The sequence below is a fragment of the Tauraco erythrolophus genome, chromosome 5 (assembly GCF_009769465.1).
Source record: "Tauraco erythrolophus isolate bTauEry1 chromosome 5, bTauEry1.pri, whole genome shotgun sequence".
Classification (NCBI taxonomy): domain Eukaryota; kingdom Metazoa; phylum Chordata; class Aves; order Musophagiformes; family Musophagidae; genus Tauraco; species Tauraco erythrolophus.
Genome location: NC_141469.1, coordinates 50,817,091 through 51,105,448, shown reverse-complemented (window position 1 = coordinate 51,105,448; position 288,358 = coordinate 50,817,091). Strand labels below are relative to the sequence as shown.

Sequence of the window (288,358 nt, the reverse complement as noted above, 5' to 3'; positions counted from 1 at the left end):
GAGACAAAAAGATCAAAGGAAGAGACAGATGGTGGCAGGGAAAAAGCCAACAACACAGACATAACAAGGGCCAGGAATGTGCCTCCGAGAAAAGCTAAGAAAAAAGGGAAAAAAGCCTTTTATACTAAGTGTTTAATGGAAAATAGACTTGAGCTGTAAACAGAGGCCATGCTTCTGCTGCAATTCTTGCTGTGTGAAGAGAAGAAGGGCTTTGTATTTTCTTTGCAATTAAATGAGATTGCATCAGAGAAACCTCATTTCAGAAAGCGTTGGTTTCTCTTCCTAGCTTGAACAATCCTTATGACTCAGGATTTTTATTTAGAAATTTATCCGTCTCATATAAGTTACATCCAGGAAAGAGTCAGAGTGAGTCCTGAGGAAATGCTGGCACCATCAGACCTGGCAAAGGGTCAAGCCCGCTTGCCTTAATACTGGCAGTCTGACTTTTTGCAATGAAAGTGAAAAAGGTGCTTCCTATTTGGGAAGTGGACTAAACTGGGAAACTGTCTATTTCCTCATTTACACACCTTCTACTCTACTAAAAGTCCATGGAATACAGCTAGCAAGACGAGAATTTGGAGGAACTTGTGGATGGCAAGACATATACGTACATGCCTTTAGTGCATCTGCACTATACAGAAAGGATGACACTCCAATGAGATAACCAGATTATTCTGCATCTTGTTTTGTTCTTGCAGTTCGACACAACTTACGCTTATTGCCTGCATGCTGTTCAAAACCCACTCTGAAAACATTATTGTTCATTTCTGTACGGGTTTTTCTGTGAACGCACAACTCTCTCATAACGGAGAGCTTCACAGCCAACTTCCTGCACAGTATCACTTCGAAGCGAGGGGGCTTGGCACTGTCCCTTCACGCTGAAAGCTGGTGGATCCCAGGAAGATTAAGGCCAAACATAAACATGTTGGACAAGATTTTAAATTCCCCAAATCAGATTTTTTGAATACTGTTTTGTGTTCAGAGTACAGCTCCCACTAACTTCAGCTGCAGCTGTGAAAGTTCAGCACGCCTACAAGTCCTGCACCAAGAATAAAAGCAATGTAAAATTATTGACAGTTTCTGAAAAGATTGGCTTGAGTGACTCATCTATCATCACATGGCATCCGCGTGACAGAAAAAGGGACAGTATCCAATTCTCCAGGGCAGAACGTCACTCCCTTGCCATACGCTCTCTTCCGAAATTCTGTTTCGTTCGCTATACTTCTACCCATTTCTGGGGCCAAATTGGAGTCTTACAGTGTCTTTAACTGCATAACTATGATCAGTTCCTGGAACTTTCCCTACTGCTTATAGAATGAACCTTGTCATGAAAGGCAACCTGCATAAATACAAGAAGTACCAAGGTTTTCAATCTTTTCCTTCAGCTGGCATGTATTTTGCTTGTTTTTCAAAAAGTGGTTCAAATTCAAAAGTGGTTGTGCTGCCATTCACAAGCGCTACCAGGAGGTAAATGGGGCCTTTAAATCTGCTGCACAGATCTCTGCTGTTTGGTTATGGCATGACAAAAAACGGTGATAGGGTCAGCCACCACCACCTGGAAGCTGGGACATGCACCTTGACTCCTTGGATCATTTCTCCACCAACCACTTCTTAATTCTCTCGGCCTTGTTGGGTACTTATCCTTTTCTTTGCACTCATCCAGCCCCATTTCTCCTTATACAAATATGGAACTGTTGGCAGATCTACAGCTGCTCAGCCAGCTTTAGTTTCTCCTCTCAAGTTCCAGTTGTGGGCTTTGATTTGAAACTCCTCATTTTTCCTTTAGAAAACCTTTAGTTAACAAAAGAATCTTTTTTCCCATTGCTTCATTCTTAGCAACATCTAACAACTTTATGAAAATTTCCAAGAGAAATCAGTCCAAAGCAGACCCTTAACATTGGAATGGTAAATGTTTTACAAAATTGTAAGTGACTGAAAAACAGGAAATGTTTCGGGAGACAAGAACAGGTCTATCTCCAATATGAATAAAAGTTTGGTTGTATAAAGCCTTGCATTATATCTCTAATTGGTTAAACACCCTGTACTGATGATAGTTATGCTAATATGAGGCATTTTAAACCAAAAAACAGAAAAACAAACACCACAAGATAAAGCATTAAAGACTGTATTAAAATTCTCACCTAAGGGTATTCATAATTTGACCTTAACACTGGAGTATGAGCTGCCTATAAATATCATTTGCTGCTTTACCTCCTGCCACGCAGCCCCGAAAAATGAGCTGGACTTGCAAAACAAAAGGGCACCTCTACAGAGTATCACTCTTTACCTCGCACAGTTGCTTCCAGACACCTTATGAAAAACACCCAATAATCTCACTTCCCTGAGCTGCGAAGAAAGAGAGGAAGGAACCACAGTGACAGCTATTTCGACCGCCTCATCAAAGACGGCTAATCGATCCCCAGCGTTTGCAGGGGTTCTGGCCCTGCTCCTACACAAAAGGAGGCAAGGAAGGAAAGCAGACAGTTTCTACATGTTACAGTTCATGTGGGTTAAAACACTTCTGGGAAGGGATATACTTGGGAGAGCTTGCCCTGCAAGTGAGATACAGACTATGTGATGAATGCCACTTAAAATTCCAGCCCGGACATCCCTAAACACTAAGAGCTATGGTCAGCCTTTGTCTGGGAGCGTTCTGTAAAATGTTGTTGATTTTTGGCAAAGTGGAGGTTAGCCTTACTGTTTGCCTGCTGGTAGGCTGTCACTTGTTACCTGCGATGGACACTCGAGGTCTGATGTTGCACAGCCACGTTTCTTGCTGTAGACACCATTCCTCTCCCTTTGCCCCCAGCCTGCTCCTTTCATTTTGCTTTCGTTTCTTTGCTTTCAGGCTGAGGAGAAGCTGGGTAAGAGATGTTTGTTTTGGGAAAAGAAGAAAGAAGACTACTCTGTAATTGTTAAAAAAATGCAATGCAGGTTTCAACAAGGAGCCACTTTAAAGAAAGCTAAAGAGCTCTATAGAGATCTCTTTTCCTTTTCTTTTTTTTTTTCTTTTTCAGAAAACAAAGTTGATAGAAACAGCTGGAGACTGTAACTTAGAAAATTGAGAAAGTAAGATGAATAAAACTTCCTGTTTCCCTCTCCTACCCCAGCCTGCAGGGGACAGGGGTTGGGGGTAACCTCTTCAGCCCCTTTTTGAAACAGATGTTGGATTCCCAAAGGGTTCAGGTTTAGACTGTATTTTTTGAAACAAAAATATCAATTATTCTTTTGTACAGTGCTCTAGGGTATTCAGCTCAGCTTGTTGCACATAAGTAAACACGGCAGATTCTGCTACTTAACTCTGATTAGCACAAAAACTTGATCTTAGTAAAACTTGATCTGATATATACCGTTATTTTCAACTCCCTGCTTCAGCAGAGCTTTCTTAGCTCAGCATCTTGCAATTAGCTCCTGTTATACTACTCACCAGTGCTACAATTCATCAAACGTGAAAATGTAGTCATGAAATTCAGCTTGTGAAGGCACTTACTGCAGGTGATAGGACTTCATCCAGCGTCATTTCCCCACCTCTTTTCAGTTATCCCTTTGAGTGCACACACTGAGACTCTTCAACTACTGTAGTGTCTCAGATCGAGCACCCAAAATTAGATTTATTTAACCAAAATTTAGATTTTATTATTTTTGGTTTTATATTGGCTTAAACACAGGTGCACCACAGCTAAGAGGTGCTTGGAATAAGCAAGCGTCTTGGCTACTCTCTCAGCATGTTCCACTGCTATAAGAGCAGTGAAAACATCGCTAAACCTCTTCTAAAATAGCAACACAGAAATCCATAAATATGAGTAGAACCAGAAGATCTCATTTCTATTTCTAGCAATGTTATCGACCTCAGAGATCCTGGTCAAGCAACTCAACTCCTCCACATTCCCACTTGCCACAGCTGTGAAGGGGAAATGCTGACCCTTTGGTAGGACACTTTGAGATTCCTGCCCTAAAGCTTTAGTTTTGTCATGAACACGGAGCAGTGGCCTAAAGTCAGCAGGAAAACAATGACAGCCCCTTCTTTCAGTTCAGAGATCTCAAATATTCAGCTCCTACTGAATGAAGTTGTAACCATTTCATACGGCAGACTCACTGTATTATTATGGGTTATATGGCTTAGTCACTGAATTTAGTAATTTAATTTTTGACAGTTTATTTTTATTCATTTCCAATGATACCGTGAATACTGCAAAGGAAGATGGTTTGGGACTTCTAACATATTCTGTGATGAGAAGATTTTTGTTGGTTTTTCTCATAACATCTACATCAGCTCTACTGCTATTTCTGTAATCCTGTTATTGAATCCTCACATCAGCGATTACCGTGTTTATTATGCATTACCCCAGCACTACATTTCATTTGTAAGGCTAGGCAATGTGTTCAGAGTAAGAAGCAGCTATGAAGGATTGATTTTAAAATGGAATTAAAGTACAGTTACTGTCATGTAGAGACTGTGTCCAGATACAATACTTCTGAGTAATTTTATGCAATCTCACATTGCTTGGTTCGTCTTTTCACTGCCTCTACCAGGAAACACCTGGAGCTCAAAAAATATGCAGTTTCGACTTTTTAGTGTAGGAGACATTTGTTTAAATTACATCTAAAGTTTTAAACAAAGTTCTTTTAAATCTCACATGTGTGTATAAGCTCCTCAAGGCACAAAACATGCAAAAGAAATGTAGAAATTCCTGGCAATACAGTGACTGAGGTAGCAACTACAAGAACCAAGCACATCTGAACATTGAGTACATATGGTAGAGAAAAGGCATCACCTGTACCACAGTCTGCAATGAGAAAGAGGTAAAATTAATACAAGATGAGGAAACATTCCTTGTGTTTTACCAGTATCCACTGAATAAGAGTTGATTTCTTTTTTGTTATCAGGGATGTCTTCTATTTTAACTCTGGAGATCTAAATCCTCCTGCATACCTATATCTGAAAGTCTATGTTTGTTATTTGGGCCCTTCGGTGCTAAAATGTTTTACTTGGGGCCCAAATTTTATCCTTATTTCATTCAGTTGTATATTCTTGCTCACTATTTTTGCTCCTTGCATCCAGAGCTCAGGGGGCCTCAGCTCTGGAACTGGCTGGACTTTTTTGTTGGTCAGCTGCCAGACATCGTCAATCATGTACCAATTTTATTTTTCACATGAAAGAGTATTTTAAGAATAAACCTCTCACTCATGTTGCTTATTGTGATATGTACTGAGAGGAGTGAAGGAAATGGCAAAACTGTCTATCACCTTCATGCATTTAAATCTTCTTTTGTACATGTAGCAGATGACAGGAGCTGCTCTTTGCCATCTCCCTTCCATAGGATCGAGTCGAGGTGAGATATCTCCGACTCAAAGCAATATGGGACCAAAGCCAGTTATTCTGGGGCCCCTGGGACTCATCAAATCTGCTCCCTGTGGCTGGAGGCACCAGCAGAGCTGGACATGTGCTGTTTGGGTCGGGAAGCCTTGTTGGCATCAATGATCACTCTATTGCCCTGCAAGCACAGGATCTCGCCGTCTTTCTCCAGCTGAGGACTTGACTTTGAGTCACTCCTCTCTCTAAGGAAGAAGTGATTTGATTTCTAATTTTGGATTTCACGGCTGCGAGGGAACCCTGCCTCTTCTGCTCTGGTGAGGGAGCTTCCACCAAACGAGTGGCAATCGCGGATGTACAACTCTGTTGCACTCACCCTATGAGCATTTAAAAACAAGCAGCAGACACAGATTACAAACATCCTAAAGTATTTCTGTACCTTCAGGCTTACTTATTTCATATAACCATGAGCCAACATGGATTAACCATAGCATGGGGTGCAGCAGAGATTTAGGTCCATCTCCCTACCCTGAAACACTTGTCAGAGGCAAAATACACACTTACATTTCATTATGCGGCTGGAGCCATGCAGCTCTTCCGCAGCCACATCAGGGCTGTCAGGGTGCTCCCAGCCTTACTGTGCATCACTGAACTATTCCTGCTGCCCTCAGAACCTTCGGGATACTTGAACCTGTGCAATGGTAGAGTGGCAGCTTAAATTATTCTCTCTGCATTTAATTTTTATGCAAAATTCTGGGCTGAGGCCAATAGTATCATTGGAGCCAGCTGAAGATTTCACATAAAAATTAAATTAGAGTATAATTAGAGTATTACGTGCGCTAGGCACCCTTGCCCCATGGTGCTTTTCCACTTTCCTTGAAACAAAAGAAGAAAACATCACCCTCAGATCAGAGAGAGAAGGTAGCCACTGCTTTTAGTACTGCTGCAAAATGCTGCTTCCAACAGCATAGGGTATTTTATCTCTGTGTGTAGCTCAGAAATGTTGTTTCCCTGACTGCCTAATCAGTTACACTGAGGACAGCACCGTTTGCAACGTTCCCCAGAAAGCACATCAGTGTTGCCCTCCACCTTGTCAATGACAAATCTTTCCTGAGACAGCATTAAAATGAGACTGATGGGCTCTTCTTTAATCACAGCTGGAGCTAATGAGGTAGCAGCCTAGGGCTACACTAAAAGGCCAGTGTGTGACACGTCTGATGACTGGACTACGTTCACTTTACAAATAGGCTGGATTTTGCTCTAATTTAAGTCTGTTCATCCAGCTTTGAACAAGAAAGTTAAACAGTTTATCATCCAGTGCCGTTCTAGGAATACCACAAATGTCTAAAGAAACAAATTAGGAAAGAAGTTTCTGACTCATTAGAAACTTGCATTCCTGGGTAAATAAATTCACAGAAATCTCCTTGTGTTGCCCTATGTTTATTTCTCCAAAGTCATCACTGAGATTTGTTTTGGGAGAGCTTCCCTTTCAAATGACACACAACAGGGTCAGTCCATGAGGGAGAGCTATAAGTAAGTAAAGGTTTTCAATTATTTTCTACAAACCAAAAATATATCAGATAGGACTTTATTTCCCTAAAGAAGGGTATAGGCTTATAAGTCTAAAAAGAAAATGCAAATACTTGGGGGAATGGACTGAAAGATTCCCATCTGTCTGTCATGGCCAGATACAAAATGCAATGGAAATGGAAAGATATTCATCAAATTCAATAGGCTTTGATATAGGCCTATTGTATATTTTTTCTAGATATGGATGCAAATCTGTATAATTGAACAAAGTTCTTCCATCATTTCAGAACAGAACTTACTGTAGAACTCAGAATCAGAGAATCATTTAGGTTGGAAAAGACCCTTAAGATCATGAAGTCCAACTGCAAACTTAACACTGCCAAGTCCATCACTAAACCGTGTCTGTAAGCACCACATCTACATGTCTTTTAAATACCTCCAGGGATGACGACTCAATCACTTCCCTGGGAAAACTGTTCCAATGCTTAACAACCCTTTGTTGAAGAAATTTTTCCTAATCTCCAATCTAAACCTTCCCTGGCACAACTTGAGGCCGCTTCCTCTTGTTCTATCACTTGTGACTTGGGAGAAGAGACCAACACCCACCTCACTACAACCTCCTTTCAGGTAGTTGTAGAGGGCGATAAGGTCCCCCCTCAGCCTCCTTTTCTCCAGGCTAAACACCCCAGTTCCCTCAGCTGCTCCTCATAAGACTCATGCTCCAGACCCTTCACCAGTTTCCTTGCCCATCTTTGGACATGCTCCAGCACCTCAATGTCCTTTTTGTAGTGAGGGGCCCAAAACCAAACACACTATTTGAGGCACAGACTCACCAGCGTCGAGTGCAGGGGGACAGTCACTTCCCTAGTCCTGTTGGCCACAGGATGCTACTGGCTTTCTTGGCCACCTGGGCACATACTGCTGGCTCATATTCAGCCGGCTGTCGACCAACACTCCCAGGTCCTTTTCTGCTGGGCAGCTTTCCAGCCACTCTTCCCTAAGCCTGTAGTGTTGCGCGGGTTGTTGTGACCCAAGTGCAGGACCCGACACTTGTCCTTGTTGAACGTCATACAATTGGCCTGGGCCCATCAATCCAGCCTGTCCAGATCCCTCTGTAGAGCCTTTCTACCCTCAAGAAGATCAACACTACCACTCAACTTGGTGTTATCTGCAAACTTACAGAGGGTGCACTCAATCCCCTCGTTGAGATCATTGATAAAGATATTAAACAGAACTGGCCTCAATACTGATCCCTGGGGAACATCACGTGTGACTGGCCACCAACCGGATTTAACTCCATTCACGACAACTCTTTGGGCACAGCCATCTACTTGAGAGACAGCTTGATAGGAGAAAAGTATACTGCAAAAAAAACTAAAGCTGTTTCAGTTTGACTAAGCCTATTTAGCCAATGAGTAAGGGTCACAACAAGTGATTTGCCAAGGAGACTTGAGAGAGGGAAGTACTTAGGTAAACTTTGGTGAGATTTGGGCACAGAACATTAGAGTGATTTGAATGCCAGGTCATAATGCAATACGAACAGAAACAGTTAAAAATAATCTGCTGGTTTATCCTTCAAATAACATCCAAATCATAAATTAACATTCAAAGAATGAAATATCTAATGATGACAGAGACTTTGAGATGACAAGCATCCTGATCAATGGTGTGAGGATGAAGAACTGAGGGATATTTAAAAGTCAATCACAAGGCTGTGCAAGGAGGATTTATTTCCCGATAGAAACATGATAAAAATATAAATATACCTGTAGATTCATGTTCCCTAATCTCCTAATCAAGAAAATTCTGAGTGCACCATATTCAAGAATATCAAAGTATAGATATAGCCGGCTTCAACTGCACGTATGGGTGCTACAAGTATGGGGATAGTCACACAGGGCAGCTGTTACTGAGTTACTCATTAGCAATGCACAAAGGCAGGTTCAGGACACACCGGAGTTGAGCTGCAAAGTAATGCTCACTGCAGCATAAATGTTTTCAGCATCTTCATCAAACTGATTAGGGTTGTCTTAAGCCACATTTAGAGAGAGTTCAAAAATGAGAAAACTAATGAAAGAGAAGGTCAGAACCGAGGAAAGTAATGGTTTTGAACTGTCTATGGAGCCTCAATAAAAGCCATTGTGTTCACAGTCAAGAAGCTGGGGCAGAAATAAAATACGTGTACATCATTGATCTCAGTCCTGCTGAAATTAACTGCAGTACTGATAATCACCACGGTAAGCAAAGCCACAAAACATGGCCACATCTCAAGTTGGAAACCCTTTTTTTGTTTCCATCAAAAACTTTCTGTTTCCAAAAATCTTTAACCATTTCCGGGTTATTAAACCAGTCATGGTACAGAGCAGGGTGGCTGCCCACAACCAGAAAATAAAGAGCCACAACCCTGCCACAGGGCTGGAGACTGGGTGCTTTCATTCCCACCGACCCAGTGCTGCAGATTCACCCAGGCATGGGGTGAAGTGACCTCCCCAGCCCCAAGGGTTGTCCTGCACACCCTGGGACTGATTTCAGTGAGCCAGTCTTTGAACAGCGACAAGTCAACAGCACCTTTGAACAGCAGCACATGCTCTTCCAGAGGGCCTGGGCAGCATCTCAGGAGAATAGGGTTCTCCAGGAGAACCTCCAAAAGGTGATTTCATCATGAGAGAAAATAGGACACCCCTAGGGAAAGTGCTTAGCTTCTGCTGACAGAAAGGATAAAGTTTCTGGATAAAAGACTAAAAGCTTCCAGACTCTTAAAAAATACTTATAAAGCAGAGCCAGCTCAAGCCTCAGAATCAGATACAGAATGCTGCGGAGGCTTCAAAATGGGTTCAAACAGCACTGTTCTTGGAGCTTGGCTCATTTTAGTGGGTTCAGGTCCTGGGTGGAGATGCCTGATCACCACGGGAAACCGCATTTTGCTCTGTTTTGATTGACGCATTCACAAATTTGGAGACATCAGTCTTACGCAAGGGATTTAATTAAGGGGATTAGTACAGTCAATAAAACCTGGTGGTCTCTGTAATGTATTCTGGATCTTTCAGCCAAACCAAGTCAGCTATTTCATCAGAACACTCTCCCTTTTGTTCTCAAACAGAGTAACTGCATGCAGCTATAACTGGAGATGGACACATGCCACTGAATTTATATTAAGCAGATATTTTGCCTAAAGAGTCTAGTCTCAGTCTAAAAAAAAAAAAAAAAAGACTAAACCAAAAAAAACACTGAGCAAAGTACTACATATGAAAGAACACTCCTTTTTGAAAATCGATCTGATGCTTGTTGCCTTTCCTGCTAGGTGTCATTTAGCTAAACATTTGGAGGTCGCTCCAAATGCAAAAAAAGTTCTGCCTAGATCATTAGTCACCTCCATCTGCCAGCAAATAAATCCCATACAGCTGTTTGTTGAGCCAGCAGAAATATGGCAGGGCTAACAGTCTTATTCTTAAAAGAGCCCTGATTGTGTCTTCCCATTCAGGCTTTGTTTTGTTTGAATACAAAAAGATTTACTGGGAAAGGAAGTATCCATTTCATGCCTGCAGATCAGAATTCAAAGACAAGATTTGACAGGCAGAGATACAATGGGCAGGCAAAGGTAGTTATAAAAGTACTAATCAGCCAATTTAGTGACAATTTCATTCTCGCACCTCTCTGATATGCCATATACCTTTTCCCTTGGATTGTTATGAAAAGGAGACTTGCACATCTCTGTAGTGGTAGTTTACAGTCATACAGTTTTTATATGGTACAGTTTTTAATTGGTAGTCTTAGTTTGATGCAGTGATAATATCAAATAGACTCAGTTGTAGAAGGTTCACAGTTTTCTAATTCAAAATTCATACCTTTACATCAGAGTTTTGGTAGAGATAAAGCATGCAAAAAATGGGGCCATTTGCATGTCTAAATGCTACAGGATTTGATCTGAAATTATTAATTTTCATGATACTGTTTTCATTCGCAATTGTGTAATCAACAGCGACGGCTTTATCAATGGACTTTCTCAAAATTAAAATGATCATTGAAAAGTTGAAGTAACCTAAGGCTTAAAACCCAGGTGAACAGATGTAGTAAATTAAGATTATCGTGACAATTCTTCAAGGCTGAAAGAAGGATCCAAACCCTTAGATTCAAGCCAGCACTAATGTTGCATATGAGGATGTATTAGAAAATCGATACAAAAAGATGGCTGTATGTCTAATAATGACCAAACAGAAGAGCGATATTATGCTGTTCTCATTGACCTCGGTGCAAGCCTGAAGTAAGTGAAGCTACTTCGTATTTATATCAGAATTAAGAGGCAGAAACACAGTGAAATTCTGTATAAATTATCTTTCTGATTTACTGGAAGTAAAGAACTCCTCTTAAGTTAAAGAAAACAATTCTGTCTTTTTTCCTCAAAGGCAAAATCCCCCAAATATAATTTTAAGATATGAATTATAGTACATGGCAGTTTCTCCCTATTCTGCTGTTAAATTCTATCCCAGTGATATAAACTGTTTGCAAAGCAAGCAGGATTTGACTGGTTTTCTGTCCATCATATGAAATAACCTCTGAAATGTTTGTATACATTCTGACTATTATGACAGAAAATTTTCAAGGTTTTCCTTTTCAGTAGATTCCTAAAAAGACCATTAGTTTTGATGACTAATTTGCAATTTCATTCCAGCAGGAGCCATGCTGTTTACAGGGTTTATTTAGCTTAAAACAGTCATTAGGGAACTGTTTTACCTCTTTCCCAATGTTCCTCAGTAAGAAATATTTTGCACAGGGAAACCCTGCCACCAGCTGTATGGTGCATTTGAAATCCGCAAAGAACTGAGTTCAAACAAGGACAATCAATTTTTCCAATGAGAAATCCAACTGGGCTGCAGGATGCAATCCTGTCACCCAGTCGAGTATGTTCTGGCCCCACAACTGCTTCTTAGTTCTGCACCACGAAGAACAGTACCTAAACGGAACAAAAAGAAAAAAAAAAATCCTCCAGAAAAACTGTGCTCTTCCTATGATTTATTACACTATTGTTCAAGGCCTTCTCCAGCTGGGAGGTAGCTGGCTGTAAAGTTTTGAACTCAGTGGGAGTGAGACATGATACACTTTCCAAGACAAGCACCATCAATCATTTCAATCAAGCAGATATTTTTAGATTATTAAAGACTTTGAAAGTTACACTTTTCTGAGTTTCAGTATTGCACCATATCTGGTAAATGGCTGTGCATTTTTGCCACTATAACAGACACTTCAAATATTTTCCATGTGAAGATATCAAGCCTAGCATTTATCAGCTATAAAGATTTGATAAAACTGACAGAAGAAGAAAGTGAATAAAGTATGTTTCAAAATAACATTAGTGATGAATGAAAGTGAGTTGCCCAAAAGTCCAAGATCTGGAGCACAGAAAACTTCTACCAAATTAGAAGCTGGCATCCAACTCAAATGTAATTCTAAACTATCAATAATGATTTTAAGGAGCCAGTTTTAAGTATTATAGAAAAAAGTATTTCATATTGGCTTTGACCTTACAACGTTTGGTGTCTCTCTCATTTAAGATAGAAATCTTCATACTTGAAAATGACCGGTAATTACCTTTGCTAGATTTCTGTTTGTTTAATGACTGCAAAGACCCTGCTATACTCTATGGAATTATAAGTGGACATTTCCAATCTAAGAAGTTTACAGTAAGAAATCAGCACAGAAAATATTGTACACAAATAAAAGTGCTGGAGCTAGGTCACTTCATTGTCATTCTAGGTCATTCTTATTTTTTCAGCCTGGTTTCCTAAGGAATCCTGTTCTGCTTGTGTGCCTGTTTGTAATAGGTGACCCTTTCACCTCATCTCATCCCAATAGATTTGACCCCATTAGCCAATACAAGAATGAAGCCGTTAGTAGCTGGTGAGAAGTGGAAGCCACCCAGAGGACAGAGTCCCTCTCCGACCTCTTGCAGACAGAAGAATGCTGTGAGGATGACCCTCAGTATAACTTATAGCATCCCAACAAAAAGAAGATGGTCACGACCAGCCTAACTTCAGTAACATCTTCAGTACAGGTTTACATTTTACAAATTGCTAAAGAATCACTTTTGCAAATTACCAGAGAAACCAATTCTTCAAGTTTCTCACTCTTATGGATTTTCTAGTGTCCAAAAGCTAGACTGAAGTTTTCCAATGTGTTGCAGTATTCATCAAGTCTTGATCCACAGAAGCACGCTGATGCATATTCCTGCTACAGTCTTAGCATAATCCCACTGAAATCATGGTCAATGAGGAAGTTCAAATCCATTAGAAATCAGACTCACTTAGATCCAGCATATTCTCAGACTACTCATTTATGGTAATTAATGGTACCACACCTGCCAGGAAGAAGTACATGTTGGGAATAACATCCAGCAAAAGAGGGATGGGGATCCCAGCACAGAATCTGCTTTGTGAGGATTTGGAACTATGTGGAAGATGGAATGATTCTGAGTTTGGGCAGAGCAAAGGATCACATGTAGGTAACAGCAAAGGCAGTGCTGGGTGAAAATGGAGAGCTAAGGTCCAAAACGGAGGTGGAAGAAGAGGTGTCCCAGAGTCCATGGGAGAACAAGACTGAATGTGATGGACAACATGAGCAGGAGCCAGAGCTGGACCTAAATGGAGCAGAGACACAAAGGACAAAGTGATGGCAAAGGGAATATCACATCAGCCAAAGGGCATTGCTTGCCACTCATGATATTTCAAGCCAAAGTTCAAGTAAAGGCATGTGAAATGGGATTCATGGGGCTATCTGCAAAGCCTGGTTCATCATTCCTGTACTAGGATGGTAAGAATAAAGCTTTGGAAGGATAAATGCTGATTAGAGGGAGGAGACTGAATATCTAACTTTTAAGAGTTAGATGAGACAGATCCCATCATGGAGATGGGCTTGGAAGGAAAAACACCATACACACACTCACCCACCCTCAGATGAAGAATAAGCAAGCTTCAAAAATGGCCTCCATGTGTAGGAGAGGAGAAAGGACTGGATATGACATGAGAAGCTGAACAAGGCAAATGGGTCAGAGAGAGGCATTTTGCCAGAAATGGAACTAGCAGACAAAACTCAGGGTTAGTTTTCATCCTGTCAGTATTCAGCACAAATGTTCATGGGAAAACATACCAAAGAGACCACTGGACATGCAAGATCTAAGAATAGTATAGGGAGCAAAAAAAAGCTGCGCTTGTCTAGCGGATTCCTTCCTCCTTTTTATCTAAGACAGGCCATCGTGGTAAATTATTTCTCAGGGGAAACCAAGAAGCTGACCAAGTGTCAGACTATTTAAATGTCAGAAACCATCCTCATATTTCCATTATGCAGTCGTCCTTGCAATGCCACACCACACTGACTGGCAAAATTAACTGGATGAAAAGATGGTGTCATCATCTAAAATAATACCACATGTGACTCAGCAGTTCTTATATACTTTGTAAAATAAATGCTAGTAATTCAGTGGTTCTATAGCACATACTCTTTGCCCAGAGTGACCATCCACCAAGGTCAGAAAGATTACTCAGCAAATAGGACTTAGGACTTGCTGCAGTGAATGGAGGCTGACAAGCTGGTTGTGAAAGTCCAGTATTTTCTTTTAAATTCAGCTTCTCTAGAATGACATATATTGGAATGTCCAGATTTAAAAAAAAAAAAAAAGGTGATGTTTCTGGATAAGATTATTGATGTTTTCCTCTTCTTTCAGAGAGAAATAAGGCAGAGACTGGTGCAATCCAGTTTTCCCAAACTGACTCACCCAATCTGCAATTTAATTAAAAAAAAAAAAATCCCTCTTACCCGGTCAAAAAAACACAGAGACAATAAAATAAAGCTTATATATAAAATTAGAGTTTTGCACCCTCACTGGTGTAATTTAGCTTAACACAATTTTCCCAAGCTCTAATATTACAGACCAGGACCTTCAAATGCTTTGGCAGTGCCCATTGAAGTGAGGACATTCTGGTTTGTAACTGAGGGAAGCATGCTCTCCTATGCCAAGGAGTAAACCTTCATTTTGTGAGAGCTATAAATGTAGGAAATTTGCAACAACAATAGCATAGAAAGCAGCAGATATTTGCGGAAAAAAATTAAACAGGTGTCAAAACTAGCTTCCCAGGAACAACAGGAAGACAAATGAAGAAAATATGGAATATGAGATGTTAACATCATATATCTGTTTTCTGATAAAGTATCACATCCCTTGCCAATTTTGGAAAGCCATGAGTATGATCTGTTATTACCTTCATTGATTTGTACTGCATCAGCTTTCCTGATGCACAAATTTCAAATTGGTCAGCCAGCATACACATTCTGTTGCAATGTATGGAAAAAACAGACAAAAACCTCCCTTCGTTGTTTTTTTTATTAAATTTCAAGTATGCTCTGACCTTTTTATCAGTGTTGCCCTTCAAACGTGCATGTCAAATGAGCTTCCAAGTCAACACAGGCCAAGTGTAAAAAGTGTGACTAGAGCCATTCCCAGAGCAAGGAGCTGCAGACTAGATGTGGATCACACCTTCTCGCCAAAACCCATCCAATGGTGGAGGCATTGACTGTTGTTTTGCACTGGTGCACTTCCCAGCTTGTTGCTCCAAAAGAGAGAACCTCTGCAATGCCTCTCTAACCCTTGTAGAATATAGTATCAGTTACATTAACATTTTAAAGAAAAAGACAAACAAATTCATTGCAGCCTTCGGGGCAGAGTCCAATGCAATGAGTGACGTTATGTTTCACTGCCAACAAAGGCTAGTGCAGACAGTTTTGGATATATTTAAGGAATAATGGAAATTTGAGAATCTTTTCCTCAGCTCAAGCTTTTTTTTAATAAGGTGTCACATCCTTTCCCTTACTTCTCACACAGGTTTTCTCATGAAAAATCCTTGCATTTTGCTGATTGGAAAAACCGCACGGATCTGCTCCTGTACAGAGGGTAACACTGCTGGATTTCAGTAGCAAAAGAGTAGGGAAAGGCAAAAAAGCAGTAGTGACTGCCATTGTGTGTGATGTATGTTGATAAGACTGTGGCACCCACCACAGAAATAAAGCAGGGGCTGAAGGAAGTTTTACAGCCAGTGGTTTGGCAATTGTAACACAGAAACAACGAACAAATCCATGGGAGGTGAAAGTCTGTGGTGGTCCTCAATCTGTTTATAATATAGAATACTTGTTGGATCTTATTTACAGTGTGCACCAGAGAGGTCTTGTTGCCTTGCATCATTAAACTGGCAGAAGTTTCCAGTGAAGATGCTGCTTTATGACGGTAGTAGTGCTCAGATGAGCATGGCATCCCACCAAAAACTGTAAGAAGGCATGAAAGCTTTTATAGATGCATCTGTATAAGCTGTTTTATGCACATGCCACTGAAACCATACAGGGTAAACTGGTCTGAAAGCCTTGTTTCACTTGGGGTCAATGAAAACCGAGGATGCAGGTATAGGGAGACAAATGGGGTGGAGGAGTTTCACGTTATGTTGGACATGTAGTGAAGTACTCCTGTGCACACTTTCACACTGCCTCCATCTTGAAATTATATGGCTGATCATGAGTAGGTAACTCAGATAAAGAAAAGAAAAGCGTTTAAAATTTAAACCAAATATTTCTGACCAGCCTTTTTCCAGTAGTTTCTGATGGTGATTCAAAGGCTGAAGTCTCCTTCAGTTAAAAAAGGATCTTGAAAAGGCAAAACTTTTCACCCCTCATCTTCTGAACTTGCTTTATTTTCCTTGTAAATGTTTTGCATCAAGTCAAAGTCTCTTTTTTCTCTGTAATCCCTTCAGACCTCGTAACTGAGGAGGTAAGGTCCACTGACTTGGGAGCTCTTCTATAAACCTCAGTGAACAGTGGCTTAGCCACTATGTGAATATAATGCTGCGTGCAGGAAACAGCCTTTTAGCACCTCTTTCATCATTGACCTCTTTGCATACCCCTACTCCTCATTTTAGGTAAAAGTGCACACTATATTTTACGAATATAGTAAATTATGACTATTTCAGCTATGACAAAAAAAAACCATCTCTAATATAAAGCCTATTTCCCATGGGCGGCACCTGAAACTGTGGACATCCCTCAAGGAAGTGGGCCCAGTTACTCAATTCCTACTGCTTTGGTTCTAATCACTTAATTAAAATGTTTCTTTAATTATTTTTTTAAAAAACAAAACAAAACAAAACAAAACAATCTGGAAACAGTTTATACAGTGTAAATGTAAAGACGTGTATACATGATTTTAGAAGTAGTTTCCTTTTCTCAGTTTCCATTGAATACAATATTTGATCTATTTAAATATGTTCCGTTAACTTCTCTTCATTACAAAGGGAATTTGTAATGTCTTAGCCATGATCACTAGAAAACACAATGTTCACAAAAGAAGTTGTTGCTTTACCCAAGACCAAGGGGCTATAAAAGGCTGATTATTATGTCTGGTTATACTTAAGGTGAGGGTATCTCCTCCTGGTATAGCCCAGAAGGTAAGCCTACAAATGCAGAATAAGTGATAGAGAAAGGGATTCCACTCTATGTCTAGGGGATTTAGGGGATCCCACAGCCTAAAACATAACAAGATTTTCTAAAAGTAAATATGCAGTAAATACATATCTACAAGCAAAAGCTTTCCAACTGCTCCCACCCCATATGTTGAGCTGCATATTGCACCAAAAAAACCAGATCTGATTCTAGGTTCCTATTTATTCACCCAAACCATATCACAGAATCACAGAATGTTAGGGATTGGAAGGGACCTCAAAGGATCATCTAGTCCAATCCCCCTGCCTGAGCAGGACCATCTAGATTAGATCACACAAGAACGCGTCCAGGCGGGTTTTGAACATCTCCAGAGAAGGAGACTCCACAACCTCTCTGTGAAGCCTCTTCCAGTGTTCTGTTACCCTTACTGGGAAGAAGTTCACATGCATGTCAAATTCATAACCTTGCACCAGCTGATAAATCTGATAAACAGAGCAGTCTAGATCAGAGATCTGCAAGAGAACATCTGGTGAGACCAGAACTACTTCTAAGACCAAAGACATTTCCATGGATTTTCACAGCCCAGAAAATGAGGGTTTGGGCAGAGAACGTGTTCTTTCAGTGAGTGATGCCATGAAGATAACTGTCACAGACAGTTTCAAGAGCGCAGTTACACTTTTAACAGTGCTTCTGTGGTAATTAATCAGCCTAGATAGGAAGAGACTGCAGTACTGTCTTCCTTTGGATGTTATTCAGTGTCCATATCTAATATATCCCCGTCAGCTACATACTAAATCAAATTCAGAGAAAGCCAAGCAGGGATTCGGATCTTCACTCCTCCAAGCCCAGCTCTCAGCAGCTGGATGGTCGCTGACCTGGATGCTCACTGAGCAGACCTCCTCTCCGCTCTCACACCACTCATGCTCCATCCCAAAAAAGGAGGCCACAAGACGTTCTGAGCTTTGCTCGCAGTTGCAGCTGATGCCAGGATGGCAGATCGGCTCTAATAGGTGCAGGACAGAGCTCACACAGACGAGGACACCAAAGCCTGTTTGCTTCCATTGCTTCATACAGTGGGTAAGATGCATACAGTCCTCACCTTGTTACCATCTCTGGGAGCTAATCATAGCCACACAAATTTTGGGAATGAAAGGGTGATAAATCCACATTCCAGGTGAATCATCTGTTAGAAAAAAGAGCTAAAAAACCCCAAAACAATAGAGACCTTTCAACACAATAAAGCAAGTGATTTGAACCAGAACACGCTTTCCAATCTCTTTCCCAAAGAAATTGCCTCTCTTTATCTAACACATGTTGACTTTGGATATCTGAACTAATGCCTGTCAAGGGTAGAACGTAGCCAAATGTTGTATCCTGGCTGTGGCTCTTTTTGGACAATAGTGAGACATTTTATTGCTTTCTAATATTGTTGTACATATCAGCACCTGTTGCATGTGCGTATTTTAAGGTTTATGGTTTTATTGTTTTATTGTGAATTTCCTGCTTTTTCTTTATTGAAAGCAGATAGCTGTGATTTTTCACACCCGTTTTAAAAACAAGTGCAATGGTTGTCACATTTTAGCACTTCAGATGCAGACAGTTTCAGCTTCCTGTCTTAAAATCATCCTGCAGATTTTATCACCTTGCAATCCCATTTATAAGTTTAAAACTCAAGTATTCAGTCCAGTGTCATTGGATGTTTTTCCTTACAGAGGTTTGAAAAGCCATTGAGCCATTCTTTCGAGATTTTCACTTTGAGAAATTGTGGTACATTCTTCCTGTTATTATTCCATACATAACTCAGTGCTTTCAACATGAAGAGACTTTAAGGACCCAAGTTTGATAGCACTGAACAGAAATATCACTCTAGAATTAATCAGGATCTGCCATTTTGTAAGAAAGATCTGTTGTGATTTGTCCCTATTTTAAGACAAACTGACATTGGATTAGCATAATCTCATATTTTAAAATGCTAAACTGCTAGATAGTTCCTCCACGATTCTCAACAATAAGGTTTAGGCATTTTAGGAAAATGAAGGCTTCTAATTAATAGAAGGAGCTGAGCAGATCCACACTCTTGTTAAAAATAAAGGCAGAAAATCTGTTTTTCTGAAATATGTAATTGGGCTGTTGACATGTTTCACGTGCACATTGCAAAAATCACCATCCAACACGATAAAGATAAATACATGAAACTTTGGCATTAAAAGGAAAATGGCCCATACAATTTAATATCAAATTGCTAATGCCAAAATATCAAGTAAGCCTTTACTAATACTTCTAATCTGTCTTGAGCTAAAATCAAACAACATTCAGTTTATCTCAAAGGAGTGCTTTAAAGGAAATGAAGCTCAGCAGTGGAAGGCTAAGAAAAATACTAACCTGCTTTCTCATAGCTTCTTTTTAAATTCACATCAGCCTTACCACAATCAAAAAACTTGTAAGGACACCTTCATAGAGACTCCTAACCACTTGCTCCTATCAACGGGCACAGTCTCTTGAGCAAAGCCTCTAGCTCCAAGCATAAAGTACTATCCCAATGGTACCAGCCAGCATTTATGAGTTTCGTTGTTGGGTCCATTGGCCTCCAGGTTACAATTTAGTCACAGACCGAAAGTATTTTCCCCCTGCAGTTCTGGTCTGAGCTAGGGATGCTCTCAGCCTTCTCACCAGCAGCAACCTGATGAAAAAAGTAGATGGAATAACCCATGATGAAAAAAAGTAAGTATAGCTTTACTTTTACTTGGATAGTAACTTGTCAAGCTGAGAAGATCCTGAAGAGAGCGGGACAAAAATTCAAATGCATTAACTTATGAATGAATTCTTGTCTCCATCCAGGATAGCCTGGCAAAGAGGCAAAGTAGTAAGGAAACTGTGCATGGCTGTTCTGAGGTTTCCTGATGGCCCAGCGCAGCTGCGGCAGTATCGACTGTGACCCGCTGCAAAAGCACTGCCAAGGACCTCCTGCACTCTCCCGCACACAAGGGTGCAGGAGAAAGAAAAGGAGCAAATTATGCTATCCTGAAGCCTTCTCATAGGCGCCATGGCTGTCATCTGTTAGCCTGAGCCACTTCAGCAGTGTGGAAATTTATTATAAGGTACATCCAAACTGCAGGCAGGAAGAGTGGGAACCCCTAAAGTGACCTCCTGCCCTTTAGGGTGCTCTCTCAGATAGGACTGTCATTCAGTGAGCACTTCTCTTTTTTCTTTTTTTTTTTTTTTTTTATGTCTCTAGTTAGGGACCCAGCCGTATACTGTGAGTGCAGACATTAAAGACTGCAAGAAACGACAGGAAAACCGAGAGTCCTACACTTAAAAAGGAACAGTGCCAGCCAGCCCAAGCAGCCACTTAAAAATACAATTGGGACAGGAAAGACACAGCATGTGAGCAGACTGTCATGAATGGCTCTATTTAATGCCGGGGAAGAACCAAAAATAGAGATTTCTAAAATAGCCAGGTCAGACATTCTCTTACAGAAAAGATCTCACAGCATGCTCCTGAGATGCCCCACACCAAACCCCCGTGTGGAGCCAGCGCTGCCTCTCAGCCTTTACAGCTTAAGTTCAGGTCAACATCTGGCAAAGCGCAAAGCGGTCTGACGGACTCTACAGCAGGGTGGGGTGTAAGTGGCAGCAACACAGCTCCTGGAGGAAAAAGCAAGTTTCTACCTATAGACACTGAAATTGGATCAACTTACCCAAATCCAGTGCCTATTCACAGGAAGAAACACATTCTTTTCTGCTGACTTTACAACCTGCTCATTCTTCCACATGCATTCAAAAAAGAGAAAACTTGTGGGTGAATGGATGTGGTTTTGTTTCTTAAGCTAGCCTTTGTCTCTTTAACTCCCTTGTTTCCTTTTCAGAAAGAACATTTTCCCCACCTTATTTAAAGCTGGAAAACATAGGAGAACCCTCTTTTCAAATTATTCTTTTGGCTACAGTACATGTATTTTGTAATTGCATTTGTTTCAAATGCTGTCCAGCTAATCTGGTTATATCCCGGGGTGATTTTCCCTGGTTTTAGCCCTGAAACAAATGATGATTTATTTTCTGGTTGTTACTTAAGTGCATATAGATGTGATCTTCGAAGAAGCCTCATTTGTCATTATTCAGGACATTCGGCAATCAGGCACAAGAAACTAATCAAAGTGACTAAATGATGTCAGCTGACTACAATATTATTTTCCAAAACTTTAAAGCAGTGCTCTGCAGCTGTATGTAAGTAACCGTTCTACTGGGAATTGATGTCTTCTAGGGTTTTGTGTTTTGGAGGAACATGTGTTCAGGGACCTCACCAGCTGCCTATGGAAAACCATTTTGCTCTTAAAGCAAAACCATATGTCAGGCCAAGGTAAGGGAAGCATTTGGAAAAAAGAAAAATGTCTTAAAAAGTGTTGCTGAAAACTGTCAGACAGCAAGCCATGCACCGCAGGAGGTGGTAGCGGATTAGAGTCCCCCCAGAGCTGCAGGGAGGCAGAGTGCTCTACGAAGGGATGAATTTCCATTCTTAACCTGTGAAGGCAGAATGGAAAAAATAGAGCTACAATTAGCAGTTTGGCAGCAGCTCTGTTTTGACTGAACAAGGCCCCACGGACTTTTAAGCAACGCACGGGCTCTGTTTGCCCACAGACAGCTTCCCTCGGTGCTGCTGACGCCAGCTCTTCGCGCTCGGGTCTGGTCCTGCTCCCCAGCAGCCAGTCAACGCTTCTCCCATGGGGCTCTGTTCAGACCTGGGGAGACCCTTGCCAAACCAGCGGAGCATTGCCCAGACCTGGGACTGTGGGCTGCTAGTAGCCAAGAGAAAGCTGAGAAACAGACATTAAGAGCTATAAAATGCTCATGATGGCAAAGGAGAAGAGACCGGAGGGGAAACACCCTTCCAAAGACCAAGGTCCCCCAGGTTGCTATCACAGCCCTTTGAAACACGACACTGAGCAGAGGGTCTGAGCTTGCAGCACCTACACAAAATAAACACACCAGTGTGCAGGTGTCCTGAGTAAATGTGGGGGCGGGAGGAGAGTCCGTGTTGCTACAAATTCACAAAAGAATTTGCAAAAACACATGCAATATCTTCTCCATTCTCCCAAGCCTGGAATGCGTGCCTGTGAAAACCATAAACATACAGATACTGTACACTCTGATTATTAACTTTGCTCTTCAGTGATGCTCTGGCAATGGTGAATACGATAATTATCAGTGGTTAACTATAAGCCAAGTAAGCCACACAGGAATGTAATCTCCCACTGCACAAAAGGGGCAAAAACAAGAAAGAGGCTGTTATGTCTGTCATTTAAGTCACATGCATGTCAATGACAGAAACTGCAATAAAAGTAACTTGGCTGCCGTACCTTTGTGAATGCTTACAGAACACCAATAGTATTAGAATAAAAACAACTAATAATAATAATTACAATAATAATATCTAGATATTGCTTTTCAACCTGACATCAAACAGCAACATGAAGGTGCTTCTGTAAGGAGTATAAATGAGTACAATTTGCTCTGCTGAAGACATGTATCTGCATGGTAGTAAAAATATACATCTTCTACAGATACATACCCTAGCACTTGACTTCAAGACCCGGTACCTCCTCAGTATCCTCACTGCCCCAGCATTTCATCCTGATCTCCACGTCCAGCTAGTCCCTTTCTAGCCCTATACCCTGGCAGATCAGCCTCCCCACCTGATGTCACAGTCCCCCTGTCAACACTGTTCCTCTTGCAGCCTGTCTGGGTGCAAAGGACAGAGGAGTCACAAGAAAGATAGGAGTGCATCACCTCCGGCCACACTACAGACCAAGCAGTCGAAAAGGACCATCGAAAAGTCCTTCTGGCCCCATCCCTGTAGTCTGAGCCTGGAGCATGCAATGCCAGGTCTGTCTAGCACAGGAAGCTGTGGAGGCTCCAATGCACCACAGAGATTTTCATTACTAAATTCCAACAAGTTTCTTTTGAGCATGAATAAATTTCAGTTTTTCAACTGTTTATAACTTGGCAAAGCATGAGTGGATTTTCCCTAAAGGACCAAAAAGCACATCCCTGACATAAAGGCAGTTCTTGTGCCAAACCAAGAGCCCCTTCTGCAAAGCTCCAAGGCACTTGAACTTCCCAAAGAAAAGGTCTCCTAACCTTTTTTAACCTTGGAAACCAATGCATTGTTTACTCTTTGCCTTGTTCTCATAAACAGCAGAACTACTTTGACTGATATTTTCAGAAATAAAAACCTGCCCAAGGCATGGAAAATTCGCCTAAATGAAGTTTAGGAAAAGTTGTGGAAAATGAAAACCAGAGTTTTACTGTGGGAAATAATGAGCAGCCTGGGTAACAGGGCTGCCAGCCTGCCTGAAATCACAACGAAAACACTATTGTTACAGTGGTGGGGTAACTGTACCTCTCCCTGCTGTGGGCTCCTGCTATACCTACATCCAAAACGGCAGGCTCCCCTCCACATGTGAGCAGGGACTCATGCAGGCAGATTCCCTCTCCCAGACCACCATCAACTGTAGCGACCAGGATGTGTTGATTCAGCAGACACAATCTGGGAGGTGACTGTCACCGGTGGCAGAGCAGCAGACACAGGTGACACCAGGACTTGGCTGACAGGTTTTGTTACCATGATCCCAATATTTCAAGTCAGCAGCATGAGGCCAGGAAGGAGCTCGAATATCACAGAGGTCCCTGCACTTCCCCGTAGAAGATGCTCTACATCACAAGCGACGTGTCCCGACACGACTCATAGACTAAATAGCTAAATCTCTTTCTTCCTCCAGATCTCTACAGACTCTCAGGACCATAATATACCCCATAATGTATTCCCGCAAAGCCTGCAATAATTCACTTGTCATAATACACCAAGGATATAGGCCAACAAAAGCAGATTTGTGTTTCATCTTCCATTCTGATCTCTGAAGTTATGCTAAAAGAAAACAAACTGAAATGCTGAAGCACTTTTTTTTGGAACCCCATTTGTGGTTTATTGTTACAATGAGCTAAACAGGCCTGGCGGAAACATGTGATCTACACAGAACAAGCTTTCATGCGAGCCAAAAGACCCCTTCCACCATTTAAAAGGGTGAGCAAAGATCAGGGAAGTTCCAAGGTGTGGCAGAGAAAGGCATGGATCTTAGAGTCTGCAAAATCCTTTACAGGAATAACAGAGGAACCCAATAACACTGTCTTCTCTGTTTCTACAAAGGACATAGTTGAGTAGATTCATCTTCCTTTTCCCAGAAAAAATCAGATGAATAATCAGATGAATTTTCCCAGAAATAGTCTTAGATGAAAGTCACAGTAACATAAAAGTCAAATCACATCACAGAAAAGCAATTCTTCCATATCAAACGAAAATGCACTTGTGAAAACATATGGAGGCAACAAGTTGGCATATCTGTTCATGCTTCTTACCCTGGCAAAGAGGGAAAGAAACATAGTATTTATAATCATTTGTTCTTTATTATGGTGTTTTGCTTTGCATCTCAGATGATTACTGTGCTTTTTACAAGTTGGCGATCTGCCGAATTCCTGCTTGCCTTTGTATCTTTCTTTTCATTTGTGCTTCTTTCTCGGGTTCAGGTACATACTTAATAAATCTCTTTTTTTTTTTTTTTTTTTTTTTAGGTAGATCTCCCACAATGCTTTTTGTTGGGTTTTTTTTTTGCATTAAGTTAGTTTCAACCCGGAATTAACTTCAGCATGGAGTTTATTTCATGCTGAGAGTAGCAAGCAAATGCTGTTGGACACTCATCTCTAGCAAGTGCTGAAGAGATGTTCTAACCTGTTAGCATGAGGTACCTTCTGAACCAGCTGGAGGAGGTGCATTTATATTTCTATTTAGACAAGCAGTTTCATTCCTAATCTCAATGCGTTGCAATAGCCACATAAACTAAACCTGAATGCATTTGACAATCAACAGAAGCAGCTGCCAAGGAGAGACATATGTCAATGTTGACAAATACACATGCGTGGCATCTATAAAAGTATGGCAGGAAGGCAGCAATCCTTGTCTACCTGTGGTAGCAGGAAACTTTTCATTCATTCTCCTGACAGGCTAGAAGAGCTGCCCAAGACAGCTATTTCCAGCCACGGTATCTGAGAGCACCCATGAAGTCATATTGACATAGAAGTATCCAAAAAATCATGTAGTGCAGCCTATTCAGAGAATGTGATGGACATGGTCAGTTCTTTGATGTGTTCCTATTCCCCAGCTTACATCTTTGACTTCCCTGTTTCATCTGCAGCCACAATGATATATATCATAGAATCTAGTTGGAAGGAACCTTAAAGATCATCTAGTTCCAACCCCCCTGCTATGGGCAGGGACACCTTCCACTAGATCAGGTTGCTCAAAGCCTCACCCAGCCTGGCCTTGAACACTTCCAGGAGTGGGGCATCCACAACTACTCTGGGCAACCTGTGCCCATGCTTCAACACCCTCATGATGAATTTCTTCCTTATATCTAATCTGAATCTACCCTCTTTCAGTTTAAAGCCAGTGCCCCTTCTTAAAAGTAGTGGCTGATTTACTGTCTGTACAGGGATTCAGGTCACAACTGGGATATTTACACGGTTGTCTTAGCGCATGCTGAATGCATGAGTGTATCTGATGCCTTCACTTCTCTTAGGTTTCTTTCATTCACAAAAGGTTTGCCTGCTCTTCCCTGCAGCTGTAGGCATGTAAGGTCTGAGGAAAGAATATTTTGAACGTTATCAGGAATTATTAACCCCATTAGACCCCAACATAATGCCAAGACATTGCAGGGGCAAAATTTTTAATTTTGTGACCACTGGTGTCCTTGATGGCATATAGGAAATCTTTATGCATGCCTTTCCCATTCCACAATTTAATAATAGCTGATATAATTAAATCCTATAGGTACATTGTTCAGTGCATGTTCTGCATAATGGAATTTACAACAAGTACAAATATTACAAGATATAATTAAATTTTGTATATTGGACAATGTCATGTGGATAAATTTTATATATCTGCCAAGATAGATTCATGAGAGGTATTCTTCTATATACAGAGACATAAAGGTAAAATTTAGAATTTTAACTCAGGTATAAAACAAGCTGGAGAAAGAAAGTGACATTCACATTCAAGGCAGACTTTTGAGTTCAGTCAGTTACTGTTCGTTTTGCAATCACGGCAGAATTTTTTTTTCTCCAGTATCTCCAGGGACTGTCTAGAATTTCAACAGGAACAGCTACTGGCAGCATTATTATCCTGGACTGATTTTGTAGTTTTATTTTTTTTTTAAAAAAAAAAAAATCTGACATCCCTTTAATTAGCATCTTCAGAGGAAGTTGGGGCATGGATCTCAGGGCTTTGCACTATTTCTCCATTTTTTGTATTTACACTTAGCAAGATTAACAGCAATAAGCAGTCTGTATTCAGTCACTGGTTATTGTACAGCTACAACATCTGAGGATACAGAAGAGAGTAAGTTTAATGCTAAGCAAGACATGTACATGATCTCTGGGCAACACATCATGTAGCATGACTTATGAGTATAGGTAAGAATTTATTTGTACCCAAGAAACACCTCTACCATGAGCACATATTAGGGCGCAGAAAGTTTTGGGGAACAGTCTTCAAGAAGCTGGCTCTCATAAAAGTAGCTTCATGGTATTCAGGAGTAGTCTTGCAACTACTGAGTCTTAGACTCTTGCTAAACATGATGGAGGAGATCGACAACAATTTCCGGGTTTAGATTCAGGCATGCGTGTTACTCAAGAAACCTTTTCCTGAAAATTACAAATTGTTGTGGTTATCTTCCATCTATGGACTTTGGGGTCTTTGAGTTGGTTCAGAAAAAGATGCACAATATGTGAAGTGCATCTCTCATCTTGAAAGAGATCACCCTCTTACTGACATCTTTTAACTAGTAGTGCTTGCTCAATACATTCGAATTCCATTCTGGTGACTTAAGGACTCAAAGTACATTTTTAGTGTTCTTCATCCATGCTGTCCTTAAGACAACAAATCATGGCACAAATCCAGTTTGCAACTCAAGAGTTGGAGTATGGTCTTCCTAGATATCCTCAAGAGACCTTCTTAACAAATAAAAACATTGCCTAAAAGCTTCCTCTAACTTCCAAAACTTTCTTATGGATAGTAATACATGAAACAACTAATGTCTGGTTTAGTCAGGTTGGTTTTGCACAATTCAGAGCTAGCTAAGAGAAACAAGAGATTTTATGTACAAATAAAAAAATGCACATATATGCGTGCGTCTATATAGAAATATGAATACACCCGCACACTAGAAAAGTGCCATTTAACTTCTCCAAGATGGTTTTCACGAGACCTCACATAATCATCTGCCAACTGGATCTAGATCTTAATAAAAGGTTCAGAGCACTGTCCTCACAGATGAAAAACTCCCAAGAAGAAACATCTGTTTTACTGCAAAGGAAGTCCAATTGCAACAGTTTATATCCTACCCAGAACACTGCTGCTGGTTAGGATTTAATGGGTATTGTAACACAAAAGAAGAAAATCATCTTCGTTTCCCACACCATCATAAAATAGTAAAACTTTTCAGAGACAAATCAGGGCTTGTAGGAACAGAAGCAATTCCATCCTGTCACAGAAGCTACAGTTACACAGCTTAAGTTGGAACTGGTTTTTGTTTGTTTGCTTGTTTTTCACGTATAAAGCAAAAAACCTCCAGGTTTTGAAGCTTTCTCATTTAAACCATATAGAACATCTCCCTTTGTATTCGCCATGTGCTACATTTGTGGTTCTGAAAAGGAGGCATTCACATTGCAGGTTTTAGGGATCTAAACTGGGCAGAACTCAAAATGTATAAGGTGTGAATGTACAAATGAAAAGTGAGAGGCATCTCCAGGAGGCATTTCTGAGCACCCTGATTAGATGCTTAAAATTTGATTGCAAATTCCCTCCCCAAGTGTCCCTGTATAAAACTGCATTTCTAAAGATATTGTTGTAAAGCTAGTGCAGGTTTCTCATAAAAAATCCATACAACAGTAGGAAAATTCTTCTAGCAAAATGTTATAACACAGGGGCCACAATGACATTTTTATTAAAATTATATTAAGAAAGTAATAATGTAAACAAGCCATAAAAAAGAAGCAATGAATGAATCAAGCCATCACTGCAAGGCATCAGCAAGGTTTCTTTTCATACAGCAACTTCAGGCAGAAAAGACTGAGCCTACCCGGAGATCACAGGAGCCAGAAGACGGAGGTTTCTGTACTATGTTATCATCACATGCAATTGCTAATCAGACAGCAAACATATCATGTTCTGAAAATCTCAACCCACCCAAAACTTGCTTACAACTCGAGAGCTTTCTCTAACAGTCCCTAGGCTTAGCAACATATCCATCTACACCTGAATAAATTCCTTTTCTTGAACCGATCAGAACTGGGTTTTGTTTTTAAGAAGATGTAACTCAGAGTGACACTAGCACCAGGTGACTCCAGTTTCACTTGGTTGTGATGCACAGGTTGATAATGTCCTTCACCTCTATGCAGCAGAAGAGGTAACTTTTTGTCTTCCTCTTCTAGCTGCTCAAAAGCTACACACTGCAAATACATGTGGAACAGGAAACAGTTGTGTTTCCCCACTCTTTTTGTTCAAGAGACACAGAGTAGCAGAGTACATGAGCAAAAAAAAAAAACTCAAAATGAGGGACAGGAGCTTAAAGACAACTCTTTAGCCCTAAAACACACCTACAAATGTCACTGTATGACTCAATATTTCAGTGTAAATACAATGGAGTGCCTCCTACACAGTTTTCAGGCAAGGATTAAACATGAGACTATCCTGAGGTTGGCTGTGCCTTGACTTCAGCTCTTCACTGACAAAAAGAAAGCCCAGGGATAGCCCACTGGGGAATTAACTCCAAGAAGGTTTTGATGCAGTTCGGATTCAGCCTGTGATTACCTGAAATTCAGACCTAGTGAGAATCATCAGTCCCAGATCATGCTTTTGAGGTGCTCTTTATTCTCCTGTGCTAAGTTACAGCCAGTCAATAGCTGTCTCCAGCCCCCTGGGAGAGACGAAGGTCTCTGTGGAGGTGTCGGAGATGCACATTCCTTGCACCAGAATGGCCGGTGGCCACAGTGGGGAAGGTGCAAGACAGCCTCCTCTGCCTTCACGCTTCTCCCCAGCACCAGCTATTCCATTTGTGAATGGGAAGGCAATTTATGATACTAAATCAGCTGTTTTATAGGGCTACCTCAAAACTGCATCCTCCAACTTAAAGATAAGGGTTCCTCACTCATAATTATGTCACAAGTCTACCAGATTTAAAGATTTTCCTAATTCTGGAGTCACACAGCATCTGAGAATCTCAGTTTTTGCTACAAAATGTAAGTCTTTAATCTTTGTAGTGAAGAGTACTCTTTTCAAGAGTTCAGATATAGAAAGCAAATTACGAAAACCTTTCAAAAATAATTTTGCACCAATAGATCTTCTAATATTTGATGCCCAAGAGATAATATCTGAAACTTAGGATCTTAAAATTGTTTTAAGAATATTCATATTTGACTTTCATGTGCTAATGTTATTTTTATTAGCAATTATCAATAAAGAGTGGAAATACATACTTGCTTTTTAAAAACAGCCTATATTCAACTCATGTTCCATTTTTTAATATTGTTACTGGGACACATATGCAGCAATTCATAGATAACAAGAAAGCACAATCATTTAGACAGAAATTCAAGACATTGAGTAAATTGGATGTCTCTATATTCTTATTCCTCAGTCTGTTTCTTTCTGGCCCAATATCCTTCTAGTTTTCCTGGCAATGTTCCTGTGAAAGGTCACAGTCTGATCCTTAAATACCAAATACTGCACGTGTCACTAGTAAGAATCAAGATTTTAGAAACATGGAACTGCTTTAGAAATCTTCATGTTTGACACGCCGTATACTCTTTTTTTCCTTTGGAATGTGATTTCCTCCCAGAGGGAAGTGCATGCATTAGCATATAAAACCAATACATTGAGTGTGAACTTTAGTGCTGTTTTCAAAGAGGATTTTAGTCTGTAAAGTATTCAGATACATATGCATTTATGCACAAAATTGTGACCTGCCTATTCATGTTGTATATAACACATAAACATAATTTTGACAACTCATTTATGTATTGAATTGTAGCCAGCTGGACAAACCAAACTCTGCAGCTGCATCAGCGAAGCAGCAGAACAGTAGCCATAAAAGAAAAATACTACTCTTAAGAGTCAACTGTGTTGATTGGGGCACATTTTAGGTGAGTCTGTGTATACTTCACTGTAATTCTGTAGGAGAGTTTAGCATTACTATTATAGCCTATATTCTTCATAACAAAGACCTTCAATTCGCACCAATTTTATCCTAGTAAACTAAGAACTGAGGATGTTCCTACATAGAGAAACATCATATCTGCTGTTTACTGCATATGTGTAAGCATCGCAACCGCAAGGGCTTTCATTTCTGCTGAAGCAGAACCAACCCACTCACCTTCCACAAAATTTCCACTAGAGTTGCCTAAAACTCAGAAACCACCCTTATCCAAAGAATACAAAACCACAACACTCTAGGTAAAGACTTTGATGAGACTAAGAGGAATTGCTGCTTTCCAGGGTGGCATCGACTCTCAACAAAAAGTTTATTTCCATTTTCCTTGAGGGAAAATGAGAGAAGAGTCCGACCCAACAGCATATTTACTATTTCATGCAAACAAAAATAAACTCAAATGTCTAATTGTTTTCCTTGGGCCCTGTCCAAAAAGCATTATGCAAGTGCATAAACAGTGAACAAAACCCCTCAGCTAGAGCTTCCTCTCCAGCTGAACCATGTAGTTTTTCTGACATCTAGTGGCATGTAACCGTGAGCCTTTTTCTTCAGAACTAACAGCATGTTTAGAATCAAGTTTCTTCCTCCTAGGATTTTTTTGGCAGGATGAGGTCTTTTAAAAATCAAATTGTATAGGACAACCCTTGTCATCCCGCAGGCCCCCCCTGAAGAATGCATCTGCTGCAACATGCACTGAAGACCCACAAGGCACAGCATCAAATCCAGAAGATACAAAGGGTCATTCTACAGGCTTGATGAGTGCTTTCTTTCCAAATGCAAGCTCTAAGATGGCTTGCAGGCTTCCCCCCTCACCTTTAAGAGCAGCTACAGCAAGTCACTGCAAGCACATCGCTTGAAAAGCTGTGCCATCACTCTGGAGAACTTTTCCTCATCTGCTGCTGGATGCTTAAGAGGAAAACACAAATCCTTCCCAGAACTGGGTCCGTGTGAGTTCTAGGCCTTCCAAATAAAGTGCGAGTGTTGCAAAGAAGTCGAGTGAATTTTCCTTCCTCCTGGAAGCACATCTTAAGGCAGCATCTGGTCACTTTAAAACATTATAGTTAATTATTCCTTGGGTTCTTAAAGCTCGGTAAATGCCCAGACATTTAAAAAAATGAACTACTGAAATGCAGCCCACTTGAAGCTCTTGGATTAATTCACTGTATCAACAAAAGTTGTATGGGGAATGTGAAAATGACCACAAAGAAATTCTTCATCTTTAAGATTTAACATCCTGTATTCCATGTTTCTCACAGTTTGGATCCAGTGACTTAGATTCATAGATTTCTAGGTTGGAAAAGACCTTAGAGATCATCCAGTCCAACTGTCCCTAATCGCCCATTAAATCATATCCCTAAGTAGTTCATCCACCCCTTTTCTTAAACACATTCAGGGATGGGGACTCAGCCACCTCCCTGGGCAGCCTATTCCATGGGCACTATGCACACATGAGCACTACAGGAGCAGGTCTGTAAAGCAAATTAACTGGTGCTCAGACTATGACATCCATATAACCCCCAGTTCAAGGCGGGGACCACCTCAGAGAAACTCTAGCAGCCCAGCTGCATGGACAGGACAGCTGCCCGCGGCTGCAGCACAAAAAGTGCTCCCCTGGTGCACACCTTCCACTTCCTTCTCCCCGAAGGGATGCGGTTTGCATACTCTGAGGCTAAAATGGTAACATAGATGTATTTTAGCCTAACTGCTTCATGCATGAGCACTTTTGTTCCCTGAACATCACTCATCTGTTTGTAACATGCCAGGAGGCTGAGCAGCCAGCTGTGTTCTTGTACATTGCCTGCCTGCCTCTGGTCGCCCACGGTACTAGCAGCTGCACAGCCATCTCATCCACTTGCTTGTGCTCCTGCCTCAGTATCAACCTGCTCTGTAAAACGCTTTAAATTCAATGGATTTTTTAAAAATGTCAGACTGAAGCTGTAGTTCTCCAACAGAAACAGATATAACCAAAAGTTCTCCTTTCTGTCAGAAAAAAAGCATTGTGGATAAAGAAAGATTGAAAGACTGTGAGACTGAACGCTCCCAGAAGGATGGCCCTCATTATGCATACAACTGCCAAGTAGTAAGATGAATGGTGACTTTGAGTTTCCTGAGCTGGCCATAGGAAAGCGCTAGTCCAGCTCTACATTCACTCGTGTCTCCGTGTGCCTCTGTCCCACACTCCTCGATGACCTTGGCAGAGACAGATCTCGGCCTTTCTAGCTCCCGTTCCTCTCTCCCTGCCCTTTTCTACCAGCTTCACACCACTGAGCTACCTTTACAGAACAAGACAGAGAAACAATTTGCTCCTCTATTACTTATTAGTTACTACTCACAATTAAGTATTTTTAGGAAGAATTAAAGATAGGTTCTGGTTTTCTTACTCATAAGCAGTCCCCCTGTAGTCAGTCGCACAATTGTTAATGCAAAATATTCACAAGATACAGAGGCAGAAATAAAGGCTTATCCTTTAAACAATCTCCTAAATTTCTCCCATTTCTGATGCTGGCTCACAGTTTTGCACATAACTAACATTGATTTTATTTTTGTCTTAACACATAAACACATGAAAAATGTATGTTAGAGGGTTTTTTTCCTTAAGACAATATTCTGTTTGCATTATAATTCTTTTACAATCTGAGAAAACTTTCCACCCTTATGCAACTGTGGAGTGCCTGACAGACTCTCAACAGTATTTAGAAAGATTTTTCAGAGAAGCAATACTGATGTGAGGCTTGCAACAGGACAGAGCACCAAAAATCGCCTTCTTTGAAAAGAAGTGATGATTTAAAGGCTCCATTTTGGCATACGCAAAGCACGGGAGAGTTCTCATCAGCATCCCATCCTCCAAAAAGATGTACAGATGGCGCAGAGGGAATTACAAAGCTTAAGAATTCAGACAGTGCTGTGCACATTAACTACAGAACAGACACTGCTTCATAGTGTGCAGGAGAAGAAATCTTCCTTCCAAAAGAGACGTGTCACCTTGACAAAGATGTATTGCCTGTATCACATGGACGTCTGCAACACCACTTAAATACAGAAGATATAATGAGTCCTGCAGTTAAACGGGAGGGAACATCCTGTTTTATTTTTCATACAAGGCCTGATTCTGCTCTGCTTTGTACCAGTACAAGGCAGGAATCACTCTCCTGAAGTCCCTGGTGTTAAAGAGGCATTTTCAAAATTAGATACACAACACTTTTCTTCAAAAGAAAAAAGGATTAACTGCCAAAGCTGCAGCCCCTCCAGTTTAACTTCCTTTCCTTCCAGTGAGAATCACAGTTATCACTTAGGCTTGAACATCTTCATGGACAACTATAAAACTCTTCTCCAGTCAGTAGGGCTATCCTAATTCTTGACAGTAAGCAATTAATTTATGCACCAAGCTGCGATCAAAGTACCTGACATACAACCAGGAAAGTGAGAACTGTTGTCTTCCCATTCTCAAAATGGTATTGACTACTTCCGTGGTCTTCTATGACTGCTACTATATACAAGTATTACACTCAACCAAGTCACTCATAAACAGATGATCAAATGAACACCACAGCCTGGAAGTGGTAATAGGAGAGAAAAGTTAAGCATTTTCATCCATACAAAAGGGGCATGGATGAAAAAAGACACTGTTTTGTTCTAAACTATGTACCCAAGAGTACAGGGCAAGGTTCTTCCAAGCGTAGGGTACCCTTAGCTCTTGTTTGGCTGAATGGGATCTGCATGTCTTTAGGCTTTTGTGCATGGCTTTTAAGCATCAGCTCACTCTCTGCAAGAGAATGAAAGTTAAAAGCCCATCTGACTGCTAAAACCACAGTGCCAAGAAATATGCCTTCCATTAACTTTGGGACTGTGAAATGACACCTATTTGAAACGGACAGGAAATTTAAACACTTTTTCCATGCACTTTTTTTCTCTTTAATATCCTACTGAGAACAATTTAAGCTCAGATGCTGGAAAATCCATGCTTTATTACAAACTGGGAATTTTCTTTGCATGATGAGTTGCTTTTGCACACATTAAGTGAGATTTCATGATTCCCAACGTAGCAATTGGGTTAAGCAAGCACCTGCACTGCAAGATCTCCAAATCTGACCAGAGCAAGTTATGCTTATTTGTTGGGTATTGACAGTTAGTTGAAGCACAAACTGTGGAATAATCAATTCCACTTAGTCCTGATCCCACTTTTTAAGGACCTAGATATTACCTAAAAGTTTGTATTTACAACATCTGAGTGTTAGGGAACTGTCATCTGGGAGTTAGGAGTCAAAAGTCTTATACAATCAGCCATAAAGTCAACTAGTTATGCCTTTTAGCAAATTCCTGTAAAGCCTAGCCAGACAATAGAAAATTAACCCCAGTCCGAGTATAATGTAATTAAAATGATATTACACATTCATAATCTTCAACCTCGTCTTGCAGCATGATACTATTTGCAGTGGCTCTGACCCTGGTGTAGTATAATTCAGTTGTAGTGTAAGATAAACACCTTTAACTTCACCTGGGTTGTATCTGCTTACACTGGTGCTACATTTTCCCTGTGGATCCTTATTTATTTATCTGCAACATGGAAGACCAGAATGACAAAGACATATCTCAATGTTGCAGTTACATTAGAACTAACATGTTTATCAGGACACAAAAAATCATATATTATTAAATACCATGATACGTGGGAGAGAAAGATACTTGCCTTGCAAGGTATCAAAGGAAGCATCATGGTGGGTATTAGTGAGCTCCTGCCAGTGAAACCAGGTCACAATTCTCGCTGTGTAGAAACAGAAGTCTCTTGGCATTTCAAACATTTGTTTCTGCCTCTTCTGTGCAACCCTGTCAATGTAAAGAAAAGCAGAGAGTGGCCCAAAACATGCCACATCCATTCAAAATACGTGGCTTGTTGGAGCATTGTACATGTACTTCAATGGCTTGTTGTCCTTCCCCCATTAGAGCACAGAAGCAGATTCATACTTGCTCTTCTTTGCTCATCTGTAGCAAGAATAAAACCTGTTACCAGGAGAGTTTAAGAAGTAACTTTGCTAAAGAGACACCCATGGTCCACTCCCAGCACAACAGTAACCATGTACCATGTACCAAGTGTGACTGGCTAACAATAAGTGGCAAGACCCATTTTTCAGTAGGGCAACCCTACTAAGATCATACTTGTTCCTCAACACTTTAAACCTTAAAGGCATCTGGGACAATAGCACAGAGATTGTTTTCTGTCCTCAGTCTTGTTTTGAGTCAGTCATATCCCCTGGTAAATAATCCCTGGTTTACCTTCCAAAAAACACAGATGAATATTAGAATGGGCTCTGGATAACATATTACCTAATGCTGTTCAAGGCTAGGAGAATTACCTGCTGGAAATTATCTGGAAGGATCCTAATGAATACCACAAGGTTTCTGCTAAACAGACGTTCTTAGCCAGTCTAGAGAGATTCTACCTTGGATCACGATTAATTGCTTGGATTTCATAAGGTGCACCAGATGTCAGGGTCAGCAAGTCCTCTTGCTGCTCCAGGAAAACTGCCAAAAATATTGGCTGGCTATATTCCAGGGGACTGACTTCATGCAGCAGCAGGATAGCAGTCACCAGTCATCCTATAAAGGTTTTAATTTCAATCCTGATTTCTAAATGGTGAGAATCATAGATAAACAGGAAACTGAAGAGGGGCTTTGTGCCTAAAGGGACACACACCTACACCAAAATTAATTCAAGTGTGGCAAAGGATATTTAAGATCCTTCAGCTGAGGTATGGCATAAATACTGGCCATGAAGAAAAATAGACCTGAAAGTGAGAAAGATGTTTTAATTATTCCCAATCAGACATGAATTAGTGCCTTTGACTGTCTTTTGTCTGCCTGGAGATTTCATTTTGGAAATCTCAATATAAATTATTGTAGCCCTTTAACTGTAAGCTCTTCTGCTGCCTGAGGTCAGCTCTCATCAGGCTGGTAAGCCTCCTCTCTGGGAGAGATGGAGAAAGCTGCCCACCCTTTCCATCCCAGCAGCTCAAAGCAGAGCAAGGAAGGAAGACAGGTAGGAACAACTGATTTGTTATGACAACAGAAATATCTGTTTTGTTTGCCTTCTTCACTCAAGAATAAGGATTTTTTCACTTTTATCATTCAAAATTAGATGGTTTAGGTCTAAAACCGCTCCTCAAATTTTGTTACTGAAGTTTCAGGAGATGGATACAGATGCCATCCAGTCTTTTCTTGTACCAAATCAAAGCTGGTTTTAATAGCAAGGACTGACTCGATGTCATGTTTCGGAGGGCAAAAAAGGCTTAAAGAGCATAAAAAGGACAGCAGGATTAGGTTAGATAAAAATGTAGGGCACACAAGCAGCAGCCAGGACAGGTGTTGGGAACTAAAGCAGCCAAACAATGAATTTTTGCTGTTGCATAGCGACAGCTTCTTACAACAGAATATGAAAAGCTACAAGGGAGAAAGGCTAGAAGGGAAGGGTGCAAACAACTGCTGATATGGCTGCTAAGTCTTTTGCAGTGGTTTAAAACAGTTTACCTTGGATTAAAACCAATATAAAGGGTAACAAGAGACTGCGTCCACTGCTGCGTGCACACCCCCGTGAGCTGAAGCCTTGCTAGACAGCTCTGGCCAGCCAAGACAAAGTGTTCCTCCCAGACCTCTTGGTATTTTTTAGCCATCTATTCTCAGAGAGTTTGTCTTTAATGCTTCAGGCTGGTTTACCCCTGGAGAGCTTCAACCATCTGTAAGTAAGTTTGTCACTGGAGAATTTGCTGTAGGTAAAACAAAGGGGAAAAGATGCTTGGAGAAAAGTAGAGATGCCCTCACTGGAGAGCTTACTTTCGCTGTGGAAAAGTCATCCATTTCCTCTAATGTTCATGATTCATTTACTGGACCGAATTATTTTTAGTTTGGGTGGCTGTTAAAGAGGAGATTATAAGAGGTAAATGTATGCCTGAGTGCTATTCCAACCACTTCTTGACACTGTCGATATCGCAGGTGTCATTAGATGGTTTGTACTCTAATGGGTAGAGAGCTCTGTTAATAAAAACATGCCCTATATACAGCCTTTATGACAGCCTTTTTTGGCTCATTTATGACTGACTTTAAGCTATTTGATTGTCTGAAAAACATTCAAAAATATCCATTGCCTTTTCAGCTGAAACAGGAACCTTCCATAAATTAGGTCTCTAAGAAGGAAGGAAGATGCCAAGGGAATTGAGTATTTCATTCTGCAGTTACCCAGACATACCAAGCCTGTCTCTGTACATTTCAGTAGACATCAGTTGATAGGTCAGTATGGAAGGGATATAAAAAAATTAAAGTAATCTATCTCTTTAGAAAAGAAAGGTAAGCAGCACTTACTGTGCTGAAGGATTACGCTACAATTTATGACTCAGGATTTTTAGCTGTTTCATTATGGGCTTACTGTAGGTTTTCAGTATGTTATTTTAGACTGATGGTCCAAAAAATACGCACGTGTGCTCTATAGAGTGCAAAAATCATAGCAATGACATTTCATCATCAGGTTAGTAGAAATATTCATATGTGTACGGTTAACTTGAACTCCTAGCATCTTGGCTTGCCACTAATTCTTGCTGTTAACATTTAACTTCATACTTGCTTGCTGCTCAACCGTCATAATGGCAAATAAAAATAAAGCTGGAAGAAAATTCTAGAGAATCTTAGGCCTTGCTTAATATTATAAAGGAACTGACTGACCTTTCAGGAAGAGAGAGGGAACAAATATCAAATTGATTAATTGATTTAGTCAATTGATAAATTGATTGGAATGTGTCATTGCTTAACATCCATCAGAATGTGGATAATTAACACTAACGAGCTCTTTTACAGTCATGTTTACATTCTTATAATAAGATTACAAATGCAGTTAATACAATTTCTTTAATACACCTCTCAAATCCGCATCCCTAACAGCTGACTATGACTGAAGCATTCAGCTCATGGCAGTGTCTTCATGGATCACCTTCAATACTTCACTGACCACAAGCCCGTAAGTGACAGACAATAATTCTGGCCCATATTCCTGACCCAAGACAAAATCAACAACATCTGCACTGTTTCCCAACTTAGTATAAATAATCCTGTTTGTTGATTGACAATTTCAAGTAACACTAGTGTGTGTACAAATATTTGTGCTAGTACCATTCAGAAGAAAGATCTCTCCCTCTATAGGGCAGGACCAGCAGAGTCATCTGAAAGTCATACTGATACTTGAGTATCTCCTGCTGGATTTCTCAACAACTGTCAAGACTGATACCAATAATATCTGACATGCTGGAACTATTTGGACAGTTATTATGTTGAATTTCTAGATGAAACCGCAACATGAAATAATGCATATTTCATGAACTAATCTAGATTATAGATCTCAGACTTAGAAATACAGCATTAAGACGCTAGACTTGAGAAACATGTCATACAGGACACATTCAAATTACCATGGAGACCTAGCATTTAAAAACTGAGTTAGTTTTTGGCTGGGCAGAAAAAGTATCCCTTTCTCACATCTGTAGATCTTCAAGGCAATCAGTTTTGCTCAAGCCTGCTTTTAAATACTCTTAGGTTTAAAATTTCTCTGAAATAAACAGAGGTGTGATAGAAGGGGGTTGTACTGGAAATTTGAATATGATCTTAACTAAGATGCCTGCTACCAAAAGATTGACAGCATAGCAAAGAATAAAATGAAGCTGCACAGTCTCTCAGTGGCAACTAAAACTGAAGCCACAGTTTTAAAATTTGATGGAACACTGTCATCTGGTGGCAATTTGAAGAGAATACAAACAGACTTTAATCTGTTTTTCATTCCACAGGCTTCTTCCATTTGAAGAGGTTTATTTTAATAATCAATTAATTTGCTCTAAATCATCTAGAACTCAGCCTAAGGTCTGGGTTATTCACATCATTAAAAGGAAGCTTGGCACCACAGATCCTGCTAGCTAAGCCAGAAATAAGTTACCACAAATTACAATTTATATTGGAAGCAATGCCTTCATATTTTGGTTCTGCAAACTGTCACAGGCTCCTGCAGCAACCCAGGCAAGAGCTCCCGCTGGCCACAGAGCAAATTTGTGCAGAAATTTCAGAGGAAAATGTGAAAGTGGTTAGAAATCTAACAAAATGAAAAATGCACGTGCTATAATACAGGTTGTATCTTAATTGGCAAACTGCTGAGCAGGCATCTGACTTAGCAATTCGATCAGTAAGTGTGGCTGGGAGAACTTGTATGGATTTTTTAACCATGAAAACAACAGCTCAGCCATTTAGGTTTTCTAACAGTAGGGAAACACTATTGTTGAAATTATTTCTGGTTTCTGATTTCAGAGAATTATTTGTCCAAACAAAATCAGTAGGTCTTGGTTAAGATTTCAGCAGAAAACTTTGTGAGATATCTTCGTTGAGATAAACCCTAGGGCTGCACAATGATCCAATCCACAGCCCGAAAGAATAATGTGTGGGCCTGATAAAGTCAGTTTTAGGTCCATGATTTGGTCATAAATGTATATGGGGTCTTACATATATGGCCTCATCAGTGACAGCTTGCTACTAGGAGCTCCTGGTCCTGACTGAGTTCAGATCAAAGAAAGGGGCTCAGCCTCTCTTAAACCTCTCTCTCAGGCTGTTACTGTCCCTGGAACACACTACTCAGGGACTAGCCAGCTGTCCGTTTCAGAAATGATGACCACTGCTAAAGCTACAATGTGTAGGACCTCAGCAAGCTGCAGGACTGACACTTTTTATTACTTTTACCAAAGGAACTCAGCAAGTGATAACAAGTGATAACAGAGCCAGAGGCAATGGCTGTCACTGAAGGATCCAGGGTGATGCAAGTGCCCTGGAAGCGTCAGAAGAGCAAAGCATGCTTGCAGCTCTGACACAATACAAATGCAGGTAAATTCAACTGTAAATGGAAAAAAAACCCACATATTGAAGAGCTCCTCCGCAAACTCAGAACAGAATGGAAACAAGGAGCAGCAAAATAAACAGAGCCAGACACTCAGAATAGGGAAGATGGAAGAGGACCAGGTAGCTCCAAGCCAGCCCATTCTGTAAAGTAAAACCACTTGAGGACTCACAGAAATGATGCACTATTACCAGCAGATTGGTTAAAACAGGCTTCAGTTCTACGCACTTGTAGCTCTCTCTTGCCACAGCAGAATGGATAGGAAACAGAATGGATAGGAAAAACAATTGTGGTAGACTAGAACAAATGTCAAAGGGTTAGTCCCTAGATTTTTATTGCAGTGGGAGAAATGCCAAGGTTCTTGTTTGGTTTCTATTCATGCAAACCTTTTCTGCCTGGAAACAGAGGTTTGTAGGACAGAGAAAGAGAACTAGACAAATTAGCCCTACATGTATATTTTAAATTTCTGGCCTTGACCACGCACACAGGATTGTTTGCTGACAACTAAATCCCCTTTCGTGGAATTAGGTAGTTATCATTAACAGTCTGGTCACAGCAGGGACATGGGAGGAGGAAGAATTATGCAGTTTATCATTTGATACCGCTCTCTGGCAGGATGATCACATTTTTCACTGGCAAGAGTAGCTCTAAGAATTTGTATTTAACTTTCTCTATTAATGATAAATCTAGTAAAGTTTCAAATTAATGTTGACTATACAGGATACAGCTCAGCTCTTATGCATGACATTTGGCCAGGACTTCAAGACTCAACACAGTCTGCTACTAGTTACTCTTAGTTTAAGCACAGGATTCACTCCTTGTCTTTGCAGTTAAGCTGTCAAGGCTGCCTATGAATTAAATTCACCAGTCCAGAGGAAGCAGTAGCAACCTAACAACTACAAACTCAAAATATAGCTGACAAAATTAAATACTAGATGAATTGCTGCCAAAAATAACAGTAGTAGCCACCATTTTAATCTTATAGGGAAGGATTCAGGACACCTGAATAATAGTTATGACAGGATGGATTATAGTTACCTCTGTTGACATCCTAAATGATAGCCTAGTCTGTCTGAAAATCACTGCACAACTGTGGAGGTGATAAACCCATTAGCTGACTTGGAGACAGAGACATTTGTCTTCCGCCTAAAACTCCTTGCAAACCAGTCTAAGTTGGACAGACTCCTCAGCAGCACTTCACCGTGTCCTGGTGATCAGGGCACCCAGCTAGGATGGGAGATGGATAGATTTAATTCACTCTGGGGTCAGCCAAACCTGGAAACCATTGCTGCGACCAACGGACCGGTACACCAGAGACAAGCAGTAGCCTCACCATGGCACGGGCTGGCTCCCATCAGGACAGACACATGCAATATTTTACAGGTCCTCACATTGTAAACTGAGAGCTAGATCTCTTCCTCAGAAGAGCCAGGGCATGCTCAGGAGGCATCTCAAGACACACACTGCCAGAGGAGCGGGAGGCAGGATGTCTGTAGATCAGCACAGGGAGATGCGATGTGTCTGAGCAAAGGCTTTCCCAACAGGTGAGAGGAGAGGACTGTCTGGTTCCTGTCCCTCCCTTCAGCCCGAACAGCTAAAGCTGATGAAATAGTGCAAATGTTAAGAACCAAAGCCAAGCAGATCATATTCCCTCCATTTCCTCATTTATTGCTCTAAGCAAGGTTTGAAATAAACAGTATCTTTTTTATTGTTATTTCAGCCTCACCGGCACGGAGTAGTCTGCAGACAGAAGTAGGGAAAAGCACAGGGAAGGGTGAAACAAAGCCTATAGATGTTACACACTGGTCCCTTCCTTTCTATGTTACCCTGTTTATGGTAATAGCGCTGTTTACAGGCCTGTAGTTTGGCCCCAGGCTCCCAGAGTCTTCCAGTGCTGTTTTGAATAACTGATTTACAGTAAGAACTGCAGATTCATTAAGGCCAAGGCTCATTTTTTATTCCTCAGGGAAGGAATATATTCATACTACCAAGCTGTTGTCTCCTGTCCTTGACCTGAAGGATCTGCTCTTCTACCCACACAGGAGCCAGGAGGGGAGACTGACTCTCCCCGATCCCTGCAATCCTGGGAGAGGAACAGCAAGCTGGCTCTAGTCAGGCATTGCACTGCCTTCACTCAGTCCCTCAAACAACTTCAAGTGCCTGCTGGCAGCACCATCAAGTAGAGACAGGTAATACCTGAAATTTGCATGAGCAATGCCAGGGCAGACTGATCTGTTCCTGCCAAAGCCTTGGACTCTCTTGGATCTCGGACTCCTCTAGCACTTTTCTAAGCGTCTGACTTGCTGGGGATCTGGGACTACATATGAGCGTTTGAAGGAAGGCCTTGGGAAAGTACATGGAGAGGAAGGAATACAGTCCGAATGTCTCATGTTGCCCCTTTCTTTTTCACCCTTGAATCTTGAGCAGGATAGCAGAGAACAGCTTCCTGCAGGTAAGTGAAGTTAGAAATTCAGAGTAACAGAGAAGAAATAAATCAAATATGAAGAAAGAGTAGAAAAATCAGATTCCTGTCCCCAGACAAATGGAGATGGAAAAAGATCTATTCAACAGCTAGCTGTCTTTCCAGTGGTGATGTGAAAATTACTAAGCCACAATAGGATCAGGTGGAAAGGGCACAGTACCTGCTACACCAGGGACAAAGATGACCACAGCAGCCAGTCTATAAGCACAGGGCTGGCAACACTCAAGGAACGCTCCAAAAGTGATCTCAGCCCACTGACAGCATCAGGAACTGTAAACAAGGTCACACTGACAGATCCTGTTACTTATACAAATTGTGCAAGGTCACTACACAAGCAATTGCTATTCCTGAAGAAAAACTAACTAGTGGTAGAGCAGGATTTGATAGAAAACATGCAGGAGACTGAACGAAATTTAGGGGAACCTACCCTGCCTGGAACAAGAGCGACAGGCTGGTAAAAGTCAGGAATTTGTTCAGTCATATCCCAAACACAGATAAGGTGTCAGGTAGCTTAAAGAAAACATGTGAAATATGTATATAAATTGGCTGAAGGTTGAGGGTGTGCATGTGTGTTTTATTTTTAAACAATCCCTTCATTCAAAGAAAAAGTAAGTTTGGAAGACAAACTTAGGATACAGAAAAGAAAACCGGATAAAGGACACTTCATATATGGAGACACAGGCAATTGTTCTGCTAACAACTTTTCTTGTCTCTGGAAAGGAAATACAGTGAACAAGAATGAGACTTTATAAGTCCATAGCATTGATGTAAGTATAATCAAGTTTAAAAAAAAGTGTTTATAAAACTTGAAAAAGCATCCACTGTATATTTGATGACAGCCTAAAAGCCTATACGATTGCCAAGCAAGCAACAGAGCCCTGGCAGATGTGCTGGGTTACAAAGACTCCTTTGGCTTAAGTTACAAACAAGAAGAATATAAAGACTAAAATTAAAATCAGCATAGACGGCATAGACATTAGTGCTTTCAGGTGAAGCACATGATTTCAAGTTTAATGACATTGAACTAGGTCAAAACAAGTCCCACAAAAGATGTGAAAAAAATACACACACTCTGGAAAGCTGCTGAAGGTTCACTACGCTGTGTTACTTTCCAAGATAAAAAAGCCAGGTAAACTAAGAAGCTAAGTAGTGAGTTGCCACCAAGACATCAGCTGCTTTTACAGATCTTTTTAACCAACATTTTGCTACACTAACATTTGGGCAGAGAGATTGTGTGCAACCTCCAAGTACCTTCATCAAATTGATGATGCACCCAGAGCCAGAATCATCAGTGCTTTGTGACTGTTTATCATTTATAATTTTTGAAGTAGGGGTAACTATGCATATGATGTGTCTATGGAGTCCACAGTATTAAATACTAGTTGGCTACATCCACAAAGGCATCAGCATCTGTTCTTGTTGGGACTGTAAACATTACAACCTGAACATCCAATCTTTACTCTTGGCCCTCTCTCTTATTCCAGAAAATCTTGCCACGAGGTAGTTGAATAAAAAAGTCATATGTTCAGATATGAAAACCACATTAAGCCATATTAATAAAATAACCTCAATGTAGTATCATTTATCTTCCTTCTTGACAGTATTATAACTCATGACAAACAACATGATTGCTGTCATTGCAGCTAATTTAACAGCAGCTTTTGCCTTTCAGAAAACTGAAGTTGTTACTTCTCTGAGTTAAGTTTTTATTTGATTGTTCTTCCATATTTAAACCATTTAAGCAGTATGACTTTCTTTGATCACATAGAACTTTTCACATCAAAGGGAGAAAATGCGGTCCTTTCTGCCAAGACTATACCCTAGCTGCTCCCCATTCATGGCAGTTTACCCATCTCCAATTGAGGGGGGTATTTTTTAATATATATGTAGTCTTCAAGAAGATTCTCACAGCTGTTGAACTGCAAAACTACTGATTGCTTCTTAGAGGCTGGCTAACTGGGCTTCATATCTGTCACCTGAGACAGTACTGCCATCCACCCAAGCATGGGTGTATACCTTATCTTAAGCACTCAGGTCCATCATTCAATGATCTGGCAAAATCATCAGATGCAACTGGTTCAGAGGTGACACTGATGTTAGTATAAAACACTGATCATAGGTTCAAGGGGCAGCTCTAGCTGAAAGGGATTACCAGAGGTCTCTAGTCCAGCCTCTTCCTCAAGCAGGGTCAGCTGTGAGATCAGACGAGGCTGCTCAGGGCTTGATCCAGTTGGGTCTTCAAAACCTCAAAGGATGGAGCCTGCTCAACCTCTCTGGTTGAGAGCCTGCTCCAATCCTTAACTGTCCTCATGGAGTTCCTTACATCCAGTCAAACAACCTTCCCACAGATACTCAGAGGCTACTGTTGGCTACCCCCAAAACCACCTCTCCTCCAAGCTGGACAAATGGTAGTCTGTCAGCCTCTTCTCACAATGCAGTTCTCCTCCAGACTAGTTCCAGGTTATTACCATCTTTCTTGTAGTGGCATGAAGGGGGAAGCAAAGCTAGATGCAGTATCTAGATACGATCAAACAAGTGCTGAACAAGAGGGATAATCACTTCCCTGGATCAGGCTACACTCCTCTTAATGCAGCCCAAGGTGTTGTCGCCCTTCTTTGCTCTCAGGGTGTGCTACTGCCCGTGCCCAGCTTGCTCCCCAGCCAGTCAGTACCCAGCCTGTATTGCTGCAAGGGTCTATTCCTTCCCAAAGTTATTCCTCACATTTGTCCTTCTTAAATTTCTTGAAGTCAGCCTTTGCCTGACTAAAAGTTCTCAGGAAGAAAGTTAATTATCCAGTTAGAGTACTCAGTAGTGCTGCTTTCATAAGATGATGCATAAGAATAAGTTTTATACGTAGACTTTCTTCTGAAAAAAAAATACCATTTATGCAAGTCTTCCAGTGACTGTAGACTCAAAACAAAGGTTGTATTTCATTGGAAATTCACTTACTTCAGGCAGACATTCAGCTGCATCTAGGAACTGCTTTAGTAGGAAGTGCTTCCACCCTTCTGCCAGAGAAGAAAGCAAAGCTGTTCAAATATTTATTGCCTTCAGAAGGGGTAAGCAAGAATGCAGCATCTCTTTAGTTTTATACCCTAAGAGACCACGCATTCAGAGGAGCAAGGGTTTGTTGTGCGTGTTTTGGGGTGTTTCTTGCCTTCATTCATTACTAACCATAGCATATTGTATCCAGTCATAAGTACCTCTCAACATCTTGTCCTCGAGAGCTACCAGCTGGCCTGTAGCACCTCAGTTGTGCTGGCAGTTTGTCCAAAACCCTCTACGCCATGGGGGAGCCTAGATGATCCATGCCTTACACACTGAAATACCGTGTAAAACCACTTGCTTTTGGTTTAGTGACAAATAGGTTCCTCCAGAGAAAAATCTTACTAAGGTCTCCTATTTGTCACCTTTCCAGTGGTAACAAGTCTATGACCCGATTTGGGAATTACCCCTCAGTGCTGTTATTGCAAGGCCATCAAACTCACAGCTGAATGGTTTGTCCCCACCCCACCCTTACTTGGGGGCGACAGTCACGTCTTAGAAGATGCTAGACAATCAAAATCAGTTTTGTAGTCTGACTTGACCTGCTGCTCCTAGAGTGTCTCATACTAGAGATGCTGGGGTCTATCATGAAAGTACGCCTGAACCACTGGGGTCCACAGCAGAGGCTGTGTCTCTGCATCTTAATGGCAGTGGGGAGCCTGTTGGAAAACGGTCAGCTCACTCCAGGAAAATTTCCTTCATGCAGAGTGAAAGTGCAGAGTCCTTGACCAGTGGTGCGATTATTTCACAGACAAGAGTTTTAATGACTCCTCACGCAGGGCAACCACATGTTAAAACTTAACAAGCTGCATCTGAAATCCAGATAAGTTTATGAGTTGGCTAGATGTGCAGGCAGCTGTAATCATCAATATAAACAGGCTTTCAAACAATCAAGTAATTAATGATTAAATGTCACTAAATAAGTAATCCACAACGCACTGGACAGAAGGAGCAGGCAGAAAGAAGTATCCTAATGCACAGCAGGTCCTTTGTCGTTTGTGATCTCTGGATACCGATCCAGCAGCAGAGATTCTGGCTCACTATATTTAGATCTCAGTTGCATGATGCTTAAGCTGCCATATGCCATGACTAGAGTTGGGAACTTCCAGAAATAATTTCTAAGTACAGAGGATATGTGCATTTAATCAGTTCCTCAACATCTGTTTCATAACATTGCATAACTTATCTGTGCGGTTCATCAGTTTAGTTTCTCATCTTTGCAGCAATTGATCGACCAAGACATTGACAAATTAATAACTTGTTTTCTTCTTACCATGCCCTGTTTGGAGTGCTTTGCTTTAACTCTTGCGACTAAGCAAACGAATACTACTATTCTGCTTTGCCCCAGGAAAGTGAACTGAGATCAGTAATTCCAGCTTTTGATGAGATTTGCACAAGATGTTTGCAGGAGTCTCTAAGACAACTCTCTGTCGGAATTAACTTTTCTATTGTTAGTCACATTGACATTTACCGTTCCAAATACTCAAAATGAAAGTGTCCCTCATTTGCTTACAAAGGTTGCATTGTACAATGAGATCCAGCAGCTCTTCAGATGTCAGAGCCATGCCCTAGCCAGAAGCCACAGGGAAGGCAGGAATGAAAAGGGATAAAGCAGACATCTCCCTTTTCCAAGGGAGGGAAACCCAGGCAGGCAGCTTGAAGAGAACCAGTCTCCAGAGAACCGGAGCTCACTTACAGATGCTTGCTGCTTAAGAAATATTACCTTGTATTTTACAAAGCCAAGAGTAATCCATGAATCTAACGCGAGAAGATATAATAAAAGCCACACTGTCAGAAGATCAACTATTTCACAGAATCATAGAATACAATCACCTCAGCACTATTAAGTAGTAATGAGCAGTTGAGAAGGCTGTTTCAGATTAAATTTGCGTGGCATGCTTAACAACATTAGCCACAAAGTCTCCTCGGGACCTGCCTGCAGTTTGACATCCCATCTGAATGTCATTGGCTGTAGAGACAGGAGGACAGCCTTGACAAGACTCTGTGACAGATATGACCACCCCTTCTCTCTGCCAGCACCTGCTGAAATTAAAGAGACAAAACACAAGATTAATCTTTGCTTGCCAGCAAAACCCCATGAGATATTTCCTGTCAAAAGTATGACTGACCCTCAGGAAGCAGAAGCAGCACAGTAGTTTCAGACCAGTACCAAATCAGGTCCAGTATATAGTCCAGCTGTATACCTCCAAGACAAGCTTTGGCACTAGGGATGTCTCAAACCCTACTCTCCTCTTTCCTACATCTCCACCACATCCTCTTTCCCCTGTATCCCCAGAAAAGAACAACCCCAAGCATATCGTTGCAGGTTGGCAACATGGAGTCTTAGCATATTGCTTTGGATACAGTGCCAAAAGTGTTCTTGTACACTTTTTGATCACTTAACTGAGGGCTGCAAAAGAACATATGTGAATAAAAGCACAAGATGGCGTTTCAGTTAAGTTAAAGGACGGAAGCTCAAAATGGAAAAAAAAAGCCTTGCTCATACATTACATAACTCAGCTGCAGAACCTGTGGCCAAGCAATTAGCAAGATTCAAGAAGCTGGATATTTATATGAATATCCAGAACTTTTGGTTACATATTTAGTTACAGCCATTACATATTTTACACTGTTAAGTTCTCCATTTCAAGTTTTAAGCTAAACCTAAAGACCAAAATGAGATTTAATAATGCACATCAGCATTTTATACATCTTCCCATGGATCATTTGTACTGGCTACATACAGGGATGAGATGTTGAACAATACGGACTTCTGGTATCACTAGCTCAGGCCTTGGGAATCCTCTGATTTTTCTATACATCAGAACATGTGGAGGTATTCTTATTTACAATTTTAAAGATAAGAAAATAAATGCACAGAAGTGAAAGAATGTTAGATTTACGCAAATAATGAGCCGAACAGAGGACTAAGGAGTTAATTTTCCAACCTTGGCTCTAACCATTTCCTAAAAGCAATTCAAAAGCACAGCACTGTGATGCATTTTCATGCAGAAAATGATTGAGATAACTGAGGGTCTATTTCCAGCCTGGTTTATGTGCAGCTTGTGCTGAAGTCAAACTCACGCAGATGTCCCTAAGCAAGACCTCATTTCAGTGTTTTTTTGTTACACACAGAGTAAACTATCTTTCTTATGCCTTAAGCCCTCTGTTTACTTTTTCTTCCTGTTACCCTTTAATATCAAATCAAAATAGAGCTCAATAACTGTTGAATGCTATGACAACTTAATATTTCTGCCTATCTTGTCCTTTCAAAAGAGACACTATTCAGAAAATACACTGTGCCTGTGCTCCAAACATCACTCCTCTGGAGCCTTTCCAAAGTTACCTGCAAGCGCAGAGAACATCATGTGGATTTTTCCTATCTACACATTCGAAGTGTAGCAGCAAAACTTTAATGTATCCTAACAGGGAAGCGTTTAGGCTTTTTCAGCTTGACAACACACCATAGTTTGCTTGGACAACCCTGCACTTCATCCAAAGTATTTGATTCCTATCATCTTGATGAAATGAACCTGGATCCCGATTCAGCTGGTCACTCTGCACCAGTGCTGGATTACAGCTGTGGCACAATGCAACAACCACATCTGCTGTCCAGGACCAAATGGTGTCCAGGTGTGGTTAGAGGTGACTGTGGAACTGCTGCTAATTAAACCTCTCTTATAAAGGCTTTATTTTTCCAGAGTTACACAGACTTTATCCACTAGAGTTCAAAACTCAAAGCCTCAGGCTTGCGAGAAGGATGCTACTAGATAAAACATAACGTCTTGTCTAGCAGCATCCAGAAATATTTCTGCTGCCAGTTGTATGCAACTCTAAGAAGAGTAAGAACTTAAAGGGGCAATACGTCCTAAAGAGCACAATGATAAGAACACAGTATTGCTATCGACAATAGTAAGGGCCCTGAAAAAGGAGTGGGGAGAGGGGTGAATGTACCACACAGTGCTTTGAAGCCAGCTTCAAAAATAGAAGACAGCTGGCAAACTGCAATTCAGTTTATAGCTTGTTCAGCAGGTGTAAATCATATTTTTCCTCACCTTTTATAGCTTTCAAGGAGCTACAGATGGTTTCTGAAGCCTTCAGATTGATCCAGTCCCTGAGAATTGAAGCCATTCAAAGTTAAGGTGTATGGACTCAAAGCTTTGATTTCATCTGGCTCAGATAAGCTGTAGTAGTACAGGTTTAATTAGCATGTGATTTCCTAAGGGAAATAAGGCCCTTTATAGTTCTCATTTCACTGAAAACTGCATGCCAGATGCTATGGAAATCTATACCATCTATGCCAAAAATAGGAAAGGAAAACAGAAGAATAATAATTATTACAACAGAAGCTTCAATGGGACCCTGGAGTTTTCTGCTTTTTTGTGATTTCGAAAAAAAAAATAGGTATGCACACTCAGCTTCATAAAAATAACCAGTTACTGTTCACCGATTAGAAATTTTGTTTAAGTGTTAAGGTTTTGCCAAGAGCCTGTATGTCCCTTTTCCTACAACTAAGTGCAGAGCCAGACAGCTGTGCACAGCATGCATAAGCTTCCAGGACACCCTCCTGAGGATCAAAGGTACTGTGTCAGATTTTATCAGCCAGCTCTGCGTTTCCATTTTGACTTGCAACAGACACTGCGTATAGTGCAGAAGTACCCCAAGGTCCCACGAGGAAATCAGACCATCCTGTTCACAACCTCAGGGTTCACAGACCCTAAGTGAACAGGGCACTGTCATGCCTCTTTGCCTTGTTTGAGGGCAAAACCAACCAGAGAAGACTCATCCCACTGTAGGAAGAAATCTACACGATACTCCAGTACTGATTCTGCCATAGGAAGAGGACAAATCTGTCCCAGAATGTCTACATACATATTTTCTTACATTACTTAGAAGTCTATTAGGCCTCGATGAGGTTGATCTTAAAACAATTCCTTTCCTGCCCTTGATATAGTTTATTGCCAAAAAAAAACCCAATGAAACAGTAAGGACAAGCTAAATAACTTACAATTCTATTATACAGTAGGTAGCTGTATGGAATGGAAAAGTAATTTGGAAAAAATTGATGTCTGAGATAGAGTCCTTGTCTTTCACTTTTATTACATAAAAATCCTCTGGAGTAATTTAATGTGATTGTATTCATTTTGGTTCAGAGCATTGAAGTACATTGCCCAAAACGTGTACTTAAGGAAAGCAGAATGTTATAGCATATACTGAAGCTGCCCTTGGCCCAGAAACAGACAAAAATGTACAAAAAGCAATGGACACAGGGAAGTTCTTACACAGGCTAACAGAGGAAATCGTACAGTCTGTACAGACAAAATAGCTAGTTGAGCTACCTGTTCTCAGGGCCAGGAGAAACTGCTGATCATTAAATGATTATGTATTTCCCCTGCCCAGGGAAATTCACAGTACAAACAGCCATAGCAATATAACGCATTGCCACCCTGAAGAAAGCTTCTCATTGATAAAACATAGGATCTTAATAGCATTTAGACTGAAACGTGCTAAGAAAAACACCTCATGACAGGAATTTTGTCAACTATCCTTAAGCAATTCCAAGTAGCTTTCAGTATATAAGCACACTGAATTAACGTTGTGAAGAATTTGGATGCCACCTAAATCTGACCCAAACTTGCATGCTCCAGTTTACTTCTGGTTAATTGGGAAGGAGATGCTCAGGTTGCTTCAGAAGAGCTCACTCGCATAGGATCCTGTACCCCAGTGCTGTGGGTTCATTTGCTCCCTCATTTCCTCAGCCATCAACCACAGAAGCTACAGCCAGCAAAGGGGAAGTGTTGCTCTCTAACAATAGATTTCTCTCTGATGTCAGAGAGTTCCTCCAAGCAAGGATCTATGTAGGCAGTGACATTTCCTGTAGTTTCTAACACTTCTTGACTTGCAAGTGTATCCTTTCAGCCTGTTTTACCCAAAGTTTTAGGGAGTCTGGTAGAGCAGGGAGCATACCTTCTTCCCTCCATCTCTTCTATTAGATGTTAAATAGGTACCAACTGCACAGAAACCCCAGAATAGGAAAGTATCAAAAAAGAAAAGCCAAACAAGAACATGCACAGCAGTGTTTATCCAGGTGTGGGTAACCTTTACCAGGGTACCAGGCAGCTAAAGACTATTGCAAAAGGCTCTTGCAACTCCACATCTCCACATCCAGAGGGACCTTGACAGGCTGAAGAGATGGGCCTGTGAGAACCTCATGAAGTTCAACAAGGTGTCCCAGTTTTAGCTGGGACAGAGTTTTTTTTAACAGCCAGAAGAGCTCCCTGTTTTGGTTTCACTCAGAGGCTCACTCTGAGAAGAATGTTGATAGCAAGCTGATGTTTGTGGTTGGAAGTGAAACTCCAAGGACTTTTCAGTGTGCGGAGTACAGAAACACGGCAGGATAAGGGGGGAGCATAGCTGGGACAAGGGGGACACGATTCCCCTTGTCATTTGTGTGGAACTTAAGACTGAGGGCCAAACTGGCCAATTAGTATTCCATATCATGCAGCGTCATGCCCAGTATAAAAGCGAGGGTCAGCCGGGAAGAGGGGCTTTTGCGCTTTTGCTCTTTTTGCACTTTTGCTCTTTTGCGCTTGCTGCGCTGTTGCTCTGCTGTTTTTTTTCTTTCTCTCTCTCTCTTTCTCTCCCTCTCTGCCCCTCTCTATTTCGGGGCCTCGCGTTCGTCCGGGATTTGCAGTTTTCGGGACGAGACGGGCTTCGCATACGAGGGGTGGTGAGCACCTACATTGTATTAAATCATCTGTATTAAATCACTCTTATCTCAACCCACGGGTTTCACGTTTATCCTTTAATTCTCTCCCTCATTCCTGGGGGTGGGGGAGGGGGAGTGACCGGCTGTGTGTGGGGCGGTTCAACATAACCCACGACAGTCTTAATTGGCGCCCAACGTGGGGCACGAAGGGGTTGAGATAACGATGTGGCTGGCCGGAATGCTGTTTGTTATGCTTGCGTACATGTTACCGGACATTCATAATTTATTGTCTTATCTACCCTATATGATGTTAGGCGGAATGTTTATGCGGTTTTCTGGCTCTGGGTGTTGGACCGGCATGAAAAGTATGTTATCGGTAATTAAGGGTTTTGCTATACTGTACGGTGTAACTCTGATAAGATCATCGGTGCTGGGACCGGCTCAGTCTTTGTATTCGGCGGTGCAGAGGGGGATGGTGATGTGGAACTCGTTTATTAATTTTGAGCGTCACCTGGCGGATATCATCGCCAATTATACCGGTGACTTTTCATTCACAAAAGCTTACGTTGATTTTGATAATGCCGAACATCATTGGAATAATTTAACCGGTTTGATTGTCCTGCAAGGTCTCCTGAATATATGTTTAATTATCTATATATTCAAAATCAATCGGCCATTTAGGGGTGTATATCAATTTATTTCTCGGATTATTGTGCTTGCCATCTCAACTCCCATGACAAGCACTATAGCTACTCAGACTACAACGTTATCAGTTGCCCCCGTAAGGAAAAGAAAATGTATACAAAAGTTAGACGACGAAGAAGAGGAATCAGGGCCATCACAACAACCAAATGAGGAAGAGCAACCAGGACCATCAAAGCAACCAGACAAAGAAGAACAACCGGGGCCATCACAATGATTGGAGGAAGAGAAACCAAGGAAATGTCTGCGAAAGTCAGAACGCAGAGGAGAGGATGATGATGATGATGAAGAGCGACCAGGGCCATCACGAGAAATGAAGCGGGAGCGTTCTGTTTCGCCCCAGAGGAAATCTCAATGGAGGAGGAGTGACATCATAGATGAGAGGATAACCACCAGATCTCTAAAAATGAGCGAGCTGCGAGATATTCGAAAAGATTATGGCCGCCTTAAAGGTGAGCCCATTGTCTCTTGGTTGCTCAGATGCTGGGACATGGGAGCCAATAGTCTGGAGTTAGATGGTAGTGAAGCTAGGCAGCTGGGAGCCCTTGCCATGGATGGAGGCATTGATAAAGCAATTGGAAGGCAGACACAAGTCCGCAGCCTCTGGAGACGACTCCTGGCAGCCATAAAGGAAAGGTACCCCTACAAGGACGAGGTGCCATGTAATGTAAGCAGGTGGACCAACATAGAAAAAGCTATTCAGTATCTGAGAGAACTGGCTGTGCGAGAGTTGATTTATCTTGACTCGAGAAGCGGACCAAGACTCGAAGATCCAGATGACGTCCGGTGCACACGACCAATGTGGCAGAAGATTATACGGAGTGCGCCAGCCGCATATTCCACCTCATTGGCAATAATGGACTTCGGGGACGATGAAGCACCACTATCCGTAGGTAATCTGGTCACCTACCTCCGACGATATGATGATGACACTTCTATACGAACCTGTGTTGCGGCTGTGGAAAAGCTGTCTGAAGAGGTCCGAGAATTAAGAGAAAAAGTAGATTTCCCACCACCCGAACGTTCTAGAATTTCAGCTGTCAGAACCAGGCGTTACCCTCCTCGAGAGAGACAAGAGAGACGGTACAGATCACGGGGTGAGCTATGGTTCTACCTCCGTGATCATGGAGAAGACATGAGAAGGTGGGATGGAAAACCCACCTCCGCTTTAGAGGCCAGGGTACGCCAGTTGGGAGGAAGAACCAACAGGAATAGAACTTTCTCCAATTCCTCCAGGACAGCTGTTGCCCCAGTCTACAGTGAGCAGTCCACTAGTCAAAATGGGAGGGCTGATCCTCCTAGCCATCCTGACTCCAATCCTGCTGATTCCTCTGATGAATATGATAACAGGCATTAGAGGGGCCCTGCCTCCAGCCAGGTGGAGGAGAGGGATAATCGAGTGTACTGGACTGTGTGGATTCGGTGGCCTGGCACATCATACCCTAGAAAGTATAAGGCTTTAGTGGATACTGGTGCCCAATGCACTTTGATACCATCGAACTTCAGAGGGGCAGAATCCATCTCTATTTCTGGAGTGACAGGGGGGTCTCAACAACTGACTGTGTTAGAGGCTGAAGTGAGCCTAACTGGACAGCAGTGGCAAAAACACCCTATTGTAACTGGCCCAGAAGCCCCGTGCATCCTTGGCATAGATTATCTTAAGAGAGGGTATTTCAAAGACCCAAAAGGGTATCGGTGGGCTTTTGGCATAGCTGCAGTAGAGACAGAAGAAGGCAGGCAGCTGTCTACTTTGCCTGGTCTCTCAACGGACCCTTCTGCTGTGGGGTTACTGAGGGTCGAAGAACAGCAGGTGCCAATTGCTAATACAACAGTGCACCGACGGCAATATCGTACCAACCGAGACTCTCTAATTCCTATCCATAAGTTGATTCGTCAACTGGAGAGTCAAGGAGTCATTACAAAGACCCGCTCCCCTTTTAACAGCCCTATATGGCCTGTGCGTAAGTCCAATGGCGAGTGGAGGCTGACGGTAGACTATCGTGGCTTGAATGAAGTTACACCACCATTGAGTGCTGCCGTGCCAGATATGCTGGAACTTCAGTATGAACTGGAGTCAAAGGCAGCCAGGTGGTACGCTACAATTGATATCGCTAATGCGTTTTTCTCAATTCCTTTGGCACCGGAATGCAGGCCACAGTTTGCTTTCACGTGGAGGGGCATCCAGTATACCTGGAATCGACTGCCCCAGGGGTGGAAACACAGCCCCACTATTTGCCATGGACTGATCCAGACCACACTGGAACAGGGTGATGCCCCAGAACATCTGCAATACATTGATGACATTATTGTATGGGGCAACACAGCAGAAGAAGTTTTTGAGAAAGGTGAAAAGATAATCCAAATCCTTCTGAAAGCAGGCTTTGCCATAAAACAGAGTAAAGTCAAGGGACCTGCCCAGGAGATTCAGTTTTTGGGAATAAAATGGCAAGATGGGCGTCGTCAGATTCCGATGGACGTGATTAATAAAATAACAGCTATGTCCCCACCAACCAACAAAAAGGAAGCACAAGCTTTCTTAGGCATTGTGGGTTTCTGGCGAATGCATATTCCTGACTACAGCCAGATTGTAAAACCCCTCTACCAAATAACCCGAAAGAGGAATAATTTTGAATGGGGCCCAGAGCAAAAACAAGCCTTTGAACAAATTAAACAAGAAATAGTCCATGCAGTAGCCCTGGGACCAGTCCGGACAGGACAAGATGTCAAAAACGTGCTCTACACCGCAGCCGGGGAGAATGGTCCCACCTGGAGTCTCTGGCAAAAAGCGCCAGGGGAGACGCGAGGTCGACCTCTGGGGTTTTGGAGTCGAGGATACAAAGGATCCGAAACCAACTATACTCCAACTGAAAAAGAGATATTGGCAGCATATGAAGGAGTCCGAGCTGCTTCTGAAGTGATTGGTACAGAAGCACAGTTGCTCCTGGCACCCCGATTGCCAGTGCTCAGCTGGATGTTCAAAGGGAGCGTCCCGTCTACACACCACGCAACTGATGCCACATGGAGCAAGTGGATCGCGCTGATCACACAAAGAGCTCGGATAGGAAACCTCAATCGCCCAGGAATTTTGGAAGTGATCACTAACTGGGCTGAAGGTAAAGACTTTGGAATGTCACCAGAGGAGGAGGAGGTGACACGTGCTGAGGAGGCTCCACCTTATAATGAACTATCAGACAATGAGAAGAAATACGCTCTGTTTACCGACGGGTCCTGTCGCCTTGTAGGAAAACATCGAAAATGGAAAGCTGCTGTATGGAGTCCTACTCGACAGGTCGCAGAAGCTACCGAAGGAGAAGGTGAATCAAGCCAGTTCGCAGAGGTGAAAGCCATCCAACTGGCTTTAGACATCGCTGAACGAGAAAAGTGGCCAATGCTCTATCTCTATACCGACTCTTGGATGGTAGCAAATGCCCTGTGGGGATGGCTACGGCAATGGAAGCAGAGCAGCTGGCAACGCAGAGGTAAACCCATCTGGGCTGCCCCGTTGTGGAAAGACATTGCTGCTCGAGTAGAGAAGCTGATTGTGAAAGTACGACATGTAGATGCCCATGTACCCAAGAGTCGGGCCACAGAAGAACATGAAAACAATCAACAGGTGGATCAGGCCGCCAAGATTAAAGTGGCTCAGGTGGATCTGGACTGGCAACATAAAGGTGAAAAATTTCTAGCTCGTTGGGCCCATGATGCCTCAGGCCATCAAGGAAGGGACGCCACATACAAATGGGCTCGTGATCGAGGGGTGGACCTAACTATGGACACCATTGCAGAGGTGATCCATGAATGTGAAACGTGTGCTGCAATCAAGCAAGCCAAGCGGTTGAAACCTCTTTGGTATGGAGGGCGTTGGTCGAAATATCAATATGGAGAGGCTTGGCAAATTGACTATGTCACACTTCCACAAACTCGCAGTGGCAAGCGTTATGTGCTTACAATGGTGGAAGCGACCACTGGATGGCTGGAAACCTATGCTGTGCCCCATGCCACTGCCCGGAACACGATCTTGGGCCTTGAAAAGCAAGTCTTGTGGCGGCATGGCACCCCAGAAAGAATTGAGTCGGACAACGGGACTCATTTCCGTAACAATCTTATAGACACCTGGGCCAAAGAGCATGGCATCGAGTGGGTATATCACATCCCTTATCATGCACCAGCTTCTGGGAAGATTGAACGATATAATGGATTGCTAAAAACCACACTGAAAGCAATGGGTGGTGGAACCTTCAAACATTGGGATACGCATTTAGCAAAAGCCACCTGGTTAGTTAACACTAGAGGATCTGCCAATCGAGCTGGTCCTGCGCAATCAGAACTTCTACGTACTGTAGAAGGAGACAAAGTCCCTGTAGTGCACATGAGGAATATACTCGGGAAGACAGTTTGGGTTATTCCTGCCTCGGGTAAAGGTAAACCCATTCGTGGGATTGCTTTTGCTCAGGGACCTGGGTGTACTTGGTGGGTGATGCAGAAGGACGGGGAAGTCCGATGTGTACCTCAAGGGGATTTGATGTTGGGTGAAAATAGATGATAAAATGAATTGAATTGTGTGATATTAATTGCTGAATAACCCTGTCCCTGCATACCATCATCACTATGGTTGTCACATTGTACTAATGTCATTGTATTAAGAATCATCCAGGTTAATGAAGAATGAACTTCGTCAGAATCAGAACTGATTCCAAACAACCAGCAACTTCTTCAAGATCAACATCTTCAACCTGCAGACAGCGGCCGGATACACCAACTATGAGCTCCAGGCGCCACACGCAACAAAGACTACATGTCATCCGTTCTACTGACTGAGCGAATTCCACATCATCTTTCCTGCCCTGAGAGACTGCTGTAACAGATGAAGACACATTTTGGAGGGATGACCCATGGCTAAGGGAATAGTATATATGTAAGGTTTGAGCATGACATGCATGGTATGGAATAAGGGGTGGATACTGTCCCAGTTTTAGCTGGGACAGAGTTTTTTTTAACAGCCAGAAGAGCTCCCTGTTTGGTTTCACTCAGAGGCTCACTCTGAGAAGAATGTTGATAGCAAGCTGATGTTTGTGGTTGGAAGTGAAACTCCAAGGACTTTTCAGTGTGCGGAGTACAGAAACACGGCAGGATAAGGGGGGAGCATAGCTGGGACAAGGGGGACACGATTCCCCTTGTCATTTGTGTGGAACTTAAGACTGAGGGCCAAACTGGCCAATTAGTATTCCATATCATGCAGCGTCATGCCCAGTATAAAAGCGAGGGTCAGCCGGGAAGAGGGGCTTTTGCGCTTTTGCTCTTTTTGCACTTTTGCTCTTTTGCGCTTGCTGCGCTGTTGCTCTGCTGTTTTTTTTCTTTCTCTCTCTCTCTTTCTCTCCCTCTCTGCCCCTCTCTATTTCGGGGCCTCGCGTTCGTCCGGGATTTGCAGTTTTCGGGACGAGACGGGCTTCGCATACGAGGGGTGGTGAGCACCTACATTGTATTAAATCATCTGTATTAAATCACTCTTATCTCAACCCACGGGTTTCACGTTTATCCTTTAATTCTCTCCCTCATTCCTGGGGGTGGGGGAGGGGGAGTGACCGGCTGTGTGTGGGGCGGTTCAACATAACCCACGACACAAGGCCAAGTGCAAGGTCCTGCACGTGGGTCGGGGCAATCCCATGCACAAGTACAGGCTGGGCGGAGAATGGATTGAGAGCAGCCCTGAGGAAAAGGACTTGGGAGTGCTGGTGGATGAGAAGCTCAACATGAGCCAGCAATGTGCACTGGCAGCCCAGAAAGCCAACTGTATCCTGGGCTGTATCAAAAGAACTGTGGCCAGCAGGTCGAGGGAAGTGATTCTGCCTCTCTACTCAGCTCTCTTGAGACCCCATCTGGAATACTGTGTTCAGCTCTGGAGTCCCCAACACAAGAAGGACATGGAGCTACTGGAGCAAGTCCAGAGGAGGGCCACGAAGATGATCAGAGGGCTGGAGCACTTCTGCTATGAAGACAGGCTGAGAGAGTTGGGGCTGTTCAGCCTGGAGAAGAGAAGGCTCCGGGGTGATCTTATAGCAGCTTACCAGTACCTAAAGGGGGCCTACAGGAAAGCTGGAGAGGGCGTGTAGTGATAGGACAAGGGGCAATGGATTTAAACTGAAAGAGGGGAGATTTCAAGTAGATAGAAGGAAGAAATTTTTTACGTTGAGTGTGGTGAGGCACTGGAACAGGTTGCCCAAAGAAGTTGTGGATGCCCCATCCCTGGAAGTGTTCAAGGCCAGGTTGGATGAGGCTTTAGGCAACCTGGTGTAGTGGAGGATTTCTCTGCTCATGGCAGGGGGGTTGGAACTAGATGATCTTTAAGGTCCCTTCCAACCCTAACCATTCTATGATCTGCAACCACTAGCACCATATAATAAGAACTTAAAAACAATTCAAAAGCTATTTCCCAGTACTCAGTTCTGTCATCCAAGACTGAAAATAAGAGAAATTATTGTATTCTTTTAATTTTAAGGTAATCTTAAGGTCACTTATGCAAATATTAGCATAAGTAGGAGCACAAGATGAAGAGATAAATAATGAGAGGATGCAGAAAATGGAGATAGTAGTGGTCCAAGGACACAACATGAAGCAAGGAAGAAGTCCCAGAGCCTGCTGGACAACAAAAAGCTTAGGAGGTTTAAGAAGAACAAGTCCCCATCTAGACCATTGCCCTGGGATTGGTGCCACAGCTTTGCAAGAGGTCTCACTGCCATCATGAGTCAGACACAGTAAAAATACATACAGTCCTCTAGTTGCAAATCAGCAACATGTGACCAGTTGCTGCACAGGTGTTATGAGAAGTTCATATGCCTGGTGTATTCATACCATTCAGCAGATGCTCTTATTTCATACTGCTGTTCTTGTCTTTGTGATTAATTTTAGTTCCTAGATATAGGCAATCCCCTGTATTACATGATGCTTCTGAGTGTCTTTTTAATATTCACCCCGCAGCATGGTCACCTTTTGGTCTCACATTTGAGCAGCAAGCGCAGCTGCCAGCGTAAAGACCTACTGGATGCCAAGGCAAGTAAAACACTTAGATTGTCTTGGTGCTTTGTTTTAGCCCTATGCCAAGTCTATGAGGCAAAACCAGCTCACATCCACTTTTCCTCAGTTTAAATAACAATTGCAGTGATTCCTAAAGACTAATTGATTGTTCACTTTTTTTCTGCAAAGCACTATTTCAGTTGCAGCACAATGGAAAAAGACAGTATCTACTCTTTATTATTACTGGTCTGAACAGGACAGGGTGACAGTACCTCTTTGTCTCCTGATTGCTGTCACCACTGTAAGCACTGCAGAGATGAACAGGCCAAAGCTTCACAGCATGATGTTTCTAACGCTCCTTCACACTCCACTCACCAGCAACATCCTTAGTAATTCCTCTCTTTACCTTTTCTCTAAGCACTTCCCACAGCACAGGACAATAAAATCTGGAGCTCTTGGAACTCTTCAGATACTTACATCCATGACCAGATCTGGGACTGGCCTCCTGTCCCACAGCAGGATGCCAATCAAGTCCTCACATCCCAGGGCACTCAGCTGCTCTCCACCTTAGACTAATCACTCCTTTAGAAATGCTTTTAAGCACCATATTTATAACAAAACAATATTCTTCTCATGTCATCCATGCTCCCTTGCATACCCTATCTCACGGCTTCTCAATCCAGAGGACCCTTTTCCTCCAGAAGACGTAAGCACTAGACCAACACACATCACCTCCTCCAAACTACCCTGATTGCTAGCAGCTGTCTTTTATACCTCCATCATTATGTTAATTAGATCTTTCTGGTGCATGGCTGTGGGCTGAGTGAGTTCCCAAGGTGCTCAGCTGCTTCCTGGATCAAAATTCCTGTCCTTGCAATGCTGCTCACTGTTAGAAAAATCCAAGTGAAAGGAGCTAGTTGATAACAGGCAGCATTTAGCCATGGGATTTCTCCTTCAGTCATCATTCCTCTCAGGTGTTGAAAGCTGAATGTAGGAACTTCCTCCCAGAACCACCACAGCTGTCACTCATTATTATATTCTTTTTCCCTCATTTCAGAAAAAAATGTTTTCAAAAATCATCAATGATAAAACAATTCCACGAAATGCAAGCGTGAATACACCTGTGGAGGAATAGCAGTTCACAAGATTACCTCAGGGTGACAGGTGAATAACGGGCAGCTGTGATACTGCTGTAGGTAAAGGACTGCCTTAGCAACAGTGGCACAGCAAATAAAATCGTCCATGTCTGGAACACCAAATAGGAAAAATCCCAGTTCTGCTGCACCCATTAATTTTACAGGGCAAAACGAAAGTTTGGTTCGTACTTTAAGAGCAGTCTTGTCACATGAAGAATGAGATTTCCAGTTGGTCAGAAATTCAAAAACTCTTTTACATTTTCCTTCCTAACTGGAATGAAGACTCACAATTTGGTAATTTCCTGCAGAAAGGAGGTGTTGTTTCAGAAAGCACAGAAAAGTTCATGCTGACTTTTCTGAAATCAAACTGAACAAGGAGTCACCTTGACTCCTTGAGACTTTTCTCTGCCTTTCAGTCCTGGGACATCCTCCCAGGCAGCGTCTCCTGGAGCGGTGAGCTCAAAAGCCTGTTTTGGTTCTGGAAATTTCTGCCTCTCCTTGGAGAGTTGAGGTCACCTATGAGTCACTTTTACTGCTCAAAACATCTCCATCCTTCTACATAGTTATTTGAGCTCTAGCACTGAAGTTAAATAAACCTGTTACGGAGTTTTGAGCTGAAACCATCTGAATTCTTCCCTCTGCAGCATGGAAGGTTATAAATAGAGCAGAAAACTTATAAAAGGTTCATGTCTTACTCAAGTCATTTCATTGGCTGAGTTCCATGTCCACACAGAATTTCTACTTCGGTCTTTGACTCTCTAGGTGTGGAGCTGACATTTTAGCTCTTTCAGTCTTTGCTCACATCAGCTGACAACCTCCAAGTTGGCCAGAGCCAACTGGATCATTTGATCATATTTTGAAGAAAAGTTTCCTCTCCATGGCAGTCAGGCTGCTGATCACCTCATCAGTTCATCTTGCTATTCTAGGCCGGTGGTGCCACAACTGCACTTCCCATCTATCCAACTGTTCTTTCACAAAAAATATTTTTATTGTGCCTCGAAGTATTTTATCTGTTCCTTCTGGGGAACCTCCAAAATTCAAAGCTCCTTCAACCCTGTGAAGGCCTCAACTTCAGTACTAGCCTTAATTACTTTTGCAAAGCTTCAAATGTTTCACGTGTCATTTCCTTCCTTTGGATCTTCATTGATTCCTGCAAGTTCTCCCATTTTTTGTCCCACCTCATCTCAATAAGAATATCCCATGAATATCTCAGTTTCTTTCCTTGCAGATGAGACCTCATTTGGCTGTAACATAAGTTCCTAACACAGTTCCGAGGGCAGACCCACACTTGTTTCAAGAATAACATTTCCCTGTACTCTGCACCTTCATCTGACACCACAGATGATTAACACACAGCATTTCACATGCACAGACCATATGCATGGGTGATGGGCAACTTGGACAAGTAGGCATCTCCTTCTCTCTGTTTAGTGAGAGAGATATCCATGGGAGAAGATATCCATGGGATATCTCATGCAGCTGAGGACAATGCTTACTTTCTGATGATGATTTCCCAGTCATTCCTTTCCAACAGTCACAGCCTTCAAGAAGGCTGCAGCCTAGGTTTCTGCTGAGTGTCCATCAAGTGCACCTTGAGCCCCTTTAGTGTCAACTGGCACTGCCACAGAGGTATCAAGGCTGACACGGAGGATGACAAGAGAATCACAGCACGCTTCACCGTGCAAAGCAAGCAGGGAGCCCTGCCCACTCAAACAGCTACAAAAGATAGTTTGGTTGGCTTCCATCACACCTGATACTGCCCACTGGCACAGCCCCAAGAGATGCTGCTCCTCTGAGGAATGCACCATGTACAAGATCATCCGCATATGGATTAGTGGAGTTCTCTGGACTCTGGGACTTCTTGCACCAGTTCATCTGCCTCTGGCCTTAAGACTCTCGAATTCTCTGTTCCTTTCTAGCCTTGCCAAATGTCTCCTCTTTTTCCATCATTTTCCCTTTGCTGCCTCTTTCTCCCCATCCCCTTGGTTATTGTCCCATTGGGCAGGTGTTCTGGGCCACCACCTTCAGACACAGAAATCACTCCCTCCTGTGCTTCTTATCTCTTGGTGACCAAGAAGGGAGAGGTCCATCCCACTGGGTCTGTCCACCTTTTCACCACCCTGCTCAAAGAGTGTATGCTCAAGCATCTTCCACGGAGACAAAGACAGCTCTTGGAATCAGGCTTCCCAGCAAGAGGCCTGTGCTGGCAAGGACATGCGCATGCCTGCACATTCTGTCCAACCTCCTTGCAGATGTGACCAAGTGAGGGAAGAGGGAAGGGGCTCCGCAGCCAAAGGGTTATGGGCCAGCTCCCAGCTCTTCTGAATCCTAGATCAGATCTCATTGTCTCCTCCCAGGTCATTCCCTAGCATCTTAGAGGCTTTCTGCTTCCTACACAAGCTACCCGGTGGCCCTCAGACACACGGATCTGCTGCCCACGCAGTGGCTGAGCATAGATGGGTCGAACACCTGCGGTCTGTAGGTGGTAAGGGTATAACACATGTAAGGATGGGGCACTTGCCCTAGAGAACAGATAAATGCTTTAAAATAGAGAAATACCTGACTTCTGACGCTGCGAACCCCTTTTTATGTTGCCAAATGAAAGCAGCCGTGGGGCCTCACATAGAGGCTGCTGGCGAGATGCGAGCCCAGACAGTCAGCCCACTCTTCCTGGCACCGCGGGGACTGCCTGCCTCGGAGATCAGGAAGCAAAGAAGCACAGGATGTGGGACAGCCCTCGCTGGGGCCAGAGCTCATGGCAAACGGTTGGCCCTGTGCAGTGGAGCTGGGACAGAAGCTGTGGAGTCCTTAGCTAGAGCAATGCCTATTCTCTGGAGCCAGCCCAAATTAGACCCAAATTTAAAACACTGAGGTGATGTCTATACATCTGGGCAGGTAAGCTCGCAGCATGCTGTACTTTCTCTTCTGGCCAAGAGAAACTGAGTACAGCCCCATCCCGGGGCGGGGGGGAATTAGGCAGACCTCTCCCCACTGGTGGGGCCACCTGGAAGCCCTCTGAGTCTTTTTAGCTTCGAGGATGTCCATACGAGATGAATCTGAGGCAGATAACCCAGAGAAAGACAGGCTATGTGATGACGCGGCCTTTAAAGGCAACAAGGACGAAAAAGTGACTCCACAGTGTCTCAGCCCTGAGGTGCTCTGCAGAATTTACAGCTTGCAGAAAGAAGCAGCGGTCCCCCAGGGCTTGCTGCATGCCTCAACGAAAGTCTCCATCACCACAGCATGTACAATTGTGGCTGCAACAGCCTGCCCCACAAAGGCAAAAGCAAAGGAAAAATACATCACTGTCAGGATCCCCTCTCAGCCTCCACATCCAGCAGCCTCCACATTATCCAGATCCACTATCCCCAAGGGATTGCCTTGGCGTGAAGATAGCCCTTCACAGAGGCTGAGGACATCATAGATGTTCCCTCGCCCATGTGCTAAAGATGAATCCATCTGTCGGGACTCCCTAGGAGCTGGTGAAATCGGGCAGAAAGATGCCCAGCGTGCCCAGATGGCTGCTTGACAGAGCTGTGGGGATAAAGAGGGACTGGCAGGAGGATGCAGAGTGCTCAGTAGCTGGCAACCCCACCGCACCCACAAGCTGCTGGGTACGCTGACCCCGTGCCAGGCATGCTGGTCCGCAGACATCCCTGAGGGTCCCCATTCCTGTTTTCCTTCCAGGCAACAACCATCTCGACTCTGTTCTGCTGCAGATGGGAGGTCCTGGGTATGGCAGACATGCCATCTGCTCCTCTGCCTTGTTTCCCAGGCACGTGCAGGAGGGAATGGGCAGCTCACTGCACTCCTCCATGGGGAAAGCAGAGAAGAGAGCTGGTTTTGTCATCCAACAGACACCATCCGCTCTGACTCGATAGCATTGAGGTGGGCTTACACGTGGGCAGATAGTTTCAGTATGCAGCCTGAGCCCCACGCACAAATTAAAAGTGCTGTCTTTAAGCAGAAGGGTTAATACTGGGAAAAGAGGTTCGTATGAGCTTAGGAAAAAGACCTGGTCCTAACAGTGTGTCCTTTTTTGCTTCTATCCTGCCTGGGTGGCCAAAGGGCAGGACTGTGCTCCAGTGGGACCCTCTAAATATGCTGCATCTCTTTTCTTAAGGTTTAGGAGATCTCAGCATAGACTCAGACAAACCACTCATTGTGCCAGGTCTCCCTCTGGCAGTATCAGTCTCTAGGAGCACGTCACCCACAAAATCCTCACCATGTGCTGTGCCAGCCATGGTGGCAGGGGACAGAGCAGGGCTGACGAGCTGGCCACGGCACCATCTTCCCACAATGCAGTGGCACCCTGGACATGCTCATGAAGGTGGCTTAGAAAGCAAACACCAGACATGGCCTCTAAGACACCTGCTCTGGTTCTCTCAAGATGAAGCACTAGGACACCAGTGAAACTGCATTTCATGGGCAAACAGCCACAGCTAAGGGCTGAGTTAAAATAACACTTGATTTAAGTCTAAGTTTGTAGAAATGAAGTCTCCACATGCATTTAAATTATATACAATATATATTTTTCTACAGCCTCAAAGCAAGATTTAAGTTAAAAAAAAAAAAAAAAAAAAAGAAAGAACAGAACAGTGAAAGTCTTGAAATAAGCTTTGCTATCTTCATTTTGGCCAGAAGATGAGTTGGCATAAGTTATTCAGAAGGAACATGTTTTAGGAAAGTGAACATGTGTGCCTAGAAAATAAAAAGCACAGATTAAAAACTTCATGAGCTCATTTGGACCATGTTATATGAGTTATTGCCCTGGAAAGCAAGAAGTCTTTGCTACTGAATAGAGGGCAAAACATAATTTGCCAAAAAATCCCATTGAAAGATGAAATAAAATTCCTTAGGCTAAAAGTACTCAAATGCCAGAGAATTTGTATCCATTGCCTATTTTGGCAATAATCATATAGCTGACTACAGCTTAACCAAGCACTACAGAAAATAAAACACTCATTTAAATACCCCCTTTCATAAAAAAAAAAAAAAAAAAAAATGGGGAGTTTTTCCTATTTAAACCCCCAGAGAAGCATTTGCCATTGTTTAGCAAACATCTTTCCAACTGCTTTTGAACAGCTAGGCATATCCAGGACATGTATGTCAAACTATACCCACCCAAGTTCATCTCTGAAATACCTTCGCTCTCCACGTGTCTAGTCATGAGAACTGCAATTTGCTTACATGTCCTCCACATTTTTTCATGGGACTAGATTCCCTGCAGAGGTTAGTTTTGTTGCATGCTCCCACAATCTATTCCCTGTACCAAGACACTGGAGATTGCTCCAGCACATGCAGGGAAAAGCGTTGTGAACTATAGTCCTGGGCAACAGGAAATTCAGAAGTTCATTGCCAGAGCAGCCAAATCAGAGAAACAGCGCAGGTCGCAGCAGACAGGCCCTTGAACAGCATCAAAGTGGGACCTGTCTAGATGGTTAAGGCCACTCACGAGATGAGATTAATAGCCTATTTTTTCCAAAGCTGATGTAACTATAATCAAATATAAACAGGAGTATCTCCTCTCAGTGTCAGCCATCCTACAGAAGAAAAATGGTTGTCATATTTTAGTTGTTGTGTTTTAGTTGCGTGCTTCAGATATGACTCTTGATTGATCTCACAGCCTGAAAACTTTTCTGATGAGTATAGCAAACCTTATGATAGAGAAATAAACAACAACAACAAAAAAGGATAGAATTCCAGTTAGGAAAATACTATAGTCTCACTTAATTCCAGGTTGTAAAATTGGTGCGAGAAGGATTTTCTTATTTGTTTGCATGCTATGTTGACCATTTAAAACAATCAATTAAAAACAATCCAACAAACAATGAGGAGTGATCAAAATACCATCTAGGGTGGAATCTCCCTTTACCCCATTCTCTCTACCACATGCAGCATGAACATGTCAAATATCAGTCTCATCAAAATTTTAAACTGTGAAAAATTGCATCCAGGCAGCATTGCCCATATTATACTATATCAGCTGAAACGAAACCTGACCTACAGCTTGCTGAAGTTTTCACTTTTCTGGATAAAGATTTCCCCATGTGATCTCTTCTCTCATCACAGAGGCCATTTATGTCTTTCTGGTGTCTCTTCTGCAAGACTGGAAAATAATTAACACCTATTCCAATCAATGCATTTTCTTCATACTCTGTGAGCATGGACTCCCACGGGCTGCCCACAAGCCAATATGTCTTTTTCACAGCAGGACGTCTCCTGAAGTGAGCAGAGCATTTCTGGCAGTGCTCATCTCTTCCAGCTCCTTCAGCATAGTACACTTTTGTAACGATGCCATGTCTCCCTTCAGCCACAGTCTCACATCTTATTTTCAGATGTTCACCCTGCCAACCCAAGACCAAAACCTCTGTAGAAAGACCCCACAGACAGAAACAGCACAAGTTCCTCCACTTGTCCTGCCAGGCGCAGCTGGTAGAGTGACCTCAGCTACAAACCTCTGTCTGGGAGATGTGATTAAAGCCAGACACCCTGCCAAGTACATTGTCTACCTTGAACTGCACTACCTCCCCGCCTGTCTACTTTCTTCTGTCCTCCTTACAGCCAGCAGCAGGAGCCTCCCATGGGCTTTCTCAGGAGGGATCTGGTGGCAGCGCACGGCTCGCACAGATCTCTCAGCTGCACAAGGCTCTCTCCTTCTTCAGTCAAAAGGCATCCAAGCCCACTGACCTCCAGAACAGGCTGGAAATCATATCTGTTTCCTCCAGGTCTTCATGGTGGGGAACACGACAGAGTCTGAGAGCCTGGGGGCTGATGAGGTATTTCTGAGCTTGAGATTTCCAGCAATTTGCTTTCATTCAGGGACTGTAGTAGTGACGAACACTGCATTTCACTTTTTCTTGCTGTCTATATTGGATTTTGTGCTATCCAAAGAATCAAAATCTTAATTTTTAAAAAAAGAGTGACCTCTCACAGCACTTGTGTTGCTCAGCACCGTAGAAAATGTAGCCACTGAAGTCCACGGTGGGTTTTACTTAGAAAGCTTTTCAATCTAAAATTATAAACAATAACTACTTCTGAAGCCCTCTGGCATCCATGTGGCCATGAGCAGCTTCTTGCCTCTGCAATATGTGAAAACTTGGTTTCAAAAGAAGTTACAACTTACGCATGCACTAGGTTGCTGGTAAGAGACTGGCCAAAGGATTGCTTCCAGTTCATACTTCAGCTAAAAATAAAAGTCTGGAATATATTTTTCTTCCAATTGCTGTACATTACTAAGCAGATCAGCTGAGGAATTATGCCTTTCACTACAGCACCCACCTGAGCCCAGATGGAGGATATTTTAATTCTAGAGAATGACACCAAAGTTTTAAACAGCATATTATTCTTAAATTTGAATCTTGTAGGACTGCTGTAGGCCAAGTGCCACCTAACGCCATAACTCCTTCCTATTCTGGGACATCTCTTCCCAGGTGGGGCAGACTCAGAGCCCTTGGGTGTCAAGCAGAGAGATAATACATATAGAACTAGAGAAAGAGACAGTAAACTTCTGAGTGTGAATTTTACTTATCTCTGTCAAAAATCCTTACATAAACCAGATCTATGCCCAGAACCGTGTCTCAATTCATAGTAAGCCCTTAAGAAAGGATATGTGCAGCTAATGGAAAACAACTGTCTGTTTTGGCAGGGCCTGCAGCTAATGTCAGTTATTCCCCCCCCTTTGCTAAAGAAATAAAGAAATCGTCAAAACGAAACAGGCTGACTGAAATGTTCTGGTTTTCTCTTAACTGTTTGAGTGCTTCTCTGATACACAACATATGCAACAGACCTTATCTTAGTGGTTTATGAAGAGAAAAAAAAACAACTGCTGAAGAAATCATGTTCTTTTTCATTAAAACATATAATGTCCTCAGGAAGGAAGTTCAGAGTTGAAAATACAGATATGCTTCATAGTTTGACAGCTCTCAGTAAGGAGTGTGTTAATTAGAGTGTGACTTCTAGACTTTGTTTTGCTGGAGTCTGGCCAAAACCAGAATAGAGCACCATGCAATCTTGAAACCGTTTTCTAAACAAAACAAAAGCCTAGGGAGGGCAGAATTATTAGCTGTGGCCTAATATCTCAAAGCAAATTAATAGAAAGTATAGTTATTGTTCTTTTCTCTGGAAAGAGCAGTACTGTCAACACAAGCATAGAAACCAACGGAAGACAATTCATCATAAGGATTATGGTCACTATCTCTTATAAACCGTACCAAACCACAAACACTGTTTTTAACTCAGACAAAATGAACAGTCTGACTTTAACTCAGTAATTACATGAATTTGGAGTTGCTGAACAGCCTGTAGTATGTTGGCTTCTACCATAGTTGGGAAACTGATAATATGGAAATACCAAGGCAGGCAGGACATAGTTGAGTTTTGCCTTCCTTAGGCCTGAAGGATCTCATTCCCCAAAGCCTTGTCTCACCTGGAACAGCTTGGTTTGCAGATCCCAGAAGCTGGAAGGGTGTACAGAAGAAGAATCACTTCTCTTTCATGTTCTCTTTCCTTAGGCAACTGCTCAGAGCACAGTTAGGGGGAGACCAGACTGGCCGTGATTTCATCATGTGTGGCTGTTGTGTTCTTCCACTCTTCCCCAAACATGTAGCTGAGGATGTTCATATAATTATAAAAACAAGTAGTCAGTAGAGGTCACCTGAGCCTCAGTAAATGTCCTTCTGCCCATGTAAGGACACAGGAGAGGCTACTCCAAAGTTTGAAACATGGATGTAGAGACTTGGCGTGGCATTAGCAGGGTGTTACACCCACAAGAGACACACACAGAGAGAGAGAGAGAGGGAGCAGCCACCATGTAGGCACAGTCACAGAGTCACCAGTGTGTGACCCCGGGAGAAAGCCACCAGAGCTTTCTGGGATAGGTGCTAGAAAACATGGTTTGGGAGTGTAAGGAAAGAAATAATCATCTGATATTGGACTGCCTCTGTGTTCAAACCTACGAGCTTTGTAGGATTTTTAAAAATAATGCAATTTCACCAGAGAAATAACTGACTCCTTCAATCATTTTCCCTGTTAATTAAACAACCTTCAGAACACCAAGTTTGGGCTATTCTTTAGAATAAAACAATAAAAGTAGAAACTAATTTTCAAGGAGAGAAGCCATGGCGTAGTAGAACCAAGAAAGAGCACAGAGCAGAAGAGTTTGTTAAAAAAAGGTAGTCCAAAGGAAGTAAAACAAGATCTGAAACAAAGGCTGGAGATGCTGCAAAAGAGAACCAAAGCTATATCTAGAAACCTCTCAAACTTCATATTCAAGCAGTAGTAAGGCAGGTAGGCATTACAGCGTTCCATGATCAAGGAGCAAGGCAAATCACTGGCATGACCAGAAGACTAACTATTGCGGAAGAGACTTGCAAAGAAATGGAAGAGGCCAGGAACTTTTATGTCAATACGGAAGCTGCTAACATGAGTCTTTCTGGACTGATTGATTCCTCAGGCAGCCATTCCTTCAATACAAGGAGAAATCCTCTGCAAAACCACAGCTCACAGGCAGCAATGGCCAAATGCATCTTCTTGAGATCTTTCTGTCTGCCCAGACCCTGTCTCTTTGTTCTGATCTTCCCCCTTTGTGCTTCAGCCCAAATGCCTTTGTGCATCAGACTTTCCTGATCCCACTGACTGAGGCTTTATTTAGACTTTACTGCAATGTCTAACACCCTGGCCTTCAGGCTCAATGCTCACCACCTCCTTGCTCTACCCCTGAGCTCATGTGTCTCCTGGTCTCCCTGCTTCTGCCTTCATCACAAATCCAAACCCAGCCCACCTGTCTGCTGGACTTCTCCACACACATACCAGAGATGAGCTGCTGATGAGATGATGGAGCTAAGAGGCATTAGATCCACAAAGAAACTAAAGTTAAAGACCCTAGTCAAAAGTCACCACCTGAGTAATGAACTTCAGTACAACAGGAATTTCACAAACTTTTTCTAACCTTCAGAGATCCAGGAAGTAGAGATCAGTATGTCTCAGCTCAAATAAGGAAAACATCTGCTAGTTTAAGGAGACCGTTTGCTAAGAGGCTTATTTCTCTCCGTTTGTTATCCAGCCCAAATAAATTGCTGGGAAGATGAACAGAAAAGTGTTTCCATCTTGAAGATGTCAACTCTAGAAAACACTAAAGAAAAAAGAAGAAAGAATATTCCAAGGTAGAAGCTCCCGGGGTTTAGATTCAGTTTGGCTCGGTATAGCATGGGGTGGATCTTAAATTAATACCTTCAACATAACTTGAAGATATTTTTGTTTGGGAATTGTCCTAATCTCAGATGTTATCAACCATAGAGCATCATTCCAGCAAAGACTGTTACAGAGGGAAGAGGCTCAGTAAGCAAACGCTTCATCATTTGGTAACTGCAAAGGATGAAGTCATCGTTCTTGTGTGATCTAATCTAGGTGGTCCTGCTCAGGCAGGGGGATTGGACTAGATGATCCTTTGAGGTCCCTTCCAATCCCTAACATTCTGTGATTCTGTGATTCTGTGATCTTACAGGCCATTAAAAATTATTCCAAGAGCCTTTGGCCATTACTTGATGAAAAACAAAGACGTCAGAGACCATCTAGGGCTAGCCACAGAGAAGTAAGCAAAGTCACTCTGAAGAAATTGCATCCTGTACCAGACATGGATGCTACTCTGGGTGCTGTAGTCAACCCACTTGTTTTTCCATGCTGAATTTTAAAAGCTAGTAACGACAAATGGACCCAGAAGACAGGGGAAAGCCTATAGCACAGGGTCTGAGTCAATAGAAAAGACTGTGGCCGCATCAGCTTGTAGAACACAAGGATCGCTTTGGAATGGCTAACAGTAACTGCATGACAGACCTCTCTAACCATCTTTGTTGCATCTAAATTATAACTTGTTGCTTGCTTGGAAAAAAAAAAAAAACACCAACAAAACCAACATCCAGAGAAGTATAATCAGCAAGGAGGGAATTTCCACCAAAAAAGCAAATTAAGACTGTGCAGAACCAGCCAAATTTCCAGCTTTACTGATGTGCAGAGCTTTGTAGTGCTCTGCCATGACAGAAAGTTCATTTGGGGCTTTTACAGGATCCTGGAAAAACTGCAGACACTTAGTGAAAATAGGAGAGCATTTCCCTGGTCACCTGAATACAATGAAACTTTTCTGAAATTTTAAAAATCCCTCATGACCTCCGCTATCTTGATTTTCTTGTATCTCAGAACTTCTCATATTGGACACAGATGCCACTGCATATGGTTTGGGGGCAGCACTATGACACAAGAACACAAAAAAAAAAACATGAAAGAATGGTGGACTGTTACAATAAAACCGAAGACTCTGCAGATAAACAATTATGCCACCCATGAGAAGCATCTGAGTATAAATTACTCTTGATACAGTTTTCCAGGGGCAGTCTTATGTTCAGGACAGAACCTTTTTCCTTTCTAGGGTTTTTTGTCTTCAGGAGTACTAATGGACAATTTGCAATCTGTCTGGAAAAGCTGGAGCACTCTCATTTTAAGAGTCACACAAAGGCTTTGGTATGAGCAGGAGCAGCCAGACAACATTGGTGAGAGGTGAAGGTGCTTTTGTAGGGGGAAAGAAACTGATAGGTTTCTCAAAGGAGCAGGTGGGCTCGAGAAGAAATGGGCCCTCCTTCCCTTGATGCTATTTGTAGAATTAGAAATTGCTCCTGGCTATTGCTCTCTGGTATTTTCTAGCAGGTGTGGCCTACTTCAGAAAAAAAGCCTCAAACACAAAAATTGGGAAATAAAGACTCTGACAGCAGCAGAAGTTCTCACGAATTAATGCTGTGCCTATCTCAGGGTCTTTCATGCGTTCTCCCTTGGTCTGTGCATTTGTATTTTAATAGGCTTGTACAACTTAGTGATTCAGAAAACTCACAATTTGTTTTTGCTCTAATCGTTTTGCCTCAGAAGAACAACATGCCTAACAATATGCCTATAATCCAAAGGACACTGGAAATCATTGGAATTCAAATCTGAGCTGTATCTTCCTGCAATAGCATTTTTTTTGTGATTCAGCTCTCCAACTAGCATCTCTTGTGCAGCTGGCTTGCAATGGATTTGCAAAGTGATAATACCAGGAGCTTTCTGGCTTAGCAAGGACCAAGATGTGATCCCTTGAGTGCTTTGATTTCCTGCGACCTGCTGGAGCTTCTTAGGAAACAATAGGAGCTTGTGCTCTCCAGTCGCCATCTTCCTGGGCTTCTGTGAGTCTTCCTGATGTACCTGGCCAGTCGGTGCTTCCAGATGTTCCGCAGACTTTAAGGTTGTGAGTAGTGTAACCCCACCATGAAGTAGGTACCAGTGTGAGCATAAGGCAAAACTGCACCCAGCCATCACCGAGGCTGCTGAGACACCCCCTCAGTAGCACTTCTGGGTATATCAGACCACCTGTTCTGTTGACAATTGCTGAGTTTTTCAGTGTCAACCCGGCTTCCCTGATAACACTGCCCTCGGACTGGTACCTCTCTGTCGACATCCGAGTGCAAGCATTTGAGGGGGGACAGAGCTTTTTCTCAGAGAAGAAAAATGCTGGGAAGACGTAGGTTTTTAAATGTTCTGACTAAGCACCTTTTAGCAACTGTGCTGTAGTCAAAGATAAGACATGGGAACATTTTTATAGGGAAAAGCAGACGACTAAAAAATGGCATACCTCTTCATTCTAATAATCTGGAAGGTTTTATGGAAGAAAAATCATGATTCATAATCTTTTTTTCGTGTTGCTGAAACCAAAAAGTCTTTGTTCTTTCACTCCTCTAAGCAAAGATCGGACAAAAGATGTTGAAAGATCTTTCTGTGTTGTCTTCTGTCTCCCGCATCTTCCTCTGCCTTTGTGTCTGCAGCCATATGGAATCCTGCTAATCCAGCCTTTTGCATGGAGGTGAAGAGATCATTCATAACTGTGCACCTAGAGCAGCACTCTAAGAATTTTTCCAGCAAACTATTCACTATAGTCCTCTGAAAAAAGGTATGAAATAATCTCTCCATGTTAGCATTACATTATTTATGCTTCATTCCAGCTATCTCCTTGTTTCCTGTGGACAACATGTTGATTTATTCATGCTGTCAGGCAGCCTCCTCTGACTGTGTTTCCAGTAAAAAACTGAAAGGGAGATTTAGCCGCCTACTCCCCAGATGTGCAGTGGCTCCAGCTCTATGGCATCTGTGTAAACATCAGCAATAAACTTCTGACTTTGAGATTAAACGTGGGGACATTTTCTTTTTACCCCATGTTCAGGCGCCTTACATTGAAATATTTTAAAGGCATCTTTGGCATTTTTTGTTATGAAAGTATTTTGCACACTATTCGTCAAGGAAGTATGTCCCTAGGAATCCAGCCACCACTGGGAGGCACCAAACCATAGGACACCCCATTAGAGGTCAAGGCTGTGACCTACCCACCAGGGAATATACACCAAGGAAGAGCACAGCTCTGACCTGCTCAGGTATTAAACAGAGCTGCAGAGGTGTAGCTGAGCTGTGGAGGTGTCACTGGTATCACATAAATGAGGATGTTGTAAGAGGGGTTATGCTAGGATATTTAAATATTGGCAAGTGTGCTATTTAATTAATGGTAATTACTTGTATGTAAGAAGAAAAACAAACAAACGAAAAAACAAAATAACATATCACCAACTTGGTGCTTAGCAATCTAGTGATGAATTCCCTGAAATCACTGATCTGTTTTAGTATTTTATAGGAGTCAGAGCAATGCTTCTCTTTAGTGATATACTCCCAAAACAGCCTAGAGCAAGGGCACCAGTGGAGCGTTGCTGCCTTCAGTGGGAAGTGCATCATCTGGAAAGCTCCTTTTTGCATCAGACAGGTTCAGTTGATTATCCTAATGGGTTTTTTTTGCTCTACTCACTCGGCTTGTACAAAGCATGCTATTGTACTTGGGCCCACAACTTGCTGAGGAGCAGAAGAAGCGCGTGAGAACAAAAGTGATCAGAGCTCGTATGGGGCAGCCAGCGGGGCTGCATGGGGGCAGAACAGCCTGGTTCCCAATGATCCCATAATTTTCTTAATTGTAGCTTAATGCAGTAGCAGACTTTGACCTGGAGGGACTCTGTCAGGGAAGGGCCCTCCATTACCTCCCGTATCACTCACTTTTGTCTCAGTTTACAACTGCCAGAAAACAGAGCTCTGGCTGGAGGCTACGCTGGTTTTCCTGATGCCTGAGTGCTTCACTTTGCAAACATGGCAATAGTTTAATATTTTTTAATATAAGAGTTGGAGCATTTTCTCATTAAAACCCACTGAAATTGCCTCTCTTCAATGATGAGTTTAATCCTTGAATTATTAATACCCACCAATGAAAAGCAGGAGATCGATGTTACTGCACTGAATTGGTAATGTTGCTGGAAGAAGAAAGCGCTACATTAACAGACAACAGACAGACCAACGGCTGTAGACTTAACTTGTGTGGTTGGCTTTTCAGTTCAGTAACAGCTGATTTCAATCACTTCTAAACAAACTTCTGAAGCATTTTGTACAACCAGCTAATGTCTCTATAAATATCTTCTGTTTTACTGTGGACAAATTATCTCCCAGCTTTAAAAGCTAACCAGCGTTTGTTGGGGAGGTTGTTTCCTTCATCTGTCTGTGACAAATAATTATCAATAAGAGACAAAACGTTGCTTTGGAACTCACCCAGCTGAATCCCATCATGCATACTGTGTATCTATACAGCATGAAACTGCACGGTTCTATATAGCTTTGTAACTCTGGAAAACCCTAGCAGCTTTACAATTAAAATGCCTGTCTTACTAGGGGTTATCTTCTGAGTCAAACCTCGAAACCCAAGAGTACCTCAAACCTCAAGTTAAAAACTGGGGAGTCTTTTGACACTACTTCACTTTAGAGTGGAGTCCAAGATCTCGTGCAGCACATGGTCTTCTTGGGCAGATCATGTCCTGGGCCAAGAGACTGCCCTGCAGAAGGAGCTGCTCCCTATCCCCATCCCATCAAAGCCCGTTGGGAATCACACAGGATAACGCACTTCTGAGTTAATTTCAGCTCTGTGGAGCAGCCAGAGAGCCCCTGGGCTGAAGCACAGACTCCTGGGAGCACTAGCCATGCTTGTCCCTTAGTTGCCCTCTGCCTCCCCTTGTGCCCATCCCATGTGGCATCCCAGGCAAGCTATGTGCAGGAGTTTTCCCCCAAAGCTCGTGGCAGGCAAGCCAAGGAAGGCAGGGATCTAGGACACATCTGGCTGATGCTGGGCAAGGCTCAGAGCCCAGCTCCGTGGCAAATGGCCATGGCCAGGGGCCTATCCCCTTTCACAACCTGAAAGCTGCTGCTTCTACTGTCCCTCAGGAAGATTCCCGCTGGGAAAGGGAAGATGATGTAACGTAGGCAACATCCTCCTGCGACTGCTTTACATTTAGCCTTGTCCCCATCTCTCCCCTCCTGTAGTGTCAGACAAAACAACGTAAGTTGGGCTTTCTGACTCAAATATGCATTTCCTGACACATTTTGCTGTAACCAAGGCCTTTAAAACTATTTTCATAAAAGCTGATATGTCTTTGAGTGTTGTAACATGTTTTATTTGAGTGAAAGCCATGTCCTCCTCCTAAGAACTTCTAGTAAACACAAATCTCCTAATAAATCCTGATGGGAACTACTGTAAGGATGCTGGTGCTTTGTACTTACCAGCCAAGGCAGAGGGAGCCTGCACAACTGCAACTCTGAACAAGTAACCCAAATCACAGCTTTGGTTTCCACTAGAAACTGTGGCTCTACTGTAGAACATGGCTCCTGACAAAGGAATTTATCATTTGAAAAACTCCCTATTGGGGCTTATGTATGAGAGAAACTGAAATAATTTATATTTCTGTCTTTCCTAAATTCAAAATACATTGTGTTTCAAAATTACCATATCCAAACATAAAAGAATTGTCTAATTCTCCATTTATGCTATAGTTAAACTCAGCTTTAGAACATCTGCCTGTCAATGGCTATATCATTATGGGCAGATGCTGCCTTCAAATAATTACACAACATAGCTGGAGGAGATATTTCTCTTTCTCTCTCTCCTGTATGTATGTGTATGTACACACATACACAGCAATCAAGAGCAATTGCATGTGAAGAAAAATTTTGAAGAAAAATATGGAGCCGTGCCACAACACCCTGCCATAATAAACATATATAAGTCTACAGACACCCATTACACAAGGGCACTATGGCATAGATTCATAACTTTATCACCGTGCAATTCCTCTTGATTGTACTGACACTCCTAATAAGTTCCAAAGAGCTTGGCCTTTGCTATATCCTGCAGCTGAAAAAACTTGGCAAGAAGTAACTCGGCAGAAAACTTCAATTTTCCCCTTATTTTAAAAGAAAGAAAGAATAGGAAAACTTTGGAATGGCATCCTGTTTTAAAAAAGAAAAATAGCATAGCAGTAGTGAAACATACATTTTGCTGTTATCTGCTGGCAATCAGAGAGAGAGCGAAAATATAGTCTGTGTATTTATCACCACCTATTTTCCTCCTTTTAAAGAGCTGTAAGACAATTCTCCTAGTGAGACAATAATGAAAAAACATACCTGTATCTCCTCCTTTTCAAGCAGGAAATTGTCGTATACTTGAAAGCTGCTGTGCACCAGTAGTAACTAGAATTTTGCTAATATTATCATTATCAAGGAGTTATCTGAATAGCGTAGTGACTGCCAAGCAGCAAGGAACGCATCTGGGGTATGTCTAAATAGAAGGTCCAAAACCCACACACCTTTATGCTCTGTGGCCAAAAGAAAACCTTCTTACTATTCCTGTTCACTAACCAACCCTTTAATGAAAGGCACAGTTAGACAGTTCATCTGTGAGGTCATCACCAGGCTGTGATCTGCAGTGACACATAACACCCAAACAGTATTTACATCACCGCAAATACTCAGGGGCACTGATAATGACTGCCAGCACCATCTGCAAGAAAGCTGAGTTTTTTGATATTGTCTCTCAGATTTGGTACAATGGGAAAGTAAAAGGCTATTTACACTAGAAGGAGAAAACCTACCCAGACAGGATCTCAAAATCATTTTCAAATGAGACAAAGAAATGATTGCTATTGCTGGCAAGAGGCAAACTCACTCACACTTCATTCGTGTGGTTGCACTCTCTTCTGCAGGATCAGGGTTTCCTGTGGGAAGTAAGTGGGTAGGGGAATGGCTAAATCCAGTGCTGGAGGTTGCTGGCTTTATCAGTATCATCTTGTGAATTACTATGCTTCCCTCCTTTACTAATGAACCTGCTGTCTGCAAATGATATAGATCTGCTTTTTTCAATGTAATCTGATTTAATATTATCACTGTATGTTCCACTGTGCCACCGTTAGACAAGACATTTGATTTCCAAAAGAGCCACTTCCTCAAGTGTACACAGAACATGAATACTCATCATTAATACAAGTGCACATGCAAAATTATTTATTTTTCACTGAAAGGCTACTTAAAGATTGACTCGATTTTCTGTATAAAAATACCTAGTATGAGCCTTTTTCTTTTCTCTCACAGAAAGGAAGGGCACAAATCAGTGAGGTCCTCTGTGTAGCCAGGTGCACATGCAAGTGGAATATTCTCCTGTGCACACGGATATCGTAGCCAGCCAACATTTTGCAAATGAAGTCCTTGATATATTGAGTGCCACTCTTTCAACATTTCTAGAAAATGGCTTTTCATTTGTTACCCAAGGCTTTTTGCACTCCATGAGCCTGCATGATACAAAATTCAGTGTACAGCTGTAAAAATGTCATCTGCTCTCTGTACTGCCCTGGCCTCTCAAGTGGTGGGAAGGCACCAGAAGCCAGGCTGCAAATCAATCCCTGGTGAGACCCTTCAAATGTTGACCAAATTCATGCATAACTGGGCACTACAACTTCAGTACACATATTATTCCTATCCAGTGCAACAATCACCATTAAAATTCCTAAAAGTTTATGCAACAGAAGAGCAATACGATTGCCTCTGTCTGAGTCTTTTTTCCTGTCCAGAGTGAAAAGTAGTCTTGCTAAAAAGCCATCCAGAGGGTTCCAATTATTTCATCTTCTACACAGAGAGGTTAAAAAAAACTACCAAAGTCTGATGTTATTCAGTCAGCTATTACTATCACTTTATCTGCTTATAACAGCAACAAAAAGAAACAGAAATTTCTGTTTCTGAGAGTCACCATGACACCTATAAAACTGGACAGACTGAAAGATTATAATGAAAGCCTAAAAAACGATGCGGTACAAATGGTCCATCCAAAAAGACTTTAAAGGTGATTTCAGAAAATGTCAACACATCCACATTTTTAAAAAATGATGAAAAGTCTAAGTATCTAAAAGCATTTGATTTATACTGCGTGGGTGTTCTTATGCTAAAACTGGATATTACTCATAGAAACAAGAATAAAAGACACTTCCATACTTTTAAAGCAAGATAATGTTTTCTCTATAGTCATGCACTCTTCTAAAAGTGAGTTATACTGTAATGCATTGCGCCGAGAGACACCAAACCTGGAAAACATATCAAATGATTACAACATATTAAAAAAAAATATCAATGATAATGCTCTGCAGAGAGCAGTGAAAAATAATTACTTCAGCCAAAATGCCCGGCCCTTGCAGTTAATGGCATTTGTCTGTGTACTGGCTTTGTATAAAGTAAGAAGCACAAACAAAAAAATAACACCCCCTAAATTTCATAGTTAAACAGACCCTGTATCAAAACTGCAGATCTGAACACTAAAAAAAAAATCCTTGCCTAATCTACACAGATGAAGTTGTTCTTCACTTTCCACCCAGTGCAAGCCACTAGAAACACAAACCAATCAAAATGAATTTGTTATCAGTTGTACATCCACCCAAAACGCCCTATGGTGATCAAACGTGACCATGTAGGCGACGCTGCAACTCCATGTCTTGGTCCTGTTACTGCTCTCTGTGGGAGATGTTCTCCTGCATCCTGTGCCAGATGGACCTCGAATACCACCAAATCCTAACAGCCCAGCTGGATGTGTTCTTCACAACAGTAATGAACAGGATCTAGTTTTGAAAGAGTCAGACAAGACAACTTTTCTCTAGGATTGGACATTTCCTTCCAAATCACTAGGAGACAGCAGAGAAGGGAACTCAAAGCCCAGTGTCAATAGTCACCCTTTGGACAAGCACAAAGTTTGAAGGAACCTCAGCCCAAGAGCTGAAATCTCTCTTCTAGACAAATTGCAATAGGCAATTGCAAACAACGTGGAGTTTTTAGGCAAAAGTAACCATCATCAACCCTAAAATCACTAAGGCAATACAGCAAGTGCTAAACTGTGGCTTCAGCATGGAATAGCTGATCTTTATTGAAAGGCAAAAGCTTTAAGGAAACCGGGTGGACCATACTATACAAGCCGTGGCCAGTGCTGGTTGTTATCTAACAGGTAAGAGTTTCCGTCACGCAGCAGGTTAACAGAGAAATTGGAAACACTGAAGGCTAACTTAGAAAAATTCACAATCCAAAGCTGTTGAAGTCTCTCCAGCTTCAGACAAACTTATTGTCTTTGTTAGAAGGTGAAGGAAGGCTACACATCCCGATGCCTCCCGGTTGGGCACAGGATTTTACCATTCCTCCAGTTGGGCCCAGTCCTGCAGATTCTCTTTCCCTTCCTCCTTGTTTTTGGTAGAACACCTTCTCCTTTGCAGCACCTCACCATCTGGTCCTGCTCAAAGGTACATCCCTGTTTTATCAGTTCAGCACCTCTTTTCACATTTCACTTGAAAATGTGCATGCTAGATAAGGAGAAATTTCTTCCAGATGTCAGGAACTGAACATGAACACATCCTTCTATGGAGAGAGGTGATATTATGTGATGGGAACACTGTGGGATAATTAGAAAAAAAGTCTTCTTTTAGAGGTCAGTGTTTAACTCTCTGTCAAGACATTTTAAATATTTAATGTCTTCGCAGTACTCCCTACCCTAACTATGCCATCCAGAATTTGTCTAAATAAAGGAAGTCTTGGGAATATTTCATAAATATGGTCTATGTGTTGAAGAATGACAAAGTGCAGTAAAGACAAATCTCCCTTAAATTCAGCTTGGTGCCAGAGTTTGTCCTGTCCAGCTCAGAGGGAGCGCCTTCCCCCTAGAAGCTTCCCCTAAGGGACCTGGTGGCGCCTCACCTCCAGAGACATCAACTCAGCGTTCCCGCCTCTGGGTAGAGAAGAGGCATCCTCCGTGTTGTAGCTACAAACCCCAACTTACACACGTGAAGTGTTTTTCTAGAAGCAAGGCATGTTTCCTCGGCTTCTCGCCACTACAACTTTCCTTGTACAATGGGAAAAAAACAAATGCGCCCCTTGTTCCAAAATCCAAGTGCAGTAAGTGCACATGACTGAATGATTGCTGCCATGGTAGTGGTTTATGACTTACTACATTTAGCCTGGTTCTTTGTAGCTGCGTGAACATATATTAGTCTGCTTCGTATGAGAGTAAGTCTGGTTTTGATTAGGCTTGTAGAGAGCTGTCAGAAAGTCAGACTCGAGCAAATAAGCCCCTGTAGGTTCACTTGGAAAAGCCCATAAAATGTCTGCTGTTCATTTAAATTAGGCTCAGAAAGAAACACAAACCTGAAAGCTGCCAGTGTTTATATATTTGATTAAGAATTTTTTTCTTGGGGGGCAGAGGAGGCTGGGAGAGGAGATATTCTGGGAATGAGCCTAGTCAGAGAGCAGCCTTGGGCCCAGACCCTCATTCCTGCAGACAAAGCAAAGGAAAAACAGGCTTATGCAGGCACCCTGCACTATAGTGTAGCCAGAATAAATCCCTCCCTTGAACCAAAGCCCAGCAGTGGAGGAGCAGCACAGCTACTCTGCAGTCACTTCTGAAACCATTAGGTTGTGGCAGTGGTTAAAGCAAGTCCTGGGAATACTTTCTTATGCACGACTTGCTTCATTGCAGTTTTTCTACACATCTCTGAGCCCGGTTGAGGAAATCTGCTGGAGCTGCAACCCAGATGCCAAGGCAAAGTGGCTCGTGGCACCTGAGCTCTTCCAGGGCTAGCTCAGGTCTTCCCATGGGGCTGCCATCCACGGAGCGCGGTCCCTGTCCCACACACAGATGCTCCTACATGCAGCGGCATTTCTGCCTGCTTGGAATGGATGTGCCAACCGGCCCCTTTAGCTTGTCTTTTTTTTTTCAAGTACCCACTGGTTTGTATATCCATGCTTTAGTTGTCAGGGCCTCTCCCATGAGCTGAGGGTGAGGTCTGCACCCCCAGCCTGGATGATGACATTGATCTGTCATCTTCAACTCTCACTCCTTCCTGTCTGAAACACTACTTACAGTCGTTTTTCCTTAGGAGGCATCGCCTGAAGCCCCTGCCTCGCCTGTCTCTGAGACGAGCGGGCTGGCTGCTCCTTGTCCCTCTCCCTTTCACGCACACACATGTGCATCCTCAGCTCTCCCACACCCCTGGCTCACACGTTTTCCATATGAACATAATAGGTTCAAAACTTCCCTTCTTTGCCTGCCTCTGCCTCATCTGGGTCCCACAGGCTCCAGCACGTCCCCTCCCCATGACTGTCCTCCAGAGCCTTCCCTGCGGTGCCTGCCGGTGCACCTCCTTCCTCAGCCCCATCTCTCAGGTTTTGGGGGCACATCTCCTGCTGCCAGGCTGCTGTAAATACAGCAGCACCTCCTGAAGCCCCTGTCTGCATGGTTTTTCCTGGGGGATACACCCGCCCCCTGCACACATGCACATGCATGAGTCTTTGCTGTTCCTTCTCAGTGCTTTCTCAATGTACTTTTGGCCTCCCAAGCTGGGACGGAGGATGGACATAGCCTCTGAGGTCCCTGTTTCAAATGCCAGGGTGCAGAGCCTCTCCCAGCACCTCCGTCAGCTGCTTGCCCCCAGCTCTCTGGGGGTTAAGCGTGCCCTGTCCCCACATCGAGGGCACACCAGCAGCCTGACCTTGAGGCTACCGTTTCAGGGGCAGAAAGAACAGATTTCCTCAGAATTTTGGCATCACAACTTCTAATTATTTATCAGGCTGAGAAGTAAGTAGCTGTAAACCAAACTTGGAGGTCCTGCATGCCTGTGGGGTTGATCATTCCAAATCAGCATTTAACTCCCCAGTTGGGGGGAAATTGGTACCTTGGACCTCAGAGGGGGAGAATTTCTCTTTCTTTTTGTCTTTATTTCTGTCTGGCCATCCACCCAAATGCTTACAGAGATGCTGTAGCTGCTGCATCTAAGCAACCGGAACAAAGTCCCTCAATGGTCACTGCAAGGTCCTGGGGACAGTTTGGGAGTCTCTGAGAGTTGAAACTTTCTATTACTTATTATTTTCGCTGCTAGTGGGAAGCACTGACCTGCTCAGCCAGGCAAGCATCAGGTGCTGCCCTCATTTTAATTAGAGCCTCTTCCTTCCTACCATACCAGGGTCAGGCTGCATTTGGCTGAACACACATGTGCTAATTGTAGGAAGCTGTTAATAGGCACAAAGAATTATCTGTATCTTATCTAGTGCTGGCATATTAATAGTTGTTCCCAAAGACTGAGGCTTTTCAGACTTTCATTTTAATTAGAAGGAACAGTTGCCAAAAGCAATTTCTCTCAGGCAACCTTCAGCATTCGTTGAAGTCTTCATTTATCTGATATTATTACGAGGCCGGATTAAAAAAAACCCACACAAACAGATGATGAGAGCAGCAAATCTATTCAGGTTCTGAGAAGTCTCCTAGACAGCAGCTGGGGGGAAAAGCCCTTGTGAAAACCTCCTGTCCTTGCCTCAGCTGAGCCTCCCGAGCATCTTCGTTCCCTTTGTGCACTCTGTGCTTCAGGGAGATAAGAGGAGGCTACCTTTAAGCGTGTTTAAAAATAGGGGGAAAGTGTATGATTACCTGCAGGAACGCTTAAAGACACACTTGCTTTTCATGGGTGATTTAGGGAGGCTTTCTGTGTAGTGGCAATCTGCCTTTTGATCATATTCCCTCTAATCTTCCCTCCCTGCCTTTATTATTCATAGGAATTCCTGCATGTAAACACTCATCCAGCTATCCAGGTTGTTTTTATTCATGCTGGATGACAGAGCTGTTCAAACTGCACAATACTCAGGCATAGATAACGATTGATGCAGTGCAACGGGAAGGCAGGTGGGTCCACAGCTGTCTCACAGGACCAGGGAAGTGTGTTGCACCGATCACTGATAACATTAAGGCTGCGATATTTCAGTGACAAAAGTGGCCCTCTACATGTTGCCTGCTTGACCCTTACTGGTTGTATAGTTCAGACATGAAGCCATGGCACCAAATCATCCCGAGCCTGGGGAAAGTTCAATCCAACCAAAGGAACAGACTTCAAAGCTCTGGGTGGCCTGGGACTGAGACGGAAACAGCACAAATCTATGAGCATCGTAGAAAATACTTTCACAGAGGTATTTTGTCTGTGACAAGTGACACACGTATTGTGGAGATAGCTATGGTGTCCCTCAGCGAATTTAGAAGATGGACAAACATGACTGAGAAAAAACGCATTTCTCAAGGAATGAGAGCCATGTCATTGATCTATCAAAAGGTCATGAGCTAGATAACTTACACAAGATTTCAACTCTGTTTTAAACTCTTGCTGCAAACCATCAGGTACACAAATAACAGTCTTTCAATGAATTTCTAGTATTTCATTCTGTTAATACCGACAGAGACCTTTCATCCTTTGAACAGTACCCTATATTTCAAGTTTATAGTGACACTCTTAGCATTTATTTCTTCTCTTGGCAAAGTGGATATAAATAGAGCTAAATAAGATGTTTTCCTTTGTAACATCACGTTCCAGGCAGTTTTCTTTTGTCATTACTACAACACCATGAGGTTGATTGGTAAACTCTGGTCAGGCAACTTAACGTCTGTGGCAGTTTTTAGTACTAGAGGAACACACCGTTACACGCATTACAGCACCCACAGACAGCACTGTCACCATGTGCGTGCAAACGGATGTCCAAAGTTCAGAATCTAAAGTAATCGTGCCATCCATATGAAAGGCATTTAGAGATGGAAAATCAAGCGCCCACAAAAAAAGCATGTGGATGAATTGATGTTCTAGGGGAAAAAGGCTCATCAATTTGAACCAACTGATGATAATAAAGTTTATTAATTGATCACAGATATTGAGCCACTTCCCACAGAGATGCTACAATGGTACAATGAAATTGATAAATGTATGATACAAAGCTCTCGCCAGGCCTCCTGAATACTGTGCACCATTTCTAGTCATGTGTGCTCAAGAAATATGGATTGAAACAGAAATATACTCAGGGCCACCCAAACAGGATAATCAAGAGAATGAAGAGCCTCTCTCTTCAGAGGAGATGGAAAGATTTGGCTTTTTTACCCTAGAGAAACAAAAACTAAGAGAAGAGATGACTGCTCTCATTAGCAGGGCAAATACCAAAGGACGAAACAAGGACGTCTGCAGATAAAGAACGATACTGGCAGAAGAACAAAGAGAGATAGCCTGGAAGTGAATAAGTTTGGGCTGGGAATCAGAAGAAAATATCCAAGCATCAGAGAAGTGAAATTCTGGAACAATGCTGCAATAAGAGACAGAGCATGGTGCAAAACAAACTTGGTTTTGAAACAGCGATTAATAAGATTAAGAACACGATTACCCAAAGCAGTTGTTGTGACAGGGCTCCTTCCAGCTCTCCCCTGATGGTTCAGGAGATGTGACTGACCCTGTCTTTGATTAGGAATCAACAGAACGTACACCTAAAGGCAGGCAGTATGTTTCTGATTTAGAGACTTTGCAGAATTTATTAGGAAAACACCTCTTTCAGTCCTAGACAATGAGAAAAGTAGAGCAACTTGCCAACCAGCCATCACAGCTGAGGACAGCTGAGAGAGTTGGGGTTGTTCAGCCTGGAGAAGAGAACGCTCCAGGGAGACTTTCTAGCAGCCTTCCAGTACTTGAAGAGGAACTACAAGAAAGCTGGAGAGGGACTTTTTACAAGGGTATATAGTGATAAGACAAGGGGCAATGGCTTTAAACTGAAAGAGGGCAGATTTACATTGGATATAAGGAAGAAATTTTCTACATTGAGGGTGGTGAGACACTGGAACAGGTTGCCTAGAGAAGTTGTAGATGCCCCATCCCTGGAAGTGTTCAAGGCCAGGTTGGATGAGGCTTTGAGCAACCTGGTCTAGTGGAAGGTGTCCCTTCCCATGGCAGGGGGGTTGGAACTAGATGATCTTTAAGGTCCCTTCTAACCCAAACCACTCTATGATTCTAATAATCTCTCAAAATAAAACAATTTTGCAAACTGACATTTTCTTGAACTAGATAAGAACTAGAAATAACAAAAAATGGACAAATGCTCAAAGGAGTTAATTTTGAGTGTGATTCCCAATTTGTTTGTTCGTTTGTTTGTTTAAAAAGTAGAAGTTCTTTGAGAGGATCAGTCAGAATATGACCAGGTAAAAACCATTTGCTTTAGAGAGCCACATTAATTTTGAAAAATTGACCCCAAAAAACCCTAAACCGAAATCAGTTTCTCCAATAATGGATTGATAGCGATGTTCATCCCATCAGCCAAACGTCAGGAATTTTCACAGCCTTATCAAGCAGCAACCTTTAACAGTTCAATCAGCAAGCTAATTCTCCATTTGACATCTGTTGATACTGCTCGGATCTGTAACATTTATACATTTATTTGCAAATCTCACTTCGGCAATCAGCTTTTAAAACTGCAGTTGAAACGCAAACCTGCTTTTCCTGTGCGTAAGGCAATAGTGCCATCTCGTGGGAAACACTCTCCTTCGCGCCTTATGGTGGGCGAAGTTGCTTGGAGAACATCTCGAGTAAAACAGATGTAGATTTATAAATTTTTTTTAAGTTGGCTCCGTTAGGTTAGCACGTAAACTTTCATTTAAAACACCCACTGTCCTTTTCTGGGCGCTGTGGTAAGGTTTCATAAGGTTTTTGCTCAGTTCCGAGCTGCTCTCCTACAAACCACAGTCCCATCGCCCTGTTGGGGTACAGCCCAGGTCCTGTGTCCTGTGACAGGAGGGTCCTATGGGGAGCAAGGAGAGCACCCAGCCCAGCTCCCACTCTGCCCGCAGGCACAGCGATGCTGCTCTGCATCAGCCAGTAAGGGCTGCCTCGCCGGGCAAGCACATGCCATGAGTCCCCAGGTCCTCTGCCCATGCAATACGCGCACACAGTTGCCAGTCACGTCTCATCCCTGCCTCTCCTATCAAGGTTTTCAGTCTTTTTATCTGATTTTCTGCCTCTCTGGCTTTTTAACGGCTTTTTCCTTCAGTCTCTGCAGAGCCAAAAGACAAACAGCACTTCACACACTGGAGAGCACTAGCAACACTTCTACATTTAAAATGTCGTCTGTCTTACAGAGGGGAAACAAAAAGGATTCCTTTGTTTCTTCTACAAGCAGTGGAAGAAGCGTGCCAGGAAGAAGGCCCTTTCTTCCAGTCAGCTCCATGTGCATGACTCCTTGGTGAAGGAGGGAACTGATGAACCCAAATCAGCTTGCTTTTACACAAAGCAGGTGTTAAGCAGAAACTGCCTGCCCACTTGAGACTCCAGCCTTTTCTGCAAGGCTTCTGCTCCTGCTGCCACGCTGGTCTGCAATGACTCGTCAAAGGCTTTAAGGGCTCTCGTGCCAAGATTGCAGCAGCTGTAACCCCATCTGGACTCTGGTCAACCTACTTCTTTGTGAGTAAAATTCAGGTAAAGCCCAGGACAGGTTTTTTTCTAGACACCTGATAAAAGTGCTGAGTTCTGGAGCCATCAGAGAGATATTAACCAGAAACGGGAATTAAATAGGATCCTGCATTCACAGCAAGTTTCCTTTTGCGACTGGCAATCAGTGGTTCAAGACGTGCTCAAGAATTAATCTCAGGCTGGTACTTCCATGATGCTGCTGGTTCAGCATGACCAATGAAGCCAAGAGGCAGCAAAAATGGTAAAATATTATCGTCATTTATCATTTGTATGCTCTTGCCAGTATTATAAAAGTGGTATTTATATTTTATAATACCAGATTAATAAAATAAGAAGACACTGTCACACTGATCTCTTTTGTCTTCCTATATGAGGCTATAGACTGTTTCCCTGGACTGTTACACAGGTAGTAGTGTAAGACAAACACGCACTCCCAAGCTTAAAATTCCTGTGATGGACAATCTGTCACAACTCTCGATAAATTGTGCCAGTCCAGTTACAGCCATATCAACAAAAAAGACCTCAAGCTTAGAGGGAACAGATGTCACTTTGAGGCTTAACATCCGATGCCTATTTGCAATAACAGCAATTGAGATCTGGTTCAATTTGGTCTGAGCTAAATTCAGAGCAGGTCAGGTGCCGTTAGTGTAAGATACAAAGAGCTCAGGCTTCGTATTTATTAATTCTTTAACAAAATAACCAATTTGCAACACAGTTTTGAGGTACTAGTTTAAAACATGTTCTTTATTCAAACTAATTGGAATGGGCGTGTTACTTAGACCGTAGTTAGTCACCCCTGACATTACAGTCTGAGTGAGAAAGTCATATGGTACTGACTGGTTTTGTTGGGTTTCCGTGAAAGGGTTCTGGCAGCGGGAGGGGGGATCACTCCTTGTCATTTCCAGGGCGTCAAAGCCCGCTCGGACCCCCCATCTCCTCGGGCCCCCCATCCCCTCGGGCCCGGGTCGAGTTAATCAGCGCCTCTGTGAATGCCCTATTTCAGCTGGGGACCAAGGAGCGGGAAAACGCGCTCCGGCCGGCAGCGAGGAGCGGGGGGAGCGCGGCCGGGGCCGCTCCGGTCGCCTCAGCCCCGGGCGGGGGCTGCCCGCGCCGGGCCGGCGCCACCGGCTGGAGATGGCGGCGGCGGCGCGGCTTGGAGAGCTGGGAGGGCCCCGCTGCAGGGGTGCCCGCTGGGCCGAGTGCGGCCGGAGAGGGCTGAGATCTGGGAGGAACGGCCACGCCGACAGCGGGTCAGTGCGGATGAAGCGGGAGGAGGTGTGCCGGCGCGGGGACTGCCCTGCGGTCTGTGGTGAGGCGGTTTTTATGTGGTCCAAGAGAATTGTTCATATAAATCAAAGCTAATAATATAAACATTTTTAAAAATACTCAGCATTTAGTTATCCAAATTATTACATGAAGGCAAAACTTATTTATTCCTTTTCATTATTTATTGTACCACTGTAGAATATTCATTATACGGTATCCTTGCTGCTGTTCACAGGATAACAGCTTTTAAAAGAAATTCCAGATTGGATCTCTCACTTCCTGGCATCAATTAAAAATAAAAACAAAACCAAGAATTGTTTGTCAGGCTTCCAGCATGTGTTGGAGCATAAAAACCCTTACCTTGAGATCAACAGGACCCAACAATATTTTAAAATATTAATTTATACAAGAACTTTGATGTTTTCTCTATCCGAAGACCTATAACAGAATTCCTTCTGTCTTTGTTTATACCTTGTATTAGATAATGGTACTGGTGCTGACGTTGGGCACCTTGGTGTCATCTTTGTACAGTGTCAGGAGCATTTGCCATGTTCACTTGTAAAGTCTGCAGACACACCATTCCTGGGGAGATTGAACTGTACTTTGCTTCCTCCTACCTGCTGTTCTGATGCAGTACAGCTGATGAAGACTGCTCTGAAGTTTTTCTTTATGTCCTTCTCTATCTTCTCTTTTTGCAATTCTTCCTCTTCTATTTTCTTCTGTATTTCATTAATTTTTTTGATTCACTAGCAAGATGGAAATACTGAAAGCTTATTAAAATGTATAGAGCTTAATTTAAACAAAAAAAAATAATACTCCAGCTTGTTTGAGAAGATGTTAGTGTATGTGGACTAGCCTCGTGTGGCCATCACGGGAGCCTATAACTTCATCTGATAACTGCCCACCAGAAACCCTGTGGCACCAAGGAGCTGACACCCAATGCTAACTAGGGCCTCAGTGTGCTGTTTTAACACAAATGATAATTGTGTCCCTTGGTTTCTTGGCTGTACCTTTGACTGTGGTGGTGGAATCTAGAACTTCCTTAAATTTGGTCACCCAGTTATCTAAGGTAAGGAGGACATTAGACTTTACTTACATTGTTTTCATGCTAAGAGCTTCCCTACATCCTTACAGTACAGATAGAGCCAGTCACATTTATTTATAGATAGCCCAAGTATTTACCATTTTAATGTCCTTATTTACTTTGGGTGTGCAATGCGATATTGTGGCGTAATACTTTTGCCTATCTCCAGTAAAAAAATGCAACAAATCCTTTTGTATCTTTTAAACATTTTTTTTTACCGGAAAAAGCATTGCAAACTAGACTTAGATCTTTAGCATAATTCTTAGTCATTCTACTGTATGTGTGAGTCATGATACAAAACCATGCTCTATTACATTTATAGTCTTGTATTATAAACCAGATAAATAATTGTTAATTTGCTGCAATCAGTCTTTATAAGTTATTAGAGAAACAGGAAGAAATGGATTATTTTTATATCTCTGAAGTGATCATGCCCCTCATTGGCCTAGTGTTGTACTAATAGGAAAGTGAAGATAAGTAATTGCCTCTAAGTCTGTTCTGGAAACACTAATAACTAATTACATGGTTTTACTTTGATGGATTTCTTTACTAAGGAGTGACTAAAAAACTAAGTTCCTGAAACACCAGTCCTAATAATCTTATAGACACACTGCATAGAGGCAGCTTCAACTTCACAAAATATTATATGCAGTATTTTTGAGAAATTCTTCCTCCCCATGGTCCCTTGGCTGAGAAAACTGGAGTGTTTGTGCAGTGATTATATCCAAGCAGATGCTTTTTGTGCCTTTCATAGCTATGAGCATGTTCTCTGAATCTGTTTACACTGAAAATGTTAACATTCATGTTTTAACTAAGGAGCTTTCTAGGTCAGTATCTAGTATAAAGAGATAAAGGGTACCTTGTGTTGATGAAACATGGGCCAGAATTAGATATCATCTAAAACATATGTAAACATAGACTAAACTTAATTTAGGATTTCTTGCAGAAGTCACCAGTGAAATGTTGTGGCATGTACTAAGCTGTTGAGCTAAAAGGTCGATGAGATTCCCTTCTGACTGAAATCCTAAGGACAGAATTCTGTCCTGTAAACTGTTCACAGTTTCATTAAATTTCTTTATACTACTTACATTGTGTAAGGATCTGCTTTTGTGAATCTGTCAAGTATCAAAACAACAGATAGTTCTTTTTACAACATAACAAAAACATGGAAATAACCAGCCATCAGAATTGTAAATGTTTTACAAAAGGAAACAGATTATTACAATTTATTTGAAGCAACAGATAGTTGTAGATTATCAGGAATTGCATGGAAAAGAAAATCAGCTAATAAGGTATTGCAAAATAAAGCTCATACCTTGCAAATTGTATTGCAAGGCTTTATACTTGGAACAGCATTTTTTTCTACAAATTGTAGTGGCGTATTCAGTGTAACAGTTTGTTGCATGGTACTAGAACTGTAACCCGGTTTCGTTAGCCCTCAGGCCAGAGCTGTAGCTTGGCCTCTGAGAGAAATAGAATCCTTATGCAAATGATGGAATTCCAACCCTAACACATCTCTCTCATTTTCAGTAGTCCAGAGATGATTTTTTTTAACAGTAAGCATTCTTCATTCAGTTTTCTAATGTCACTTTCACATTTGGAATTGTCTCATCTGTATTCCTGAAGTTCTTTCTTAAGTAACTGATTTTCCTCTGTGGTATTTGTTAGTGCTATTGATAAGCTTTTGCGTTCTCCGTTTGCACTGGTCAAGTTAGACTTCAGAAGATCAATATCTGCTTCTGCTTTTCTGAGGTCAACCATAAGTTTCTTTTGTGCGTAAGCTTTATTTGATGGGAGTTTCTCAAAGTCCTTCTGCAGCACCTGTCTAGTATGAGAACATTCCTGCAGCGTTTTTTCAAGGTTAAGTTTTTTGACTTCCAGAGTTTGCCTGAACTGAAGATGAGTTTCCAGTTCAGATTTTGCTGCGGCTTCTTTTTCTTTTATTTGTTGCATTTCACTCTGATTTCTTTCAAGCTCTTGCTCTAGGAAGCTATTTTGTTTTCTAACCTGGGATATTTCTGTCTGAAGTTCTTTTTTTGTTTCTTGTAACTTGAAGCGTTCCTTTTGCAAGAACTTCAGGCTTGCACTGAGCCTCTGTCATTCCCAGGTATCAGCAGTCATCTTCTCTTCTACTTTCTGGCTCCTAATTTGAAAATCACGTTGTGTCTCTATTGAATGTTGGTTTCCATTATGGAGTGGATTCCTCTCTTCCTCAAGGATGTTTTCCTGGTTTTGGAGTTCTTTACATTTTCTTAAGAAGCTCTTTGCTTCCTTAATACACTCCGTGTTATCTTCTTGTGATTTAACCAACTGGATTTGCACACTTTTCTTTTCTTCAGCTAAATCCTTAATATGCATTTTACATTTTGATATTTTTTCTTTCAAAAAGACTGTGTGGTAACAGTAGGAGGTTCCATTTTGTTCTTGAGAGCTAAATTTTCATACAGAAAATTGTGTCCTGCTTTTTGCAGACACTCAGAATTTTTCAGGGACTTTGGCAATATTTCTGTTTTGCCATCATGTTCAGAGGCTACTTTGATTTTGCTGAACGTCTGATTTCCTGGCCTCAGTAACGTTTGATTTAAAGTAGTCTGTTGTTGTTTTTCTTTTTTTAGTTGTTCTTTGTTATCAAGCATTAGTAGCTTATCTTTCACCATCTTGGAAAAAGAATTAACCTGGAATCTGTTACCTTCACTATAATTGGTTCTGAATTCTTTCTGTACATTTTTGCCTTGAGATTCTGCTTTTTCACTGTATACTGTTGTAGGAGAACCACCCCACACATCAGCCCATTCGGAGTCTTTGTAAAGTTCTTGATCAAAATGTAGGCCTTTTTCTTTAAGGGGAACTAAACCAATAGGTGATTCATCTAAAGATGGTCACCATTTCTGCACTTCCCTGTGAGTTATATAATTTTTCTCTGAATAAAAAGCCAGATTTTTCTGTATTATCTGCTAACAAATCCAAATCATTGCAGACTGACTTCTGAAATTCTTCTTTCAGCAACTTGATAGGATAGTTAATATTGTCTGGTTTATGAAATTGTTTCCCAATTTTGGGAAAAGGTATATGATGTTCAGATTCACTCCAGATGACCTTCTCATGGGCAGCGTTCAACCTTTCTGTCTCCAAATCAGTGCCAGATAGAAATGTCCACATTTATCTTCATTTGTTATTGCAAACATCCATTGTTTCCAAACAGATCTCCTGAATGTTCGACCTTTTCAGTTGTTGTAGTTTTAAGCAAAATCCTTTGTGGAATATTTATATCACTGATGATATTTACAGTATTGTACTTTGCTTCCACATACTCTTCTGAACAGGGTTCCTGATCATGAGGAACTTGTCTCTTAGAAGACAGCAATTCAGGATTCTCCATAAGCTACCCCACAAAATCAAAAACACACGTACAAAAAACTGTCATGCTGTAAAAACTGTGAAACATTGCAGTCCTGGAAGCATAAGGCAACTAAACTGTTACCCAAGGTGGTGTGGTTTAGTCCAGCCAGCGGCTGAGCTACCACGATGTTGCTTGCTCATTCCTCCCCCCGGTGGGATGGTAGGAGAAAATCGGGACAAAAGGGGCAAAACCAGTAAGTTGGGATAAGGGCAATTTAATAGAACAATACCAAGAAAATGGAAAGAAAAGAGTCATCGAGCATAAAAGTACAACTGTGAGAACAATCCGCACCGACCGCTACAATGGTTCACCATGCGGAGCCCGGAGCTCAGCCCGTTCCAACCCCGAAGTGAACCCCCTCCCCTGGCTGCTCCCCCAGTATATACCCTGAGCATGACGTCACATGGTATGGAATAGCCATCTACCAGGCTGGGTCAGCTGCTGCGGGTGTTTCTCTCAGCTTCCCATGAAAACGTTAACTCTTTCCCAGCCAAACCCAGGACACCTACAAGACTGAATCAGCCCAACTGCCAACCCGATTAGATGAAAGGACTCCACCAACCTCCTGCTTTCAACTTGCTTTCCCCTATCAGGATGCTGGGAGAACCTATCTTAGATAATTTCTGAATTTAAATCTTCATTGTGCAGTAGCAAATTTAGCTGAGCTATTTATTCTCAGTATCTGCTACCTCTGCATGAGTCTCTTCTTTATGTTATTGAGCTGCAAATACTGAAGAAGGAAGACTGAAGATATTTTGATGATATTGTATTTTTCCCAAAATAGGTGATAAAACATCCACACATTTAGTCTGACTTCAGGACAGCCTTTGAATTGAGACAAACATAATCAGACTTCAAAGAGCTGACATACGGGAGAAATTCTCCAGCAATCTCAAAATCCCTCACAAACATGTGCTGTTGTACCTTGGCCCAAACCCAAAGGTGGTGCTTTTTTTACATCCCATGCAGTCTCACTTCTATCAGTCCATCTGCAAAGAGTTTAAATTAGCTCAAAACCTAGCCTTCTTTTTCCTGGTATTAACACTTCAATCATGATCATACTGTTCTAAAACTATCTTGGAATAGACGCCTTAGTGTGGGGTTTTTTTATTTGTCACCTATTAGAATTCACCTTTACTGTTTCTACTTTGCTATATTTACAAGTGTGGCATTACCCGGGCTTGTGATTTAGAGGGGAAAAAAAAAAAAATCTTACTTAAGATTTTAAATACTCTTATTAAAATATCAAATGATCAATTTCATGTTCACCATCTGTTCTTTCATAGGGTCTTACAAGCAATTACAGAAGTTCCCTTTTATAAGTTATTTTTCGTTTGCTGGTTAATTCCATATAATCTTTATTGGTATGCATTCTCTGCACTGTTGTCAAGTGAATAAAAAGAAGCACAGGAGCTGTTAGTGTCTAACTCGACACCAAAAGGCATCTTCTATTCGACCTATAGATTTAGTTGGCTATAAATAAGCTGCACAGGCAACTAGTACAAAACAGTATATTCCTACAAAGAGACTATGGGCTGCAGAGTACAACTGAGTAGAGTAAGGTTTGTTTAACTAATTAAGAGTTACCATGCTGTGGACTGACTTCCTATTTTGCTGAAAATGGTTTGCTCTGCTCTGAAACATTATAAAAAAAACAACAACTCAAACCTAGATCTGCTTTCTCCCTGCCAAAATAAGTCATTGGCTGTCAATTCATTAGTTTTCTCTTTCACTTTGAGACTAACTAGTTCTCTAGGTACCTGCTGGGGCAGCAAGATGAGACAGTCCACCAAGCACTGAGAATTTGTCTTTTACGGCATTTTTACATCTTTGGGAACACTAATACTCATAGTGGCGTTAGAGGTGTGTGCAAGGCTGGAACTACCCTGCCTTTATGCTTCTCAAGGAAAACATACTTTCTTGATGTAATCTTAGTTTTCTCACAGTTGGTACGGAAACTTACTTCAACTCAAAATAAGAACACAAATGTCTTGGTAATTACATGTAGAGGACAAACATACAATACCTAATTTTTAAAAAACCTACCTCTTCTTAGGCCTTGGTAATTACAAGATTTCTCAAAACTCTTCATTTTTCAGCTCAAAACCATACTCGGGATATACAATTATCTTCTGTTGCCACACAAGTTGCAGGTGCTCGGTCTTTCCAGAACTGTGGTAGTTTTAGTCATGAGATCAGTGCAGAAATATGCAGTTTTACTGCAAGCCCAGATCCATAGCTGTGACCAACAATCAGGCTCTCAGAAGAGGAATCATACTGCTTTGCATTTTCTCTTGTGACTTAAATAACAATGCACACATGTGTAACACGCATGTGCCTTTGTGTCCCCTTAGTTCATTCAGAGCGGCTCTGTGACTGACACTTCACGTACGAGACCTCATTTTGCCCTCATTGGTTACTAATGGGCCTAATTCCAAGGAAAACACATCTGTCTAACTAGAGTTGCAGCTGATCCATGGCTCATGGGGACCAATGCTAAAGTCTGCCTGAAATCTGATCCTGTGCCAAAGAGCCTTGTGCCAAAGGCTTAAGCCACACAAGAAGTAGAGATGAAAGAGCATGGATACATAGAGCTGCGTTAAGATCCCTGGAAAGACATCACAAAATTTGCTCCTGTAACTTAATTTTAAAGACTAAATAGTTTCAGAACTAATAAAAATATTTTTGCTTATGTTATTACAGTAGTACTAATGAAATGTCATGTTCCAGGTCACAGGCTGATGAAAAGAGGAGGCAGAAAGGACTTTTTCCTCCTTCTGATTGTTCATATTCCAAAATCGTGGAGATGAATTTGGGGAAAGCACCACATACCTTTGAAGCATCAGCTGTTGACCGGAAAGAGGCAGTGGAGTTGGTGAATTACACATTAGTTCCATTATGACAAATCCTGTGTTTCTATGTAAAAGCACAAGGCCCCAGGCAGTCACTTGTGTGGCTTGTATTTCAGGCAGGCCCTACAAATGAGGTTCTGAGAGAAAGACTCTGTTGGTTCTCTCAAAACCAAAAATGCTGGTATTAAAAGAAACAATTACAAGAGGAAAAAACTATCTAATGTGCCAGAATAAAATCTCTTCGGGTCTCTAGTTTTTACACTTAAAACCTAATAAATGCCCACAGTAGGAGAGACCTGAACAGGTTTTTTTCACCGTGTTCACAAGAATAATCTATCAGTCTGGTAAGAAAGCCCATTAAAAGTGATACCAAACAAGCCACCTCAAGCAAATATTTCAAGCCTACAAATAGTCAGTGGCACACTTTCAAAATACTTTAAGTTCCAAACTACTAATTTGTATGATATTCATTTCTAACAATGAATTTAACAAGGACTATTACTGCCTTGCTAAAGCACACATCTGTGCTTTCATATGTAAATGTCAATAAAGTCGTGAGGATTGCTGGAGTATTGGTAATTTATGAATGTTCTGTGCAACTTTTGCATTGTAGTTAGAAAATTCAGTTCACCGCAAGGACATATTTGAAAGGATGCTGTGAGACTAAGATTATTGCTGTTTTCTAAAATTGTAAATAAGCACCAATTAATGAAATTGTTTTCAAGTAGCAGCTAATCTCAACATTCTGCAAGATTCATTATTTAGGTTATATTAAACATCTTATCAATATAAACTGCGTTGTTTTGTATCTGCAGAAAACATTCTAGATGCAATAAGTCTGTTTCCATCTGTAGAATTACAGCATGGATTCCTCAGTGCTCTGCAAATTTTGCCACGTGAGTATGATCTTGTATTGCATGCACTTTTTTTTTTTAAATCAGAAGGGTTTAATTAGTTTCTACAATTATAAGTAAGCCCTCTATAATTCTAAAAACCACAATGAACACAAACTCTATTTGGAGTGATAAGTTGCCATTCATATTATTGCGAGATTTGAGGTATTCTTGAAGAGAGAAGGCACCAATGAAGCTGTTGGATCCAGATGTACTGAATCACAGGAACTTGTTCAGCTAACGCCCTATTGAAGAAAAAGATACATTTCAGTATAACTATTTTCTTCTAAATCTCAAAATTGGCTTGGCTTCAAGATGGGCACACATTCACACCATTTGAAATCCCTCACTTCGCCATCTTGACTTGGCTGTCTCTATGGATTTTGAAAGGCATGGAGCCAGCAGGCATGCAGCTAGCTGTCTCTCGTGTGAGGAAGAGAACAAGTTTTACTTATCATAGAACTGGCCACAATAAAGGCAGACAGCAGAGAGAGCTCATGACAGTGGTCTGAGTGAAGTGAAAAACAAGTTCTCCTCCAAGTCGGAAATTTCAGCCTTTTGCCACACACAGAAGAGAAAGGGGCTACCCACTTTAAAAATAAGATGTGGACAAGTATTTTAGAGCCACGGACCTTTTGCACATTATTTTGTCTCTTTGCTCAGTCGTTCAAGGCTTAGTGTGAAAACTATGAGTCATGATGAACTAAGCTGCCCACTTACTTGGGCTTCCACTCCTCGGTGGTAAAGGACTGCGGCTTCAAGACAACTAGAAGACAAACAGAAAAGGAAACTCAGGTGGGCTAAAGAACTGTACCCAAGAAAGGCACCTGGGGACCTGTGGAAAAATAACAGATATTGGGGGAGAATGGGAGAATATTGTCCCCCAAAGTTCAGCTTACATCATAACATAAGCTGTAACACCAGAGAAGACGACAAGAATTTAACAAGAAGTTAAATTCTTAGGAGTCTGGTGGATTAAAGGAGCTGCTTCTGCCCCTCTGGACACTCTGGAAAAAAACAGAGCATGGACAAAATCCTTCCAATAGGAAGGAGTAACAACAAGTCCTGGGAACTTTAAGTTACTGGCGTAAACACATTCCCGGCTTCTCCATCATTGCTCGTCCTTTGTATGATTTGCTCAAAAAAAGTAAATCGTGGAATTGGACTAAACAACATGGGGATGCATTAGAAGTTTAGATAAAAGAACTGAGATTATTTCAACAACTCGGTCCCATCCACCCAACAGACCCTATCCATGTAGAATGGGGGTTCAGTGAGCATGGTTCCCATTGCAGTCTGCAGCAGAAGGGATGAGATGGGCCAGATAGGCCACTGGAGTTCAGTTCCAATTCTTTTAATAATACTGAAACAAGATACTCAGATCTTGAAAAAGGTTTGTTATCCATAGTGCAAGCAGTGCACTATGGATAACAGGTGGAACAAATAAGAAAAGAACAGAGCATAATAATTCGGGGACCCTTCTGTCTTTTAGATGTGGTCCGCAAAGGCATGAGACCACCTGCCGGCATTGCCCAGAAACCCACAGTTCGTAAATGGCGTGCCTATCTGGAAGGAATTGACGAGATCATGCCAATTAAAGGTGGCAACATTAAAGTAAATTACAAAAAGAAAGAATAAATGGTCTGGTTAAGAGATTGCTAAAACTCATGAATCGGGACAGGATCTGCAATTACCTAATGCCATCTATCAATTAAATAACAGACAGAGTGGAGACAGTTGTCCAAAAATGAGAGGTTTTTGTTCCTCTGCCAAAACTCTGGTATCAAAGGCAGATGTACAACCAGGAGAATACCCTACCGGCTTTCATGCAGGACAACCATTTTTTGAGGTCAAAATGCCTCAAACTGGGACTGTGGCAATGGTATTAACCTACCCCAAAAATCCCTATGCTTGGGAAGCTAGAGATTGTTCAGGAAAAATACACCGAATCAGTACTCGGTGGATAATATCTTCATTTTAATTAACATTTGCCGGTTGCATTTTCAACCGAACGTGTTTGTTTCTTTTTTCTTTTACAGCAATTTTGAATAAATTGCATGTGGACAAGTGGATACGTCTACACAAACCTCGACTGTATACAGGGCCTGTTAACATTAATTTTAGCTATAATACTATTCTTACTGGTAATGGTAATCTGGAAATCTACATTTAAAAAAAAATATAGTGGCTAATCGACTGGTTAGTTTTGTGATATTATTCCACATCTTACCCTTGTAACCAAAACAACCCAGAATGGCCATGGTCTCAAGCTCTCATCCAATACACAAGCAGTATGGGATGATATCCCAACAACCACCCTCCAAATTTAGCCACTGTAGTGATGCATAACACTGAAGTATACCACCCACAGGAGTGGGAATGGGACAGAAATGAATGTTCTGACAGGAACAATTGGAGAAAACATCCAGATAGGATGTAGGAAAATCAGTGGGATGATGCATGAAAAAGCTTCCCAAATTATGATCTCTGGCAATCTACTGGAGGTAGATTGGCCAAAATTCAAACCAAACATCACAGTTAAATCCTGTCCCACTAAGGAATGGAATGGTGTCAAATATGACTCCACCACAAGATGTTGCCACCAATGGCATAGCAGCAGCGACACATTAGACCCCAGTACAGTAAAGGTTGGAAGTCACCAAATCTTGTATCAGTGAACAAGGGAACCGTTGGCACAATTTTACCTTGATTAAACCTGTTTCTGTGACATGCCATTGGCAGCAAAAGCAACCTGCCCCACTGGGCCTAACATTCAAATTTAAAATAAATGCTGTGGCCAAACCCCTAATGACGCTTGTTGCAACAGTCACATACCATGGCACGGATATCTCAGTCACCTTGAATAGCGAAGATGGGATTACACCCTTTGTGATAACATTACTGTGCGATGCAGATTGATTAGTGAATCCCTCACTGAACCTATAAATAGTTATGGGTCTGGACCACAAGGTTCTATCACATTATGCGAAGACCAAAAACAAGACTGTTGATTAAATTTGACCTCTGTACAAGATCCTTATAGGATCATGCGTAAGAAAAATCACACAAAATACTGGGGAGAATTCAGAATAACACCTAGTACCAAACCAGCCATTGTAACCAAACCAGAAATTTCAGAAATAGGACCATATGTGATCAGAAATACAGGTCAACAAATGCTGTTTAACTTGTCATGGTCTCTCAAATGAGTTGAATTACCGAAGCAAAATAATGTTTCAGGAGTCCAGCCAGCCTGCTCATCATTTCTAAAAACCTTTTAGGAAGGATGGACAACCTGGCTACTGAAATGGACCCCAAGGCAAACAAAAAGAGACTTAACTGGTATCCTGGGAACAGGATTAGGAATTCTAAATAGCATGGATTTTGAAGCATTGATGAACAAACTAGTCACCACAACCAGTGACCTGAACAAACTAAAACATCCTTTACGATCTTCCCTATTGGCTTTGGGAACTAACCAATGGATTTTAACAGATATGTTACCTAAGTGGGAAAAGGCGAATGAAAAAGATCATGAACTAATCATAGATTAACTTGGTACAGTCCAAAATAATGTCTCTTTAGCTCTTAGTTGCATCCAAGCTCAATTGTGGATACAATCGATAACAGCCGCAATTATAAGAGAAGGTGAAGAAGGCATCTTACCCACTGAAATTAGGAAAATAATTTGGGACAACACAATTGACTTTGAAATTCCAATCCTGGTGGTATTTAGTAAATTTTACTTATGATGCCGCCACTAGCACAGCCACAGCTTTTGTGCCAACCATATACAATGCTTCAGTATTCCCAATATACCCAATCGTTGAATTAGGATTGAATCACAATGGAATGATGCTCTATCCTCTAGAGCATAGAGTATGGGCCCCAAAAAATGGAAATAAATGGCAAACAATTGATGTCAATTCATACATTGTGTGAGAACAACAAGGATTTGTTTGTGAAGGTAACACCATCCAGGCCCAAGACATCTGTCTTGACACTGAACAAAATGTCTGTCATTTTGAAATTTGTCCTAACAGGAATACCAAAACAATACTTGGATATATTGGCAAAGGCTGTGTGTGTCTAAGAACTTTTTGTGACTCCATGTCCGTTGACAATGTTGGGCTGCAACCGCCCCTCACTGAGCAAGCGCCCTGAAATTCTTCTACCCTTTACCTTTAAATCAAAGCAAGGAAAATTTACACCAATCCTAACAAAGGTATGTATGACTAGAGTCACTCAAGCCCCACCTGAAAGTAAAGAAAAAGTATAAAAATGGCTAAAGAGAAGGGGAATGTTAGGGAGAAGCCCTCCATTGAAATGTCTGAGATAATGAATGGGCTGGATCTGTCTTCACCCCCCGCTATAGGGACACCTGTTGGGTAAGAGCTCTGTGTTACGCGTCCTTAGTTACAAACACCTTGCTAGCTATTGAGAATTATCGCTGATGAGTTCTGGGTTTTTATTGTTCCAAATCAAATCTGGTTTCGCAGTCAGTACCTATCACTGGCTCTCTTCGAATCTGTATTCTGTCACAAGTATATGTAATAAAATTTGTCTTCCATAAACATAAGTTTCCGGAAACTTTAACAATTGATACTGGGGATATAAGGGATTTGGGCCGGTGCGGTCCCCGAATAGGTTAGGCAAACACCCTCCGACTTAGTGGGCTGCCCAGAGGGATTTGTCCCAGTGACGCTGTCAGTGTAAGCCTGACGGACTGGTCAAATTGGGGTTTGAGGTAACCCTCCTTCCCTTTAAACGGGGTGTGGTAGGCAGGTCAGGTACAAGGGTTTGGTCTTTCTTGGGAAACTGGTAGACTGGTCAAATTGAGAAGGGCTCGAGGTAGTCCCCCTCTCTGTCCTCCATTGACCTAACATTGTATCGTAACGTGACAGAAAATCAACATTCAGAAAATTTGCATGTGTTACTCTATTAGTGCAGCTCCATTGCTACAAAATCAAATTTAACAACTTTCTAGTTGTCCTTTCACACGCTGCACACACACAGAAAAGTGAGTCTTACCCAAATTCTATCACATTTTCAATATTCACAACTTAAGTTCAGGGCACTTATGTCAAATTAATAAGATGGGCTAAAAACCAGAAAAATACACATGATTTTTTCAGAAATAATTAAAAATATTGTGTAACTACACCATACGCAGAACTCTGCTAAGGTTTCACCTATCTTATTAGTACCACTTCCATTCTTCCCTTCCTGCCCACTCTATACTAATTTTCTGCTCCTTTGAGGCATTAGAGGGTAAATTTAGATTACTAATTCCAGAAGGCAGGGACCATGTGCTGCATATGTACTGCAAGATGACTAAAACACTTCCAGATGGTGCAATTCATTATTCAGAAGGGTACTGAAGCAAGTGGGAGTAGGGGGAAAGCATTCTGAGATCCACAGTTGATACTTCTGAGAATTTAACTATGAGCTACTTCTCATACAGTATCTCCACTGATAATTATACCAGGCAATAACTATCTGTCAGTTCAGCTTCACCTTGTTCCAGACCCAGCAAAGGCATTTATTCCCAATGATAAAACGTACGTGTGACACATCAGAATTTTTAAAAGGTTGCCTGTGTTCCAAGTTTAAAGTACTTGATGCTGTTGATACTGCAAGCATTTAGCTGGGGCTTACATGACGAGATAGAAGAGGACTGGTGCTTCGGTTGCGGCTTCTGTTTCTGCTTCTACTTCTACTTCTGCGAGACCACTACAAGAGAAGAGTTTGACAAATGTCTTTTGAGAGAAGGAATTTAATAAAGACAGACTTGGCAAGCAGACTTGCTGTGCTGGAGACAAGGTTTGAGGACAGAGAGTAAGCACAGTGAACTTGCTCCTTAGAACAGGCTCTGCCAACAATCATGTATCGGCACAACAAATACATGAAGGCAAACAGAACTATTCATCCTAAATACAGGATGAAGCACTAAAACCCTGATATTTGATATATACATAACTCCAGCCATATAGGGAACAATCAAGAATTTATATTTTTAAATTTGAAAAGCGTTTAAATCCAATGACTTCCCTTAACATGTTGCCTAACAAAAGTACGTACCAGAGCTCCTCTTTTTGTGACTGCCTCTCCCTTGACAATTACAACATCGTTTTCCATCAGAGCAGGCCATACATGATAGGCCACCAAGGCAGCTGTGAAATCAGAGTCAAAACTACGATGGTACCTGTTGAAACACAGAGTACAAGAGATGTCTGTATATAAGTGCCAAAAGATAATTACGATGTTTCAAGTCATCAATGCTGATAAAAAGCAGAATACTAGTTACAGCTCAGAAACATCTTTCTTGACAATACTTCCGTATCACAAAAATAAGTAGTCTTCAGGTGAACCTGTAAAAGAAATGTACTTATAAGACAGACTTTGCAGAATATGCTGTCTGCTTGTACTGAGACACACTCCAATAAAGCCATCTCACACTTCAGAAGGCCAGTAGACCATATTCCTGCATAAGCCCCACACAAGCCAGAGTCCTTGCGTCCACTGACAGATTAAATCTCCTAAGCAGCATTTTGGCAGGCATAGCCATCCTATCTTCCTGAAATATCTTGCTAAAACAAGGCCCCTATAAAGAATATTATGGAAATACATGGAAGTACCCTACAGTTTTCTGCCAGCTAACAAAGCATCCAGCCTTGACCCTTTGGAATAAAGAAAAACTGTGTTACACTGTGCATTTTTTAAACAAAATTCCCATTTTTAAAAGGCATTTTTCTTTTTCCTCAGCTCTAAACCAGAAGAGATGGGAGCATATTAAGATTCATATGTTGTACAGCGGCCACAGCCTGGAAGTCATAGCACGCATGTTGATGATCCTGGTATCAGACACCAACTGCCAGATATCAGTAAACATGACTTCTATAAAATAGACCAGAACAAAGATGCACAGATTCTATTAACACTGGAGGCAGATAGAGATTAAACGGAGAAAGGAAAGCTGACAATAATTTTCCTCTTAAAGGATAAATTAAATATGCTCTAGAGACTGAAGTTTATCCAGAAAATTGCTCTGCTATTCATTAAAAAAACTGTTAACTCCGGTCTACGTCCTGGCATTTATATACCATCATAAAACTTAAGGACATACCAAATTCACTACAGACCAGAAATATTTGCCCCAAATTCATGTTTAGCATCAGACTTAAACCTGTGTATTAATTAGGAAAGAAGTAGACTATACAACTCAATCAAAAGAGCTCTTACTTGGTCTCACTGAAAAGTTCTCCGTCAGTACCAAAGGCAATATCAAGAGGAGGAACGAGGGTTTGCATTGAAAAAGCCACACGGCACAACTCTCGAATCAAAGTGCTGATCACAATGAAATCAATTTCTGGTGGAAATGAAATCTTTGGGTTGATGTTCATGGAGCGAATTACTTCCTGGAAATAAACACAGTTCAGTAATTTGAGCTCACTATCACTTTTATTCATGGGCAAGTATGGAAAACCCTCCTAAATATGCCTCTCAGCTTTCTACATTTGAAAATCAGTATAAGAAGCTCCTACGAAATTTATCTTGGACTATTCCGTAAAATATTAGCTTCAAAAAGAACGTACTGCTATTTTTGAAATAAAGTATGGGCGACATCATTGACATCAATTTTCGGAGGGAGATGCAGTTTCTCAGTAAGGCACGGAATTTAAGAGAAACACGGAATTTAGCTTACATTTATTTGATTTAGATAGTTACACTGTATCTTGCAAAAGATATTATTCTGGCAGACAGAGACATTCTAGTTACAGGCAAATAAATCTAGTGATTACTGGGCCATACCACAATATTGTTTTGGAAAATAAATCACTACAAGACAAAATCCACGCAATGAACTTTTTTTCTTCTTCAGGTTACAGTGCATTTCTGCTTTACATGCTCCAAATTTATTAGCTACTGAAATAGATCAACGCATCACTTTCCCACTCTCCTTGACTTACATTGACACTGGCTTGCACGTCATACAGATCCTCATGGCGAACTACGTAATCCAGGACAGTGTCTTCAAGTGACTCGGGCCCTGAATGACCTAGAGACAGAGTCTCTCTTACACGTATTTTGAACTGCCTGTAGGCCATCTTTGCTGCATGAAAAGACTCCTGCAAACATAAAGAACATCTGGTTAAATCCAGGAGACTGAGATTAATTATTTATTAATTATCTGAGAGGATGAACTTAACCCAGTACCATCATTGTAAAGAGGAATACAAAACACTGCTGTAAAAGTGAAAGTTAAAAATAGTACTCATCTGGGAGGGCTTCTCTGATTAATCAAGTGTCATTTATTTGCAGAAGAGGGGATATAAAAACTTCCCACCTAACCTTCTATATTTATGTCGGATTCCATCACACACCCACAATCAATGGAATCACCTTCAAAGATATCAAGAACAGAATTCAGTAACAGCATTTTATGTGCCACAGCCTAACATGTCAGATAGGAGCACCTCTTGTCTGTGGGGAAGAAAGGTTGAATTGGAGAGAGTAAGCTGAATGACAGTTGTGGGAAAAAAACTTCAGTAAGGTAAATGGGCTTGGGATCACATACATTAAGAGACACACTGCCTGTCTGAAGCAGGCATATACTATATCAGTTTTATAGATAAGAAGATCAAGTGCAGAAAAATGGAAACAAATTTCTTCAGACTGAGCTCATAGTAAATGTGAGGTATCTAGGTAATCTGAAAGGACTCAATAAAACCAGAAAAGCACATAGCTACAGGCAAGAGGGAAGCACGGTATGAAAAGATTTTTAGCTTTCTAAAATGTACTACTCCCAAAAGAATTCATCTCAATGAGGAGGTGGTGTTCAGTGCAGGAATTATCTACCTTTCAGAGCCATTCAGTCTTCTCATGCGCCTCTTTCAGCACCTGTACTGTATGTAGATCACTCCTCACCCTGTTCTAATGTTGGGATGGGACAGTCAGAAAAGGACACTGAGAGCTCAGTGTAAAAGAATAAAGGAAAAAAAGGAAAAAAAGGAAAATCAAGAGGGAAAAAAGAGAAGTTTTCTTCTCCATACTTCACAGAAATGCTAATTTACACACAATTTAATACAATCCAGAAATAATATTTTATAAAACACTTCCAGCCTGTAGAAAATATTTTTTTTTCTTACCACAGCTGCAATGTATATTATCCTCTGCACCATCTCCATGTCACTGATGTAAGTCCTCAAAAGAGTCTCTGCATCCAAGCGTTCTTGAGCATAAATGTCTCTAAAACGAGCTACCAGGCAGGCACGACGCGAAGCATTTGTACGCCTGGCTCGGCCAGGCGAGCAGCTCCTCAGGGGAAGCGGACTAAGTGACTTGCTCTCTCTGTGCTTTGGGGAAGGAGAGCGGCTCCGTGCAAGCCTATCACAAACATGTAAAGAAGCATGAAGTCACTTCACCATGTTCCAACACTTTTGCCTAGTGCACAAAGTTTTATGTCAATCTAATAATTACCAGGCCAAGATGAAATTTTGAATCATAGAATGGTTTGGGTTGGAAGGGACCTCAAAGATCATCTAGTTCCAACCCCCCTGCCATGGGCAGGGACACCCTCCACTACACCAGATTGCTCAAAGCCTCATCCAACCTGACCTTGAACACTTCCAGGGATGGGGCATCTACAACTTCTCTAGGCAACCTGTTCCAGTGTCTCACCACCCTCAATGTAGAAAATTTCTTCCTTATATCCAATGTAAATCTGCCCTCTTTCAGTTCAAAGCCATTGCCCCTTGTCTTATCACTATATACCCTTGTAAAAAGTCCCTCTCCAGCTTTCTTGTAGGCCGTCTTCAGGTACTGGAAGGCTGCTATAAACTGCAGCTGGTTAGTCTAATACGAAGGCATTTGTGTCAATACCTTTTATGGGCTAGAGCTTGAACAATAAAATTAAAGTAATTCCTCAAGTGTGTACAGCCAAACACTTTGTTCAGGGGAAACACGCTTTTAACTAGTAATACTTTGGAGATTTTTTCCTCTTTCAGTATCACTGAAGAGTTGTAAAGTCAAACAAGTGAGAACATAAGAAGTTCTGTCCTGTAACAGTACAGTATTCAAACAGGACTTATAAACAAAAAAACTAACCATCTCTTTTTATCCCATACAGTTGCTCTCAATGTATTTTGTAAAGCTGCTCTCTTTGCTCTTTTGTAAACACTTAACATAGCTGCCTGAAACTAAAACATTCGGGCACTAGAAGAAATCAGTCAAAATGTTCATGTTCCTTCATAATGAAGGAATTAAGTTTATACTTCAATTTCAAATAAGGAGGGAATTCATGCGACGTAATATGAACAGTTTGCCTGATTCAGTGACTCCTCTGAATAACACCTCTACCTGCTCTGGAGAACAGACTTTTGGGCATCCAGGATAGAAATCTCATCACGCAGGATTTGAATCTGCTGCTCATAGTCATTCAGACGATCTAACTTCCTCAGGGCATCCTTCTCTTGAGCAAGGGAAGTCTTCAGACTTAACCACACAGAATAAAGTCAGTCACAAGAGGTTCTTCTACCAATGCAAACCATCTATCAATTAATCCTTACCATCAAATAAAAAGAACAGAAAAAGAGGAGAAATATTGAGCAAGCTTCTTACGCTGAAATACAGGGAAATCAAGAGTTTAAAAAAAGGATACTCCAAAGCATACTCTTAATTACACTTTAAAATGCAAAAGTGCACTGGCAGGAGAATGGATACGCCACACCTCAGGTTACAGGAGAGATCACTGGTTAACGTTTGGTGTCCTTCCACTAGCTCAGATGATGAGGACTAAGAAAGAAACTGGTTTCTTTCTCATATTTAAGATGTTAACTAAACCAACTCAGTTTTCCTTCCTACAGTTTAAGACTGTAGGTATTTTTTTATATCAGGTCCTCAGGTTCTTTTCTTTGCTGGAATATACTATTCAGTGAAAGGATATCACCAATTATGTTATTCAAGTAATGTTGAAAGCTAATGATTCCTTTCCTGCCCTTCCCAAGAGAAGCAGTGTTTCTTAAACATCGGCAGGCAATCAGTTAATCTTCTGTCCTTTACTCTTATTTAATGTTAGAAAGTATTCCAAAATCTCTGCTTTCCCTAACATAGATATTACTGTAATTTTCCTCTTTCCAAAAGAAAAATAAATAAATAAATAGATAAATGATGCTTTCTATTCATTTCGGAGGCATTCAGTCTGTCCATCTTTTTCTTTACTGAAGGACCCTGGTGATATTTTTTAGGATCTGAACCAATAAAAGTTGTACCACCCATCAATTGACAAGTTTCCTGTTTGGACTTTTTAAGGAGCAGGCTGACTGAGAGGACCACAGGTAGTAAGGCCAGCACATCTGCTAAGAGGAAAGACTGTCCTTCTAACTATTATAGTCCTCCCCATGGATATCCTTAGTCAGCTCCTTCAGCAAGGACTTCTAACAGAGTAGTAGTTAAAAAGAGCTAAAAAATTCTCATACAAAGGACAACTGGGAAAGGAAAGTAGATTTGGGAATATACGTTCTAGAGATAGAGATGGGGGAAAATCATTATGTATAAAAAAAAAGGTGAACCCCCCCCTATATAATATACAATACACTAGTCAGGCTTTCCTTAAATTGCCATGATAGACAACGCAGACGGGTAATGCAGTGTTAACAACTATCCAACAGAAAGGCTAAATAAAAAGTAATCTTTTCACTTCTGTATTATTTTCTTTTTGTTATTTACCCCTATTCACATGGGCATTTCTCAGAAAGTTTTAAAGCATTTTTGATGGTCTTTATCTCACTGCTGCGAGACCCACAAAGCTTCCATCTTTTTGCCATGACAGCAGATAACGATTACAAATACAACTGGATGCCTAACTATAGGTCTGCCGTTATTGGGCGGGGGGCAGGGGGAAAGCACACGATAGACTGAAGCCAGCAGAAATACCTGCATCTTTCGTTGTTCATCACAAGTCATAAAGTAATTCACAAACATAAGAAAAGCCACCACTGAAAAGGAATGTTTCTTTCTTTGTAAGAAAACTAAATACCAAAAGTGGGGCGAGGGGGACACGGGACAACCACAACTTTAAGATAGACACATTTATGAATTACCAATGCTGACCTTCGTAAGCCTTGACACTAATTGTTTCCATGCTAATTAAATCTATGCCTCATTCAGTGTTTCCCCTGTTTTATTGTTCATTCACTCCACTGCTAAATATTAATCTGAAATGAAGAGAGTATTATCATCTTTCTGTTAAGGTTAAAGAGATGTAGATACTACCAAAAAAAAAAAGGGAACAAACACAGCAAAATAGTAGTAGTAGTGGTGATAGGACAAGGGGCAATGGCCTTAAACTGAAAGAGGGTACATTTAGATTAGATATAAGGAAGAAATTTTTTTACAATGAGGGTGGGTGAAGCACTGGAACAGGTTGCCCAGAGAAGTTGTGGATGCCCCATCCCTGGAAGTGTTCAAGGTCAGGTTGGATGAGGCTTTGAGCAACCTGATCTAGTGGAAGATGTCCCTGTTTGTGGTAGGGGGGTTGGAAATAGATGATCTTTAAGGTCTCTTCCAACCCTAACCATTCTATGACTCTATGAAATTTAGTTCTTAGAAAAATCAGAACAGTTTTTATAACCCGCTTTTATTTTAAGGCTATAACTAGTGTTTTAAACTCCCCCATCTAACCATTTAAAAATAAAACGGGCATCTTCAGCCAGTTTCTCAGGAGAAAATACAACAGCCTTGCGAATTCAAGTCAAGTATATACTTAATGCTGTTTGGACAAAGAAGTCCACTGCCACACTCCAGTTTCAAACAATTCAGTAACAATAAAGTCCCTCACAGTTCTCCCAGTCCTTGGGCTAAGCCTGACTCGTTCAGCCAGATTGCCTTGAATTTCAAGGCAAGAACAATTCCACCTATGAAATTTTTGGCCAGATGCTTGTTTGACCTATTTTTAAGAGCCCCCTACAACAGCGACACTACATAGTCTTGAGTTAACTAATTCAAGCTACGATACTGGCTGTTATTAATTACAACCGTGTTTATAAAAATTTCTTCCCACCAATCTATATAACAGGTCCTCCATACAGCAGATCAAGCAAGAAAAGTCCTCTTGACCTTATTTACCTCAAAGTGAGTCGTCTGGCTTTGTTAGCACAAGGACTCTAAGCACCCTAGTAGTAAGCTTCCATTTATAACAGTACTAATAGGATTTTGTTCAGCCTGCATATAACAAAGGTTTTTAGTACACTTTATTTGTTGTTATCCCCTGAGGAACTTCCAATTACTTTCAAATGTTAATCATCACTTTTTTTAAAAAAAAAAAAAGTATTTTCCTTCATAATTCTGCAGCAAATAGTTAAATCTTTTTATAACGAAAGCTTATTCTGGATACAGAATTTCATTATAATGAGTCTAGACCACATGTCCTCTAACAGCCCAGGAGACCAAGATGTCTTGCAAAACATACTTTAAGTATGTGAGACAGACAGACTATAGACAAGAGGAATGAGATCATCAACTATGCCTCAAGTCTCAAAAAATGAGTTTACAGACAAAGATGCAAAGGACTCTCCTGGCAAACTGTTCCTTGTGTAAAAAAAAAATCTTGCCCTAAGTGTCACAGATCAGTCTTGACCTCACTTCCTGTACTTTTATAAGGATTCTGGTTTTAACAAAGAGGTGAAGACTAGGCAAATCTGATCTCACCCAATTAAAAAGGTTCAAATTTTGAAAAGACGATTCACAGAACATGAAAAATAGCACCTTTGTTTCAATCAAAAGTTGAGTATCCAGACAGAAGACGCAAATGTAGAGTGCAAACCAAAGTGAGAGCAAACATGAACCATAAGCATGTGCAGATTATGGAATTCCTGAAGACAGGAATGTTTTATTCTTCTGTCATCAGTACAAATGCCAACATGAATTTCTGTCCAATCTATATTAAGACCCACACATGGGAATTGTGAGATGCTTTATTCCCTGCATTTTAATCAGGAAGACAGCAGTCAGGTTATATCTAAAAATCAAGGAGTTATATGAGCTGCTTTTCACCCAACAAATCAAAAGAGCCCATTTTATGGGAATACGAGTTTATACCCCAGCTAGCCATTGAAAAAATTAAAATCCAAAGTGATCAACCCTTGCTAGGGAAGTCCATAGATGAAATCTGACAATTAACATTATTACAGAAGCAATGATAAACATCCAAAGATGAACAAGTGATATTCAACTTGATACTGGAAGCATAAACTCTAGCAGCCTGAGGTTTTTTAGCTTATTTTATCAGGAGTAGCTCATCCTCTCAGTTGCCCTAAAAGGAGAGAAACTCATAGACGGTTTATATCCTTTCCTACAGTGTACGCAGCAAAGTCAAGTTTCCTCCATTTTTGAGACCAGCAATGTTATTTAACCGAAAGGCTACAAGCATTTATTTAACAAGTATGACTATATTTCTGTTGCTGAAATGTCAGTTAGGAGTCCACATGCTGTTAGAATTAATTTCAACTACCTTTGTATTCTTTTCTGATAATATAACACATACAAAAAACTCAAACCTAAACAAACAAAAAAAAAGACATGGGCTACATTTCATAACAGTGAAGAATTTTTACTGCTTCTAGAACTGCCTATAGGTCAAGACACAAAAGTAAATTAGTTTTTAAGGACCCCTGTATTGAAATGGAAAGGTAGGTCCCCAGCTGCGCCCTTACTGATTCAGGTTAACTTCCCAGATGTAACCAACACGCCTAGAAACTCAAAAAACATTTTTAGACCAGAGCCATCGACATTACCAATAGGCATTATTTCTGTGCAGACAGTTAAAAGGATTTGGCAAAAATTATCTGAAAGAAAAAGTCGTGTGAAGAACTTTATCTTAAGATAGACAGACTGAAGTGCCTTTTATTTACAACACACGCTGCTTCCGAAAGTATCATAGCAAATTGCAAACAACAGTTTCTGGCTATATTCAAACTATGGTTCTCTCCTATTTAACTTCATCTACAAGATTCAAATGCTATCAAGGTGCTAGTTTCAAAGTAATCCTTTCTCTATCCTAATGAGAAAAGGATAAAAGTTCAGCCATAAGGGTTCTTCTCACATGGATCTATTTATGCTAATTCTCTCTTTATAGCACCAGGAAACAAAGCTACAGGATGTTAAGGAGCTAGGCCTATTTTTTGCTGTAGTATAGGACAGGGTAGAACAAACAGCACCCACTCAGGTAAGTGACAGACTGTCTCTGCACACTGACTTTCTGCCACAAGTATCCCAAGATTCAATTTTTCTTACGCTGCTTTTAGCTGAGTAATTTCATCTTCTGCTGCCAAAAGAGTAGTGGCTGATTTGGTCTTTGTGTCTTCAAGAGCCAACTGGGTTTTTGCAAGACTGCAAGAAAAATCAATAACCTTCATGGTAAAGGCAGAGATTCTACCAGAGAATTTAATACGACGAACTGACTGTTTAAGCAGACCAAGTCCATACTGATTTAACAGATGCAAACAATCACAGTGGGCTTTGTGCAGACTGTCAGCAGGCAAATAGCTTATAAAAGTCATATCTGACTATGCAATAACAGAATTATTTTGCTATGACCCACTATTTTTCATTAAGACTCAATTCCAGTTTCTCCATGGATTTCAACAACTTATAGCGTTCAGAATTACTTCGCTGTCCACAGATGGGGTATCTTGGGACATGAATTCTCTTTCTCCTGCACCCGCCCCCTGCCTGTCAATGACACAACCATGACTCCATACTGCTTCACCTTGAAATGATCAGCTCTGAAACTTTCACACGTGGCTTTATCTCTGCTTGAATTACCTCTTTCCAACCCACCATCTTCCAGACCTCTACCTTTTCAAACCACAGCCAACACCTGACCACACAGAGAAATGCAACCCACAAAAATGTACAAAAGCTTTACCGCTGATTTCCCACTTCTCACAGCAGCTAGTTCAAAATTACTTTTTCTTGTACTGCAAACTGCCACACACTCACTCCAATCTGTATTAGTGAATAACTTTCCTTGTATTTCTCACCTTGACCATCCAACACTTTTCTCCAGTTCATCTAATAATCTCTTTCTCTCCACACAGGAGCATAGGATGAAATGCCTCACCACTAAACCAACCTTTGTATCTACCTGAACCACAGAATGGTTGAGGTTGGAAGGGACCTCTGGAGGTCATCTGGTCCAACCCCTCTGCTCAAGCAGAGCCACTTACAGACAGTTGCCCAGGACCATGTCGAGACAGCTTTTCAATATTTCCAAGGATGGAGACTTCAAAATCTCTCTGGGCAACATGTGCCAGTACTCAGTCACCCTCAAAGTAAAAAAGTGTTTCCTGATGTTCAGAGGGAACCTCCTGTGTTTCAGTTTGTGCCCACTGCCTCTGGTCTTGTCACTGGGCACCACTGGAAATAGCTTGGCTCTGTCTTCTTTACACTCTCCCTTCAGGTATACACATTAATAATATAAACCAGTCCCCCATAACTCTTCCCTATCGTTAGAAATGTCAACAGAAAACAACTTCTTTGCTTATTAAACCTTCCAGGCTGGAATTATTTTGCAATATTATCTAATTCTGGCAAACCAGTTGAAATGTCAAGAACAGAAAACCTCTCTCATCTTCCAAACATTGTGGGGTCCATCTCTGTCTCAGTTTGTCACTTTTGATATTTAATGTATACTGCAAGACCACAACTATTTTTTTGTCCTCTTATCTTCTTTCAAGGGCAGATGCACTGATCTTTAACTCACTCAGAATTGACTGAGAGACTTTTTTGATAGTGAAAAATTAGAATGCCTGCATTGACCCAAGATGAGACATAACGAGTACTAATAAGCATTGGTGAATAAGGGAAGAGCAACTGATGTCATCCCCCATGCCTTCTCTAAGGCCTTTGATACAATCCCACACAACAGTCTTGTCTCTATATTGAAGAGATGAATTCTCTATATTGAATCAGATGAACTGATGGATAAGGAATTGGCTGGACGGCTGTGCCCGAAGAGTTGCTCAATGTCCAAAGGGAGATCAGTGACAAGCGGTGTCCCTCAGGGGTCTATGTTGGGACTGGTACTGTTCAGTATCTTTATTAATGACATTGACAGCAGGATTGAATGCACTCTCAGCAAGTTTGTGGAGGACATCAAGCTGAGTGGTGCAGTTAATACTCTTGAGGGAATGGAAGCCATCTAGAGGGACCTTGACAGGCTTGAGGAGTAGGCCCATGTGAATCTCATGAAGTTCAACAAGGCCAAGTGCAAGGTGATACACCTGGGTCAGGACAATCACCAGTATCAGTACAGACTGGGGGGGAAAAAACAGAGCAGCCCTATGGAGAAAGACTTAGAGATAGTAGTAGATAAAAACTAGAAGTGAGCTGGCAATGTGCATTCACAGCCCAAAAAGCCAACCATACCCTCGGCTGCATAAAAAGAAGTGTGGCCAGCAGGCCAAGGGAGGTGATTCTCCCTCTCTACTTCCCTTACCTGAGACCTCACCTGGAGTACAGCATCCAGCTCTGGTATCCCCAGTACAAGACATGGGCTCATTAGAGCAGCTCCAGAGGAGGGCCACAAAAATGATGAGAGGGTTGAAACACTTCTCCTATGATGAAAGACTAAGAGAGTTGGGATTGCTTAGCTTGGAAAAGAGAAGGCTTCAGGGAGACCTTATTGCAACCTTTCAATACTTAAAGAGGGCTTACAAGAAAGGAAAAACAGAAAGGGAACAGTCTAGGAGGTTCTTGGAATGTGTGGAAGATAACATCCTGACACAGCTGGTGAGTGAGCCAACTAGAGAAGGCACTCCACTGGACCTGTTATTTACAAACAGAGAAGGACTTCCGGGTGCTGTGATGGTTGGAGGCCATCTTGGGCATAGTGATTATGAAATGGTAGAGTTTTCAATTCTTGGAGAAGTAAGGAGGGAGGTCAGCAGAATTGCTACCTTGGACTTCCAGAGGGCAGACTTTGGCCTATTTAGGAGTCTGGTTGACAGAGTCCCTTGGGCAGCAGTCCTGAAGGGCAACAGAGTCCCGGAAGGCTGGACATTCTTCACAAAGGAAATCTTAAAGGTGCAGGAGCAGGCTGTCCCAATGTGCCGAAAGTTGAGCTGGAGGGGAAGATGACTGTTCTGGCTGAACAGAGAGCTTTGGCTGGAACTCAGGAAAAAAAGGAGAGTTTATGACCTTTGGAAGAAGGGGCAGGCAACTCAGGAGGAATACAAAGATGTCATGAGGTTATGCAGGGAGAAAATTAGAAGGGCCAAAGCCCAGCTAGAACTTAATCTGGCTACTGCCATAAAAGACAATAAAAAATGTTTCTATAAATACATTAGCAACAAAAGGAGGGCTAAGGAGAACCTCCATCCTCTGTTGGATGTGGGGGGAAACATCATGACAAAGGATGAAGAAAAGGCTGTTGTTTAATGCCTTCTTTACTTCAGTCTTTAATACTAAGAGCAGTTGTCCTCCAGGTACCTAGCCCTCTGAGCTGGAAGACAGGGATGGGGAGCAGAATGAAGCCCTCATAATCCAAGGGGAAATGGCAACCTGCTACACCACTTAGACACACGCAAGTCTATGGGGCTGGATGAGATCCACCCAAGGATACTGAGGGAGCTTGTAGAAGTGCTCACCAAGCCACTTTCCATCATTTATCAGCAGTCCTGGCTAATCAGGGAGGTCCCAGTTGACTAGACTTTAGTAAAGCCTTTGACATTGTTTCCCATAGCATTCTCCTGGAGAAACTGGCTGCTCATGGCTTGGACAGGCATACTCTTTGCTGAGTAAAAAACTGGCAGGATAGCCAAGCCCAAAGAGTTGTAATCAACGCAGTTAAACCCAGTTGGCAGCCAGTCACACGCAGTGTTCCCCAGGACTCAGTGTTGGGGCCAGTTCTCTAATATCTTTACCAGTGATCATGACAAAGAGATTGAGTGCACCCTCAGTAAGTTTGCAGATGACATCAAGTTGGGCAGGAGTGTTGATCTGCCTGAGGGTAGGAAGGCTCTACAGAGGGATCTGGACAGGCTGGATCAAGGAGCGAGGTCAATATTATGAGGTTCAACAAGGCTGAGCATCAACACCTGCACCTGGGTCACAAATCCCTGCAACACTCCAGGCGTGGAGAAGAATGGCTGGAAAGCTGCCCAGTGGAAAAAGACCCCGGGAGTGCTGATTGACAGCTGGCTGAATATGAGCTGGTAGTGTGACCAGGTGGCCAAGAAGGCCAATAGGATCCTGACTTATACCAGAACAGCATGGCCAGCAGGATTAGGGAAGTGACTGTCCCCCTGCACTCATCACTGGTGAGGCCGCAACTCGAATACTGTGTTCAGTTTTGGGCCTTTTGCTACAAGACAGACATTGATATGCTGGAACATGTCCAAAGAGCAATGAAGCTGATGAAGAGTATGGAGCACAATCGTTACAAGGAGCAGCTGAGGGAACTGGAGTAGTTTAGCCTGGAGAAAAGGAGGCTGAGGGGAGACCGTATCACTCTGTACAACTACCTGAAAGTAGCAAGGTGTCAGTCCCTTCTCCCAAGTAACAAGAAATGGAACAAGAGTAAACGGCCTTAAGTCATGCCAGGGGAGGTTTAGATTGGAGATTAGGAAAAATTTCTTCACGGAAAGGGTTGTCAAGCATTGGAACAGGGTGGCCAGGGAAGTGGTTGAGTCATCATCCCTGGAGGTATTTAAAAAACATGTAGATGTGGTGCTTACAGACATGGTTTAGTGGTGGACTTGGCAGTGTTAGGTTAAGGGTTGGACTGGATCTTCAAGGTCTTTTCCAAACTAAGTGATTCTATGATTCTATAAGAAAGATGGAGAGAGATTTTACTTTTTATGTATGTCCTAGTGATAGGACAAGGGATAATAGTTTTAAACTAAAAGAGAAGAATTAGGTGGGGTATAAGGAAGAAATTACAATGAGAGTGGTGAGGCACTGGAACAGGTTGCCCTGAGAAGTTGTGGATGCCCCATCCCTGGAAGTGTTCAAGATCAGGTTGGATGAAGCTTTGAGCAACCTGATATAGTGGAAGGTGATCCTGTCAACAGCAGAGGGCTTGAACTAGATGATCTTTGACAGTCCCTTCCAACCAAAACAATTCTGTGATTCTACAATTCTATGAAAGCAGGAGATATCTGCAAGATTAGGATACAGGATGAAATATTCTACTGAACCTCTTTAATCCAGCTAATACAGTTTGCAATTCTGAGAACTAGATATTCTTGGAATCATTTAGTAAGAGCATTAAATTATATCATGTACTGTACTGACCCAAAGACTGTTAACATTCCCTGTTCCCATGCTAATGGGATGCATAAGAAAGTGTCCATCACTTGAACCTACCTCTGAAACAGCCCTGGAACTGGCACTAACTGCACAAATTTGTTTCTGAAGAAATTAAGTCATTCTGAGACTACAGTGCTGCACAAAACGTGTTTCATGCAACCAGACAAAAACTGTTCAGTCCTAGTCACTTATTTGAAAAATCTGTCTCTTTCTTCCTCCATCTTACCACAGTGGGTTTTGATCTTCTTAGATGTTCACATACCAATTACATACCATAACTAATTATGACATGTTTATGTCCTCCAATAAATGTTGCACTACAGCTACTCAATTGATTTTTATCAAGGTTTGCTCAGCATGCAACAGTTTACTGACTATAATTCCACTGGGATGGTCATGCATTATACAAATCCCTTTTGTCTAGAATACTGACATGTTTGCCAACTTCTCTGTCAGAAGCAAAACCTGTCAAGTCAATCTATGAACGTGGGTATGACTGTATCATTTGTACCCCACTTTGGACACATAAAGACAATCCAGAGCCTAGATGTATTTTGAAGCTCTGATCTTAAGACAGAAATTAAACATTTTACAAATCTCCATCAGTATTCAGATGTCAAGAGAAAAACATGGCTTGTTGAAAAACAAAAATAAACAAAAAGAATCAGTTAATCCCCTACTCTTGTTGCACATGATTGAGCTGTAGACGAGTTGAAGTTAGTTCTTCCTGCAGCTCTTGTAGTTGAAACATCTCCTTGCTGGCCAGCTCGCACAGCTGCTTATCTTTCTCAACTGAATCCTATAACAAAACACAAAATCAAACTGCTTCAATGTTCTACCCTACAGAATCCTTCAGCAACGTAGTGCAGCATTATTAGCAGATGTATTTCTAAACATTCCAGTAAAGACCATTTCTAAAGTAACTGAAAATAAAAGCTACTGCATACCTTCTAGAGACATAAGGAATACTTTCCAGGCATATAAAACAAATAATTATATTAGGAAAAATATTCACTTAATTTACGCCTGGAATTAAATAAGTAACTGTGCAGCAGGCTTTTCTTTGAATGTTGAATGTCATGTGCAATGACAAATCCATAACTGAAATACCGGTTGTACTGTCATTTAATAACACCATTATTTTATATTTTGGTTTTTTGTGGCAGAACCCTACTTCTGCAATACACTAGAATCTGACTCTTAAAGGATAGCACTTCTGCCTTGTACTTATTTTAGTTGTGAACGATTTTGACAGAAAAGGTGTAAAAATGAGAAGTCAGAGAACGTGGAGACATCACTGTCAAATCTCAAGATCTTCAGTATTTTTCCTTAGTCTGCATCAGCCAGTGCTCTTATTTTTTTTCAAAGCACAAAGCCGCAGATCTGTCTTGTCTGCCAAACTGTTAGTACTACAACTCCTTCAGTAAATATCAAATACTTACTAACTTCAAACATCAGTCCATCATGATGGACATGAGCACTTTGTTTTTTCCCTTATGGAGATACTGTAATACTTATTTATATTACTGTAATACTTTTTTTTTTAAGAAAAAATAAAAGGAGCTCACAGATTAATTCTTAGAGCTTACACACAGCTTCAGCTACACATGTATTTTCAGGCAGTGTTAGGTTTTTGCCAATAGAGATATGGCACAAATACTTCTATGATGTCTTTGCAAATGTAAACATAGCATAATTCTTTCCTAGGTAAAGGAGAGCAGGACAAGAACATAGCTTCTCTTACAAAGCAAATTCCTCCGTATTATCACTCGTTGTTGTGAACCAGCATAAGCCCTAGAAGGCCAAAAGTAACTTTAATGACCTCCTTGATTTCTCTTTCAAAGGAAACATAAGATGAGAGAGAGAAACAGCATAGTTGTTTCCATGAGCAACTAAGGACATATTTCATTAAGCAAAATCAGAGAGAGAGGCTCTTATTAACAGAAAGTCATCAAAACTCTCCTGCATCATTCCATTCCCTCACAATAAATTTCCTACATACCTGAGTAAGAGAGAGGTTGGTTTCAAAGAGCCTTCCTGAAGTACCACAGGAAAAACAAGTCCCTAGCCATGGCAGGAGACGAGTTTTTATTGTTTCCACACCTGCATAATGCCCGCCTAAGAAAATACATACATTAGGAAATTGTGAGAATACTTACAGAAAGAGCCAGAGCTTGAAGGAGATGACACGTGTGAAATGTGTTAGTAATAAGACAAGACACTGGTTTACCTTCTCGAGATGTTTCATTGAGGATTGAGAAGAGCTGCCCTTGAATCTCAGAGCTCAATTCTATTATTTCACAGCATCGGTTCAGATTCTGATCACAGGAATTAATCTGTAAATTAATGTGTATCAATACATCTGCCTGGTTTTCTTATTTAAAATTATTCCTGTTGTGATCATGACTTTTTTTTTTTCCCCTGTAATTACATCTTCACAACCTTTCTGCATCTGCTAGAATACTCATCTTTAAAAGGTTCACATTTTCCATAAGCAAATCTGGACTCCTACCACTCAGTTGATTCACTACTTGAGAAAACTTACTCCTTCCTCCATTCCTAAAGAAGATGCAACCACAAATATCTCTAAAAGAAGAATCACAATAACTGCGGATCTGTGTTAAAATCATTCAACAGAGTTATTTTTAAATAAGATAGGAGATTGTTGGATGAAAAACCACATTAGACCAAAATCTAATTTTCCGTATTAGCTGAAATAATACATACAAGGCTATTATCTTGCTTTATCAACAGCCACGAGGCCTCCATGCAATTCCATCTGATTCTCAAGAGTTACCAGCTGAAGCAAATACTACTGAAGAACGAGCAAAATCCAGCATTATGCCCAGGAAATAGCAGAACAGCAAAACTACACCACTTTCAGCAAATGCACTTCTGGAAAGGAGTGGATGGGGTTAATCTGTCCAGTATGCTACTGCACCTGCCAGAACACATACTTTGTACCTGCTTCCCTGATCTTCATCCATAACCTGTGTGTATCATCTTCAGCGCAGATCACCCTCTGGGTCTTCAGGCTTTAATGACTCCATATGATTTTTACAAGCTTTCAAAACAGCTAAAACTCTCATCCATGCCCCTGTCAGCTTGCATTTTGATTGCTGCAACACACTTTCCTCTGGCCTCCGGGAGCACAGTCTCACCCTGCCAACCTCCACCAAAACACCACTACATAATGCATTTTTCCTGCTCATTACACCGACATAACACCCATGGTGCTTCCATCTGCCAGCTCCTCCTTTTCTGCAAGGGCAGTCAGAAACTGCTCATTTTCATGTCCCAAGGCTTAGCAGACTACCCCCAGTGGAGAGTTCAGCTCAGCCCTCCCGAGGTCTACCTCCACCACCCATTTGCAAGATTTTAAAACATATGTCTCTGTTCTTCCTCCTCTTGCGGTAATTTTACCAACTACCCTCAAACTCCTCCTTAAAACTGTCCTTTGCCATGAATCCTGCAGAGAGTTACACTGGCTATTAATATGCTGTAACTCCTACACACCACGATGTTAAAAAAAAAAACAACTGACTTCCCTTGAAAAGGCTGCATCTCTGCTCAGTACCTTTTCTCACCAACCATAGCACACAGTAGATGGTTACAGGCTCATGATCAAATCAACTATCAGTGTCCTGAAGCTAACAAAGCCTGGTGACAAAGGAATGAGAACTCTGTCAAGATCTTCCACTGAAAAAATTCACAACTGTCAAATCTGCATCTCATCTTTCCCTATTTTCACACCTTCCCTACTGTTTCTACTGTTTTGCCACCTGTTACCTCTTATTCTCCCATGCACTCCATTACATCCATCTGCTGCCTTCTCCTCACCCATACTCAAAACTCTTTCCTCACACCTGCTTGCCCCCTTCCAAAGCCCTTCTGCAGCTGTGCTGCCTTGCAGCAGCCTCTCAGCTCTATCAGACTTCCCACCCAAAAGAGGTGGAAAGCTGAATAACCCCATTCTCACTTTCAACATCCCTTTTCCTCTCGTTTTCCCGACTGTTTCCAGGCCACAGGCAATTCCTTCTAAGCCCACTCTCACCCATGGTCCTTCCATCTGCAGGTCTTTTACGACAAAACTTTCTTCTCATCCAGACTCAAGTCACTACGGTTCAAATATCACTTTTAACCTCCAGCCCTTGCTTCCAGGGAACCTTGTCACAGGCGAAAAAGAGAACGGCTGGAGCTGTGCTACGGACCGTGGGCGTTACAACAGCGGCACCTGGTGCGGGTCAGCGTCCCGAACCGCCCGAGCCCCGAGCGGCTGCCGCTCCCCGCTCCCCGCGGCCAGGACGGCCGGCTGCGGGTTTCGGTTGCACCGGGCTGAGGGCACCCGCCCTCCCGGGAGGCGCCGGAGGCCGCCGCCGCTCCGCGTCCCGCCGTCACCGCGGAAACCGCCGCACGGCCCGAGCACCGCGGCAACGGCGCCGCTGCCGGCGGCCTCCCGCCCCGCCAGGGCCCTCGGGGCGAGGCGGGCCGCCCTCCGCACGGCCCCCCTGCAGACGCGGTTTCCCCCCGCTGGCGGCGGCCGCGACCCACCTCGTAGTCCCGGTACCAGCTCTCCAGCTTTTCCTGCAGCACGCGGCCGCTCCCCGCACCGACCAGCCTCCTCAAGTTGTCGGCCATGGCCGGCTGCCAGTTCGCTCTCGGGGTCGGGATGGGCTGCACTAGTTCTGCCGTCCCGTCCCGTCCCCGCGGGAGCCCAGAGCAGGTGGGAAGCTGGTACCGCCGGCCCGGGCCCGCTGCTGTGGGCGGCGCCGCGTTCGCGCCGCCTTTATAGTTTGCGATCGTAACGCAGGCCGGGCCCGGCGCGGCGACGGGTGCCACGGCGACGCAGGCGGGGCGCTCCTCGGTTGTGGTAACGCGGCGGCCGCCCGCCCGGCTGCCCCCGGCTGCCCCGCGGCCCGGCCCGGCGCGGCGGGGTGCGCAGGGAACGCTCGCTCGGCCGCCGGGCGGCGCTGCCGGTTAACGCGTCTCCGGCCCGGCGGTAACGGTCACACCGCCGTCCGCGCTCGCTCTCTCCTCGAGCCGCAAGGGGGCGCTCGCGGGCGCCGCAGCAACAAGCCGCGGCGACGGACGAAGATGGCGGCCGCCGCCTCCGAGCAGGTCTGTCCCCGCGGAGACGCGGGCACGGGGAGGCGGCGGGGCCGTCCCCGCCGGGGCGAGGGGGGAAGCGACGCCCGCCCCGCCGCCCGCGGGGCCGCGGTGAGCCGCCCGAGCGGGCGCTGCGGCCGAGGGGCGCTGCTCGTCTGCGGGGCTCTCGGGCGGGGGCGCCATTTTCGCGGCGGGTGCCGAGGCTGGTTCGGTGCCGGAGCCCTCGGGGGCGGCGGGCGTGGCGGGCCGCGCCGGGCCCCCGTGGCTGCCCACCGCCTGCGCCAGCCCGGGAGGGGAGACGCGGCGCTTGGACGGCGTTCGCGACCGGCGCCCAGCGCTGTCCGGGAAGGACGGCCGCTGCCTCGCGGGGCAGCCGCCTCAGCGGGGGAGAGGCAGCCGGAGCCCGCTGCGGTGCGGGACGCGTTACAGCCGGAGTTGCGCCGTTCCGCCCGCAGACGTAAAATCTCCGACAAAGAAAAATTCTCTGTTTTCGAAATAAAGCGTTCTGGCATTTCTGCACAGGAATGTGACTGTCTTGCCTAAATATAACCACTTGCCACTCCTTAGTGAGGCGGAGCGCAGCCAGTCGGTGCGGTTGGTATTTATAGGACTGCGCCGGCAGTCGGCTGGTGAGGCGGGCACAAGCACGGCCGCTCAGCGACAGTGTATAAATAAGGCTGAAGCTCGGGCTCTACCTCAGCATCCCAGGTGTCGCACCGGACTGAAAGCTAAATTTGCCACTGTCACCCGGTCGGAGGGGCGGGACGAGGGCTGTGAGCGCCACGCAAGCCGGGGGGAAAAGAACGGAGCGGTGCGAGGGCTCATCGTTCAGGAGTTTCTGCATCTCCACGGACTTTTGATCAGAGTCTGTGTGTGTGCCTCTGCGCCCGTGGCGACGGTGGGTGGGAAATCTCGCATTGCCGAGGAGTCCAGGACCAGCCTCGTCTCAGGTGCCTCGGGAAGCTCTGCCTAGTTCTGCATTGATGCTCCAGCACTTGTTCCAGCAATCATCATTTCAGCCATATTCTCCCAGCTCTGGTGCTGTCTGTGTTGTGCTGCCCTTACCAGGCGAAAAAACTACATTGGAGTTTTATCTCGCCATCAGATCCTTTCAAGAAGACACTACCTCAGGACAAGTTACTTACTATCCTGTTGTACAAGATTTGTGTTTCCCTTTCCCCAAAGTACAGATCTCTCAGTTTCCCCTTCAATTCTGAGTTTGTGCAGGGTTGTAGTGGCTTCCAGAACACCGTCGAGGAAGCCCTACGTAAAACTGTTCAGGTCAAGCAGCTTTCTCAATACCATTTCCTTGTTTAGCAACAGAAGAAAACGACATTGTTAATCATTATATCAGTGTAGACACATACAAGTGTAGTAAGCTTAAGTTGCGGCATCAGCATTTAGTTCAGATGAGCAAACCTGATCCCATCAAAAAGATCAAGCCTCTTCTTTGAAGAATTGAACCCTTAAGTAGCAACCTGCTGCATTCAAGGGAGATGGAAAAAAAAAATTGACAAAGTTATGAAAATACATCAAAGGGATTTTTTTTTCCTATGAATATCTACAAGAGTTTCCTCTACACATTAATTTGTCACATTGAAGGGGTATCCCTTGCAATCCAGTCACTTCAAATGATTAAATTAAAGCTAGACTGGCCAAGTTCCCCATGCCAGGTTTGAAGCCTTACAGTATTTTTCTGAACGCTGCATGCAAGTAATAGAAGTTTATACAAACCCTGTGCTATCAAAGCAACTTTAGAAGTGTATCCACCACACTCCCTTTAGATAAATTGATTGAAAGTCTATCACACATTAGCATGGAGGGACTAAATCCTGTGTATTGGTAAATGACCTGCGGGATTATGTCCTGTATCATCCCCAAGAGGTAAAAACTTGATGAAGTTCTTTACAGCTGTTTTTTTTTTTACTGCAACAATGTCATTAATAACTCCTACCTGCCATAATAAAAATTACATATAAAAACATACTGTCTGAAAATATCTGGATTTTAATTTTAGTCATAACATTAGGAGAGATTGCAGTGGTTGTAAATGTGTATTATAAGTACAAAGTGGGAGATCAAAATATAATTTTGAATATAATATGTTCCACTAGTCAGTTCAGATTTTTTTTTTTTTTTTGCATAAATACACATGTATCATTCTGGTGGGTTTGCATGCCTTATAACAGCTAATCCGTGGTTTGTGTTATAGCAAAGTTCTAACGGCCCAGTGAAGAAGTCTATGCGAGAGAAGGCTGTGGAACGCAGGAACGTTAATAAGGAGCACAACAGTAACTTTAAAGCGGGATACATTCCAATTGATGAAGACCGTCTCCATAAGACAGGCTTACGTGGCAGGAAAGGCAACTTGGCCATTTGTGTGATTGTTCTTCTTTTTATTTTGGCTGTCATCAATCTTATTGTGAGTATAATACTTAGGCTGTAAGCAACATTAGGATGTATTTCATTTTGATGGTTTATTAGAGAAATAAAACTTATTCCAGTACGGCTGAGAAGGACTTAAAATGTACTAAGGGAGGTTTCTCATTTTTCTCCTTTCTTTTTTGTTCTTTCTGGGCAAGATTAGATGGAAGAATCTTACAAGTTCATGTTGTTCATTCAGTTATCATGGTCCCAGCAAGGAACCTATCATTTATGCAGCACAGAATTAGGAACCTTGAAAGTGTCTGTCCATTCCCAAAACTCAGTAACAGCAAATGTACAAAGTGTTATAGCACAGTACAAAGGCATTCAGGATAAACTCTTACACCAGGAACATTTTACATGTAATAACAGCTGCATGTGAGCATTCAGAATTAATCAGCCACTGCACTTTAAACCTTCAAGTTGTAACTACCACCTTTTTATTGCTTGATCAATGAGAAATAATGAATTATTCAGGACATCTACCTGCGAAGGTGCTTTCTTGTAGTTCAAAGGTAAGTTCATCCTGAGCTACTTAGTTCAGGAAATTTGTTTAGCTAAAGATAGCATGGTTACCCTTAAACAGGAGAAAGATTTAATTATGGATGTGATTTAATTTCAAATACATATATATTTTATATCTATGCAAATTATTTTAGTTACCATTTCAGATGAGTCTAAAAATCATGTAAAATGCTTTTCATAATTAAATGTGTTGTGATGTTTCCAGTAGGAATTAAACGCAGTAAAGTAAATTCGCACCTAAAGGTCACTTAAACACTAGCATTAATAGTTCTTTCAGATAAAACACTAGTTAATACAATCCTTGTTGTGGGAAGATCCAGGCAATCAAAGTAATCTTTGAAAATGTGTGTTTCTCTTTCAGATTACACTAGTCATCTGGGCCGTTATTCGAATCGGTCCCAATGGTTGTGACAGTATGGAGTTCCACGAGAGTGGCTTGTTACGGTTTAAGCAAGTTTCTGACATGGGCGTTATACATCCCTTATATAAAAGCACTGTAGGAGGCAGACGTAACGAAGATTTGGTGATCACTGGAAATAATCAGCCTGTAAGTTCTGTCACGAATTGAAAGTTTGTGAGCAACGCTGTGGAATTACGCTCACATTATTAATAAACATTGTATTTGAAACATCATTAACTTAACGACTTTGTTTCTGAAGATTGTATTTCAGCAAGGAACTACCAAGCTTAGTGTGGAAAAAGACAAAACTTCTATTACCAGCGATATTGGCATGGAATTTGTTGACCCACGGACACAAAATACCTTGTTCAGCACAGATTATGAAACACATGAGTTTCACCTGCCAAATGGAGTTAAGATCTTGAATGTGCAAAAGGCATCTACAGAGAGGGTATGTCTCTTTTAACTACCTCTTGCCTGTTTGTAAAAGCTCATTGCAGAGTTGCCATAGTTGTAGAATAAGAAAAGCGTTTACTAATACGATGTTTCAAGCACATTTAGAAATTTGACTAAACATAGCTAAAAATGCAGCTCCGAAAATGTGCATCATCCTAAAAATTAGAACAGAAATGAAAACTGACGTCATTAGATGAGTGTAGTGTCTGGAATACCATGCCAACTAGGCCTGTGTGTCTTTTTGTTAAGTATTTATCCATTTGTTTGTGCCTAGATAGCTTTCAGAAATAAAATTTCTATGAAAAGCTTCTGTGTTTCTAGTAAGAACTTACAAAAATAATTACCAGAACTTCATGTTTCATTTTCCTTCTATTGGATAGAAATGTTAATACAATCAGTTTCAGAAGTCTGAGTAAAAGTGTAGAGAGCAATCACAGCATTACAGGAGTACGTCAGTTCATGGCTTCTGGGTTGAACAAGTTCTTAGTTGGTTTCTACATTAAACATGCTTTATCAGAAAACTAAAAAACCTAAATATCAGTGTGTGTACATTTAAATGTTGATCTTCAGGTCAGATTGAAGTTTCTTTCTTGCATATCGTCACTTGTAATGAAGGCTGTACAGATAGAGTACGGCCTCTAGTTCTTTTGTATAACATTAGTAGAGCAGTAGCAGTGGTTTTATAGAGGGTTGAGTGTGTCTTAGGAAGCATTTGAGCAATCCTGTTAAGGACAAACAAAAAAGAGGATTTAGTTTGCTCTTTATGTTTCCTCTGCAGGCTAAAAATTAAATAGTATGCTCGAGAAAAAAAAAAAAAACAAAAAAAACCCTATAACTTTAAATACACAGGAGGAACAGATTAAATGAAAACAGAGGAGTGCCTTTACATAGTCACGCCCAACAGGAAGCCTATATTTGCTGCCAGTTAATTATATCCCATAAAATTGTCATATGAATTATGTTTTTATCACAAACAAACAATATGCAAGCATAAACTATGTTACATACCTTCCAAAATCAAGTAATCCTTGTTTTCATATGTGAATGTGGAAATAGGCAGAAGTTTCATAGGCACAATGGGAGAAGGGCAAAAAGTGCGTCAAAGGTTTTTATTAAAGTGTGTGGCAGTATTTTTAAGGTAATTAAAGTTACTCAGACAAACCCAAGCAGCACATTTTCATTGATTGATCTGTAATACATTTTTTTTGTTACGTTCTTAGATTACCAGCAATGCAACCAGTGATCTAAACATAAAGGTTGATGGCCGTGCTATTGTCCGTGGAAACGAAGGAGTTTTCATCACAGGCAAGACCATTGAGTTTCGGATGGGGGGCAACATGGAACTTAAAGCAGTAAGTATTTCAAATCAGCATTTTTTGAACAGCTTAGTTTCAAATTCAGGCTGATAGTAAACTGATGTAGCTTTAAATGGATTCAAATTTTATATACAGTAGTCATACATAAATTTTAGCTACGGTCAATGTATTTAGTGAGGTTTTTAAAAGGTGGATTATCACTTCACTGTTAATTAGTGGTTCAGTAGTTTTCAGGTATCAATGATTTATTACTATTAAGACACTAAAAACTCACAATGCAATTAAAACTAAGCAGTTGGCCTCTGCACTGAAATGAATGCCAAAGGGAATTCATCTTCTCTTCTGGAGGTTTTACTGGGGACAGCAAGCTTTGACAGAGGAGTAGATGTACCGTTAGGAGCACTACCTTCTGTGCTGCCGCAGCAAGACTGGCCAGCATTCGTTGAAGATTTCTGGACATGGTTAAGATTGCACAGCATATAGAATGATGGAAAAGGTTAAAGGAGAATACAAAATAAGGATATGTGCACTTTAATGTGTGAATGAATTGCACCCATGAATTCAAACACTGATTCCCATTTCACATACATGTTTTTAGATTTACTAAAGCCACACTGCTGCTGTCTCTGTTAGTACTGATCTACCACTGGGTAGCAAAGTACATTGCTGGCTGGCTGTAATTAAGAAATTCATGGCGTTACTCACAAATTTAATTGAAAAATGAAACCTCATCATATGTACTTTTTTTATTCTGTTGATTTCTACAGCCATCCTAAAGATGTCATTGATTCATTAAACCAGCTTGTCCTTTTCAGAAACAACCTGCCTTGTTTAAATTAGATGTGGTACTTTTTTTCTCCCTCTTAATAGGAAAACAGTATTATCCTGAATGGAACTGTGATGGTCAGCCCGTCGCGACTGCCAAGTTCTTCTTACGGGGAACAGTTTAATAACGGCAACTGGCTGCGTTTCAAGCTCTGCATGTGTGCGGATGGGACACTGTTCAAGGTGCAGGTGACAGGTTATAACATGGGTTGTCAGACGTCTGTCAATCCCTGTGGAGCCACACACTGAAACACAAACCACTACCAGGAGAGTTCTTTTTGGTGTTTACATATATTTGTATGAAGTAATTGCATGCCTTCGAGGATTTCTGGTTTTACAGCAGTTTATACTAACAGTTATTACATAATATTTTTAAGCAAAGGCTGTTACGTTCAGCAGTATTATGTCATCATCCTGTTAGCCATAATAGTGGCACTAATGTAGTAAGCTTTCAGTCTACATGCGCACTGAAGTACCTTCCTGAATTGGGATCACTAGAATATATTTAAAGAGAGTGATCTTAGCAACAAACTTGACTGCCTTCAGTTGTCTCTAAAGGAGGTTTTTGTCCTACATCCCAAGACCATGAGGGCTGCTGAGAACACAGCTGCCATCTGAAGTACTTCAACAGGAACATCAGTTTGTTGTTGGAAGTGGATTTGCCTAAGATCGCTGAAGCAGCAAATTTTTGTCTTTTCATTTCTTGCCCAAGGTTGATGTAGTGATTTCCTCCAAAATTATGTGGTTTACCACATGTATGCTAAGAGAGGGGTAATGGCAGATTCACTTTAAAATACTGCATCATTTCTGCCATATATTCTCATGTAGTTAAAAAAAAAATTATGCTAGCACAAGTAATATTTGCAAATTAATACCAAGTGTGGAAGTGTAACTTCAAGTTTGAAATAGTCTTGTGATTATTGAAGTGTTGCTTGAGCTCCCATTCTGTCTGTGCAGTTTAGGGGTTCTACAGGTGCTTAATTTATGTGAAGTTATTTATAAAATGTGTTTCTATTAGAAGTACATTCTTAAAGATATTCTTACGACTTGCTCACTAGCCAGAAAAAGTATCTTCCTGGATGCTTTAATGTGAACAGCGTATGAATTCATTATTCAACAGGTAATAATCTGAAGCATGACTGTAAGCAGCAGTGTCTGAGATCAGATCTCTTCTTTCCCAGAAATGCGTTATTGACAACCTCAGAATTAAATTCTGAAGTTAAACTGCAAGTCCATAATTCTACACATGATGGTATCAAATCCTGTGACAGCAGAGTAAATACATCTGTATCTGAATTTGTCAACAGTGAAACTGTGTCTGTGGTGAACTGGGACCTGACAGAAACTATTCTAGCCTTGTCACTGCTTTTGCAGAGGTAAGACATTCTGTACTAAAAATAGGCTGGCTCATTATCAGTTTCCCTCTCCTCCCTCCCTATGTATTTTCTTCAGTTCAAAATAGTTTCGTTTTGCAGAAGCATCAAGTAATCTTAATAACAGAGGCCATAAAGGTGACTTTGCAGGTAGTTTTTTGACACATTTTTCTAGATAAGCACACACTTCTCTTCTGAAAAGTTGTACAAATGCTACACACTAACTTCAGAATTGGTCATTTGTTACAGGAAGATGAACTTTCTGCCCTTCATTTATAGCGCTCTCAGTACACAGAATTCTACAAAACGCAAATCAGCTCCTGCTGCAACAAGAACTTTGTGGCTAAGGTCCCACTTGCCGTACTTACTAGAAGTCAGTAAGTCCTCACGCAGGATGCGTGCGGGTGGGAGTGATTTCTAGAGGGGGCTTCTTAGGTCAGGCTTTATGCCACCGGGGAGGCCTGAGGGGTCACGTTTCCCTCATTCCGCTAAGGCAAATCCAGATTTTGTTGCAAAAGCCATTGAATTGCTCACATTAAAGATTACGGAAGGTACTAACTAACATTTTGCTTACTGCCTTCATGAACTTTTTAGTTTTACTACAGTTAATAGTTATTAACCACTTCAACACACATTTTGCTGAAAACCTGCTAAGTAGTGCCCCGATTAGTATCTATTACAATTAAGAGGAGGAAATAAACTATAACATTTTTAGAATTTTCACTCATGCTAGTGGGAGTTTGTCACTTTATTTTTATATATATAAATACACACCTATGTATAAAAATATAAGCAGCAGCAGCATCCTTGAAGCTGAAATAGATCTTGGAAGTGACAGGTACTGCCTCAAGTCAAGTAGATTACACACGAAGAGCGTATGGATGCTCTTTGGTTAGTACTGGCATGCCTGTATGCTAGTATTGGAGTCTTGTAATTATCAAGAGTTCTGTCTAAAATACTGTATGCAACGTAGCTGAAAGATTTGTCACAAAGGTACTCTTAAATCATGGTCTGGAGAATTGGGTTTGAAGTGTGGATTTTTTGTCAAAACGTAGCAAAACCGATCATACAAATACCAAATGAAATAAATTATTAATTTGTCAGCTGCTGTTCGTGTATCGTTAATATATTTTGTTGCCTTCACTACGCAGTTTGAGAAATGTTGGCACCACACATGCCCTGTGTTGTGCAGTTATTTGTTGTTTCTCTTCTAACTGCCTAAGGTACGTGTTTCTGTATGTATTTAAACCATTGTGTGGCACGTTATTTATTTCATTCCCACGGATGCACTTACGAGTCTGTGTGTTTAAAGTACATTTTGCATGCCTCTGTGTAAAATACCACACTGGGCACGTTGAAACAACTCACATGTGAAGAGTTCTCAGCATATGTAAAGGTGGTGTTTTTTTCCAATAGGTGAAAGACGACTGAATTTCTAATCTTTGTTTTGAAATGAAACAATAAATTCTAACACACAGCTGCGGTTCAGAAGTGTTATTTGTAAGAATATAGTTTTTCATTAAAAATACGTGGTTGTGTTATTGACAGGGAAGCTACTGTTTCATTATGAAAATCATTCCACGTCTGTTTGTCATGAATTATATCTGGTGGACTTTGCTCAGTGGCAGTTGTGTATAATACTTGAAGTAGAGTTCAAAAGTCTCCACTTCTGTTAGTTCACCAGTTCCTGAGAGGCTGTGTTTCTCGACTGAGGGACTGGAAAAGAAAGAAAAGGTTCGGATTGGTTTTTGGGAGAGGTGGAGGGAGGGGGGACGTTACCAGTTTATGAATGTTCTTTTTGCAACATACATAAGAGTCCAAAACTGTATGTTTGAGACAAAAGGTTGATAATGCTTTGGGTATTTGGTGTTGGTTTTTTTCTATGTCAAAGTATTTCCGCTTTCTGTTTAACTCTTGTTATGCTGAATTTACCATAATTTTACATTTTACGTATAGATACTATGGATAACCTTCACTTGAGTGTCATAGCTGTGGTCCTTTACTCTAATCTTCCTGGATCAGTGGGAACCAAGTCACAGCGGATTCTTCTTGATACGCATCACCATTCAGACTGCTGGTGGGATGGGGAGTTCTCAGTGAATTGTTCTTTTACCGGAATATCTACTATTCCAGAAGATGTATCACAAACAGCAGTAACAGCTGATTTTAGTTACAATAATATTAAAACATTTGTATGCACTGATGGAAGAAATGAAGAATGGATGCTAAAACACCTGAATCTCAGTAACAACCTGATTTCTGAACTCTCCTTAACTACTTTTAGAAATTTACCCGTTTTAGAAACACTAAACCTCGATGGTAATGCTATCCACACCCTCACTCTGGACTTACCTGCGCCTGCACATGGGTCTAAAAAGCATGGAAAAGGCCGTCATCTCCTGCCCGCTTTGAAAGTATTGTCAGTTGAAAGAAATAATCTTAATATAGTTCCAAGAGGTAAGCTTTCAAAATCTCTAAGGACCTCGCTCCCAAGGGGTAAGTTGGTTTTGGATATGATTCAGTAGATCTTGCAGGATTCAGAATGTGACTGTCTCGTTTAGGTATGCTTCAGGTGAGGGAAAGTTCCACCTGCGTGCAAATAGAGAGACGGAAGCAAATGGGTTGTTATGGATTAGGTTGGGGTTTGTTACACAGGCTTTGCAATCGTAATGCCTTAAACGTCAGTCAAAACCAACCAAATGCATCCTCAGAGAGCCCAAGCAGTGTTCTTCCTTGTACAGAAAGGGAAGCAAGGGTCTTTGGAAAAACGCCAGCCTCCACAACCCTGTCATGAACCTTGACATGAAAAAAATTGCGGATAATGAATTTCATATTACTCTGCAGAAGAAAGTCAATACTGTTTTTTTAAATAAAACTTGCTCCAATATGAGTATTTCACAAAGACAGGAAAATACATTTTGTGTCCTCAGACCAATTTTGCTCTCTGCCATCTGGCACCCAGCCAAAGTCACACGTTCTGGTAACGAGAGGGGGCTGTACGTTCTCAGCGGGCTTTTAGAAAGCGCCAGTCACTGAACGGCACTCGGCATCACAGCCTTTATGACGGCCTCTGTCCTCAGAAACAGATGGTTCCCATTGTCCAGACTGTTTAATGAAGCAGAAGCTGAGAACAGGCAACACTATTCTATGTGTTGTTTGCTGAATGTAATTGATCTCTGATAACATCATCAGATTCATTAGCTCTAGATTTTGGAAACAGGGTGAGGGGGGAGGCGGCAAACTAAAACCCCACTTACCTCCCGAAGTCAGACAAAGAGAATAATTTTGCACCTACACAGGGTCCCCAAAGTTCTGTTTTGCCCCTTTTTTGATACTAAATAATTCTCTGGCATGCAGGAAACAGCTTTGCTTAATTATTTTGTAGCATCTGTAAGGTTGCTATATAGACAGCGTAGAAAAGCTTACATTATAAAATATATTGGTGCAGATTTTACTTGTTTTGATAGATAACTACACATCACAGAATGCCTCAGTGGGTCAGACAGATCAACCCTTTTCCCTAAGAGCCTCCATTTTTAGATGTTAAAAGTCAAATTGCTGTGCATCATACCACCATACTTCCAAGTTGTACTTCAATCCCACATTCATTTAAATACTTGTTCAGAACTTTATTTTCTGGCCTCCAAAATACTTCACTATCCTTCTAGTTTTAAAGCTCTGGTAAGCAAACACAAACCGAAGCTCTAAAGCAGAGGGGTTCAGCCACAGTGAAACCCTTCTCACAAGGGCCACCCCAGGCGTCAGGCTGCTGCCCTCTGCTCCCGTACCAGCGTATGGCTCTGGCACAAATTTAGCTTCAGGGAAGCATCCGAACTACAATTCTTCACGCAGGTGCAAGGAAGGATTGATGAACTGCCAGACGTTCTGAACGCCTTTGTTATCAGCTACCGCTAGTTTGGCAGCAGGAATGAATCATTCTCTCTGCTTTCCACAATAAACCCAAAGGTCAATTACTCAGCAAACCCAACAGCAAACTGAAATAAGACATTTCCAGTAAACCAGATGACACCAAGGGCAAAATTTTTAAGGAGAACCAGTAGCTTCACAACAATGCTTTACGATCAAAAACCACTTCAGGGTGACATTTGGGCGTTACAAACTGTGGTGATGCTGAGTGTTCAAGCGCCTGCCTTCCCACTGGAGCTTGCGGGCTGGAGGTTTGGGGGCTGCCTGCGCAGCACCTGAGAAAAACGAGCATTCAAAAGAGCTACTTACGGAAGACAGATGCTGTTGTAACTAGGATATGCTGAAGAATGTACTGTTAGCTTGATAATTCACAGGCAGGCGGGCGTAAGCAACAACATGTTTTTGTTTTCAGTCAAGTTTACATCCTATGAATACGGTTCAAAAATTTCATACCTGAAAAATTCCCATGAACTTGCAGATGGCAATGAATAGGAGATACGGTATCAGTTTTTCCATCTCTGTCTTTTATTTACAATTAACGTTTTTGGATTTTATAAACTGAGTATATTCCACTTTTTTCACACTCCTCCTTTCCTATCTCCAGTTCTCCAGAGAAGCGTGCTCAAAGTTCAGAGATCAGAGTCAGAATAACTTTGATAGTACAAGGGAATGTTACTGCTTTTATGGAGATGTGAATTTTTAAAACCTGCATTGATGGTGAATGTATAAACATGCTTACTGTCAATGCTACGCAACTTTTAGAATGGGACAGCCACTGAACAGGACAGGCATGGTAACTCAAAAGCCTGCAGCCACTTGTTGCAATAGACAGGAACAGAAGGAATTTTCTTGCAAAGATTTTTAAAAGCCACTTGATGCAACTGGGAAAACAAGAACACGAAATGTCAAATAGTTTTGTTCTTCCTAGGACTGAGCCTGCTGCCATCTTTACAAACCATCCGTTTGTCATCCAATGGCATACGAAAGATTGAGCTGAATGATTTTCAAAACTGTTCACAGCTGAAGGACATCGACTTGCAGAACAACAAGATAACTCAGATTCACCCGGACGCCTTCAGGGATCTCAGCAAATTACAGGTATTAAAGCAGTATTACAACTGTTTCACCATTAAAAGTATTAATTGTCTGCTGTTCAGCATGATTATATTGGTCTTTGATGATTATATCAGTGTACAATTATAAAAACTAAAGCAAATGTGAAAATGATCGTTATTTTTATATAATATATATTTGTTTTTCACATATAGGAAAACACACACACTTGTAAATATATAAAATATAGCCATAAGTTCACCATTTATCTATGCCACAAACCAATCCATAACTGGTTTAAACACACACACGTCCTTTTCTACCCCGATCCCTTCCATGGCGAGAGCCTTGTGGCTTCCCATTCACACAGAGGTAGTCTACCACAGGAGAATTCTAAATATACTGCAATTTAATCTTTTCATTTAAATTAAAAAGCTTAGAACAATATTTTGAAATCCTAACCAGATGTATTGTTCCCATAACTGCAAAAGTGCTTGTACACTAAAATAAATGTTATTGTTGATACTGCAATTAGGATTGCACTGTAAGGCTTATCAAATTAATTCTGAATTATTTCCAAATAGGTCGTGGATCTCCGTGAAAATGCTATGACAACCCCTCTACCACAGTTATTAATTACTTTGAACTTCTTTCAACTTGAAGTAGATTTCTCAAATAATGCCTGGATATTTAATTGCAGACTAAATGCTTTCAAACATTTATATAAAAATTTTCTTTTTGACTCTACGAGTGAAAAATTGAGTATTTCATACAATAAATCTGCCAACGACTCACAGAAACCTCTGCTGTACCTTTCAAGTTTCCATTTAAACTGCAGTGACAGTGTTTTGCTCAAGACAACTGTGGTCCCAACAGGGAAGACGTCGGTGCTAAACTGTGACGTGGACAACACAAGGGGTATGTAAACCAGGGACTCTATCCATAGCGGCTAAAATCCAAATGCACGCAGAATGATCAAACAAATCTAGTTTAAAAAGTGGATTTCTAAAGATACTGTTCAAAAATAACTGAACAACAATTTAACATGCAAATTATTTAATTAGAAAGTTACGTCTGAAAGTCACGTTTTCCAAAAAAAGTCTTCACCTCCTTCCTTACATTAAACTGGTAAGTGATGCCAAATTATGCGCAGATAAATCTCAGTAAGTAGTACGGTGCAAATTTATCAGTTAATTTTGGAATGCAAACAAAGGCCTGAACAGTCAGGTGGCACTTCTGGGGCATATAGAGAACTGAGGATGCAACAGTGTTTCTATTCAGTTACAGCAAAATGGAATGAAAGTTTATTTGCAAGAGAAAGGATTTCTGTTTCTTCTAAAGAAGTACAGCTACTGTAGCACACAGCTCGCTCACGAAATGAATTCAGCATTTACAATAAACACAGAGCACATGAAGCGTGACAAAATCTAGAGCTAAGACTTCCCACGCAGAAGGAAAAAGAAGGAAAACTGAGACCTTCTTAGGTCTAATTAGTCCATTAGAGGAGTCCTTATGGCACTACCAGAGTAGTTCTACTACCAGAGTAGAAGGTGCAGTTGTCATGTGCCGTAAGTACTCCTCTAATGGACTAATAGCACTTTGAGGTGGTAAGGCTTTCCACTTGGAACACTTTATCCCCAAATGAAAATGCCTGGGGTCTGTTGCAAACGCCACCTGTTTCATCTATTAACAAGGAAAGTCACGGAAACTCTGATCATGGGATTAAATTCAACACACTGGATTGCACCAAAACTGGTCTGGGAACACAAGCAGATCCAAAAGCAAAGGTGTACATACAACCTTGAAACATACTCCAAGAGCCAACAACCAGCCATGGCCTACACTGGCTCAAGTTTGGAACAACTGTTCCGTAGATGCAAACATCCTTGGTTTTCAACCCTTTTTGCTGCAGTCAAAGCAGTTAACTACAGTCAAATCACAGTGGTTGAAACATTGACAGTTAACAAGTGAAGTTTTGTCTCAGAGCTGCAGACAGTGACCACGGTCATGCTGGAGAACAACTGGCTATACATATGGATCTTCCACGAAGGAGATCAGCAGGTGTTTATAGTATGACCCACAACACACGTAATTTCAGCGACCTCCTCCCTCACCCACACCGTTTGTCTTACAAAGTCTGCTATGAATGCTCTATATGGACTGCATTTTAAATGGGGAGGGGAAATATATGATGGTTTAACATACTTGGCACTATGTCAAATGACTATGGATGGATTAAAAAAAAAAAATTCATAATAAATAGTTAAAATTATCAAAGTTAGGTCAGAGTATGTCCTTATAGAAATAACTTGACCATGCAAATCGAGCATCCTGTACTTTTAAGATTTAATTTGTATTTCATTTTATTTCAGGTAATGGAGTCTCTTGGTGGACACCTAAAGGCAGAATTTCAAAAGATAGTAATCTTCCTCATTTGACACTGGATAAAATGAATAATTTAGTAATATACAATGCTGAGAAAAGTCTTGAAGGGTTATATTTGTGTATTCTTAATACAAGAAAGAAGAAATATCTCATCTACAATATACAGGTGAAAGAAAGGGTTTCAACATTTTTCTTTAGAAGAGCCCGGGACACTCACACTGTTTTCAGACAAGGAAGAACCAAGCAAGACCTTGCACTGGCTGTCTGCCTCTCGGTGCTCATTACGTTCGTTTGTGCTTTTTGTCTGGGTGTTTTTGCTAGACCCTACCTCCTGAGCCTGTGGGGACTCATGCGCAGGAACAAAAATTCGGGTTCAGAACATACTTATTCTAACCAAGCTTTTTCAGATGAAACCTTGAGCAGAGAGTACTCTGCAAGCAAACCAACAAACATGCAGAGTAATTTGTTCACTTGTGGTGGGAATCCTTCAAGAAACACATGCATTGTTCCTACAGACACTTCTATTTTGTATGAAAATGTCATTGATAGCAGTGTACATACACCAAATACTGAAGACTACCAGAAACAAAGCAATAATGAGATCAACATGAAGAAAAAACCAGCATTTTCAGACATCAAAACTAGTATCAGCAATGATGAAAACAGAAATGTTGATGATAATGGACTATTTTCTGTAGGGTTAGATTACAAGAACAGCAATGAAGTAATGCCGAGAAAATTAATGAGTAAAGACATTTCATTATGGGAAGATTCAAATTATGCAAATAACGAAGACTCAGAGAAGGGCAGGTTCCCTCCCATACCCAGGAGATTAAATGCCGACTCTTACTCAAATCCCATGGACTATTCAGATTTAGATTTATCCATCACAGGAGAAACTGGCTTTCCATTCTCCGCGATACCAACACATACAGTCGCGCAAGAGTCTAGGAACAGCAAGGTAAGCAACAACTCTGGTCTGCTGCAGTCTGAAATCACAAAGGCTACACCAGAGTCTCCTGAAAGAAAAGGCATTGTTTCACATAGCGAGCCCACAAGCATTACAAAGTTTATGCCTGAAAAGCAAAGCTGTGATGAAGAACGTGGTCTAAAAGGCAACATAAATATAGCCAGTGATGTGGGAGATTTTATTTTACCCAGTAGCTGCAAGGGAGATACAAATACTGAGAATTTAAGTGTCTACCAAACAATAGAAAACTCTCCTCTTACACAGTACGACTGTACAACAGAACGTACAAATGAGAAAGATGCTTCAGCATATCGATTCAGTGATAGTTCTTCAGATGAAGGGACTCCATTCACAATGAGTGACTGTAGTTCTTTAGCAGACTTTGAACTGGAACAGCCTGGTGTTAGCGACACCTCGCCAGTCTGTCAGTTGTTACTAGAGGAAACTGATACGAACAGTAGAACTGAGAAGATCTCAACGCTGCCAGAGTCTCCAAACATTGCTGCTGAACTTCAGTGTACTGGGAAAAATGAAGACAAAAACAATGCATATTTTGAAACCACTAATAATTTCAAATCAGATACTATGATGCGTGAAACAGCATCACCTTATGCTGATAAATGTCGTCACCATGAAAGCATGTCAGATTCAGACACAGTTAGTTCTTCAAGTCAAGAAGTTCGTGATATATTTGAGCATTTCACCAATGCAGAGTCAACAGTACAGAACTCTCTTTCCCATTCTCTCCGCAAACAAACTGATGATTTTGGTAATATGTTACTTCCATTAAAACATTCTCCCACATACGACACGGACACAGAGAACGCTCCTGAAGAGGGTGAATTGGAGCTGTACCAGTTTCCCATTGAACCTCAGCACTCCCTCAGATTCAGCCCCACTGAACAAACAGAAAATGCACCAGAGGGAAGAAGAGACGAGCACCTAGATCGGAACTCCTCTGAACAGAATCATGGTGAAGGGGACATTACATTAAGAAGAGACACGAGTACATCCAAGGACGACGATTTTATTTTTGCTCCCATTGATACCTGTTTGAATGAAACTGTTAAAAAAGCACCACTACTGCATTCCAGCAACGAGTCGTCTCTTCAGCCTCTGTCCAAACACACAACTGAAACACATTTTACCGTTATTACAGAGAAAGAGGACTTGCTACCCCAGGGGATGCAGGTGAACACAACTAAGGCGTGTGCAGATAAAATGCAAAAAGGTTTTAATGAGAAAGACTGTGATGGATACACAGAATCACACGATACCAGCCACTGTAGTCTGCCCAAAGAAATGCAGTCTTCCAACGCTATGGCCGATGCAGGTTTGCTGCATCTTCACTCTTCCAGGAAAACACAATCAGTCTCCAACACAGAAGATCGTTTCCAACTGGATCAGAGCGATGAGGATGCATATTCCTTCTCGGTCCCACAAGGCTTCTTCAACGAAAGCACACGATACAGTTCATGTTCATTCCCACGGAAGACTACAGGAAATATGATCTCCGAAAGCACTGATTCCAGCAAGGCAGAGGATGACACTACTTCGACAGGACTGGAGAACAATTCTACAACAGCTGTCGACCTCCAAAATTCAAGTGAAAAACTCAGTCAAAAAAGTCAGACCAACGTAGGACAGGGACAGTTTTTTGTTAAGAAGAAGAGAGCGTTTGATGGATTTGCTAATGTTTTGCAAAGCAGGAGAACAAATTTCAACAGCTGAGACATGAAAGTGTAATACTAAGCTCTCACAGTGTTTACGTCATGTAGTAGGTGCAAAAAAGTGATTATGTCTTAAAATGAAATTCTGTGACTTATTAAAAACTGTTAAATACCATGGTTGGGTTTTTTTTTTTGGTATTTAACTCTCAGTACAACTATCTATCTGCCTATAACTTCAGAAATGCAAGTTATGGAACTAGACTTAACAATGAGATGTATAAAGCCTGGATCCAGCTAAGTTAGAAACACTGTAATTCCAAGGGGTGATTCAGGCCAGGAGCTATGGACTTGTGTTTAGAAGGGTACTTGCAAAAAATAAAAATAGGCTTTATGAAAAACAACTCTCAGATACTCAAATGAGTAAACTACTTAGTAGTTCTAATTATTAATAAAGCTTTTCTGAGTAATAATAATAATAATATTTACTTCCTCTTTATTGTTAGGACTAAGATAGTTGTTTCCCTTAGAATTTCCCTCCAATATGCACTGTTCTATTTCTTTGTATAGAAAATAAATGGAACACTGAAATTATTATTACATTATTACATTATTACTATTATCGTGTTTTCCTATGGGACTCACCCTATACAGTAAAATAGTACATATTACTATCTTCTGCTTTTTGAACCAAATTTGTGGATTAAAAGTCTGAATTCCCACAGTTTTGCGAAGGTAGGTAAAATCCAAGCAGTATTCAATTACAGTAAAAAAATTACTTTTTAACTTGGCAAGACACAGAGAGTAATGAAACCTTTTTTTCTCAAAGAAACAGAACAGAATTCAAACCTTGCTGAAGAGTCAGTTATGGAGATCTAGCTACTGATGGGAGATCACCTGTAGTTTGCAGATGTGATGACATGGGCAGGGTAATTTAAAAAAAAAAAGAAAACTTACTGTCACTAAGCTATAATTCCCTATAAAAAAGAATCCTACACCCACTTCAGAGTTTTACTGAGAGGGGCAAATCAAGAGCAGCTCAAAACTGCTGTATTAGAATATCAATGGCTTGATATACAGTAACTTTTTCTAAGCAAAAAAGATAACAAGCATAAGATGAAATTTGGTCTGAACACAGCCCAAGGCCCTTTTAACATACACAGTATCATTGATGTAGTCCTTGAAGAGGAACGTCATCACAACAGGGAACAGGCCTAGGTTCCCAGAAAATGCAGGAGGCTGGTCAGCCACTCTGGGAAAACTCTGTTATGAAGACACAATTAATTCACTAAAAACTCCGAACAGAAGGAACACATTCCAGTTCCATCAGATGAGGGGTAAGTTCAATCGCAGTACATCTTTGAAACTATCTTTAAAGAGAAAGCTAGGAAAGAACAAAGAGATGCTGACAGAAGCTAATAAATTCGTTAGCTTCACGTTCTTGGAACTAAAAAAAAAAAATACATCGCAAATAACTTAAGAGACAAGTAAAAGCAACTGAAGGAGACCAGTGCTGATATTATTTGATCATTCAAAAACATAATTTTCTTTAGTGCCTTGAATCCTTTTAAATAATTGTTTTACACATCTAGCATCACAATTATCAGTTATGTATTTACTGAGCCAAGTCCCCTATGCTTAGACCTCCTGTTGGTTTGGTTTAGGTTTTTTTCTGGCTGATGGTCTCAAAATCTCTAATATAACTCAGAATAGATTATATGGCAGTTTCAGGTAGGCGTTGCATGGATTTGATTTAGGTCACCACAGTATTTGCGAATAACTGAACTCGATGACATCTCCAATTCAATTAAAAGCAATGAATCTGCTGTCATTCACACATATCTTCCTGCTTTCCAAACAGTTATCGGAAAACTTCTCGTCTGTTTGCTCCAGTACTCAGTGGTATCTAAACTGATAACAAAGAAGTTTTTTTAGCAGCAGGTACTGGCTTCAGTTAGGAGTCCGCTCAAGAACCAAGGGTGAAATTATCTGCTGAAGAAATTGGTAATTTGTCATCAAATTATTCATGAGTTTAAGGGCCTGATTTTGTTTTCTGTTTTTCAAATACAGGAAAAAGTTCTACACATTTAACTGTCCAAAGTTGTTTATACAGTCCAAGTAAACAAGAACTAAACAACAAAACACTCAGATCTGCAAAAATCACAGCATTCCCAGAAATGTTAAAAATACAGTAACTCTAAAATATTCAAAGTATGTTTGCCAATACAACTCATTCCTTGATTCTATAGATGTCTGTAAGTGTTATAGCCTGTTCTACTGCAACTTTTCTTTCCTAATCCGCACATGGCCTCGGTACTCATGTAAAGCCTTGGCTTCTACTGAATTTAGGGCTGCTGATTTCAGAGAACAGTATGTGACATAAAAAACAACTGTGTTTTTAGAGGCTGTCTAGAAATAAAGAGCTGGGTAATCTGAGTGTGATTCCTCGTAGGAACAGCTACATAGCTGCTGGGAGCAAAACAGAGAACAGTATTTCCTCACCACCAGCGCTTTTGTTAGGACCCATAACCAGCCTTCACTAAAGCTCATCATACACCGAAGTTACTTGTGGCCAAAGCGACTTTAAAAATGGAACACATAAAAGTGCAGACTTGCTCTTCATGGTATGTATGAGTCTTCAAACACTGTGCTGACAGGTCTCTTCCAAGGTCTGTCAACTTTTGGCTGTACCAGCTGTTAACAAGTTAAGAAATCTGACTACATACATAAGCAAGCCATTTTCAGGGATCATGGAAAAAAAGATATTTGAGTGGCTCTATTGATATCTCATACACAGCAATGTTTTGTCCTTCGCTTCTGCTACCGTTCAGACAGCTTTCAAAATATGTATTGGGAAACTATTTTCTCATCTTTTTTCCAAGCATGGGAATGCTGCAGTGGCAATGCAGACAGTACACTACTTGTGAGAAGCTGTGAGTTTTCTAAGCTTCCCTTTATGCCATAAAGTTACAGAAAAACGCTATCTGCTGTTTTCATCAGAGAAAATAAACTTGCTCCTTCATCAAGAGATTTTTAACATGTGACAAAAGTACTTCATTCTACTGTCAAAATATCATTGATGTTCTGTCTCAAAACTACCTTTCATATTTCTATCTAATCTTGAGCCTTTCCTTTGCTACTGATCACTCCAGACACTTATATCCCCTGTTCTTTCAAACCCAAACACTCAGCTGCTTCTTCTTCATATTAATTCCTCACTTCATTAGCAATTGCTCCTAAAGTTAACCAAAAACCTTCTATATTTTCTGTGGCTTGCAAGCAGTACTCCTCATACTCTGCTCCTCTCCTTCCATGCTATTTCTCCATGCCTTTTTGTATACAATAGCTACACAGTCCCCAATTCACTGATTCTCTCTTTTATCCACTGATTTTTCTTCACATTTCAGCTGATATGAATCCACTGTATCTTGTTTGCACTGAAAACTTCACTAGTTTAGCTGGTTTAGTCGCTGAGAATTTTCTAGAACACCTTCACTAGTGCAAATCCAGTTGCAGTTATAGGGGTGTAAGTGTACATCATACAGACACCAACTTCCAACACCCCACCCTACACACAAGTTACACCTGCAGAGAGGTGTAACTGCAACTGCTTTAGGGATGTTGGAACTTCTTTAGCTTCACCGATAACTTCAGGTAGCCAAACTCACGTTCAGGTAAGACTTTGGTTACCATCACAGTTGATAGTGTGACCAAGTCACAGAACAGGCTCGATACAAGACGTGGCTGAGCGTATGCTGTATGAATTCGTAAAAGAAGCGCGAGGAGGCAGTGAAGATGATGTTGGTAACAGTCTGGGCACACCCTTCTCACAAGACCATGGCGTGTGGAGCTCAGGGCTCGACAGGATGTAGCATCCCTCAGACAGTGTATCAGTACAGGAAAAAATACTGAAGCCTTAAGAGTAGATCGAGAACCTCAGATACAGTAATCAAAATGAATCAAAGCTCTCATTTGCATTCACATATTTATGATACTTCGATAATCATCACGTTGTTTGCTGTACATACAAAGCATTTCAGTCTTTCCAGAGAATGCTAATAACTGGGCTGGAAAATAACCCTCGAACATAAAGAAAAGGTAGTCACATTTAACCTACACACCATTAACATCAGGAACTATTTGGATGGTACAGAAGATTGTGACTCACCGCCCCATCTGATAAATACAGGCAGCAGGCTACATTCTGAGAACTGGTGAAGGCAATCCCAGCCTTCATCACCAACAGGAACTTACCGAAGAACTGCTTCTCTAGAACGGGCTTTACATTACAATATTATAATTGTAACGTAAATACATTCAACTTTAAGTCAAGAGCCTTAGGACTGGTAGCTCAAGTAGTGTAAAATATTAAAACAAAATTGTGAAACCAGTCTTACAGGCGTTCTTTATTCTCTTTGCCAGCTTTTAAGTGTTTCCTATTCAAAAACAGATTCGTAACTCTGCAAGCAATACAAAATAATAAGATTAACTAATGCTCCTTTAAAAAATAAATTTGTGAATGTATTATGGACAATAAGGCTGTAATTTTTGTGTCTTATTGCTAGCAGCTTTTCTACTGCTCTGCTTAAGACACCATCAGTTACGCTTTAAAAAGCTCATTACAAGTCAAATAATTGACAAACTCTTCTGAAAGGTAAGAAAAACACAAGTCTTCAAGGTCATTGCAGACCTTCAGATCAAAGTATCGCTACATTTAAATACTACTAGACTGGTCTTCTCTTCCAGCACTACATTTGAGTAACTTAAGACAATTTTCTTTAGTATATACTTTTAGAAATCACAAAGGGTTGAAGGTTGGAAGGCACCTCTGGAAGTCATCTGGTTCAACCCCCCCCCCCACTCAAGCAGGGCTACCTAGAGCCAGTTGCCCAGGACCATGTCCAGACAGCTTTGGAACGTCTCCAAGGATGGAAACTCCACAACCTCTCTGGGCAACCTGTGCCAGTGCTCAGTCACCCTCACAGTAAAAAGTGTTTCCCGATGTTCAGAGGGAACCTCCCGTGTTTCAGTTTGTGCCCACTGCCTCTGGTCCTGCCACTAGGCACCACTGAAAAGAGCCTGGCTCTGTCATCTTTACACCCTCTCTTCGGATAATTATATACATTAGGAAGATCCCTCCTGAGCCTTCTCTTCTCCAGGCTAAGCAGTCCCCGCTCTCTCAGCCTTTCCTCATAGGAGAGAAGCTCCAGTCCCTTCATTGTCTTAACAGCCCTTTGCTGGACTCTCTCCAGTATGTTGAGGTGTCTCTGGTACTGGAGAGCCCAGAAGACAACACAGGACTCCAGGTGTGATGTCACTAGTGATGAGTAGCTGACAAAGATTACCTCCCTCAGCCTGCTAGCAATTGGCTTCTCTAACACAGACCAGGATACCATTTGCCTTCTTCGTAGCAAGGGCAAATTGCCGGCTCATCGTCAACTTGGTGTCCACCAGGCACCTCAGTTCCTTTTTTGACAAGCTGCTTTCCAGCTGGGTGGCCCCCAGTATACATTGGTGCATGGGGTTGTTCCTTCCCAGGTAGAGAACCGCTGTACTTCTCCTTGTTGAAGTTCATGAGGTTCCTGTTAGCTCATTTCTCCATCCTGTTGAGGTCCCTCTAGATGGCAGCATGACTCTCTGGGGTATCAGCCACCCCTCCCAGTTTGGTGTCATCAGCAAACTTGCTGAGGGTACACTCTCCCCCATCATCCAGGTCATTAATGAAGATGTTGAACAAGACTGGACCCAGCAGTACACCACTGGCCACTGGTCTCCAACTAGACTTTACACTGCTGACCACCACCCTCTGGGCCCAGCCATTCAGCCAGTTTTCTGTCTACCTCACTGTCTGCTCATCCAGCCCATACATGAACAGCTTTTCTATGAGGACCTCATGGGTCAAAAGACTCGAGATGAACAGGTAATGACCATGCTTCTTGTAAAATTTTGTCTTAAGAGACACTTCCTGCTCAAATCGACTCTTTTTGTTGAAACTTTTGTATTACAATACTGTTTTACACCCACACACCTCATCTGAAACATATCTGTTACCAACAAAGCTCTAAATATGATTTGCCTTAGTGTTAGAAATAAGGGTGACAAGATTGTACATACAAGTTCTCTGCTACTAAATGATAAAGTTTGCCAGCTGACGTGATGCGTGTTCAGATATGAGAATTTCTGAAGTATGAATCACAGAAAAATCTGAAGTCAGTTGCTGAAACCAACACAAATACTGTTTATTTGTGGGATGCCATTTTACATCAACACCAGCAAAAGACCTAAAAAATCAAACGGATGAACTCATGTTAGGTGGTGTAACAGTATTTTTGTCAGGTCGTGAGTCACAGGAGTTCAGCACACCTTACGTGTGTCATACCCAAACAGCCAAAACAGAAAGCATTCACAGTTACAGGTTAACTGCTGTTCCTGCAACAGCAGTGTCAGTAGGTACTATTCTGTGACAGCGCAAGTACACACACACACACACACACACACGGAGGGGGAAAAGAAAAAAAAAAAAACTAAACTAAACAAAAAAACATCCAGCCAAGCTTTGGTCTTAATTACAGACAACAAACTATTTAGTTGGTGGATTGATTCTATATCCTTTTACAGCTATATGAAAGGACAAAATCTAAGGCCTAGAAAGAGGTATTTCAGCAGTTACAGTTAAAACCAGGGCACAAGCTAACCTTTAAAGCTGTCTAGATGAATTCCAAGAGTACTACACAATTTGTTAGACTTGTGACCAAGGGTCAACAGAAATCCGGGAAAACCTTAACACAACTGAGGTCCATTTCTCACCCTCAAAAAAAATAATTTGGGAACATTTACCAAGTAGCAATGCGCTATAACTAATTTTGATTCTCTGAGCATAATTGTGATTAAATAAAATGTATGTATTTGTGGTAAAATGGGAGAAGCCTCCAGTCCTCTACAAACATTAGAAAAGGCTACAGAAAGATGACTCAAATATTTATTGTAGCCTAAAGACTACCTTAAACAGGTTTTAACTGAAAATTCAAATACATAAAGGATTCCAATAAAGTCCAGCCTCTTCAGCGTGCTTTCCTCAAAAAAGATAAAAAGCAAAAAAACAACAGCAACACGGAATTATATTAGTATTTTAGATACCTAATATTATTTTCCTGTAGAATTAAATTTAATTTGTGGAATGTTTCCGTTACATAATATTCTCTACAGCTATTCTAACAAAGAGCTCCAAATGTTTGTCGTCTATCAACTTATTAGAGTGTCCACTGCTATAGTCTCTCGATGCTGCTTTCCTTTCACTAACTGGCTTTCCACTTCACATCTCCCACATATCAAGTACGAATTGCACACAGATCATCAAGTTTCTGCTATAAGGACAGTAATAGGACACCAGAAAGATTAGCGTAAGACTTGTGACACTTCTGCCAGAATAACCTCTCAGTGTCTTGTCCAAGTAGTCGGCGTATTCTGTATATTACTTTTCAAAAGGCAAAAAAAAACCCCTACATCCACTATATGATGGTATAACAAACAAAAACGCAAACACCAAACTTGATCTAAATACAAGATAAACTGAGTAGCTTAGTTAAGTTTCCACAATTGTTTAAACACGAGAGGGGATTCCTCCAAAATACAAGAGCTGGCAATGTTAGGATCCTCTGCTTATCAGCATATGCAGCAAAACCAAAAGGCTCAATAGCACAGAGAAGCTTACCAAGCCATACGGCCCATTTTAGTCCATTTGTTCTCTATAAATGTCAGTAAAGCTGTCCACTAGCTGTAACTGAATTTGTGGTTTATTTCATGAAGATGTATGTTTATAAACCAGCTGAAGACTACTGACTCATCCTGCTTGCAAGTGGAAGAAAAAAATTTGCAGCATCCGATTCACTTCCAAACACAATCTTCCTTTCCATCACTCCTAATTACTTTCACCGACGAAAACCCAAGGAGTTTGTTTACCTATACAGCATGGAGTACTTTCTGAGGTTTCTTCTCCTCTGTTTTCTTTGCTTTTAATTAAACTCTGTATTCTGCTAAATGTTAGCAAAATTTGGAAAAAGAGCACCTGGTTGAGCTGAACAGATTTCTGTTGACCCTGTTATATGAAAGTTATACCTACAACAGTAAGAGATTAAAAGTGTCTTTGGCTCTTGCTTCCATTATTGGAAGCCAAATTAATTGTGACATACAAAATCTTTTATGCACACCTTGTATTTGTTGCAGTATTCATGCCAATTTGTGCCAATAGAGTGAGTAACTAGCCTAACATTTAAGAACAATTACAGTACTTAACTTAAAATGTTAGCAACCACAATTTAGCCTAATGTTAAAAGTTATATTGCTTCTAAGTTCATTCTTTTAAGAACTAATCCAGCAGCTCCACTGATATTTCCTTACGGTTATATTATGGTAATATACACATTTACATCAGAAGTCTTAATAAAATGTGTGTGATTTAGTAAGAGGCTTATTGTAAACATTAAATACCACACTCCACTGAATTAATTTCTTGTGCAAACTGGCATCAAACATGGAATTAAGGTTATGCGTATTAGTACATGAAAAAAAAGCAATCACTACGTATGTTTTACCACTGTTAACTTTAAAGAGCGCTATTTAGTGTCATGGAAATCCAAACATGACTATTTCACAGCGAAAGGTAGTATTTTCTTCTTAGCATCATGAAATTCTACGTTTTGTATACGCATACATATTGTATATTTATGTATATACAAATATACACAAACACACACACAGAGGAACGATTTTTGTCTTTGGCAGCCAAGTCTGACAAACAAAAACCAGTAACAACAACAAACAGATTTGAACACAAACTGACCACCTGTAGCAACGTAATTACAGCCTCCTGGCCCAGCGCAGTAAACCAATGTGCTTTTGCTAAACTAGGCTTTATCCTGAAAGTAGTCAAGTTACTGACAGCTGTTCCTGACTTCAGTGATGGCAGAACAGGACCTTCAATACAGCTGAAAACTTCACATTCAACCTAAAATGCTTTCCTGCCCTTCCCCTAGATTGCGTTCTAGAGAAATATCAAAACTGCCAATGACTTGTAAAGTATTTCTACGGAAAAGTTATGCTAATCTTCATTCCAAAACATCCACTGGCCCTTTTTTGTTAAATGCTCCGTGAATCAATATGGAACATTTTAATAAATCCTTAGGGTTCAAAGTTTAATAGCACCGGATATTTCAAGGACCTAATTTATAAAAATCAGCACTAACATTACTTAATAGTAAGGCAAAGACAACGTGACAAAATTACAGAAATTAAACATCATTCCATTCACTCATTTTCCCCAAAATAATCACTAGAACTGTCCTATACAAATAAAGAAATGAGTGAAACAGGCAGTGGTCCCCACTAAAAACTACTGTCATTTAATGCTGGTGTTTAACATGCCCATTGCCTGCAATGGACATTCTGCTAGGAAATTCCAATCCCCAGAATGAAAGAAAAAGTAATGTTTGTACTGTTCAATATTGTATCTTCACTTACGTAGAAACACAAAGTTAGAGACCTTGGGAAAGACTAATGTTACAAACAAAAAAATGAAACCCAAATCTATATTATCTATGTGCTAGGAGTTAGCAGACTTTATTCCCCAAACCACTAATTTTAGCTAGAACTTTCGGTTTCACTAGATCGCAACACAGACCAAATGAGTATGCCAAAGGCAATTTAAAAAAGTCTAAAACCCATTTTTAAAAGGTACTTTAATTTGTTCATTTGTACCTGTAACGACTACTGCAGTTTTAACATTAAAAAGTCAGTACTTTTTTCTTCAAATGGAAATCATCTGTGGCATGTACAACTAATACAGTGTTTTAATATTTATATGTATATATATATATTATCTTTTTTTAAGACACCAATGTTTCAATCCTATTAAGCAATAGGTCAGGTTTGGCGAATTCCGGTGAAGAAAGTCACAGCATGTCTTCTCCCCTCAGAAATTGGCATCTCAAATAGTAACATCAAAATTGACAATAGTTCTTCACATAACTATGTCCAAGCAGTCTGTTCATTTCATTTTCTGAAATGCTACATTTGAGACCAAAAGAAAAACAACATAACTAAAGTTTCAAACAAACATGTAAGTGATGACTAGAAATATGCCACAAAATTATTTTTACAATACATTTCTGCAGAAATAATCCCTAGGTGAAGCTTTTTTTTTTTTTATACACATATACAAAATTTAGACAGCAATATACACATAATCACAGTGAAGACGCTGGCAAGTTCACCAATTTGTAGTGTAAATACAAAATGCAAAGCAGCCTTCAAAGAGAACAATGCTACACAGCAAGCATAGCTAGCTTGTTAAATAGCAAACATCAAAAGTTCCCTGCAAAAGGGATGCAGTGCAAGAAAAGCAGCATGCACTTTGATACAAATAGCAGTTTATGGCTAATGGTTGACATAACTGTGGTAACAGTGACTCTTGAGTGGCTGTGCATAGTTAGACTCCTATGTCATCTGTTTTCCTTTATACCATTCCACAAACTCATCCAACAACACTGGCCCTGTAGAGAGATCAAATAACTGTATTTTACAAAATTTTGTAAAAGGACACAGAATGATTAAGCTCAGAGAAATAAATTGGTTTAGAACACCAACATATGGTAGTACTTACAGGCTCCATCTTCATCATAGTTACTGAGGTCAAGGTTAATTGTTCTGCTGAATTCAAGAACATTACACCACTGGTCCTTATTGATAACTTTGTATTTTGATTGCTGCTTAAGGCAAGAAACAGGAGTTACTAGAATATATTTTCAACTCCCTCAAATTCAGATATTTTTACAGAAATTTAAAACTTGTGATGAATTACTATCTTAATCTGTATGCCATCTAAAACTAGGATGGTTAAAAACAGTATTAAAGAAACCACTAAGAAGTCAAACTAGTGTTGAGTAATTCATGTTTCTGATTAAGATATCTTTTAATGGACGAACATACAGCAATAAAATGAAAGTCCAAAAGCAAATCAAAGACATTATATACTTCGTCCCGCATTAAATAAACCTTAAGAGCATAGGGACTTGGGGAAAAAGGAAGAAAGGAAAGATAATCAGTTACAAGTGCTGCTTTGGGCGTTAGTATATTCTATCTCAGAACAAAAAATTCTTAGCTGTTTATTCTACCTCTAGTTGAAGTATCAGAGAAAACAGAGCAAAAAAAAAAAAGAAAGTCTATTTCAAACTTCATACCTCTAGAAACTGATGAAATACTGGAAAAAGGGACCATGTTTTTCCTAAAAGAAGGCCCAGCATACACTTGGCAGTATTGATATCTAGGCTGCGCTGGTCCTTTTCCTGCATAAAAAACAAAAGGTCAAAAAGGAAAAAAGAGCACAATTTCAGGATTGTTCACTTCCCCCACTGTCTGTGCTACAGCTCACTCACAGATAAAATAAATTAACAAATAAATAATAAATAGCAGTATCGAACAGTGGTTTTTAATAAAACATAACTTCCTAGTAACATTTCCTTCCTCACAGCTAATGGCTTGCTATACAGAGATGCTGCTTTCTATAAACTTCCCAAGAAACTGTTACTATTGCAGATGAAGCACACACTCCTATTTGTGACTTCAGACTTTTCTAGAAAGCAATGACCATTAGACTCATCCCCATGTTTGCACGTATGCCTCTCCATAGCCATACATCTCTTAAAATAGTATTGCTGCACGTATTTCCTGTGGTATTATTGCAACTACGTGAACTGTCAGTAGTTAAGTAGCTATCAAGTAATACCGATTACGCAAGAGTCAAGGAGGTCCTTTGTTCTGTTATTCTACTGATTACATGAAGTGCAGATTAAACTAATTATTAAATGAGCAGAGGGAGCACAACACACTAGTATATGGAGACCCCTCTCAGAACTCTCCCGATTTTACTTCAACATAGCAGCAGTATATTAAGGCTTAGGAGGTAATTTTTTTGTTTCTGCTAAGAAAAAGAAAGATCATCTGTACCCAGCAGACTCCTTACATCCAATCAGTGGGAAAGTTACTATGTTTCATAACACAACCTCTGAACATCTCAAAAGTAACGTGTACACACAAGATTCCATTTAGTTATTTTAAGTCATTTATCCATCTACATCTGTTGTCTTGACATTAAAACAAATTTTGGTGAGAGATGGTATGTAAAACCCAACCCTTCTGTACCCTGGCTACTGCAAAGCTGCAAATTCAGAAATTAATGACATCACAAAAAATAAAGTTCCATGTTGGCTACTGCAGACCTTGATCTCTCTATATGTACTCATGATTGCAGATTGCAAAGTCTAAATTAAGACAAATCAGGGATATAGGTATATACCCAGGATACAGGGAGCGCTTAACAGAACAGTGCAAGACAGCTACACAAGACAAAGGGAACTGAGCCCTATGCCCCACCTGTACAAGCGCAGTTGTATGTTTTACAGAATAGACATCTTTATTTAAAAAAAAAAAAGCTCAAAACATAATTGAATTGTCTTCTATCACGCAGGAAGGATGTGGCAGAGTGAGATCCCAGACAACAACTGAATACCTCAGCCACAAGGTTATCCTCTCTTCTTGAAACCCATTTCATAAAAAATACACCTCAATTCTAAAATTGTCTGGACAAAATTTAAGGCAGATTTGTTTTGGAAGGAAAGTGAGGAGGGCAGCAATTCTGAAAACATCGAAAGCTGTGTTACATCTTGGTCACTAAAACCAAGAGGGACTTCATTCAATCCAATCTAGAGGAAAAAAGTAAATTCCAGGATGAACAAAACTTTTCAATTAGTAATAAAGCTACAAAACAAACCTGCAAAGGCATTTCTGTATTAATATAATACAATTCTTTCACTTATTTCCTACATCAAATAGTTCTAAAAACTAATCCTCTTTCCAAAGCCCATTTGCACCTCTGTCACAAACACCTTTAAGCAGAAATCATACTGCTGTGAGAATACGTTTTATTTTCCGTACTGTTTATATTCTGAATTCTTCCCACACACGCAAGTGTTAATGAAATCAGGCTCTGTTGCCTTCACTTTGGCCATGCCGTTTTTACATGCCTGACATTGTTACATTTCTACATTCCTGCTCTCCAACTACTGTTCAGAACAAATTGTTCAGATAAGCCCCTTTATACCCACCTCCAACTGCCTAATCGCACATCTGCCATGACAGATGCTCCAATTTCATTCTTAACAAACATTCCAGATACTTACATTCTCTTTCTTGGATACAGTGGAAAGAACACATTGACAAACTCAGATAAATTTCAGCATTTGTTTAACATTGACGATAGACAGTCTTTCTGAGATCTTTTTTTCCTCCAGTATTTCAGATAAAAGACCTATTTAAGCCATGAAATACATGCATTTGAATGTTCTCAAACTTGGCAATGAGAATGGGAAACAGGGAGCGAGGAATTGTGACCACGACACGGTGGAGTTCAAGATCCATGGGGCAGCAAGGAAACCATTCAGCAAACTCTGTACCCTAGACTTTAAGAAGGCGGACTTCGGCCTCTTCAAGGACTTGATGGGCAAAGTGCCGTGGGAGGTGGCCCTGGAGGGACGAGAGGCCCAGGAAAGATGGTCCACATTCAAGGAGCACCTCCTCCAAGCTCAGCAGAGGTGCATCCCGATGAAGAACAAGTCGGGCAAAAAGACCAGGAGGCCTGCGTGGATGAGCAAGGAGCTCCTGGACCAACTGAAAATGAAGAGGTTAGCCTACAGAGGGTGGAAGCGGAGACAGATAGCCTGGGAGGAATACAGAGAAGCTGTACGAGTGACCAGGGATCAGGTGAGGAAGGCTAAAGCCCTGAAGGAATTGAATTTGGCAAGGGATATAAAAAGCAATAAGAAATGCTTCTATAGGTATGTAGGGGACAAAAGGAAGTCCAAGGAGAATGTAGGCCCCCTCCGGAAGGATACTGGTGCTCTGGTCACCCGCGACATAGAGAAGGCTGAGGTACTCAATGAATTTTTTGCCTCAGTCTTCACTGATAAAGCCTCTTGTCTTACCACCCAAGCTGTGGAAAGAACTAGCAGGGACTGTGAGGATGAACCACCGCCCACTGTACTTGAAGAGCAGGTTCGGGAACATCTGAGGAACTTGAAGGTGCACAAGTCCATGGGACCTGATGAGATCCATCCGCGGGTCCTGAAGGAACTGGCAGATGAAGTTGCCAAGCCACTGGCCATTGTATTTGAGAAGTCGTGGCGGTCTGGCGAGGTCCCCGATGACTGGAAGAGAGGGAACATAACCCCCATTTTTAAAAAGGGGAACAAGGAGGACCCGGGCAACTACAGGCCGGTCAGCCTCACCTCTGTGCCTGGCAAGGTCATGGAGCAGATTCTCCTGGGAACCATGCTAAGGCACATGGAGAGCAAGGAGGTGGTGGGTGACAGCCAACATGGCTTCACCAAAGGCAGATCGTGCCTGACCAACTTGGTGGCCTTTTATGATGGGGTGACAACATCGGTGGACAAGGGTCGACCAACGGATGTCATCTACCTGGACTTGTGCAAAGCTTTTGACACTGTCCCGCACGACATTCTTCTCTCTAAATTAGAGAGTCATGGGTTTGATGGATGGACCACTCGGTGGATAAGGAATTGGCTCAATGGCCGCACTCAGAGAGTAGTGGTCAACAGCTCAATGTCCAAGTGGAGACCGGTCACGAGTGGCGTCCCTCAGGGATCAGTGTTGGGCCCGGCCCTCTTCAACATCTTTGTCGGTGACGTGGACAGTGGCATGGAGTGCACCCTCAGCAAGTTCGCCGATGACACCAAGCTGTGTGGTGCCGTCGACACGCTGGAAGGGAGGGATGCCATCCAGAGGGACCTCGACAGGCTGGAGAGGTGGGCCCGTACCAACCTCATGAAGTTTAACCAGGCCAAGTGCAAGGTCCTACATCTGGGTCATGGCAATCCCAGGCACAAATACAGACTGGGCGGAGAATGGATCGTGAGCAGCCCTGAGGAGAAGGACTTGGGAATACTGGTGGACGAGAAGCTCAATATGAGCCGGCAATGTGCTCTTGCGGCCCAGAAGGCCAACCGCGTCCTGGGCTGCATCAAGAGGAGCGTGGCCAGCAGGTCGAGGGAGGTGATTCTCCCCCTCTACTCTGCCCTTGTGAGACCTCACTTGGAGTATTGCGTCCAGTTCTGGAGTCCCCAACATAAGAAGGACATGGACCAGTTGAAGAGGGTCCAGAGGAGGGCCACGAAGATGATAAGAGGGCTGGAGCACCTTTCCTATGAGGACAGGCTGAAAGAGTTGGGGCTGTTCAGCCTGGAGAAGAGGAGGCTCCGGGGTGACCTTATAGCGGTCTTCCAGTACCTCAAGGGGGCCTACAAGAAAGATGGGGAGAGGCTGTTCAGGAGGGCCAGCTGTGATAGGACAAGGGGTAATGGTTTTAAAATAGAGGGAGGTAGATTCAGGTTGGATATTAGGAAAAAATTTTTTACCATGAGAGTTGTAGAACACTGGAACAGGTTGCCCAGAGAGGTGGTGGATGCTCCATCCCTGGAGACGTTCAAGGCCCGGTTGGATGAGGCCCTGAGCAACCTGATCTAGTTGGAGATATCCCTGTTCCTTGCAGGGGGGTTGGACTAGATGACCTTTGAAGGTCCCTTCCAGCCCTAACGATTCTATGATTCTATGATTCTATGAATGTTATCTGTGCTTAATACCAACACACGGAGTTTTAAATTATTTCCTCAAATTCACACTGACTTAAATTATGCATGCCACATAAAACCTCGATGATACTTATTTTTATTGACAAACTAACTCTGAATACCAAATCACAACAGACACTTTCAAAAACGATTCTCTTAAAACTTCAGAAGTTTAGACAAGTGCTTTTTGCCATGGAGCACTTCCATGAAATGATTACCCTTAGCATGGAAATTACAGAATTTTCTGAATCAAAAACCAAAACTGCTGCCTTCAGCTTTTTTCCTATCAATCGCTTCAATTATGCCAATAAAAATTACGTACGGATTCATCTGCCGCATCTAGATAAATGTATCAGCCTTTGTCAGCATTCATTTCTATTCTTACTGGATGCCATTTTCCTATAGACTTCCTCTGCCTCCACAGTATTAAAAGTTCAATAATTCTGTTAATCTAATATGTTTTGACAATTCCCCTGTTGATATGCCTTTGACTTGCAATTCTACAGTCTGGGTTTTTTTTGTCATAAATGACGTCACAGCATCTGTGTTTCAATGTTTAAATTCTTTTTCAAGACCACTGTTTGTCACATCAATTTGGTACCTCTTGAAAAAAATTCCACCCACTATCCTATTTTTGAGTTTCTGCATTTGCTTTTGACAGGCCACCAGCTGGCACAGATTTGCTATTAGTAAAACATTTTTTAATCTATTCCAAATATTTCACCAGTATCTTGAACTACTTTGGCAATATTAATTATTTCCAGCCTTTGCATTTTACATTGAGCAAAACTGGCAGAATAGATCCTCACACAACAAAGGAGTAATTAAGATGTTGATCTGGCTTTTTCTCCCTCTCATACTTACTTAATACCATGCATTCTGTTATCTCCAGCTGCAGCCTTCCTTGGTTGCAAGTGAACTACCGTGAATCTCTGCATGCTGACATGAAGAAAGCACTCATGTACCACAAATCTGACTTACTTATGACAGACTTAACTATCAGAACTGTTATCAGTTCAATTTCATCTTATTATTTTTATCTTTAGAAGGCTCCAGGGTGATCTTATTGCAGCTTTCCAGTACCTAAAAGGGGCCTACAGGAAAGCTGGAGAGGGACTTTTTACATGGGTGTGTAGTGATAGGACAAGGGGCAATGGATTTAAACTGAAAGAAGGCAGATTTAGGTTAGATATAAGAAAGAAATTCTTTACATTGAGGGTGGTGAGGCACTGGAACGGGCTGCCCAGAGAAGTTGTGGATGCCCCATCCCTGGAAGTGTTCAAGGCCAGGTTGGATGAGGCTTTGGGCAACCTGGTGTAGTGGAGGGTTTCCCTGTCCATGGCAGGGGGGTTGGAACTAGATGATCTTTAAGGTCCCTTCCAACCCTAACCATTCTATGATTCTATGATTCTATGATCTTGTTACTATTTTTACTGCAAATTTCCTTGGTGCTTTTGGTTTTCCGGTACTGAAATCTGAGCTTCAGTTTCACCTGTGACGATTTTTATGTTAAACCTTCTGTACATTCCATCATGTTAGCAAGACGGATGTCCAAATTCCATGTAAAAACGTTAATTCAGAAAATTAAAGTTCTTTTATTGCTCCCTCTAAGTAGGAACAGTCTTATGCATATGATGGGTTCCAATATCAGGTACATTATATCAATACATATAGTATGAAGACTGATACCAGGATATTGTTTAATAAATACTGAGAACATCATTAATGACCTTCCAACAGTCTTCTGACCCAGTATTTATATTACATCATATCCAATTTTTATCATGTTAGTTATTTTGACCATCTGCAGAAATGCTTGAAGTGCCTTCTTGTTTTAAACATGTTTATGCTCAAAAATTTCAAACAGTAAGAAGAAAAACCAGGGTAATTACAAAGACAGTAGAAGTAAGTGGCAAAGCTCCAGTATGCAACAGAATAGGGCCTAAATTATTTCCTTTGAGTCCCAAAATAGCTTGAAGCAGAGAGGTAACAAAACATGTCAAAACACTAAACCACTGAACATCAAGCATCCTATATACTTTTCTTTTCCAGTTCCAGCATTTTGCATATACTTTCTTAGAATATGAACAGTTCCATTTGTTAGAAGCAATCTTGAGTGGTATCTTATGAGAAACAGAATTATACAGTCTTTCAATTATTACTTATGAAAGTAAAGTTTTAATTTCAGATGCTGGTCTTCCATAGTACTTACCCGTGCAAAGTCAAATGCGTATCTATAAATAAGTTTAAAATTGGTAGGCTCATTTAATAAAGATCTCAAGTAATCCAAAGAATTTCTCAATTTTTCTGTAGTATCACATCTACAAGAAAAGCACAAAGTGAGTTTAGAGTCTGCATTCTTATACAGATGTCTGATGTTTTACAAAAGATTCTCTAACATGTATCCCCATGAATCTGTTCAAAATACACCACTCTGTACAAAGGCACGTTTATGAGTTTGTCTGCATAAAATGCCTTGATTAAACCCACAGTATGAAACGGATTTACACAAAATAGCAAAGTCTTAGACTGGTACTCTGATAAAAATGTGTTTGGCTTTGTAGAAAATGCACTCTCCAACAGACAAAACTAAGAGCTTGTCTACACATGGCAAACAACCAGCAAAGCACAGCAGTGAAACAGTACTTCTATAGTTTTGCTGAAACTATAGAACTTCCTCCATAGTTTCAGTGATTCTGTTCTGGAAGGTAAGCCAGAACACAGTTCTTTCTCCAACTCTTTACAAAACGTGAGTATTGAACTGCATTTATGTTAACTATACCATGAAGATAAGCCCTCAACTGGAGAAAGCAACTCTTGGAAAGAACATGACAAAGAAGAGTTACAGAAAGGGTTTGTATTATTTAGGGTTTTAAACTACACATGCTCTAAAAACATACCAATATCTAATAGATAGGTCCAATCCAGTGACAAAGATAGATGTCCCTGGGGACAGAAACAACATCAAACCTTACGACATTTCTGTTTTCTTGAGACTGCAGACATGTTAATCCAACTGTATTTAAATGTGCAGCTGTCAGGTCTCAAGTTGTTTCTAAGCAGTCCATAGGACCAAAACAGGACCAAAATATGGTCCATAGGACCATAAATAGGACCAAAAATGTATGGCTTCCACTCCACAGTAGAGCTCTCTGCTTTTGGTTTTAGGAGTCAAAACAAAGTGTGTTTCTTCTAAAAAACTGGGTTTACTACAACAAACTTCAGAGGTTTTTCAAAGCACTTACTGTAGTGATGTCATTCCTTTTAACCATTCTTGTAATGTAAAGTAGCCCATGTTTTGCGCATCCAACTTCCATGCTAGTACAAGCATAACTACCTGTTTTAAAAAGGAAAAAAAAATTAAGAATGAAAAGAATTAACAAAAAGATCCACACATTTTTCAAATAACTACTGTTTAGTGGGCTACAAGTGCTTTACTTGTATAAACGAGATGTTCAGATCTTTGCTACAATATTTAAGTTAAAAAACCTGGAAGTGATAAACCTGTACATAATCCAAACAAAGAGAAGATAACAGTGCAAAGATACAGAGCAAACATCCACCCAAGTTACCAGTAGCCACTTTATTTCAAGGAAGCAGGCACAGTCACCTAATGAGCAGTACAATGAAGACGAGCTGGTGAAAAATCTACAGAAAAGGTTTCCCAAAACAAGTACAAAATTTAAGTACCAATCTGATGACAAGTTACATTTGACATTTGTTAGACTCCCATCTAGATGAACATCAGTTGTAAGTCATGAGCTCCATGAAATCCAATCACTCTAAAGCTAATAATGATCTCACATGAATCCAGCTACTCCAAGGTACCATCAGCCTACCTAATTTTGCAGGTCTGGATATGCAGCATAATTCAAGTAGATGCTAAGTAAAGCTAGGTGAACTACCATTAACACACATCAAAACAGAGGCTGATACATAAATACTTCGGTTTTGCCCAAAAGGAAACACAGTCCTTTTCACACCTCATACAGAGGATTGAAGCAATGAAGAACTTTATCTCAAGTCAGGCATACTATACGAATACTATCTCATTCAGGAACTTAAGAAACCACTTTTGATATATACATGGAAAAACTTGCAGGACAACTGACCCTGCAGACTAGAAGAAAAAATAATCAAGTTATTTAAATGTGCAACTCAGCCATTAACTAGCTAATGTTAGTGCAGCTCTCTATGGTTTTTAATGCGTAATCAGAATACCTAATTATATATCCAAATGTCTGCATAAATCCCAAGGGTTTACTACACTAAAAAACTCCAAAATTAGCAAATTACATCTTATATTTCCAGTAAATCTTTCAATACCACAATTCTCATTTTACTTAGAGATGATGCTTTATGAATCCTGCAAAAGATGGGACTTGCATATACATTTAAAGAGCAAAAATTAGGCACTAGGAAAAAAAACGTAGAAGGCACAATTATTCCTTTTAAAATTTTATTTACTTCTATATATACATACATATAAAACATATACACGTAATTATATATATTCCTTATTTGTATTTTGAAATGGCATAATGGGAGTGCTAGTATTGCTCACGATATTTGAAATCCCTTTCTCTCCTAGAAAACCCAAACAAAACATTACTTTGTAGTTTTGTAGTCACTATATTAAATCTCCAGTGTTGTCTCATTGTTTCAGAAAAGACAACCGTAAGTTTCTTTTTCTTTTTTTTTTTTAAATATCTGGGGTTTTTTTGGAGGGGTGGTGTCATGGTTTGATGTGGAGGGGGGGGTGGTTCTGGTGGCAGGAGAGGGGTTTTGGTCCCTACGACCTGGGAAGCAAGCCTTTTGCATGGAGAAGGGGGGAGGGCACTCCCCCCGCTCCCTGGCTCCCGGCCAGGCAGCTGCCTGCGTCGGGCCGGCGCCGCCCACGGAGAATGGCGGCGGCGGAGCCAGCTGGGGAACTCGGGGGCACCCCACTCCCGGGGTGCCCACTGGGCTGAGTTCACCTGGAGAGGACTGAGATCTGAGAGAAACAGCTGCATCGACACCAGGTCAGTGAGGATGGAGCGGGAGGAGGTGTGCCGGAGCCGAGTTTCCCCTGCGGCTGATGGTGAGATAGCAGGCGGCCCCCCTGCAACCAGGACGGCCTCGGTGGAGCAGAGACCCACTCGCAGCCCGTGGGGAGAAGATGCCTGAGCCTGAGGATGGTCGTGTTGGGGTGCACGACAAGGCAGAGCGGCATCTGGAGTCTGCGTGACGACCCACGCCGGAGCGAGTGGCTACAGCTCCCTAAGTACCCGAGACTGTGGTAAAGCCCACACCGGAGCAATCTGTGGGGAAGGATTGTTTCCAGTGGGCTGGACTCACATTGGAGAAATTTGTGGATTTTTCCTCGTGGGTAGGGGATCCATTGGAGCAGGGGAAAAGGGTGTAAGGACTCCTTCTCCTTTAAGAAAGAAGCAGCAGTAACAGCACGGAATGAACTGACCTGCACTCCCCCAGTCCCTGCCCCCTGTGCTGCTGGGGGGAGGAGGTAGAGCCGGGAGGAAAAGGAAGGGGGGGGGAAGGTGTCGGTTTTAAGATCTGGTTTTGTTTCTTTCTGTCCTCTCAAGTAATCAGTTTTTGTTTCCCTTTGTCCTTCTAAGTAATCATTAATAAACTGTTTTGCTTTGAGAAAAGCTCTGCCTGTTTTGCCCAGGACCATGGTTGGTGGGTGCTCCCTCTGTTCTTGTCTCAACCCTCAGTCCCTTTGGTTTTTTTTTCTTCTCCTCTCTACTTTATTGGAGAAGGAGAGACTGTGTGAGTTTTAGTTGCTGGATCAGCCTAAAACCACGACAGGTGGGAAAGTGAAAGAGAAAAGGTGGCAGCAAAGACAAACCGAGTTTTTACAGGTTGACGGTTTGTGGTTTAAAATAAAACTCCAAATTGTTTCCAAATGTGTATATAAACCTCCCTGGTTAATATTTCTTTAATTTTTTAAAAAACTTCCAGTAATTTCTTAATTCTTGACAGAAAAATAAGAGATTTAAGACTGGCTCATGTACATCATAACAGATTAAGCATCTTTTGAATGGACTTTGAACTTACATTTTCTGGTTCAACTCCAATGTCTTCACAAAATTTCTCCATACCTTCTGGCCCTACAATGTCATCAGTGCCTGCAAACAAAATGAATTTTACTTATCTCTGAACAGCCTGACCTTTATAACACACGAGAAATGTAATCACACAGTACAACCTGAACTTCCATACAGGTTTTCTGTTTGTTTGTTTAGACATGCAATAAATATTTCCACACTTACTATCAGACTTCTTTATCCCACTTTTGGAAACAGAGGCAGAAAAACTGTAAAATAATTTTTCATTCCTGGCAATATCCTTTGTTCTACCCATTTACTGAGATAATCTTGGAAAAGTAAGTTAATAAGATCTTTAAGAATGCACTTAAGACTAGCAGAGCATCCACGTAACACTACCATGGTTAAATGAGTGGACGATGGTTAGCAAAACTCATTTCTTGGCTTCAATCTCCACCGTTATTGTAAGACGATATAACAGAAAAATGTGATGCACACCTATACTGGATAACAGACATTATCATTCCCAGAATCTCATTCCTCATTGTCTCATTTACTGTCTTTATATAATGTTATCTACAAAAAGGAGCCTAAAATAAAAACCTTGCGCTCTTGTTTATTCATACTGCTATACCATGGTCACATATTATCTCAATTTTTGTAACTGCAGGGGGAAGGAAGACATGAATTACAGTTATTTCTTTGCTGACCTAAAAGGAAAAACGATTCAAAAATATAGATGCTCTTAAAAATGCACTACCACTAAAATATGCTGTTAAGATATTTGTAACTTCTACAATACTCGATTGAAAAAAATTATATAGGCATTAAGAATTTTACTGTGCAATTCTATTTTTTTAAGTACATTTTAAGTATGGACTATTTTGTTAGAATTATTTTACTCATGTTTAAAAGGAGTCATTTGGGAAAAAAACTAGTAGAGGCTGAAATGCCTACTTTCATCCAATATAAAGATCACATATGCAAGAAAAAGAGATTCCATAAAGGGAAGACCTATCTATGTTTTATTATTAGGTGACCTACTATTCTAGAAATAATAACGTTTAATTATAATTTTCCCGTCTTCTCATGACATCTTCTCACAGTTCTCGGAGTACACAACAGTCTTCAAAAAGACTAATTCTGTAATGTAAAGACACACTAGGGGAAAAAAAAAAAACAAAACAAAAACACAAAACGCAGTGTCAACTGCCTGCATATATAAAGGAGAATACTTATGAAGCGAGAACACAAAAGAGATTATTCTTTGAAAATTCTTTTTTTTTTTTTATTTTTAGAATGTTTAGAATGTTACTCAATATGGTAAACAGAATCTCTTCACTTTTGTTTTATCTTGGTGTATGCATCCAATGGAAACCCAAAAGTTCTTTCATATACAGCCTTCCTTTCATCCCTTCTTTCCATGAAAGTCTTGACAAAAATGAGTTATCCTTGTTGCTAGAGTAAAAAAATAAATCAAGCTGGTCAGAAAGGCAGAGAATCTAACAGCACCGACTTGACTTGGATTTGTCTGAATCTCCTCTCACAGACTACTACGGACAAGTGTGCCGAAGGCAAAGTATTTAATTTAGTTTTTATAATTTTATTAGAAGAAAAAAAATATTTTATTACATCAAATTAAGTCACTCTTCATTATGAGCAGTAGACGAAACGGAACAAGCTATGAGCAACGTTATCCAAGACAGAACCAGAAAACTGCAAGATGACCTTATTTCTTTTGTCAATCATCTATTTAATATCCTTTTGGTCTTTACAGCCATGAGATCATTTTTCCCCATACTTCAAGTTCTCCTCTTCAGAAAATCACGTGTAAAAAAATGAGTACAATAACCAACTGCACTGTTAAAGCATCATCTTTTATGACCACAGATCATAATTAACAATCCTAGAATTAATGCCTGGAGAAAGTTCTCATACACAAGGGGAAGAATAAATACTTCAGTCTATCTTTCCTGTACCCTGTGATAGAAAACTATATAAAGTCAAGACTAGTATGGGATACTTGAATTTATTCACTACTTTGCTCAAAACCAGTAGCACCAGATTCAGCAGGAACAAACCTAATGTTACCACCTCCATTACTTTTTTTTTTGTTAAATTAAAGACATTTCTCCTGAAGCATAATTCTGCACTATTCAGCACTAACATGGCAGATGACACAACTTCCAAAGCCAGAGAGGTAACAACATTTTGGACAGAAGTACAGCTTTAACTATAGATTTGAATAGTAAAGTATACATGTTCCAAAGTACTTTAAGTTCCACACCTTCTTGTATTCTTTTTATAGAACAGAGACAAATACAAAATTGTCCCTTGAACTCTTCATCTTCCTGCTACACAGAACATAAGCTTCTTTAAGACTTCTACAGAAAAGTCTCTACATTCAGTCTTGGAAAAGCTCAATTAATGCAGTTTTTATATTCCAATGTAGATTAAATCGTTATTAGGATGAAATTTGCATTTCACTCTTACCTGCGTATTCATAGAACCATTCTAAGCATCTCTTACTTGAAAAGACTTCTTCCTCTGCTTTTATTCTAGTCGAATCATATTTTCTATACATACTTTAAAAAAGAAAGAGAAACATGTAATTAATTCATCAATTTTTTTAAAGCAATCTTTTAGTCAACAGCCACTGTAAACAGCAGTGTTCTTCCTTTCATGAACCAGTTTACCCAACATTCTGTCCTCATATCCAGCATCTGAGACACTGCTTAACACAGTAAGAATCACTGAACCTAAATACTGGGTTTGCTCAGTTTGTCACACTTCAACAGGTTCATAATCATTATCCATGTACATGAACTTTTCTTACAACAGATACATAGTAGCTCAAATTCAACCCCTAACTGCTTTGTGTTAGTGCAAGTCAGACTTGTGCACACCATTGTTTACCACAATCAACTGATGGGCTGCAACTGGGCAGAGTAATTCCATGTCACAGTCAACACAGGTCCTACCTGTAAATGCACACACACTTCATGCACTTTGAATTATTAACTAAGGAGAACTGCACATACTCTTTTTGCCTCCTCAAACAACTCCTATAAAAGGCATAAAGGTCAAAATAGACATGACTCACACGTACTTTATTCTAGAGCCAGTAAGTTGGTAACACAAAAGAACCACAGAGAACAGCCTACAGGTCCTCAATGACAATAACTCAAGGAACCTCATTCATGATGGGGTAAACAGTTATTTTAAAAGCTAGAACCATAGCATCCCTTTCCCCCAGAGATGACCAGCAAGGTAATCCTCTCCTTTGAGAGGCATAAAGAATTTTAACTATGTTCAGGAAAAAACAATGAAATACCAGCCCCCTGAATTTAGTATCTGTAACACCTAAAGCACAGAAGGCATAGCAGAAGTTGATGAGTTACTCCACCTTGCTTAGACATTTCTGAAACAGAAACAATATCGTTTGTGCCTGTTAGAGGAAAGAGACCCAGCAATCCAAGTAGTTGTTCGTGGCTGCATATGCATTCTCTGATCCATTTCCACCACTCTGAAGTAGCTTGGGCTCATAAAGGCTGAAAAGAGGTGAGCAACAAATGGCTTAGACCAGAGGAGGCAGCCAAGAACGGCTCTGTAAGTGTTTCAAGTACACAGCCTTACAGTGTCAAACCCTGCTGGGGGAAGACAACAAAGTGGCTAATTGGTTCATCAACTTGATGAAATTAATTTGGAGTTGATTTCATCACCATTTTGTCCTTCTAGAAAGACATGTAAAAGATGTCTACACTTACGAGCTTGGAGTACACTGATCCTACTATCCTCCACCTAGCTCAGCTATGAGGAACTGTAGCTAGAAGTTAATGGCACAAATATCATTCTAACAGTAATACAAAGAACTATTTCACATTTATTGTCATAGTTCCTTTAAAGCAACTCACCATTAGAAAAGTAATACTAGCCAGAGCAAAATGATATATTGCTAATCAGAAGACAAATACAAATGAGGCTCTGAAGAAATTTCAAGATGGAAAGAAAAATTAACACTGTACTGAAACACACTGGTCTGCAACAAACTGAAACACTGCAGAAATGTGCCAGCCATATGTGTGTCAAACACATATACTCATATACCCACAATTTGTAGGGGTTTTTTTTTTTCATTTTCATTTTGAAAACACTTTTTTCTATTTGAATTACCTACTTTGTATACGCTTTACTGCAGTTGCAAAGGAACAGGCTGACAGCACTGCCCAGTAAGTAAACAGCTAAGTCAGTAGGTATAAGTCAGAGCTGGAACAATTTTATTCTTTTTTAAAAACAGGTCTGCTAACTTAACATTCTCATACTTGCAGAATGAACCATGATTATAAAAGACCTATCCAATATATCTTAGGCTATTCTGAATTCAGAGGAATCACAAAAATGTCTTGAGACAAAGAAAGGAGGCATTCTGCCACTTTGGCAAACGCCTAATTATTCAGTATCCCCTTTTCTGTAGCAAACAAACGTGACAAACACCAACCGGAATACCAAGTTGAAAAGTGACTGTAGCAGGAGCTAGTCAAAGTCTCTAGTCTAGTCTAGTCTAAAGTCTTTCAGAGCACTGCTGGGACCTAGGACAGGCAAAGCTAACGTGGTTCCTAAAGACAGACATTCATCACAAGACTGAAAGGTTTCCATTACGAAGGGATGATAACCAAGTGCCTCGCCCTGCTTGTTCATGTAACTCATCATCAACACATTAGCTGTCAGCACGTGAACAGTGGATCTGGGAAGGTATCCTCAGGAAACAAATACATGGACAGAGCTTTAGGTCTCCAGGTACTTCAGAAAAAGGATTCCTGCATCTACAAATGGCAGAGCTAAATACTGTAGCCTGAACCAAGACATTAATGACTGCAGTACGTGTAAGAGGAACAGTGAACGAGAACAGAAAAAAACATCCCTTTGTATACATTCACTGCATCTAAGCGTAGCAAGTTTTTACAGGACTGATATGGGACTGAAAGTCATTTGCTGTGCTTAAGGTTAAGGTTATTGCTTAGGAACTGCAGGAAACAACAATATTCATTAGTAAGTCCATGTGTCCAACATATGGCCAAGTAACTCCAAGCAAAACGCTTTGGCCCCAAACTTATCGTTGTTCAAAAAGCTCAGTATTTAACCGCTGGAGTTTGATTTTTGAGAAACCAGAACTAATTAAAAATCTTCCAACCTGTGCCAGTAAGAGAAATTACTTCACAAATTCAGAAAATAAAATCAGAAAGGATATAATCTCGAGCTATCCCAGTCTCTGCTACAAGCTAATTAGCCAGACATTTAATAAAAGCGCAGGTGACACCGTATCACATTTGTAATGAAAACAGACAATGCACGGCCAGAAGTATAAAACCATGCAACAAAAATGGCTGGATTAATCTCAGGTGCCTTTCCCTCTACCTAAAGGAACTAATAGCAGATCCCATATTCTGCAAGAATCAAGGATCACTTGAAAAGGAATGTGACGGAAACAAGTAACACCAATGCAGACTCAGTGTTAGTGATCGCTCATGTATAAAGATGAAGCCTGTTCCCTCTCTGCTTACTCCAAACACCAAGTGAGTTTCTCCCCCTGGTCTAGCCAAACCAGCTAGTTCTACTAACAAGAGATTCCTAATCTCCGAAATGCTTGGTGAAGCAAGGTGAGCAGGGAGATACAAGCAAGTAAGTAGACAAATATGTGAGAGTACAGTCTAGGACAACTCAGTTCAATTACCATAGCAAGATCAACCTGGCAGCACAGAGTAAAGGTGATTCCAAAGGCTATGTGGACAGAGGACTCCGTCCTCTGAACCATCATTAATACAAAATTGTCTCAAGAACCATACATGCAGAGGAGAAAAACACAAACTGCCAGAGACGGCTGGCGTTTATTTTGTATCTTAGAATATTTTCCTATCTTTGGAATTCCTCTGTACGTACTGCAAGATCGCGTGCCTTGTCTGCACGAAGGACAGTGCCTCTTGCTACACAGACAAACACAAAACTGCCAGAGTGCACAGGGTAGACATCTGAATACCTTGGGAGCACCAAACATCTACCAAACAGATCTGAGTTTCAAACAGCCAAGTCCTCAACAGCTCACAGCTCCCTCAGGATGACCAGCTCTAGTACCTTAGAAGAGACGCACAACCATTATGCTGACCATGCCATAGTTTGGCAATCTGCTTATGCATTGATGCTCTGTAAGAGGAACCTGCAGAGCTTGTCACACACCAGAAGTTAAAGAACACCCCGTTCAGAGACTAGAGGATTAAAAAAAAAGGGGCGAGAGAAAAAAAAACTAAACACCCCCCAGACACCTTCCACAAAGGAAGGGCCAATGAGTATACCTGGTACTTTTGGTACTGGAATTTGTACTACTGTCAAGGGAACGCTGACACTGGAATAGGATTGCTAAGGCGTTTTTTTCTCCATCATCAGAGCTACAAAGGTGCATGCAGAACTTTTTTCCAGATCGTCTGCTATACATACCACTGGTGGACAACAACAAACTCCAGGCCTTTGAGTTTAGAATTACCCTTCCATTTCTGAACCTTGACATGCTGCCCATCAGGAATGGCAAGGAAAAAAATACACCTATGGGCAAAGAGTATATATTTGTCTCTCAACTGAGACACACATGCAGGTACAGTGATCCAGAAAAATCTTTACTTGAAAAAGAGTATTTTTCTGAGTTTAGCATGACACTGTCAGTGTTAGGACAGTGACAGCAGACTTCAAAAAATGTTTCTTTATATTATAACCGATATGTCCTTAAGAAGCATTTAGCTTTTTCTTTTTTATTATCTCTTTCTAACAGCCATTTTAGCAACTAGAGAGAGGAAAGAATGTGGAACAGGGCAGGGAAAAAGCAAAGTGAGATTAACCTAATAGCTGACTCATACATTTTTAAACTTATCATATTCTTATGAGCTACAGAATTGTAATATCCCTGCAATAAAGATGAGACAATGTAGTTTGTAATTGGAAGTGCTATAGGTAGATGTAAACAAAATAATTTTTAAAATCTGAGTGTCTAGGCCTTTCATGTTTCTTTAAATACACGAACATCCATATCTTTTCCAGATTATTGTCCTTTGTTCACAATCGATTTGGTGGGAAAGCAAAAGCGTGAAAATTCCATCCAGCCATTTGTGAGGTGACAAGGTCACGGTAATTCTTTTTAATCTATTGCAGTCTTCAAAGTTGGGTATCTACTCCTGCTCTGAGCATGTTTCAACTGTACTGGAATTTGTTAGAGCTCCACCTACCACAGCAGCAACTCTGGGCTGTGTGGCTTCACTATATTCAAACGGAGATTAGTGAAAGCATGGAGTTTAGGTCACTTAAAACATTCTCTTGATTGCGGAAGTTACTAATAGCTCATTTAAGGGGAAAAAAAAAAAAACCACAAACAAAAAAAGGTACAATTTATTATGGTAAGTCAAAAGTTAACCCCTCACAAAGATTTACAGTCTGCTCATTTCAGATAGTCAGTGTTTACTGAATGAAGACATTGAGAAATTTACCAACAGTAGCTTTGTTTCCATGCAACCGGAACTTATTCAAAACCTTTACCGCGTTGGGACTTCAAACTGAGTAACTGACTGTCTTCAGAGTATTTATATTTTGAAAGATGCAAACTTTTGATTGAAGAAGATGCCTCCTACTACTTCCACTAATTCTAATTAATTAATTTAAAATTTTGGCTGAGAGTTTTCATCAGTGCAGCACAATGAAAGCCTTACCTATTCATTTACAATTATGATTTTAGCAATATTTTCATACATATTGTAGCAGAAACGAGCAGGGATGATTTTATGATTTGCAAGGCATGATAAAGGCTGTCTAAAACAACCCTCAGGACAAATTTACTTGACTGGTAAGTTTTATGAATGAATATGTCTTATCTCTCCCTATTTAAAGACTTACAATCATCTCTAAACTTTCAAATTAATGTTTTGAACTTCATCAGGTTTACTCAAGGAGCAGTATGTGGAACAGCACACATGCTGATAGTCATATGCCCAGTTTAAGTTTCTTCAGAACTATTAAGTGAAGTTCACTGAAAACGTGTGGAAACAGGGAAAATCATACCTGTGTGTACTTTAAAATCTCTACTTCAAGGAATAAGGTCTAGACATCTGTGACAGCTGGTAACACAGGCTGTCTGTGTGGGGCAGGAACAAACCAGTTAGTAAATGACAATGGAACAAAAAAAAACTCTCGACACTAAAGGTTTTGAAAACTTCCAAGGTTAACATACTCCCATTTTATTTTCCCATGTTATTAACTGTATGTTGACTGTTTTCAAAATTTACATTTTTCCACTATAGAGTATGGAGCTTATTACTCAATAAAGAAAATCTGTTTTTCATACTAATAGGCCCTTATGTGGTCCATACACACATCCAGGATAAATTAGACTCTAGATCTAATGGCTTGAAAACATAACTTTCAGGGAAGCATAGTTTTCATCCTTCTAAGATCCAAATATCCATTACTGTAAGATTTTTGCCCTCAGCGTGATTCTGGAATAAGGAGTAGAATTATTCTTCAGATGAGGCTATCAGAAAGAAGGGAAGGCATCACATTATACAGCTCATTTCTCCCTAAGGAAAAAGCCAGCATTTGGCTAGAGATTGTGTAACAGATACACAGCATTAGATAACTAGACAGTGAGGACTATATTCTTACCTAGCAAGAATCTCTACATGAAACTTGCTTTACCTTTCCTAAGACCCTTAACACAGTGATGGCAGAGCAATGTACAAGCAAATGTACTTAACTCCAATTTGAGAATACCCTCTACTGTGAGAGTTCTAAGTAGAATAAAGTCGAGACTACGATACTGAGGAAAATACAAACTAAGTCTTCAAGTCATTATGTTCCGGTGAACATGTGCTAAACTGTTTACTTCCAATAGCTATTTTTTAAGACAGGATATATCTTAACTGTGAGCCAGAAATGAACACACCAAGTTCTTTTCATTATACATTATCTGGGATAAAAATTCCCTCCCACTGAAACACTGCATTCGCAGTTCAAGGTGACGTTATGAACACCAAATTAACAGAATTCAAGCTATTATTACGTAAGGGTGGGATACTAAAGAACATGTTTGGAATCTTTGTTTTCCATAATCAGTCTACGCATGAGATCAGCATTTCCAAATAACTTCACTAACAACTAGATTTGTTCCTATAAATGTTTTTCCTCAATAGCCAATGTCATTGTTCCACTAATCCTTCCAAGACGAGGCTGTATCCCTAATAGCCTGGAACTGAGGATGAAGGCTATTACAAGCTACCTGGTATCAGATGCATTTAAGTTTAGGTGTTTAAGAGCCTTTATAGAAATCATCTTGCCTTTCAGCACAGAGCCCTGCTGAAATAAACTTCCTGGAAAGACTACATTCTCAAAAACATTACTATTATGGTTGAAAAGATGATAGGAACACATTACAAACAGTGAAGACTGAAAACATCACCCAAAAACACTATCCACGTAAGGATTAAAAAAATAAATTTCCTTTGTATGGACAAACCAGGAGGATTCGTCAACATTTTGTCTCAGCAGTGATAACATCATTAATGATGACACTCCTTTGATAATATTCAGACTACTACCTAGTGTTTTCACACCGAAAGCAAACAGGAGACTCACAACTAATGTTGCCCCTGTAAGTTTGCCACTGTAACTGAGAAACCTACAAAATTTACACCATTCCGTAAGTATCTGAAGTGACAAATAATCTCTGGCCGGAAATACAGATTGTATTTTTTCATTGAAAGTAGACATTCAAGAACAGACACTGACTGCCTTTTCTGCTTACTACAGAATCCACACAGGCCGATGATCCTTGAAGGCTTATCCAGAGTTACTAGCATGCAGCTTCTAAGAAGTCTGCCTCTAAAACAGAAGCAATGGTAAAGAACTGGGCCTAGAAGCCCCTCATTCCATAAACTGGCATTGCACTATTCATACTGGTTTTATTGTATACAGCATTCTCTGCATACAATGCAAGAGGCTTTGCAAATAAGGTCTGCTACAGCACACTGCTGTAGAGGTTCCTGATTTCAGATTGACTTCTGCTTGACAAACTGAGATGTCTGACCTCCCAAAACCAAACATGACAGGCATGAGGTCCGTCTGACAAACAAGCATGGAAGTAGGAGACAGCTTGCTCTTTGTCTAACTTGTTTCCAGAAGGTTGCAGGGGCACAAGCCAAATTTGAAGAAATCCTTCCTTGAACGAAAACAGAGTTCCAAGACGGAGCTCAATGTTCAGCAAATTATTTCACATCGCCAGTCATGCTGAAATAAAAAACTGTTTTCTTGAAGACTAAAACAAAATAAACTTATGTGCTGGGAAGCAGAGAAAGCCCCAAAACCTTTAAAATTTAAGGAGGAAGACAGATAAAAATTGGAACCACATCAGAGAAGGATATTCTCCTGTGGCCCATGACAGGCAGATCTGGTTTCACCTCCACTTCTGAAAGCAGGCTGAGGTCTTCCTTTTAATAAAGCCTTACATGGCAGTAGAATGAAGAGTAGATTCATTAGTTATAAACTGAATAGTAGACAGAAAAAAAATAACCCTTCAAATTATGCTTTCAAAAAGCTCTGAAAAATTATTATATATATATTATATATATACACTACCAATAAGAGTAAGAAGTCAGTTTCTTATAATTTTCTTATTCGAATCACACAAATCAGTATCTTACTTACAGACAATCTTACTTTCTAGGGGTTTTGGGTTGTTTTGTTTTACCATCAGTGCCTTGACAAAGGGAGGCAGAGTTAAACTTCATGAACCTCTCTACTTAGGTTCTAGAAACATTCTGTCCTCATTTCATTTCCATATTGTATGCATATTTTGAACAAGCTGTAATGTCCTTTATCAACTATTTAGCTTTCATATTTTATTATTTCTGAAAAGCATCAAAAAACACTAAGAACATGCACCGATTTTTTGTGCTTGCTAATGTTACATATGCAAAGCAATGAAAGGGAAAGTTGAAATCTCTTTCTTCTTCTGCATCAACAGATCATTTAATAAATTCCAGCACAGCTACAGTTGTACAACCCTATTAAACACAATGGAGTTATAGAGGCATGACCAGAGGCTTAATTTGGCTACCAGCATTTTTCTCACTCATGCTAGAGAATAAAAAAGAAAGTACCCAGCCCGATCTCAGGCTGGCAGTTTGGAGAGAAGTGCATCTTTTTACCTTCCTGAAGACACCTGTTACGGAAGCATGTTTTCCAAGTCACCGATAACACATGAATGTAATAGAGCTCAAATTCTACTGACTTGATGCAGTGGCAACCAAACTTTCTGGATGTATATGTCCCTTTCCAACATCAGGACAGTCCTGCACCCATCATGCAGGCGTGTACAGTCCTGTACTGCCACAAGTTCTGAATTCAGTGGACATAAATAGCAACTATCTTGCATACAAGGAGCACGTTCGATGGCTCCTGAACGACTGAGGCTGACTGAACATACGCATACTGAAAATTCAACACTTGCAGAAGTCCCAGCTACACAATACCTATGCCAAAAGAATACACACTGCTCGTGCACACAGTTATATCCCACTTGTGCTTCTGCTGCCCAGAGGGAAGCAGAGCAGCACTGCCTCAATCACCACTCCCCACCACTGGCTATCACCTTGCCTGGGTAGGACTTAAGAGCTGAGTAGGCTACAACTACATTCACTTTTCTGATAGACTGCAGACTGAGAACGGCCAACCCAGATGTCACGGACATATACAGGAAGATATTACTGTATCTCTTAGAAGTTGTTTTCGAACAAACGAGTACATCTATTCTGACAGCTAGCAAACTAGAGCAAGGAGCAGCTCCCTACAAGCTTCTTGTACAAATAGAAAAAGGTGAGATGCAAACTGAACCTAGATGTGCTTACCAATATCCCACAGTTCAATCACAGGCTATGGTTCCACATTGAGAAACCAAGCAAATTTGAATACCATTTCCATTAGTATTTAAAAACGTGATCATATCAGCTATTCAACTTTAGATATTCCATCAGTCTTAGCTCATGGTAAGATGACATACCCATCATGTCTACTTTTCTTAGCAGATAAATCATCTCCTGCTGCAGGTCTCCTCTTTTTCCTTGGAGGCATCACTTTACTAAAGCAGTCTGTTGAACTGCAAGACCGGAGACTTCCTACAGAGGGAATTAAAAACACCAGTACAAGAAATGAAACTGTTGCAGGCCAGTTAAATTGTGTCCACTAATAGGCATATTACAAAGGGAAGGGAAGGGAAGGGAAGGGAAGGGAAGAGAGGAAGTTAGTGGATTTAAAACTTATAGAACAAATGGTCTCCTTTCAATAGCAAAATCCAACTCACTTTTACACAGTGTTCTGTGACCAGGTTTCAGTTAAGGCCAAAAGTACTACACCAAAATGTACAGTAGTGCTAGTGCTACTTCAACCTAACAGAAGGCAAGAACTGAGACTACCCTGAAGAAGTATTTAAGTCCTTAAAAAGGCATTCTTATTTTTAGTCATTTATTCAAATCAGAACTTCTAAGAGTCATTCAATACTTTTTGAAATACAGATGTGACTCAAAAACTAGAGCACCTACCTCTAGAAAACAGAACCTTTTTATTTTTAAGCCCTAAGTTTTTCGTGACATAGAGAGCAAGGGGTAGGAAAGGTTTTGTTTTGTTTGTTCTTTGGTTATGTATGCTTGTTTTCTTTCTTTTGGGGTGAAGAGTGAGACATTCAGCAACCATGAGGGGAATCAATAAGTGGCTGGCTGTATCATTTGGACTGGATAGTTCTCAAAAAATGATGGTCCCCAAGTAGGAAACAGCCAATTCAAGATACTGATGCCAATCAAGTGGCAGACTTTTCCTCCCCTTCTCTCAGCTACGTACTCCTATGTCTCTATCTTGTCAGCTCTGGTGACTTCGGTGTGCCAATCCAGCTCACCAAACCTGTACATAATTAACCCAGCAAAAAAGAATTACAACTTTCTGTACATTAGCACATGAAAGAGCACAGGACCAGCCTTTTCAACCACAGCAAGTTGTTAAATTGCCTTTGCTGTCTCATGAAAACAGTAGGCTAACACTCCAGGCAAAATTCTGTCCTACTTTCATATACTGAAGACCACATGGACACCTGAGAAAGGTGTGTGTAAGGGCAGCTCAAAGAGCTATCAAAGCTCTAAGTGTTACACAGAGAATTTTAAAAGGAAAGGAAGAGAAAGGTGAGGTATAAAAATCCAGAAACAAAGCGATGCCAAAGAAACTTGCAAGAAAATACGAGAACATCCAGCATGTCTAAGTTACCTTCTCCTAGCTTCAACAGCATCCAAGTTTAGCTATGCTGTATTAAGATGCCCAGAAAAATCTTTTATTTTAAATCACACCACAGAAGCAAGCAATAAAACTTTGACTACTTTTTGACACCAAGGGTGCAGACTGAAATCAGAGGCCCAATTCCCAACAAATACTAATGGCAATCTTTTGCTTACCTATTCTTCGTATCTTTGAAAGTCTCTCTCCTGTTATAGGAGAAACACATGTAAGCAACCTTACAGCCTCACAGGCTTTGCTACATGTACTTTATTTTAAACATGCACTGAAAGTACTATGCATATGAAAGTATGGATTTTTCTAGTATTGGGCAAGTTGTTCAAACCAGATTTTACATCAAAATGAACTAATTTGGTTTCAACTAATAAAGTTTTGAAAATTAGTATGCTTTCTTTGGTCTTACTTTTATATTCATTTCTATTAAGAAGAAAATTAATCTATCTAGTTCAAAAAATACTCTTTCCAATTCAAAAATTCTTCCTGTATATTCCTTTTTTTTTTTTTTTAAACCCTGAAGCCCCCCCCCCCCCCCCCCCAGCATCCTCCGAGGAAATTACAGCCATACCTACACTACCTTTTAGAAAGAAAGCTTAACAGTATTGTCAATTCGAATTATAATTTAACTAATTATCAAAAAACTTCCAAGCACTATACTCCATAAACTACTATTACATGGAAAAAATCATAATGGTTGTGTCAGAAGAATATACTTCTAGAAGCACTGTCCATAATACATTACAGAAGGAAATTAACAATAATATTTACCATCTTCTCACCACTATCAGATATATTTGAAGCAGAGAAGCCACAGACCATCAAAAACTCACAGTACGCCCAACGCATTTTATTACCCAGATTAAAGAGACTAAGGAACCTGTCCTGCTCAATGTAATTTGTTCCATCTGATTATGCCTGCAAATTAACGATACTGCAAAATTGGATTCCCATAAGTTATCGAAAGTGTGATGCTTTCTAGCTATTTAGATCAAGTTTCTAAAGACTCTGCCAGTAAGTAGTTTTTGAAAACCTACACAAACTAAAGACACTTAAGATGACAGCAGAACTTAACAAATGGCTAGAGACAGCCAACAGACTCAGACACACACTAAACTTAATGAATGAAAATGTGTGCTAATGAATACCTTGTTTTGGAAAATACGTATGTACTTGAGTACAACCTGTAGCTGTAGCTACCTCATTCCTTTGAGAGCAATTGGATTGTTTATAAATGCCTTTCCATTAAAAAAAAAAAAAAAGCTACTTATGATGGCCACAGGCATTGGATGCTGGTAAAACACAAGAAAAGTCACCAGCCCTCCCACAGGGTTTGTCCAGTTTACTGGTTATTTGATTGGGAAAAGAAATATGCAAAGCCTCTGTGAAAAGAGAAGCATAGCAAAAGATGAAAATAGAATAAATAAAAAACAAATAAACATTAAAATAAACCAGTTATAGAACAGGAAAATCATTTTGTCAGATCTGCAACCCCATACAAACCAAAGAATTTAACCCAAGAATTCCTGCTTGAAGTCTTTTCCTCATTAGATGATAGGACATTTTTAGGAAGATCACTGAACTTGTTTTAAAGGCTTAAACTGATAATAGAATTCACCATAACTCAATTTCTCTAATGACTCATATGAAAAACTTGCACCCTTTCTTGGTTTGAATGTATCTAGTTGCAGCTCTCAAATTGATAGAAAAGGGAAGAAAAGAGATAGCTTAGAAATTGGTTAAGAGGCTATTAAATGCACATGTACACCCTTTTCACACACAAACACACACAGACACCAGGTGGACAAACGCGTTGTACATGCTTTCAGAGATTTAACATCTTAATAACTGAGGCTTGGACCAATTTTTCACTATGTTTTAACTGTTGAATGATCTCTAAACTACTAAAAAACACAGTACAAGAATGCTACATTGAAAGTATTTCCTTTTGTTACTAGAATCAGTATATTGAATTTGCAGGGCAGTTATAATCTCCCTGTAACAAACCCTGAAAGCTAAACCAGCAGAATATTTCTATGTCTTCTTTCCACCTAAAGCTAAAAACTATCAGAGTTCAGGGGGTTTTGCTGAAATTCTTGCAATTTCTTATTTTACAGTATAGCTCACTAAGTAGCATCAATATTAACCTTCCCTACACAGAGCTTTCTAATTCTAAATGTAATTTCTAGGTCTAGCCTATCACAACTAATTTCACTTCTCAAAGGTCTGATCATCTGCAAATGAACACGCAGCTCCCTCTGACTTCATGCAAAGTTTGACAGGAACTTTACTTACCGAGTGCGGCTTCTCTGATGTGATTATCTTCAAAGTTTCTTACTCCTGGGTCTCAACTCAAGATTGGCAGAACCTTCCTAGTTCTCACTGTTTTTTTGACACTTGAAGCTAGCATTTGCAAGGTAGAGCCTCCAAATGGCTGCCGAACAGGCCACCATCAGCCAAAAAGCCTGCTGAGTATAAATGTTGTTCGCCAAACATTCTATTCAGTACTTCCATATTTGAAGGAGACAATTTGCAGGAGATAAAGCTACCAAAGGGAAATATCAACTCAAAAGCTAAAACTCACCCTAAGAAATTTAAAACAGCATGCAAGATAATCACCACAAGTGAGGGACACTCCTAGAATAGCAAGAAAACCAGAACAAACAAGAAAGAAAAAAACAGAGGTCAATAAATAAGAATTCTACACGCTGAGTCCCTAACAGAAGTGATTTATAGACACGTAATTTTCACCTTCTCTCTAGATAATGCCTGTGAATAATCCCACTCTTCTTATGCTTAAGTAGAGGGATGTTTGAAAGGAAAAACAATTAGAAACTGTGAATGCTGAAGCAATTGGAAAGATATAGCTGCTCACTTAATGATGCAACAAGATCACCACAAGCACAGCCAATAATCATTATTTTTCAGATAGAAGATGAAAAAACTAAGATACTCATCAAAACATCAAACAACTTGCAATCTCGTAAAAGGAAAAACGGTCTTCTCTATCTTGAATTCCACACTACAGAATTGCTTTGGACTCAAGAGGGTATTCTTCTCTAAAACAACAAAAAAAAATAGCAGAGGCAAAAGTAATTTCCACATCTCCCCAAGCTTCAAGAACAGCAATGAAGCCTTGTTTTTGTTGAAGACATTACTTCATTATTTTAAACAAGTCAGGTGACAACAGGAAGTGTACTTTTACTTTAAAGACATTTTAGTCTGGATAGGTAAATAAGTCACAATTCAATAATCAAATAATGACTTCAAGCTATAAAAAAGTTGCTAGATTTGTAGTTATCCCATAAAAACAACTATTATTTCAAATTCTAGAGAGAGTGTTTTCCAAGTTAATGCATACACATACTAGAAGGAAAAATTGTTTACAGAATCTGAATGGCTGCTTTTCTTACCCCTATAAACAGCTGAAAAGGCATGACACATTTATAGTCTACCTCTTTTTCAGATATATACACATGCACACTGAGTGCTAACACATTTTATGAGACTATAATCATTGTAGGTGACTAGAATTTTGAAGTGAGCTCCATCTTAGCTCCCAAATCACTGAAGCAGTTTTTAACTGCCACCCTCTAGCTCTTAGATATCTAAGATTTGGTTCCAGAAAAGAAATCCGGCTAATTCTTAGAAAAGATACAATTTGCCTAAACTAATTTAGATGTCCAGTATATTTATAGTTACTCAGAAACAACTGCCTTAAAATAAATGTAATACACATTAGAAGCTCATTATAAATATTAATCTAAAATTGAAATACTCAGTCTTTCAAAATAGCTTTTAAAAACCTCAACTAAATTTAGATATGCATTTATTAAGTCATCCCAAAAGCAGGGTCCACAATGTAACAACATTAATCAGCACAGTTATGTCACAAAACAAATAGTAATCTTTAAGGATAAGGCTTGCTCCAGAGGACTCAGAGTGTAAAAAAGAAAAAAAAAAAAAATCTCAAAATCAAAACATCATCTTCAGATGGTTTGGCAACACTCAAAGAATCTTTTGTGACAGTTATTAACACGACTTGCAAATGAGTTCTGGACATAGAATCTCAAATTAACAGCATCTATGCAGTTCTAAAAATTGCATAACAAAACGAATACGTGTTGACACTTCTTACTATGCAGTCAGTAATACTGGAAAACAGAAGTTCCAAAAATTTAGGTACATCAAAATCGAACAATTTACAAAAGTAATTCTTTTTAGATTTACATAAGGCTCTACAGTAAGATGTTTCAGAAGTGTCACATCCCATACAAAACAGACACAGGAGACTTCACTGTACTGTAGTCACAATGGCCAAAATTGCTCCTTGCACGTATATTTGTTCTCAAATGAGGAAAACCAAGCACACGTTTCGACTGAATTAGACTGGAAGTTACACAAACATTGAGGCTTCATCTTGTTCTACAAAGAGACATAAAACAGGGCAGAAGCATAAGAAATACTGGAATGAAATCTGAAGATGAAGAGCCTGTCAGTAGCAACCCCTTCTTTTGGTTCTCATTTCATACTTGTTGTCAGTTTGAAAGGTTCTTTTACAACTACTGTAAAAAATTACACTCTTTACTGGGATTTTATGCCCAAACTCATTCAGTGGGCATGTTTAAGCTTTCGAAACAGCTTAATTCAAATAACACAATGCACGCAATAGGATAAACATGAGTGTTGTCACTATAAAGCAGTTCAAAACCAAAAACATGCTTGAACAACTTCCAATAAAGATAATGAGAGCTCTGAGGCTAATTTCCTATACTGACCTTTATGGCGGAAGCTCCAGGCAAGAGATAAAACAAATACCTTAAGTACACCTAATCTTATTGATTAGCTTCACAACAGCTTTTTTGTGATCAAAAGTAAACAAAGATTGTGGAATGTATTTTCATACATGAAATCAGTAGGTATCTGTGTTAAGTCTGAGCACAAAGGGGAAAATTCCAAAGTCTCCATCAGGAGATGGGAGAGGACATCAGTTCTAACAGATGGACAATAAAACTTGTGACTGTCTTGAACAACCTACCTCAACCTCTTTTGCAGAGGTGGTTCTTTTACACGATCAGCTAATTTCAAGTATCAAATTACTAACCACACTGAAGGAAAATATTTGACAGAAGCCTTTTGTGGCTAGGGTAAGATAGTTAACTACGAAACAAAGTCACCTGTCACAGTATGGAGGAGGGTACATAAGCCCTAAGTGAGCTCTGTCTGATCCCAAACAACGCGGTCCTATGCATCTCTTCTCATTGCTCTAGGCTAAGAGTGTGCTAGATTTGTTTGTGTGTCCCAGAAATCTCCAGGAGGAGCTGACAGCTCTCTCCACTTTCTTAAGCGCTCAAGGTAACATCAGCAAACACAGCCAGCACCTCAGGATAGAGAAAAACTTTCAGACAGATGGTAGGACAGATATGGTCAGTTTTAAAGAACAGTTCTGCTGAGTGATCAGGGCTTGAAGCCAGTAAGTTATTTTCCTTCCTCCTTAGGTATCATGCCTGAAACACAGAAAGGGAGGAAGAAAAAGAAATGAAGGAAGATGCCAGTTCCGAAGTAACAAGTGCAAAAGGAGGTAACGAATGTTGCAAGATACCAAGTCACAAAGCACAAATGCTGATGAATCAAGAATGACAGCAAGCTACTACCAGGCACCTGAGATGAAGGCCTCAAAAACAATGACATTTTATTGAAAACAGATTTGGAACTAATAAATAGCCCTTAGACACCTACTGAAAATCTGCACAAGAAACAGGAACAACCTGCATCAAAACCACTCAAGTAAAAAGCTGGGTTGTTTGGAGCACAGCATTTAAACTCGGTCACAGGCAACACAATAGCCATAAGAGGCCTTGCTTCTGCTCTCTTCCCACTAATGCTCTTTCAAGAGTCAATGCACTGTAAGAATATGGATATTCTGCTAGTCTAATGGGTTGAGTCCAAGGAGTGAGAGAAATTTTTCATGAAATCATCTAAAGTACTTACGCTAAGAAATAGTAAAATGACAGACACGGCTGAAACCTGTGCAAGCCCTTCACAACTGGATAAATTAAAAGCATGAACATCTATTCTGAAGAAAACTTTTTGAAACCCTGGCATCCGTCTTCTAAAACTCCTTTAGCTTTCTAAAATATAATTTTCAATTATGTTAGACTTCTTTGAGGAAGCATTTTTGATTGTTTCAATCTATTTCTACTACATCCCTATTAAATACCTGTCTGGTGATCGTCTTGACCAACGTCCTCTGTCAGATTCTGCAAGAGAGTAGGAATGGTACAGTTAGACAAGATGGTGACCCTCATTGTTCAATAATGATTTTAACCTTTATTTGACATTAATATCCATCTTAATTACTTACGGAGCACCTAGGTAAGACTGCGGAGCATTTCTGTTTTCAGTTCATATTTATCTAAGAAGCTACCCCTGCAAATTTATCTAATAAGTTCAAGGACAACCTTTAAAGATTTAAAAAAAATTCAAAAATATTTTTCAATTAAAACCATACCAAACTATGTTTCAACAGAGCAAATAACTATCCATTGGATGGGGAATTTTGCATTGTTTTATTGAACAATTCCATTAATAAATACAGCATTAGAAAGACCGAATTTACCATTTACCATAGAAATGGCTTTGCTTAAGGATAAACGTGCACACGTGTTCTAAAGCAAACTGATTAAAAACCAACTGAAGTCATGGAAATTAATTACTCCCATTTTTAGGCAGTGTCTTTTCCACTAAACTTGCCGTGTACCAACAGAAGCCATAATGGCATTTCTAGCTATAGTGGCAATAAAATAAATTTAAATACACAGCAAACAAGTAGGGACAGTCTTCGAAAAGAAAATCTTGTTTCACTCTTTGCATGGTTGTAAGAGGGTGGCTTGCTCATTCAACATGTTTTCCACAAAAACTGTAAGAAATTGGATAATGACGATGGTTACCATTATTTGATATATCTAGGAAAGCTTCTTCTATGCAAACATCTAAATCCAATGTTGCAGTGAACAGTGCTTAAACATCACTCTGACCCCCGGAGTATAATCTTTCACCTTTTACTACTACTACTTATCTCTTAACGGATTCAAACCCAACAGCCTCTCACACAAAAACGCAGTCACAGTTTGAAAAAGTGTAATCACTTAATGATTTCAGTCACAAAACATTCCAGACTAAAGCCCTAGTTATTCTGCTGAGAGAAAACGGCAAGTCATTACCAGCCTATTGAGGGTGTGGTAAATCTTGTGAATATTTGCCAGTGTTGATAGGTGAGAATTCAGTTGGAAATCTAGAGGAGAAACAAAAGAAAAAAAGTTTTAAACTCTCTGGTTTCCACGTGTAGCATCCAAGATCTTAATATGTTCTGATAATTTAAGAAAACCAATGCGCAACTATAAAATAAAAGCCATTTTAACACTTTTCCAGCATCAACATTTTCAACACCAAGTGGAATTAGTGAGTGAAATCTGCAAAAGATATCCTACATATGCATTTTTCCTAAGGCATGGATGACCCTCAGCAAAATAGAACTATAGCTAACTGTAGCTGTAAACACAATAATATTAAAAAAAAAAAATTTACTTTTTTTTTCTTTGAACTGGGAATCATAGTTTCCATGCTACCCAGTCATTCTGATCCATCTATTCCAAAACAAATTTAAATACCACGTAACATTCTAAAATCATTACTAAAAATGCTATTTTTTAAAAAAAAGATAATGTTATTAATACACACATACTTGCCTTTATACTAATTTTCTTGCAAAACTACATGACTGGAATACACTTACGCAGTTGAAATATGACTTTTGTATAATGAATCAAAGGTCACAACACAGCAGCTGCTAAGACCAAAGCCAATAAAACTGAAAATAAAATATTCTGACACTTCATGAAAGAAGCCATAGCATAGATGTTAATTTTGCCTTTGTATTCCAATAACAAAACACTTGAGTTTGCTTCAGTTGCAAAAAAGTGACAAACTAATTTTTCTCTATTATTTTAAATCCCCTGTTTTTGCTAGAAACGTGTCGAGGATAAGACTGGAAAATAACTTACAAAACAAATCAACATTCAAACCAACAAAAATCTCAGAAGCCAGACACAGATCAGCTAACAGGGATCAAAGACAGCCAACTGCTACACAATATTTCCACTTAAACTAACAGTAAACTAGCTATCCCACTACAACTCCTGCGCAAAACTAGTCGAATTAAATAGAGGCATGTGCTATATGATAAGCAAAGTATTTCAAGCACAATTCTTCTGAACGTGAACAGCTGTACATGCCTCATGCTACCACGCAGTTAATGCTTGAAAGCATTTCTACCTGGAGACGTTTAATTTGACTTTGCCCAGTAGGTGATACACGATGCAAGTAAGGTCAAAACCATAATTCCCATATTTCCATCCCTAGCACTCCAAACAAATGCTCTGAAAATAGACTTAAGATGATCACGAACCTACAGATAAATGAAGTCATCATTAAATTCCAGACACCCAGGGCAGTGAACCACACACCACTATGAAGCTAAAAAGTGGATCTGAACGAACTGTCTGCTCTAAGTGCACCTGGTACATCAGTATGGAATTCTCCTCACAGCGAATAAAAAGAAACCACCTCAAGAGGTACCTTTAGGAATCATATGTTTCATTTATTATGTTAGCTGAAGAGTATCATTTCACTAATTGCTACTTATTTCCTAATGTATTGTCCCCAATCCACTATCACAGCAATACAATTTCTATAAATCAGAAGTACCAAAGATGGAGTTTCCAACCGTAGCTATACTTATCTATATTAAGTCAAAGAAAATCCATATCTTGTTAACAAGATACGATAGGAAAATCTTGCATCTTGAACAGAGTGCTAGATTTTTTCCTGCATTAAGTGCTCAATAAAGTTCCATTTTTGCTACTCAAACAATACTAAGCAGAACCATTCTGGGGTGGGGGGAAATCCAACAAAAGTTTCTTAGCCAACTTTCAACTCAACATAAAGGATTTTTTTTTAAGAAAAAAAGGTGGGGGGGGGACAAGAAGAACACAAGATTAAAGGGTAAGATTTATTTTGTTAACTGCCATTCCAGACTAAGCTTTCTGAAAGATGAATTTGAAAATTTCCCTTGTTGCTTGGCCTAAAATCTACAAAGAATATGAGTCTTTAGATAAACCAGTTATACCTGGAGGTCACAAGCTGGGAATTCTGAGCAAATATTTTATTCTGAACTAATATTACACACTAATTTTAGATGGTACTCGCAAAAACAATAGAAAAAATATTTTAAAATTAGGATTATATGTATTAGGTATCGCCTTTGAAATAAAACATTCCCCAGCACTGCAAAACATCATTCATACCAGTATGTTTCACACATCCACTGGAAATAGCCTTACAATTTTAAGCTGTTACTTCAAAAATAGGTTACACAAATGATAGACTTAGAAGGGTTACACAAATATATTTTGCAGGTCTTACACAACAAGCATCACACCTTAGTTCCACAAAGACTGGTTTATCCACATTAATATGGAGGACCAGAGTCCAAAGTTTTCTCTCTTCAACAGGGAAAGCTTGCAAGTAGGAATATTATCCAAAACCAGGCTTCTTCTACAGTAACTGTTATAAAAGCAAATACAAGCAGCAGCCAATGAATTAGGGACATTAAATTACAGCTCAGGTCACCTTCTGAACTGGTCACAGTGTTTGCTGTATCTATACTGCAAGGAAGATACACCAAGTATCCTATGCCACTGAACAGGCATATTTTGAAAAAATGTTTTTAAAGAAACAGAATCCAAAGAATACTACCTCCCATGCTCAAATAACACCATTCTGAAAACTAGCCAAGGGGCAACGACGTAGTCAACACAACAAGCAAGTGATTCAACAGCTGGCTGCAACTGCACGCTTTGGGAACGCGCTCCCTCCCCTCCACCTCCCCACGTCCACACCTGCTTAGGCAGCCCCCGAGTTGTGACTGCCTGAGCCCTCCGTCAGCCCTCGGAAACTTGATCTGCAAAAATATGAACAAACCAACCCAGGAACCTGATCCGCAAAAATATGAACAAACCGACCAACCCTGCCAGCTGAGCGGTCTGAATCAGATCACCAAGGAGACGTAACGGCAGACAAGCAGAGTTAGAGCAAGACGCAGGAAAGGTCCTCCCAAGCGGTAGCAAAACAGTTGTTTTAGATGTGTTAAATCACATGAACTGTCCATCCAAGCCTCACTGTGAGAAGTGATGCATCACATGAAGCTACACACTCAAGAGCTGGTTGTATGAGCTTTACAGGAAGAAAGCCATTATGTGTGAAGCTATTTTTTACCTGAATGCAAGAGTTTCAAAGTACATTAATTGGTCTGAAAGTATTTTGGTTTTTTTTCCTGCAGAAAAAATATTTTCTAGCAAAGTACCATACAGTTGATTTAACTGTGATCAAAATAAGGAAATGTGCTTCCTTCATAAATACTGAAGAGACATGCTGGAACATTTGATGAGACTTTAAGAGGCGTATGTCAAACAAGTGTACATATTTTGTTGATTAAATTACTTTTCATGCCGATGTTAGCTTATCTTTAGCAAGGACTGAGCAACAGAAATTCCAAATGGTATTAAATACTTTGTAATAATGTGTATGTAATGGCTAAAGAAAAAAAAAAAAAAAGCTGAGTAAAAGAATTGCAAATCCAGAATCTGGAAAGGAATGAAATGCCAGAGCCAACCTAGTACCATGGAATTTAAACTTTATCTGCAGTTTATCATTAACACTTAATGTTAAGTGGTAAAGTCTGGGTTGGTCCATTAGGCAGGATCATATAAAATTTAAATGTAAAAAGCAAACAGTTTAAAAATAACTTCTAAAATATTATAGGCTAAGGTTTACACTATGGACCCAACAGTTACAGAGAAGCAAAAGAAACAACAGCTAGCTGTGCCTGCTTCCATAAGAAAACAGACAAAAAGTTGTTTTACACCCCCTCATTAAGACAAACATAAAATAGAGTGAACAAACCAGAACCTCAATGTATCTGAAACATAAGCAAATTACACAGGTGAACGGAACTTGAACACTCTACTTTCCTATCTGAAGTGAAAAAAATGTAAAGGTCAAGTCAAATTTTTATTGGAAGGAAGGATACATTGCCAAACAGTTCAAACGAAACCACAAATGAATACCAAAAAAAAAAAAAAAAAAGTATTTCTGCCTATGTGCCTGCTCACACATAGACATGTACCTGCCTGAACTAAAACTTTAACTGTTCCTCCTGTAAAAATTATCACTTTAAACTTGGACAAAACACAGCCACAGGGTGCACTACAATCTACTAAAAACCCAGCAAAAAATTAGCAATAGTACTAAACCAGATTAGCAGCTGACTCCAAGTTTCCTTTAAAAGCTTCTAGATTGTTTTTCTGAACAAATAGAAAATCTGTGCAAAATCTCACAGTAACAGTAGGTCTAAAAATATTTATCCTACACAAACATGCCGCATAAATGCTACAGATACAACTCTGTACTAAAAATTAAGTATGGACGTAGTCACAGTGGTAATTTTTATTACTGCAAGGATATATCTGACTCAGAACAAATATCATGGTAATTTTCTGTAATCTTCTCAGAAAAAAAAATAGAAAACACATACAAGGCACTCATTCCTAAAAAATAAAATGGTATGCTTATGCTTTTAGTTTTATTTAATTGGTTTCCTTGGTTTCAGATAATAGAACTGGAGAAAACTTGTAGCAGTACTGGAAATAACAGGTCAAAGTACTGTCTTCCTAATTAATTTCAAACAAACCTTACTTATCCAAAAAAGAATCATTTAATCTTCTGTGAAATACACCATTTCTTGCTCTATAGTCTACTTACAGAATTATCCTAACAGTAAGACAACTTATATTGATTAATGAACTTAGTTCAGATCTGAAACCTGCATTTGGTGAAAGCCTTCAATACTTATGTTCAGGAAGCAGAATTTCTATATTCCTTGCTAAGGGCAGAAAACAACAGAAAAACGTGCATCAGCTTTATTCTCATTTACACAAAAACACCACAACACACCTAAAAACTGGGATTCCTAAACTGCAGTACAGAGCAGCTAGGAGCTGACTCTGCATTCCTGTCAAAGATGGATTAAGAATTCATTTCCAATGTGTCTGTAGCTGAACCCGCGCAGCAGGGACACCGTCTAGCAGGAGCCACCTGCAGAAGGGCCCAAGCATGTGGGCAAGGGGAGGCAGAGAACAGCCTGGAAAAGTGCGGTTGGACACAGCGCGTGATTCGGAAAGTAAGGAAAACAGAAGCGAGTTGCAGCCTGGACAGTGAGAACACGCAATTAAATGGAAAGAGAAGTGGGATGATCCCTCCTAGCTTGAGGAGCAACAGGACTCAGCCATTCCAGCTAGAGACAAGGTGCTGCAGGACATTTCTCCTTCACCAACACGTACAGGGCTGCACCGAGCTCAGAGCTACTGCTGACGCCAGCAGTATCCAAACCCACAGTTGCGAATTTGTGTACATTTTCCAAACACAATGGCCTAAAATGCTCTCAAGCAAAACACAGAGTGATTTAAGCTGTTAAAAAAACAAAAACAACAACAACAAACAACTACAAAAAAACCACAAACAATAAACTGTGGTTGGAATGACAACACCCTAAAAACCGCTTATCATTTTAAGGTAAACATTCACATTCAACTCTAACATTTGGTTTTACCACATGTAATCAGGCACTTTATCTGCAACCAAATATTTTAAAATTACTGCATGCTACACAGAGAGGGAAAAGCTTCCCTGCCCCCATAGGAACAAATCCTTATTTTACTTAAGTATTTTAAAAGTATCCTGATGTGAAGGCTTGTTTACAAAGAGAGCTACTGCAGTTTAAAGTTCACGGAGAATTTTAGAGCAATTTAAGCAGTGCAAAAGTTGCATAACTTTTGATTTAGTTTCAATGCATTTCCATTTACCTTAAATTGAGTCCGAACAACTAAGAGCTCTGCTAACATATGCTATACTAATATACAGGTTAAAAACCCCTGCACACTGGCTCACGGGGGGGTTTAGAGTTTTGGTTCGGTTTTGTTTGGGGGACGGAGGGTGTTGGTTGGGTGTTTGTTTTGTTTTTTATAGAAAAGACCTAACACTTAGTGTATTTCTGGTGCAAACCATCTTGTTTCTGTTGCTGCAAATACCGCTTGTGTACCTACTAAATGTGTTTGCTAAGCATTCCTAATGGAGATTCTTGCCAGAATAAAATAAAGCTGGAGTGACCAGCTGCAGTTGGAAAAAAATGAGGAAAAGCAGTGGATAATTAGAGCTAATTTATATCTATTTCTAAAGCATGTATTACCAAATCAAACAGCATTTCAGTGATTTCGTGTTACTCGGGCTGTGAACAGACATTCTTTCAGTCTACAATTCAAGAACACAGGAAACTAAGCTACAAAGCATGTAATACAGAAGCAATTTTACACCCATTTGATGCAAAGTGTTCATCCAGTCTCTTACTCTACCATCGAATTAATTAAAAAAGCGTCACTGAGTCTATTTTGCATCATCAGCTGCTACAGCCTGAGAGTTCTTCGCCAGCACTACTCTTAACTTCGTGCCAGATCAGGTGTCACTTGTCATCCGACAAAGGGCACAAAGCTAATAAAAACTTAGTATCTCATGCTCTAGCTAATTCAGCAGAAATGCAACCCTGTCAAGTACGCACTACTCAGGTATCCAGCACCATGCAGATCTGGTATACATCACGACGGGTCTGCAGCAGCCTAGGAGCAGCTATGCCAGTCGGAAGCATTACTGCCCTGGCTGTGTTCCTCTGCCAAAAGTTCCAGACCCCACAGCTCTGCCAGCAGCACAGGTCATGGGCACGTTCCCTAATCCACTTCAGGAAAAAGTCAGCCGTGTCAGTTTAGGCAACTTAAGTAAGTGGCAAGAGCTAACCCAGATATATTTGACTGAGTGGATTAGAGAGTGCTCCTACAAACCACTTTACCAGTAGAGCAAGGGACGGAGTAATCTACAGCTAATGGGCAGTAACAAGCAGCTGCAGTAGACAGAGCCTCGCAGTCTGAGCAGCCACACATCTGCATCAAGTGACACAGAAGCCTGCGTCACACCACCTGGTTCCTGAGGGCAAGCTAAAGCCTTGCAGCTCTACCAGCAAAACAGATATATATATACACACACAACTATATATATATATATACACACAACTATATAGATATAAAAAACACTCAGCGAACTGGTAGTTATTTCTATCCCTTTATGAGCCAAAAGTAGAAATGCCATTTAACCTCAGACCTATGATTTTAAATAAAACAACTTATTTGGACAGCGTAAGAAAAACGCTGGCACACTTTAAAAAAAGGGTTCTGCTTGAAGCCCTTGTTAGTAATCTTACTTATTGTAGAAGAAATAACCACACTATTAAATGCTCCAATATTTAAATCAGATACAAGAGTTGCACATTTTCATAGGATGTACCGTACTTCTAGTGCAACGCTTTTTGGCAAGTATAGGACAGACAAATTAAGCAAGTTTTCCTCTTCTGCTTGACAACACAAACAAAACTACAAAACAATGCTTTGAAAAAACTCTAAGTCTTTGTTTTCAAAACTCCTAAGTGAGGGGAAAAACTAAAGAAAACACAGGATTAATAATTCACTTAAAGTTAGCACAAAAATTACTCAAAACAGATAAATTTATATCAAGTGCCGAAATTACACAAATGAAATCTCATCTTGATACAAACGAATGAAGAGAAGCAGTGAGAGGAAGACTGTTTACTTGCCTAACTCAATCCATTGCATGACCTTGCACACAGAAGACATTTCTGATTATAATTATTGGAGTTGCAAGAAACTTTTAAGTAAATGTGTGCAACAGAAAATGGAAAGTTGATTTTCTCACATAAAGTGAAAAGTACATATTCAGTCTCAGAAAGTAATCTGAGACTTACCAAAAATGTATTAATGGAGTTCATCTCGTAAGAACAGTCAAGAATCTAAGAAGGATCAAAAAGAAGGCTCATAAGAAATGTTCAGCCAAGAAACAATGATAAACTCCTGTATGTGTAAAGATATGCTATGAACACTTCCTGTTTCAAGCATTTAAATCAATGAGAAAAACAAACAACTACTATGAAGCTACAGATAATGAAGCATTCCTATTTAAAATAACACATGTACAAGGCCATGAACTAACAAAAAAAAAAAAACTACAGAGATGGAAGATTCAATGCTTTCAAGGGACATTTTTAAAGAGAAGTCAGTAACAGCTGGAGGCTGAGAAACAGCACTCTTCTTGTTTTCTGAAAATAAATTTAAAAAAGAAAAATCACAATATAGTCTTCGACATCCTACAACAGGGAGCACTGAAATATTTGTAACCGTACCATACGTGTGTATAATGAAGACCTACACCTTTTTTTGGACAGAGCACATGACAAAGAGACTGAACAGAAGGCATTTTCTGGAATAATTATCCTTCCGTTTCCAACGTGAGGTAGTTATTTGTGCTTAAATGGCAGCCTTAACCACCAACATAAAATGATCTCTAAATATAAAGGTAAAAAAACCCCCAGAACCACTAAACAAATTACATAACCTTATGAGTTAGAGTCTTTACCAGGCTGCCCCTGTCCAATTTCTCATTTTGAGAAACACAGGAAGATTCAAGAAAATCCAGGCCTTATGCAGCATTTCTCTCCATAATTGCTTTCAGGACTTTGTCCAAAAGTCAGGCCATCATTCATTAACGTATGATCAAAGCTTCAATTTTCATTATCTTTCCCATAAGCAAGTTCTGCAGTAATGAAGCGTCTCGGGGCTGCAACTCCTCGCACAGGAAGGACACGTCCCTGGCAGATTTCACAGGAATCGGGAACATCGTTCTGCCGAGGCAGTTTAGTGCTGGGGACGACAGGCTCCTTTCTCCCGCGGGCGGGGATGGAGCCGATTCCTGCACCCCACGGTCACCCCACACCCACGCAGGTGCGTAATCCCCCCACGCCAGGCAACCTGACCACAGCAAACGGTCCTGCCTGCTCCGAAACCAGAGCCAGAAACTATATTGCAGAGACAAAGCCCTCCCTGCGCTCCTCCGAAACAGGCGGCGTGATCTCTCCGTAGTCACGCCCCGCCTCCCCCCTGTCCCGCAGCCAAACGGCCTCGCCCGTGGCGGCGTTCTGCCCCGCGGCGAGGGCAGGGCGCAGCGGGTCCCCATCCTCATCCCCATTCCTCCCGGGGGCTCCACGCTGGCCGCAGGGTACCGAGCTGCAACTCACACCCCCGCGCGGGGCGGGGGCAGCGCGCCGCGCCGCCGCAGTGCCTGCTGGGAGCTGTAGTCCCCCCACCCCCTCGCCCCACCGGGCCCGCTAGGCGGGGCAACGGCAGGAGAGACTCCACCTCCCACAATGCGCCGCGGCCCCATTCCCCTTCACAGCCCGTTTCTCCTGCACCGGCCCGGCGGAATCCGCTAAACGATCCGCCACCCGCCTCCCCCCGCACACACCGCTCCCACGTAGCGCGGCCGCCGGGCAGCGCCGCCGCCCGCGCCTGCCCTCCCCTCGGCAGCCTCTGCTCCCTCGCAGCCAGCCACCGGGGTCGGCCGCGGCCTCGCTCGCTCGCAAGCCGGGTCGGGGAAACTGCGTCACACCCTCCGAGCGCCCCCAGCCCCCGCCGGTGCTGCTCCCCTCACTCGCCCCCGCCACCGCACGGGCATCCCCCACCCACCCTCGGCCCCTCCCGCCCCCCCAGGGGAGCCCACCGACGGCCGCGGAACACCCGCCGTCCCCCCGGGGCCCCCGCCCCCAGGTACGCACGCCGCCTCTCTCCCCGCCGGCTCCGCGCCCGCAGGCCCGACGCCCTCCCCCGTCACCGGGAGTCCCGCGCGTTCGGCCGAGCCTCCTCGGTGAGGGGCAGGAGAAGCCGCCCCCGCCCGGGCGGCAGCGCCCGTCGGCGGACAGACCAGGCCGGTAGCGCCGGGTGCTGCCGGTGAGCGGGCGGGAGCGCGTAGCCCGGCCCCGCCGCTACTCACTGACAGCGGCGGCATCCGAGTGCATTTTCGTGCAGCGCACACACTGCCCTGCCCGGCCCGGCTCCCTCTGCCCCTCTCCCAATCACAGAGCCCAGGCACGGACACCTCCCGCCCCGCCCACCAGCGGCACCCATTGGTTCGGACTGCCCTGAGTGGCCGCACGTTCTGGTCTTCTATTGCATGAGGCTACTGCCATTCACCCTCTACAGGCCCCGCCCCGCCTCCGCCGTCTGCTCCCGACCTCCTATTGGGCTCAGGGCTGCGCCGACCCCGCCCCTCTTCACCCTGACTGGGCTTTACCGATGCCAGTTTTTCCTGGCCTTGAAAGCGCGTGCAAAGAACATCACTTTGTGTCACCCGTGGCTCTGATTGGCTACGGAGGATAAGGGCCGCGCCCACGCCCTGATACGATTGGGCAAGCGGGGAGAGGGCGGGGCCGCCGGCGCTGCCCCGCCCCGCCCCGCCCCGGCTGCCCGCCCCTCCGCTCCCGCAGCCTGCCGGCCGGTACGCGGCGCTACCGGCAGCGCGCTCTCCCATCGCAGCCCCGAGGGGGCTCCAGCGGCAGGCCGGAGGCCTGAGGAACGGCGGGCAGCTCGGCCGCGGCGCCTCAGGGCCGCCTGCTCCGTGCCCTGCTGTTGGGACAAGGCCAGGCCCCTGTGCGCCCGAAGGCCCGCAAGCCTCGTGCCTGCCCTGCCGGGATACGCGGGCGCTCGCCCACGTACGTAACGCGTGCCCCGGGGCGGCCGGCTCCGTGCCGTCACGGCCGCAGCAGGTAGCCCGCCCTCGGGAAGGGCGATTTCTGGACTACAACGCGCTCCTGTCGCTCTCTGATACCCCGCTTCAGTGTAGCCAAGTCATCAGCTGTTTCGGAAGGATTTCTTTGTTTCTCCCCTCTCCCTCCTCTGAAGGAGAAAAATGGCAGCCTGCCAGCAGCAGCTGAGCGCACGGGAGTGACAGGTCGACGTCGGCAGCAGTGGGGAGGCGCGGGGGCCGGCAGCTGCTCCTTGCAGGTAGCTGAGACTAGCTCGCTCCCCCTAGGTACTCTTCCTGCTCCTAAAAACCCAGCGCGTGGACCCGCCCTCCTTTCACCCCCTTGCAGTACAGAGGGAAAGAGCTCCCCGTTCCTGAGCCGCAGGAGGAAGGCACCTCGCAGGTCATTGCCGCTTAGCATGTGAGCTCAGCATCTTACCTCCTTGCAGGGATAATAGCCTTCCCTTTCCCTACTCAGGGCTGAAACAGATGAGAAAAGACTGGTACAGCACTGCCTGTGCACAGTGGAGGATTATTAAGACAGACATTACCCATGGAAAAAAAAAAATAGATTCTAAGAGTTTAAGTTAAAAGAAAATCAAGGACTCAGAATGGGAAAAGTGTCAGATTTAAAGTAACTGTCTCTCTGGAGCAATACATTAACATCCAGTCCTGAATCACCTGTTTTTGGGGTTTTTATGACCCTTGCCTTATTCGGTGAACCAGTCAGAATGTTCAAGTGCAGCCAATTTATTTTACAGACCAACATCTTATGCTCTCAACTCTTTTACAGAGAAGAAGATGGAGTCCTTAAGAAAATGAATTGTCTCCTCAAAAGTCGTGTACTAAGACGATGTCAGAGCAATGAAAGACTCCATTATTTGAAATTCTTACTTGTCCGCTAACTCCTTGAAATTATTTCTGTAGAACCTCCTGCCTCTATCTGATATTTTCCTATTGGCACCATCTTTTCTTTACCTTAGCAATTGTGAATTTTACAATACCACCTTTAAAAAAATTAATAATGTATATCACAGAGTAAAGCAGTACAAGCTAGGTTTCAGTTCTCGGGTAGTTCTAACATCCCACATGCCAGACATTCACATCTATGCATGTCATCCCAAGCTCTTATACCCAATACGGGCACCATTGAGTTGCAATTCATCTGATCTGTTCTAATTCTGGATTGAGAGGAACAATTCCTTTAGGGGTGCCTGTTTGTTCACATTGACCATAAAAAGCACGTAGACTGCTAGTTCAGAATAAAAACATATTCAAAAAGAAGTCTTCTCCCATGCCTTACACAGCTGTAAACTGATACAGATCTAAAGGAAGGTGGGCACAGAAAAACCCTATCTGGTTGTATCTGAAGTCAGAACGGTTTCTACTTTTTATTCCCCTTTAATATTATTCTAAAATGAAAGATACTACTTGGCTTTACAAATCTTTCCTTAGACTACAGGTTCTGTAACTACTGTAAGTGTAAAGCAAATAATACTCTTAAGTTTGACAAACAAAAGTTCAAAATATTTTTGAATAGTTGAATGCACGAGCGTAATACCTGACCCTTAAAAACTAGATGCGCAAAAAATCCGTAGAGAAACACAAAAGAGACTTTGTTATCTGCTTCTGCCTGCTAAACAAGGGAATGTGTGCTTCAAGCCAGAAAAGGCCTGCCCCACGAGAACAAGGCCCATTACAACATGCACCTTCGTTCCAGCCTCAGGAAGGTATAAATATCCCCTTTGTTACCTCTAGTTGTAAACTACTATGCAAGTCTCCAGGCTGGCAGATATTATGTCATCACGCCTGTATATTCTTTCTGAAGCCTGACTTTACAAAATGCAGAAATACTTCATTTTACATAGAGCAGATCAATCAGGTCATGGTTGATGAAGCACTGTCTCAAGGATAGAGACAGTTTAAGCAGTTCCAGCATTAGCCTCTTAATCCCAGCCCTCCTGGCATCCTTTCTTTTGTGTCCATGCAGCCACTTGGACAGCTAGATAGAAAAATCAAAGAGCAAGACTACCCCTAATGCCCTCAAAATGAAAACAAAACAAAACAAAAACAAAACAAACCCTCAACATTTGTTTTGTTTTGTTTTGTTCATTTGTTTGCTTGTTTCCCCAGCCAGGTGAATATCCTGCTCTGGCTCACTACACATATGTGCAAATGCTGCCATCAACACACAGGAGAAGGAGGAGCCATTTACTCAGTTTTATCTTCTTCACTATCAGAAACATAGTGCAGAAGGGTCTATGAGAAAGAGGATCCCCTCTGTTTCCAAAAGGTATCAGACTCCAAATTGCTAAAGCCACAGCGTCTCTCAAATACCTTTGTTTGTCGTGCTTTGCTTAGAAACAAGCTTGAAAGTTAATTTTAGGCACCAGAATCACAAACCATTATGTGTTTTACAAGTCAGAGGGGGAAGAGAATTATATTAGAAATAAAAAATTAGCAAAGCAGCATTTGCTGAACATTAACAAAGCAGATAAAGCAGCAACAAAGCACAGTACCAGCTATTGTAAGAAAAGAAACAAATTGTCTACCAGAAGCCCAGCAATCACAGTTCTAAATCATTTGCAGATATGAAAAAGTAACTGATACGCAAGTCAACAGAAACAGCTTTATGTAATGTTTCTGAAAAGATTTTTCAACCTCAGAGTTACAATGAAACACCTCAACTGTGTGTAATTCTTGCCTGGTGTCAGCAGAACAGTACTGATCAGGGATAGAAGAGGACCTCAGGTGGCAGATAGTAGCAGCTACAGGTTATATAACTGCTTTCAAACCAGCCCTCGTTAATCCAGCTCATTTTAACAGCCCTCTCCTATGGCCTCATACTATGCTCTTTGTTTAAGTAAAAAGGTTTCTTCTGTTACACTTCCTCCACAGATGAATGACTTTGACCCCAAGGGTGTTTTTGTAACACCCTGCAAATAAATTAATTTTACATACATGAGAAAAAAACCCATGCTTCGGGGCTGTTGGTAGCTCATATTTAAATCCTTAAATTTGATTTATAACTTTTCCAGCTTCAGTTTGAAATTAAAAAAAAAAAAAATGTGCTTAACAATTAGGAAACTAAGCAGCCAAGCTTAAGTGAGCAGCTCAGAATTTCTGCCTGAACCCTGGAGATGCATCAAGACAACCAGCACCCTTGTCTGGGGCCAGGAAGCTCCCTCACTGTCAGTAGAGGACACTGAACGTTTTCAATGTTCTGTTTCAGTGAGACATGAGGCAGCTTGTCACCTGCACACTTGAGCCACACATAACTTGTTTCAGTAACATCAACTTTAGTTCAAAACCAAAGGGCGAGCCAAACTTTTGTTTAATAAGCTTGTAGCTGCGACACCCTTTTTGAAAATGGGAAATAAAAATTTCAGGTCTTTCTTAAGCCCAAGAGGTTTGAACCGCAGCTTCCAGGTCTGAGAGTGGTCTGTGACAACACCACAGCCACTGCTCCTGAAGCTGAACTTAAAATACACATGCGAATGTCTGAGTCAAGGCTCCAAAGCAGGAATATATGTAAGAGGAGACTGGAGTCTCCACCCTGCTGAAGAATCCAGCACAATTACTCTCCGAAGTTGCTCTCTTACATGTTATACCTAGAGTCCTTCTTTCTTGTTCTGAGATACACACTGCTAGGCTCCTGATGTACTGCTGTCTCTTCCTGTGTATTCCTAGAAACTTTAACTGACCTGCACAGAATGTCAGAGAGGATGAAATTAGGAGTACAGCAGAGTGCACATTATTTAGAAGTCAGATATATGTAGTCTAGACCTTCTACCGCCAGGAAAAGTTCAAACCTTCAGAAAATAAAACATGTCTATTTTACATTTTTTATCCTTTTTATCTTTTCACACTGTCTCCGAATCCACAGTTAAAGATATCCATAAACTTTTTCTTTCATAACATACAATCTTACAAAACCTGAGATGAAGACAGTATGATTAGAAAACAGCAAGATTAGTCACACGCCCCTGCAGCAGGACCTGTTCTAGCACATTTCTTTCATAGTTTGAAACATAGTGATTGCGACTGAGAGATGTACTGCACATTTTTCTAAACCAGTCAGGCACGAAGGATTAGATCAATGTGAGGTTTAAGGACAAATAAAGTGTAGTTTTGGCTTCCCAATTCTAACCACAGTAGTAGATGCCGTACACAAACTGTACATGGTCATAGCTTTTCTTAGTAATTTTGATAAAATAATGCAAATGCCAGCAAATACTTGCTACTCATTACATTTGCATACAGTGTTTTCTGATATTAGGCATTATGAAGTATAGATCTACCAACATTAAATTACACAAGCTACTCAGAAGAAGAGAATATTCAAACTTTGATTTTGTCAATGTCTGTGAACATTTCTAATGGGGCAAACATTTCTAAATCCTGTGAAAATCCATCCAAGTATGCTCACAGACTTTGAAGATTACACACAGAGATGACATATAGTCTGATCTGTTATGCAAGTCATGCTTTGGTGTCTGACTTCTTGAAAAATACCCTGATTCTATTTTTAAACTGTTAAAAAATAAGGGGTTTTCAAGCTTTTTATGTTTATGAGTATCATTTCCTGCATCTCACATGAATAAACTGCTCACATTACAAGGCATTTGCAAAGTCAGCCAGTGTGGAATATTAAGTAATGTGGCAAGTTAATGTTATGTTTCGTACAAGCTGTGGAAATGCAAACCTGTGGCTGGATGTGCGTCAGAGCTGGCATGAGAGCGTGCTGCAAAGAAGTCAGGATACTCAGAGCCACTGTGCAGTGTTGATGCCAGTGCCAGCTGCTGTTGCAGGCTGTGAGAAGGGAGAGACGGGCTACTACTGCTGTTTGCAGAAGAAAACTGCTGAAAGTGCAAGAAAGTCACTCCCGTCACTCTGAAACCTAATTTCTCCTGTCCTGCTGGAGAGTCACACAGAGAACAAGTTCAGAGGATTTCAAATCCTTCCTAAAGGATATCCAAACTGGAACATTTAATGAGGCTTCCTTGGGCTTGTAAAGACAACCACAGCACCTCTAGGTGAGAAGTAAATTAGTTGAACAATGTCTGGTTAGTTGTAACTAACAAAGTCAGGCTTTCTAACACCACTTGAGATGAGTTGTGGTGGCTATGTATTCCTCAAGGGCCTTTCAAATATCCTCTGTCCACGAAGACCAATGAAGTGCTTCACTCTCAGAAACACAGTCCTAAAAACAAGGGAGTAAAAGGATGGATGACAAGGATAAAGTGACAAGCTTGGTGACGGCAGCAGTTACCTTGTTCTCCATAGAACAAGAAACCCTGGGTAAAGACACATCCTGTATTTGCTTACATAGAGAAACAATAAATTCGAGTATGCTCAAACAGTTCTCAAAAGCACATAGTAGAGAATGAAAGAGAAAAAAACACACTGTCTTGCAACATGTCCTATTCTTTTCAGTTACAGTATCTTTAGGTGTTACTGGTAAGACACACAAGTACTACATACCAACATCACAAATGTGGTTTCGAAGTTGAGAGGATCATTTAAATAAACCATCTAACATGTTTCTCACAAGCACAAAACTTCCTTTGGACAACACTGAAGATGTCCTCATTGTTTAAGGGAAGCTCTGCACACATACTGAAGGATCAGGAGTTAAATATAAAAGACATTGCCAAGAGACCCTGAGAAAATACAACATTTTGCACTGTGTTAAGTAACTCACTGCCTGGGCCAAAGAAAAAAAAAAAGCTCCACTTCTATTTAGTCCCACTAAAAAGTGTAGTGCTAGCAAAGGAACAATGTGTTTCAGTTCACTTTAAATAAAAATTATAATCAAACTTTTCTCGCTTCTCAGAAACCTTGTCATGTTGAGCATAATTGTTTTTAATTCTTCTGCAGTGTGTTCACACAAGTGTCTCATAGTAATAACTACTCAGAGGTACTTTACTCTTCCCTTTGTAAAAGCATTGCAGTGTCTAATGCCCTGTTAAAAAATGAAAGTCTGTAAAAGTCTCTGCCTCTTCTCCAATATTATGAACATCGATCATCTGCAAATTGTTCTAATAAAACTCATTTAAGAATAAAATGTGGAATAGCAGCAGATGTATATACCATTTCGGTAGGTCAAAAATGTATATCCTGTAAACACACAGTTACTGCGTATCTCCCAAGGAAAAATACGCCAGTCCCGTTCCTATTTTGAAAAACCTAAAGCCAGCCTTTTTATTGCAAGAGCAGCAGGACTACAAAGGACAGCATGTATCAACAGGTCACCCACACTACCACGTTATTTTGCTTTGCCTCAGTCATCGAAAAAGTCTGGCAGTCAGTTGAAATTCCTTGCTGATGATTGTGTCAGTGAGCTCCTAGGAGAGGAAAGGGGTCATATCTGGACCCTAAAGAAAAGGTAGGTAGCTATAGTCAAATCTGAAACAACATAATACAGGAAACCTTGAAAAAAGTCGAAGAAGTTATCGCCAAAGCAAGTTCCCACCCTTGCTTTGCCGCGTACAAAGGAGGTATCTGGCCCAGGTAGATACCAGTTTATCAAAATGCATGCTTCTTCCCTCTCTCACAGTCATGATAACTCAGTGAAGAGAAGAGTCACCAGCTATGAGACAGACATTCACAGCGTTATGCAGCACGGGAGTTGCTCGTCCTCAAGAAATGTAGTCTTTTTGACTGCCAATCCAGTTTCAAGCAACAAACCTTTCTCGTTGGTCCCAGTGATACGTTGCTTTCTCAGCCTAGTTTGTCTGCTTAAAATATTTAGGAGTGCTCATATGAAAGTGATGAATATGCTCATAATTATGTCCATCTTTATAAGATCCAAACCTAGGAAAAATATTCAACAGCAAAACCATTACAACATGATTTAACCCATGCAATTAAATCACACACTTAACTACAGTATAATTAACACTTCTTCTGAATGTTCTAGACAGTTTAGTTCAGAAACAGGCCACAACCCTGCTTACATATAAGTCATAATCTACATATGCTAACTAAAGGTCTTTGAGTATAATGGAGACATTTAATTACACTGATTGGATTAATGCCATAGGCACTCTACAAATGGAACTCCAGCTGACAAAGGTGAGTGGTGCTTTTATTTAGCTAAACCCTATGCTCTTTTAAGTTTTTTCTACTGACCGCAGTGGAGATAGAATTTAATCCCCCACAGTATCCAAATAGTCAACCCTATTGTTAATATTGCACATTTTACTATTGAAAATTATTGTGAAAATTGTAATTTTTAATGCCATGTTTAAATCTGAAAGTTCTGACTACCGACTATTACAGTAGATAGATTTGTCACAGTAAAATGTAGTACTTTACTCAAAATACCAGTGCTAAATAACATTTAAGAGCAGTGCCATTGCATTTCAAAAGAGCTATAGTTAATAGGAAAAAGTGAAACTTACTCCTAAAGGGTATAAATTTTCTGCTTATAGGCATACATAAAAGAAATGAGGACAAGAAAAATATCCTGCGCTGAAATCATCTGAGAAAAATCTGAATGTGAATGCTAACTTTAGGCGAGTTTCATCATGTGGAAAAGCCTGGGCAAACTCCTTCTTAGACAGGAAGCCAGTGACTGAGTGGTAAATAAAAAGTGAGTAAGTTCAACTGTTAGGTGCACATAAGAAATTAATATCTTCTGTATTGTGCATGTTAGAAGCAGCAAATACGGCATTGCTGGAAATTGTCTCTCTGTGGCAACATCTATCTCACACGTCATGACTCTTCCACTGATACTCGATGCAGAATAAATCCGTTTCTCCGTATTTCTCTTCTTTACGCAATGCCAGTAGAAAAATGACAGCATTCTAGAAATAAATAACTTTTTATGTAAAAATCCAGCCCTTTTTTCTTCTCGACATATGTAACATACTGTCTCAGGCGTTCTCCTTAATATTTGCTCCAGTTATATAGTATGTTTTAAAATGCTTATGCAAAGAGCATTTAATGTATATATTGTGTTTTGCATTCTAAGTAAGGGTATATTAAGACCCTCATCCTGAAAAGTGCTGAGAAACATGGGACAAACATCATCTATAAAATGAGTCACCACACCACTTAGCAAATACCCTTATCAAACAATCTCAGAAATTAATCACCTGGGTGAAATAAGCATTACCTTCAATTTATGCTACGACACAGCAGACTGATTTTCCCAAGGCACATGCCAAGTTAGTTGAAAAAATGGAATTATAAATCAGAAGTTCTTGCCTCCTAATCTGCTCAGTTGGTACTGACCACTTTAAGAATGGTTTTGTTTCTAGACTTCCCTTTCACGAGATGTCATGTTTATCATCCTCTTAATTTCTTATGAGATATACTGACCTGGGATTGAAATGAATGTCCTCAGGAACTTGGCTGGGATCAGTAACAATTCTGTCATTGTCAACATAGCTATCCAAGTCATCTGGGATCCTAAATTTGGCCATCTGGACTTCTGAATCACTTAAACCAGCATGAGATATGCGAGCATAGCCCAACCTATCAGATACAAGAAAATTTAGTTTGAAGAAATAACTCAAGGCAACTTCACTACATTCTTATTTCATGTCTCTTTTTCCGAACAGGAGTTATTTAACGCATCAACGTAACTTTCCATTTCTGTGAATCTCACCTTCAAAGAACTTAAAGGGCTCCATAAACACAAGCACCCTAACACAATGTCATAAGCAAAAAAACTGAGAAAGCATAAGTGTTTGACAACAAAAATAAGTTCTAGATCTAGAAACTTATTTTTTACATTACAGTTTTAGAATATGCATACTGGTATAAGCTCACCAACTTTTCCCCTGAAGAAATTTTGAAATTCAAGAAAGGAACTGGAGCATCAATGGAATGAGTGTAAAGAGAAAAATTAGATTGCAAACTGGAGGTTTTGGGGGGGTTCTGTTAATTTTTTTTTTTTTACTCAATAACGTTACTTAAGATAGCTAGCTATTTTGCAGAATTTGCAGTTTATTCAGAGTAAGTTGAATTCCATTCTGGCACATACATCACCAAGAGAATGATTTACAAGCAACTTGGTGTTAAAAGATACGGAGTCCCAGTAAAAGAAAGTGCTTCAATATGGGTTTACACAGTTGAAGTTTGGACTACATCCTGCATAAAGCTTAGTTGGATTAGATCAGCATTTTGCTTCAACAAACCCTACAATCATAGTTCAAAATTTGTATCTTCTGTGTCACATACAAATTAGGGCTTAGCCTTCACATTTTAGAATGAAGCTGCAAAGCCAGAGCTCTGGAAAAAAGTAATTTTACATTACCAAAGCAAATTAGATCTGAAGGCTTTTGACACAGAAGGATGAAATCTGTAATATGTCTTTGTAAATTATATTCAAAAATGCACCAATTAATCCCAAAATCGATGTTTCACATTACTTCATGATACATCTAACTGTTCATGTATAATTTGTTCAGGGATATATGACTCTTCCACAATTACCTACAGAAGGTGTAAAACTGATAGTCAAGAAGATACTTAAAACTAATGAATAAATGATCCACTTTAACATACCTTATTACTCCGCGATACATAATATAGCTACACCATCTGTCATGATCTGTACTGTCAATATCCTATAAGTGAAAGGGAAAAACAAAAACTCAAACAAATAAGGCAGCTTCCCTTATGGGCAGGCTTTAAATCAGTAACAGAACCAATACGTAGACCTGCTGCAGAAAAATGTTCTGCCTAAAACATTGTAATAATGTAGAAAGAAAAAAACTCCCTGTTAGACACAGACAAATAGATAATTTTTTGACATCTCCTAATACAAAACCAAACTGCAGAAGTCAGTTTTAAACCAAAAGAATCACAGAATTAGAGGTTGAAAGGAATGTCTGGAGGTCACCCACTCCCAACCCCATACTTAAAGTAACTTCAAGCAGGTTGCTCAGGGACTTATGCAGCCAACATTTTAATATCTCCAAGGATGGAGATTTCACAACTTCTCTGGGCCCCTGTTCAATGCCTGACAACGATAACTGTGATTTTTATTTTTCATTTCTTCTACTATCTGACATTTCCCTTGTGGCAACTGCTGTCCAGTGCCTCTTATCCTTTTACTGTGTAACTCCACCTCTAGAACATGTCAGGTTCTGAAGAGCTGAAGACCCTATTTGAACATGTGCATGTATTTTCTTACATGTCTATTTCTAAGTCACCAATTTGAAATATTAAGCTCAATGTTTCAAATATATATTATCTCTAACTACTAAAGGAAGCAGCATTTTTACATTACCTGGACATGTCCATTTTCTATTAATTCTGTATAATCTCTGGATCCAGGAGCTGAAGTGATGTATCCCAGAAATACAACTTGCTTAGAGCTAGTCTTCAATAGGTTTGAAACAGCTATAGCCTGGAGTTTTCTGTCCAAGTCCTCTCTGAAAGAAATGGTAAAGACTTTAACATATATACATTTTAGCTCTGAATCTTTGTGCTGTAACATAGTAAACCACAAACAAATTTGGTACCTTTTTTATTGTTCAGTACTAGAGAGAACAAAAGTTTACAGAAAGCTCACTGATTCAAAATTATCACTATGTTCAATAAAAGCCACATGGTCATGGTGCATGTAATTAGGGTTCTCTTTCTAACTACTATAGGAACAACCTTTTCTATTACTGTTTTGGTTTTGATACTGATCTTATCACTAGGAAATATGAATGTAAATATTTTGGATATCCGAGGCTTTGTCTCTGCCTGCACTTGAAATTTAATTGTGCTACCACAGAGTGGTGCATACAAAGAGCTCACATGCTAACAAAACTTTTATGACAGACAGATAACGGTAAACATAGTCTCAAAGTCTGAGTCACATAATTTATGAAATACAACCTAAGATTTACGTCATCCCATTAACACTCCTTAATGACATTTGGCAGGTATTCTACATCTCTCTGACAAGATCTACACAACAGTTACAATATGACCAAAAGCGAGAGCGTAAGTGGAGCTTGGTAAAATACTGTATTTGATCCCATTCCTTGTCCTTGGATTTGTCATAACCTAATGTGAAGTCAGTTCTCTTTCTATGATTCTTTACGATAATAACTTTAAACAGTTGTGCAAAGCATGTCCTCTTCTATGTTTTGGTAGACTGGGCTGAATACCATTGGGACAGGGAGTTCATTTTGGAATCTGAAATCCCAAAAGAAGACAAGAATTTGAACACTACAATGCTTTCTAAATAGCAGCAATTCTGACTGAAGTGAAAGCTTTAGGGGGAAAGAGGACACCACAGACAGGAGACAAAAACCCCGACCGTTTAAATAGAAGCCTGACCTAGGTATGTGTGAAGTTGCCTGCTCAGCTAGCTGTTCTTTCCAAAATTACACCTTCCCAGAAGATGAGTTCCTTTAAATGACATAGGCATTGCTATATTCCCATATTTAAAAAACAGTGTTTAAAGAATTCCTGTTATCCAGTATTCATCAGTTTGTGTCATCCTTAGCAGCAGATGAAAAAAGATGAAAAACAAGCAGTTGTGTGTGTGATTTAATTACAGATTCATTCACCTCAAAACACAATCTAATTTGCACTCGTTTCCCAAGTGTCTCCTCCTATTTTCTCTTTCATCTTTATCTCATCTCTCTGTAAGAGGAGAATAGAGTGCTATTTTCTTCTACTTTGATGAAGTTTCTCAGAGAGGTAAGTCTAATCATCTGTGTGAGGCACAGAATGAAATCCCTTTCTAAAGTGCAAATATGGGATTGATTTCTGACAACTATATGTGTTTAGTAAAAGGAAATCTAGAAACAATTTGCATGCTTGGAGAACAGCTTCTACACAGGGGAAGGAAATGGGGAAGTTCAGTATGGGATAATGTGAATTCCTACTGCTTTCTGAGCAGCTTCTTTGCATATAATATTCTGCATCCAATCCATAAATTTGCCTCTTCATGAATTATAACACATATAAAAAAAATCCAAATCTTACTACATAACCACAAACATAATACTGGATATTGCAGCAAATAAAACAGGAAATACAGCCACATGGAGCACCACAAAACTATCCCTTATTAATACTCATTACACACAAGTAATCAAGACATTGTTTTAAAGAACTGAAATATACAATATTTTACATCACATATTTGAGTTATTGGTATAATTTTTGCTTACAGAATCCAGAGATCACATTTCATATTTCCAGTTTCATACAGTCAGAAGGACACTGAATGGATATTTTTATTGCTATTTCAACACTGTCATTTCCTGGAGATTTCAGAATTGTTACTTTTTATTTTAATAACCATCAATTGTCCATTAATGCCATCTATCTGCAACTGTAACTATCTGCACTCATTGTGGAATATAATAGATCTACTCCACAAGCAGAAAGTCAAAAGGATGCTATCCTGCACTGAGATGTATCTGTAGCCCTATTACTTGTTGTGGTTTTGCAGAACTATATCTTTACATCTCCAGTAACTCAGATATTAGGCTCAGCTGAGTTTTGTGTGACATATTTGTCTCTTTTAAAAAATGCTTCAAAATTTTAAATCAGTAGATATGTCATAGTATTTCCCCCAATGTGCCTTATTAGAACTAGTTTTACAGCAGCACATTTTATAGAATACAAAAGAAATCCCAGAAGTTCACAAACTACAATTATGTTACATGACTTTGTACAACATATGTAACGATAAACAGAACCACAGAATCATAGAATAGTTTGGGTTAGAAGGGACCTTTAAAGGTCATCTAGTTCAACCCCTCCTGCCATAAGCAGAGACATCTTCAACTATATCAGGTTGTTGAGAGCCCCATCCAACCTGACCTTGAATGTTTTCAGGGACAGGGCATCTACCACCTCTCTGGGCAACCTGTTCCAGTGTTTCACCACCCTCGTTGTAAAAATAAAATACGTACTCTTCATTTCCAAAGTGAGCGACAACAAAATCAATGAGTTTCCCTGTGAAGTTGACAGTCATGGAGATGGCAGGTGCAATTTCTCCCTCTGGTGAAGGAAGGAGGTGATGGGCAGATTTTACAATTGGATACCTTGATAGTGCCATGATCCTAAATGAGAAGAGAGAAACAGTTACACACTGTAGTTCACAAGCATCACAAGTGTGAACTAGGCAGATAAATGTGAGCAGAAGACTAAGAGTCACTGAACTCACACCATCAGACCAGAGCACAAACCATCTCTAGCGGATTTTTCTGAATTTTGAAGGTTTTCCTCCAAAATATTACTTAAATACATGTCTAAAAATGTATTATCAAATTCATTCCTACACTAAGAAATACCATTCCCTATATATGAATTCTTACACTGAGCCTTTCAAAATCTGCATCCTCAGACAAAACAGAATTTTATACTACCAGTAATTAAAATTTATGTTATTAGAAGTAGAAGCAGATAGAAACACATCTTTGAAGTGGGAGATTTCTCATTCTTTCAGCTTCTGTTTGGAATCAACCTTAAAACCATTTTGCATCAGTTTTTTTAGAATATTTCATGAAGAAAATTTCAGATGATGACTCTTCTGCCCCATTTTGTATCACTTAAAGACACAGGCTCTGGAAGAGGAAAGTTACTAAATTTCCCTCACATGTGGCAAAAATGAAATAGCTATTGCAACATCACTAGGAAGTTCCATCCCCCACAGAAATCTGCATATTCCCCTGAAAAAAAAAAAAAAAAGCCACATCATACACCACTGTTTTCCAGAGGGCAAAGATATTCAAAGATATACAACCGGTAGTTGGTCTAGCGTTAAAGTAAAAACAGACACAAAAAATCTGGTCAAAAAATGTGCCTTTCTACGCCCACTTCCCACTATGCAGCCCAAGCTGGATTTAATGAATTCAAAATTTCTAATAAATTCAGGTGCATTTACATTTTCCAACTGCTATCACATTTTCAAGTCTGAAATGTAAAGTTCTCAGAGCCCGAAACAAAACAATGAGAAAAGTGAATCAGATGTAGTACTTAGAATGCCAGACTTCCAAATCCGTACATGAAGGGGCAGGATGCCATTCTCTGCATCACCAAAACCAAAGCAGCTTACAGGGCCAGGCACCAAAACCTGACCATTTTTAACAGTGAGAAAACTTCATCTGCACTGCATTGCAATGCGAGGGAATCACAGTGTGTTTTCCAAGACAAGCTCCAACAGGTGATTACAGTGATTATTATTCCAATTATTCTTTGCCCATGTTCTAGTGGAGTCAGTACTGGGTAGTGTATTTACATTTATTTACTGGCACTGTACATGTAAAGATGACTCACCCCCAAGTGTGATCTCTTGTGCTTGGACCAAAATCTGTGTAAAATCCTAGTCTTTCTCCTAGCCACATTGTTGGATCGTTGTTCCCAATGAATGGTTTAGAGGCATCACTCTCTATAATAGTGATAAAATCTGCACCTAAAATGAGGAGTACAAAAGAAAATCTTTCCAAATTTATAACTGATTTATAAATGTGGATTTATAATAGTGATTTATAAATGACTACGTAATGTCATTGCCTTTTGACTACACAGGGATGGACACAAGCTCTTCAGGAGTCAATCAGGGCAAATCTTATGCACGTACCTAGTGCAGACCATTTCAAAAACATTGGACATAATGCGCATACACAGATTAACAGCACAGTAGTGAGTATACTGCTTTCAACTTGCTGAACAAGCGCTACACAGCACATCTGCGTTTACCTTCATCTGCCAAATCCTATTCTGCTCCAAAGGGTCCTGTGCAAGAGAGAGCAGGCTACTGCTCCCAAAACAATTAATTAGCCCATAGCAACCTAGCCCCCAGGCATGGTAACAGAAGGGCTCCCAGCTCTGGTGAATTGTTGACCATCAGCAGCCACCTCACTTTCTCAGGGCACTGTGGTCCCTCCCTGTTTACATGCTGAGGTGTGGCTTTGTCAGGGGAACATGACAGGTTCTCATATATTTTAGCTGCAGGATACAGGAAAAGCTATGTGGTCCGTCAAGGAACTGGCAGCTAAGAAAGACCTGCCCATGCCTGAAGGAAGGTGGGAGGCTGTAAGCTGGCCACAGGCTGGCTGAACCATCCAGGCTCAGCCTGAGCAGCAGGCTAGTACAGCTGCAGCACCAAGTGCTCCCTTCTTGCTGTGATTATGCCCCGCTTGGAGTGCTCTCCTACTCTAGAAGGCAGATTGAGAGACCCACTTCATCCGCAGCCCTTCTACAAGGAACTAAGACTGCTCCATCCAGCACCACTCCTGCAAAGTAAGATTTTTTGCTTTTGAAACATCTTATTTAGCACTACGAAAGCAACATTAGCAGGGAAAACAGTAGCTCAGATCACTTTTAAGTGGATTCCCAGATTTTTGCTTCTACATCATAAACATACATGCTGGCCACAGAAACAATGACCAAAACCATTGTGAGAGGTTGATGTTGGTTCCCTGCGGGGCAGACAGGAATTCCAGTCACAAAAGCCATTACATGTTGCATTGTCACTATTCCAATAGAGAGAAGATGAGCCCAAGGAATGCAATCTTTAAAGATAACTCCTATGCTGAAGAAGTTACCCTTTTCTTTACAGCTCTCAAAATCAGCTACTCTTCTTTAGCAAATAAATAATTTAAGAATCTTCAGCTTACTTCCGAATGCATTAATGCATTTCCCAGAAATGTTAATGTATTTTACACAACAATACACACATAACATAAAACTCCAGAATACTGTTTCTAGCAATCAGGAACTAAGATTTATTCATTTATATTTTGGAATTTGCTGTCTTTTTGACTTACCAGCTGCTTCTTTTAGAAGTGACACTTCATTACCACAAAGGAATGCTCAATGGACACAACAAGGTGAATCACTTTTTCTAATATTCATTAATTTAAACTATAGGTATCAGAAATCAATGCATTCATTACAGTTCATAAATAAATATGCAAAGATTAAGTAAGTACCCAGACATAAGCCATAAGCTATGGAATCACGTATGTACAAGAATGCCTCACATTTCAATTCATCAAATGTCCCAGTCGTTTTCTCGTGTCACTAGACAGCCTATAGAGATCAGCCCTCTGAACCCTTGGTCATGCGACAACAGAGTGAATGCTGCTCCCTCTTCACTAACTCCTGAGCCTCTCTGCCACAAAACCAGGGCTTGCACAGCAGCACCTGTGCCAGTGCCTTCCTGCTGCTTGGGTCTGTCAAGCCTAAGCTGCTCAGGCAAGCTGTGTGGTGCATTCACACCACAGGAGGAGAAGAGAACAACAAATGTCGGAAGAGCAGCATGCATTCTTCCTAATCGCTCCAGCTTCTTTAAATCTTAAAGTGGCAGCTCCCAGTCTTCCCTATCTCATGCGTATTGCAGAAAACAAGTAACACCTACAAGTACCACTAGTCAATTCCTTTCAGTGCACCCTGCAGCAGCAATAATCTCTGGTGCAAGTTCTTCTCCTATAGCAAATTTTTCAATCAAAACCCTGTCCTTGAACAACAGGTTAGAGACTCGTCTTTACAGTAAAATCATGACAACTCAGCCAAGCTACAATCACTATTTTTCTTTTCTACATTGGTCTGGCTCAGCAATGGAAATGGACTCGTCTCTTCTCCTCTGTACATTGTGGTTAGGGCATTTTTATTTCAGATCCTTTAGGAATTATATAATGCTTCACATTTGAAAAAGAAAACCACAGGCAAGTTATAAAACATTAAACTTGATCTAAAAGGGTATTTATCATTATTTCATTTATGCAAAGAACTTCTCTGTAGTCAAGTAACTCATCAGTAATATGAAAAAAAACAAACAAACAAACAAAAAACAAATAATAAAGTGTTCCTCCAACCAGAAACGTCTTTAAAATACATTTCAAAAAAGATCACCTCTGCAATTGATTTTTAACAGAAGTGATTGTATCGGAACAGCTCACAAATTCAGGAGAAAGCCACTAGACACAAGTTCCTGTGTTAATGCAAGAATGGACTCAGTTACCCAGCACTGTTCTTGGTTCTCTCTCTTCAGATGAACCATCTCAATTATAAATGAAGTGGAAAAAAAACGTTACCTGTCTCATTAAGTAAATTAGCTGATCCTTCCAAATTAGACCATCCTTCATTGTCATATCCGAATCTAAAAGGCCAGATCATAGCAGAGAAGTCTCTTTTTGGAACCTCGGAAAAAAAAAAAGAATAAAAAAATCAAGTACGATTTGATTTTTATGTATTATGCTTTTGCAATCAACAACATCAGATACATGATGCCACAAAAAACACACAAGAAAACATGTTTTAACCAATATATTTTCTAATAAAGCTGTCAGGGTCACAAAAGACTTCAGGTATTTTTGAGAAAAATCGGCTATTAACAAGAGGAGAAAAGTCATCATAATAAAAATTAATTCATACAAGTAACAGTAAATAAATGAACATGAAAGAGACTATGAAATTTTTCATCTTTCTAAGAGGAACTACCCACTTTTTTCCATATTATAAGGTACTACAAACCTGGATGAGTTCTAAAAAGAAAGCCAATTGTATATGTCTGTGCGCACATGTGAATATGCACACACATGCGCACACACACACAGTTCCTACTTAGCTCTTATCAACTTTTCTGCATCTTTTCCTGCATTTGTCATCGGTGATTTCTCTAACAAAAAACCTACCAACAGGAATATGTATCGAGAGCAAGTTTCAAAGGAATGTTTCCAACCTGCCACCAAAAGAAAAAAATCTACTGCATAATTGCAACTAGCTGCATCAAAAATTTAATTTTATGTTAGTAATCAATTAAATTACAGAATGGAAACATGTTAATTTATATCTGATCAAAACAGCTTTAATTTTGAATTAAAATTACTAAATATGCAAGCAACACACTCAGACAACTTGTAAGTAACCTAAATGCTGAACTTCGTGAGCATTAAGCATTTTCATTGTTACTATCATTGCAATATCTATTTTTCTGTCAGACAGAAAACCGGAATCTTCCAATTTCCATCCAATTTCCGTAACTAGTCTAAGTCTAATCTAAGTCAACCAACTTTTCAGAGAGGTTCAATTCAGAGTTACGCATATAAATATAGACGCATAGAATTCCTTCAGCTGGAAGGAACCTCAGGAGGTTATCTGTTCAAACTTCCCTGACATAAGATCAGGCTGCTAACAGCACTGTCCACTCAAGTTTTGAATACGATCCAAATAAACTCATTTATAAAAGTAATGTTCAAACTGAGTGTATGAGGCAAGCATCTCTCAGTTTTTCAGAATATTTTTTTTCCTTCATAACAGCGCTATAAATCTCTAAAGACACAGACATTTCCCGAGTTCAACATGAATTTACAAATTGAACTTTTTGCATCTTCACTTCTGCATTATTGTTGCTGAATACTTGGATACTGGTACAAAGACTTCTTCAGCACCAATGAACACACCTAAGAGATCACAGATGCATTTTACTCTATATTTGGAAGTTACCATTTTCACAAACACAATACTCACCCCTTGGCCCAACTTCTTCTGGTAAGTTTTATAACGTAGACCCAATCCTAGCAAACCAACACCAACAAACAACCACAACACTTGAAACAGAGAAACACACAAAAGTTGTTTTTAAAGCAAGAGAAAATAATGTTACTATTGCAGTTAAACAGAACTGAGTACACTGTCATTCTCTGTGCAAAGAATGGGGAATGTATACATTTAAATTTCCACATATGCCAGTGATAACATCATTCCAAAGTAGTGTACTTAAAGAGAATCTGTATGTGTGCAGATACGCTTACATTCTCCAAAACAAAACAGGCTGAGCAGATACAATATACCACAAGTCCTTGGAATATTCATGTAAAAATGATACCTACTGAAGAATTCATTATAGGAGATGAGTAAGAGCCTCATGTAAACCTTCCAGTGTTTTCCTCTCTGTGTTCTAGGTACGTGTTTGTAGTATTCAATTTTTATTTCATATTAATACAATGTGTGGAAGAAAATTTAGTTTACTTCACAAGCCTTTAGATGTCAGAAAGATGCGATCCCTGCCAGGCCTCCAGAGCAGTCCTTTGTTCGACATATTCTTGGAAAGGCACTGTGGCTTCACAGAATGCAAATTCAGAGCTCTCCCATTGCTCCTGTAGGCTTCCAAATAAGCGCAATGGACACTTAAGAGCTTTCTGGGTTGGGCACACTGTAATTTAATGATCAAAGCCCTCCACAGTTGCTTCATTTACACAGTGGCATATGGTATCTGCAACGATTTCAGTAACTGCAGTTTATTCTTTCATCAAATCTTTAAACCGATGTCATGGTTTGATGTGGAGGGGGGGGTGATTCTGGTGGCAGGAGAGGGGTTTTGGTCCCTGTGACCTCCCCGGTTTTGGAACCGGGTTAGGCTTAGTTCTGGCCACCAGATCAGACTGCCATCCCCCTCGGGATTGAGCCAATAGGGCGCCTCTGCGAATTGCCCTATTTAAGTCAGGACAAGGGAACCGGAAAAGGTGCTTCGCCCAGGATTGAGCAGAGAAGGGAGGAGGGCACTGGCCCGCTCCCTGGCTCCCGGCCGGGCAGCTGCCTGCGTCGGGCCAGCGCCGCCCACGGAGAATGGCGGCGGCGGAGCCAGCTGGGGAACTCGGGGGCACCCCACTCCCAGGGTGCCCACTGGGCTGAGTTCACCTGGAGAGGACTGAGATCTGAGAGAAACAGCTGCATCGACACCAGGTCAGTGAGGATGGAGCGGGAGGAGGTGTGCCGGAGCCGAGTTTCCCCTGCGGCTGATGGTGAGATAGCAGGCGGCCCCCCTGCAACCAGGACGGCCTCGGTGGAGCAGAGACCCACTCGCAGCCCGTGGGGAGAAGATGCCTGAGCCCGAGGATGGTCGTGTTGGGGTGCACGACACGGCAGAGAGGCATCTGGAGTCTGCGTGACGACCCACGCCGGAGCGAGTGGCTACAGCTCCCTAAGTACTCGAGACTGTGGTAAAGCCCACACCGGAGCAATCTGTGGGGAAGGATTGTTTCCAGTGGGCTGGACTCACGCTGGAGAAGCTTGTGGATTTTTCCTCGTGGGTAGGGGATCCATTGGAGCAGGGGAAAAGGGTGTAAGGACTCCTTCTCCTTTAAGAAAGAAGCAGCAGTAACAGCACGGAATGAACTGACCTGCACTCCCCCAGTCCCTGCCCCCTGTGCTGCTGGGGGGAGGAGGTAGAGCCGGGAGGAAAAGGAAGGGGAGGGGGGAAGGTGTCGGTTTTAAGATCTGGTTTTGTTTCTTTCTGTCCTCTCGAGTAATCAGTTTTTGTTTCCCTTTGTCCTTCTAAGTAATCATTAATAAACTGTTTTGCTTTGAGAAAAGCCCCGTCTGTTTTGCCCAGGACCATGGTTGGTGGGTGCTCCCTCTGTTCTTGTCTCAACCCTCAGCCCCTTTGGTTGTTTTTTTTTCTCTCCTCTCCACTTTACTGGAGAAGGAGAGACTGTGTGAGTTTTAGTTGCTGGATCAGCCTAAAACCACGACAACAGATACGTAATTATTTTCATGCAAGTTTTCTGAAACAATTTTGTGTAAAATTTAAATAAATTTTACCATGGATAATGATGTCAGAAGAAAGGACATGCTGTTAACCTTAGTAAATGTCAAGCAATTTCATACTCTGCCAATTGCAAAGGTGCTTAAAGGGGAAGCTGAGAAACAATACAAGTCTGGGCATGATGAGGAAGTACAAGAGTTACTGTTGTAACGTCAAAAAATGAGCTGAGCAAGGGCTGTGCTTTGTGACAGACAGTGTTGTGAAGTATTTATTCACTTTTCTGAAATGAGTTTGAATAGTAATATTTAAACTGTTTGCATTGGTGCTCACATGACCTCTAACAGACAAACTCTCAGGGGCCACATTCTTCTGGCCCCTGAGTACATGGGATAAAGACCTTCATAAAGATTTCAGAAACAGCCCTGAAAAGTGGTGAAGCACTATTGTCTCTGCTTTCCAAATGAGGCAAAATGAAGTATGCAAATGATAAGTGATTGGATCCAAAGTCACAGAGGAAAAAAAGATGCAGGAATTTGAACTTTCAGCATCCTGATCTCTGTAGAGTTAGCATGCCCTAATGCCTAGCAATTTTCTCCTCTAATAAACTTCATAATACTGACAGACTTTTTCCTTAGAAAAAGTAAGCTAACAATGAAAACAAATCTGAAACTCAAATGATTGTAGAGAAACACTTGAGAACATAATTTGGATGGATTTCAGAGGCCTAAAAGCCAAAGCAGTAAAACCTCAAACACCTTAGTTTCTCTTCAAAACCTAAGGAAAGAAGCAGACCTCATACACACCATCTAGAAAGCTGGCATCCCTAGGCATAGTTCACAGGCACATGACAACAAAAGTTTCCTGAGGATAAGCCTGCTCTGAAAGTGCAGTAGGGCGTCAGGATTGTGTAGTGATATCAGCCACAAGAGGCTTTGCAGGACTGCCGCCTCATGCAAGAGGGGTGTGACATTATACTGCACTTCCTGGGCCAGTCGAGTCCCATCCCACTGCCAGCCAGCTCACACAGCCCTATAAAGGCTGTCACACTGAACTGCTTCAAAATCAGCATATCAAACGGGCCGAGAAATCAGCCATATCTTTTATATACCTACTTTATATATATATAAAAATATGTATCTTATATGTAATAAGTCCCAAGATCCAGAGAGGCCTTCTACTTAACTGCCCAAATGAAATTACAAATGATGCCAAATCCATTTTTACATTTTCTTTTTTCTCCAGTTCATTTTTTTTGGTCTCCATTTAACACATTCCATTAGGAATAGCCTCTATCTCAACTGTAAACTTAATGAATCAGCTCCTCAGTTAGTACATCATCATTAAAACTAGATCAATACCAACTACAAGTCTGGCTCTCAAACTAGCACCAAAAAAACATTTCTAAAACATCCGAGCAAAACACTGCACTGCTTTACTCTTTTTCCTCAGACAGTACTCCTAGAATCATGGAAGAAAGGAAGTAAAATTGTACTTACGTAGTTTAATATAGTTTTTACTCTTTTTGAACAGTGGCTTTTGGTTGCTTTTCACTTCAAAGACAGAGCTAAGGTCTTTCTTTGGTCCTGCTAGAAAGTCAACTCCAATACATAACATGATAAACCCTGTAAAAATATAAGTCATTAGTTTTTTCATAGAGCTTTAACATATCAAACATTGCTCATAAATGTATCATTTATAAACCCCCAGCTGTTGTGTTACATTCAACCAATAACAAAGACAATTCAAACCACAAACACAGATAAATGTCACACCCAATGTAGTAATGCAGGCAATACAAGATTTATTGATGGAGAAGATCCTGCTTATCATTGCCGCAGTATTCACCTCATCTATGCCTGCAGCCCTTAATAAAATTTTTAATTTACATTGTTGTACTTGTTGACATAAGCATTGCTTCCAACAAAATGACCTAGTGATGTTCAACATGCCACTAATGATCAATATTTCAAAACAGTAGTACTGCAATAAGAATTCAAAGCTAAAAGATTATTTAAAATGTCACTGAACACCTGTTTCGCACAAAAATAATGAAGTTCAAAATTATATTGTTTGGGTTGTTGTTTTTCTTTTCAAATATGCTGCTGCTAAGATTTAACACACCTGAAACAGTCTTGTCAAGCCTGCTTTGCTCTGATGACTGAAGGGCAGACCTAATAGTAAAAGTATTTAGCCAAAGACCCCTTCACATTATGAATTCAACTCTAGACTATGGTGAACTCCAAAATGTAGTCCACCTTTTGGTCTTTCAGGCTGAGCACAAGGAGTGGTACTGACCCAAGTGCAACTTACAGCTGTTCTTGCTCTTCCCTTGCAACCCATCAGCCTAAGGACCACAATAGTACCAGACAACTTTGTGGTCCTCAGCATCGGGCTGCATTGGGTGCTAACTGAGCAATCCTCAGAACCTGTCTCATTATTCACTGTGGAAATACATAAATATTTTAACTCTGCTAGTACTACTGGGTCCCACTACTGCACATTTTATCAGGTTTCTTCTGTTAGTGAAATACCTGTTTAAAGCCATGTTTTCCCTTCCTCCATTCATGTACCAATTGGGAGAACAATGAAAACAAAAATATTTTAATCCTTTGATCTGGGGCAAAGTAATGAATCTTGCAGCAGACCTCCCCACCTTTGTGTATCCTAACACCAATTTCCACAGAACCTCAAGTGCGCTTAGCCAGCACTCTCAAGCAAAGATTGATTTGCAGTACAGTTTCAGGGTATTGCGTCAGAAAGGCTAACACACGGTAGATAAATTATGCTAAAACGCTTCCAGGCCCCCATTGATTGCTACAACTCTCAGCTCAGCCCAGTGCTTTCAAAGTTTACTGGAATTTACCTGGACAAGAGCAATTAAGTTAAACCTCCATATCATAGAACCTTAAAATAACAGCTTGATGAAAAAATACATTGTTAACTGTAGACGTCTCTTATCTTTGCAACTGCTCTGTCATTAAGATACAAGTAGCACATTTTTATACAGGAACTGGAAAAAAAATTACTCAACAGTTCGTTTTAAAACAGCGCAAGCAGACTGCAGCAGGTGGGGAGGCCAGTTTAAAATGGCAGCATCTTGTATTCTTTTGCTCCAGAGTCAACAGAAGCAGCTCCCAGAAAACATGGGAGCATAATGAATTGGATAAGAGCTCTGCTGGAGAAGGTGTATGTCCTTAATATCTTTGTGTTAACTAACTATAGAAGTCATGTTTTATTTCAGAGTTATAGCTGAAGATAAAATAACCATTACTCAGTATTTTCTTATTGCCCTTGGCAATAAGTTGGCATACACAAAATCTCTCAAAGGGAAACTGATTCAAAGCCATTAAAGCCAATGGAAGACCAAGGATCCCACCCCTCAGCATCACGTTACGTCACAGGAAAGCAGCACCAAAGTTTTGAATATAGTGATCTTACTTTCATTGTCACTTTTCCTGGCACAGTTCCCTACCCAAACTGCGGCAAAAGAAAGGCAGGATATTGGACAGGAGGAGAAAGCAAGAAATAGCACTTGCACCTGAAAGAAACCAGAAGAAAACAAGCAGTTTGCCAGAAAGCCAAGCTGTAAGGGTAGAAGCACAGCAACAAATACACAATCTCATGGCATAATTCACAAATCTTTGATAAGCAATGGGATAGCATCAAAAAGACAGAAACTAGATTCTCAGATGGAATATAAATTCATGTAGTGTCATCAGCTGAGATAGGTTCAGTTCACAGTTCTCTTTACACCAAAGAGAAAGTTAGGACCACCTTTGTGTTATTATCCAGTGATTGTGCCAGGTGAATTAATCACAAGTGTGTATTTCAAAGGAAGTGACAGAGAGAGATTTTATAAAACAGCTTTTCTTTTGTCAAAGCATTACTCAATAAAGTATCTGACATGCCTCTACCACATGCTTTCTTCATATAACTTCAAAAGATAAAATTAAATTAACTGAGATAACCATTTCTACAAGCCCTCAGAGTGCTTTCAGAGCAAAGAAAACTGCAATAAACATAACGGAACTCTCCTCAAAACATAACAAACTGACACCCTGCACGTGATTGCTGTAATATAGGAAACACATACAGAGACTAAGAAACTGATGTGACAGGAAGTGGCTGCAAAGACATTTACAAAATCTAAAACCATTAGAGCAACAAATAAAGCCCAGCATTCATCAACCCTTTTCAAACAAAATATAGGGTACGTGTCACATTTTAAAATGTGCCACACACTTAGCCCAAGACAATGTTTGGCATTGTTTAAATATAATAGTGAAATATGCTATTCAAACACATCAGTACTTATTAAGAAAGTAATTCTGTAGACCAAACCAGAAAGGGTTGGTTTCATTTCCACCTCTCCACCTTCATGAAGGGATTGTTTTGCCAAAACCTTTGTATTTGCTCACCGCAATTCTTCCTCACTGGCAAATACCTGACAATTTTTCTTCCTCTCCTGTTTACACGTTTCTGACACCGCAGGCTTATCTACATTCCTCCAAACATGCTGATGTGTCCACAAAGCATAAGCTAAGGCCACATGGAAATGAAGCTCAGATCTCAAATGCAGACTAGCTAGATCAGCAGGATGCTGCACTTTGCTTCTCAGATATGGGCTAAATAATGCACTGAATGATGTTACAGCCCAGTGACACGGACTGTCACCAAAGTTTCCAGAAACTACATTGGTACCTGAGGTACCATACTGCTATCTTAGGTAGCGAGCATACAGATGCATTCACACCCTGGATTGCAGTCATATTTTTAGGGTGACTGATTAACAGATTTCTTCCTCAGCTGTGTACTGAGTTATCAGACTTTTTTTTTCACTTTGTCATTTTCCCTCAAGTGAATTCTATTTTCTACTGTCATTTTAAACTATTTCTAACATTAAAGAAAAAAGCAATTATTTTTGCATGTCTCACTAATTTTCTCATAGAAACTCTTACCATAGTAAATCAAACAGGAGCTGAGCATTTGTAAAGACTATTTATACACTAGATACATTTTAAACATCTGGTTGAGGCTAAAGCAAGCATATTTGCATTTGCTGACAGTCATAACTGTACCTAAAAGAAGATGAGAGCTTTCTCTAGCATAAATTCCTCCAGGTACAAATTTATAAGCTGTACACCATACACAGAAGAACAATTCAAGAACGTAGGCAAACATGGCTGTACTTATGGCTTTCCCAGGATGCGGACAGCTAACAAAGCGTCCAGCCAGTTGAGGCCACACACACGTCGTAAAGACAGCGAGAATGTTGCCTGAAACAGCAGCACGCCAGGTGTGTAAATAAAGGAGACCAGCTGAAGAGGCTAAACCTGTGAAGAGACAGAAAAGAATAAAGTCACAGTCAGGTATATCATCCGCCGCCTTCTTTTTCACATTTTGTCTAGGGAAAAAAGAGAGCCTGGGAAATATAACTGTGCTTTGCAGCCATGAGAACTGCATCATGAAAAAGACAGTTATTCCCAACAGCCAAAGACGGCCTCTTGCCTTTCCCAATATCTCATTCTCTTAAAGATTGCCTATTCAGCTGAAAACAGTGCAGCAAAAAGACTGCAGAGAAACATCATCAAGAGCCAAAACTGAACAGTTTTTCTTACATAGAGCTCTCCTAGCACAACAGAAGGATGATGCAGTTTTTAAGAGGTTAACAGGTCCACCTGTTATGAACCTCCTTTAACAGAACACAGAAAGAATCAAATAGGTTAATGTGAAAACATATCTTTCTCTGATCTTCTCTCCCTTTAGATAACCATATGATGGGCAAGAAAGCAACTATTAATTCTTTACTTACTGCAAGATCCTTGATTTACCACACTGTATTTGACTGTGATGAGATTTGACCCCAAACAGAACATTAACAACCACAGAAACTCTTCATAACATGACAACTTCATTTTAAAACTTTATTGTAGATAAGAAAATGTTTACTAACTTTCATATCATGATAGCAAATTTATAGAAACATTTTTAATATTTTATTCTTATGCATCAAGCTTATGAGCATTTTAGAATACAATGCTGGAATCAGCTAAAGAACCATTCTGTACTTGTTTTAGATTAGCAATGTGTGTACAGCAAAATCAAATGCTCATACTCACATTATCATCTGTACATACATTTCTTAAACCTAATGCCTGCACCAAAAGGTAAATTATTTAGGGAACTGATAGTTTAAGCATCTCAAACTCTTGTGCCTTTATTGTGACTTTGCTGATACCTGGTATTTTATTTCGGTTCCTGACTAGGAGAAACTCTGTTTGTGTTAAATTTCTAATCTTCAAGGTTGTGCAAAACGACTTGAAAGTGTCTTAAGTGCTCCAAAAGAAGGTGAATAAGAAAAAGCAAGACATAACTCACCATTTCCTTTGGTCTCTGTGTTTTGATATGTCCCAATTTATTATTAAACATTTCTAGCAAGTACTGCTTTCTCTTCCTCATACAAACATTTACAAACTATTAGCTAAGGCTAAAAAAGAAGTAGATTTACAGGGTTTTTTTAAACAGCATTTACGCCACTAAATTTCACTCAGATGGGCCTACATATTAAACTAAACTGCATCCAACCATCCATGTTGAGAGGGTATGGAACACACACCTCTCCACAGTTCACGAGCAGAATTATTTCCATTTCCCCCTACTTGCTCCATGCATAGCTTGCTCCACAGCATAGCTATACCATCCTTCTGAAAATGGATGTCCAGATCCAGCACTTGAATCCCTCCTCCCACCACTCAAGACTCACTGTATGCAGACTGATTCACAAATATATAGATCCAGCAGGACTGTTTTGATATTCATATTATTTTACTGCCTGGAGATCTTGGCAACTAAGGAGACAGGAGGCAAGTTTGCCTCCAGGTGAACTGTTCATGAAGTTACAAGCTACTGTGCTTCCTGTGAAATCGAGAGGCTTGTGTCACCTCAACCCCATAACCTTAGATGTAGCCTTACACAAAGCAGACTGTGAGAACTGAGATGCTACTCAGGAGAACAGAACTTCAACAGGGACTTCTGAAGAGAACAATGCTGCTCTGCAATGGCCTGGAGATTCAGCCTGTAACCCTTAGTCAATGGTCAGACAGTCAGTGACAGAGCAAAAGATGCTTTGCTTAACAATTGACTTTTCTGAGATGTGGTGTAGGGTCAGAGGGCTTGAGTAATGGCAACAAGGTAATAGAAACAAAAATTCTGCTCAGAATTTGTACCTACCTACAAGAAACCAAGCAAAACTTAGCTTGACAGAAGACCAGCTCCAAAATGAAAGCATCAGTCCATGAACCAGGCCCAACAGAACTGTACCTCTAATACAACAATAAGGAAAAAGAAAACATACATTAATATCATTTTATAAACACCTGGTGTTGAAAAAGAAAATTCTAGACATACAGACAAGGATGCTTGGTAATATTTTATAAACCTTTTATTTTAAACAGAGCTCAATTTGAGCACAAAATATCTTTATTTCACATTCTGTTACATTTCTCGCCTTTACTGGGCATAAAAACCATTCAGTTGAAAATAATGGCAATTATCATAATGTATAAGCAAGCTACATTCAGCAGTAGAAGCACTTCGCTGAAGTACAAAAGGCAAAAAGAATTCAGAGAAAACGAGAGCAAGAAATACACCCCAAAGAGAAGTATTGTCTTCATGTCAAATGGGATAGAATCATAGAATCATAGAATGCTAAGGGTTGGAAGGGACCTCAAAGATCATCTAGTTTCAACCCCCCTGCCATGGACAGGGAAACCCTCCACTACACCAGGTTGCCCAAAGTCTCATCCAACCTGGCCTTGAACACTTCCAGGGATGAGGCATCTACGCTTCCAGGGATGGGATCCTACAGCACCTAACGTTGCTGTCAGCCTTGGTAGCTGTTGTGTGTACTAATTCCATATTATTAACTACCTCACCTGCCACTTCACGTAGTTGACTCAGAACAACTAATCTGGTCCCTTTCTAGGTTTTGGAACCTGGGTGAGTAACACGCAGCATTAAGACTAAATTCTCACTAACCAAAACTTCTACAGAAGCTTATCCTTCAACATTGCACATGGTTTACTTTTTTTATCTGTGTGCATCTCTGAAGTACACTATTTTCTACCCTCTCCTCTCTGAAATCAGCTGCTAGATTCATTTACTGCATATTATAGATGCAATTCAAGGTGCACTTCAAGATGCACTTCAAACTATAGACAGTTCAAGGACCTATAGAAGTCCTTGAACCTCAATCCTAATTTAAAAATTGTTTTGCAATGTGGCAAATCAAGTTTTTTATTGCTGAAATAAGAATCACTTTGTATTAGAAAATTTTAAGATTTATTGGTGTAGACGCAATGCTCAGAGGTATCTGAAAGCAAGAACGAATCCACAAGTCCTCTGTGTGAAGTACTTTGTGCCCACTTCATCCTATGTAAATTCTTACATGATCGGCTGGTTGAGTTTTAACCTGCCACCCACTACAGCACTGGCTTTTGATTACTGTTTTGATTAAGTAAGAATAATAATAAAAACACTTACCCATATGGATTAGGATCTGGACCTGTATGTGGATGTCCACTTACTGCCCATCTAGAAATTAGTGAGACCTCCCCAAATATCCACAGGGTGAGAAACATGAGGCTGCCAAAAGCAATCCCTGACAAAAGCCAATGAGGGTGGGAAACACTCTCTCTAACTGCATTACCAGTTTTGTTTGCTTCGTGTTTCCTCTTGTCTCCACCTAGTATAAGAATGGAAATGTAGCTGAGCAAACTGTCAAGTCCTATTAGAAAGGGTTATTGAGAAAAAGAAACAACCAAGATCACAAAATTACCAGAATAAATTACTGGCCTAGACACAAAAGATAACTTATCTGATCATTCATGGAAACCGCTAAGACAAAAAATCTCTACTAACATTCATAGGTCTGTCAGGAAAAGCTACTCACCTTAAATGTACAAAAATGGCAACCTGCCTATATGAATATTCTTCATACTACTGGAATTTGAATAATTAAACTGGCTTTGAAAATCAGCAGAAAAGTTATTAGAATTTATTCAGAGGATTCTGTTCTCTGAAACTCTAAACTCTGATAAGAACAAAACCTGACTCTTCCAAAGAAGGCGGAAATAAACTCCGTTCCTTCTCTTCTCCTTTTTCTGTGCACTCTAGATCCTCTCTGCTCTAAGGAGAAAGCAGCACTTTTAACTGCATAGACATATTGCTTTGTCACCTAGGAAGATGACAGATTTCCTTCCTAATGTCCTGCAACAGATTCCCTTCCTAAATTATGACGAAAGCTCAGGCTTCGTTTATGTCATGTAACGCAAGTCTACAAACAATACACACAATGCCAATTTATACCCACTTACACATAGACAAGGTCTTATCTTTCAATTAATTCATTCAGGTTATACTGAGAAGGAAGAAACTTCTGAGGATTTAACATGAGCTGCCTTAACTAAGCAGCCCAACCTTGCTGTCTTTCTTAACAATACTACCTTCACAGTTTTAAAGTGTGATTAGCTCATGCCAGCCCCTACTGCTGCGTACTCTGTCCAGACGCTCCAAGAACTCAGGCAAATTTTGACCAGGGCAACTCGCCCACTCTTCCAATTCTTTCTGTTTATTTTGTCACATCAGCTGTTCCCCAGCTTCGTCCTGTCTCTCCTTCTCTGTCAAAGGATACGCACTGGCAGAGAAACTCAAAGAGCAGACTGAATTAAGAAAATAACAGAAATACCACAGATGTTTCATGTTGGAATGAGAATAAGCCATTCTGGTTTTATTGGTCTAGGTTATGCCTTTGTTTGTGTTACTGTCAGATTATTGATACTGCAATTAGTTGGCAGTTCCAACACCAACTTACTACAGCTTGTATGAATTGTGATATTGATTCTGTCTTGTTATGGGCAGATGGAAGTACCCCACGGTTTCTAAAGACTGCAATGCTCATGCATCAGTTCTAAAAAGAGGCTGTACTGAGGGGAAAAACAAAACAAACAAACAAAAAGAATCAAAGCCCAGTGACACACAGATAGGTATAACTTCGGATGTTTTCATAACTGTCATCTTTGCCTACCTGAACAAATTCGCTCCACTGCTGCTATAAAACCAAGTGTCAGCACAACAGTATTGGCAGCTTGTGAGCTCCAGACTGGGTTTAGTGATGTATACCAGATGCGAAGAACAAGGAGCATTATCTTGCCTAGCATGAAGCCCCATATCCTGATGAACCTGTAAGAATCAGTTTGGGAATAGTGGTGCATTTGAGAAAAAAAAAATCTTAACTTCTCAGCAAAACCCAACTTTTTAATATAAAGAAATGTCATTTACGATCCCATCAGTATAAAAAGATACCTTTGTAAACTGTTTCCTGACCACCATGTTACTGTTTGAACCAGCAATGAGGAAGAAACACCAGCAGCCAAGATGAATAGTCTACTTGGAGCATTTGGTGCCTGATACGATGCTAAGCTTCCTACAAACAAACACATACACACAGCGGTTGCTTTAACGGGCAATAGGGATCGAGTAATAAGGATTTCCTGTATATTAGTTCAATCTTGCCTGTAATTTTAATGGCTACACCATTCATCTGAAAACACATGACTACACATTTTTAAACAAACCAAGGAAACGTAGATATGGATAGAAACTGACTATGTATGTCATCATAGCAGTTACCATTTTCAGGAAAAAAAAAAAATGAAGTCATTATCCAAGACTGCAGCGATTGCCTTAATTTAAATACTTATGGTCATTGATTCCATAACTAGGATATATGGATAAAATATCTAAGCATACAGATATTCCTGAACAGTGTACTTACATAACTCAAAAGCCATAAAACTTCATGTATGGTGACTGCTCCTTTCTAAAAAAGGACGTGGCTTTGCCACAGAAAACTTACATAACTCAAAAGTTAAATGCACTGTGGCAAAAGCCGTGTCCTTTTCAGAAAGGAGCAGTCACCCTACATTGCACGAGGATTACTAGGCAATTACTAGGTGTGACCAAGGCTTTCTCTGGCCCAGTATCTGATCTCAGAGTTGTCATTGGCAGCCCGTGTCATCTTGTTGCTGGAAACTGTTACTCCTTCAGTCACTGAAGGAGACCGTGCACATGCATCTCTGCCGTCTCCCAGGGCACAGTGACCTCATCTTTATCAGCAGTTTCAAACTCTGCTAGCAGGCTTCCAATTCAAGTGCCTATGGGCCACACACATTCTCATAACTTCAATCAGCGTGGCAAATTCTGGCCTAAGATGAGTGACAAACAGCAGGAGCAGCAACATTGTTTTGCTACCAGCCACTTGTTAAGTGAGGATGAGTCAAACTTGAAGAGACGTTAAGCAAGGAAGGCCAGAAATGGAGCTGCTGATTCTGGCAATGCATGCTAGGAACCCTCCAACTGTTTATTTGCTGATTCTGCTCAAAGATGCAAAGCTTAGAGCAAAGCTGGTGAATTGAAATCAATGTGTAGTGAAGATGTACTTGAATGGACTTCAGCAGAGGTTGTACGTACAACGCGCTCAGACTTCTGTTGCTAAATCGTGCTAAAATCTGCAACTCTGCCTCCTCAAGTCTTTCATCACTTGTGCTAGCCAGATTAAAGCTAGCGTGGGTTCGCCTGCTTACAGCAGACACACCTTTTGTTGCTGAGCAAGTACACCCAAAACGTAAATATATCTATCCAAACACGCAAATTTACTGTGTCTGAAGACACAGATTCAAATGGACACTACCACAGGGGCAGTTCATTGCTGGTTGTGTTGGGTTTTCTTAAATAGAACACAAAATAAAGTAGTATGGAAGGATATAGAAATTAAAACAAAAGTTTTGGAGAACGGAAAGCTTCCTGAAAAGGTGAAAGAAAGATAATGACGAATAAGGGAAGAGTCTTTTCCATCAAAAACAAAAAACCTCAAATCCTCTCAATATTCTGGTTTCAGCTAAGCATAAAGAATTTCCAGATTTTTTGACTGGGAAATTGAAGACTGAATATTTCCAGTGGAATGGGGGGGAGCATGCATGGGGTAGACTGTTCTGCCCGATTTTGTCCAACAAGCCCCAGAGGAGGCCACGGCCTTTCAGAGAAGGGAAGAAGATCAAGAAGAGAAAGAAGGAAGAAATGTGAGGTATAAAGAAGGAAAGACAGCAGGAATAATTGAGGAATAGGAGAAACAGCAGCACAGTATGATAGGACAGAAATAATCTACAAGACAATGAAGTGATGAGAACCAAGTAAAAAGATATATACGGAAAGGTCTAAAGCCCAGCACTGCCTGTGCCAGGGCATCTGGATAACTTAAAGTGGTTTGAGAAGCTGCAGTAGGGAGGCAAGAAAAGAGTAAGATTTAACACTCGTTGCTAAACTCTTTGCTGGAGACAAAGAAGGTGAAGAACATGCTCTTACATCTTCTCCAAATTCTCATGCTCACTTTAGAGCAACAGGTAAGGGGAATCAGAGAAAGTACAGTAAACCTGGGAGAGAATACGGTGTAGACTCGCCAAGGGGCAGGCAGTATTAGGACAATCTGCAAGACGGAAACAGCAGGGCAATGTGGTCACTGTGGGAACAGTTCCTGTTCAGGCAAGAAAGAAGTGGGGGGGGGGGTCATACCTGCGTACAGCAATGCTCAGGTTAGCCCAAAAGTAAGGATGCATACAGCTTCAGTCTCCCCATGCTCTGGAGCCCTTCTATGACCGCCTCCATTAACACATCCTTTCCCCAGATTACTACTGAAGATGCTAGATTTTTGTTTGCAGTCAATATCTTCAGGAGCTTGCTATTCAGGTGAAGCAGACAGACATAGACCAACTAGATTTTACACACCGTTATAGACTTGTCACTGCTCTTTACTTAGCAGAACAAAAATAACAAACATTTGAGTCATTTCCATCTCTTTTGGCAAAGTGAACTAGTAAAAATAGCAAGATGATCTGAAGGACTAATCTTAAATGAATTTTGTGTTACTGTGAGATCTGAAGGAATGCAGGGTGCAATTTGAAATGCTTACACTCATTACTAGTTTCTAAATTAGCAGATCTTGCAGAAAGCAATGCATTGAGCACAGCTACAGAAAGCTGAGGTGGAAGACTCTGCTCACTGAAAAGCTGATTAAAAAACAACAAAAAAGTATTACAATGGCCATGACAGAAAGAGTGAAAAATAAAAGAACACGGTAAAACTATGCTTCGTCTAAACTGATGAAACCAATGAGCTGCGTTCAGTTCTAGTATCTTTTTAGAGACAAAGAACAAGAATTCTTTCTAAAAATATAGTCATACAGAGAAAGTGAGTAAGATGATCCCGTTCTGTCTTCTACCAGCAAGAGAATAAAAAAGAAAAATACATGGAAAGTATGTACCATCTTATATTGGTAAGGAGCCAGGAACTGCTGCTTCTGAAAGAGAAGCCAGAAACTGCTGCCTCTGAAAGACACCAGTTAGCAGCAGCATTTTCCCTGTAAGCAGGATGGAGAGCTTTGTCTCCTCTGAGTTCATCCAGGTGTTGCAAACATATTAGCAATAACTTGCTTCTATACGCAGCTGTAGCTGCCAAACCTTCTCCCAACAAACTTTCAGAAAATCAACAAGAGCTAAGACTGGCACCAGTGCGCTGAAGACCAAAGAGGGAATCCCAGCAAGTCTTGGTTTAGGGAGGAGCATGTAGGCAGTTTTATCTTCAATATAAGATTCAACTTTCTTCCTGCGCAACTGAAAATATGAGAGCCATCTCACACTCAGAATGAGCCTATAACCCCACCAATATGCTACAGGCATACAGACACATTTAGGGAAGAAAAAACCACACATATTCTTTAACAAAAAAAAACCCTGCTTCAGAAAGTAAGTCTACGAAAAAGAACATTCCACTCACAGCTGATTAATCTTATAATAGCCCCAAGCTGTTCTGTAACATCTCTTCCCTACCCGTTGTCGCAGACACAGAACTGCCATACAACAGACAGGTCCTCTGCCGATCTCTGTGCAATCCTGAAAATTTTTTTTCCTCTTTGTCATGACTTGTAGTAATTTAAAAGCTTCTAGAAATAAAGGTGAAATGAGATTTGTCTTTAATTATGCAGTACTAGTCTAAAAACCAACACAATGAATGCAAATAATATTCCTCTGACCATATCTAAAATCTTGATAGAAAAAGAAAAGCATGAGCTTGGGTGAGCAAGAACTTCTTATTCCTGTCTCTTTCCAGAATCATCTGAATTTTGAGACAATTTGGAATGTTTATTCTTATGCCTTGACACCAAGATGAAGTTTATAACTCACTGTGGTGCATACTTACCAACCATAGTCAGTCTCAGAAGAGCTAGGATGTACATATTGTTAGCCAACCTCCAAAAAGGGCCAATTATCAAGAATATTGGTGAAAAGAAGGCAACGGCAAAAATTTCTAGACCCGTGAGTGCCAGTGTCTGAAGGGGGAAGTAATAGATCATTGGTGGCAGTGCATGGTAAAGTGACCAAGAAATATAGCCTAAAAAAAAAAAAAAAAAGAAAAAAAAATCTTATATTTTCAACGGCATGATTTCCTGGAGATTACTTAAAAATACATCATTTTATACTTCCAAATGTAGAATATCAAATGTATTTTAAAGCAATTCAAGCAACAATAGCCACCTCCTGTGAAGAAATATTTGCTACTTCAAGTTAAATGAACACATTTTCCCAAGAAACAGAATGACGAGAAGACAGCAGCTCTTCCCTCACTCAGACAGTAGTTCCTACTTCGATCTTCTGTGAAGGAGTGCTCAGTCTAGGAAAGGGTTAGCGTTCAGCGGGAGCAATGCCGGCGAAGTAAGTTGTTTTAAGGCTCCTCGAAGACAGACCGGTGGCTGAACGAATCACCCCAGTCCGTGGGTGCGCCGCTCTCCCCGGAACACCCCTTCCCTGGGCGCACCAGCGCTGCGCTGCGATTTTCTACGCGTTTTGCAAGAGAGGCACCGAGCCCGGAGCCCGCAGCCCCGAGGAGAGCTCCGGTGACCGCCCTCCAGGCCGCCACTGCTCCCGGCAGGACGGCGTTCCAGCGCCAGAAGGAAAAAAAAACCCAAACCAACTCAAAGAAGAACACTCAGCCGTGACCATTATTTAACTCTTTTCCAGCGGAGGAGCTTTTCGTCGGCAACCCCTCTCCACGGACGGTAAGCCCCGCGACAGCCTGCCGGTGTCAGCCGCTCCCGGGGAAGACCCCAGCGCCGCCCCGCCGCAGGGCTCCCACGCGGGGCTGAAAGAGGCCGATCGGTGCCGTTAAGCGGCCCCCAGCCCGGCCCGCCGCGGCCACCGCGGCCCCTCACAGCCCCGCGCCCGCCCGCCGCCCCGTCGGGCGGCACCGCCGCCACCTACCCAGGAGGCTCTCCGAGAGAACGGCCTTCCACAGGGGAAACATCGCCCCGCGACGCTGCCCGGCTCGGCTCGGCTCGGCGGGGGCTTCGCCGCTGTCACCCGGCGCCGGGTCCCGAGTGCCCGGCAGGGCGCGGCGCCGCCGCCCGTCCCACCTCACGGCGCCGCCCGGCACGCGGCCGCCACAGCGCCGCCTGGCGGAGCGCGGGCGGCTCCGCGCGCAGCGTCCCAGCCGTGGCGGGGCGGCGGGGGAGCCGCTGCCCCGGGAGAGGAGTCGCGCAGCCGCGAGGAGAGGCGGGGAGGAAAGGCGGTGGCGCGGTGCTTGCCTGGAGTGGCCAGGGCTGGGTGCGGGGGACGTCTCCAGGCCGCCGCTGACAGAAATGGCGGGTCCCTTAGGCTTCCAGCTCCAGAGGGTCGAGTTTCCCTTTCGTTCCTGCATCCTGGCCGGTGAGGGAGAGGAGTGACCCCTCGCCCGAGCTTGCGGGGTGGCTGCGGAGCAGGCTGAGCCCCACCGAAGCTCCGCAGACCTAGTAGCTGTGCGGTCACAGAAGTGCTCGTGGTGGCAAAGCCCGCACCGCGGTGGCCCTGCAGCTCGAGAGGACGGCGCGGTGTGAGGTGACTGAGATGAGATGTGTGGTCAAACCAGGCGTTTCTTCATGGAGGTCAGCCTGGATGGCCGGAGTTCATTCTTCACAGCGCTGTGACGAGGAGCGGTGAGTAGATCTCGCTCCTTCACTGCTGTGTGACCAAAGGGGTGTTTGCCCACTGGATGGTCACAGCAGCAAGTGACAAAACAGAAGCAAAGGACTGTCATTCCACAGGCTGATGGGGAAAAGAGGAGCTAACTCACTTGCTAGTCACGTAAATATATGGTTGATGAACTGTTACTACCTGGGTTTTTTTGGGCGGGGGGGGGAAGGTGTTCAGATTGGTGCTGTGCTCATCTTAATGAACAGTGCTTTGCTGTACAGCAGGCTAAAGACTTCTGATAAGCAATGCTGTCTGCTAAAAGCGCCAAAAGAAGCATTTAGTTTGCTGAGATTCCTGGGTTGAGGCTTAAGCTGCTCTGTTAATTTAGAAGAAACACAGAGCTATATGAACCAAGCCATGATCACAGCTGCCAAGTTCTGGCAAAAGGATTACATAAGCAAAATCCGAATTTTAGAATTTCATTTTTGGCATGAAAAGTAATTTTGTAACTGTGAACTAAGAACTAAAAAGACCTTTTGCTGTTGGAATATGTTGTCTTCTTAAGTTTTATTAATCTTCATACAGTACCCTATGAAACTGCCAGCTATATTTTCTGATTTGTGTTAAAACCACTATGCCATTCTAAACAAACTTTATGATATGCCGTTTTCTTTCCCTTGCCCCTGTGAAACTCCAAATCCATAGAAGTAAACTATAAACCTGTGACACCTGTTAAACATGACTAGCAATAAATTCCTGTCAAAACATTTTGAGGGGCCAGAGTACTAACGAAAGCTTTGTCCCAGTAATCTCACAATCAAGTAATTAATTTACCCTGCAGTATAATGGGGTTTGGCTAGCTACAGAAACTCTGTTAAATTTTGGTTAGTATTTAAAAACATACATATGTTTCAAATGTCCACAAAAGAATTGAAATATTTTGATGAAAAAGTCGACCTCTCTAGGGGGGGAAGAATGAGACTCATAGGTTTAATGACCTTCTTCCTCTTTCCTTTTCTCCAAGTTCCATGTAACCAAAGGCATATTTTATTTTCTTCAAGAAAAGTCACCCTAGAATAGTCACCAAGTATGGCTATGACCCAGCTGGCTTGAATTGATAATTACCTAATTAAGGTTTAGGCCCTGCCTACAAAAGGCGGGCCATTTCCTCCTGGCTGTGGGAGATGCAATGACATCTTTGGAGCTGTAGCTTAGGCTGGTGAGCAACATCTGGTGACCCTGATGTGGTCCTCATGAGAGACCCTGAAGACCTTGACCCTGACTCCTGAGCTAGAGCCAGAGCAAAAAGAGCCAGAGCCAGAGTGAGAAGTCCTTTGATAAAGAAGGTAAAGCTGCTACCCTGAAAGAGGGAAGTGTGCTGGAGTTGGAATGAATGAATTGGGTCTCTGCTCACTGTAAAGCCTTCCTGAAAACTAAAAAAACTGTAAAACAAAAAGGGGGAATTATGGCTATGACCCAGCTGGCTTGAATTGGTAATTACCTAATTAAGGTTTAGGCCCTGCCTACAAAAGGTGGGCCATCTCTTCCTGGTTGTGGGAGATGCAACGACATCCTTGGAGCTGCAGCCTGGGCTGGTGAGCAACATCCAAGTTCACTTATCAATGGTTTATGATTATGCAAGTGGTGACACCATTTCGTCTTGCTGTGGCGTGACACAAATGGAACTTGTAAGATGAAATCCTTAGCCAGGGTAAACCCAGAACATGACTGCTTTTGTAGATGCATAGCAAGAGTGTGAGGCTCACAGGATGTATTCAGCCAATAAATATTTGAAGCAATTTTGCAACACTTTTTGTAATTACAATATCTTGCTTCATGGTTCAGAGGTGGAGTTCCAGTAAAACTGGAAACAACTGGAATCATGAACCTGATGTGCATGTGCAGCTTCCATTAAACTCACAGGCAATGAAAATAAGGCAATTCCTGACAAATTGAGTCATTGTATTCTGGGTACTCTCTCTGAGATTCTTATTAACTACTAACGTTTGGCTTCAAACATACCAAAGTTACATTCCAGTTCACTCCATAGAGTTGACAAACAGATAAGCATCTGAGCAGAAGAGGAGGGAATTTTCAGGTGTAATGTGTTTTGAAATGAAGAGAGACATGTCAAAAGTCAGTGTTTACAAGCTGTGTCATTACATGTATATGTGCAGGAATGCCTTTCACTGTATTTTTTTATTCTTGGAGTGCCACATGTAGCTATAAAAAATAAAGCAATAGCATTTGATCTATACAGGAATACAATGACGGCAAACCAGCAAAACCAAGATAGCATACTACAGTAGGAGTTTCCACTCACAGAAAAAGGAGCATCTTCATTTTAGAGTAGTATTTAATATACCCTTAACCTAAAGCAGGCATAAAAAATTATCTGAATATCATAGAATGGTCTGGGTTGGAAGGGACATTAAAGATCATCTAGTTCCAACCCCACTGCCACAGGCAGGGACACCTGCTGTTAGATCAGGTTGCTCAAAGCCTCATCCAACCTGGCCTTGAACACCTCCAGGGATGGGGCATCTACAACTTCTCTGGGCAACCTGTTCCAGTGCCTCACCACCCTCAGAGGGAAGAATTTCTTCCTTAGATCTAATCAAAATCTCCCCTCTTTCAGTATAAGGCCGTTACTCCATGTCCTATCACTACATGCCCTTGTAAAAAGCCCCTCTTCAGCTTTCTTGTAGCCCCACTTTAGGTACTGGAAGGCTGCTATAAGATCACCCCAGAGCTTTGTCTTCTCCAGGCAGAGCAACCTCAGCTCTCTCAGCCTGTCTTCATAGGAGAGGTGCTTCATCTTCGTGGCTCTTCTCTGGACTTGCTCCAGTAGCTCCATGTCCTTCTTGTGTTGGGGATTCCAGAGCTGAACGCAGTATTCTAGGTGGGGTCTCAGGAGAGCAGAGTCGAGGGGCAGAATCACCTCCCTTGACCTGCTGGCCACGCTGCTTTTGATGCAGCCCAGGATACGGTTGGCTTTCTGGGCTGCCAGCGCACATTGCCAGGTCATGTTGAGCTTCTCATCACCCAACACCCCCAAGTCCTTCTCCTCAGTGCTGCTCTCAAACAGTTCTCTGCCCAGCCTGTACTTGTGCTTGAGATTGCCCTGATCCATGTGCAGGACCTTGCACTTGGTCTTGTTGAACTTCATGAGGTTCTCATAGGCCCACCTCTCCAGCCTGACAAGGTCCCTCTGGATGGCAATCCCTTCCCTCCAGGATGTCGACCACACCACACAGCTTGGTGTCATCAGAATTTAACAGAAAATAAACTGCAGCCCCACAGTTACATTGGTATTGACAGAGGTAAACCTCTCTAAAGCTAATGATTGTAAAAAACAATGCTTTATTTGACGATAATACAAGCATGTTCTGAAACCCAAAAGAAACATGGAATTTAAAAGAATTGTCAGACACTTGGGAAAAGTTGTCCTTGCATGTTGCCCTGTAGAGATGTGCCTGAATGGGCATGACTAAGAAACAGAAGAAAGTGCCAGAGAAATAGAGGAAGAAAGCATAGCAGTACAAAATAGAATGCAAATTAGGATTAAGAAGGTGACTCTGAGAAAAAGCTGGGGTGGTCGAGTTAACAGGCAGGCACCTGCCGCAGTCACAAAGTGGAAACACAAAGACTTGCGGGTCATTAGATTCCTATTCTGTTTGCACAACAGTGTAAAGCTTCTTAATCATTACCTCTACACCTGTTATGCAAAACTCTATATACATATTCATACTCAGCATTAATTTGGTTGTCATTTTCTCAAGGTTACAGTATGTTGGCTACAAAATGCTGTTCATTTTTTACACCTGGGCTAAAGTGTAACCTCATCTCTCGTAAATGAGTCCTAGAACACGAGACTAATAAACATTGAAACTTGCTAAAGACTTTTTCAGTTAAATGTTCTGTGAGAGATGATACACGAGTGTTGCCCCAGAGTGATTCCAATAATGTACACCGTATAATAGCTCTTGATTCATTTCAGTACGTATTAGAGATGGCAGGTGCAATCAAGTCTGATCACAGGATCTAAGCACCTCTAACCCTGCTGAAATCAGTTACTGTTGCAGATCTTTACTGTAGGAAAGAAATTACACATATAGCTGTGCAGCCTAAGAGAAAACTGTGGCCATCTTATAGCCTTCTTCACGCTGAGAAGCGAAAATCCTAAAGGGTGAATATCTGATAATTGTCAGCCATTCATTTCTACTAAAATACAGGCCAGACCAAGTGTAAAATAGAAATAAGTACACCCAAGAATCGTCCAGGACACAGAAAACCATTCCATAGTTTCTTGTATGTAGTGAGGGCAGTTTAATATTTTACTCAGAAGTATGTTGACTGTTTCCTGCTATGACTTGATGTCTTTTCATTCACCCTTAACTCCTATTCCCATTAGCATGAGAACAATGCCTTACAGTGTAATTCTTAAGCGGTTTTCCTTGCTCTAAATGTTTTTGTTACGGATACATTTTTGTCACTGCACTGTGCTTCTGTTACTCCAGATCCTTGCTTCTCAGGGAATTTTTAAGCAAATAACAATCTTTGTGGTTTTGTAATGGACAAACAAACTGTATTTATCACACTTGGTAATAGTTCTTCCTCCTGTCACGTGCTGTATGCATACACGGAGTGTTTCTGTTAAATACACACACTGGGAAGGCTTTGCCTTTGGTAAATGTGGTGAACCTCAGGATCCTGGCAACCCTGCGGCGTTTTCTAAAAGGGTCTTCAGATAAGGAGCCAGAGCCCGTAAACTTTCCCTGAGTTTGTGAAGTCTCAGCTCCTTGACCTCTTTCTACTCTGACGGTAGAAAATTGCTCAGCCGAGGATTCAGTTCCTCATTGGTTGTTCTGTTTTTGGTATCTCTTGTTTTTTTCTTTGTGTAAGGTTGGTTTTGTTCTGGGAGGGGTAGGGAACTTTCTTTTGGTTTGTGTTTACTGTTCTGAAGCACTAACGTTTATTGGTTTCTGTCTATCAACTTCTCCCTATTTTCATAGCTCTGAAGTACTTTCAGGTAAATCTTAAGAACAAAGAGTGTTTGAGGAATTGAACACCATGTATTCAATTTGTGGTAACCAACTTTACCTTTAAAGTTAAAGTGAAAAATAAGTCTAATCTTTTTTAAATAGGCACTTTTGCCTAAGAAGGTGCAAAAATCCAAGCAACCACTATCCCCAAGCACATCTATGACCCCTGAGGAAATTGTTGTTCCAGTGCTCTTTCATTTTATGAGCAGTTTAAGCTGAACCAGTTAAAAAATAATTGGTTATTAGAGACTTGCCACACATGGAATTTTCTTGTATATTGTAGTTTTCAAAATAGCATATAGGCAGTATCTATTAAATCTTTTTTTTACATAGAATTTCAAGAATTCCTCTTAGATCACAGGAGACATAGGTACACTTTTATGAGCTGTTTTAGGACATCACTCTTGCCAAACCTCCATGTGAAGAGTACGTTTTGCAGCAGCAGCAAAGCCCAACAGTCTGGTTTCACTGGCAAGAGTGAGAGAATACTCTGGGGAAAGGGGCTTCAAGCAGCCAAGACTTCTGGAGGCTGAAAGCCTTTTTGGACTAAAAAGAATGAATCATAGAATCATAGTATCAGAACAGTTTAGGTTGGAAGGAACCTTAAAGTTCACCTAGTTCCAAGCCCTCTGCCAGAGGCAGAGACACTTTCCACTAAATCACGTTGCCCAAAGCCTCATCCAGCCTGGCCTTGAATACCTCCAGGATGGGGCATCCACAACTTCTCTGGGCAACCTGTTCCAGTGTTTCACTACCCTCAGAGTAAAGAATCTCTTCCTTGGATCTAATTGAAATCTCCCCTCTTTCAGTTTAAAGCCATTACTCCTTGTCCTGTCACTACATGCCCTTTCAAAAAGCCCCTCTCCAGCTTTCTTGTAGCTCCACTTTAGATACTGAAAGGCTGCTATAAGATCACCCTGGAGCCTCCTCCAGACTGAACAGCCCCAACTCTCTCAGCCTGTCTTCATAGCAGAGGTGCTCCAGCCCTTGGATCATCTTCGTGGCCCTCCTCTGGGCCCGCTCCAGCAGCTCCATCTCCTGCTTGTGTTGGGGACTCCAGAGCTGAACGCAGTATTCCAGGTGGGGTCTCAGGAGAGCAGAGTAGAGAAGCAGAATCACCTTCCTCAACCATCTGGCTGTGCTTCTTTGGATGCAGCTCAGGATACAGTTGGCTTTCTGGGCTGCCAGTGCACATTGCTGGCTCCCGTTGAGCTTCTCCTCAATCAACATCTCCAAGTCCTGTGAATGAACTGTGACTTATGTCACGTTTACTATGAAATTGAGATGTAAAGGTCATGCAAGAGAAGGAATTATAATGCAGATCTCACAAGCTATTCATTTCAAGATAAGGACTGAATTGTCATATCACCATTTAGGACATTCTACTAAAAACTATGTCTCAGTGAAAAAAAAAAAAAAAACACCCAAAACAAACAAAACAGGTTTTAATTAAAGATTAAATGCAAAAATAAACCTCAGGTTTACATGCTTTGTTTTATGAAGTTTATCATTAGAGAAAGGCTTTACATTACTCATTTCAGAGAAAGTGACTTCAGTATTCCTAGAACAACCCCCACCCCCCGAACTGACATTTCCAGGATAACTTTTCCTTGCAATATTATTTTTGATTGATAAAAGTATTTTTCTTATTTTTTAGCTTGTTATTTACTTCTTGTTAATATTATTAAAGTGTATTGATTTACTTACATAAGCATCATAGTATTAAAATCAAAGTAGATAAGCAATGCTTTTCATTCCAAAACGGTCCAAATTGAATGTCACTTCTTTTTTGAAGAACAAGATTTCATTAAGTTTCCACAACACATTTTCCGTTCACTTCGCAGGAGCCCCCCCAGCACCGTAGGCCATGCCCTGTTAGGTGGCTGTTGACCTGGAAAATAACTTTCTGGGTTTCTTTTGGGAAATACGAGGACTCAGAAGGCATCTCGTTAGCGCGTTCGCCGTCTGTTTTTCCCCCGGAGCAGCCCGTGAGGCGCGAACTGCCCATTCAGTAAGAGGTACCGGCAGGACCGAGGAGCCCGGGGGCGAGCAGAGCTCGGCGGGGCACTGCCCGGCCGCGCCGGCATCCCGCGGCCCCGGGCGGGCGGCGCTTCGCCCTCGCCCGCCTCCGCCGCGCCTGCCCCGGCGGCTCCCTGCCTCTCGGCCGGGACGGGCGGGCGGGCCGCCCGGGGCTCCGCGGGGCCGGGGGCGGGCTGCCCCACCTGTCCCTGCCGCCGGCGGCCAGGAGATGGCGGTGGAGCCCAGCGGCAGCGGGAAGCGGGCCGGCACCGTGCCCCGGCGGCGGCCGCAGGGCGGAGTCGGTGCCCTCCCGGACACGGCTTCAGCGCGGCCGGGCCCCCCCGCGCCTCACGGGCTGCCGGGGCCCCGCCGCGGATGGGCCGGGCCGCCCCCGCCCCCTTCCCCTTCCCCCGCCGGCCCGGCGCCCCGCGAGGGGTGAGCGGTGCCCCGGGACGCGGCCGGCCGCCAGCCACCTTCCGCGCCGCGGCTGCGGGGAGCGTCAGTCTCCTCCTTTCCGTCCTGGACGGGCTGAGCTCCGCCGTGCCGGATTTCTCCGGCGTCACGGCGGGAGGAAGGCCGGGGCTGGCGTGGCCCTCGGCGGCCGGCCCGGGGCAGGAGGCAGGCAGCGGCTCGTAACGGGAATACCCCCCAGCGCCTTGGCCCGGGGCCGGGGCCCGGAGGCGGGCGAGGCTGGGTGTAACCAGAGGAGAAGGCCACTGTCGGCTGGAGCCGACGCCTGCCGTGGGCCTGGTCGCAATCACTGTTCCTTCCCGGGAAACCCAGACCTCCCAGCGTTTTGCACGTCCCCAGCCCTTAGAGCAAGCAGCAAGCACAAAGTAACACTGTTCCCGCTGGGCGTGCTGTGCCCGGGATGAGTGACTGTCAGCAGACGGCTGAGCAGGTGCTCACGCGCGGGCACGGCTGGGCAAGCGCGAGGCATTCGCCCGCTTCGTGGTGTCCAGCCAGTTGTTGGTAGGGAGCTTTTCATGGAAGACCTAGTGCAGCTGCTGCGACTCTCCGAAATAAGAGCCTGGATTTAAAATAAAGTTCCAGTTCAAAAGATTTGTTTGAAACATCATTGTGAGTCTTCTCCTCTTCCTCACAACGGACACTCGGTCTTTGAAGGGCCTCTCTGAAGTCCTAACAAGTTGTTTTGGGGATCGTTGTCCTTCAGTGGCACCTGCTCTGGGCGAACGTACAGTATCTCCACTGTAGATTGCAGTATATAACAGTTAACATACACAGTTTTGTCTCCCACCTTCTCCCTCAAGTAATCTTAGAAATTATGTGGTCACCATTCCTATTTGGAAGGAGGCTTCTTGTTGGAAAGAGAGTATATGAAGTTGGCAATTCTCACATCTGAAAAACTTTGCTATCTTATCGCATAGTGCTTCTTTATCAACCACTTAAAAGAATCAAAACCATGAGATCTTTCAGGAGTCTTGTATTAGCCTTAACTTCTGTAAATGAGTGAATGATCCAGAATAGCTCTTGTAGCATAGGAAGCTTTTTGAATATTTCATCCTTGCAAACCACATTGATTTAATAATGGGTTATACAGATATTTCTGTTAAACAGAAGAATCATAGAATGGTTTGGGTTGGAAGGGACTTCAAAGATCATCTAGTTCCAAGCCCCCTGCCATGGGCAGGGAAACCCTCCACTACACCAGGTTGCCCAAAGCCTCATCCAACCTGGCCTTGAACACCTCCAGGGATGGGGCATCTACATCTTCTCTGGGCAACCTGTTCCAGTGCCTCACCACCCTCTGAGTGAAAAATTTCTTCCTTATATCCATTCTAAATCTGCCCTCTTTCAGTTTAAATCCATTGCCCCTTGTCCTATCACTACATGCCCTTGTAAAAAGTCCCTCTCCAGCTTTCCTGTAGAGGCTCCCTTTAAGTACTGGAAGGCTGCTATAAGATCACCTCTATAAGAATAAGAATAACATCATTGAGGAATTCTTCCCAAGGCAGCTAAGAGAATATACAGTTAATTGTAACACTAACAATTACATAGTTAGGTTGAGAAAACAGAAATAAATTTTACAGTGAAAATATTTAAGAAAGTTACATTTCTTCAATAAGTCAGTGCAAATAAAGTTATCTTTTGGGATGACAGATGTCTTACCAAGACACAATGCCTCAAAATACAGGAACACTTCTACGTTCCTCAGATAGGAGGCAGCATGTGTGCTAAGTACTAATATTAATAATTCAATTAAATAATACTTTGATGACCTCGACTCTGTCTCTTTGCTGTGTTCTTGCCAGCATAGCTTTCATCCCAAGTGGGAGAGGTACCAGGAAACTACTTAAAGGCCTACATATTTTTGGAATTCTTCATTACACTGAATCAGAAGTGTAGCTGAATAATTTACATTTCTGAAGAAATATACGCTGAAGACAATACAGGAGGTTAATGACAAGCTGCAAATGTTTATAGCCTAATTTATACTCCTTATTTTTTTTTCTGTTTTATTTATTTTCTCCAGTGACTTAGCTTTTCTATCCTCATGAAAAAGATGCGCACTTAAAATCTGTTGGAGCAGTTAGAAACCATGTCAATAGTACTTTCCAGTGATGCTTTTTATGCAACCGTGTGCACAGGTAGGCTTCGTGAGCAGATAAGAATAAGAAAGGAGATAAGAATAAGAATATTTTACATCTTTGATTGATGTAAACCTCTTTAAAGTTTTATGCATTTTTCTCATTTTATCTCCTTTTTTGCATTAAGTGACGAGAGACCGATGGAAAATTAAATTGCTCTCAGTCAGGATGAGGTAGACAGTGAAGAGCTGTGGGCTTTCCCAACATTATGCGGATTTTCAAACTTAAGTTTTTTCAAAGACACAGTGGTCATTGTCTTTTTTGAGAGTGGCTGAGAATAAAGTGCAGATCGGTGTGAATGCAATGCTTAGTTGAGTCTTTTTACCAAAGGGAGAAGAGGTCGTGTTGCTTCTGTTCCATCACTTAAAAAAGTGTTGCTGTCTGAATATCCAGTGTGCGTGAAGCAGACATTGCTTGAACTTGTATAACTGACCCCAAAATAAGTGCAGGAAGTGGTTTACACAGTAATATTATGAATGCCAAAAACCATTCAGGTTATTAAATCATTGCATATGTTTCCTGTTTAACTTGTTCTTCACAGTCGCTTTAGTCTTGCTCAGTGCCACCACTCTCAGAAGGTACTTTTTGAAAAGCTGCAGTGCCCTGTATGTTTATAAATAAAGTTCCAGACCATGCAGCAAAGTGCTGGGTAAAATCATAGTTTAGATGTTTGAATTACTCCAGAAATAAATGGGATTCCTTCTTGCTTTTCCCTAGCAGCACAACTCTTGGACATGGAATATTGCAACTCTTTGGAATCTATTAGTTCTTATAATTTTTTTTTTAAAAAACCTTCATTTGTAACTGGATTCTGTTTGTTGGAAATGCAAATGTGGTTTGTGATATAGGCTTACATTGTGGGTCCTGCGGAATCAAAGCTTCAGATGACAGCAGTGAGGATAAAAGTAGTACAGTGATTCTGGACAGCACACTAAAAAAGCTACATTTTTGACCTGTAATACAATAAAGATTGGAAAAGTTTTGGATGACTTGCTCATATTTGTTCTCGTTTCTTTATGATTGAGTGCTGTACTGGGTCTTGATCCAGCATCTAATTGTACTTATTGACTTCCGTGTTTGAATTAGGCTACACACAACTCTGTGTTGCTAGTAAGTGATACACTGTGCTGTAAGCTGTAATCAGGTGACTGGATGCTATCTGCTGCCAAAAAATATACTCCTTTCAACTTGGTCATTACTATTTCTAGGTAAACACTGATCTTGTAGTATCAATATGATACTTTGACTTTTTACCTTTGTACCCAGCAGAAGGAGAGGTGGCCAAGCACAAACCACGTAGTTTCTGCCGACTGAGATCAGCAGCAGGGTACAAGAAAAGAGACAATGTCTTCTGAAACAACCCAACAGGAAAGTCAGACATCTCCACAGAAGCAAGCTGGAAGGGTAAGCTGAGTTTTCTCCCTTTTCTTTTGATGCTGTTGCTAGTGAGTAACTGGGATTTTGCGTTGGTTGCTCTTGGAGAAAGAGAGAAACATATCTGCTAACTTAAGCATATAAGTGAAGGGAAGAAAGGGCTATGTGTTATTTGGCCTGATTCACTACACTCAGAGGGCTAGGAGCTTTTGAATCTTAAGATAGTGTGATGGTTTGATGGGGGGGGGGCGGTTTCTGGTGGCGGGAGAGGGGATTTGCTCTCTGTGGCTTCCTTGGTTTTGGAACCGGGTCAGACCCGGTTCTGGCCACCAGATTGGACTCCCATCCCCCTCAGGGTTGAGCCAATCGGCGCCTCTGCGAATTGTCCTATTTAAACTGGGACAAAGGAACTGGAAAAGGTACCTTTGCCCAGGAGCAAGGAGAGGGCAGGAGGGCACTGCCCCGGCGCCACCTGCTGAGGATGGGGTGGCCGCGGTGGAGCCGCTGGGGGAACTCGGGGAGCGCCCCGCTCCGGGGTGCCCGCTGGGCCAAGTTCACCCAGAGAGGACTAAGATCTGAGAGAAACGGCCACACAGACACCAGGTTAGTGAAGATGGAACGGGACAAGGTGTGCTGGAGTTGAGTTTCCCCTGCAACCGGTGGTGAGATGGCAGGTAGCCCCCCTGCAGCCAGGACAGACTCAGTGGAGCAGAGACCCACTCACAGCCCGTGGAGAAGCCCACGTTGGAGAAGAGATGCCTGAGCCTGAGGACAGTCGTGAAGCATGGGACGCACGACAAGGTAGAGAGGCATCTAGAGTCCGTGGGATGACTCACGCCAGAGCGAGTGGCAGCAACTCCCTAAGAATCCGAGACTGTGGTAAAGCCCGCACTGGAGCAATCCGATAGGGAATGATTGCATCCTGAGGGTAGGACTCACACTGGAGAAGTTTGTGGATTTTCCTTGTGAGTAAGGGATCCACTGGAGCAAGGGAAAAAGGGTGTAAGGACTACTCTTCCTTTAAGAAAGGAGCAGCAGTAACAGCATGGGATGAACTGACCCGCATTCCCCCATTACCTTTCCCCCTGTGCTGCTGGGGGGGAGGTAGAGCCAGGAAGAAAAGGAAAGGGGGGTGGGGAGGTGTGTTGTTTTTAAGATCTGGCTTTGTTTTCTCTTTATCCTCTCAAGTAACTGGTTTTGTTTCCCTTTGTCTTTTTAAGTAACTTTTAATAAATTGTTTTGCTTTAAGAAAGCCCAGTCTGTTTTGCCCGGGACCATGGTTGGTGGGTGCTCCTTCTCTGTTCTTACATTGACCCTCAGTCCTTTTATTATATTTTTCTCCTCTGTTTCACTGGGGAAGGAGTGAGAGAGTGGCTGTGTGGAGTTTAGTTGCCAGGTCGGCCTAAACCACGACAGATAGCAGACTGTGATTTATGCTATGCTAATTAAACTAGTTATGAACTGGCAGAGCCCCAGTGTCTTAGTACTAGTCCAGTATAACCTGTCCCCATCACGTTGTGTGTGTGTGCCTGTGTGTGTGTATGTATTCAGAAGGGGAGAAGGGAACAGTACTGCACAAGAACCTGCCCTTCAGCTGTACAGCAGCTGAGCCTTACCCTCTACTGGAGAAATCAGCTACACACGGTGGTTCAGATTTCACCATTTTATGCTATAAGCACGTAATTAACCACAAGGAATTTAAATGTGGTATGACCTTGTTACTAACCAGTCATTGCTGGAGAGCAGCAAAATTGGGCTGATCTGCAGGGAAAGGTGACCAAGGAGCCACGAGTGGCAGCAAGGCAGTCAGGGGTTGTGACCTCAGGGACAAGGAGCACAGTCCCACAGTAACCCAAAAAGAGGAGCAGAGCAGATCCAGTGACATTAACTAGGGTAAGTCAACAGTCAGTCCAGTGATTGCCAGGCAAGTCCGTAGGAATAAGGCAAGTCTGATGGTAAACCAGGACGTCAAGTTAGCAAGGCAAGGTAGGGATTGTCATGGTAAAAGGCCAGGTACAGGCATACCTACAACACGGTTAAGGCAAGGGCCTGAGCTTAAATGCAGCTCCTGAGCTGAGGGGCAGAGGCCCTGGGCAAAGATTCTTGCAGCTCTTTCTCCCAGCTTTGCTGTTTTCACAGCGATCTAATTCAGTGTTACACAGTTGTGCTGTACTAGAGTTGAATTTGAGCCCAAGCAACCAAAGCCCTGGTAGGGTGCGTATGGGAGCAGAGAGGTTGCAAAGCCTGTTGGTGCACTTACGGCCCTGACACTCATTTCCCTATCTTTCACTCAGCCTGTTTGGATTTTACTGTATTTGCTGTAACCTTGCTGTGAAACCAGTTAGGAGTGGTTCTCTAGCGTCTGGAGTGGAGTCCATTTACCCAAGCAGCACCACCATTAACTTCAGTGGGAGCAGTGCTTGAAGAAGAACAGAGATATTAATTAGCTGAAATGCAAAATCTGTGGCTGTGGCCAATAAATGCATTCATTATTATGGTTACAAAATCATGGATCATTCAGGCATAAAATGAGGTAGGATCCTGTCAATAGACTAATGTGCTCTTTTTCCCAAGGCACTGCTTTTTCTGCAAAGTCTGGTTTTACTTTGAAGAGTAAGTATGTTTGTACATATTGCTTTTTTACAGAAAAATGTTAAAATTTCAGTTACTTTTAACTTAACGATGATTCCTTTCCCCTGGGTTTTATTGCTGAGCACAAGGTCATGCTGTGAGGTATTCCTTGGGTCGGTTGGGGTCAGCTGTCCCAGCTGTGTCCCCTTCCAACTTCTTGTGTACCCCCAGCCTAGTCGCTGGCAGGGCAGCCTGAGAAACAGAAAAGGCCTTGACACTGTGCAGACACAGCTCAGCAATAACTGAAACATCCCTGTGTAATCAACGCTGGTTTGGTCACAAATCCGAAACGCAGCACCATACCAGCTACTATGAAGAAAATAAACTCTTTCCCAGCCAAAACCAGTACACCTGTATATTTGACATGTCCGATAATGATACTACAGGTGCTAACACTGATAACCAAGTTGTCTCTGTCACCATTTAGCCCCAGGCAGCAACTAAGCACCACACAGCCCCTTGCGCACTCCCCCCACCACTACGGTGGAGTGGAGAGGAGAAAATATAACAAAAGGCTTGAGGGTCAAGATAAGAACAGGCAGGGATCACCCACCAGCCATAGCCACGGGTAAACCAGACTGGACTTGGAGACAAATCAATTTAATTAATTACCAATCACATTCAGAGAACTCTGTCACAGTCAAAACCAGGACAATGAGAAAGAAAGCCAGATCTCACAAACGCTTTCCTCCACCTCTTCCTTCTTCCTGGCTCTACCTCCTCCCACACAGTGGCACAGGGGGACGGGGAATGGGGGCTGTGGTCAGTTCGTCATATGTTGTTTCTGCCACTCCTTCCTCTTCAGGGGGAGGACTCCTTACACTCTTCCTCTGCTCCAACATGGGGTCCCTTCCCACAGGAGACAGTTCTCCATGAATTTCTCCAACGTGAGCCCTTCCCATGAAAACCAGTCCATACCCATCAGACTGTTCCAGCGCAGGCTTTTCCTATGGAGTCACGACTTCTCAGAGTGCAGCCACCTGCCCTGGCGTGGGGTCCTCCACAGACTGCAGATACATCTCTGCTCCACAGTTAATCTCCAGCAGCGTGGGATCCTGTCCCATAGGACAGTCCTCTACAAACTCCTTTGGGTGCAGACACCTGCTCAAGCGTGAGGTCTCCCGTGGGTGGCAGGTGGATCTCTGCTCCGCTGTTAATCTCCATGGGCTGCAGGGAGGCCACCTGCCTTCTCATCACAGCCTTCAGGGGAATCTCAGCTCCAACACACCTCCTCCTGCTCCTTCTTCACTGACCTTGGTGTCTGTGTAGCCGTTTCTCTTGGATCTCAGTCCTCTCTCCTCCCCTGCAGCAGTGCCAGACCTGACCACCCCTGTGAACCTCGGTGGTCCTGGCAGGACGAATTCTACCCAATGGGTCCCTAGGAGCAGAGCACTTCAGAACTCTCCAAGCTGTACCACCGTTGTCATCTCCAGTTCAGTGGCAGCGGCCCAGTGTGGGCAGCTGCCCGCCCAGGAGGCCGGGGACCAGGCTCCTGCCTCCTCTGTTTCTTCACTGCAGGTCCCACATGGTGCAGGTTCCTTTGTCCCTTCTAAATATGTTTATTCACAGAGGCGCTGATTGGTTCGGCCCCAGCCAGAGGCGGGTCTGACCTGGCCAAAAAGAGATCTGACTTGGAGCCAGGGAAGCTTCTCGCAGCTCCTTACAGTGGCTATCCCTGTAGCCCCTCCCCTGCTACCAAAACTGCACAAGCCCAGCACAATCCCTTAAAGAAAGAAGAACAATCTATGTATAATCACATGTCAATACCCTGGATAGTAGAATGCAAGAGAGAGTACTGTCACTTTTTTCTCACAATCAAAATGGAAAAAAATAATAGCTACCATTAGCGTACAAGAAGCCTGTCGGCAAGCAAATTATTGTGAAGGTGAAGCCAGTATGGTTGAGTTCAGTTAATGCCATGAATATATTTAAACTGCTCAGAGAGAAAGTAAGGCTGGTTAGGGGAATCTGACAGAGTTTATGTTGACCCTCTTCTGAATACTTGCAAAATCTGCTGTTACTGAGCTTAAATTGACTTCTGTACAAGACAGAACTTCGTTTTTAGAAACCCCCACTCTGCCTTTTATTTCCTGTCATTTCTTTCCCAGAAGACTGATGTAGCTCATGAGAATGATATGGCTAACGGAAATAAAGCAATATACTTCTGGGGTAAGCAGCAGCTGAGCTATTTTAGGAAAGCACAGACCAACAGGATGAGTGGTTTTAACTTAAAACCTATGTAGTTCTTTCTGTTTCTGTATTGGGGTATCAAGTATTTCATCTGCTAACAGCAGAACAAGGAGTTTTGCTTGTTTGATTGGTTCTTGCATCGCATTTTATTTGGTTTTTAAATAATTTATCTTTTTTAATTCATTTATTTGTTTCTTCCTGTGATTTTAAATTCAATAAGCTAACCCTAGTTTATCCTCTCAGCCGATGTCCAATTGTCCCATCTCACAAAATCACGATGCTGGAGAAATTGCAAGGATCCGTGCAGAATGCAAAAAGGAAAGTTTCTGGTACAGAGGTGAGTGATCCAAACTTGTTCTCATCACACTGAGAATGACTTCTTGATGTGCTTACACAAAACTGGCTGCAAAATGCCAAGCTGTTTATTGCAATACATTGGGTTTTGTTGGAATATTATTGTGGGTTAACTCTGTCACCATATTTTACATTGAGCAATTTGTTATTGTAGGGTTGATTGAATCATTTGCCTAATCATTGTAGGTAAAGGTGGTTGAATTGAGTTCTTGTTTAATATGAACTTGCTTTAAGAATCATAAAGTTGGTTCTATTCTTGAAGTCCATTATTAAAACAACCTTAGGAATGTTTTACTTTTTTACATACTTATTCTTGCCTTTGAATGAAAGGCTATGTCTCTTGTCATGGCTATGTCTCTTGTGTTTGTGAAATTCTTTAGATGTTAGGACATCTAAAAGATTAGTCACTCAGTGCTTTAGTGCCTTTTAAGTCCACCATGTCAGTTTGTACCTACATTATCCATTTTCTGAAAGGAGAAGATTGAAAAGCATTTCAGCATTTCATCAGAGCTGCTGTCATTACTAGTGTTGCAGTACTGAGAGGAGATGTTTAGATTATGGAAGCTATTATTTAATAAATACATATGATACATTAGCTCCAGATGCTACAGCATGCCTGATATCTGGCACTGTGTGTACACATCCTTGCTTTGAAGAGATGGTGACCTAAGTGAGCAGATGTAATAGGTGATTAAGACAGGACACAAAGTTAATGTTTAGAAGAAGAGTAATGTGTTTAGCATTATAAACAAATAAAATATTTAACATACAAAAGAATAATATATTTAACAAATAGGTAACAAATTTTGGCTGATAACCATATACTCGCCTCCTTTTTATATTTACAGCTCTTCCTTTGTCTCTTGGGAGCATGCTTGTCACCCATGGGCTAGTCTCAAAAGGTAAGTATCAGAAATACAGGATGGTCCTAAGCTATGAACTTGAGACTCTGAAATTACTACTGAAATGCAAGTTTCCCTAAAGCCTGCTGTTTTTCAAGATCAGTATTCCTCTCACTCATCACTGTCATTGTTATAGTGATTTGATCATTATGTACGCATTGCCACAGTCATTCTTTTGAAAGAACATGAACTGAAAAGAGAATTCACAAATTCAAAGACTGATGGCTAGATTCTGTCACCATGATCACATGTATTTGAGTAGAGTCTTCACTGAGGCTGCTTGTAGGACAGAGCATCGCACAACCTGAGCAGAGGCATCAGAATTGGGTACTGTAGCTCTAACTGTCATTTCATTTGAAAAATGCTGGCAATGTTTTTACAGTGACCACATATCAATATGAATACAGCTTTGGTGCAAAGGGACAAGGAATAACTGCCAAAGTGAGGAGACAGAGAGCTTTTTATAGAGATGGCCTGCGATCTGCAGGCTAACACAAAAGAGAATTGTATTCTGTTTATGTGGGGAATGAGCCTGGTTCTACACATTGCACCTTTCAATGTGCAGTTTCCCTTCTGGAAGTCTTGACTAATAATAAGGTTGAGGTTAGCTTTTTGGGTAAAGAGTGAAGGGCATCCATCCTGAAGACCACTAAGATGGGTGTATCCCACAGGAGCAAATAAGACAGTCCTTCAGCCTGCATCAGCAACTGGTTACAGCAAGAGCAGGTAGGAGAAGAGAAAAATCACAGGATCTGAAGCAAGAAGCAGAAAAGAATCCAGGGGCTGTAAGACATGGGTGGAAGGAGACAGCAAATGGAGAAGGTGGAAATGGCTTAGCCTTTTCTCACTGTATGTGTTTGTAAGCCCCTTGTTTTGTTCCAGCCACTATTTTGTTTCCTCCTCATCACATTGTTTTGTTGGGTTTTTTTTTAATAAGATGGTCAGGAGGACTAGAGCAGAAAACCCAAAAGCTGTGCTGTAACATGACAGGCCGATGTGAGTTCCCTGTTGCATCCCTGACCTATGAGCTTGTAGGCAGATGAGGAGGGAAGGAGCAAGGGAGAGTGTGTGAGGGAAGGCAAAGGATTAGACATTTGAAAAAAGGGTGAGCAGTGATAGGAAGGGGACTGGGGTTGGCTCAGTAGATAACATGCCACATTCTGGCACTGGGTACTCCTCCCAGTTTCTCTCCGTTGTACTTGGACCTTTCTTATCAGCTGCAAAAGAACAAAGGCCTATATGAAATAATCATTAATGTGAGTCAACAATTGGAAGGGGGGAGCTGTTTAGAAACAAGCAACAATTTTGTTCCTTCCTCCCCTGAGAGACTGTATTTAAAATGGCATAGATGCCAGTGGGCAAAGGCCGTTGCACTTAGCATAGACTGAATGCCTCTCTGTCTAAACACTCCTCTCAGATGACTGCACACAGTACTCTGGCTCTAGAAGAAGCTGGAGCTTCTGAACCTCTTTAACACTGTCTGAATGCATGTAACAGTGCAATGTTCACTTCCCTTTGCCATGGTAATCTTGCTGTGTGGAGTCCTCCTCCATAGCATGGCACTCCTGTGCTAGACACACATGCTCTCAGAGGCATACTGGTGTTAACTGGGCGAAGGTAGATTTTGGTGGGAAAAGCTACAGATAATCTCTCACTTTTCCTGTTCAGCACGCTGTATTCTCCTGTTAAAGGCCAAAGTGTATGATCTCTTCTCTCCAGAGGAGAAGGCTAGATACTAGTGGTACAGTTTAACCCAAATTTAATCAATAGCCACAGAAAACTACTGAAGAACAGTTTGGGCCTGCTTCTTGCGGCACAAGGAGCTGGACTCTGAGTAAGAGATTTCAGTTCACTATGATATTTGCAAGGTTGGTGTGTGCTGAAACATAAGCCACCATCTCCTCCTCCTGCAGTGCTGCAAGTGTCACCAGTGGTAGTCATGCTGCTTTCATGTTGATTTATGCTCCAAACCCCTGCCTGAACTGAATCCTGCAAAGTCCATTTTTTTTTTCTTCCTATGACTTAGGACTGCCCCAAAACAGATGGGCTAAGAACTAGTGGAATAGAAAGTGCCCTGATGTTCCTAAATCTGATTTGATGGACTTGTAATTTTTTGGTACAGCCTTCACCTTCAGAAATGCAGAAAGATTGTCGGAAAAATACTGTCTAGGTTTTGAGTACTGAGTACTTAGTACTTAGGTGAGTTCCTCAAGTGAATAAGCTTTCTGACTATTTCCTTTTATTTTAGGCATTTTCTCAGCAAACCCAAGATTTGGTTCATTACCTAAGATGGCAAGTAAGTTGTACCCAATTCTAAAAGGAAAAAAAAGGTTATTTACAGGCAACTCGCAGACCTTTGATGCATCTCTCAGAACCTTTTTTCAAACTCTTCCTTTCTGTGAATTTATGAGATGTTACTACAGTGCTTTAGGAAATCAGAATTCTACTGCGTTTAAAAATAAATGTATGAAATAAGGTTCTTTTAATGTAATCGTTTTCAGTAGCAGCTTATATTTACTCTCAAACTGGTAAAAACTCCAGTCTCACCTTTGTTTTATAACTAATGTCAGCCTCAGTGATCAGCCATGCTTATCAAATCACACAGCTTATGGTATCAAGGGGCCATCGTAGTAAATATAAAATAGTATATTCATTTTCATATGTTCATTTGATTTATCTAACTAAAAGCACAGAAACTGTACGGTAAGGCGGCTCTTAAATGGCAAAAAAATAAGTTGATTCCCTCTTTAGTAGAAGTTCAACAGAAAATCATAGATTCATAGATTCATAGATTTCTAGGTTGGAAAAGACCTTAGAGATCATCGAGTCCAACCATCCCTAATACCCATTAAACCATATCCTCAAGTAGATCATCCACCCTATTCTTAAACACATCCAGGGATGGGGACTCAACCACCTCCCTGGGCAGCCTATTCCAGTGGCTGACAACCCTTTCAGAGAAGAAATACTTCCTAACATCCAACCTGAATCTCCCCTGACTAAGCTTATACCCATTTCCTCTTGTTCTATCACCCATCACTAATGTAAAGAGCCCTTCCCCCACCTCCCCACCATCTTTTCTCAAGTATTTATAGGCTGTAATCAGGTCCCCCCTCAGCCTCCTCTTCTCCAGGCTAAACAGCCCCAACTCCCTCAGCCGCTCCTCATAAGTTTTATTTTCCAGCCCCTTGACCAGTTTAGTCACCCTTCTTTGGACTCGCTCCAGGAGCTCAATATCTCTCTTAAAGCGAGGGGCCCAAAACTGGACACAATATTCCAGGTGTGGCCTCACCAGTGCCGAGTACAGGGGCAGGATCACTTCCCTGCTCCTGCTGGTCACACTATTCTTGATACACGCCAGTATCCCATTGGCCTTTTTGGCCACCTGGGCACACTGCTGGCTCATATCAAGCCGGTAGTCAACCAAGACCCCCAGGTCCTTCTCCGCCAGGCAGCTCTCCAGCCACTCTTCCCCGAGCCTATAGCGATTCTTGGCGTTTTTATACCCCAAGTGAAGGACTCTGCACTTGGCCTTATTAAAGCTCATGCCATTGGCCTCAGGCCAACGATCCAGTCTGTTCAAGTCCCTCTGAAGGGCCTCCCTACCCTCGAGCAGATCAACACAGCCTCCCAGCTTGGTGTCATCCGCAAATTTACTGAGGGTACATTCAATCCCCTCATCCAGGTCATTGATAAAGATGTTAAACAGAACTGGACCCAGCACTGAGCCCTGGGGAACCCCACTGGTGACCGGCCTCCAGCCGGATTTAGCCCCATTTACCACCACTCTTTGGGCCCGGCCATCCAGCCAGTTTTTAACCCAAAGGAGGGTGTGCCTGTCCAGGCCAGCAGTTATCAGTTTCTCAACCAGAACACTATGAGAAACTGTATCAAAGGCTTTACTGAGGTCAAGGAAAACTACATCCACAGCCCTTCCCTTGTCAACCAGGCGGGTCACCCTGTCATAGAAGGTGATCAGGTTTGATTGGCAAGACCTGCCTTTCATAAACCCATGTTGACTGGGCCTGATCACCCAGTTAACCTGTATGTGCTCATTAATAGCACTCAAGATAACCTGTTCCATGACTTTGCCCATCACCGAGGTCAAACTGACAGGCCTGTAGTTCCCCGGATCCTCCTTCCGCCCTTTTTCGTAAATGGGGGTAACATCCGCCAGCCTCCCGTCCAGCGGAACTTCCCCAGTGAGCCAAGACTGCCCAAAGATAATGGACAGGGGTTTGGCAATGACATCCGCCAGCGCTCTCAGGACTCTCGGGTGGATACCATCAGGCCCCATAGACTTGTGAGCATCCAGCTGAAGGAGCAGATCCTTGACCCGTTCCTCTTGGATCACAGGAGCTTCGATTTGCTCTCCCTCCCTGCACTCAGACAGCGAAGGCCAGCTCACCTGGGAACTACTGACCTTATTATTAAAGACTGAGGCAAAGAAGGCATTAAGGACCTCAGCCTTGTCCTCATCCCTAGTGACTAACGTACCCCCTGAGTCCAGTAGGGGCTGGAGGTGATCTTTAGCCCTCCTTTTGTTATTAATATATTTATAGAAAGACTTTTTGTTGTCCCTTACGGAGCAGGCTAGTCTAAGTTCCAATTGGGCTTTTGCCCCCCTGATTATCTCCCTACATGTCCTAACTTCCTCCCTGTATTGATTCCTGGATGCCTGCCCATTCTTCCAAGACTTATAGACATCCCTTTTTCTTTTGAGATGTTCCCAGATCTCCTTTGTCATCCAAGCTGGTTTTCTACCCCGGCGGCTCGATTTCCGGCACACAGGGACAGCTCACTCCTGTGCCTCCAGAATTTCCTTTTTGAATAGTAACCATCCCTCCTGCGCCCCCTTACCCTTGAGAGCTGTCTCCCATTGGACTTTGTTAACCAGACTTTTAAACAGCCCAAAGTCAGCTCTCCCAAAGTCCAGCTTGGCCGTTTTAGTGTTCCCCCTCCTAACTTCCCCTAGAATTGAGAATTCTATTATCTCGTGGTCACTATGCCCCAGGCGTCCTCCAACCTTCACATCTCCCACAAGACCTTCTCTGTTCACAAACAGCAGGTCTAGGGGAGCACCTTCTCTAGTCGGTTCACTGACTAGTTGTGATAGGAAGTTGTCCTCCACACTCTGCAGGAACCGCCTAGACTGTTTCCTGACTGCTATGTTATACTTCCAACAGACATCAGGTAGGTTAAAGTCACCCATAAGGACAAGGGCTAGTGAGCACGAGACTTCCCCCAGTTGTTTAAAGAACAGCTCATCAGTCTCACTGTCCTGATAGGGTGGCCTGTAGCAGATTCCCACTACAATATCTGCCTTCATAGGCCCCCCTTTGATTTTCACCCACAGACATTCTACCAAGTCATCCCCAACATTTGACTCTAAACAGTTTAGACCTTCCCTTACATACAGGGCAACCCCACCACCCCTTCTACCTCTCCTATCCTTCCTGAAGAGCTTGTAGCCATCCATGGTAGCACTCCAGTTATACGAGTCATCGAGGATGTTGAAGTAATATTTTTATTCTGACTCTGTAATGAGTGAAAGCCCCAGTGTGATGGTGTGGCAGCCTGACGTTCTAGCTTCTTAGAAGCCCTGAGAAGATAAGTGTTAAAATTGAGATCATCAGAAATACCGTGGTGTTCATACAAGGGCAAGAGAAATTAGTGCTGATTGTGATTTAATTTCATTGTGGGCTTTCTCCATTATCTGTTCCTCTGAACCTGAAATCTTGTGATTCGGGGTGAATATGCTATCCTTTCCCAGTCTGCATTGTTTTGGATCAGTTGCTATGTCTCATGATATGTAGTTGGTTTTCCATGTATAACTTCACGTGTGTTTGTGACGTGTTTTGAGAAGACATGCTACGTACAATTCGTCATATGATTAAAATGGAGCCGATTGCAGACTCGATTTAAGCTCTTGTATTAACAGTGTTTTGTTATCTGGCTTTGTAGTTGCTGGTGTCTTAGGTTTTGCCGTTGGAAAGGTGTCATACATAGGACAATGCCTAAAAAAGTTCCAGAAAACTGGTGGTGTAACATTTGGTCCACAAAAAAAAAGGTTTGTGCTTATTTAAATCATTAATCCTAGATCAAAATATTTGATTTATAAAGACTATAATAGTAAAAATAATACACAGCAAAACAGAATTTAAATTTTGTGATCAGGTCATGAAGTACTACTCATATTCTTAGGCTATATATGACAGTATTAGAAACTACTAAATATTTTTCAGAAAATGCAAATTAAACTCAGTGTAATACCTGTCATTAGGAAATCCATTCTTTAAATAAAATTATGATACTTTATAATGTGATGGAACAACAGTTACTAGTTCTCTTTTCATCTAGTATTGTGCCTCTAAGTGTCTCACGATCTTCTATGATATCACTCGGCCCTTTGAGTCCTCCCTTGCACCGTACATCCGGCCAAATACACTGGACATTTTTTTTACACTATCATATTTTAACAACAATTTCAATCTCAGCCTGCATTCCAGCCTCCTGTGCTGTGGCTTTGCCCAACCTCGTACTGTCATGCCAAACCATGAAGGGCACAAACTGCAAGGGGATTTGTTTCCTCCTTGCAACTCAAACCATATGATAGATCTCAGTGGTTGCCTCTTGTCACCTGTCACCTCTGTGTTTTAGTCATTGCTTTCTAAGCTTCACATAAAGTACTCTTTCATGTCAAATCACATTCTGACTTCCTTCCAGGCTCCTCCTTCAACTGCCAGTGCTACTTTTAATTTCCATTATGACTTCTTATATGCACCTTTCACATGCAAAATGCATTTCCAAAAATCCTACCCACAAAATCATTCTCCTATGTCTTTCCACATCTTCCTCCAGACCACTTCCATTCTTCCCCCACATAACAAAGCTATTATTTTCCTCACTTGGTGTTACACAAAGTGGCTATTTGTCGCTCTTTTGTATTATACACCTTGCCTCTAACTCTGGCAAGGACTGTCTTTTCCTGCTTAGAAAACCTTGCTGTATTTTGGTGATTGCTGGAAGTGGTAGTTGAGAATAATGATTAACAGTTTTATTGGTTGAGATATTTAAATGTCATCTTTTGCAGTTTATGTCCCATGAAGCAGTTAAAACAATTGGAGAACATAGGCAAGAGATTATTTCTTCAAGAACATTTGCCAGCATGCTGTATGGTTGTATTAGAAGAAATCCAGCAAAATTCTTGAGTGTTTTATCTGCTTTCAATATTGCAGGCATTGTCCTCATACTTGGAAAGAATGTGAAGCAAAGTTGCGATCAAATGAGAAAGAAGGTTCAATTCCTTCAGCATTTTAGTCCCAGGTAGGCAACCTTGAAATTTAAAACAAATTCTTACTTTATTTTCCATGTTGAGTGGTATTCTTGTTTGAAACCTTTGAACAATATCGTGAAAATCATGGATTAAAATCTGAGCAGTATTCAAGGAAATATTCTCTATCTATGATTTGTAATTAATTTTTTTTCTTTATTTTTACTTTACAGACCTTTCATGCTAATTTTAAATCCCTCATTTCTGAGGAATTTCTGCTTTAGTGGTAGCAGAGTATTGTTTATTCACTTAATTGAAATTAATTTGGATTGACTACTTGTATGAAAACAAATATAACTCCTTTCAATTTCCAACTTTTTTACTTAAGAATCAAATAATTATGGATAATGTTGATATTTAAAAATACATTGAAATATGGAGAATCTAAAAGCAGCCCCCAGTTGGGTCTGGGTTAGTTTGTTTGTTTCTTTGCTGGTGGTGGAGGATTTTCATCCAGTGCTATGGTTTGGCCCAGTCCTTAGTGAGGGTAGTATAAGAGTGAGTGATGCTACAGCAGCTACATCCTGGGGCAGGGGAGACAGCCTGTCTGATGTTTTCACCCCAGAAAGGGAAAGTTTGCTTTGTGAAAAAGGAGAGTTTAAGGGATGGAAAGCAGGGGAGTATTTAAAAGGCCTTTCACTCTTCGTCAATGAAAAACAGGCCAGCAGCTGGGCCTTTTAAGAGCATTTTCACACATTCTGCTTGTGGTAAGCTGTGGCCTACATTTCTCACAGGCAGGAGAACGTGTGAAAGTGTTTGCAAATAGCTTGGCTGCCTGCAAGCAGGAGAGCAGAGGGCCTGTTTGAAATCCTGCCATGTGAAGTTGTTACAGCTCTAACTGTAGCTTGAAATAAAAGCCTGGTGCAAAAATTGCTGGATTGAGTCTCTTTGGCATATATTACGTAGGAATTTAGACAAGGATGTTGATAATGGTCCCTTTCTTGCTCTGAAGTGCATGGCTGCAGACAATCTATAAGGAGGATTATCCTAGCAGAACCAGTTTACATACCCAGAAGAGAGATTTTGATGGATTTTTACTCCGCAACAATACGTTATGGCAGTAAGGATTGTCCTGAAAGAAGTCATTAGAATAAATTCCTAGTTTTAATCACCTTTGCCACTGCTTGAGTGTTTTATATGAAGAGCTCCAAGTGCTGAGCCACTAGCAGAAAATGCACTTTGGCTTAGCCTCACCTAGTAGGGTTGCTGCCAAAACGGGCAGTGCGTCTCGTGTGCCAGCTGTAGGGATCATGAAGCATTGTGGCCCTCCAGAGCTTGCTGCTCTCCCTGGGTATCAGACCCATAAGGAAAGGGGAGAAAAAATAGTCAAACCATTCTGAGGAATAACTTGCTAGTGCCAGCACACAGGAGGGAATGAGCCAGACTTAGATAACTGTGAATGAATGACACCCTAAATCCATTAGCAGTTGTAAGCTTAATTAAGCCCTGTGTTACTGTGCTGATTAACTGCTTTTGAAGACTTTCTCTTAAATAAATGTTTGCTTATGTAGGCCAGTATCCTCACCGATTTCAAATAAGGACCCCAAAGCGTGTTTGATCCAGGATGGTCACTTACTAGCAATTACACGTGTAGTGGAAACAAATGTTGATGGTGGGATTTACCTCCACTGTTCGTAAGAGCTGGAAATTGCTGTACCTTAAATCCAAACACATTTTCTTTTTCAGCTTTTTCCCTCTTTCAGCCTTCCTCTGAGAGATTACAATTTTTTTTTCTGGTGTATAAGTACCAATTAGTATTCAAATAAATTCCGAATTGTCTCAAATACAAAGGAGTCTTGCAGCTGTATGAAGGGAAGGATGCAGGACACCACAGGCCCCTCCTGTTTGTTTTGCTCCCGCAATGTGTCCTGCAGTTTCTGCTGTCAAACCTGTTCCCGGTTTCAGCTCACATATTCATCAAATACCTCGATTGCTGTACTTTTTACCAGCCATTTAGATCTTCTTGTTTGTTTTTTAAAAGGGCTAGAAAGCTTACTCAGAAACCTAGTGTGAAAACAAGTGTAAGACAAGTGTAGTTCTTTCACATTTTACTTGCTGGAAGGAAAATGCCATTATATTTGAGCCAGTGTGGTATCTTGAATTTGCCAGAAATTGGTTTTGATGGACAGGTTTTAGAAACTTAGGAAAATAAATACTATAAGCATTGTGTTGTTTTCTGTATTGTTAAACAGTGAAAATAATGACCTCATGACCTCTTTTATGTTTTAATAAAAATTCATAATTTAGCATGCTATGCTCTCAATGTACAGAGATCCTACTGAGTGCATCTCACCACTATCCATGCTAAGCATACATTGCAAGCTCTGGCGTTGCCCAGGAGGACCACAAAGATAAAATTATACTCATGTTGATGAGTCCAAAGGTAACATCCATAATTTATGCTCAGGGACTTGGCAGAGTTCTCAGAGAAATCACCGAGAAGCTGCACATTTCACATTGAAAACAAGGTGCCACTCAGATAAATAACAGGTCCTTTCATTCCATTTACAGATGCGGTGAAGATGATAAAAATCTTATGGATCAGCTGCTTTTTTCAAGGCTTTATTCAGTAGAGAAGAAATAATGTCTTTGGTTTGATGTAAATCAGCTTATATAAAGTAGTTGCATAATGGTACATAGTTCTGTTCGTATTAAATAGCTGTTCCTTATAATGCACTTTTTGATTTTTCCTCTTCTCTCTCTTCTTAGCATGTTTTGGTTTATTTTCCTCCCTTCAGTGCAATTCAGCTCTTAGTGCTGAAAAATTAGGTTTGTCTGTTGTACTTAGATGCTGACAATACATTGTGCAGCCAGCAAAACGGCATACACTGGAATGTTCATCTTCTATGTCAAAAAGAAAGAGTGCAAGGATGTTTAAATAATTCTGCACAGTTAAGCAGCTGTTCGGATTCCGAGCTGAGTCCTTGTTTATGGAGTATTTTAAGAGTAGTAAGCCGGAAGTGCATTAGGGTATTGTCACACTGTAGTTGCTGTGCTGAACCAACTTTTAATAGGCCATTTTTACATCAAAGTCCACTTCGCCAGGGATATCAAAAGTGGTTGCCACTTCCATAATGAACAAGAAGATACAATGTTTCGGAACGGTTTATGGTCTGCGTGCAATCCAAAGCCAGCAGATACTGAGAGAAAAAAAAATGGCAGGTGCTCTCTACAAACAGCGTGACACACAAACTTCCATGAAGTATCTCAGGAAATCGAGAACAGACACTTCCCATAAACACAGTGATGGTGTTCACATGGAAATCAAATGTATGGCTACTGACGAGCTCGGGCTTTACTGTCAGTTGATGAAGCCTGTCTTCTGTGGGGTTTTTTGTGTGTTTGTTTTTATGCTATGCATATGGTTAGTACCCCTCTTTTAAACCATCTTCCTTGGGATTTTTTACCTGGGCACAAGGAGATTCTGCAAGGAGGATATATGGAATGTAACAGTATAAAGTAACTATTAATTGGTTACTACACACAAAAGACATCCTGGATTTAACAGGCTATTAGGATACATCCTCACTACCCTGGTAAGGCACTAGGAGAGTCTTTCCTAGCCAGGCAGCCACCAGGAGGAGAAGGGTTAGACTGTGGGAAACTACAGCAGGTCTGTGGATCCCAGGACAGAAGATGAAGAAATTGACCTTGGAGAGATTGCTGTGTACCCCTGAGAGCTGAATACTCCCTGAACAGAAGAAACAGAAACAACTTGCAGGCACTGGGAAAGTCAGGAAACCGTAAGATAAAAAGGCACTGTAAGATAAAGCCTTGGATTAGTTTCTACGCTAACTACATGCTATAGGACAAGGGGAAATGGATATAAGCCGGAACATAGGAGGTTCCACTTAAACACGAGGAAGAACTTCTTCCCAGTAAGGGTAACAGAACACTGGAACAGGCTGCCCAGAGAGGTTGTGGAGTCTCCTTCTCTGGAGATGTTCGAAACCCACCTGGACGTGTTCTTGTGTGATCTGATCTAGGTGGTCCGGCTCCTTTGAGGTCTCTTCCAATCCCTAACATTCTGTGATTCTGTGATTCTGTGATGAATTTGGCTTGAAGTGTATAGAACGCGTGATCACCAGACATTCACCAATCACGTATTAGGCTAAGGCGCGTGGACAGCTGTAGTTAACCAATCACCTAATTACTTATGTCGCGTGCGCTGTTAGAAATTGTATAAAAAGGTATGTAAAACGTGCAATAAAGGCTTATGCTGATGAATTCTACTTGAACCTGTGTCTGTCATGGCCGTCTCTGCAGTGCTATACCGCGACATTAAACTAGCCTCCCTAGTTTTTGTTCCTTGAAGATCTTATACCTTTCCAAATTAGTGTTTTCCCTCTTGAATTCTTCAGCTACTAAGAACCCCTGTCTTAACCGGGGCTGTAATTTTATACTTTTTACCTTTCTACAGAATTTTCCACAGCTCTTTCTCAGCAGTCCGAGTCAAGAGTACAAGCTGTGCCGTATCACAGGTGATGCTTGGTGTGCAGGCAGGTGAGCCTTGGGAAGCCTTCAGCGGGGCTCCAGGGAGAGAGGGTTACACCACCACAGAGAAGTCAACCTCCTTTGTGAAAACAATGTAATTATCACAGGTGTACTCTGATAGCCAGCAAAACTTGTATGAAAACATATATTATTTCCCCTTCATCTGACATCTGCTGTCAAGGTAACAGCAACAAACTGCACCAAGGTTAGTCATGCCTGGGTTATCTGAAGTAAGCCATTACATCCGTGCGATGCCAAGGAGATTGATGCACGTGACCTTTCATATCAGACTCCCAGAGGTTGTTCTTGTGGTCAGTGTTACCTCCTGGGGTTACAACTTAGCTACTTAACTTTGCTTTAAATGTAATTTTGTTCAGGCTTCCTATTACTTTGCTGTAATAAATGTACTGTAATATAATAATTATTGTCGCATTTTTTTCTAAATTTATTTCCATTGCAAGAGGCAGTACTCTGATGAGCTAATTGTGCAGCTCTAAGTTCATGAGTTACTATGATGCTGTTATGAAAAAAAGGCTGTTTCTGAATCTAATCTGTATTAGCACTAAATTTGTGCGTATCAAAGGAAAAACAAGCATGGCTTATGAGCAAACTGTTCTTTAGAAGGTAGCATTTTTCTGTACTTCAGAGGATTTATAGCCAAATAATTATTTAAGCCTGTCAGGTGTCAGTCTCCACATAATACTCCTTGATTTGAGAAATAACAGGGGGTATGTTTTGGCAAGGTTGTTATTTAATTTTGTTAAAATACAGTTTCTCCTGCTTTGCTTAACAATCTAGTCAAGTGTGCAGCTGGGCCTTTATAATGAGATAGTAATAATGTTGCGATATTTCTCAAATATAACTTCAAAAATTTGAAATAATGTAAAATTTAAGTTAACCGACTCTCCCAAAAGCACCAACGACAAAAGTACAGGAAAGACTCACAACGCATTGTGTACCATGTTGCTTAATTTGGTAAAATTGGAGCCAACTGGCTTTCATTGTGCTGTGACTTACAGGTGTGTTGAAATTTTACTGGTGCCTGGATATGTGTTCTAGGGGTGGAATCAGATAGATGCTGGATTTTTTTAGCATTAGATGGTTTACAGGACCTAGTTAAACTTTTCCAGCTTCTTGAGATTTCACAAAGAAATATGAAAAAGTGTGTCGTGGTTTAACCCCAGCTGGCAACTAAGCACCACCCAGCCACTCGCCCAGTGGGATGGGAGAGAATCAGAAGGGTAAAAGTGAGAAAACTCATGGGTTGAGATGAAGACAGTTTAATAAGTAAAGTAAAAGCCGTGCACACAAGCAAAGCAAAACAAGGAATTCATTCACCACTTCCCATCGGCAGGCAGGTGTTCAGCCATCTCCGGGAAAGCAGGGCTCCATTACTCCTGACGGTTACTTGAGAAGACATATGCCATCACTCCAAACATCCCCCTCCTTCTTCTTCCCCCAGCTTTATATGCTGAGCATGATGTCGTATGGCGTGGAATATCCCTTTGGTCAGTTGAGGTCAGCAGTCCCAGCTTCTTGTGCACCCCCAGCCTGCTCGCTGGTGGGGTGGGGCGAGAAGTAGAAAAGGCCTTGATGTTGTGTAAGCACTGCTCAGCAGTAAATAAAACACCTCTGTTTCCAGCACAAATCCAAAACATGGCCCCATACCAGCTACTGCGGAGATAATTAACTCTATCCCAGCCAAAACCAGCACTAAGTGCCTTGTAGTTCATAGGAGAAGTTCTATAAGAAAGCAGGTGTTGAGGTGTTAGTAGTTGTGCTGCATGATGCAGAAAGGAACATTTAAATGCATACGGATTATTTTACATTATAACTTTATGTAAAAAGGAGACAGGAAGAGCTGGGCAAAGCCTGATGTGCTCTCATGGCCAGACCCTCATGATTCTTCTACTTCGGAAGATAAGCTCCTGATGATTAACAAAGAATGCTCTAAGAACCATAAGTTAGTACAGCTGTTTTGTAGTAATTATGCACAGTTTAATAAGCTAGTCTATGTTGACTGTTACTATCATGCATTTCATACAAGTCAGTTAAAGAATTTGTTTTTAATTGAAGTTGAATTTAAATTTAATTGAAGTTGAATACATTGAATTTAGGGGTGACCTGTTAAAAAAAAAATAGGGAAAATTTTGAGGTAACCAGTTGCTTATGTAATCTTTATTTCCGTCTGGAATAAGAGGGGAAGAGATCTCCAGGGGAAAAACAGTTGACCTTACAAAGGATCAAGCATTGTTTATATAGTGCTAAAACTTTTCTTAGTATTTTCTTGTACTAATAATAGGATAGACATTCCCTTTGGACAGGAAGATGTTTCAAAATGGCTAAAAAAAATCCAGTGTACATACATAGCTTCCTATTAATTGTTTGTGTCTGGAAAGTAGAGCTTACTTTCTTCACTGAGAGACAAGAGAGTTTAAACTGTGTGCTTAGGCATGTTACAGCTTAGTTGAAGTCCACGTACTCGCTAAAATGAAGAAACAAAATACATCCTTCGGCTGTAATGCATGCAAAGTGAGTAGCTTTACATAAGCCTCAATCCACTTTATGAAATTATGAATAGAAAAAAGGTCAAGGTAGAAGAGGAAAGCTGTGATGACATTAACCTCAAACAACTGCAATAGATTGCTTCTCTTTGGGGACTTTCCTATCAGCGATTTGAAATAATTTCACAAATACCGTAGCCAATCAAATTATTTTTTTAAAAAAAAGTATTTTAGAAGAGAAAACAATTGTAGGTTGAAAACAAAGCACTTTTCCTGTTTAAATCCTGACTTAGTAGTTGGACTTTAGGCAAGCCAGCTGGACTATAATTCTCTTTTTAAACTGAGAATGAAGGGGAGATGAAAGCTCGCTATCTAAGTTTTTATAAATTTCTATCAAAAATAAGATTTGGGGCTTATTTTATTGCATTTTGAGAGGAGAATGAGAGAACAGGGCATGCTGTGCAGCCACAGTTAATGGAGCTCTGGGGCAGGCTGGTAAGAAAAGAGCAAACTCTGGGGCAGGAGTTACATCAGGACCAGTGGGAAATGGGGCAGCCAGTTCCGGTGCCACGTTGGTACCTCTGACAGAAACACTAATTTGGGAGCAGCAGCTTCTTCCACATGACTGTTTCTACCAGTGAAAGAGCTAATGGTAATTTGTCCTGCTCACCCAACTTGTTTTTGACATTGCACGCAGGAGCTCCATTTGAGAGCACCAAAAAAAAGGGATCCAACTTCTGACATGAGTTTGCAGTAGTTCCACATCTTGGAAATATAAGCCACTTTTACTTGCAGACTTTTCTTTTATAAAGTGTACTATTTTCCCAAGTGCATACTTCATTTAAGGAACCACCTCTAAAATAGGTGGATTTGTAAAGTCCTATAGTGCTGTATGTATACCTATGACATATTATGAAGAATCATTACAGTTTTCACAGCAGGATGTTATGCCTTACAATTCTATTAAAGTTTTTTTGAAAGAGTGGATGTATGAATAAAGAGATCTACTCCATACTGTGCACATACCTTGCTATGGGTTTGAGGTTTTTTTCCTTCCCCCGCCCCCCCCCCCCCCATCCCGGTAAGTCTCTCAAGAAAATGAGGTTCTCAAGAAATAAATGGGACTCTTCTGAAGGCCAGTTTAAAATCTAGAAGGCTTGAGAGGACTTCTGGGGACATGCTGGGGGACATCTGGTCAACATATTAACAGATAATCTGACAAAGGAAAACATGACTAAGTTTCTTGATGACAAAATGATAGAGCTAGGAAAAAAACTCCATATTGAGAGTCTGAGTAATAGGCTTCATTGTCGTGGGGAATAATACTAACTGCATCACACAGTTGGCTTTAAATTACTCTGACATTCTCAGTACAGAGATCTGGGAGTCATTTTGCATAGTTCTGCGTAGTTGCAAGACATCAGATCAGTGGTCTATGACAGCCAAAAGGCAAGTATAACATTAACAATTCCTAGGGAAAAAATTGGGGAAAAAACAGACCTATAGTACAGAGCAATTCTATGGCATGACTTCATCCTGAATATTGTGGTGCTTCCAACGCACCTCAGAAAGTGTACAACAGAGCTGAGAGATGGAAAAAGGAGAAAAAAATGAAATAAAAAATAATTATCAGAGGTTCAAAATGGTTTATTCACAAGAGATGAAGTAACTCACTTTCCAGGTTGAAAACAACTCAAGATGAGGAATATGGTATCTGTAATAGTGTGAAAGTTAAATAGGGAACGAGTAATTGCTGGTTTTTGTAAAATGACAACCAGTCGGCACTCGGTGAAATCAGATTTAAAGCAAACAGAAAAGCAGCACTTCCTTATGCAGCGCAATTCCATTGTGGATATTCTTGCCCCAGGATATGGTGGCAACAAACGAAATGGCTCCAAAAGGCACCATCTACACAGGGGCTTAGTGGCTGTGAAACATCTGGATTTGCGTGATCCAAATCCAGCCTTTGTGTCAGGAAGCTCTTCAGCTCTGATCAGAGTAGGACAGGAGAGCATATCGGTGAAGGATCTTCTTCTAGAAGGATCACCAGCCAGCATGGGAGACAGGGTGACCATTATGGTGATTCTAATATTCTTACAGCTCTTGAAAAATCAAGTTAAGAGCCTTGCCAAATGAACCAAAACCCTGGTAGCTAATACCTAGAAGTGGAGACTGAAACGTCTTCATGTGCACGGAGCACAAGATTCAAGATTCCTGAGAAAACACACCTTTGAATAATTTCTATTACAATATAGTATTTTTCTCTGCTGATGAAGGGTAAAAGAAGACTAAGGTGGGAACGGAGGTTTTTCCTGACATACAGATTGTTCCAGAGCAATGGCACTCTCAAAGCAGATGCTAGAACCTGGCATTAAAAAAGCCACCTCCCTGAGCTTTTAAGGGTTTTGTGCATTCAGCAGCTAATGTTGTGCCGTGCCGGTTAGGCACATTGGCAAGCTGGGCATTTCAGAGCAAGAAACAGATTTAACGCTTCCTCCCAGAGGCACATTCTGAAGCCGCCTTTCACTCACTCCATCTGTAGGCTGAGGTCTGCGACCACTGAGCTGGTCATGCTCAAGGTTGCTTTGTGCTGTATCGCTGCATGTACAACACTTCAGATACAAACCTGAAACCTTACCCAGCAGCAAACGCTTGCCATTTCATCACTCCCATTCTCCTGATTAGCTCCACAAATCCAGTAGATTGTGATAATCTCGGGAGCTGCCTCTGGCCCTTGCAGACCCGCAGCCTGCCCCTGCCCAGGCACGGGTTTCACACCAGGCTGCTGCGCAGCTGGCAGCTCCGGCGGGACCACTGGCCAGACAGCTGCTCTGCCGGCCCGGCCTTCTCCCCACGCGCTCCCCTCTGCTTCTCCCCACACAGGGAGAACTTGCATGGGCCAAAGGGGCTCCTTCTTGTCCGCTTGCCGCTCCCGCCGCACGGTGCATGACTTGCGTCTACAACGCAGCCTTCCAAGTCGGTTGACAGCGGCACCCTATCTGGCATGTGGAGGGTAAGGAATGCAGTCCTTCATAAAATCTTGAGAGGACCCTAAAAAACACACTTAGCTCTTCAACGCAAGCACAGACTGCATGACACTGTACCAGCAGAAATCTTCTCTACTTGGCGTGGCTTATTTGGGAGATGATTTAGACATTGTTAATAATCCATTGTTGATGTTTAGGCATGGGCTGCTGCAACCAAATTCACCTTTGCCTGTACCTTACGCTGTTTTAAAATGCTAGTTACCCTAAGATAGTTAATATTAGCAATTACATTTAAACTACAGAATTAGGCCAAACTAAATTATTTATTTTGGCATTAGATTTATGTACAATCCAATTTTAGCTTAATAAAAAAAATCAAAAACTAATGCACTAGAAATGTGCTTCTACTGTGGAGTAGAGAGAGTAGAAAAGAACGTATAGCATTCCATATAAGGAATGAACTGAAAATTTTTGGGTTTAGAAGCACTTCATGCCAAGATTGCACATTCTGCAAATAGAGTCCTACATCATCACTGAGCAACTGGAAAAACAACACAAAGGTTGCACACTATGGATTTTTAATCCTGAGTTATTTACTTTGAGTTTTGGCAAAGGAAACCTATCCAGCTCCCCATTTCTCTTTCATCCTAAGACGAAAGGATACGTGAAAGTTGTTACGTGATTGAATATCCTTTTTGTCAGACGATTGTGCAAGGTCTCTGTCACACATCCTTTTTCGCTCACTGCAGTATCACGTTATGAAAGCAGCTCACAGAAGACTCTTGCCTTTTTGCTTCGCCAAGCTACGCTTCTGCTAAACAGAGGACGCGGTGACTGTAAGTTGAAACCACGTATTAGCGTGTATTGTCGTGTATCTTAAAATCTCAGGAAATTCTGAGTTGCTTAATCAAAAAAATAACAGGGAACAAGTGGTACGTATTAAAACAGCCATATATAAGTAGCATAGTAACTGGTATTCATTAGCGTTAAAGAGAACAAACAGACACAAATGGCTGTTAATGTTTTGATTCTTTAAGAATTATAATGTTTTCATTTATCTGAAGTAAATACATACAAATTGCCCCCAAGGGATACTCTCCAGCAGCTTTCTCAGGAACTGTTAGATCCAAGAATCCATTTACTTTTCATCAAATCTTACAACCTGAACAGTTATGCATTTCTGGTTTTGCTATATCACTTTACTTCAGTTAAATAAAAGTGCTAGTTGTTTTATTTTGCTAATTATTTGGAAAGAATAATTCACTCGATGGTCTTATGAACTGGTAATCTGTGCCTTGGCCAAGGTTGTCCACGTATAAGACTCCCTTGGTTCAAATTCTAATGCAGCTGCTCAAAGATGCCTCAGAACTTTTGTCTGGTGTTGGTGGTTCTTACATTAGCAAAAAAATACTCAAGGCACATCTGTGTCCAAACCTGCACTGGCGGAGCTGAACTGGTGCAAACCCCCACGAACAGGCCGAGGCAAGAGCCTGAAATAGTAGCGAGGTGTGAATTGTCCCATTTGTTGCCTTGAGATCAAAATCCAAACACGATTTGTTGTTTTCTACGAACAACTTAATCGGTGACCAAACTGAAAAAGGTAAAGGGATGTTGACAGTGCTACAGTCTCACTGAAAGGATTAGAGGGAGAACTTGTCCTGGTTGCAAGTCAAAAAGATGGGGTTGCAAGCAGTCTCGCTGCGAAAGGTTGGGTGTCCGTATGACAGCCAAGGAACTGAGCTGGCTGTGCATCCCGCAGCGCGCGCGGGTGGAACGAGCTCCTCGCTAAGGGCCGCCAAATGAAGAGTCCAGTGTGGGAAAAGCAAACAAGTCTTTCAGTTTCCAACAAACAGCGGACAAGTCAGGATTTCTTCTTGAATTTCAAGGAGGCAAGAAGTTTGTGGGTTCGGTTTGGAATATTACATACAATTTCCCCAGGCTTCTGCAAATCTCCTTAACTTTCATTAAGGTAATCAAATTATTTTTTATTTGCACTTTTCTCTTTCATGCAGATGCGTTCCAACTTTAGTAGGAACAAACCCCTGGAAAGGTCGGGTTGTGTACTTACTTGGGACTCTATAAACATGCCTGCTCATTTGGGGAACGACAAAGACACTCAGGAGCAGGATTTTCAGCAGAGCTTTACCAGCTGTTAAAGAGCTGAGGCACATTTTCACAACCCTCTCTCTGTGTTCGTGGGTGTTAGTAATAACTGACTTGAGGATAACGCTGCTAGCTCCTTTAAACTGGCTGTGCAACTGTTTATTTTTAAGTTTTAATAAATTGTGAAAGCAGTTACTTTAAAGGTTTTTTTAGAAATGTTCATAGTGAAGGATTCAGACTAATTTCCTGGTGTTTGATTTAAGGTATAAAAGTTAAATTTTTTATGTAGTTGAAATTTATTTTGAGGAATAAAAGAAAATTTTCTTAGCTTTACAGTAAGTACTGAGTTAATTCACATTTATTAACAAACATATAGGTATGATGGCCCATAGGACAAATTCAAGTCTTTTTTAATGCCACTGTCTTTGTGGCTAAGTCGGATTGTAAACATACACAATCAGAAATAAAAAGGGTATTTAAAAGTGGAAGTCCTACTGTGATTTTTTGAAGAGTAGTGAGGGCCCTATATTCCAGGAAAACAGCTGGCTTGGTTTATGAATTGAGAAAAATATGGTGTGTATTAGCTGGAAATACACGCAAACATAAAATGAGAGGGTCTGTCCTGCTTTCTTCACACTTTTGCTGTTCTTACTAGTTCTTTATATCTAGACATGTTGCTTGCAGTGACAGTAACGCTGCCGTCAGCTCTAAGACACTTGGATTCAGTTAAAAATTCCCAAAAGTCATGGAAGTGCAGCATGAACAAGCTGTTCATGAGTCAATGAGCAGGTCCTATGAAATCACAAGACTGAAAAAAACCCACTCTGAAATAAGGTGGCACTGATGGAAGATGTGCAGGAAAAGGAAGACAATTGAATTCCCATGGCTATTTAGTTCATCAGGAGTTTGAACCAGATGTTGCCACAGCAAACTGAACGTGACCCAACTTTGACAAAATTCCAGTTTCCAATACTTTATTAAACTAATAGCTATGATTGTGAACTCTCCTGTATTTGATATTTATTATGGATGTGATGGAAAGCCAAAGAATTTTAAATTGATGGATGGTAAACCCAACTTCCTCCCAAGTACAAAAAAAAAAAGTATGTCCTCTGAGAGATTTTAACTAGATGCAACAGTCTAGAAGGAAAACATTATATTCAATTTAGAAATCTTACGTTTACACAATGTTACCTTAAGCGGAGGCATTAAACCTTTAAACCAACATTAATTACATACTATAATACTATATATGCCTTTTATTTTCTCCTCTAAGGAAAAAAAAAACCCAGTTCATGTAAAACACTGTGTTTGCCCACCTAAACTATTAAATTGCGCCACGACGCATTTTCAGGTCACGAGCTTTTGGCAGCCGTATAAGATGCTGTAATCGTATTAACCACTAGTTGTCAGTTGGCAGCGCACAGAACGAGCGTTCTCCACACGCCGCCGTTGGCGAGAGCTAGGTCTGAAATAGGCACTACCTTTTTGGCGCTTAAATGGCACAGGGTGACGCACTCTGCCCTCCGCGTCTGTCCTGAAGTAGCCGGTCCCCAGGCAGCACTCTGTCAGGAAGACGTACACACAAGTAACTACAGGGATACGTCCAGCAGTAGGCATGCAACGCTCAGCACTGACCCAAGCGCGCCGCGTAACAAATGCCCCGAGACTGAGAACCGGGCGAGAAGCAGGAGCGTCAGGCCTTCAACCCGAGCCAGGGTTCCAGTGTATTAAGAAATACTTGATGACACACCAGTAAGTTCACCGGCACAACGGCAGCTTTTGCAGTGAATGTCGAGAAAGAGAGGAAGTCTCACTTTTCCGTGGAGCGCCCATACTGCAGCAGTGCTACGTCGTTTCGTACAGTCAGCTCCTGAGATGATCGTTCCCTTACACAAATAAGCAACCTGTAGCATAAGCATGCATTAAGATTCCCGGGGGGAAAAAAAAAGTTACTATATCCTTATGTTCTTTTACTTGAGAAAATCCACCAAAAAAAACCCCAACATTTTTATTGGTAAGCTTATTGTTCAATAGTTTGTGCCTTCTAGGTGTTGCTGTTTCTTCAATGCTGTAAGCCTTTTCTCATTCACTCAAAATTTCATTTGTCCAAGAGAAAAAGCATTTCTTCTTTTTACAGATGAAAACCACCACCATAAGAGTTCACAACTATGAAACTGATTATTTTCATGATAATTCTAATCAGCTTCAGAACAGTGCACTAAAAAACACTGGTGGTTGCAATATCATTCTGGTAGACTTTGTGTATTTTCAGAGTTCTCTCATCACAGCCACGAGAAACATTCTCTGTATGTAAGTTAAATTTTTGATACAACTTCAAGATTATCCAATTAGCACATTCCTTTTTTTTTATTAGATCAGCTTTTCTGAAAGCAATTTTCCTGTTTTGATTATTATAAGTAGTATTTGTCTCTTTAAACGCTCTCATCTTCCTCCCCCTTTTTGCCTCATTTCAGCTGATTGCTCTGTACCCACCCAAAATAATCTTTGTTCACGCAGCTCTGCTGCTAGTTCACTAAATCAGTAAAGTCTTTGAAAATTTTCAACGTGGTAGATAAGTTATTTTTCGTCTCCAACAAGGATGTCAGGAACTCTTTTACGCTATCAACTTCATCGTGGTTTTTAGCTCTCCTGTAGCCCAAACCTCCAAAATAAATACAACGCTGTGAGATGAAATAGCACAGCTGAGAAGACGAGAGAATCCCTAATGGAAGACAATGTTCTGATGGACACAGAGCAGACAATGCAAACATTAGGAAATACTCTTCAGTAGTTTTGCAAACGTAGCTCTTTTCTTACAGGTAACAATAATGCAATATTCCATTGAGCAGGATCTTTTCTCCATAAACATAGGGTCTTCTGTCATGACACACGCAAACTGAGAAGTAAGGCTAAATACACAAAACCTCATATTAACAGTCACTATATCATCCAAACTTTTACCAAAGTTTGTCAAGTTTAACCTTCTGCACTTAAACATTGCTATTTTAAATATCTGCAGTTTCATTCAATCATTTTCTTCTGAAATTACTGTCTCAAGAGATCCAGTGTGGGCCAGTCAGAATATCAGTCTAAAAATACAGCTGGCAGCATGAAACAGTTTCGAAAAACAGTGACTATGCTCACTTCTGTGTTTGGCTAGGTTCCTCAGCCCTTTCTCCCTGAAATTATTCCAGACATTATCTCCCAGTATTATTCCAGATATTACTAACCAAGCATGACCACAGTTGGAGGTTTCCAGCATATCACTTTCAGACAAAACAAAGTGAGAGGTGAGTTCTACAGGTAACTTTTAATGCAAGTCTTGAAAATTTGAGAAGATTCCGGTATTCTTTTCCCTTCCCAAGACACGTGATTGCATTTATTTACATATATTTTTACCTTTTGCTACACATTTATATTAGTTATTGCCAGTTACCCTTTTCATTCTTAAACAACAGCACAAATGGTTTACAGTCATGACACCCCACAATAGCCTTGCTTGCCATTTATGCATAAGTGGAAAAAAAAAAAAATTAGGCCTAAATACTTCTTTCTTTTTTTTCTTAATCTTCTGGCAAGTCAGGATTTTCTCCTCATTTATTAATAGCTGTGCGTGGCAGAACACACCAAAGGTGCCGATACTCTTGACTAATCTAGATGAAGTTCAAGTTAGCTGACAGGAGATAATTTTCTTCAGCTCTTTGTTCGGCTCTTACTCATCCCAGGTATCTCCGTATTTATTTACTTTAACTAAAGAAAAGAAAAAAAGTAGTCACATATGACTTAATTTAACTGCAAAAGTTTATCTTGTACAGTGCCAAAAGGTATGCTGAAATGCATTATTGTTTAAAGTGGTGAGTGGGGAGAGTCAGTCACAGCACAACAGACACCTAATTAAAGCTACTTTTGAATAAACGGGGAGAAGAGTTTCTTAATCGTTATTCTCTAAAGAATTAATATTCAGTCAGTAGGCCTACTGTGCTAATTCCTGCTCTACACAATTTGTAATTGCCTTGAAACAAATGTAACACATGGATGAAACAAAGACAATTGGAGGAAACAGGCAAGGAATGTTCCAATAAATAATGTGGCTACATAATCTGGTTACATGCACATTTGGATAGATTCAGGATAGTCAAAAACACGTTCAAAGACAAACAAACAAAAATCAGTAATCTCTACTAGGAAACTACTCAGCCATTATTATTTGGCAGCTTCCTTTAGTATAGCAGTGAGTCAGAGAATAAAAAAAAAAAATCAAAACAGGGTACTGGTCTTAACGGATTTATTCAGAAGTACCTCGTGCCTAACTGAACAACGAGCAGAAAGGGAACAGATGCTCTCTTGAAAGCGAGCTGGAAAGTAGTCTGTAAGTGACTGCCATCACTGACAGGGTAAAGGATGGATCTATACAATCCAGAAGGAATGCTGACACTAGTCAGGCACCCCTTTACTAATCTACTTCCAGGTTAACTACCAAGCCTACCTATCTGCAGTAGAACCAGTGGAACAGAGCACAATGTTTGGTCCTTGTTCGGGTGAGATGTCAGCAAGCTTGGCGTAACGCACTGACAAATCTCTTTCAAGCTGACTGATACTGCAGGGAGGCACAATGAGCAGCTCTCTCCAAGTACAGTTTGATTTCCATTTCTATTAACCATGGCAGCTGAGCAAGCTGTGCTCATTCCCTGGAAAATGGTCCAGTCCAGATCACTATGTAGATGCACGTATTTGTACAGCTACAATGAATGGAGAAGGCACCAGCAGATGGAAGTCAGGGACTGCTTAAAACTGGTTTAAATATAGTTTGTTTTGCCTTATGTCCTTGCAACAGAGGGCAGAAACCACTGTCTCCTATTTGCTAGTCTGCTTCCTAGGACACAGAGACGGAGGATGAAGAAAGGGACAACGACTCAGGACGTAAGAACAGACACACAAGTAACGTGTCCAGTGTGACACAAGAAGCTAAGTCAGATCTTAGCCTGCAACATCAGTAGAATCCCTGAACTGCAGATTTAAACGTACTTCCACTTGTAAAACATTTCTGAATAATTGTATTCCCTCCTTACCCTTTTTCCCTAAAAACACAAAGAGATACTCTTAAAAGTTTATTTACAAACCTCATGCACTGCTCAGTGTAGTTCTATTCTCAAAGCCTGAGCATAACCATCAAAGGGAACACAGAAATATAACAGAGAGAATGCAATGTTTGATAAATGTTTTATAGGAGTCTTTTATAGGCCACAAATAACTAAAACTAAAATAATTAATGCACATTCTCATTTCACAGTCACAAGATTTGCCATGAATATGGCAAGGTTTGCAGAATGTTGCTTAAGATTTCTGCGTATGGCTTTCAAATGACATTTGTAGGCTTACTATTTGTGGAGAAATAGCTTGATAAAGAAATGTGTAAATCAGTGAAGTGTCAGCTGATGGAATTTAGAAGCAATCTGAAACTATGGTTTTCATTAATTTTTGTCTCATTTGGCATAGTCACATGATAAGAGAAAAAGGCTTTCATTTCATCCTTGAAATAACAGATGTAAATCATTACCCAACAACTGTTTATAAATTTTATTTCAAGACTGTGTAGATCTGTCCAAAGACTCATCACCTGGACAAAGTAATTCACAAGCATGATGTAGACAGAAGCTCTTAAGCAACGCTGTTCCAAAGCGCAATATCACTGCTTCAGAACTCTTTGCAGTAACGTACTTATTGCCACCCGTTATGCCTAACAGGAGACGTTAGCTATTCCTACAAATCTCGTTGCACATGACTGACAAGACTGGACACTGCAGACAAACCCAAACGATTCAAGCTGGTTAGTCCAACAGTGTTAAATGGTAAAACGTTCCTCTTGTCAACATCGTTTTCACAGATGCCACACTAGGTAAGTTCTAGAGCGAGCAATTTTTAATTACTTCTGTATCTCCTTTTCAAAAAATTGATTGACTCAAAGTTGACTGAATGGCATCTTATTCTTCAGGACATGGCATTCTTATATTGCTGTGTAAAGTTTTGTTTTTTCACTATGAAAACAAATCTCAATATTGCTGCCAAATACTGTTTCCTTCCTTTGAGTTTTAATGCAGAATAATGAACCTCTCCAAACAATGCCTCTATAGAAATCCTCTAATTCCACATGAAACAATTCATAAAAATAAATACCCCCCTGCAAAACCATCAACCATGTGCTCTATTTTGAGAGAACAATGCTATCTAAAACATACACCCCGTTCCATAGCTAAAACTCTTCAGTGTAGCTCTGAGCTCGGGGAGTGCCTTGTTGAAAGACGTTGCTCGATATATTCAATAAACCAATAGTTATAAGATTTTCAGTCTGGCACCAAGCAACATGGCTGGAGAAGAGGAATTATAATTTGCTATTGGAAGATTAATATTTTTGAAAAAAGAATTAATTCGAAACGTGAAACTACAGGCCACATATGAGACACCTGTAGATACTGTAAAAATAAACTGCTTAAAGGGTAAGCAGAATTAAGCCACTTTTAATATTATTGCCAATATTCGAATTTACTGTCCATTTCTGTAAATTAGTATATTACCTTCCTTAAATGGTTTTTCCTGTGAAAACTTGCTTGGAGTTTCTGCCTTTGGTGGTAGCATTACCTCGTATGTCTCCCTGTGTTTATTCCTTAATTCCTCATATGTGATGCCTTTTCTTTTAGGACTTTCTTCTGGAATTGGAGCAGGATCTGAAAACAAAACCAACACCAAAATACTAGAAATGGCATCAGACACCAAAACTTGGCCACAACCTGTCCTCGAAGGCCAGTCAATTACAGCTCAATCCCAAACGACAAGGAGCACAACAGCTGCGATTCTGAATGCAACTGAGAACGTTATGTCGTCTTTAATTGATCCAATCCGTTTACCCTTTTCATTTTGTCAAACTGCTTGAGAATATTGGCAGTTAACTCCTTTTCTTCGCTTTACCCAATGGAAATCCTAACAACCATGTGGTGTTGATGAATAGAATAGTTCTGGTCACTTTATGTAAAATTTATGATAATCACACACTTCACACGTTTATGATTTCTGAAGAGAAACCTAAGTGAAGCTCAAGGATTTGCATTCAGGTTTTAAATTCTGCTTTCAAAGAATTAAGACTACATCCATCACATGTCACCTGATAAACAGTTTATCCTTTTTTCTACATTTGTCATGCAGAATCTTGGTTCTACCAACTATTGATAACTGTGTAATTACATTTTCGTTGACACATATACACCTGATACTTTTATATAACTAAAACTGAGTTGCATGAAAGGGCTTTTTTCTGAAATAAAACCTTTTCCATAAAGGAGTTAAAAAATCCAAACTAATTCAAAGTACAAATTAGTACTGCATCTGACAGTAACTTCCTCCTTTGTGTACCAGAAACCTGAATTCAGAATCGTGTGTTTCCCCTGCAGTAGCTGAGGACAGAGTTCATACTGGAAGGAGGGGAACAGCTGCACAGAGCAGTACTTGAAAACCATTTTAGTTCTCTGTGAGAAAATCAGCTGTTGCCAGACAGAACACAATACAGATTCAGCTCTCAGATTTAAATGTTTGTCACATTATAAAAAAACAGTTTAATGTCACTGAATTATAGCACTATTCAATTACAGCACCACAGCTGGTGAAAATGAAACAACCTCAGAAAGACCAGCAGACAAATGGTAGAGACTATTGTTTATTCAGTGCAGTGAAAGGATGGCACCTTCACCTTAATTTCAATCAAAAAAGAACTTCAAGTCAAGCTGGGATTTTTGCAGGTTTAGTTTCAAAACAGAGTAAACCTTGCAAGTTAATTTAAAATCTTGACTTGCAATTAGAGCTACAAAACATGAAAAAAAAAACTGAATTAGTGCAGAGTTAGAACACAAAATAGTACACGTCTTCGCCTTCTGTGTAAAAGCAATTCTGGGAACTTCGAGCTGTTTCATCAAAAGCACTATATTCTACCATGTATGTTTGCATGGGATAAAAATACATAGCTTAGTAAGAGGAGTATCTAAGAGAAAGGCAAGAGTCACTGTATTACAAACTGCTAAAAATTAAGACAAAACACACCTTGAACAGTGTAATCAGTAATTCCTGTAGGTGAAGATTCGTTCAGGGAAGCACTGAATGGAACGGGTTCATAACTTGAGAGGGCTCTATCTGTTGAACTATAATCATCTGAATAGCTAGAAGAAAGTGGGAATCCAGCTCTTGGAGAAGAAGATTCAGTAAATGACTGAGAAGGCATGTCTGAAAATTCAGATTTCCGACTGGAACGGCTGAAAAAAATAATACAGTTAAATATTAAACACAGAAATACTAAAGTTAAAACTGGAACTATAAGAGTAACAATATGTGCAGTTCAAGAAAATACTCTCCTATTTTAAATGGTTTCGTTTCCAACATGAATTATCATCTTCAAAAAGTTTTTTTTTTTGTTTTGTGACATTGCAAAGATCTATACAGTCCCTTCTCCAGTGCTCTTCCCTTCCTCCCAGAAACTTATCGCATACCTGAAAATCTCCAGAACAGAAGACAAAAGAGACCAAGTATTTTGCACTTTACAAGACAAAAGTGACAATCCCCCCAGGGAGTCTTCAGACAGAAAAAACAGCAGCAGACACAAATAGTACAGGGTGTGCCCATGTAACTACTGGTAGCATGAACTATAGTTATTTTTGAAGGCCTTTTAGGAAGAATTTGCAATTTAAAACCCTTCATCATTAGAAGTTGCTGTAATTCATCACTATCAAACAGCAGAAGAAGAATGAATCTTAGGGGAATGAAATTATGAATGTTTATTGAGTTGTTCGATTAGTTATTCAGCAGAAACATTACCAAATTTTAAGAGAGAAAGGTAAGATCATACAAAGAATACTCTGAAAACTGATGCCTGATATTCTAAAGCATTCACTATGTACTTGGAATAGCCCAGCAAACTGCTACCCAACAACCTGTCTCTCTATCAAGAATGCCCCCACTTGGTGCCACTAGAATGTCTCTGGAGGATTTACTCATTTTTTACTTTAAATTTCTGCTTAGCTGTACTTTTAGTTGCATGTGAAAACACTTGCAATTGTCTTAGTTTTATTCTCCAAATAAAGATACAGAGCTAGTCAATTTTATTGCCTCAATTGCATTTTTAAGTATACGCAAACACAGCTTTAAAGAACTATCTAATCTCTTAGATCCCTACCTACTTGTAACTGCAAATCAGACTTACCAAAAGACATGAATTAGTAGATGTATAATGACCATGAAAATGTAATCATTTCAGTTGCTGGCTTAAAAGGGTAGCATATATGGACAAAAATGCAATTTGAATTAATTTAAATTAATTACTTAGACAGGGGAAAAAAAAACCCAATAGAATTTATCACTTACAAAATAAAATAGATTTTACAAATACAAAAGAATGGGCCATTAAAGGTTAAAAAGACTTATCGGTGCAGCAGAGTAAACACAGTTAACGATTGCGACAATTTCTTACTAAAAACTGGAGAGGGGTGAGGGGACAAATCACCTCCAATTCAGCTGAGTTTATACAGTACATGTATAAAGTGGTAATTCCTAAAATTATGTTTGATGCCATAAAAATGTAAACATTTCAGAATAAAGGTAAACATTGCAGACAAAACTGTTATAAATCTAAATTTATAAGGTAACTGAGAATTTAATTGAGTCCTTTATAAACATTTAACAAATCTTAGCAAATACATAGCAAGACTACTCCTCACTATCCAAACACTACTCTGGAAGTTTTGAATCAAGGGTTTAAGTGAGATATTCCGAAAGTAATTTGCAATTAAAAACCACTTGAGATAGAAAATACTCTGGAACAAAACAGGAAATAGTTTTAACAACTTGATGAGTTTCTCATATGCACAGTATAATGCTGTTACAGATGTAAAGGATTTAAACAAACAGCAGTAAGTTTGACCACCATGCTTCTTCCTGCACTGATATTGTTTACTGAGCTCTTTCCTTTGATAAACACTGAAATCATTTCCACCCTCTTCCTACTGCAGTCAAACTAAACCATGGGAAAAACTTCCAGAATGTAACACTATTTTATTTCAGTTAACTTAGTTTACTTCTAAACTAAGAAGGCAACTTCCTCTGTCACACTACTGTAAGTAAATTAAGATGTTTTCCTGTGGAATTTACAAGAAAGACATTTTGCTAAGTAAAATATTTCTTTTTCTACTCCTCGAAGTGATCAGTTGTATGTACAGAGCTCAAAATGATGAGTGTTTAATAGCTGGCCAACTGCTACAGATACAGCTTCCTGAAAGCGGTAGGTTTGGAGTAACAGAGGCAAGAGGGAAGGCGCGGTTCTGAAGGTCTCTGAAAGCTGCAAAGATAGCCTTGATCTGCTAGCGTTTAAAATGTCCTATTCAAGAACAAGTTTTAAATTCAAAAGAGAATTAAATTCTTACTTATATGAACTATGTCTCTGAGCTTGTCGTAGAACATCTCCTATTGGGGAATCCTTCAGTCTCTTAAATTTCTCGCTACAGATTGGCAAGTAGGATATCTTTCCAGCCAGGTATCCACACATTCCAGCAACTTTTTTAAAAGAAAAAAAGATGGTTTTAGATGCTGTATCAATAACATTCAACATAGTTTTAAAATAATAATTTCAAATAAGTTATACAGTATCTTGAATAAAAGAAAAAAACAGTTTAGATCTAAACCAAAACCACGCAGTAATCATCTCTTTCTGCTTCTTTTGCAGACAAAGGGTACTAAAACCAAATGCAACAGCTGAACAGAGACATAGAGCAATGATTTAGACATGGCATGAGCATCAGACGATTTCAGCTAGTACTTGTTGAATGAAAGCTGACAAAAAAGGAAAATCATTGCAATCAGTTTTTCCAAGGATCCAGAAATAACAATTAACTATCAAAGATGATAATAATGTCAGGAATAAACAAAGGTAGTAAATTCTGCTAATTTAATCCATCAAGACAGTTAGATCTTGACAAGGCTTTCATTAGTATGAAGAGAAGCCCATATAAACTTAGTATCTTCTGAAGAGGATTCTACAATACGGTTGCCAGAGGGCAAACTCCGTTAGCTGAACCCTTGCAATCACTAGGCAAATGCTTCCAATTTAATGCAGGAGCTATTTTCGTCTGCTAGACAGGACATAAGAATGAACAATCACGATAGCTCCTTCTAGGCTTAAAACTGATGATTTCCATCAACTGGCTCCTTCAAGTTTTATGATTTGGTCAAACAGAGTATGAAGGAGCATGGAGGATTCAATGGCAATTAATAGTAGGTTTTGTTGTTGACTTTGTAGGAGAAAAAGACTAGATCCTTCTTTCATATGCAATGAGTATTTTCTAAATACAAGGACTAAAGACCCTCAATCATCTTTAAGTCAATTACCATTAACATTAACCCTCTGAGGTTCTCACACTGTAGATTACATTGCCTGAGAATCGATAGGATTTTACTCTGCCCTACTGTACTTGTACTGAAATTGTGATTCCTGTTCTAATGTCTGTATTTTCAAAAGGTTAAAAATCCTTTTCCAAGAGAAAAAAGAACAGCCACAACTATGAGTGAAGTTTATAAGTGAGAAATTGGACTCGATGATCTCTAAGGTCTTTTCCAACCTAGAAATCTATGAAATAAATCTATGAAATGTAAGGCTTTAGTTGTTTAGTGCGTCAAAAAAAATGGAAGACACCTCAAACGCTATAAACATGCGCAAAGGAGGAAAATTACAATCCCCTAAAAGGAAAAACAGCCCAACAAGAATTCAAACTAAATATTTAGCAAATAAAGCTAAACAGCAAAGGTGATTAATCTTTGACGTACATTACAAAGAGAACACCTCCTTTTCTTGAGGCCTTCCAGTCAAGTAAAGTGGAAGCATCCCTCTGGAAGATTGTCTCATCTGGAAGATGTTTCACCCAAACAAATTATCGGCTAAAATATTTCGTTTCTCTTATTACAGAACTAACAGCCAGATGACCCACATGTTCTAAGTTAGCACAGTAAATTAGATACCGTTGCTCTCTGCTGCTTCCGTATTCACTGTGACAAGACCTTAGAGAAGCTGATCAGAGATCAACAGAAGAGGCCAGGTGCCACTGCAGGCTAACATGAAGTAGGATATCTGGATCTTACCCTCTCTGCCAAAGAGTAAAGGGGACGAATAGCTCTATGCTATGCTGAAAGGATGCTGTCAATGTAGCGTATCAGTCATGACTAACTAGAAGTTCTGTTAAATTGTCAGAGTGCCTAGAAGGCTACAGAGAAAAGTGATGAGTAATTCCTACAGGCAGAACATCATGCTGGAATCTGAAAATCCCTATGTGGAAAATGAAACACCTCAAAAGGTGCAAAGCAGGGAAAGATGCAAGATAGAGACTGAAAAAACACAACTGACTCAACTACATTAGTTAGATACAAAAGACCAATTACTGTAATCAGGCATGGATACTCTTCAGAATAAGAATAACAACCACAAGTGACACGCACTGTTATGAAAGACAGACTACTGTCATCACCAGATGCAGCAGCAAGACTCTTAGATCAGTGACACCAGAAAAACAAGAACCGTCTGAACTGTCTTGCTGTTGTTTAACGTCAGCTAGCTGTGAGCTAGCAACAGTGCCTGGAATTGCAAACGCTCTTCTTTCCGAACTCATAGAGAAAAATCCCAAACCAAAACACAACTGCACAGCTTTCTTTAACCAGATTTCGCTGCAGGAGGAACATGCAGTTAAATTTTGAGACACAATTTGGACCTGTAAACTATGTCCCTGGCAATAGTTTTCAGGATGATCCTGTAAACAGTAGGCACATCTGACCTAAACAGTACGAGGATGAAACCAAACCTGCTTAACGCCTGTCTTTTATATTCCAACTATGTCCCAGAAAAATCCCCGTATTTAAAATGCACATAAATCCCATGAAGTTACCTACTGAATAACAACCAAAATGCACACTTTATGGAAAATTCTTTTAGTATAAAATGAAAAGTCCATATGCCTACCAGTGTACATGGAAAAGGAGAAGCCAGAAGTATTTTGGCCTATAACCTTAACATCAAGAACATTTGGTCTGGTTCAGCTGCTCCTTATTTTCTCCCTTGATTTTGAAACTTACTTCTATTAAATAGGAAGAACGTGGCCCTTCACTAGAAGTGTGCAGGAGCTCTCAGGGAAGCAGTAATTCTATTATTTATTAGAAACGTTTGTGTTATAACATTGTTTGGTGTTCAAAGAAAGCAAGTAGAATTTAGCATAAACAAATGGCATCCCTAGTCTCTCACATTCATTTATCTGCTCAAACAACACTTCCTTCACCACAAACCATGGGTTTTGCCCTCTTCCCACTGAAGTAAACTATAAGAGTAACGGGCTCTATCTGAGTAGATTGGCAAGATGGCAACTTCCTGTTTTACTGTCATGTATTACATTGAAAAACTTAATTTATTAATTTATTTTTGATTATACTTAATCCAAAATCATTCACACGAAATTGCTGTTTTCCTACAATTGTACATACATAATGTCCAGGAAAAAAAACACACTAAAATAACCTGAACGGGCCAAGTGAGATGCATGAATAAAGATCTTCAAATTAGGAAGGGAGGGGGTGGTGTACTCTGGCAAAATAATTTTAAGTAACTTGCACAGTATCTATTTACAATGTTTTTATCTTCATACATTATACTTGTCAAGCTTATTACAAATCTTTTATGGAAAGCTTATAAACAAAGCTTTTCCAAAACATGTTGCAGAAATTCAAAGATGGTGAATAAATGAAACACTCTACCTCTTGACATTGAATAGGTTCTTGCAGCATGACATGTGGTAGCTAAGAAACAGCTAAAAAGTTCCTGACTTGCTGACAGAATTAACTGCAGGAGGGTGAAATTTATTCATCAGATATATCAGACCATTTACTCCTGTCTTCAGGCACAGCTGTACCAACGCAAGCATTGATTCTATGATTCTGTAAGCTCCGGATTCTCCTCCTGGGAGAAGGTAATCCTGCTTATACAAACAAATTGGGGGACTACGGGCTGGAGAGCAGCCCCACAAAAAGAGATCTGGGAGTTTGGGTCGATGGCAAGTTGAATACGAGTCAAGAGTGTACCCTGGCAGCCAAGAGAGCCAACCGTGTCCTGGGGTGCATCAGCTAGCCAGTCAAGGGAGGGGACTATCCCACTCTACACTGCACTGGCACAGCCCTGCTTTTGAGTACTGTGTGCAGTTTTGGGCACTTCAGTAGAGGAAGAACATCACACTATTAGAGTGTGTCCAGAGGAGGGTGACCAAGATGATGAAAGGTCTCGAGGGCAAGAGGAGTGGCTGAGGTCACTTGGTTTGTTCAGCTTAGGGAAAAGAAGCAGTCTACCACTTCCTCAAGGGCAGCAGCAGAAGGGGAGGTACTGATCCCCTCTCTCTAGTGACCAGCAACAGGACACGAGGAAATGGAATGAAGCTGCATCAGGGTAAGTTCAGATCAGACATTAGGAAAAGCTTCTTCACTGAGAGGGTGGTTGGTCACTGGAACAGGCTCCCTGGGAAAGTGGTCACGGCACCAAGTCTGTCAGAATTCAAGGAGCGTCTGGATGATGCTCTTAGTCATATGGTTTAGTTTTAGGTAGTCCTGTGAGGAGCAGGGAGTTGGACTTGACAATCCTGATGAGTCCCTTCCAACTTGAGATATTCTATAGACTGTAGTCACAGTGCATCAGTCGGCTAGCCTCATGGGAATTACACCTGTGCAATGGACTCTAGAACCCAAGGCATGAATACAAGCTGAATTTACAAATAGCTTTTACTTACATGCAACTTTTGTAAAAGAGCCGAATCTCGAGCTATCTCTTAGAACACCTAAAAATGAGCATCAAAGTAATTAGTAATAAGTTATTAAGAATTAAGCTGAAAAACATCAACTGTAGTTATGTCTGTAGCTACATTTGTAGGTAGCAGGTTATTCTTTTACACTTCATGTTGAAGAAAATTCAAGAAAAACTAATATCTGAATTCCCCATAAACTTATAAAAATCTAAGAATTACCTCTTTAATCATATCACACACAGTATTACTACACGGAATAGAATATATTGTTTCATAATCACCGAGATACTGCATTTGTTAAACATCAGAAAGTGAACATGAATTTGATTTTAAAGTTTTGCTCCTTCTTCAGTTTTAGGAACTACAAGTCATGTAGCTGAAAAGTCTGAACTTCTTTTAATTACAAATAGATTAGACGTTATATTACTACAGTAACTTTATTAACAGCAGAAATATACTTAATCTGAACAAATCCAAATTAACCTGAAGTATGTTTACACTTTACCTTTTCTAATTAAGAAACTAGTAGCAAGCATGCTCACTGCAGCCAAAGGAAAAGCTGTAAAGAAGAAGAAAAGTTGCTTAAAACATGACTTTCAGTATTTTCAACCACATTTAACAAAATATGCAATAAAATGAGAGTTGCTAGGCCTTACTAAGCTCATTTGTACAAGAATATAGCCATATATATAATTAACAAACTGTATGTAAATTATGATGCGTTCCCAACTTCAGTTTTTAAGACCTGCTACAAATTATGCAATACTGGTTAATGAGTCATCCTGTCTTCATTAGACTTCCTACTTCCTAAAATACAAAAGCCAATGCCAGATGGGATAAAGCTCTACGGACAAGATTCCAGGTCTAGCTACAACTGCTACAGCATCAAGATGCAGAAATTTAAACCACAGAAGGATTCACAGTTCTTCAGGACGGAAGACAGTTACATAGAGGTCAGTGCCTCTAAAAATTTTTGGTAACCAAAGTCTTCATTTTGTTTTAACGTAAGAACTTTGGGAAGAGTCTACCTCTTATAAACTACATCAATAAAAATTAGGTAATCTGTTTTATTCACCAGCAAATTAAAGAACAAGGCAGCTTCTTCTGTAGCTTACGGCTCAAACTGTGCAACTCGGGGGCAGGGGCAGGAATGTAGAAAAGACGACAAGTGCCTATCGCAATCAGCTTAACAGTTTACGTTGATTTTTATCATACTGAAAGACTTCAAGTGGCAAGATGCATTTGAAGATGGCAAGAAACAAAAGGAATGGTTATTTAAAGCAATGATAATTACGATATTGGGAAGATTAGCTTTGACACTATTCGTAAAGACTGCCACGCCTACAGAAGATACAGTTCCACTGAAACAACGAACATGACAGAAGACTAAAGTTAACTGCATTAAAGATTTAGCTATGTCATAATGAAATTACATTTCAAGCAAGTCTGAAAATGCAGGTGTTACAAAAAGGCTCAATGACTTTAACCTTACCTAGGGAACAAATTTTAGCAACAGCACTAGGTGTTCGTAGTGTTTCGACGCGCACAATCTGCTAATTAAGTTCATATTCAAAGATAAATTATACTTTTTAGAATTTGGACAGTATAGTATTAAAATACACTTTGCAAACTTACAGTTTATTCCTTCATAAATTCTGACAGGTCTAAGCCAGGTTAGGAGTCCAAACAGCATTTTAGGGTAAATATGACGAAGTGTCACTTTTAAGAAAAAGTATTAGCTCCTCGGTTCACAAGCAAGATTACAGTAACACTTCAAAATAGAGAATAAAATCTTCCAATCTATTCAAGATTAAAACCCTAACGCTTTTAGAGATTTTTAGATCTCGATTTTCCAAAATCTAAGAGTTCTACATTGTCTAAGATATAGAATGGCCATGCAGATTTGAAGCTAAATTGTAAGAGAAAAAAAAATGGGGGTGGGGTGGGTGTGTGTTTTTTAAAAAAAATCCCAAATAACTTATTACAGAGGACTTCAGTCTAACCCTTAGAGGTTTGAAATGAAATGATTTATAGGCCAAAATACAAATATCCCAGACATCAAAGCCAGATTACATGATTTAATGGAAACAGCTGCTAGTATGTAAGCATATCAATGACCTAAAATGGTAACTAGAAATTGAGAGTAATAGGGAAACAAAAATTGGGTTCATACATAAAAAAGTCATATGAATAATTATTCAAGTGTAAAAAAAAATGCAGCTTAATAAATCAGAAAATATCAATGTTTTTCACTGCTATGGGCAAAAAGTACTTTTTCTGCTTCAGGAACAAAATAAATCCTAGGAAGAATAATGGAAGGCTGATATATCAACAGCACATAATTAAGGATGGGAATGTAATGTACCCTAGTCAAATGGTTTTATGGGGAAAAAAGTCATATCGATCTAGTTTGATTTTGTTAGCGAGATTAAAAGTGCAAAGGATAAAACTGTAGATTTTAATGTGAATTTTTACATTATTAGAATTTATATTAAATGATGATGTGACTAAAAATTAGTAATACCAGTAAAGCATATATTAAACTGAATTACGAACTGACTAGCAAGCATTTCTGAAAGAGAAGCTGTCAACAGAAACTACGGCAAACCAGAGAGGGTTTGAAAGAACTGGCAAAAGTTTGCTACAGCTTCAGATTTGAATAAACAAACTGAAAATACACAAATCTACAGTAACATCTGTGAACAATAAGAACAGACACAATAACAAGTGAGGATGTCAGGGCAGTCACACAGGCAGCCCATACCTCTTGCACAGGGTGTTCAAATAATATGTATTTAACACAGTGAATACAACAATCCAGGTACACGTAACACAGAACAATGAAACAAAGACAGGAGACCTAGAAAACAGTGACAGGCCTAAGGCTCTCCCAGTCAGAGAGCAGCACAGTACACAACTCCTGGAAAAAAAAAAAATCTCTCTCAATTACTGTTGTAACTCCCTAAAGTGAAATTACTCAAGAAACTAATTTGGGGCTTCCCAACAGCACCTTCACGTTTTTTCTTGTCTCTGTATAAAGACAAAAAGGGCAGTAACTTATGTTGCCAATCAAGAACTCACAGCAGAGCACCTCAAGAAGAACAAACAATTCCCTCCCCTCTTGTCTTCTAGGACAGAGATCATCAATAAGCCATAACCAATCTTCATCTTACTGCTAAGGAACTTGGCTCTTTTCACTTATAAAAATACAAAGAAAATAGCTACATTTTGAAAAACAAGCTGAAGGTTTCTAGGCATTTGAATAAAAGTGGAAGAAGAGAATACCAAAGCAATGGAGAAAGATAAAGCAGAATTTCAAATCATTAATTCAAAATCACAGTGTTTTAGAAGTTGCCCCTGAAAGTACCGGCTGCCAGGAGGAATCAGAGCCTTAGTGTGCTACATTTAGCAAACCAGCTGCTAAATTCTTCCTTCTTCCTGGTTTCTGCTAAACCATCTATCAGCTTCTGGAGTAATCTACTGGTATGTGATAAAACAGCCTATAAAAATCACATCAGAAGGCTTGGTCAAACCTCTTGACCAGCTGTATAAAAAACAGGTATGTCTTGAAGCTTTGGATTACAGAAACAATGTTAAGAAGTAATGCAATCAATTCTCAATGTTTTGTGAAAAAAAAACCCAACCCATATATAGTCTTTATATTTCAAATAAATTAAGATGAAACACAAAGTATTCTGTGAAAACAATGGAAGTTTATTATTTCTGTATACTAGCTGTAGTACAGAAATCATTACTGACTGCAGAATCATGCCTGAGGATCTTAGCTTTTATTTACAGGGAAAAAAGCGCAAACATCTGCTCATGTACAAACAGAAACTTTCTCCAAAAACTGAGCTGAGCATCTACTTATACATTGTTCTCTTCACAAGTTTTCAGAAAGACAGAAAGCGTGGGTTCTAAGCTGAACTATTTTGTTCTTGGATTCTAAAGGTAACAAGAAAAATGTGGAAATAACAAAAACAATATTCAGATACATAAACAGAGACTCCATTAATTATATCTATTTTCAGACTTTTAATAAGCATACTAATTTAAAATATGAAGGGATTTTGTTATAAAGCATAAACCTTACAAAACATGTTGCATCTTTTAGAGAATTCCTGTCCTGCAAACTCTTAATAAATGCAAACCCTGCATGGATCAACATTTACTGTGATGCAGTTTTAGACCACGTGAAGCTTGTTAATGGACTGTTGTGACGTATTGACCCAGGCCTTCCTTCCTTAATGTCTCACGTAACAACAAAAACTGAGGGTGGAAGAAAAGCAAACCAAGCTTACCAGTGAAGTGAACTTACCTCTATACCGGGCACTCTCTTCAGCACATTCCTTGAGGAGTCTTCTTTCCTCCTCTGTCGGCACATAAGGCTTAGGTACTTCCCTCTTTCATTAGGGAAATAAATCAGAAAAGAATAAGAAAAAAAGAAAAAAGGTTTGGGGGGATTTTTCAATGAAAACCTTTGTCTAACTGCCACATCTTGCAGTGCCTGTGCCTTCACACAGCTGTACTTAAGGAACCGGTGCCTTTTGTCTATAAACATCACATGAAATATATCACTAAACAAATGCAATGCTTCCACAAACACGAGGGAGCAGAAAATATTTTGTGCATGGTCAAATCCCAGCTTAGTCCACTCGTTTTTCTTCAGAAAAGCCTGTTTTGGTCTTTGTCACCAGCCTTCCAAATTGATTAATTCTGACAACTCATTAAAGCCCTTTTTAAAATATGTCAGGGCTCTAATTGCACAACGCGTGTTGTCTATTTGCAGGCACATATCCAGTGAAAGCGGGCCAGCCGTTTTGCCAGCAGGTGAGAAGTTTCTCCCAGAGATGCGTGACCCTCTCCTGTCGGGAACGGCGTGCGACCGGTCACCCTGCCAGACCACCGACTGGGCGAAGGGCAGATGCGGGAAGGCCGCCGCCAGTCCCCCGCCCCCGAAAAGTCGCCGGAAAAGCCTCAAGGGCACCGTCCCCGCTCCCCCGCGGGCTGCCAGGCAGCTCGCAGCAGGGCCGGGCGAAAGGCTGACAGGAATCTCCCCTTCCCGGCCCGCGGAGGGGGCGCGCAGGCCCCGAGCCCGCCGCCTCACCCTCAGCACCAACAACCCCAAGCCCCACCGGGCCCTCGCACGGTTCCCTGCGGTCCCCCGCAGGCAGCTCTGCCGAGCGAGCGAGACCGTACCTCGGCTGGGTCGCCGACCTCCCCGCCGCCGGGACCTTGCCCAGCCTCCATGGCTGCGCGGGGAGGGAGGGCGGTGCCAACCACCGCTGACCCGGAAGTCGCCGTGACGGGCTCCGCGCATGCGCGGCGGGGAGCGGGCGGGCGGGGTGGCGGACATCGGGCGAGAGCTGGCGCTGTTTCAGAAGTGGTGAATCCCTGTACCGGTGATCCTCCGGTGGCTGGTTGTGTTTTGCGCACCGGTAGTGCACGTGTTGTTGGTACTTCTTGGCTTTGTCACTGAGTTGCTGGTTTTGTTAAATGGTAACAAAAAGCTTTTGTCTGCCCGTGCCCAGCACGTTACCAGCAGGTGTGCTCGCTGGTTTCTCAAGATGCGTGGCCAGAGTTGACTCACGAGAAAGAACGCGTGACCTAAAAAAGAGAGTGTATCTGAATCAGGATCAAGCAAGGACCTGGTGGCCGACTGTGTCTGAACCTGGAAGCGGTCGAGGTTTGGTGGTTCGGGTTGTATTGAAGTGGGAGATGAGGAGCCTGTGTGCCTGCTTCCAGCTAACTGTTGAAATGGCAGTGTTAGTGGGTACTTGCAGTTTATCAGAAATCGGGGAAAGCTGCAGAAAAAATAAAAATGTGTTTCTGATACTGCGGTGTATGCTGTGGCGTTTTCTTGTAAACATTCAGTACTGTGTCTGTATCCTGATCTGCCTCTACTTGCCTGGAATGCACCGATCCCTTTAAGCCTTTCCTGGAGCAACCCATTGTCTTTTCCGCCGTGGAATTCAAGAGGCTTAAATTGCTACTGTCTGATGGCTGTACAAAAAAAGCCCATGCCTGAAGATAGGAGAGGGAAGGTTTTAGAGATTGAAGGTGTCTGAAATTAGTAGGGAATGTGGATGTGGAATGCCTGAAATTAGTAGAGAATACAACTATAAAATGAACACTGTGAGCATGTGAAGGACTTGGGACAAAGGGACTAAGGAATGTGTGTGAAGTAATAGATTTGGCTGCCTGGAGTGGCCGGCTGCACCAAGAAAGCTGTAGAGGGGATGAGTTTCTGAGTATTGGATTCGTGAAATAAACTGGGAGGACAGAACCAGGAACGTAGTACTGCGGGGTTCTTAATTCATAGCTTTCATCACACCATAAAGAAGTTTCTAATTTCCTTGAGATGGCTCTGCCTGATAACATAGATTACTTCCAACTTTCATCTCTGCCTGTCACCTGGGCCCGCCCTAATGAAGCACTCTCCAATACATGAACATCAATTATGCACATTATTAATTGGAAAGCAAAAGATTTCAGCCTCATTGGCTCGCAATAGTTTTATTTATGGGACCATAGCACGTTTACTAAGGCAACTTATTTCACTTCTTCCCACCTGTCTTTCAACATGGTGTAGACAAAGAGTACCATGGTTTGTTAAAAGCATGCATTTTTGTAGGGGAGGACATGTTTAAGAACCACACCTTCTCTAAACATGGAGCTTTAGTGGGGAGGAAATGGATATCGGTTTCCTTAATTGAAGAAAATAACGACTCTGAGCTGTTGTTTTGCCTCTACATTGCAAAATTAATAGTTATCCATTCAGTTTCCTCACTTCACTGTCTCCAAGTACCTTTGACTTCCAATGGGAAAAAAAGAATTAAAATCATGCAGCGAACGGGTGAGTTTACCATCCTTTCAAAAATCTTACCTAATACAGTCTGCTTTTGAGGTACTTAAAAGTACTTAAAAGTTTCACCTGGTTACATACATCCATTTGTTGGCTTAGAACTGCAGCGGTA

General features: G+C 41.1%; 7 protein-coding genes across 15 annotated transcripts; 3 read left to right on the top strand and 4 right to left on the bottom strand.

Annotated features, from left to right (window-relative positions):
* Positions 1-98,552: 98,552 nt before the first annotated feature.
* Positions 98,553-122,767, bottom strand: SPATA18 (spermatogenesis associated 18). Its single transcript, XM_086612261.1, has 12 exons — positions 122,681-122,767; positions 120,360-120,465; positions 120,132-120,247; positions 118,810-118,928; positions 113,111-113,206; positions 108,179-108,313; positions 106,969-107,206; positions 105,790-105,948; positions 105,062-105,237; positions 103,901-104,024; positions 103,478-103,552; positions 98,553-98,585 (listed from the first exon to the last, which is right to left on the bottom strand). Exons 1-12 carry the CDS (start codon positions 122,765-122,767, stop codon positions 98,577-98,579), a joined length of 1,440 nt encoding a protein of 479 aa, XP_086468387.1. The 3' UTR covers positions 98,553-98,576.
* Positions 122,768-123,217: 450 nt separating this feature from the next.
* SGCB (sarcoglycan beta) lies at positions 123,218-129,430 on the top strand. 2 transcript variants are annotated; one of them, XM_086612061.1, is made up of 6 exons: positions 123,218-123,247; positions 125,448-125,657; positions 126,546-126,731; positions 126,844-127,035; positions 128,261-128,392; positions 129,227-129,430. In XM_086612061.1, the coding sequence occupies exons 1-6, from the start codon at positions 123,224-123,226 to the stop codon at positions 129,428-129,430; spliced, it is 948 nt and encodes a 315-aa protein (XP_086468187.1). In that variant the 5' UTR covers positions 123,218-123,223. The 2 variants fall into 2 exon arrangements, with proteins under 2 accessions (XP_086468187.1, XP_086468188.1); XM_086612062.1 differs by lacking the exon at positions 125,448-125,657 and having other exon boundaries at positions 123,223-123,247.
* Positions 129,431-130,538: 1,108 nt separating this feature from the next.
* On the top strand, positions 130,539-140,664 carry LRRC66 (leucine rich repeat containing 66). The gene is made up of 5 exons (XM_009989288.2): positions 130,539-130,557; positions 132,511-133,011; positions 135,410-135,579; positions 136,119-136,452; positions 137,907-140,664. Exons 2-5 carry the CDS (start codon positions 132,516-132,518, stop codon positions 140,618-140,620), a joined length of 3,714 nt encoding a protein of 1,237 aa, XP_009987590.2. The 5' UTR covers positions 130,539-130,557; positions 132,511-132,515; the 3' UTR covers positions 140,621-140,664.
* A 9,608-nt stretch (positions 140,665-150,272) lies between these two features.
* On the bottom strand, positions 150,273-192,799 carry DCUN1D4 (defective in cullin neddylation 1 domain containing 4). Of its 8 annotated transcripts, none has more exons than XM_086611461.1 (12): positions 192,713-192,799; positions 182,878-182,948; positions 181,875-181,914; positions 175,819-175,848; positions 174,384-174,498; positions 164,792-164,883; positions 162,309-162,379; positions 159,497-159,588; positions 158,464-158,572; positions 151,791-151,895; positions 151,214-151,319; positions 150,273-151,103 (listed from the first exon to the last, which is right to left on the bottom strand). In XM_086611461.1, exons 1-12 carry the CDS (start codon positions 192,735-192,737, stop codon positions 151,048-151,050), a joined length of 912 nt encoding a protein of 303 aa, XP_086467587.1. In that variant the 5' UTR covers positions 192,738-192,799; the 3' UTR covers positions 150,273-151,047. The 8 variants fall into 8 exon arrangements, with proteins under 8 accessions (XP_086467587.1, XP_086467586.1, XP_086467592.1 ...); XM_086611460.1 differs by having other exon boundaries at positions 151,214-151,316; XM_086611466.1 differs by lacking the exon at positions 192,713-192,799 and adding an exon at positions 192,498-192,530 and having other exon boundaries at positions 151,214-151,316.
* Positions 192,800-200,170: 7,371 nt separating this feature from the next.
* CWH43 (cell wall biogenesis 43 C-terminal homolog) lies at positions 200,171-229,337 on the bottom strand. The gene is made up of 16 exons (XM_086611861.1): positions 229,295-229,337; positions 228,237-228,428; positions 224,289-224,409; positions 224,011-224,165; positions 222,468-222,669; positions 221,157-221,248; positions 219,005-219,259; positions 215,423-215,548; positions 211,910-211,989; positions 210,475-210,580; positions 207,713-207,848; positions 206,347-206,496; positions 203,709-203,853; positions 202,982-203,043; positions 201,791-201,946; positions 200,171-200,278 (listed from the first exon to the last, which is right to left on the bottom strand). Exons 1-16 carry the CDS (start codon positions 229,335-229,337, stop codon positions 200,191-200,193), a joined length of 2,109 nt encoding a protein of 702 aa, XP_086467987.1. The 3' UTR covers positions 200,171-200,190.
* An 11,661-nt stretch (positions 229,338-240,998) lies between these two features.
* OCIAD2 (OCIA domain containing 2) lies at positions 240,999-256,976 on the top strand. Its single transcript, XM_086612444.1, has 7 exons — positions 240,999-241,058; positions 246,093-246,186; positions 247,052-247,105; positions 249,354-249,401; positions 253,070-253,175; positions 254,344-254,431; positions 256,950-256,976. Exons 1-6 carry the CDS (start codon positions 240,999-241,001, stop codon positions 254,423-254,425), a joined length of 444 nt encoding a protein of 147 aa, XP_086468570.1. The 3' UTR covers positions 254,426-254,431; positions 256,950-256,976.
* Positions 256,977-269,820: 12,844 nt separating this feature from the next.
* On the bottom strand, positions 269,821-286,644 carry OCIAD1 (OCIA domain containing 1). Its single transcript, XM_086612228.1, has 8 exons — positions 286,581-286,644; positions 285,700-285,784; positions 281,887-281,940; positions 281,367-281,414; positions 276,984-277,113; positions 274,615-274,823; positions 273,102-273,251; positions 269,821-270,279 (listed from the first exon to the last, which is right to left on the bottom strand). Exons 1-8 carry the CDS (start codon positions 286,629-286,631, stop codon positions 270,242-270,244), a joined length of 765 nt encoding a protein of 254 aa, XP_086468354.1. The 5' UTR covers positions 286,632-286,644; the 3' UTR covers positions 269,821-270,241.
* Positions 286,645-288,358: the final 1,714 nt, after the last annotated feature.

Bases quoted from the DNA above. Each gene is read 5' to 3' on its own strand.
- CWH43 (XM_086611861.1), bottom strand. From the start codon at position 229,337: ATGTTTCCCCTGTGGAAGGCCGTTCTCTCGGAGAGCCTCCTGG. The intron at 211,990-215,422 runs GTAAGTACAATT...CTCTGTTTCAAG, and splicing joins TAAAAACTATATTAAACTAC to TGTTGTGGTTGTTTGTTGGT. The intron at 203,044-203,708 runs GTAATGTAAAAA...TTTCACTTATAG, and splicing joins TAGAAAATGGACATGTCCAG to GATATTGACAGTACAGATCA.
- OCIAD1 (XM_086612228.1), bottom strand. From the start codon at position 286,631: ATGGAGGCTGGGCAAGGTCCCGGCGGCGGGGAGGTCGGCGACCCAGCC. The intron at 281,941-285,699 runs GTAAGTTCACTT...TCTTCTTTACAG, and splicing joins AGAGAGTGCCCGGTATAGAG to CTTTTCCTTTGGCTGCAGTG. The intron at 274,824-276,983 runs GTAAGAATTTAA...TATTTTTTTCAG, and splicing joins CAGAGACATAGTTCATATAA to CCGTTCCAGTCGGAAATCTG.
- LRRC66 (XM_009989288.2), top strand. From the start codon at position 132,516: ATGGATAACCTTCACTTGAGTGTCATAGCTGTGGTCCTTTACTCTAAT. The intron at 133,012-135,409 runs GTAAGCTTTCAA...TGTTCTTCCTAG, and splicing joins TCTTAATATAGTTCCAAGAG to GACTGAGCCTGCTGCCATCT. The intron at 135,580-136,118 runs GTATTAAAGCAG...ATTTCCAAATAG, and splicing joins GGGATCTCAGCAAATTACAG to GTCGTGGATCTCCGTGAAAA.
- DCUN1D4 (XM_086611461.1), bottom strand. From the start codon at position 192,737: ATGCACTCGGATGCCGCCGCTGTCA. The intron at 181,915-182,877 runs GTAATGACTTGC...ACTCTCTTGCAG, and splicing joins ACCACACCCTCAATAGGCTG to AATCTGACAGAGGACGTTGG. The intron at 159,589-162,308 runs GTAAGTTCAAAG...TTTTTAAAACAG, and splicing joins TTGGAGTTGAACCAGAAAAT to GTAGTTATGCTTGTACTAGC.
- SPATA18 (XM_086612261.1), bottom strand. From the start codon at position 122,767: ATGGCCGACAACTTGAGGAGGCTGGTCGGTGCGGGGAGCGGCCGCGTG. The intron at 107,207-108,178 runs GTAGAGGTGTTA...TGTTTGTGATAG, and splicing joins AAGTCTGTTCTCCAGAGCAG to GCTTGCACGGAGCCGCTCTC. The intron at 105,238-105,789 runs GTAAGTCAAGGA...GTTTATTTCCAG, and splicing joins ACGTGCAAGCCAGTGTCAAT to GAAGTAATTCGCTCCATGAA.
- OCIAD2 (XM_086612444.1), top strand. From the start codon at position 240,999: ATGTCTTCTGAAACAACCCAACAGGAAAGTCAGACATCTCCACAGAAG. The intron at 249,402-253,069 runs GTAAGTTGTACC...CTGGCTTTGTAG, and splicing joins TTCATTACCTAAGATGGCAA to TTGCTGGTGTCTTAGGTTTT. The intron at 253,176-254,343 runs GTTTGTGCTTAT...TCAATATTGCAG, and splicing joins TTTGGTCCACAAAAAAAAAG to GCATTGTCCTCATACTTGGA.
- SGCB (XM_086612061.1), top strand. From the start codon at position 123,224: ATGGCGGCCGCCGCCTCCGAGCAG. The intron at 125,658-126,545 runs GTGAGTATAATA...TTTCTCTTTCAG, and splicing joins TGGCTGTCATCAATCTTATT to ATTACACTAGTCATCTGGGC. The intron at 128,393-129,226 runs GTAAGTATTTCA...CCCTCTTAATAG, and splicing joins GCAACATGGAACTTAAAGCA to GAAAACAGTATTATCCTGAA.